At 42.7% G+C, this 239,780-nt stretch overlaps 16 protein-coding genes and 1 long non-coding RNA gene across 20 annotated transcripts; 8 read left to right on the top strand and 9 right to left on the bottom strand.

Annotated features, from left to right (window-relative positions):
* Nucleotides 1–7,024: 7,024 nt before the first annotated feature.
* LOC110519741 (fatty acid binding protein 1-B.1) lies at nt 7,025–9,582 on the top strand. Its single transcript, XM_036980108.2, is given in 5 exon segments — nt 7,025–7,156; nt 8,164–8,336; nt 8,690–8,751; nt 8,753–8,780; nt 9,491–9,582. Coding segments are annotated over 5 exon segments (381 nt in total). The 5' UTR covers nt 7,025–7,089; the 3' UTR covers nt 9,542–9,582.
* A 13,432-nt stretch (nt 9,583–23,014) lies between these two features.
* On the top strand, nt 23,015–25,541 carry LOC110525954 (fatty acid binding protein 1-B.1). Its single transcript, XM_021606485.3, has 4 exons — nt 23,015–23,116; nt 24,122–24,294; nt 24,648–24,740; nt 25,450–25,541. Exons 1-4 carry the CDS (start codon nt 23,050–23,052, stop codon nt 25,498–25,500), a joined length of 384 nt encoding a protein of 127 aa, XP_021462160.3. The 5' UTR covers nt 23,015–23,049; the 3' UTR covers nt 25,501–25,541.
* A 5,961-nt stretch (nt 25,542–31,502) lies between these two features.
* Nucleotides 31,503–34,038, bottom strand: LOC110525029 (fatty acid binding protein 1-B.1-like). Its single transcript, XM_021604988.3, has 4 exons — nt 33,916–34,038; nt 32,736–32,908; nt 32,291–32,383; nt 31,503–31,594 (listed from the first exon to the last, which is right to left on the bottom strand). The coding sequence occupies exons 1-4, from the start codon at nt 33,980–33,982 to the stop codon at nt 31,544–31,546; spliced, it is 384 nt and encodes a 127-aa protein (XP_021460663.1). The 5' UTR covers nt 33,983–34,038; the 3' UTR covers nt 31,503–31,543.
* A 16,218-nt stretch (nt 34,039–50,256) lies between these two features.
* On the bottom strand, nt 50,257–52,778 carry LOC110525028 (fatty acid binding protein 1-B.1-like). Its single transcript, XM_021604987.3, has 4 exons — nt 52,661–52,778; nt 51,500–51,672; nt 51,059–51,151; nt 50,257–50,348 (listed from the first exon to the last, which is right to left on the bottom strand). Exons 1-4 carry the CDS (start codon nt 52,725–52,727, stop codon nt 50,298–50,300), a joined length of 384 nt encoding a protein of 127 aa, XP_021460662.1. The 5' UTR covers nt 52,728–52,778; the 3' UTR covers nt 50,257–50,297.
* Nucleotides 52,779–57,820: 5,042 nt separating this feature from the next.
* Nucleotides 57,821–59,413, bottom strand: LOC110525953 (isotocin-neurophysin IT 2). 2 transcript variants are annotated; one of them, XM_021606484.3, is made up of 4 exons: nt 59,299–59,413; nt 58,949–59,073; nt 58,491–58,695; nt 57,821–58,352 (listed from the first exon to the last, which is right to left on the bottom strand). In XM_021606484.3, the coding sequence occupies exons 2-4, from the start codon at nt 59,066–59,068 to the stop codon at nt 58,207–58,209; spliced, it is 471 nt and encodes a 156-aa protein (XP_021462159.3). In that variant the 5' UTR covers nt 59,069–59,073; nt 59,299–59,413; the 3' UTR covers nt 57,821–58,206. The 2 variants fall into 2 exon arrangements, with proteins under 2 accessions (XP_021462159.3, XP_021462157.3); XM_021606482.3 differs by having other exon boundaries at nt 58,949–59,070; nt 59,299–59,383.
* An 8,465-nt stretch (nt 59,414–67,878) lies between these two features.
* On the top strand, nt 67,879–79,177 carry LOC110525952 (uncharacterized). Its single transcript, XM_090237927.1, has 7 exons — nt 67,879–68,103; nt 70,086–71,129; nt 71,549–71,716; nt 74,148–74,298; nt 74,750–74,941; nt 76,366–76,540; nt 76,676–79,177. Exons 2-7 carry the CDS (start codon nt 70,090–70,092, stop codon nt 77,587–77,589), a joined length of 2,640 nt encoding a protein of 879 aa, XP_090094053.1. The 5' UTR covers nt 67,879–68,103; nt 70,086–70,089; the 3' UTR covers nt 77,590–79,177.
* A 6,191-nt stretch (nt 79,178–85,368) lies between these two features.
* Nucleotides 85,369–90,842, top strand: LOC110525951 (small ribosomal subunit protein mS27). The gene is made up of 11 exons (XM_021606480.3): nt 85,369–85,496; nt 85,835–85,912; nt 86,330–86,400; nt 86,521–86,579; nt 86,956–87,070; nt 87,613–87,691; nt 87,847–87,962; nt 88,475–88,577; nt 88,813–88,955; nt 89,665–89,829; nt 90,400–90,842. The coding sequence occupies exons 1-11, from the start codon at nt 85,421–85,423 to the stop codon at nt 90,646–90,648; spliced, it is 1,254 nt and encodes a 417-aa protein (XP_021462155.2). The 5' UTR covers nt 85,369–85,420; the 3' UTR covers nt 90,649–90,842.
* Nucleotides 90,843–95,419: 4,577 nt separating this feature from the next.
* On the top strand, nt 95,420–103,204 carry LOC110515628 (prostaglandin E2 receptor EP4 subtype). The gene is made up of 2 exons (XM_036980102.2): nt 95,420–100,813; nt 101,432–103,204. The coding sequence occupies exons 1-2, from the start codon at nt 100,034–100,036 to the stop codon at nt 101,999–102,001; spliced, it is 1,350 nt and encodes a 449-aa protein (XP_036835997.1). The 5' UTR covers nt 95,420–100,033; the 3' UTR covers nt 102,002–103,204.
* Nucleotides 103,205–113,412: 10,208 nt separating this feature from the next.
* On the bottom strand, nt 113,413–115,700 carry LOC110525949 (large ribosomal subunit protein eL37). The gene is made up of 4 exons (XM_021606478.3): nt 115,333–115,700; nt 114,741–114,876; nt 114,398–114,482; nt 113,413–113,514 (listed from the first exon to the last, which is right to left on the bottom strand). Exons 1-4 carry the CDS (start codon nt 115,333–115,335, stop codon nt 113,445–113,447), a joined length of 294 nt encoding a protein of 97 aa, XP_021462153.1. The 5' UTR covers nt 115,336–115,700; the 3' UTR covers nt 113,413–113,444.
* On the top strand, nt 115,450–156,305 carry LOC110525948 (lipoxygenase homology domain-containing protein 1). Of its 2 annotated transcripts, XM_090237926.1 has the most exons (44): nt 115,450–115,773; nt 116,182–117,194; nt 117,935–118,049; nt 121,047–121,127; nt 123,591–123,775; nt 123,928–124,026; nt 124,184–124,332; nt 126,980–127,103; nt 127,534–127,643; nt 127,807–127,947; nt 128,079–128,214; nt 128,599–128,759; nt 128,966–129,052; nt 129,188–129,323; nt 129,412–129,566; nt 129,748–129,908; nt 130,112–130,188; nt 130,490–130,686; nt 131,280–131,472; nt 131,778–131,938; nt 135,303–135,470; nt 135,547–135,688; nt 135,826–135,977; nt 136,976–137,109; nt 141,913–142,061; nt 142,233–142,337; nt 142,536–142,664; nt 142,788–142,952; nt 143,242–143,423; nt 145,143–145,259; nt 145,526–145,688; nt 145,789–145,943; nt 147,523–147,735; nt 147,882–147,999; nt 148,092–148,300; nt 148,517–148,702; nt 148,888–149,015; nt 150,192–150,309; nt 152,939–153,116; nt 153,246–153,431; nt 153,671–153,841; nt 154,132–154,270; nt 154,498–154,653; nt 154,746–156,305. In XM_090237926.1, the coding sequence occupies exons 2-44, from the start codon at nt 116,909–116,911 to the stop codon at nt 155,224–155,226; spliced, it is 6,798 nt and encodes a 2,265-aa protein (XP_090094052.1). In that variant the 5' UTR covers nt 115,450–115,773; nt 116,182–116,908; the 3' UTR covers nt 155,227–156,305. The 2 variants fall into 2 exon arrangements, with proteins under 2 accessions (XP_090094052.1, XP_036835996.2); XM_036980101.2 differs by lacking the exons at nt 115,450–115,773; nt 116,182–117,194; nt 117,935–118,049; ... (16 more) ...; nt 131,778–131,938; nt 135,303–135,470 and having other exon boundaries at nt 135,531–135,688.
* A 705-nt stretch (nt 156,306–157,010) lies between these two features.
* Nucleotides 157,011–167,573, bottom strand: LOC110525947 (E3 ubiquitin-protein ligase ARK2C). Of its 2 annotated transcripts, none has more exons than XM_021606474.3 (8): nt 167,365–167,573; nt 162,940–163,255; nt 162,510–162,641; nt 162,152–162,281; nt 161,772–161,876; nt 161,392–161,487; nt 160,726–160,829; nt 157,011–160,592 (listed from the first exon to the last, which is right to left on the bottom strand). In XM_021606474.3, the coding sequence occupies exons 1-8, from the start codon at nt 167,423–167,425 to the stop codon at nt 160,475–160,477; spliced, it is 1,062 nt and encodes a 353-aa protein (XP_021462149.1). In that variant the 5' UTR covers nt 167,426–167,573; the 3' UTR covers nt 157,011–160,474. The 2 variants fall into 2 exon arrangements, with proteins under 2 accessions (XP_021462149.1, XP_021462151.1); XM_021606476.3 differs by having other exon boundaries at nt 162,510–162,638.
* A 254-nt stretch (nt 167,574–167,827) lies between these two features.
* On the top strand, nt 167,828–176,948 carry LOC110525946 (ATP synthase F(1) complex subunit alpha, mitochondrial). The gene is made up of 11 exons (XM_021606473.3): nt 167,828–167,894; nt 168,601–168,679; nt 170,037–170,206; nt 170,335–170,508; nt 174,512–174,678; nt 174,953–175,253; nt 175,378–175,602; nt 175,719–175,826; nt 175,985–176,129; nt 176,247–176,397; nt 176,504–176,948. The coding sequence occupies exons 1-11, from the start codon at nt 167,835–167,837 to the stop codon at nt 176,580–176,582; spliced, it is 1,659 nt and encodes a 552-aa protein (XP_021462148.1). The 5' UTR covers nt 167,828–167,834; the 3' UTR covers nt 176,583–176,948.
* A 3,704-nt stretch (nt 176,949–180,652) lies between these two features.
* LOC110525945 (phospholipid phosphatase 1) lies at nt 180,653–187,603 on the bottom strand. The gene is made up of 6 exons (XM_021606472.3): nt 186,777–187,603; nt 183,590–183,741; nt 183,152–183,435; nt 182,933–182,990; nt 182,622–182,798; nt 180,653–181,494 (listed from the first exon to the last, which is right to left on the bottom strand). Exons 1-6 carry the CDS (start codon nt 186,832–186,834, stop codon nt 181,372–181,374), a joined length of 852 nt encoding a protein of 283 aa, XP_021462147.1. The 5' UTR covers nt 186,835–187,603; the 3' UTR covers nt 180,653–181,371.
* Nucleotides 187,604–196,351: 8,748 nt separating this feature from the next.
* Nucleotides 196,352–209,532, bottom strand: LOC110525943 (uncharacterized). The gene is made up of 5 exons (XM_090239421.1): nt 209,302–209,532; nt 201,863–201,914; nt 198,678–198,856; nt 198,277–198,359; nt 196,352–196,980 (listed from the first exon to the last, which is right to left on the bottom strand). Exons 1-5 carry the CDS (start codon nt 209,455–209,457, stop codon nt 196,866–196,868), a joined length of 585 nt encoding a protein of 194 aa, XP_090095547.1. The 5' UTR covers nt 209,458–209,532; the 3' UTR covers nt 196,352–196,865.
* LOC118965025 (uncharacterized) lies at nt 206,804–207,340 on the bottom strand. The gene is made up of 2 exons (XR_016496669.1): nt 207,215–207,340; nt 206,804–207,047 (listed from the first exon to the last, which is right to left on the bottom strand). It is a non-coding gene; the product is annotated as an uncharacterized LOC118965025 (long non-coding RNA).
* An 8,146-nt stretch (nt 209,533–217,678) lies between the features above and the next one.
* LOC110525942 (BAG family molecular chaperone regulator 4) lies at nt 217,679–225,111 on the bottom strand. Its single transcript, XM_021606470.3, has 5 exons — nt 224,808–225,111; nt 222,513–222,635; nt 222,048–222,290; nt 221,688–221,942; nt 217,679–219,350 (listed from the first exon to the last, which is right to left on the bottom strand). Exons 1-5 carry the CDS (start codon nt 224,934–224,936, stop codon nt 218,877–218,879), a joined length of 1,224 nt encoding a protein of 407 aa, XP_021462145.1. The 5' UTR covers nt 224,937–225,111; the 3' UTR covers nt 217,679–218,876.
* Nucleotides 225,112–233,143: 8,032 nt separating this feature from the next.
* LOC110525941 (U6 snRNA-associated Sm-like protein LSm1) lies at nt 233,144–236,221 on the top strand. Its single transcript, XM_021606468.3, has 4 exons — nt 233,144–233,434; nt 233,672–233,740; nt 233,985–234,100; nt 234,436–236,221. Exons 1-4 carry the CDS (start codon nt 233,389–233,391, stop codon nt 234,604–234,606), a joined length of 402 nt encoding a protein of 133 aa, XP_021462143.1. The 5' UTR covers nt 233,144–233,388; the 3' UTR covers nt 234,607–236,221.
* Nucleotides 236,222–239,780: the final 3,559 nt, after the last annotated feature.

Genomic DNA, 239,780 nt, shown 5'->3' with positions numbered 1-239,780 from the left:
ATATCAGGACAAAAGGCCACTAAAATGTACAGTTTAATCACAATGCCGCAAATGTCTCAAGTTGAGAGAGTGTGCAATTGGCATGCTGACTGCAGGACTGTCCATCAGCGCTGTTATCAGATAACGAAATGCTAATTTCTCTACCATAGGCCACCTCCGTCATTTTAGAGAATTTGGCAGTACGTCCAAGCTGCCTCACAACCGCAGACCATGTGTTACTACACCAGCCTAGGACCTTGACAGCTGATTAAACAGGAGTATTTATGTCTAATAAAATCGGCTATCTAGTCTATAATGACTAAAGAGTAGACTCACTCCCCACATCAGGGCTTTTTAGGCTGGGGGGCTCCGGGAATGCAAACGTGGTGTGTAAGGGACATGTGGTTGGAAAAGTGAAGGTGCAATTCAGGGAGGGAGTTGACTTGTGTCCTGCTCCATCCTTTATTTTAAATCTCATAGGGCTGCAGTGTGGACCAATCTTGGAAGGCCGAGGTGGAAGGTGACAATCAAATCAGCCAATCGGAGGGAAGCATCTCTGGTGACATTTTTCTAAGGCTCCTGGACTTAGCTGACCACAGCCTTCCTATCGAGTCCACCAATGAGCTGCAAGTGATGCTAGGGTTCCATGGGGTCACTTGAGAGATTGGATGATAGGATTTGTAGTTCAAAGTTACCCACCCATTTACTGACCTCCTTCTTCAGTATATAGGCAACATCACTGGAAGGGAATAAGCTCAGAATTTCACTCTTTGACATTTCATGTATGGCAAATATTGGAGTTAAATTCTTAGCTAGATGGGACCCTGAGCACCCAAATCAAATCGAGAGAATCGAAAACAGCAGGTCTGGGACAAGGTGGCATGTCCGGTGAACAGGTCAGGGTTCCATAGCCGCAGGCAGAACAGTTGAAACTGGAGCAGCAGTACGACCAGGTGGACTGGGGACAGTCAGGAGTCATCAGGCCAGGTAGTCCTGAGACATGGTCCTAGGGCTCAGGTCCTCCGGGAGGGGAGGGAGAGAGTATTAGAGGGAGCATACTTAAATCCACACAGGACACCAGATAAGACAGGAGAATTACACCAGATATAACAAGTATGAGTATAGCCCACAAAGATCTCCTCCACTGCACGAGCCAGAAGGGGCGCAAAACCAAACAGGAAGATCATGTTAGTGACTCAACCCACTCAAGTGACGCACCCCTCCTAGGAAAGGCATGAAGAGCACTAGTAAGCCAGTGTCTCAGCCCCCGTAATAGTTTTAGAGGCAGAGAATCCCAGTGGAGAGAGGGGAGCCAGCCAGGCAGAGAGAGCAAGGGCGGTTTGACGCTCCAGTGCCTTGCCGTTATACTTCGCACCCCTGGGCCAGACTACATTCAATCGTAGGACCTACTGAAGAGATTAGTCTAAAGTAAAGACTTAAAGGTTGAGGCCGAGTCTGCTTCTCTCACATCGAAAGGCAGACCATTCCATAAAAATTGAGCTCTATTGGAGAATTTCCTGCCTCCAGCTGTTTGCTTAGAAATTCTAGGGACAATAAGGAGACCTGTGTCTTGTGACCGTAGCGTACGTGTAGGTGTGTACGGCAGGACCAAATTGGAGAGGTAGGTAGGAGCAAGTAAGTGACGCACCCCTCCTAGGAAATGCATGAAGAGCACTAGTAAGCCAGTGACTCAGCCCCCGTAATAGGGTCAGAGGCAGAGAATCCCAGTGGAGAGAGGGGAGCCAGCCAGGCAGAGAGAGCAAGGGTGGTTTGACGCTCCAGTGCCTTGCCGTTCACCTTCGCACCCCTGGGCCAGACTACACTCAATTGTAGGAACTACTGAAGAGATGAGGCTAAAGTAAAGACTTAAAAGCAGAGTCTGCGTCTCTCACATCGATAGGCAGACCATTCCATAAAATCGGAGCTCTATTGGAGAATGCCCTGCTTCCAGCTGTATGCTTAGAAATTCTAGGGACAATAAGGAGACCTGTGTCTTGTGACCGTAGCGTACGTGTAGGTGTGTACGGCGGGACCAAATTGGAGAGATAGGTAGGATCAAGCCTATGTATTGCTTTGTAGGTTAGCAGTAAAATCTTGATATCAGCCCTAGCCTTAACATGATGCCAGTATATAGAGGCTAGCACTGGAGTAATTTGATACAATTTTGGTGTTCTAATCAAGATTCCAGAAGCCGTGTTCAGCACTAACTGAAGTTTATTTAGTGCTTTATCCGGGTAGCTGGAGAGTAGAGCATTTCAGTAGTCTAATCTAGAATTGACAAAAACTCGGATTAGTTTTTCTACATAATTTTTTGAAAAAAGATTACTGATTTTTGCAATGTTACAAAGATGGAAAAAAGTTGTCCTTGAAATATTCTTGATGTGTTTGTCAAAAGAGAGATGAGGGTCCAGAGTAATGCCGAGGTCCTTCACAGTTTTATTTTAGACGACTGTACAACTATCAAGATGAATTGTCAGATCCAACAGAAGATCTCTTTGTTTCTTGGGACCTAGAACTAGCAACTCTGTTTTGTCCGAGTTCAAAAGTAAAACATTTGCCGCCATCCACTTCCTTATGTCTGAAATACAGGCTTCCAGGGTAGGACATTTTGGGGCTTCACCATGTTTCATCGAAATGTACAGCTGTGTGTCGTCCGCATAGCAGTGAAAGCGGTAGAATATATATATAGTGAAAACAATAGTGGTCCTAAAACGGAACCTTGAGGCACACCAAAACTTACAAATGATTCGTCAGAGGCCAAACGTTCCACAGAGATTAACTGATATCTTTCCGACAGATACGATCTAAACGAGGCAAGAACTTGTCCGTGTAGACCAATTAGGGTTTCCTATCTCAACAAACAATTGTGGTGATCGGTGGTGTCAAAATCAGCACAAAGGTCTGGGAGCACGAGGACAGATGCAGAGCCTTGGTCTGATGCCATTAAAAGAGATGCAGGGCAATATTATTGTTATTATTTTTTTAGAGGAATAGTATATTCGATATCGGCCGGGTCAATGTTTTGCTTTTCCAAGAGAGGCTTAATTACTGCCACTTTTAGAGAGTTTGGTATATATAGAGAGCCATCCATTATGCTCAACATAGGAGGGGCAAGCACAGGAAGTAGCTCTTTAAACTACTGAGTTGGAATAGGGGCCAGTACACAGCTTGAAGGTTTAGAGGACATGACTATTTTCATGTGTCGAGATACAGGATTAGAAAACTTGAGTGTCTCCATTGATTCTACGTCCTGGCAGTTATGTGCAGACTCAGGACAACTGAGCTTTGGAGAAATACGCAGATTCAAAGTGGAGTCCGTAATTTGCTTCCTAATGATCATGATCTTTTTGTCGTAGAAGTTCAAGAATTCATCACTGATGAAGTGAAATACATCCTCTCTTAGGAAAAGCTGCTTTTTAGTTACCTTTGTGACATTATCAAAAATACATTTAAGATTGTTCTTATTCTGCTCAATTAGGTTGGAAAAATAGGATGATCGAGCAGCAGTGAGGGCTCTTTGATATTGCACAGTACTGTCTTTTCCAAGACTTCCAGTTTGCTGGAGAGTCACTTCTGTTCCAATTTTCTGGAAGCTTGCTTCACGTCTCTGATATTTTCTGTATACCAGGGAGCTAATTTCTTGTGACACATTTTCGTACTAGGGTATTACGCTAGGTTAAATTTAGATCCTCAGTTAGGTGGTTAACCGATTTTTGTACTCCGACGTCCTTGGGTAGGTGGAGGGAGTCTGGAAGGGCATTTAGGAATTGTTGGGTTGTCCGAGAATTTATAGCGTGGCTTTTGATGATCCTCGGTTGGGGTCTGAGCAGATTATTTGTTGCAATTGCAAACGTAATAAGATGGTGGTTCGATAGTCCAGGATTATGAGGAACAACATTTAGATCCACAATATTTATTCCACGGGACAAAACTAGATCCAGGGTATGACTGTGGCAATGAGTAGGCCCGGAGACATGTTGGACAAAACCCACTAAAAAGTGATTGAGTAGGCTGCATAGATTTCATGACTAGAAGCTCAAAAGACAAAAATGTTGTTGTTTTTTGTTGTCAATAAAAATGTGCTGTCGTGAATATTAGAAACGCCCCCGCTTATGTGGGATATGCGGGGGATATGGTCACTAGTGTAACCAGGAGGAGAGGCCTCATTTAAACAGTAAATCCATTAGGCTTGAACCATGTTTCAGACAGGCCAGTCACATCAACATTATGATCAGTGTTTAGTTCATTGACTATGACTGCCTTGCAAGTGAGGGATCTAACATTCAGTAGCCCTATTTTGCGATGTGAGATATCACAATCTCTTTCAATAATGACCAGAATGGAGGAAGTCTTTACTCCAGTGAGGTTGCTAAGGCGAACACCGCCATGTTTAGTTTTGCCCAACATAGATCGAGGCACAGACACGATGTCAATGGGGATAGCTGAGCTGACTACACTGACAGTGCTAGTGGCAGACTCCAACAAGCTGGCTGGCTGGCTAACAGCCTGCTGCCTAGCCTGCCTGCTGCCTGGCCTGCCCTCTATCTCATTGTGGAGCTAGATGAGTTAGGGCCCTGTCTACGCGACAGATAAGATGAGAGCACCCCTCCAGCTAGGATGGAGTCCCTCAATCCTCAGCTGGCCAGGCTTGGTCCTGTTTGTGGGTGAGTCCCAGAAAGAGGGCCAATTATCTACAAAGTATATCTTTTGGGATGTAGTAAACAGTTTTCTACCAGCGATCTATCTAAGAGATGGTTGCCGTTTTACGATCCCCGAACCAATTGTGCTATTGTGTGTGTTTATCCGCTTTATTTGTAATTCATATTGTACATAATGTTTCTGCCATCATCTCCTATGACCAGAAAGAGCTTCTAGATATCAGGACAGCGATTACTCACCCCGTACTGGAAGAATATATTTTTTTCTTTAACGAGTCGGACGCAAAGGATTTACTCCAGACACCCGACAAGGCCCTCACCCCAGTCATTCGCAGGAGAAAGAGATGGAGATATCGGGGACGTGGGTCTGGGTGCCTTGTAAGGTGGGTAATCTGCCTTTACCATAGGTCCTATTAGCCAAAGTACAATCATTGGATAATAAAATAGACGAGCAACGAGCACGTACAGTATATCCTACAAATGGGACATTAAAAACGGTAATATCTTATGTTTCACTGAGTCGTGGCTGAACGACGACATGAATAACATACAGCTGGCAGGTTTTACGCTTTTTCGGCAGGATAGAACAGACGCCTCTGGTAAGACAAGGGGTCGCGGTCTATGTTTATTTGTAAACAACAGCTGGTGCACGAAATCTAAGGAAGTCTCAAGTTTTTCCTATTCTTTGTATTTATTTAAAACCACAAACCAATGCTAGCACTAAGACCACACTCAATGAGCTGTATACTGCCATAAGCAAACAGGAAAACGCTCATCCAGAGGCGGCACTCCCAGTGGCCGGGGACTTTAATGCAAGGAAACTTAAGTCCGTTTTACCTCATTCCCGCAAGCATGTTAAATGGGCAACTAGAGGGGAAGAAAACCTCTATACCTTTACTTCACACACAGAGACAAGTACAAAGCTCTCCCTCGCCCCCCATTTGGCAAATCTGACCATAATTCTATCCTCCTGTCAATACAGGACTAGGATCGAATTGTACTACACCGGCTCTGACGCTCGTCAGATGTGGCAGGGCTTGCAAACTATTACATACAACAAAGGGAAGCACAGCCGAGAGCTGCCCAGTGACACGAGCCATCCAGACGAGCTAAATTACTTCTATGCTCGCTTCGAGGCAAGTAACACTGAAACATGCATGAGAGCATCAGCTGTTCCGGACAAGTGTGTGTTCACGCTCTCCGTAGCAGATGTGAGTAAGAGCTTTAAACAGGTCAACATTCACAAGGGCTAGAACGATTACCAGGACGTGTACTCCGAGCATGCGCTGACCGACTGGCAAGTGTCTTCACTTAACCAATTGATTAATCAGTGTTATTCTCTGAGTTTGTTGGACTTCAGAAGGAAAATAAATGTAGCTAATGGGTGAACGTTTGTTCTTTCAACAAACTTTGCTCACAGTGAGCTGTATGTATAAAAACTTGTTGAGTCTAATTACAATTTCATGTTTGTTTTTGGAAGTCAACACTGTATGTTGGTTCAGCTATATTCCCAGATGTGGAGCAAACTCACAACCCTATTGCAGCTGGTTGATTTACAATTGTACGTTGAATTGTTTTCTTTTTAGACTTGTGTTTTTTCATGTACATTGATTGGTTGATTATCTTAAGCTACACCAACATAAGTAACATACATTTTTCTAAAGTAATCCAATCTGTTATTAGTTTGACTTTTTGCATCTGTTACTGAGATGGCTGTGCCAGTTATTATTGAGACTACCTAAATCAAATAGAAGTATTTCCTGGCAGCCATTGTCAGTGCAGGTTGGGGGTGATTAACGTTCTCTGGCTGGATTCCAATTTTTCAAGTTGAATTGTATGTTCACTCAACATCAAATGAAAAGTTGAGTGAACATTAAAATTCAACCTGAGAATGTATGTTGGTTCAGCTATATGCCAAACATTTTTGCAAACTCACAATCCTATTGCAGTCTGCTGCCTTACAATTGTACATTGATTCAACTTTTTTATAGTGCAGGGAGACAAAATACACCTCTCAACTCAAAGTGCAATGTAGCCTAGTTTAATTTCAACACAGGTGTATAGCGAGATAAAGTCAAGTTGAATTTGAAATGTGTTGATTGATCCATACACTTGTATTACAATGATGAGACTGCTTATCATTTTTCTAAGGAGTCGAGGAGTTCTTGTTAATCAAATCAGATCAATGATCACTCACACCGCCAAAGTAGAAGAAGAGAGGATGAGAAGTGGAGTACAATAAAGTTGACCATTGCGATGTAGATTAGTTGCCCTTGGCTGGGAAGCTGATCCTAGATCTGTGCCTACAGGCAAGTAGCAGGGAAGACATGAGGGAGGGGTTCTCAATTATAGACACCTTTAGTTAGTTAATGAGTGCAGGGCTGGATAGATGGGGGTATAAAGACGAGCAGGGAGCTGTGGCTGACTCTACTGTCACTGTCATATAGTCACCATGTCTTTCTCAGGGAAATACCAGATGGAGTCACATGACAACTTTGAGTCTTTCATGGAGGCTGTTGGTAAGTCTTGAAGTTGGGTTTGTACATTTGATTAGACTTGGGGTGTTAATTTCAGAAGTCATAGTCCTTTCAGTAATGATGTTCAATGGTGACTGCGAATGCAATGGGTACTTGCAATGGTGTTAGATTTAACAACAAATTATAGGTTTCTTTTGAATAACTTTCACTGAATGTTTAATTTAAGACTTAACACCGCTAGTTTGGTTTGGGCTAACTATTTTGAACTTCCAGCACCAATGGGATTGTTAAATGATTTGCCTAGGCATTAATCATTTATTGTGTCATTGATATTCAAACGTATGGTCTTCTGTCCTCTATCCGTGGAATGAATCCACTGTGCCACCAGGATGGAGTTGTCATGCATTAGTTTTGTAACTATAAATTTAGTCTCTTCAGACCATTTCAACAGGAACAAGCACTCAATAAGATCAGGTGTGGCCAACTACTGTGTTCAACACACTTAAGAGAAGATGGCGGTTGTTGAAGCTGAGAACGGAATGCGTTTTGATTAGTGTTTTTGTATGGCATGTTCTTAGTGTTCTGAGAACATGACTAACTAACTATGAGAACCTACAGAACATTATGCTAAAGTACTGACATTCCCACAGGAGAATATTTAAAGTCATCTGAACAACTTGAGAACATTCCCAATGTAAAATGACTAATGTTCCTAGAACTTTACCTTAAATTAAATGTTTGAACTTTCAGGAAATATTCTGATCAAATAATGAAATGCCAAGAAAATAACATTTTGTCAAATTCCTTAATGAGAATGTTTCAAAGCCAAGCAACTGTCCTGCACCATTGCCAGAATGTGGTATGCAAAATAACCAAGCCCTAAAACGTATTGTCCTCAGAATGATATGTGCTAGCCATCATTGTGTTGCCATATTATAGTGCATCAGCGCTTTACTTCAGTAGTAATAATTCAGTATTCATTTCCCACTTCACTTTTTGTAGTACTAAAAAGCACCGTATATGACTCTCTCGCTGCCGCAAACATGTAGGTCTCCCTGATGAGCTTATCCAGGAGGGCAAAGACATCAAGAGCATCTCTGAGATTGAAGAGACTGGAGACCACTTCAAGGTGACTGTCACCACGGGGACAAAGATCCTCACCAACTCCTTCACCATTGGCCAGGAGACGGAGCTCGAGTCGCCGACCGGGGAGAAGGTCAATGTGAGTGGCGCATGTCACAACCCAACCATGAGTTTCATACATGTAGCCTGGGTTTATCCATCTCCCTACATATACAGCCAGTATCTAACTACACTATAAGTTCAGCTGATGTGGGGTCACTATGGTTAGTTCAGGTCCCAGTGATGTTGTGGGAGGACTGACTTTCGTTGGCAGAATCTCCTCTGCTCTCCAGGGACTGGGCGCACAGTTACGTCTCAAAACCAACTCGCACACTGTCACACTTTTTCTTCTCCATATATGGCCATCCAACTTGGGCCTGTTAAATTGGTCCTAGTTGACTGTAGTTGGTGACCACTGCTTTCAGATCTAACCGTTGACCTCTCCTGTTTCAGTCTGTGGTGACGAGGGAGGGTAACAAGCTGACGGCCATCCTGAATGGGATCGAATATGTCACAACTTACAGACGCAAACACCCTCGTCAACGTGAGTGGGGCATATGGCTGGGGGTTTCACGAAGCGTCACAATTTCAGGGTTAATTTATACCATTAACAAAATGGGTAGTCTATGACAGTGCCGTGAACGCAATTCAACAGTTTGCTGCCGCCAATGTCCTAATTACATGCTGACCCCACCACTCGCGTCGCAAAATAAATGTAGGTGTTATTCAATCATTGCACCCACACTGCTCGCGCGCCTCAGCAAGCATCTGCGTGGCCAGGTGCTAAAATAGAAATTGGTTCTATTTGATGTGCTGCAAGTCTGGCCTCTCCAATCTCCTCATTGGTTCTTAGGAGCATATACCCATGTGGGTGATTGAAAGAGGAACTTTAAGGTCCACACTCTGGTCAGTTGTAACGTTGGTTGTCAACCGCCATATAAAGGAGGCGAGATGATGAGAAACATTCGGTGTTCTGTGGCTTAATTGTCAGAGATTTCAGGTAAAATAACAACCCAATATTTATATACTAGGACAAATGAGCTAGCCTAGCTAAATTGTCATAAATATGAAATGCTTTTTGCCCCAAATATAACTGTTCCGGGGTTTGTCTTGATATTTCAACCTGCATGTCCTGATCGCTTCTAGTGTGGGTGATTTTGTTCAATGTGAGAACGAGCACGTCCGGTTTGGTAAGCATAGTGTACTGGCATGGATTTATTGAGTGTAATGATTACAGATGCTTTCTCTTTCCAGACCATGACTCTGTCTGGCATGTCATACAAGAGGACCAGCAAACGAATGTGAAGATCTACTGCACTCTTTGGATTAATAAAATGTGAAAGGCATTGAATGGTCTGGTCTCAGCATTTCATATCAATGGGTAGAACTTCAGGGGAAAATTGAAGTTTGTAATAATGAGGCAAGGTTTGAGTTGGATGAATGTAGGATTCAATAGAATAGCGTAGTTCCGTGAACATTACACTTGGGCCAAAATGGATTTTCTACATTTTAATGTGACTGCTTTATAGCAAATGTCAACCCAGCAGTGTAGAAATGAAGGCTTTGCTAGTTCCATCTAGTCTGTTGCAATATGGGTCAGAATCCTACCACATTGGGTGCATCAGTTTAAAAGCAGATTCCTCAATTTCCAGTTATTTTTGAAAATCAAGTTTCAGGCAATGTTTTTGGACATTGCTTTCACTAGTTCCACCCCAGTGTAGCTGACAAGGGGCTAAAGGTGCACCATTTGAGGGTGACTGGTTTCCCAGCTACAGTGTGGTTGGAAAAGCTAAGGACCCTGGGACTAAACACCTCCCTCTGCCACCCCCAGGTGGTAAGGGTAGGCAACAACGCGTCTGCCACACTGAGCCTCAACACTTGGGCCCCTCCTGTACTCCCTGTTCACCCACGACTGCGTGGTTAAACATGACTCACACACCAAGTTTGAGGTGCACCACAACACCAGTGGTAGGCCTGGTCACTGACAATGATGAGACCTGGCAGTGTGCTGCCAGGACAACCTCTCCCTCAATGTGAGCACAAAGGAGCTGATCGTTGACTACAGGAAAAGGCGTGCTAAACAAGCCCCCATTAACATCGACAGAGCGAGTTTCAAGTTCCTTGGTGTCCACATTACCAACGAACTATCATGGTCCTAACACACCAAGACAGTTGTGAAGAGGGCACAACACCTTTTCCCCCACCCCCTCTGTTGTACACTGCTACTCGCTGTTTATCTATGCATAGTCCCTTCACATGTGTACAAATTACATCCACTAACCTCTAACCCCGCATATTGACTCGGTACCGATAGCCCCGTTATTGCTACTTTTATTTTTTTTACTTGATTTGGTAAGGGCTTGTAAGTAAGGTGTACACTTGTATTTGGCGCATGTGACAAAGTTTGATTTGACGTGTCATGGACGTAGGAATTGAAGGGTTGATTTGTCTGACATATTTGTGTAACGTGAGGTCACTACTGCCGGCTGCTAGTTTCTTGACACCTGCCGCCATAGGTTCGTTCATGCTTATTGGCTAGTTCTTCAGGGCCTCCTCCTGTGTGGTGTGTGTGTGTAGAAAATGATACTCATTCTACTTAAACATCCGTTACTCAATCTGTCTTCACAAGCTAGGCGGGATCATGTCATAAAGATGTATTTTAATCTTGCAGATCATCCTGTGTGAGTTTCATGTCTTGGTGTGGGTTCTTTGCAGGATGGCATAGGCCTTACACATGCAGTGTCCTACCTATTTTCCATACCTGCCAATGGGGCACCCCTGCCTTCATTGTTACCATCCCCAGAGCGGTGTTAACTTGGTATCGTTTACTGTCAAAGTAATATTGAGCCATTTATACTGCACAAATATAAACGCAATATGTCAAGTCTTTTCATGTGCTGAAATAAAAGATCCCAGAAATGTTCTCAAAGTGCACAAATTTGTATACATCCTTGTTAGTGAGCATCTCTCATTGTAATAAGATAATCCATCCACCTGACAGGTGTGGCATATCAGGACAATAAAAGGCCACTAATGTACAGTTTTGTCAATGCCGCAAATGTCTCAAGTTGAGAGAGTGTGCAATTGGCATGCTGACTGCAGGACTGTCCATCAGCGCTGTTATCAGGTAATGAAATGCTAATTTCTCTACCATAGGCCACCTCCAACGTCATTTTAGAGAATTTGGCAGTACGTCCAAGCGGCCTCACAACCGCAGACCATGTGTTACCACACCAGCCTAGGACCTTGACAGCTGATTAAACAGGAGTATTTATGTCTAATAAAATCGGCTATCTAGTCTATAATGACTAAAGAGTAGACTCACTCCCCACATCAGGGCTTTTTAGGCTGGGGGGCTCCGGGAATGAAAACGTGGTATAGGTATGTAAGGGACATGTGGTTGGAAAAGTGAAGGTGCAATTCAGGGAGGGAGTTGACTTGTGTGTCCGGCTCCATCCTTTATTTTAAATCTCATAGGGCTGCAGTGTGGACCAATCTTGGAAGGCCGAGGTGGAAGGTGACAATCAAATCAGCCAATCAGAGGGAAGCAACTCTGGTGACATTTTCCTAAGGCTCCTGAACTTAGCTGACCACAGCCTTCCTATCGAGTCGACCAATGAGCTGCAAGTGATGCTAGGGTTCCATGGGGGTCACTTGAGAGATTTGTTGATAGGATTTGTACTTCAAAGTGACCTATTTGTAGTTCCTTGTTCAGCCCACCTATTTTACCCACCCATTTACTGACCTCCTTCTTCAGTATATAGGCAACATCACTGGAAGGGAACTAGCTCAGAATTTCACTCTTTGACATTTCATGTACAGTGGTGAGAACAAGTATTTGATACACTGCCGATTTTGCAGGTTTTCCTACTTACAAAGCATGTAGAGGTCTGTAATTTTTATAGGTTCACTTCAACTGCGAGAGATGGCATCTAAAACAAAAATCCAGAAAATCACATTGTATGATTAAGTAATTCATTTGCATTATTTTGCATGACATAAGTATTTGATCACCTACCAACCAGTAAGAATTCCGGCTCTCACAGACCTGTTCGTTTTTCTTTAAGAAGCCCTACTGTTCTCCACTCATTACCTGTATTAACTGCAACTGTTTGAACTCGTTACCTGCATAAAAGACACCTGTCCACACACTCAATCAAACAGACTCCAACCTCTCCACAATGGCCAAGATCAGAGAACTGTAAGGACATCAGGGATAAAATTGTAGACCTGCACAAGGCTGGGATGGGCTACAGGACAATAGGCAAGCAGCTTGGTGAGAAGGCAACAACTGTTGGCACCAATTATTAGAAAATGGAAGAAGTTCAAGATGACGGTCAATCACCCTCGGTCTGGGGCTCCATGCAAGATCTCACCTCGTGGGGCATCAATTATCATGAGGAAGGTGAGGGATCAGCCCAGAGCTACACGGCAGGACCTGGTCAATGACCTGAAGAGAGCTGGGACCACAGTCTCAAAGAAAACCATTAGTAACACAATACGCCGTCATGGATTAAAATCCTGCAGCGCACGCAAGGCCCCATTGCTCAAGCCAGCGCATGTCCAGGGCCGTCTGAAGTTTGCCAATGACCATCTGGATGATCCAGAGGAGGAATGGGAGAAGGTCATGTGGTCTGATGAGACGAAAATAGAGCTTTTTGGTCTAAACTCCACTCGCTGTGTTTAGAGGAAGAAGAAGGATGAGTACAACCCCAAGGTCACCATCCCAAACGTGAAACATGGAGGTGGAAACATCATTCTTTGGGGATGCTTTTCTGCAAAGGGGACAGGACGACTGCACCGTATTGAGGGGAGGATGGATGGAGCCATGTATCGCGAGATCTTGGCCAACAACCTCCTTCCCTCAGTAAGAGCATTGAAGATGGGTCGTGGCTGGGTCTTCCAGCATGACAACGACCCGAAACACACAGCCAGGGCAACTAAGGAGTGGCTCCGTAAGAAGCATCTCAAGGTCCTGGAGTGGCCTAGCCAGTCTCCAGACCTGAACCCAATAGACAATCTTTGGAAGGAGCTGAAAGACTGTATTGCCCAGCGACAGCCCCGAAACCTGAAGGACCTGTAGAAGGTCTGTATGGAGGAGTGGGCCAAAATCCCTGCAGCAGTGTGTATAAACCTGGTCAAGAACTACAGGAAATGTATGATCTCTGTAATTGCAAACAAAGGTTTCTGTACCAAAAATTTAGTTCTGCTTTTCTGATGTATCAAATACTTATGTCATGCAATAAAATGCAAATTAATTACTGAAAAATCATACAATGTGATTTTCTGCATTTTTGTTATAGATTCCGTCTCTCACAGTTGAAGTGTACCTATGAAAAAAAATTACAGACCTCTAAATGCTTTGTAAGTAGGAAAACCTGCAAACTCGGCAGTGTATCAAAATACTTGTTCTCCCTACTGTATGGCAAATATTGGAGTTAAATTCTTAGCTAGATGGGACCCTGAGCACTCAAATCAAATTAGAGAATCGAAAACAGCAGGTCTGGGACAAGGTGGCATGTCCGGTGAACAGGTCAGGGTTCCATAGCCGCAGGCAGAACAGTTGAAACTGGAGCAGCAGTACGACCAGGTGGACTGGGGACAGTCAGGAGTCATCAGGCCAGGTAGTCCTGAGCCATGGTCCTAGGGCTCAAATCCTCCGGGAGGGGAGGGAGAGAGTATTAGGGAGAATACTTAAATCCACACAGGACACCAGATAAGACAGGAGAATTACACCAGATATAACAAACTGACCTGAGTGGTTTAGGGGGCGGGGGTGGGGGGACAAGGCTGAGTATAGCCCACAAAGATCTCCTCCACTGCACGAGCCAGAAGGGGCTCAAAACCAAACAGGAAGATCATGTTAGTGACTCAACCCACTCACGTGACACACCCCTCATAGGAAAGGTATGAAGAGCACTAGTAAGCCAGTGTCTCAACCCCCATAATAGTTTCAGAGGCAGAGAATCCCAGTGGAGAGAGGGGAGCCGACCAGGCAGAGAGAGCAAGGGCGGTTTGGCGCTCCAGTGCCTTGCCGTTCACCTTCGCACCCCTGGGCCAGACTACACTCAATCGTAGGACCTACTGAAGAGATGAGTCTAAAGTAAAGACTTAAAGGTTGCGACCTAGTTTGCGTCTCTCACATGGGTAGGCAGACCATTCCATAAAAGAGCTCTATAGGAGAAAGCCCTGCCTCCAGCTGTTTGCTTAGAAATTCTAGGGACAATTAGGAGGCCTGCGTCTTGTGACCGTAGCGTACTTGTAGGTGTGTACGGCAGGACCAAATCAGAGAGATAGGTAGGAGCAAGCCCATGTAATGCTTTGTAGGTTAGCAGTAAAACCTTGAAATCAGCCCTTGCCTTGACAGGAAGCCAGTGTAGGGAGGCTAGCACTGGATTAATATGATCAAATTTCCTTCACAGTTTTATTTTAGACGACTGTACAACCATCAAGATGAATTGTCAGATCCAACAGAAGATCTCTTTGCTTCTTGGGACCTAGAACTAGCCTCACTGTTTTGTCCGAGTTCAAAAGTAAAACCGCCATCCACTTTCTTATATCTGAAACACAGGCTTCCAGGGTAGGACATTTTGGGGCTTCACCATGTTTCATCGAAATGTACAGCTGTGTGTCGTCCACATAGCAGTGAAAGAGGTGGAATATATAGTGAAAACAATAGTGGTCCTAAAACGGAACCTTGAGGCACACCAAAACATACAATTGATTTGTCAGAGGAAAAACCTTCCACAGAGATGAACTGATATCTTTCCGACAGATAAGATTGAATCCAGGCAAGAACTTGTCCGTGTCGACCAATTAGGGTTTCCTATCTCTCCAAAAAATTGTGGTGATCGGGGGTGTCAAAATCAGCACTAAGGTCTGGGAGCACGAGGACAGATGCAGAGCCTTAGACTGACACCATTAAATAGGTAATTTACCACCTTCATGAGTGCAGTCTCAGTGCTATGATGGGGTCTTAAACCAGACTGAAGCGTTTCATATACTTTATTTGTCTTCAGGAAGGCAGATAGATGCTGGTCATTATTATTGTTATTATTATTATTATTATTATTATTATTATTATTATTTTAGAGGAAGAGGATATTCGATATCAGCCGGGTCAATGTTTTGCTTTTTCAGGAGAGGCTTTATTACTGCCACTTTTAGAGAGTTTGGTACATATCCGGAGGATAGAGAGCCATCCATTATGCTCAACATAGGAGGGGCAAGCACAGGAAGTAGCTCTTTAAACTACTGAGTTGGAATAGGGGCCAGTACGCAGCTTGAAGGTTTAGAGGACATGACTATCTTCATGTGTCAAGAGATACAGGATTAGAACACTTGAGTGTCTCCATTGATCCTAAATCCTGGCAGTTCTGTGAAGACTCAGGACAACTGAGCTTTGGAGAAATATGCAGGTCAAAGAGGAGTCCGTAATTTGCTTCCTAATGATCATGATATTTTCGTCGTAGAAGTTCAGGAATTCATCACTGATGAAGTGAAATACATCCTCTCTTGGGGTATGCTGCTTTTTAGTTACCTTTGCGACAGTATCAAAAATACATTTAGGATTGTTTTTATCCTCCTCAATTAGGTTGGAAAAATAGGATGACCGAGCAGCAGTGAGGGCTCTTTGATATTGCACAGTACTGTCTTTTCCAAGACTTCCAGTTTGGTGGAGAGCCACTTCCGTTCCAATTTTCTGGAAGCTTGCTTCAGGGCTCTGATATTTTCTGTATACCAGGGAGCTAATTTCTTGTGAATTTTTTGGGGGTGATTTTTTGAGGTGCGACTGCATCTAGGTTATTACGCTAGGTTAAATTTAGATCCTCAGTTAGGTGGTTAACCGATTTTTGTACTCTGAAGTCCTTGGGTAGGTGGAGGGAGTCTGGAAGGGCATCTAGGAATTGTTGGGTTGTCCGAGAATTTATAGCATGGCTTTTGATGATCCTCGGTTGGGGTCTGAGCAGATTATTTGTTGCAATTGCAAACGTAATAAGATGGTGGTTCGATCCACAATATTTATTCCACTGGACAAAACTAGATCCAGGGTATGACTGTGGCAATGAGTAGGTCTGGAGACTTGTTGAACAAAACCCACTAAAAAGTGATTGAGTAGGCTGCATAGATTTCATGAATAAAAGCTCAAAAGACGAAAATGTAGTCGTTTTTTGTTGTCAATAAAAATTTGCTGTCTTAATATAAGAAAAGCCTCTGCCTATGTGGAATATGCGGGGGATATGGTCACTCGTATAACTTGGAGAGGCCTCATTTAACACAGTAAATCAGGCTTGAACCATGTTTCAGTCAGGCCAGTTACATCAACATTATGATCAGTGTTTAGTTCATTGACTATGACTGCCTTGCAAGTGAGGGATCTAACATTCAGTAGCCCTATTTTGCGATGTGAGATATCACAATCTCTTTCAATAATGACAAGAATGGAGGAAGTATTTACTCCAGTGAGATTGCTAAGGCGAACACCGCCATGTTTAGTTTTGCCCAACCTAGATCGAGGCACAGACATGATGTCAATGGGGATAGCTGAGCAGACTACACTGACAGTGCTAGTGGCAGACTCCACTAAGCTGGCAGGCTGGCTAACAGCCTGCTGCCTGGGATGCCCTCTATCTCATTGTGGAGCTAGATGAGTAAGGGAACACCCCCCTGAAATGGCCAAAAATGAAATGCCATAAGAAATGTCCAAATGCAGTATGAAAGATTTGAAAATGCCAAATCAGCATGTTATGTCCATTTGCCATGTACCATCACGAATTTGACATGCTCAAAAATCCTGCAGGAATGCGAAATTGACTGGCCCGATGAAATGGCTGAGCAGTGATTCTGGCTCCTCTCCATCACTCGTTAGGGTTGATTTCAGAATGTCACTTTGGTGATGGTACCTCACTGTTTAAACATATTGCAAATGGACAAAGTCACCATCAAGTCACCGTCCATCTGTCAATTAGATATCATTCTGACTCCAAACTGATACAAACTGACACCACACCCACTTTTTCCAACTTGTTTAGAAGCCAACTATCACATACTTCAGAGCTGGCCCAAAATTCACAACGCCTTCTGTTCAAACCATAGTAAAAAACGTAAAACACGTAGTTACATTCTAGCTGCGGGTCCATTTCATTGGTGCCCGAGCAAGACCCTAATTGGTGCTGAAAATCCACTTTTTTCCATGCCTTGCTACGGAATGAATGAGCAAACGTTGGGGTCTGTCTATGTGGGCCGAGGTGGTCGCAATGCACCTAGTTTTGACTCTGGGACATTTCTAAATGTCGTCATTTTCGTGATGCAAAGATGAATTGAAATTATTGCAAATGTACGAGGCTGTTTCTCAGTCCGAGAACCTTCTAGAGCCACGTAACTCACCACGCACTATCGACCTGAGGTCTAGAACAGGTTTCTAAAGTTTCAGAAGTCTAGGTCTGACGGTTATTTTTTAGCTCGAACAAAGGTAACTATTGCAGGCACTGTCTGTCTCTACGCACCTCAATATGTCCCTCCTTCTAAGATGTGTGTGTGTGTGTGATTTAGTGTTTCTTTGAAATTTTATGGGAGAAATGACTGATTTACAGTTCATGGGGGTTGCCTAATCACACATATGAAGTTTTGAAAATATCTGACCTTTTTAACCCTTCGAAAAAGCCCCTCTGACACCATTTAAGGCACTTCCGGTTGGCACAGGAAGCTATAAGTCCTGATTGGGGTATACCTTTACAGAATCCTGAGTTTTAAGTGTTTACGTTAAGAACTGACCAATTTACACAGGGTTGAATGCACTATTTATCACAAACTGCTGGTTGGGTATGGAAAAACACGTTTAGGGTGATTTTAACCACTTCCGGTTGCTTCAGGAAGCTTAGAATCGACACAAGTATACCTCATAGTGTCCTGATGGACTGTCATTGAAGACAGGTTCATAAGGCATTCATAACCCACATAGGCTTCAAGTTGACTTTAGAGGAGCAGGCAATGTATTCCTATGGGGAGAGATGTCATTGTAATCTGTGAGATCAAAAAACCCTGATTAACTGTTAAGGGTTAATGCCACACGGTCAAGGTTAGGCTTGCACAGATCGGGAGGACCTCGGGAACGTACCTGAGGTCGAATTGTGCTTCTCACCCTAACGGTTCTCTCACTGTCACCCAAAAGCACTCAGAGCGAGCTACGGTCAAGCGGGGCATCTCGTTGAACTCGGCACGGCCTAGCGAATATGGAAATGCCATTGCAGGCTCTGTGTGTCTTTTTTATTTTTTTTATTTTATATATATTTTTTAGAATTTTACCCCTTTTTCTCCCCAATTTAGTGGTATCCAATTGTTTAGTAGCTACTATCTTGTCTCATCGCTACAACTCCCGTACGGGCTCGGGAGTGACGAAGGTTGAAAGTCATGTGTCCTCCGATACACAACCCAACCAAGCCGCACTGCTTCTTAACACAGCGCCATCCAACCCGGAAGCCAGCCGCACCAATGTGTCGGAGGAAACACTGTGTACCTGGCAACCTTGGTTAGCGCACACTGCGCCCGGCCCGCCACAGGAGTCGCTGGTGCGTGACGAGACAAGGATTTCCCTACCGGCCAAACCCTCCCTATCCCGGACAACGCTAGGCCAATTGTGCGTCGCCCCACGGACCTCCCAGTCGCGGCCGGTTACGACAGAGCCTGGGCACGAACCCAGAGTCTCTGGTGGCACAGCTGGCGCTGCGTGTCTTTAAGCACCGCACTTTGTCACTCCATCCTTGCTGTGTGTGTGTGTGTGTGTGTGTGTAGGTGTGTGTGTGTGCAGGTGTGTGTGTGTGTGTGTGTGTGTGCAGGTGTGTGTGTGTGTGTGAGAGAGAGAGAGCTTTTCTTTGACATCTGTTGGGAGAAATGACTGACTTGCAGTTCATGGGGGTTACCTAATCACACATATGAAGTTTTGAAAAGATCTGACCTTTTTAACCCTTCAAAACAGCACCTATGACACCATTTTAAGGCACTTCCGGTTTACACAGGAAGCTGAAAGTGAACACATATCCTCCTTGGGATAGGCAATTATAGAATTTTGAGTTTCAGTCTTTATGTTAAGAACTGATTTATTTACGGAGCGTTTAGTGAGTGTGTGTTATTTCAGAAAATCACAGAAATCTCGCAGAGCTCCGAAGCACACTTTAAAAAGTTTCGTATGAACACGCTGCAACTGGATCTGTAACTGTTAAAAAAAAAACTATTTTTGAACATCACCAATTTGACATTGTACGATTTCTCTTAAATGACGATAGAGAAATGGCTGGTTCTTTTTTTATTGACACCGGAGGTTCCTTTACTTTGACGTGAAGCGGAAAGCGGACGTGAAGCGGAAAAATTATTGCTCTATTTTCATTTTGGACCTTTAATCCCAGAAAAATGGCCATAACTCAAAAACCGTTGAGGCCTAGATGCCATCTTGTTCGGGGCCAACTGCCCATCATGCCAAACCTATGCTCACCAAGTTTCAGCTTCGAAATATTTTCCGTTTAGGAGATAAGGCCATGTCGTGATTCGTGATGTTTTGGACATTTGCAATATGATTCCATTTGCCCTCTTGTGGGATTTACCGGGACAGTGGAAAAATTACCAAAATTTGATTATTTTATGAAACGGAAAACGAATGTCCGAGAGAGTTCATTTGATGACTTCCCGGAAGATCCGGCCCTGCCGCACGGCCCGACGCCGTCCGCGAATTTTACAAACGTTTTCGGACGTCTAATAAGGGACCGTACATTTGCAATGTGGTCTTTCTCACTAACCTTTTGGCGATTGTCAAAATGTTCCCTTAAGGTATGTTTGGGCCCTGTCTATGCGATAGATAAGATGAGAGCACCCCTCCAGCTAAGATGGAGTCCATCAATCCTAAGCTGGCCAGGCTTGGTCCTGTTTGTGGGTGAGTCCCAGAAAGAGGGCCAATTATCTACAAAGTATATATTTTAGGATGTAGTAAACAGTATTCTACCAGCGATCTATCTAAGAGATTGTTGCCGTTTTACGATCCTCTAAACAAATGTGCTATTGTGTGTGTTTATCTGCTTTATTTGTAATTCATATTGTACATAATGTTTCTGCCATCATCTCTTATGACCAGAAAGAGCTTCTAGATATCAGGAGCGCGATTACTCACCCTGTACTGGAAGAATATATTTTTTTCTTTAACGAGTCGGACGCAAAGGATTTACTCCAGACACCCGACAAGGCCCTCACCCCAGTCATTCACAGGAGAAAGAGATGGAGATATCGGGTATGTAGGTCTGGGTGCCTTGTAAGGTGGGTAATGTGGGTAATCTGCCTTTACCATCGGTCCTATTAGCGAAAGTACAATCATTGGATAATAAAATAGATGAGCAACGAGCACATACAGTATATCCTACAAATGGGACATTAAAAACGGTTTTATCTTATGTTTCACTGAGTCGTGGCTGAACGACGACATGAATAACATACAGCTGGCAGGTTTTACGCTTTTTCGGCAGGATAGAACAGACGCCTCTGGTAAGACAAGGGGTCGCGGTCTATGTTTATTTGTAAACAACAGCTGGTGCATGAAATCTAAGGAAGTCTCAAGTTTTTCCTCGCCTGAGGTAGAGTATCTCATGATGAGCTGTAGAACACACTATTTACCAAGAGAGTTTTCGTCTATATTCTTTGTAGCTGTCTATTTAAAACCACAAACCAATGATAGCACTAAGACCGCACTCAATGAGCTGTATACGGCCAAAAGCAAACAGGAAAACGCTCATCCAGAAGTGGCACTCCTAGTGGCCGGGGACTTTAATGCAAGGAAACTTAAGTCCGTTTTACCTCATTCCCGCAAGCATGTTAAATGTAAACCAGAGGGGGAAAAAACTCTATACCACCTTTACTTCACACACAGAGACAAGTACAAAGCTCTCCCTCGCCCTCCATTTGGCAAATCTGACCATAATTTTATCCTCCTGATTCCTGCTTACAAGTGAAAACTAAAGTAGGAAGCACCAGTGGTCAATAAAAAAGAGGTCAGACGAAGCAGATGCTAAGCTACAGGACTGTTTTGCTAACACAGACTGGAATATATTCTGGGATTCTTCCCATGGCATTGAGGAGTACACCACATCAGTCACTGGCCTCATCAATAAGTGCATCAACGACGTCGTTCCCACAATGACTGTACGTACATACCCCAACCAGAAGCAATGGATTACAGGAAACATCCGCACTGAGCTGAAGGTTAGAGCTGCCGCTTTCAAGGAGCGGGACTCTAACCCGGAAGCTTACAAGAAATCTTGCTATGCCCTCCGACGAACAGGCAAAAAGTCAATACAGAACTAGGGTCGAATCGTACTACACCGGCTCTGACGCTCGTCAGATGTGGCAGGGCTTGCAAACTATTACAGACAACAAAGGGAAGCACAGCCGAGAGCTGCCCAGTGACACGAGCCATCCAGACGAGCTAAATTACTTCTATGCTCGCTTCGAGGCAAGTAACACTGAGACATGCATGAGAGCATCAGCTGTTCCAGATGAGTGTGTGATCACGCTCTCCATAGCAGACTTGAGTAAGAGCTTTAAACAGGTCAACCTTCACAAGGCCGCAGGTCTAGAATTATTACCAGGACGTGTACTCCGAGCATGCGCTGATCGACTGGCAAGTGTCTTCACTTAACCAATTGATTAATCAGTGTTATTCTCTGAGTTTGTTGGACTTCAGAAGGAAAATAAATGTAGCTAATGGGTGAACGTTTGTTCACTCAACAAACTTTGCTCACAGTGAGCTGAATGTATAAAAACTTGTTGAGTCTAATTACAATTTCATGTTTGTTTTTGGAAGTCAACACTGTATGTTGGTTCAGCTATATTCCCAGATGTGGAGCAAACTCACAACCCTATTGCAGCTGGTTGCCTTACAATTGTACGTTGAATTGTTTTCTTTTTAGACCTGTGTTTTTTCATGTACATTGATTGGTTGATTATCTTAAGCTACACCAACATAAGTAACATACATTTTTCTAAAGTAATCCAATCTGTTATTAGTTTGACTTTATGCATCTGTTACTGAGATGGCTGTTCCAGTTATTATTGAGACTACCTACATCAAATAGAAGTATTTCCTGGCAGTCATTGTCAGTGCAGGTTGGGGATGATTAACGTTCTCTGGCTGGATTCCAATTTTTCAAGTTGAATTGTATGTTCACTCAACGTCAAATGAAAAGTTGAGTGAACATTAAAATTCAACCTGAGAATGTATGTTGGTTAAGCTATATGCGAAACATTTTTGCCAACTCACAATCCTATTGCAGTCTGCTGCCTTACAATTGTACATTGATTCAACTTTTTTTTAGTGCAGGGAGACAAAATACACCTCTCAACTCAAAGTGCAATGTAGCCTAGTTTAATTTCAACACAGGTGTATAGCGAGATAAAGTCAAGTTGAATTTGAAATGTGTTGATTGATCCATACACTTGTATTACAATGATGAGACTGCTTATCATTTTTCTAAGGAGTCGAGGAGTTCTTGTTAATCAAATCAGATCAATGATCACTCACACCGCCAAAGTAGAAGAAGAGAGGATGAGAAGTGGAGTACAATGAAGTTGACCATTGCGATGCAGATTAGTTGCCCTTGGCTTGGAAGCTGATCCTAGATCTGTGCCTACAGGCAAGTAGCAGGGAAGATATGAGGGGAGGGGTTCTCAATTGTAGACACCTTTAGTTAGTTAATGAGTGCAGGGCTGGATAGATGGGGGTATAAAGACAAGCAGGGAGCTGTGGCTGACTCTACTGTCACTGTCTTATAGTCACCATGTCTTTCTCAGGGAAATACCAGATGGAGTCACATGACAACTTTGAGTCTTTCATGGAGGCTGTTGGTAAGTCTTGAAGTTGGGTTTGTACATTTGATTAGACTTGGGGTGTTAATTGCAGAAGTCTTAGTCCTTTCGGTAATGATGTTCAATGGTGACTGCGAATGCAATGGGTACTTGCAATGGTGTTAGATTTAACAACAAATTATAGGTTTCTTTTGAATAACTTTCACTGAATGTTTAATATAAGATTTAACACCGCTAGTTTGGTTTGGGCTAACTATTTTGAACTTCCAGCACCAATGGGATTGTTAAATGATTTGCGTAGGCATTAATAATTTATTATGTCATTGAGATTCAAACCTATGCTCTTCTGTCCTCTATCTGTGGAATTAATCCACTGTGCCACCAGGATGGAGTTGTCATGCATTAGTTTTGTAACTATAAATTTAGTCTCTTCAGACCATTTCAACAGGAACAAGCACTCATTAAGATCAGGTGTGGCCAACTACTGTGTTCAACACACTTAAGAGAAGATGGCGTTTGTTGAAGCTGAGAACGGAATGCGTTTTGATTAGTGTTTTTGTATGGCATGTTCTTAGTGTTCTGAGAACATGACTAACTAACTATGAGAACCTACAGAACATTATGCTGAAGTACTGACATTCCCACAGGAGAATATTTAGTCATCTGAACAACTTGAGAACATTCCCAATGTAAAATGACCAATGTTCCTAGAACTTTACCTTAAATTAAATGTTTGAACTTTCGGGAAATATTCTGATCAAATAATGAAATGCCAAGAAAATAACATTTTGTCAAATTCCTTAATGAGAATGTTCCGAAGCCAAGCAACTGTCCTGCACCATTGCCAGAATGTGGTATGCAAAATAACCAAGCCCTAAAACGTATGGTCCTCAGAATGTTATGTGCTAGCCATCATTGTGTTGCCATATTATAGTGCATCAGCGCTTTACTTCAGTAGTAATAATTCACTGTTCATGTCCCACTTCACTTTTTGTAGTACTAAAAAGCACCGTATATGACTCTCTCGCTGCCGCAAACATGTAGGTCTCCCTGACGAGCTTATCCAGGAGGGCAAAGACATCAAGAGCATCTCTGAGATTGAGGAGACTGGAGACCACTTCAAGGTGACTGTCACCACGGGGACAAAGATCCTCACCAACTCCTTCACCATTGGCCAGGAGACGGAGCTCGAGTCGCCGACCGGGGAGAAGGTCAATGTGGGTGGCGCATGTCACAACCCAACCATGAGTTTCATACATGTAGCCTGGGTTTATCCATCTCCTTACATATACAGCCAGTATCTAACTACACTATAAGTTCAGCTGATGTGGGGTCACTATGGTTAGTTCAGGTCCCAGTGACGTTGTGGGAGGACTGACTTTCGTTGGCAGAATCTCCTCTGCTCTCCAGGGACTGGGAGCACAGTTACGTCTCAAAACCCACTCACACACTGTCACTTTTTTTCTTCTCCATATATGGCCATCCAACTTGGGCCTGTTAAATTGGTCCTAGTTGACTGTAGTTGGTGACCACTGCTTTCAGATCTAACCGTTGACCTCTCCTGTTTCAGTCTGTGGTGACGAGGGAGGGTAACAAGCTGACGGCCATCCTGAATGGGATCGAATATGTCACAGAACTTACAGACGCAAACACCCTCGTCAACGTGAGTCTGGGGCATATGGCTGGGGGTTTCACGAAGCGTCACAATTTCAGGGTTAATTTATACCATTAATAAAATGGGTAGTCTATGACAGTGCCGTGAACGCAATTCAACAGTTTGCTGCCGCCAATGTTCTAATTACATGCTGACCCCACCGCTCGCGTCGCAAAATAAATGTATGTGTTATTCAATCATTGCACCCACACTTCTCGCGCGCCTCAGCAATCATCTGCGTGGCCAGGAGCTAAAATAGAAATTGGTTCTATTTGATGTGCTGCAAGTCTGGCCTCTCCAATCTCCTCATTGGTTCTTAGGAGCATATACCCATGTGGGTGATAGAAAGATGAACTTTAAGGTCCACACTCTGGTCAGTTGTAACGTTGGTTGTCAACCGCCATATAAAGGAGGCGAGATGATGAGAAACATTCGGTGTTCTGTGGCTTAATTGTCAGATTTCAGGTAAAATAACAACCCAATGTTTATATACTAGGACAAATTAGCTAGCTAGCTAAATTGCCATAAATATGAAATGCTTTTGGCCCCAAATATAACTGTTTCGGGGTTTGTTTTGATATTTCAACCTGCATGTCCTGTTCGCTTCTAGTGTGGGTGAACAAAATCAATGTGAGAACGAGCACGTCCGGTTTGGTAAGCATAGTGTACTGGCATGGATTTATTGAGTGTAATGATTACAGATGCTTTCTCTTTCCAGACCATGACTCTGTCTGGCATGTCATACAAGAGGACCAGCAAACGAATGTGAAGATCTACTGCACTCTTTGGATTAATAAAATGTGAAAGGCATTGAATGGTCTGGTCTCAGCATTTCATATCAATGGGTAGAACTTCAGGGGAAAATTGAAGTTTGTAATAATGAGGCAAGGTTTGAGTTGGATGAATGTAGGATTCAATAGAATAGCGTAGTTCCGCGAACATTACACTTGGGCCAAAATGGATTTTCTACATTTTAATGTGACTGCTTTATAGCAAATGTCAACCCAGCAGTGTAGAAATGAAGGCTTTGCTAGTTCCATCTAGTCTGTTGCAATATGGGTCAGAATCCTACCACATTGGGTGCATCAGTTTAAAAGCAGATTCCTCAATTTCCAGTTATTTTTGAAAATCAAGTTTCAGGCAATGTTTTTGGACATTGCTTTCACTAGTTCCACCCCAGTGTAGCTGACAAGGGGCTCAAGGTGCATCTTTTGAGGGTGACTGGTTTCCCAGCTACAGTGTGGTTGGAAAAGCTAAGGACCCTGGGACTAAACACCTCCCTCTGCCACCCCCAGGTGGTAAGGGTAGGCAACAACGCGTCTGCCACACTGAGCCTCAACACTTGGGCCCCTCCTGTACTCCCTGTTCACCCACGACTGCGTGGTTAAACATGACTCACACACCAAGTTTGAGGTGCACCACAACACCAGTGGTAGGCCTGGTCACTGACAATGATGAGACCTGGCAGTGTGGTGCCAGGACAACCTCTCCCTCAATGTGAGCACAAAGGAGCTGATCGTTGACTACAGGAAAAGGCGTGCTAAACAAGCCCCCATTAACATCGACCAAGCGAGTTTCAAGTTCCTTGGTGTCCACATTACCAACAAACTATCATGGTCCTAACACACCAAGACAGTTGGTTTAAACTTCTTCACAACAGTATCTCGGACCTTCCTGGTGTGTTCCTTGTTCTTCATGATGCTCTCTGCGCTTTTAACGGACCTCTGAGACTATCACAGTGCAGGTGCATTTATACGGAGACTTGATTACACACAGGTGGATAGTATTTATTATCATTAGTCATTTAGGTCAACATTGGATCATTCAGAGATCCTCACTGAACTTCTGGAGAGAGGTTGCTGCACTGAAAGTAAAGGGGCTGAATAATTTTGCACGCCCAATTTTTCAGTTTTTGATTTGTTAAAAAAGTTTGAAATATCCAATAAATGTCGTTCCACTTCATGATTGTGTCCCACTTGTTGTTGATTCTTCACAAAAAAATACAGTTTTATATCTTTATGTTTGAAGCCTGAAATGTGGCAAAAGGTCGCAAAGTTCAAGGGGGCCGAATACTTTCGCAAGGCACTGTATCTCAGAGGGCTGCAGTGTGGACCAATCTTGGAAGGCCGAGGTGGAAGGTGACAATCAAATCAGCCAATCAGATGGAAGCAACTCTGGTGACATTTTCCTAAGGCTCCTGGACTTAGCTGACCACAGCCTTCCTATCGAGTCCACCAATGAGCTGCAAGTGATGCTAGGGTTCCATGGGGTCAGTTGAGAGATTGGTTGATAGGATTTGTAGTTCAAAGTGACCTATTTGTAGTTCCTTGTACAGCCCACCTATTTCACCCACCCATTTTCTGACCTCCTTCTTCAGTATATAGGCAACATCACTGGATGGGAACTAGCTCAGAATTTCACTCTTTGACATTTCATGTACAGTGGGGAGAACAATTATTTGATACACTGCTGATTTTGCAGGTTTTCCTACTTACAAAGCATGTAGAGGTCTGTAATTTTTATAGGTACACTTCAACTGTGAGAGACGGAATCTAAAACAAAAATCCAGAAAATCATAATGTATGATTTTTAAGTAATTCATTTGCATTTTATTGCATGACATAAGTATTTGATCACCTACCAACCAGTAAGAATTCCGGCTCTCACAGACCTGTTAGTTTTTCTTTAAGAAGCCCTACTGTTCTCCACTCATTACCTGTATTAACCTCTTCGATATAGGGGGCGCTATTTTAATTTTTGGATGAAAAACGTTCCCGTTTTAAACAAGATATTTTGTCACGAAAAGATGCTCGACTATGCATATAATTGACAGCTTTGGAAAGAAAACACTCTGACGTTTCCAAAACTGCAAAGATATTGTCTGTGTTTGCCACAGAACTGACGTTACAGGCGAAACCCAGATAAAAATCCAATCAGGAAGTGCCGCATTTTTTTAAACCGCCTCATGCCAATGACTCCTTATATGGCTGTGAATGACTTACGAATGAGCTTACGTTTTCCCCAAGGTGTCTACAACATTGTGACGTCTTTTTAGGCATTTCCCTTGAAGAATGGCTGTAAGGGACCATATTTGGCATGTGGTCACATGGTGTCTCCCGCAGAAAACCTTGCGTAAAATACTGAGGTAGCCATTTTTCCAATCGCTTCTTATGAGAAACCAACTGCCTCGTGTCGTGGAAATTTCCCCTATTTACCAAATCATGAGAGCAAACCACACACACACGTCAGAGTTAGTTATCACAAAGTCAATTTTTAATTATATGAGCTCTATCACAACCCTGTGACTCTCAGATCAATTCAGTGTCTATCAATGAATTCTCTGAGAGTCCCTTCCACATTGCAACTGAGATCCTTTAATAGCAGAAAACACACATAGTCAGACAGCATAGACATAATAAATCGTTCAGCTTTGTCTCCTCAACTATGCTCTTTTCTCAAACTCCGAACCACAAACCAATCCTCCATATCAAGAGGCATATATAAAATCCATCCTATCTTGACAAGATCACAGAGACACACTGAATGGCACACAGACATTGTGGAGCCAAGAGATACACGCTTGACCTCTCCCCTCTCTCCGGCCCAAGCAACTTAGTCTTGACATAGAACAGATACTGCAACCCCGCCACAGTATTAAACAAAAATAACATTCTGATGAGAAGTAACTTACAAACCTATGATGAATATAAAACGTCTTACCTATGTTACCAACCAATTCTGATTATTCCCCAACACTCGACGGATATATTATCGAATACATATGTTAAAAACACCTTGAGGATGTATCCTAAACAACGTTGGCCGTGTTTCTGTCGATATTATGGAGAAAATTTTGAAAACAGTTCGGCATTATAGTTGAAGTATTTTTCGGTCGATTTCTCAGCCAAGCAGGATGAAAAAACAGGAGCTATTTCGCCTACAAAAATAATATTTTTGGAAAAAAGGAACATTTGCTATCTAACTGGGAGTCTCCTGAATGAAAGCATGTGAAGTTCTTCAAAGGTGAATTATTTAATTTGGTTGCTTTTCTTATTTTCGTGAAAATGTTGCCTGCTGCCAGCAGAGCCTAGCATAGCATTATGCCATGATAAACTTAAACAAATGCTTGTCCAGCGTTGGCTGTAACGCATATTTTGAAAATCTGAGATGACAGTGTTGTTAACAAAAGGCTAAGCTTGTGTTTGAATATATTTATTTCATTTCATTTGCGATTTTCATGAATAGGAAAAGTTGCGTTATGGTAATGCGCTTGAGGCCATGATTACGATCCCGAATAAGGGATTGCTAGTCGCTAGAAGTTAACTGCACCTGTTTGAACTCGTTACCTGTATAAAAGACACCTGTCCACACTCAATCAAACAGACTCCAACCTCTCCACAATGGCCAAGATCAGAGAGCTGTGTAAGGACATCAGGGATAAAATTGTAGACCTGCACAAGGCTGCTATGGGCTACAGGACAATAGACAAGCAGCTTGGTGAGAAGGCAACAACTGTTGGCGCAATTATTAGAAAAAGGAAGAAGTTCAAGATGACGGTCAATCACCCTCGGTCTGGGGCTCCATGCAAGATCTCACCTCGTGGGGCATCAAAAACCATTAGTAACACACTACGCCGCCATGGATTAAAATCCTGCAGCGCACGCAAGGTCCCCCTGCTCAAGCCAGCGCATGTCCAGGCCCGTCTGAAGTCTGCCAATGACCATCTGGATGATCCAGAGGAAGAATGGAAGAAGGTCATGTGGTCTGATGAGACGAAAATAGAGCTTTTTGGTCTAAACTCCACTCGCCGTGTTTGGAGGAAGAAGGAGGATGAGTACAACCCCAAGGTCACCATCCCAAACGTGAAGCATGGAGGTGGAAACATCATTCTTTGGGGGATGCTTTTCTGCAAAGGGGACAGGACGACTGCACCGTATTGAGGGGAGGATGGATGGAGCCATGTATTGCGAGATCTTGGCCAACAACCTGCTTCCCTCAGTAAGAGGATTGAAGATGGGTCGTGGCTGGGTCTTCCAGCATGACAACGACCCGAAACACACAGCCAGGGCAACTAAGGAGTGGCTCCGTAAGAAGCATCTCAAGGTCCTGGAGTGGCCTAGCCAGTCTCCAGACCTGAACCCAATAGAAAATCTTTGGAGGGAGCTGAAAGTCTGTATTGCCCAGCAACAGCCCCGAAACCTGAAGGATCTGTAGAAGATCTGTATGGAGGAGTGGGCCAAAATCCCTGCAGCAGTGTGTATAAACCTGGTCAAGAACTACAGGAAATGTATGATCTCTGTAATTGCAAACAAAGGTTTCTGTACCAAAAATTTTGTTCTGCTTTTCTGATGGATCAAATACTTATGTCATGCAATAAAATGCACATGAATTACTTAAAAAATCATACATTATGATTTTCTGGATTTTTGTTTTAGATTCCGTCTCTCACAGTTGAAGTGTACCTGTGAAAAAATTAGACCTCTAAATGCTTTGTAAGTAGGAAGACCTGCAAAATCGGCAGTGTATCAAATACTTGTTCTCCCCACTGTATGTCAAATATTGGAGCTAAATTCTTAGCTAGATTGGATCCTGAGCAATCAAATCAAATGAGAGAAAAGAAAACAGCTGGTCTGGGACAAGGTGGCATTCAATTCCTACGTCCATGACATCAAATCAAACTTTGTCACATGCACCAAATACAAGTCTACACCTTACTTACAAGCCCTTAAAGAAGTTCAAGAAGATAAAATATTTACCAAATCAAGAAATATAAGTAGCAATAACGAGGCTATCGGTACCGAGTCAATATGCGGGGCTAGAGGTTAGTGGAGGTAATTTGTACATATGTGAAGGGACTATGCATAGATAAACAGCAAGTAGCAGTGTACAACAGAGGGGGTGGGGGAAAAGGTGTTGTGCCCTCTTCACAACTGTCTTGGTGTGTTAGGACCATGATAGTTCGTTGGTAATGTGGACACCAAGGAACTTGAAACTCGCTCTGTCGATGTTAATGGGGGCTTGTTTAGCACGCCTTTTCCTGTAGTCAACGATCAGCTCCTTGATGCTCACATTGAGGGAGAGGTTGTCCTGGCACCACACTGCCAGGTCTCATCATTGTCAGTGACCAGGCCTACCACTGGTGTTGTGGTGCACCTCAAACTTGGTGTGTGAGTCATGTTTAACCACGCATTCGTGGATGAACAGGAGGGGCCCAAGTGTTGAGGAGCAGTGTGGCAGACGTGTTGTTGCCTACACTTACCACCTGGGGGCGGCCCATGAAGTGCAGGAGCCAGTTGCAGAGGGAGGTGTTTAGTCCCAGGGTCCTTAGCTTTTCCAACCACACTGTAGCTGGGAAACCAGTCACCCTCAAAAGATGCACCTTGAGCCCCTTGTCAGCTACACTGGGGTGGAACTAGTGAAAGCAATGTCCAAAAACATTGCCTGAAACTTGATTTTCAAAAATAACTGGAAATTGAGGAATCTGCTTTTAAACTGATGCACCCAATGTGGTAGGATTCTGACCCATATTGCAACAGACTAGATGGAACTAGCAAAGCCTTCATTTCTACACTGCTGGGTTGACATTTGCTATAAAGCAGTCACATTAAAATGTAGAAAATCCATTTTGGCCCGAGTGTAATGTTTACGGAACTACGCTATTCTATTGAATCCCACATTCATCCAACTCAAACCTTGCCTCATTATTACAAACTTCAATTTTCCCCTGAAGTTCTACCCATTGATATGAAATGCTGAGACCAGACCATTCAATGCCTTTCACATTTTATTAATCCAAAGAGTGCAGTAGATCTTCACATTCGTTTGCTGGTCCTCTTGTATGACATGCCAGACAGAGTCATGGTCTGAAAAGAGAAAGCATCTGTAATCATTACACTCAATACATCCATGCCAGTACGCTATGCTTACCAAACCGGACGTGCTCGTTCTCACATTGATTTTGTTCACCCACACTAGAAGCGATCAGGACATGCAGGTTGAAATATCAAAACAAACCCCCGAAACAGTTATATTTGGGGCCAAAAGCATTTCATGTTTATGGCAATTTAGCTAGCTAGCTAATTTGTCCTAGTATATAAACATTGGGTTGTTATTTTACCTGAAATCTGACAATTAAGCCACAGAAAACCGAATGTTTCTCATCATCTCACCTCCTTTATATGGCGGTTGACAACCAACGTTACAACTGACCAGAGTGTGGACCTTAAAGTTCATCTTTCAATCACCCACATGGGTATATGCTCCTAAGAACCAATGAGGAGATTGGAGAGGCCAGACTTGCAGCACATCAAATAGAACCAATTTCTATTTTAGCACCTGGCCACGCAGATGCTTGTTGAGGCGCGCGAGCAGTGTGGGTGCACGTACATTTATTTTGCGACGCGAGCGGTGGGGTCAGCATGTAATTAGAACATTGGCGGCAGCAAACTGTTGAATTGCGTTCACGGCACTGTCATAGACTACCCATTTTATTAATGGTATAAATTAACCCTGAAATTGTGACGCTTCGTGAAACCCCCAGCCATATGCCCCAGACTCACGTTGACGAGGGTGTTTGCGTCTGTAAGTTCTGTGACATATTCGATCCCATTCAGGATGGCCGTCAGCTTGTTACCCTCCCTCGTCACCACAGACTGAAACAGGAGAGGTCAACAGTTAGATCTGAAAGCAGTGGTCACCAACTACAGTCAACTAGGACCAATTTAACAGGCCCAAGTTGGATGGCCATATATGGAGAAGAAAAAAAAGTGAGTGTGTGAGTTGGTTTTGAGACGTAACTGTGCGCCCAGTCCCTGGAGAGCAGAGGAGATTCTGCCAACGAAAGTCAGTCCTCCCACAACATCACTGGGACCTGAACTAACCATAGTGACCCCACATCAGCTGAACTTATAGTTTAGTTAGATACTGGCTGTATATGTAGGGAGATGGATAAACCCAGGCTACATGTATGAAACTCATGGTTGGGTTGTGACATGCGCCACTCACATTGACCTTCTCCCCGGTCGGCGACTCGAGCTCCGTCTCCTGGCCAATGGTGAAGGAGTTGGTGAGGATCTTTGTCCCCGTGGTGACAGTCACCTTGAAGTGGTCTCCAGTCTCCTCAATCTCAGAGATGCTCTTGATGTCTTTGCCCTCCTGGATAAGCTCATCAGGGAGACCTACATGTTTGCGGCAGCGAGAGAGTCATATACGGTGCTTTTTAGTACTACAAAAAGTGAAGTGGGACATGAACAGTGAATTATTACTACTGAAGTAAAGCGCTGATGCACTATAATATGGCAACACAATGATGGCTAGCACATAACATTCTGAGGACCATACGTTTTAGGGCTTGGTAATTCTGTATACCACATTCTGGCAATGGTGCAGGACAGTTGCTTGGCTTTGGAACATTCTCATTAAGGAATTTGACAATTTTATTTTCTTGGCATTTCATTATTTGATCAGAATATTTCCTGAAAGTACAAACATTTAATTTAAGGTAAAGTTCTAGGAACATTGGTCATTTTACATTGGGAATGTTCTCAAGTTGTTCAGCTGACTTGAAATATTCTCCTGTGGGAATGTCAGTACTTCAGCATAATGTTCTGTAGGTTCTCATAGTTACAGTTAGTCATGTTCTCAGAACATTAAGAACTTGCCATACAAAAATATTAATCAAAACACATTCCGTTCTCAGCTTCAACAAACGCCATCTTCTCTTAAGTGTGTTGAACACAGTAGTTGGCCACACCTGATCTTAATGAGTGCTTGTTCCTGTTGAAATAGTCTGAAGAGACTAAATTTATAGTTACAAAACTAATGCATGACAACTCCATCCTGGTGGCACAGTGGATTCATTCCACGGATAGAGGACAGAAGAGCATAGGTTTGAATCTCAATGACACAATAAATTATTAATGCCTAGGCAAATCATTTAACAATCCCATTGGTGCTGGAAGTTCAAAATAGTTAGCCCAAACCAAACTAGCGGTGTTAAGTCTTAAATTAAACATTCAGTGAAAGTTATTCAAAAGAAACCTATAATTTGTTGTTAAATCTAACACCATTGCAAGTACCCATTGCATTCGCAGTCACCATTGAACATCATTACTGAAAGGACTAAGACTTCTGAAATTAACACCCCAAGTCTAATCAAATGTACAAACCCAACGTCAAGACTTACCAACAGCCTCCATGAAAGACTCAAAGTTGTCATGTGACTCCATCTGGTATTTCCCTGAGAAAGACATGGTGACTATAAGACAGTGACAGTAGAGTCAGCCACAGCTCCCTGCTTGTCTTTATACCCCCATCTACCCCCACAGCCCTGCACTCATTAACTAACTAAAGGTGTCTACAATTGAGAACCCCTCCCCTCATGTCTTCCCTGCTACTTGCCTGTAGGCACAGATCTAGGATCAGCTTCCCAGCCAAGGGCAACTAATCTACATCGCAATGGTCAACTTTATTGTACTCCACTTCTCATCCTCTCTTCTTCTACTTTGGAGGTGTGAGTGATCATTGATCTGATTTGATAAACAAGAACTCCTCGACTCCTTAGAAAAATGATAAGCAGTCTCATCATTGTAACACAAGTGTATGGATCAATCAACACATTTCAAATTCAATTTGACTTTATCGTGCTATACACCTGTGTTGAAATTAAACTAGGCTACATTGCACTTTGAGTTGAGAGGTGTATTTTGTCTCCCTGCACTATAAAAAAGTTGAATCAATGTACAATTGTAAGGCAGCAGACTGCAATAGGATTGTAAGTTTTCAAAAATGTTTGGCATATAGCTGAACCAACATACATTCTCAGGTTGAATTTTAATGTTCACTTAACTTTTCATTTGACGTTGCGTGAACATACAATTCAACTTGAAAAATTGGAATCCAACCAGAGAACGTTAATCACCCCCAACCTGCACTGACAATGGCTGCCAGGAAATACTTCTATTTGATGTAGGTAGTCTCAATAATAACTGGAACAGCCATCTCAGTAACAGATGCATAAAGTCAAACTAATAACAGATTGGATTACTTTAGAAAAATGTATGTTACTTATGTTGGTGTAGCTTAAGATAATCAACCAATCAATGTACATGAAAAAACACAGGTCTAAAAAGAAAACAATTCAACGTACAATTGTAAGGCAACCAGCTGCAATAGGGTTGTGAGTTTGCTCCACATCTGGGAAAATAGCTGAACCAACATACAGTGTTGACTTCCAAAAACAAACATGAAATTGTAATTAGACTCAACAAGTTTTTATACATTCAGCTCACTGTGAGCAAAGTTTGTTGAGTGAACAAACGTTCACCCATTAGCTACATTGATTTTCCTTCTGAAGTCCAACAAACTCAGAGAATAACACTGATTAATCAATTGGTTAAGTGAAGACACTTGCCAGTCGGTCAGCGCATGCTCGGAGTATATGTCTTGGTAACCGTTCTAGCCCTGCGGCCTTGTGAATGTTGACCTGTTTAAAGCTCTTACTCACATCTGCTACGGAGAGCGTGATCACACACTTGTCTGGAACAGCTGATGCTCTCATGCATGTTTCAGTGTTACTTGCCTCGAAGCGAGCATAGAAGTAATTTAGCTCGTCTGGATGGCTCGTGTCACTGTGCAGCTCTCGGCTGTGCTTCCCTTTGTTGTATGTAATAGTTTGCAAGCCCTGCCACATCTGACGAGCGTCAGAGCCGGTGTAGTACGATTCGATCCTAGTCCTGTATTGACAGGAGGATGGAATTATGGTCAGATTTGCCAAATGGGGGGCGAGGGAGAGCCTTTTACTTGTCTCTGTGTGTGAAGTAAAGGTATAGAGTTTTTTTCCCCCTTATGTGGTTGCCCACATAACATGCTTGCGGGAATGAGGTAAAACTGACTTAAGTTTCCTTGCATTAAAGTCCCCGGCCAGTAGGAGTGCCGCCTCTGGATGAGCGTTTTCCTGTTTGCTTTTGGCCGTATACAGCTCATAGAGTGCGGTCTTAGTATCAGCATTGGTTTGCGGTTTTAAATAGACAGCTACAAAGAATAGAGACGAAAACTCTCTTGGTAAATAGTGTGGTCTACAGCTTATCATGAGATACTCTACCTCAGTCGAGCAAAAACTTGAGACTTCCTTAGATTTCGTGCACCAGCTGTTGTTTACAAATATACATAGACCGCCACCCCTTGTCTTACCAGAGACGTCTGTTCTATCCTGCCGAAAAAGCGTAAAACCTGCCAGCTGTATGTTATTCATGTCGTCGTTCAGCCACAACTCAGTGAAACATAAGATATTACCGTTTTTAATGTCCCATTTGTAGGATATACTGTACGTGCTCGTTGCTCGTCTATTTTATTATCCAATGATTGTACTCTGGCTAATAGGACCGATGGTAAAGGCAGATTACCCACCTTACAAGGCACCCAGACCTACGTCCCCGATATCGCCATCTCTTTCTCCTGCGAATGACTGGGGTGAGGGCCTTGTCGGGTGTTTGGAGTAAATAATTTGCGTCCGACTCGTTAAAGAAAAAAATATATTCTTCCAGTACGGGGTGAGTAATCGCGCTCCTGATATCTAGAAGCTCTTTCTGGTCATAAGAGATGATGGCAGAAACATTATGTACAATATGAATTACAAATAAAGCGGATAAACACACACAATAGCACAATTGGTTCGGGGATCGTAAAACGGCAACCATCTCTTAGATAGATCGCTGGTAGAAAACTGTTTACTACATCCCAAAAGATATACTTTGTAGATAATTGGCCCTCTTTCTGGGACTCACCCACAAACAGGACCAAGCCTGGCCAGCTGAGGATTGAGGGACTCCATCCTAGCTGGAGGGGTGCTCTCATCTTATCTGTCGCTTATCTGTCTAGCTCCACAATGAGATAGAGGGCAGGCCAGGCAGCAGGCAGGCTAGGCAGCAGGCAGTTAGCCAGCCAGCCAGCTTAGTGGAGTCTGCCACTAGCACTGTCAGTGTAGTCAGCTCAGCTATCCCCATTGACATCGTGTCTGTGCCTCGATCTATGTTGGGCAAAACTAAACATGGCGGTGTTCGCCTTAGCAATCTCACTGGAGTAAAGACTTCCTCCATTCTGGTCATTATTTTATTTTTTTAAACTCTGTTTATTAAGTTTTGAACATACACACACACAGACAAGACAAAGCAATATAAATAATATACTCAACTAGAAAAAAAATACAAATAAAAATACAAATAAAAAAATAGCTTTAAAGATACCATACTTTAGACAAGTTAAACACACCAGGCAGAAGGCTACAGAGGTTAAAGGACAATCTATAGCACAGGGACAGAGCAAACACCTCACCATTGTTCCTGTAAACAGTCAAGGGATAAGGTTGGAGAAATGCAACCACTCACAGAGAGTCATGGCCACAGACCGACCATCCACTGGACAAAAAAAAAAAAGATTACAATGCTTTAAAATAAAAAAATAAAATGATTATTCATGTAGGCGTGAACAAAATGTAAAAATAACTGGGAAAAACAAGCTCACACTTCAGTCTCTGCCTGGGCAAGATGAACAAGGCATCTGCGGACCACAATCAATAAGCACATGGACCTTAATGCCCCCCCCCCCCCCCCCAGCAAAAACACAGAGAGAAGCTCCTCCAACCCTTAAGTTACAGACTTATTTTAGTATTAATTGGAATGCCATCAGAGGATGGACTGTTTAAAGTAAGACCGGAATGGAGCCCAAGCCTCATCAAACTGTTTGGGGTTCCCACGTGAATTGAATTGAATTTGTTCTAGTTTCAGAGAGCACAACACATCCCTCACCCAATATTTATAAGATGGGGGAGCTGCCATCTTCCAGTTCTGTAGTATTAGCCGTCTAGCTAAAAGAGTTGTATAAGCAGCAGTGTCCGACTGGATTCTTGATAGGGGGGTACCCATGGGCAGTACTCCAAAAAGGGCTGTAAGGGGAGACGGATCTATAACAGTGTAATATATATCAGAGAAACATTTAAATATTAATTCCCAGAAACCTGACAGTTTATGACAGCCCCAAAACATATGCAACAGTGTGGCTGGTTCCACCTTACATCTGACACAGGTAGGATCAAAATCAGAGAATATTCTTCCAAGTTTGGCCCCCGACCAGTGGATACGGTGAACCACCTTGAATTGAATGAGGCTGTGTCTAGTGCTAAAAGAGGACGAGTGCACCCTGTGCAGCACAGATTCCCAAGCGTCTTCCCCAAGTTCCTCCCCCAAATCCTTTTCCCATCGAGTCTTTAAAGGCACCAAAGAAGGGTTCTGTAAGTCATGAATGATTGCATATACATCTGAAATTGCGCCCCTAGGAAGCTTGTTCAGCTCCAAGATGCTCTCTATAGCTGTATTCGCAGGCCTATCGGGAAATCCAGATGTGTTAGCCCTGACAAAGTTTCTAGTCTGGAGATAGCGGAAAAAGTGGGATTGGGGAGATTGAACTTTTCCTGCAGCTGAGAAAAAGAGGCAAATGTATCATCAAAGAATAATTGGGCTAGCGAGGAAAGGCCTAGTGAGTGCCAAATGCCAAAAGCCCCATCATTCAAAGATGGAGGAAATAAAATGTTCTGATTGATTGGGCCTGATAGAGAAAAGCCTCGGAGGCTAAAGGCTAAACGGAACTGATTCCAAATTTTAAGAGACTGCTTTACAATTGGGTTGGCACACCTTTTGCCTAGGGACACTGGGAGAGACGAGCACAGCACAGAGGAAAGTGCTGCAGGTTTACACGATTCAGACTCCATCTGGACCCAGAGTGGTCTAGGGCCAGTAGGATCAGTCTGCAGCCAGTACAGAACGGCTCTGAAATTTGCAGCCCAGTAGTATGTCTGAAAATTTGGTAGAGCTAAACCCCCCAATGACCTAGGCTTCTGTAAATGTTTTCTACCAATCCGTGGTACCTTGCCATCCCAAATAAAATGCATGAATGTTTGATCCAGTGAAATAAAAAAAGATTTTGGAATAAAAATGGGTAAACATTGAAATAAATATAAAAATTTGGGCAACACATTCATTTTAATGACATTATTCCTTCTGATAAGAGAAAGGGGTAGCGAATTCCAAAAAGTAAAAGATTGTTTCAATCGGTCTGCTAGAGCAACAAAGTTTTCCTGAAACAAATTTGAATATTTCCTTGTCACTTTTACTCCCAAGTAAGTGAATTGATCCCGGACAATCCTAAACTGAGAACGTGTGAAAGAGCACTTTAAAGCAGCCTTGTTTACCGGAAAAAGCTCACTCTTGCCTAGATTCAGCTTGTACACTGAGATTGATCCAAACTTTTTAAGAACAGATAGGGCACGTGGCAATGAGGTATCGGGGTTGGAGATAAACAAAAGGAGGTCGTCAGCATATAGCGAGACTTTCTGCTCCCAGCCCGCCCTGATTATGCCTTGAATGGCATCATTAGAGCGTAGTGCAATGGCGAGAGGCTCGATTGCCAAAGCAAACAACAAGGGGGAGAGTGGGCAACCTTGTCTGGATCCGCGGTGCAAGGGAAAATAGTCAGAGGACAAGTTATTAGTCCGTACCGAAGCCATGGGGGAAAAATAAAGAATCTTTATCCACGCAATGAATTTGGGGCCAAAGCCAAATCTATAAAGGGCAGCTGTTAGGTAATCCCACTCAACGCGGTCAAACGCTTTTTCGGCATCAAGTGAGACCACCACCTCCGGGTCCTCCGACGCTGGGGAGTACAGTATATTCATAAGGAACCTAATATTGAAAAATAAATGCCTATTTCTCACAAAGCCAGTCTGGTCAGAGTGTATTACTTGGTGCAGCAAGCCTTCTATACGGATGGCTAAAAGCTTAGCTAGGATTTTGTAAAGCGAGATTGGGCGATAGGATCCACATTCCAGAGGGTCTTTGTTTTTCTTTAGTAGTAATGAAATTGAAGCCTGATAAAGACTAGGCGGTAGCTTTGAAGTATTGAGGCACTCTGCAAATAGTCGAGACAAGAATGGGCAAAGCAGACCAGAAAACGTCCTGTAAAATTTGGTTGGAAAACCGTCCGGACCCGGTGATTTACCACTTTCATTGCGGACACTGCTGTTGCAATCTCCTCAAGCGTAAATTCTTCTTCTAGACAGTCATGGGAGTCTGTATCAATTGAAGGCATATTCAAGCCATTAAAGAAGGAGTCAATCAACAAGGGGTCTTGAGGGGATTCAGAGGTGTATAGCGCAGAGTAAAATTGTTTAAATTGATCATTGATCTCTTTATGTATAACTGTGGTGGCACCAGACGGGGTCCTTATTTGTGGGATTAAACGTGAGGCCTCAGATTTACGGATCTGATGCGCAAGGAGTTTACTGGCATTGTCGTCTTGTTCATAGACTTTGTATCGAGCTCGCAAGAGTAACTGTTCAGCTTGCCTGGTAGAAAGCTCATCAAATTCAGATTGGAGTAGTTGGCGCTCTTTACGCAGATCAGAGGAAGGATCCGTAGCATACTTCTCATCCAATGTGGCTATGGACTCACTCAGATCCCGAAGTCGCTGGGAGCGAACTCTGTTTTGGTTGGCTGTATAAGAAATAATTTGGCCACGTAGGTATGCTTTGAGAGACTCCCATATGGTAGAGCAGAACATACCTGGTGTTGAATTAGTTTCTAGGAATAAGGTAATTTCAGAAGAAATGAAATTGACAAACTCCTTATCTGAGAGTAAAATGGGGTTGAGACGCCATTGATAACACCTAGGAGGTCGCTGGGGAAACTCTAGTTCAAGCACTAATGGTGAATTAGTAACAATACTCTCGTAAGTACACTGCCGAAGGTTAGGCAGAAGTGTTTTGTCCAAAAAGAAGTAATCAATCCGGGAGTATGTTTGATGAACATGAGAATAAAAGGAATACTGTCTATGTGTAGGATGTAGGAAACGCCAGGCCTCAAACATAGCATATTTCTGAAGAAAGGATTGAATAAGTAGGGCACATTTAGATGGGCCTGTATTTGTTTGTGAGGACTTGTCAAGAACTGGGGACATTTTACAATTGAAATCCCCCCTAAAATCAACAAATGAGAATCTAAAATGGGAATAGCAGACAGAAAGGAATAAATGAAACTTGTGTCATCCCAATTGGGAGCATAAACACTATCCAAAACAAGAGGGGTAGAAAACAGTTCACCGGTTACTATGACGTATCGTCCCTTAGGATCAGCAATAACCTCAGAAGCTACAAAGGGAGTAGCTTTATCAACCAGAATAGCAGCACCTCTTGATTTACTATGAAAGTTTGAGTGGAACACTTGACCAACCCAGTCCTTACGCATCCTAAAATGCTCACCAGTCCTCAAGTGAGTCTCTTGTAGAAATGCAATATTTGCATTCAAACCCTTTAAGTGTGTTAACACCCTCTTACGCTTCACCGGATTGTTAGCCACTTTGGTATTCCAAGAAATGTACTTGATCGTATTATTTCGGCCCCTCTGGGCATTCCCGTTATTCAACCCTGTCATTAGAGCATAGAATGGAAAAGCAATGAGCGCCCAAAACCCCCAGAATAACTTGTCTCGGAGTAATAATGTACGGTGGTAAATGCTTGGAAAAAGTACAGAAAAAAAACAGAAAAAAAACTAAAAAGACAATGACAACATTAGAACTGAACAATTCTACCTGCCCCCCCACCCCCCACCCCCTCCCCCCATCCCCCCATCCCAGACAATACCTCCCCAAACGAGGTACAAGCCTAAATAGAACATGTTCTCTTCGCACAGTATGTCTGTGAGAGTGCGGTCTTAAACCTAAACCCACAGTCCCGCTCTTTAAAGTCGTTAGTGGATCAAGCAGCAAAAATAAAGATTTGTATGTATTTTTTCAAATAAAAAAAAGGCGAATCCCTTGTGCAAACGGAATGACAAAAGCACCACTTGTAGATGTATATAATTGTATTCCCAGTCTTATAACAGGCATTGAGAGAGAAAATAAATAAAATGTATAAAGGCTCTCAGCCAAAAATCTAATTTGAAGTAAAAGTGCACTCGAAGAATTATGTCACGGGGCCTCTCCCCATCCCGGGGCTTTGGGCGCAGCGACCGGTGGGCTCGATCAATCAGGGGCTTTTCATCTAAGGCAAGAACATCCTTCAGCAGCCCTGAAACGAAATCCGTGGCGCGATGCATTTCCGCGGACTCTGGGACTGATACAAGTCTCAGATTATTGCAGCGAGAGAATCAATCTAAACTCACACAGCTCACCCTCACCTTTTTCAAATCCGCAGCTAGGCGTTTAACTTCAGCCTCCAGGGATGTAGTTAAATAGGAGACATTAGTAGCGGAGGTCTCCAGTGCTGCAATCGTTGACGCAGTTGTTGTTTTGAGTAATGTGATTGCTGGCACAGTCTCGTTCCGCAGGATGGTTAAATCTGCTTTTAAAGTATCAGAAACCTCCTGTATTCTGGCCTCAATCGTAGCAACCACCTGTGTTTTCATTTCAACTATCTCAGAGCGTTGTAGTTTGATGGCCTCGAGAATGTTCATTTCAGCGCCGCCAGGCCAAGCCGCGCCCCCGGGTAAAGTGTTATTCGAAAACATAATGTTAACTTTCATCGCTATGTGGATGACACACAGCTGTACATTTCAATGAAACATGGTGAAGCCCCAAAATTGCCCTTGCCAGAAGCATGTGTTTCAGACATAAGGAAGTGGATGGCTGCAAACTTTCTACTTTTAAACTCGGACAAAACAGAGATGCTTGTCCCAAGAAACAAAGAGATCTTCTGTTGAATCTGACAATTAATCTTAATGGTTGTACAGTCGTCTGAAATAAAACTGTGAAGGACCTCGGCGTTACTCTGGACCCTGATCTCTCTTTTGAAGAACATATCAAGACCATTTCAAGGACAGCTTTTTTCCATCTACGTAACATTGCAAAAATCAGAAACTTTCTGTCCAAAAATGATGCAGAAAAATTAATCCATGCTTTTGTCACTTCTAGGTTAGACTACTGCAATGCTCTACTTTCCAGCTACTCGGATAAAGCACTAAATAAACTTCATAAACTAAATACGGCTGCTAGAATCCTGACTAGAACCAAACAAATTGATCATATTACTCCAGTGCTAGCCTCTCTACACTGGCTTCCTGTCAAAGCAAGGGCTGATTTCAAGGTTTTACTGCTAACCTACAAAGCATTACATGGGCTTGCTCCTACCTATCTCTCTGATTTGGTCCTGCCGTACATACCTACACGTACGCTACGGTCACAAGACGCAGGCCTCCTAATTGTCCCTAGAATTTCTAAGCAAACAGCTGGAGGCAGGGCTTTCTCCTATAGAGCTCCATTTTTGTGGAACGGTCTGCCTACCCATGTCAAACTCGGTCTCAACCTTTAAGTCTCTACTGAAGACTCATCTCTTCAGTGGGTCATATGATTGAGTGTAGTCTGGCCCAGGAGTGGGAAGGTGAACGGAAATGCTCTGGAGCAACGAACCGCCCTTGCTGTCTCTGCCTGGCCGGTTCCCCTCTTTCCACTGGGATTCTCTGCCTCTAACCCTATTACAGGGGCTGAGTCACTGGCTTACTGGGGCTCTCTCATGCCGTCCCTGGAGGGGGTGCATCACCTGAGTGGGTTGATTCACTGATGTGGTCATCCTGTCTGGGTTGGCGCCCCGCCCCCCCCTCCGCTTGGGTTGTGCCGTGGCGGAGGTCACCTTGTCTCAGGATGGTAAGTTGGTGGTTGAAGATATCCCTCTAGTGGTGTGGGGGCTGTGCTTTGGCAAAGTGGGTGGGGTTATATGCTTCCTGTTTGGCCCTGTCCGGGGTTGTCCTCAGATGGGGCCACAGTGTCTCCTAACCCCTCCTGTCTCAGCCTCCAGTATTTATGCTGCAGTAGTTTATGTGTCGGGGGGCTAGGGTCAGTTTGTTACATCTGGAGTACTTCTCCTGTCCTATTCGGTGTCCTGTGTGAATCTAAGTGTGCGTTCTCTAATTCTCTCCTTCTCTCTTTCTTTCTCTCTCTCGGAGGACCTGAGCCCTAGGACAATGCCCCAGGACTACCTGACATGAGGACTCCTTGCTGTCCCCAGTCCACCTGGCCGTGCTGCTGCTCCAGTTTCAACTGACCTGAGCCCTAGGACCATGCCCCAGGACTACCTGACATGATGACTCCTTGCTGTCCCCAGTCCACCTGACCGTGCTGCTGCTCCAGTTTCAACTGTTCTGCCTTATTATTGGACCATGCTGGTCATTTATGAACATTTGAACATCTTGGCCATGTTCTGTTATAATCTCCACCCGGCACAGCCAGAAGAGGACTGGCCACCCCACATAGCCTGGTTCCTCTCTAGGTTTCTTCCTAGGTTTTGGCCTTTCTAGGGAGTTTTTCCTAGCCACCGTGCTTCTACACCTGCATTGCTTGCTGTTTGGGGATTTAGGCTGGGTTTCTGTACAGCACTTTGAGATATCAGCTGATGTACGAAGGGCTATATAAATACATTTGATTTCATTTGATTTTGTGTCCCCGGGCCCTCAGACTCAGGAGAGGGCGGTGATGAGAGCGGGTCTTGTAGGCCGGGTTTTCTCAAAGTCATGCTCTTGGCCTTATGCTTGGTCGACATGCTGACATTCGGAAGCAAAGTAGTCTTGGTTTTTACGGAAAGGGATCACCAAATTAATATTTGAAAATAAATACGGTTCTGCTGCAGAATTCACATAAACTTTAAGAATACCACGGGAGCAAACGGAAAACACGTCAGTCGCACATGGCGTCCCCTACCATCCCCCCCATTCTGGTCATTATTGAAAGATATTGTGATATCTCACATCGCAAAATAGGGCTGCTGAATGTTAGATCCCTCACTTGCAAGGCAGTCATAGTCAATGAACTAAACACTGATCATAATGTTGATGTGACTGGCCTGACTGACACATGGTTCAAGCCTAATGGATTTACTGTGTTAAATGAGGCCTCTCCTCCTGGTTACACTAGTGACCATATCCCCCATAAGCGGAGGCGTTTCTAATATTCACGACAGCACATTTTTATTGACAACAAAAAACGACTACATTTTCGTCTTTTGAGCTTCTAGTCATGAAATCTATGCAGCCTACTCAATCACTTTTTAGTGGGTTTTGTCCAACATGTCTCCGGGCCTACTCATTGCCACAGTCATACCCTGGATCTAGTTTTGTCCCGTGGAATAAATATTGTGGATCTAAATGTTGTTCCTCATAATCCTGGACTATCGAACCACCATCTTATTACGTTTGCAATTGCAACAAATAATCTGCTCAGACCCCAACCGAGGATCATCAAAAGCCATGCTATAAATTCTCGGACAACCCAACAATTCCTAAATGCCCTTCCAGACTCCCTCCACCTACCCAAGGACGTCGGAGTACAAAAATCGGTTAACCACCTAACTGAGGATCTAAATTTAACCTAGCGTAATACCCCAGTACGAAAATTTGTCACAAGAAATTAGCTCCCTGGTATACAGAAAATATCAGAGACCTGAAGCAAGCTTCCAGAAAATTGGAACGGAAGTGGCTCTCCACCAAACTGGAAGTCTTGGAAAAGACAGTACTGTGCTATATCAAAGAGCCCTCACTGCTGCTCGATCATCCTATTTTTCCAACCTAATTGAGCAGAATAAGAACAATCTTAAATGTATTTTTGATAATGTCACAAAGGTAACTAAAAAGCAGCATACCCCAAGAGAGGATGTATTTCACTTCATCAGTGATGAATTCCTGAACTTCTACGACGAAAAGATCATGATCATTAGGAAGCAAATTACGGACTCCTCTTTGAATCTGTGTATTTCTCCAAAGCTCAGTTGTCCTGAGTCTGCACATAACTGCCAGGACTTAGGATCAATGGAGACACTCAAGTTTTTCAATCCTGTATCTCTTGACACATGAAGATAGTCATGTCCTCTAAACCTTCAAGCTGCGTACTGGCCCCTATTCCAACTCAGTAGTTTAAAGAGCTACTTCCTGTGCTTGCCCCTCCTATGTTGAGCATAATGGATGGCTCTCTATATATACCGAACTCTCTAAAAGTGGCAGTAATAAAGCCTCTCTTGGAAAAGCAAAACATTGACCCGGCCGATATCGAATATACTATTCCTCTAAAAAAATAATAACAATAATATTGCCCTGCATCTCTTTTAATGGTGTCAGACCAAGGCTCTGCATCTGTCCTCGTGCTCCCAGACCTTAGTGCTGATTTTGCCACCACCGATCACCACAATTGTTTGGAGAGATAGGAAACCCTAATTGGTCTACACGGACAAGTTCTTGCCTGGTTTAGATCTTATCTGTCGGAAAGATCATCTCTGTGGAAGGTTTGTCCTCTGACAAATTATTTGTAAGTTTCGGTGTGCCTCAAGGTTCCGTTTTAGGACCACTATTGTTTTCACTATATATATATTCTACCTCTTTCACTGCTATGCGGATGTCACACAGCTATACATTTCGATGAAACATGGTGAAGCCCCAAAATGTCCTACCCTGGAAGCCTGTGTTTCAGACATAAGGAAGTGGATGGCGGCAAATGTTTTACTTTTGAACTCGGACAAAACAGAGATGCTAGTTCTAGGTCCCAAGAAACAAAGAGATCTTCTGTTGGATCTGACAATTCATCTTGATAGTTGTACAGTCGTCTAAAATAAAACTGTGAAGGACCTCAGCATTACTCTGGACCCTCATCTCTCTTTTGACAAACACATCAAGAATATTTCAAGGACAACTTTTTTCCATCTTTGTAACATTGCAAAAATCAGTAATCTTTTGTCCAAAAATTATGTAGAAAAACAAGTTTTTGAAACATCTAGATTAGACTACTGAAATGCTCTATTTATTTTTTATTTTTACCTTTATTTAACCAGGCAAGTCAGTTAAGAACAAATTCTTATTTTCAATGACGGCCTGGGAACAGTGGGTTAACTGCCTGTTCAGGGGCAGAACGACAGATTTGTACCTTGTCAGCTCGGGGGTTTGAACTCGCAACCTTCCGGTTACTAGTCCAACGCTCTAACCACTAGGCTACCCTGCCGCCCTCTACTCTCCAGCTACCCGGATAAAGCACTAAATAAACTTCAGTTAGTGCTAAACACGGCTTCTGGAATCTTGACTAGAACACTAAAATTGTATCAAATTACTCCAGTGCTAGCCTCTCTATACTGGCATCATGTTAAGGCTAGGGCTGATATCAAGATTTTACTGCTAACCTACAAAGCAATACATAGGCTTGCTCCTAACTATCTCTCCAATTTGGTCCTGCCGTACACACCTACAAGTACGCTACGGTCACAAGACGCAAGTCTCCTTATTGTCAATAGATTTTCTAAGCAAACAGCTGGAGGCAGGGCGTTCTCCAATAGAGCTTCATTTTTATGGAATAGTCTGCCTATCGATGTGAGAGACGCAGACTCGGCCTTTAAGTCTTTACTTTAGACTCATCTCTTCAGTAGGTCCTACAATTGAGTGTAGTCTGGCCGAGGGGTGCGAAGGTGAACGGCAAGGCACTGGAGCGTCAAACCGCCCTTGCTCTCTCTGCCTGGCTGGCTCCACTCTCTCCACTGGGATTCTCTGCCTCTGACCCTATTACGGGGGCTGAGTCACTGGCTTACTAGTGCTCTTCATGCCTTTCCTAGGAGGGGTGCGTCACTTGAGTGAGTTGAGTCACTAACATGATCTTCCTGTTTGGTTTTCCACCCCTTCTGGCTCGTGCAGTGGAGGAGATCTTTGTGGGCTATACTCAGCCTTGTCCCCCCCCCCCGCCCCCTACACCACTAGGGTCAGTTTGTTATATCTGGTGTAATTCTCCAGTCTTATCTGGTGTCCTGTGTGGATTTAAGTATTCTCCCTCTAATACTCTCTCCCTCCCCTCCCGGAGGACCTGAGCCCTAGGACCATGTCTCAGGACTACCTGGCCTGATGACTCCTGACTGTCCCCAGTCCACCTGGTCGTACTGCTGCTCCAGTTTCAACTGTTCTGCCTGCGGCTATGGAACCCTGACATGTTCACCGGACATGCCACCTTGTCCCAGACCTGCTGTTTTCGATTCTCTCATTTGATTTGGGTGCTCAGGGTCCCATCTAGCTAAGAATTGAACTCCAATATTTGCCATACATGAAATGTCAAAGAGGGAAATTCTGAGCTAGTTCCCTTCCAGTGATGTTGCCTATATACTGAAGAAGGAGGTCAGTAAATGGGTGGGTAACTTTGAACTACAAATCCTATCATCCAATCTCTCAAGTGACCCCATGGAACCCTAGCATCACTTGCAGCTCATTGGTGGACTCGATAGGAAGGCTGTGGTCAGCCTTAAGTCCAGGAGCCTTAGGAAAATGTCACCAGAGATGCTTCCCTCTGATTGGCTGATTTGATTGTCACCTTCCACCTCGGCCTTCCAAGATTGGTCCACAATGCAGCCCTCTGAGATATAAAATAAAGGATGGAGCAGGACACACAAGTCAACTCCCTCCCTGAATCGCACCTTCACTTTTCCAACCACATGTCCCTTACATACCACGTTTGCATTCCCGAAGACCCCCAGCATAAAACTGAAAAAGCCCTGATGTGGGGAGTGAGTCTATTCTTTAGTCATTATAGACTAGATAGCTGATTTTATTAGACATAAATACTCCTGTTTAATCAGCTGTCAAGGTCCTAGGCTGGTGTGGTAACACATGGTCTGCGGTTGTGAGGCCGCTTGGACGTACTGCCAAATTCTCTAAAATGACGTTGGAGGTGGCCTATGGTAGAGAAATGAGCATTTCATTATCTGATAACAGCGCTGGTCAGCATGCCAATTGCACACTCTCAACTTGAGACATTTGCAGCATTGTGACAACTGTACATTTTAGTGGCCTATTGTCCTGGTATGCCACATCTGTCAGGTGGATGGATTATCTTATTACAATGAGAAATGCTCACTAACAAGGATGTATACAAATTTGTGCACTTTGAGAACATTTCTGGGATCTTTTATTTCAGCACATGAAGACTTGACATTGCGTTTATATTTGTGCAGTATAAATGGCTCAATATTACTTTGACAGTAAACAATACCATCCTAACACCGCTCTGGGGATGGTAACAATGAAGGCAGGGGTGCCCCACTGACAGGTAGGGAATAGGTGGGACACTGCATGTGTAAGGCCTATGCCATCCTGCAGAGAACCCACACCAAGACATGAAACTCACACAGGATGATCTGCAACATTAAAATGCATCTTTATGACATGATCCCACCTAGCTTATGAAGACAGTTTGAGTAACGGATGTTTAAGTAGAATGAGTATCATTTTCTACACATGCCACACAGGAGGCACTGAAGAACTAGCCAATAAGCATGAACGAACCTATGGCGGCAGGTGTCAAGAAACTAACAGCCGGCAGTAGTGACCTCACGTTATACAAATATAGACAAATCAACCCTTCAATTCCTACGTCCATGACACGTCAAATCAAACTTTGTCACATGCGCCAAATACAAGTGTACACCTTACAAGCCTTAAAGCAGTTCAAGATACAATATTTACCAAATCAAGTAAAAATTAAAGTAGCAATAACGGGGCTATCGGTACCGAGTCAATATGCGGGGTTAGAGGTTAGTGGATGTAATTTGTACACATGTGAAGGGACTATGCATAGATAAACAGCAGTGTACAACAGAGGGGGTGGGGGAAAAGGTGTTGTGCCCTCTTCACAACTGTCTTGGTGTGTTAGGACCATGATAGTTCGTTGGTAATGTGGACACCAAGGAACTTGAAACTCGCTCTGTCGATGTTAATGGGGGCTTGTTTAGCACGCCTTTTCCTGTAGTCAACGATCAGCTCCTTTGTTGTGCTCACATTGAGGCAGAGGTTGTCCTGGCACCACACTGCCAGGTCTCATCATTGTCAGTGACCAGGCCTACCACTGGTGTTGTGGTGCACCTCAAACTTGGTGTGAGAGTCATGTTTAACCACGCAGTCGTGGGTGAACAGGGAGTACAGGAGGGGCCCAAGTGTGGCAGACGTGTTGTTGCCTACCCTTACCACCTGGGGGCGGCCCGTCAGGAAGTGCAGGAGCCAGTTGCAGAGGGAGGTGTTTAGTCCCAGGGTCCTTAGCTTTTCCAACCACACTGTAGCTGGGAAACCAGTCACCCTCAAAAGATGCACCTTGAGCCCCTTGTCAGCTACACTGGGGTGGAACTAGTGAAAGCAATGTCCAAAAACATTGCCTGAAACTTGATTTTCAAAAATAACTGGAAATTGAGGAATCTGCTTTTAAACTGATGCACCCAATGTGGTAGGATTCTGACCCATATTGCAACAGACTAGATGGAACTAGCAAAGCCTTCATTTCTACACTGCTGGGTTGACATTTGCTACAAAGCAGTCACATTAAAATGTAGAAAATCCATTTTGGCCCAAGTGTAATGTTGACGGAACTACGCTATTCTATTGAATCCCACATTCATCCAACTCAAACCTTGCCTCATTATTACAAACTTCAATTTTCCCCTGAAGTTCTACCCATTGATATGAAATGCTGAGACCAGACCATTCAATGCCTTTCACATTTTATTAATCCAAAGAGTGCAGTAGATCTTCACATTCGTTTGCTGGTCCTCTTGTATGACATGCCAGACAGAGTCATGGTCTGAAAAGAGAAAGCATCTGTAATCATTACACTCAATAAATCCATGCCTGTACGCTATGCTTACCAAACCGGACGTGCTCGTTCTCACATTGATTTTGTTCACCCACACTAGAGGCGATCAGGACATGTAGGTACAAATATCAAAACAAACTCCGGAACAGTTATATTTGGGGCAAAAAGCATTTCATATTCATGACAATTTAGCTAGGCTAGCTAATTTGTCCTAGTATATAAACATTGGGTTGTTATTTTACCTGAAATCTGACAATTAAGCCACAGAAAACCGAATGTTTCTCATCATCTCGCCTCCTTTATATGGCGGTTGACAACCAACGTTACAACTGACCAGAGTGTGGACCTTAAAGTTCATCTTTCAATCACCCACATGGGTATATGCTCCTAAGAACCAATGAGGAGATTGGAGAGGCCAGACTTGCAGCACATCAAAAAGAACCAATTTCTATTTTAGCACCTGGCCACGCAGATGCTTGCTGAGGCGCGTGAGAAGTGTGGGTGCAATGATTGAATAACACATACATTTATTTTGCGACGCGAGCGGTGGGGTCAGCATGTAATTAGAACATTGGCGGCAGCAAACTGTTGAATTGAGTTCACGGCACTGTCATAGACTACCCATTTTATTAATGGTATAAATTAACCCTGAAATTGTGACGCTTCGTGAAACCCCCAGCCATATGCCCCAGACTCACGTTGACGAGGGTGTTTGCGTCTGTAAGTTCTGTGACATATTCGATCCCATTCAGGATGGCCGTCAGCTTGTTACCCTCCCTCGTCACCACAGACTGAAACAGGAGAGGTCAACGGTTAGATCTGAAAGCAGTGGTCACCAACTACAGTCAACTAGGACCAATTTAACAGGCCCAAGTTGGATGGCCTTATATGGAGAAGAAAAAAAAGTGTGCGAGTTGGTTTTGAGACGTAACTGTGCGCACAGTCCCTGGAGAGCAGAGGAGATTCTGCCAACGAAAGTCAGTCCTCCCACAACATCACTGGGACCTGAACTAACCATAGTGACCCCACATCAGCTGAACTTATAGTTTAGTTAGATACTGGTTGTATATGTAGGGAGATGGATAAACCCAGGCTACATGTATGAAACTCATGGTTGGGTTGTGACATGCGCCACTCACATTGACCTTCTCCCCGGTCGGCGACTCGAGCTCCGTCTCCTGGCCAATGGTGAAGGAGTTGGTGAGGATCTTTGTCCCCGTGGTGACAGTCACCTTGAAGTGGTCTCCAGTCTCCTCAATCTCAGAGATGCTCTTGATGTCTTTGCCCTCCTGGATAAGCTCATCAGGGAGACCTACATGTTTGCGGCAGCGAGAGAGTCATATACGGTGCTTTTTAGTACTACAAAAAGTGAAGTGGGACATGAACACTGAATTATTACTACTGAAGTAAAGCGCTGATGCACTATAATATGGCAACAATGATGGCTAGCACATAACATTCTGAGGACCATAGGTTTTAGGGCTTGGTAATTCTGCATACCACATTCTGGCAATGGTGCAGGACAGTTGCTTGGCTTTGGAACATTCTCATTAAGGAATTTGACAAAATGTTATTCTCTTGGCATTTCATTATTTGATCAGAATATTTCCTTAAAGTTCAAACATTTAATTTAAGGTAAAGTTCTAGGAACATTAGTCATTTTACATTGGGAATGTTCTCAAGTTGTTCAGCTGACTTGAAATATTCTCCTGTGGGAATGTCAGTACTTCAGCATAATGTTCTGTAGGTTCTCATAGTTACAGTTAGTCATGTTCTCAGAACACTAAGAACTTGCCATACAAAAACATCAATCAAAACACATTCCGTTCTCAGCTTCAACAAAACGCCATCTGTGTTGAACAGTAGTTGGCCACACCTGATCTTAATGAGTGCTTGTTCCTGTTGAAATAGTCTGAAGAGACTAAATTTATAGTTACAAAACTAATGCATGACAACTCCATCCTGGTGGCACAGTGGATTAATTCCACAGATAGAGGACAGAAGAGGATAGGTTTGAATCTCAATGACAATAAATTAATGCCTACGCAAATAATTTAACAATCCCATTGGTGCTGGATGTTAAAACTAGTTAGCCCAAACCAAACTAGCGGTGTTAAGTCTTAAATTAAACATTCAGTGAAAGTTACTCAAAAGAAACCTATAATTTGTTAAATCTAACACCACTGCAAGTAACCATTGCATTCGCAGTCACCATTGATCTTCATTACTGAAAGGACTACAACTTCTGAAATTAACACCCCAAGTCTAATCAAATGTACAAACCCAACTTCAAGACTTACCAACAGCCTCCATGAAAGACTCAAAGTTGTCATGTGACTCCATCTGGTATTTCCCTGAGAAAGACATGGTGACTCTAAGACAGTGACAGTAAAGTCAGCCACAGCTCCCTGCTTGTCTTTATACCCCCATCTATCCAGCCCTACACTCATTAACTAACTAAAGGTGTCTACAATTGAGAACCCCTCCCCTCATATCCTCCCTGCTACTTGCCTGTGGGCACAGATCTAGGATCAGCTTCCCAGCCAAGGGCAACTAATCTACATCGCAATGGTTAACTTTATTGTACTCCACTTCTCATCCTCTCTTCTTCTACTTTGGCGGTGTGAGTGATCATTGATCTGATTTGATAAACAAGAACTCCTCGACTCCTTAGAAAAATGATAAGCAGTCTCATCATTGTAACACAAGTGTATGGATCAATCAACACATTTCAAATTCAACTTGACTTTATCTCACTATACACCTGTGTTGAAATTAAACTAGGCTACATTGCACTAGGCTCACCTCTTTGAGTTGAGAGGTGTATTTTGTCTCCTTGCACTATAAAAAAGTTGAATCAGTGTACAATTGTAAGGCAGCAGACTGCAATAGGATTGTGAGTTTGCAAAAATGTTCTCAAGTTGAATTTTAATGTTCACTCAACTTTTTATTTGACGTTGAGTGAACATACAATTCAAATTGAAAAATTGGAATCCAACCAGAGAACGTTAATCACCCCCAACCTGCACTGACAATGGCTACCAGGAAATACTTCTATTTGATGTAGGTAGTCTCAATAATAACTGGAACAGCCATCTCAGTAACAGATGCATAAAGTCAAACTAATAACAGATTGGATTACTTTAGAAAAATGTATGTTACTTATGTTGGTGTAGCTTAAGATAATCAACCAATCAATGTACGTGCAAAAACACAGGTCTTAAAAAAATAGAATTCAACGTACAATTGTGTTAGGAAAATTATGATTAAATGACTGAACAAATCATTTTAAATGGAACTGTAACTAATTAAACTTATACTCTGTTTTATTATATCTTATTAACAATATGAGTTCATAAGAAGGGATTGTGTGACACTGACAAGGAGTAATTAAAGTTAATGAACACCATTCCAACTAGGAAGAAAGGAATGGTTTGTGGATTAAGTAAACAGATAAGGTAGTTATCCTATGGTTGAACCGACGAAACTGAGCTCTGGGGTGTTTTAGATAAGGCAGTGAGTGCATTCCTAGGTTTTCTGTTAATTAGAACTGTCAGCTAAGTGGTGATCGATAATGGTGAGGAGTCAAAAGTTAATTCAGTTTTGTTGTGTGTCCTGTGTATGTGGTCATTAACTTTGAATGAACTTTTAAAGTTGCCTTTGTCCCGGTCTGGAGGAGGAGATTCATTTTTTAAGCAATGAAATGACGTCTTGTTATTGTATATAAACTGTTGCTCGTGGTAACGTGGCAGCGCGCTCTGAGAATAAATTCTGTTACCTATTATTGATAAGACTGGTCTCCGTCTATTTTATGCAAACAAGAATCTTACATAAAATAGATTAAGGGAATTCAATTAATGAAAACACATTGGTATAATTCAATTACAGTAACAAATTGTAATGCCAATTGTAAGGCAACCAGCTGCAATAGGGTTGTGAGTTTGCTCCATATATGGGAATATAGCTGAACCAACATACAGTGTTGACTTCCAAAAACAAACTGAAATTGAAATTGAACTGAAATTGTAATTAGACTCAACAAGTTGTTATACATTCAGCTCAGTGTGAGAAAAGTTTGTTGAGTGAAAAAATGTTCACCCATTTATTTTCCTTTTGAAGTCCAACAAACGCAGAGAATAACACTGATTAATCAATTGGTTAAGTTGGCTTTTTTACAGTGTGCACCATTTGTATTGCCCTTGCTTGTGTCCTTCTGTATGTCAGGGTGTGCATCATGTACTTTCTTTAAAATATAAAACGTTTGGGTCTAATCCTGAATGCTGATTGGTTAAAAGCACATTACAGCCGGTGTCTATTCCACAAGTTATCACCGGCTAAATCTATGATGTTTAAATTCTTATTTACTCTCTTTCATCTGACTGCGCAGTCTACTGTCTCATCAGCCCAGCCAGGCAATTTATGAACTTGATCTCCACTATAAAAAGCATCTACATATTATCTTACATTTATTTTATACTAAAGTTTAGTTTTAAACAGCGGAGATTTGTATAAACTTTGCTGTCTGTCTCTGTGATATTTGCAACATTGTTTCAATATTAAAATTCAATTCATATACATACAAAGAAATGTCAATTGAAAAAAGGTCAAATGAAACAAAGTGCAGCTAGTTTGCAGTCTTTCCAGCTTTAGTTTGAAGTGATTCTTTTAGCTGTGTTTTTGGCTAGTTCCTCTGACTGGCAGTGTCCTGACGAGAAAGCACATTTTCGATGCCAGGCGAAATCGTGCCTCATTAGCTTATTGTTATGGATGCATCCAAATAAATGTCACTAGAAAACAGCTTAAACAAATGCAAATGCACTACTGTTGTTATTCTGGCTGCAATGTTTGACGTGAATGTACATTAGCCGTAGTTGGCTAGCTAACAAAGCATGGGATAAGAACTTTGCCAGCCAGTATGGCAATGGAACTGGAACAATGGCAATGGAACATTTAGAACGAACGAACGACTGGGTCACGTCCATAGATACAGAACAAGAAGACATGAAAGACTGGGAATTTAACCGATACCGTCTCTGGCAACCGAACCGATAGCATGAATGACCAGCCAGCTTGCGTAGCAACCCTACATTTGTGTCGTGACTATATCTTGTGGAAGGATGAAATAGTATGAATTAGTCATTATATGAATATGTTGGTAACCCGTTGTATAAAATTGATAGTGCCCTTGAAGTCGGTGTTTGGAGGAAATATTGGCACGGTTTGCCCTCCCCCGACTTCTTCTCGGGCCTAACAACCCCCGTGCCAACATATCCTCCAAACACCGGCTTCTCTGGCATTATCAATTAAATAGGGTAGATGTCTCTGTGTGTTCTCTGATCTGCAGTATCTCATTTTGATCTGTGTGCTGAGACTGAACCAATAAGAGCTCCTGTGGTCATGAGAACATGGACACTGCCTCTCTATGAAAATCACAAAGCAGAACGGACATGGTTGAACCTTCTTGAGGTTATTCAGAGAGAATTGACTACTGCATGGAATAATTAACATTTAGCCATGAGTATACAGAATATATTAATTCTGAAGTCTATAGGTCTATTTATTATGTATTTTGGAGTGTATGTGTCACGTCCCTTTGGCTTTTTGGCTGGTATACATTACATGAATGTTCTGACACGCTAATTGTAAGTCGCTCTAGATAAGTGCATTTGCTCAATGACTTAAATGTACATTTGTAAACATATGTTCTATAAATTCTATTTCTATGATTCGGACCAAGTTACACCAAGACGACATAAATATTATATATCTACACCAATGTAGTAATAATAAAAGGTAGTAGTAATCATAAAACGTTTTTTTTATCTAAAACTAAAGGTCACTATCCAAGGCTAACTGCTACTCCATTGTAGACAGAGAGAGATCCAGCTGGTGGACCAGACTTAAGGACACTTTACACCAGTTGTAGAATGTAAAGAAAACCTCAAATAAACAAACAAATAATATTAAAAGCTGATTCACAAAACATTAAAGCACATCAGTATATCATAGCATCTAAATTATGCTCCTTTCTCAAATGTTTTTGTGGAACATTTGAATGTTCCCTGATTAGATGTTATACTCTATACCACACTATAGAATTACATAACTACTAACTATCTAACATGATGTCTATGGTTACTGTGTAACATGATGTCTATGGTTACTGTGTAACATGATGTCAATGGCTACTATGTAACATGTTTATAGTTACTATGTATGATGGGTGCATTCGTAAATTCACTCTGGCTATCTACTCCGATATCAGAGCACTCTCGTCTGACTGTGCCAGAGTGCAGAATTAATTTACGAATGCTCAACACTCGCTGAACATGACCGATGCCAGTAAACGTCTGAAAAAAATGTCAATAAATTGTTGCCAGCAGCACATTTGCAGTCACTAACGCTATGGATAACATGAAAACAGCCTAACCAGCTCTGCTAGGGCGAGTAAAATGGTAAGAGTGAGGTGTTCTCTCATTTGTGTCTGGAAGTAGCTAGCAAGCTAGCCAACTTTAGCCAGTTAGCTTGGGTGCTTGACTGCAGTTGTGAGGTCAGGACGCCCTGATCATCCCTACTCTTCGACCAGAGCGTCCACTGTGCACTCTAAACACCCCCCGGAGAGCGAAACGCTCTGAATTTATGGACAGACAATCTGACAACGTTCTGAATTTACGAATGACCCAGAGCGCACCCTGACACACTGGAGGCAATTTACAAACACAACCGATACCCATGGTTACAACCTATTTTTGATATCAAATCACAATCAGCATTTACATTTTATGTTTATGGTTGGTTCATCATTGGACATTAAAACTTCGCTCAAAGGTTTGTGTGATTTGAGACCAAAATAATTAAAACCAATAAGGGAGAGTAAAGTCCACTGAATTAGAACTATTAGAACAGACGGTCACGCCCTGACCTTAGTTATCTCTGTTTTCTTTATTATTTTGGTTAGATCAGGGTGTGACTAGGGTGGGTATGTTAATTCCCTTGTCTAGGATTTTTGTATGTCTAAGGGTTTTGTAAGTCTAGGTTTATGTATGTCTATGGTAGCCTGAATTGGTTCCCAATCAGAGGCAGCTGTTTATCGTTGTCTCTGATTGGGGACCATATTTAGGTAGCCATTTTCCCTAGGGTATTTGTGGGTTCTTATTCTATGTTTAGTTGCCTGTCTGTATTATTCGTATTAGCGGCATATTTTGTTCATTGTGTAATTTGTTTAATAAAGAATGATGTACGCATACCACTCTGCGCCTTGGTCTCCTCCTTACAATGAACTTGGCACACACACTGCTTATAAAAGCACAGGCCAAAACACTAAGCCTAGTGTTACAGAAGATATGAGAACTATATGTCGCACAGCACTCATTTCATGTTTCAGATGTGGATGTTGTTGTGCACTGGACAAATGGTAATTGTTTGAGTCAGCTGAGGGAGAAACATACACACACCACGCATACTCGCACAAGCTTTATTAACATACACATTTGGACTCTTTACACGTATTAGAATTGTTACAGCTATTTCTGTACATACAGTATATAGTAGCTACAATATTTAAGTATGCAATATAAAGGCAATCTACAGAGGAGTGCTCAGGGTCCTAGCTAAGAATTTAACTCCAGTGTTTTGATACACATTAAATGTCAAACACAGAGTTAAATTCTTAGCTAGGTCCCATCCAGTGAGGTTGCCAATATATACTGAAGAAGGTCAGTAAATGGGTGGGTGAACTATGAACTACATCTAGGTAACTTTTAACTATAAATCCTAACTTTGAACTACAAATCCTATCAACCAATCTCTCAAGTGACCCCGGTGGAACCCTGGTGTCACTTGCAGCTCATTGGTGGACTCTATGAGGAGGCGTGTGGTCAGCCAAGTGCAGGAGCCTGAGGATGACGTCTGCAGAGTTGCTGCCCTCTGATTGGCCGATTTGATTGTCGCCTTCCTCCTCAGCGAAACAAGATTGATCCGCACTGCAGCCCTCTGAGATACAAAATAAAGGATGAAGGAGGACACACAAGTCAGAAAGCACATAATTGTATCCACCACTCTATTAGAACCATTTCAGTGGTATATAACCACAATGATCAACACAGAAATATAGGATTGATGTGCCCTCACCTGAGTCACAGCAGACTCCCGGTGAGGCACAGCGTGCTGTATCAGATCCACAGGGTCTCCCTCCCACCTGGCAGGGGGTGGGCAGGTAGTTCTCCTCCATGCAGTGTGCCGTCTCCGGGGAGCCCATCCAGCAGCCCACATCCTCCCCACAGCAGATACTGGGGCCAAAGCAGCGGCCCTGCTCCCCTGGCCCACAAGACATGCACTGCAAGGGGAGAGAAGGGACAGTCGGGTATGAGGTTGTTCCATCATTCCAGAAAAAGAGATTCTTATTGACATTCTTGCTCCCTTTTACAGGAGGAAGACAATGGTTCATTGTCAATTCTCCGAATTCAGTCCTTTTACAGAGCCTCACTTTGCTCCTACTCATCATGATGCACCTCTAAGACAAATCACACCTGTTATCTACACATTATATTTAAATAGTTTAGGTATAGACGGATTCAGTTGCAGCTCACCTTGCGCTGTGGAGCGTCCATTATGGACCTCTTGCCCCCGATGGGACAGTTGGAGATGTAGCAGGCTGAACAGACAGACAGGACGTAAAGTAGACACACGGACACAGCGGCTCCAGTCATCTCTACTGAGAGAATGATAGATGAGGAATAGAAAGAGCGAAAGGGATAAGAGGGCTACAGACATGGACGGAGAGGAGTCTGAATATTCCGTCTAAGATTCCCATTGCACTGTCAACTGGAAATATCATACAAATCTGAAACACTGAAATCCAAACAAACTCAACAAGGCATACAACCAGAGACAGACTGACACACAACACCTATACACATATCCACAGAGACAAGCTCACTTGCTGATCTCCCAGTGTACAGCACAAGGCGAATGCGTTGGCTCGTTCCGGAGTGACTCCCAGGTGAATGCTGAAGTTCTGTATCTTCCGTGGAACCCAGACATCTTATACACCCTCTCCGGGAGTGACACGGACCCCTGACAACCACTTAAGGTGTGTATTAATGAGCCTGTCTTACTCCCCCTTCCCCCTGATAGTGCTGGACTGGGCAGAGGCCTGGCCAGTGGTGCAGCCATACAGTGGCCTGGAGTGGTCCAAGCCATAGAGACAGTCATTAGTGGAGGGCCTGTGTCCGTGACCATGCATGTGAGAGAGGAGAGGGGTTAAGAATGAGACAGAGCAAAGGTGTTTAGTATGTAGATGGAGATGGGGGGGGGGGGGGGGGGGGGAGTGTTGAACCTTGACCTATGGCCTAGATGAGAGCAGTGAGCAATGTTTTTCAGTGAGCAGTGTTTTTCAGTGTTAGCTGACAGACTGGCAGACCACATCCTATATGGGTTCCAGATCAAGGACTGGGAAGCAATATCATAAAGTGGTTGGATAAGACCTATCTGGACATACAGTGCCTTGCGAAAGTATTCGGCTCCCTTGAACTTTGCGACCTTTTGCCACATTTCAGGCTTCAAACATAAAGATATAAAACTGTATTTTTTTGTGAAGAATCAACAAGTGGGACACAATCATGAAGTGGAACGACATTTATTGGATATTTCAAACTTTTTTAACAAATCAAAAACTGAAGAATTGGGCGTGCAAAATTATTCAGCTCCCTTAAGTTAATACTTTGTAGCGCCACCTTTTGCTGCGATTACAGCTGTAAGTCGCTTGGGGTATGTCTCTATCAGTTTTGCACATCGAGAGACTGAAATTTCTTCCCATTCCTCCTTGCAAAACAGCTCGAGCTCAGTGAGGTTGGATGGAGAGCATTTGTGAACAGCAGTTTTCAGTTCTTTCCACAGATTCTCGATTGGATTCAGGTCTGGACTTTGACTTGGCCATTCTAACACCTGGATATGTTTATTTTTGAACCATTCCTGTCACGGTTTTCTGTATGTGAAGGAGAGTCGGACCAAAATGCGGCGTGTAGATTACGATCCATGTTTATTGACTATAGCAACACGAATCTAAATACAAACAGTGCAAAATAATAAACGTAATGAAAACCGAAACAGCCTAAACTGGTGCAAACTAACACTAAGGACAGGAACAATCACCCACAAACACACAGTGAAACCCAGGCTACCTAAATATGGTTCCCAATCAGAGACAATGACGAACACCTGCCTCTGACTGAGAACCATATCAGGCTGAACATAGAAATAGACAAACAAGACATGAAACATAGAATACCCACTCAGATCACACCCTGACCAATCAAAACATAGAAAATACAAAGTAAACTATGGTCAGGGCGTGACAGTACCCCCCCCCCAAGGTGCGGACTCCGGCCGCAAAACCTGAACCTATAGGGGAGGGTCTGGGTGGGCATCTGTCCGCGGTGGCGGCTCTGGCACTGGACGTGGACCCCACTCCATGACAGTTTTAATCCCCCTCCTAAACGTCCCTAAATAGGTTACCCACCACAATGATAACATGGGACAGAGGGACAGCTCGGGACAGAGGTAACTCGGGACAGATGGGTAGCTCAGCACTGAGAGGAAGCTCAGCACTGAGAAGAAGCCCAGGCAGGTAGTAGAAACTACCAGAACCTGGCTGGCTGGCGGTTTCAGCAGATCCTGGTCGACTAGCAGATCTGGAAGAATCTGGTCGACTGGCGGGTCTGGGAGAATCTGGTCGACTGGCGGATCTGGGAGAATCTGGTCGACTGGCGGATCTGGGAGAATCTGGTCGACTGGCGGATCTGGGAGAATCTGGTCGACTGGCGGATCTGGGAGAATCTGGTCGACTGGCGGATCTGGGAGAATCTGGTCGACTGGCGGATCTGGGAGAATCTGGTCGACTGGCGGATCTGGGAGAATCTGGTCGACTGGCAGATCTGGAAGAGTCTGGTCGACTGGCAGATCTGGAAGAGTCTGGACGACTGTCAGATCTGGAAGAGTCTGGACGACTGTCAGATCTGGAAGAGTCTGGACGACTGTCAGATCTGGAAGAGTCTGGACGACTGTCAGATCTGGAAGAGTCTGGACGACTGTCAGATCTGGAAGAGTCTGGACGACTGTCAGATCTGGAAGAGTCTGGACGACTGTCAGATCTGGAAGAGTCTGGACGACTGGCAGATCTGGAAGAGTCTGGACGACTGGCAGATCTGGAAGAGTCTGGTCGACTGGCAGATCTGGAAGAGTCTGGTCGACTGGCAGATCTGGAAGAGTCTGGACGACTGGCAGATCTGGAAGAGTCTGGACGACTGGCAGATCTGGAAGAGTCTGGACGACTGGCAGATCTGGCTGCTCCATGCTGACTGGCTGCTCAATGCTGACTGGCAGCTCTGGCTGCTCCATGCTGACTGGCAGCTCCATGCCGACTGGCAGCTCTGGCTGCTCCATGCTGACTGGCTGCTCCATGCTGACTGGCGGCTCTGGCTGCTCCATGCTGACTGGCTGCTCAATGCTGACTGGCGGCCCTGGCTGCTCCATGCTAACTGGCAGCTCTGGCGGCTCCTTGCAGACTGGCAGCTCTGGCGGCTCCTTGCAGACTGGCGGCTCCTTGCAGACTGGCAGCTTTTGCGGCATCCTGCAGACAGGCAGCTCTGGCGGCTCCTTGGAGACTGGCAGCTCCATGCAGACTGACAGCTCCTTGCAGGCTGGCAGCTCCTTGCAGGCTGGCAGCTCCTTGCAGGCTGGCAGCTCCTTGCAGACTGGCAGCTCCTTGCAGACTGGCAGCTCCTTGCAGACTGGCAGCTCTGGCTGCTTCATGTAGACTGACAGCTCTTTGCAGGCTGGCAGCTCCTTGCAGACTGGCAGCTCCTTGCAGGCTGGCAGCTCCTTGCAGGCTGGCAGCTCCTTGCAGGCTGGCAGCTCCTTGCAGGCTGGCAGCTTTAGCGGCATCCTGCAGACAGGCAGCTCTGGCGGCTCCTTGCAGACTGGCAGCTCCTTGCAGGCTGGCAGCTCCTTGCAGGCTGGCAGCTCCTTGCAGACTGACAGCTCATTGCAGACTGGCAGCTCATTGCAGACTGGCAGCTCGGGCTGCTTCATGCAGACTGGCAGTTCTGGCTGCGCTGAACAGGCGGGAGACTCCGACAGCGCAGGAGAGGAGAGAGGCTCCGGCTGCGCTGAACAGGCGGGAGATTCCGGCAGCGCAGGAGAGCAGAAAGGCTCTGGCTGCGCTGAACAGGCGGGAGACTCCGGCAGCGCAGGAGAGTAGAAAGGCTCTGGCTGCGCTGAACAGTCGGGAGACTCCGATAGCGCAGTAGAGAAGAGAGGCTCTGGCTGCGCTGAACAGGCGGGAGACTCCGGCAGCGCAGGAGAGGAGAGAGGCTCTAGCTGCGCTGAACAGGCGGAAGACTCCGATAGCGCATGAGATGAGAAAGGCTCTGGCTGCGCTGAACAGGCGAGGCGCACTGTAGGCCTGATGCATAGTGCTGGCACAGGACGTGCAAGGCTAGGGATGGGCACAGGAGGCCTGATGCGTGAGACTGGAACCAACTTCACCAGCCGACTAAAACGGACCTCAGGACGAGTATGGAGCGCTAACCCAGGTGCCATCAAATCCCTGACACGTTCCGTCAGGCGAATTCTATGCAAAATGCACCAACACAGCAACTCCCTCATTTCTCTCTCCTCCAATTTCCCCATTAACTCCTTCACAGTCTCTGTTTCACTCACCTCCAACACCGGCTCTGGTTCTGCTCTCCTTGGCTCCTCACGATAAACAGGGAGAGTTGGCTCAGGTCTGGCTCCTGACTCTGCCACACTCTCCCTGAGCCCCCCCCCAAGAAATTTTTTGGGCTGACTATGGGGCCTCCGTCCGCGCCGCCTTGCTTGCTTCGCAAACTCCATTCTCCTATATCCTTCCGCGCACTGCTCCATCGAATCCCAGGCGGGCTCCGGCACTCTCCCTGGGTCGGCCGCCCACCTGTCGATCTCCTCCCAAGTCGTATACTCCATACTGCACTCCTCTTTGGGCTGCTCCTGTTGTTTCTTCTCCCGCTGCACCTTTGGGCGGCTACACTCCCCTGGTTTAGCCCAGGGTCCTCTCCCGTCGAGGATTTCCTCCCATGTCCAGAAATCCTTATTGCGCATCTCCTCGCGCTGCTCCTGCCTGTTGACACGCTGCTTGGTCCTTTTGTGGTGGGTGATTCTGTCACGGTTTTCTGTATGTGAAGGAGAGTCGGACCAAAATGCGGCGTGTAGATTACGATCCATGTTTATTGACTATAGCAACACGAATCTAAATACAAACAGTGCAAAATAATAAACGTAATGAAAACCGAAACAGCCTAAACTGGTGCAAACTAACACTAAGGACAGGAACAATCACCCACAAACACACAGTGAAACCCAGGCTACCTAAATATGGTTCCCAATCAGAGACAATGACGAACACCTGCCTCTGACTGAGAACCATATCAGGCTGAACATAGAAATAGACAAACAAGACATGAAACATAGAATACCCACTCAGATCACACCCTGACCAATCAAAACATAGAAAATACAAAGTAAACTATGGTCAGGGCGTGACAATTCCATTGTAGATTTTGCTTTATGTTTTGGATCATTGTCTTGTTGGAAGACAAATCTCCGTCCCAGTCTCAGGTCTTTTGCAGACTCCATCAGGTTTTCTTCCAGAATGGTCCTGTATTTGGCTCCATCCATCTTCCCATCAATTTTAACCATCTTCCCTGTCCCTGCTGAAGAAAAGCAGGCCCAAACCATGATGCTGCCACCACCATGTTTGACAGTGGGGATGGTGTGTTCAGCTGTGTTGCTTTTACGCCAAACATAACGTTTTGCATTGTTGCCAAAAAGTTCAATTTTGGTTTCATCTGACCAGAGCACCTTCTTCCACATGTTTGGTGTGTCTCCCAGGTGGCTTGTGGCAAACTTTAAACGACACTTTTTATGGATATCTTTAAGAAATGGCTTTCTTCTTGCCACTCTTCCATAAAGGCCAGATTTGTGCAATATACGACTGATTGTTGTCCTATGGACAGAGTCTCCCACCTCAGCTGTAGATCTCTGCAGTTCATCCAGAGTGATCATGGGCCTCTTGGCTGCATCTCTGATCAGTCTTCTCCTTGTATGAGCTGAAAGTTTAGAGGGACGGCCAGGTCTTGGTAGATTTGCAGTGGTCTGATACTCCTTCCATTTCAATATTATCGCTTGCACAGTGCTCCTTGGGATGTTTAAAGCTTGGGAAATCTTTTTGTATCCAAATCCGGCTTTAAACTTCTTCACAACAGTATCGCGGACCTGCCTGGTGTGTTCCTTGTTCTTCATGATGCTCTCTGTGCTTTTAACGGACCTCTGAGACTATCACAGTGCAGGTGCATTTATACGGAGACTTGATTACACACAGGTGGATTGTATTTATCATCATTAGTCATTTAGGTCAACATTGGATCATTCAGAGATCCTCACTGAACTTCTGGAGAGAGTTTGCTGCACTGAAAGTAAAGGGGCTGAATAATTTTGCACGCCCAATTTCTCAGTTTTTGATTTGTTAAAAAAGTTTGAAATATCCAATAAATGTCGCTCCACTTCATGATTGTGTCCCACTTGTTGTTGATTCTTCACAAAAAAATACAGTTTTATATCTTTATGTTTGAAGCCTGAAATGTGGCAAAAGGTCGCAAAGTTCAAGGGGGGCGAATACTTTCGCAAGGCACTGTATTTGTACCCCTCACTGGGATTCTCCACTAGGGGTTCTCTTATCAATGCACTTCATGATCTTATTGGCTAAGGACTACAAGAAGCTTTGTTTGGTTTGCTAATTAAAAAGCAACAATATGCAGCTAGCGTAGTCCATAATTACATAAATATGATTACACAATCTTTGTCAAATGTATACACACACACGCACACAAACACACACACACACACTCCTGATATACCTGATATGTCACCTTTAATAAACTTGCTAATACCTAAAAGGATTTAGTACACATTGTCGAGGTCTTAGGTTAATTGATTAAATGAGCCCATTAACACAGACAATGCTAATCAGCTTCCTACTAAAGGCTTTTCACTCTTCCAATGAGATGAGCTCAATTAGTGCCTTCCGGATTAGTAATCCGGTTATTGATGGAGAAAGGCAGGGTCAAGATTTATGCAAATTTAGTTTACGTCAGACGATTGTTACATACACGTGTCATAAGATGACATCATAGTTTTCAACCTTTCAGAGACAGTAAACACTCCTCTTGTATGATGAGTCACTGTGAGGTAGGACAAGAAAAGGCTGGGTGTTCCTGTCAGAAACCTGCCTATATGCTTGTGTATAGGCCTGACTGAGAGACTGATGATGGCCCAGTTCAAATATTTTTTATATGCATCTTCACTTTTAAAGTTGATTTGAAGAGGCTCATTTTAAGTGATGCTGCAGAGAAGCTGGTGTTTGGAGGATATATTGGCACGGTGTTGTTACAGAGTATCGATTTAGCCAATCAGCTGAAAAAAAGTTGTGTATGTTGCTATGACAACCAGCTCCATTTGCTGTCTGTCTCCTTCGGACACATTCACATTATATTTTGACGACTAAAAAGGCTTCTCAACAGTTTTTACCCCCAAGCCATAAGACTCCTGAACAGGTAATCAAATGGCTACCCGGACTATTTGCACTGTGTGCCCCCTCCAACCCCCCACCCCTCGTTTTACACTGCTGCTACTCTCTATTTATCAAAAATGCATAGTCACTTTAACTATACATTCATGTACATACTACCTCAATTGGGCCGACCGACCAGTGCTTCCCGCACATTGGCTAACTGGGCTATCTGCATTGTGTCCCACCCACCACCCGCCAATCCCTCTTTTATGCTACTGCTACTCTCTGTTCATCATATATAGTACATAGTCACTTTAACCATATCTACATGTACATACTACCTCAATCAGTCTGACTAACCGGTGTCTGTATGTAGCCTCGCTGCTTTTATAGCCTCGCTACTGTATATAGCCTGTCTTTTTACTGTTGTTTTATTTCTTTACCTACCTATTGTTCACCTAATACCTTTTTTGCACTACTGGTTAGAGCCTGTAAGTAAACATTTCACTGTAAGTTCTACACCTGTTGTATTCGGCGCACGTGACAAATAAACTTTGATTTGATTTGATTTGGAGATCGCAATTCAATATTGAAACACAATCATTTCAAACTGAAGCTGGAAAGACTGCAAACTTCGTTTCGTTTGACCTTTTTTCAATTTACATTTCTTTGTATGTATCCATAAAAATGATGCCAGCTGATTCATGACTGATTGAGAAACTCTGCCTGCCACTCTCTCTCGTCCCGACTCCCGACCCCTACACATTCATTACTATGGAACAGTTGGAGATCGAATTTGAATATTGAAACAATGTTGCAAATGTCGGAGAGACAGACAGCAAGGTTCATACAAATCTAAAACTAAATGTTAGTCTAAAATAAATGTGAGAATGTCTAGTTACTTTTTATAGTGGATATCAAGTTTGTAACTGCACTGCCTGGCTTGATGAGCCAGTGGATTGCGCATTCAGATGGAACAGAGTAAATAGGAATTTTAACGTCATAGATTTAGCCGGTGGTAACTTGGCTGGAATGCTCTTTTAACCAATCAGGGTTCAGGATTAGACCTACCCGTTGTATAATACCCGCTAGACTACCAGTCAGACATATTGCTCAACAACTGAGCTCTTCTCCCATGGTTCAGTGAGGTTCTCCAACGCCATGTGGCTGTATTGACTCACTACACGTTACACTGTCCTAATATGATTCAACTCAATCCTTCTGTTTATGCTGCAGAACACCTCCCCATCACCCAAGTGGGTAAAGCAGACCAGGTGAACAAAGGAATACCTTGAAATAGTCGAATGTTCCCAGTCATTACATTGATACCCTAATATAAAATATGTCAAAGCAGACAGAGCTTCACTTTGATTTAGTTTTGTGTCTATACAACTTGAAATGCTGAAGTTATGTCATCATGGCACTGGAACTTTCTACATAGAAATTACAACCTAACCAAGAGCATTCATCAGCTTCACAAAACTAAATATGATTCCTAATTCAATTCAATCATATATGCATAAATTGTCTTTCCAGCATCAATTGTTTTTTCACATTTCCTGAAGCCATTACTGCACTAACTTCATAGCTACGTACTGTGGTATTATGTTCAACCCTGCAGGATGGGAAAAGCAGAAATGTGAAAGTGGCTCCCAGAACTGTTGGTGTTGAAAGTCTAAAACTCCTCTCCTAGACTTGCATGCCTTTTAATGAATGCACAATATTTAAACAACGTTGTAGTACAATTGAATTGTTAAAAACAAGCCTCCTCCAGTCACCCCCAAAGCCGTGTAAATCCTTATTTTGTAAAGAAATGAAGATGTCTATCTAGGGTTTCCTTATTTTTCTGCAGGAAGGCACTAGGCTTGTTGACTTCCTCTCCCCTCCCTTCCTTCCTTCTCTCCGAAGGTACTCATCTGAAAAATGAGAACAAAGTGATTGTTCCTGTTCACTTTCTTAAGTCACTTCAAATGCTGTCCGTGGACGGGTAGCTCATTGTCAGGACAGGAGCAGGGCGAGAGCGGAGCAGAGTAGCCAGAGAGATAGGTACAGGAGCTGGTACCTCAGCCTAATACACAGCTACTGCACTACTGCAACAGTACAGAAGAGAGGACAGACAGGCTGAGCTACACTGAGCTGGTGAGTCCCTCAGATCCAACAGAGGACTAACAGGGTAGGGGTATGGCAGGGGGATGAGGAGGGGCTTTTGTTTTAATGTGTGAGTTGTTGTTGTATTCACTGGGGATGCAAACTAGCATGGCAGACAGACGGAGAGCGACAGAGGGGTCTTTCCATGCTGTACCATGTTCTGTGTATAGTATTGTAATGTTGAATACTTCACATCATGATATTATTTTCACACTTTGAACGCAATAACAAATTGAAGCTTAGAGTAGACTATTTGTTGTGTCTTTCTATGAACAAGAATTGATTTGTGATCTAATCTTTATCCTTTATGATGACCATCACCATCCCTTTCCCTATCTCTTTCAACATTGGAAGATCTCACTGTTTTTGCTCTGTAGAACACAGGCGGTTGGTGAAACCTTAATTGGGGAGGACTGGCTCGTGGTAAAGGCTGGAGTGGAATAGGTGGAATGGTATCAAATTAGTGTTGTAAAGTACTTATGTAAAAATACTTAAGTCGTTTTTTGGGGTATCTGTGTTTTACTTTATTATTTATATTTTTGACAACTTTTACTTTAACTTACTACATTCTTAAAGAAAATAATGTACTTTTTACTCCATACATTTTCCCTGACAACCAAAAGTATATTTTGAATGCTTAGCAGGACAGGAACATGGTCTAACTCACACAATTATCCAGATAACATCCTTGGTTATCCCTACTGGCTCTGGTCTGGCGGACTCACCAAACACATACTTCGTTTGTAAATTATGCCTGAGTGTTGGAGCGTGCCCCTGGCTATCCGTGAATATAATAAAAACATGAAAATGGTGCCGCCTGGTTTGCTTAATATAAGGAATAAAAAAGTATTTTTACTTTTGCTTTTGATACTTAAGTATATTTTAGCAATTACATTTACTTTTGATACTTAAGTCAATTTAAAACCAAATATTTTTAGACTTTTACTCATGTTGTATTTTACTGGGTGACTTTACTTTTACTCAAGTATGACAATCCCGTACTTTTTCCACCACTGTATCACGTTTGATGCCAGTCCATTCGCTCCGTTCCATTCCATCCATTATTACAAGCCGTCCTCCTCTCAGCAGCCCCCACTGCTGTAGAATGATAACAGTTCACAGAAACATCCCTCACACTGTATTTACATAAATAGCCTTATTATTAACAGTATTGTCTCATCCTCTTTTAGCTGATCTGCAGAAGTTGAACAGTTCCCCGTCACATTGTCTGATTCACTCTATCACAGCTAATCTCATTTGTCTGGCTTCAGTTCAAAACCACAAAGACTCCAACATTGGTCTGATCATACACAGGCTACTCTTTCGTGTATGTCGTTGATTGGTTCTTCAGAGAGAATACAGGGTATGCAGACCTACAAATTGTCCATGTGTTTGGAACATGTGGATCTCTAAAGCACAGTAAGATATCATATATAGAGCAATAGCGGAGGACAAAAGGAGAAGTAACCTTCCACCCATCCGTGCAAAAATATGAACAGAGCAGAGCGAGGGGGAGAAGCGTAAAGTGTGCAAGAGGGAGAGGTACAAGTTAGTTCCAAATTTCAGAGGGGCAGCAGGTAGCCTAGTGGTTAGAGTGTTGGCCCAGTAAGCGGAAGGTTGCTAGATCAAATCCCAGAGCTGCCAAGGTAGAAATCTGTTGTTCTGCCCCTGAACAAGGCAGTTAACCCACTGTTCCTAGCCTGTCATTGTAAATAAGAATCTGTTCTTAACTGACTTGCCTGGTTGATTTAAAAAAAAAAGATGGGTGGATGAGAGAAGTGACAGATTAAAGAGGACAGCAATTTGTGTTGTCTCTACTACCTGTGTAGTAGGTGTGTCATTTAAGTGCTGTTTCCTATTCTTCAGGTCTCAAAGAAGCATTCTTATGATAAACATATTGTTTATATGTTATATATTGTTTATATAATAGTTTAAATAAATAACTGCTTTCCTCTCTGTATTTCCCTATGCAGGTAAATGATGGACACAGATGTCCTAGGTTTCAGACCAGACAGGAGGAGTCCTCTTAGGGAAGACCTGAGGCCTGTCTCTCACCCCAGTCTTTACCTGAGCCAATCTCCACTCTACCTGAACCTCCCCAAACGCTCCCTGTCCCCGACCAGAGAGGCCTACAGCACCACCTTCAGCCCTCTGACTCACCATCTCCCTATGGGCCTTGAGGATATTCATTACACCCAGGGCGAAGGCTCCCAAAAACGCAAAAGAACTCCATTCAAAATGGAGGGTTCCGAATCCCCCACTCCTGGAGACATGGAGGAGGTGGAGCGTCGTGGCAACACCAGGACTGTTGATCTCTCCCACCTTCCGTTCTCCCTCCCTTCTCATCCACGTCTCTCTCCCTCTCCCATGCCCATCCCAGGTATGATTGACCTGACCCGGCTCCAGCTGCACAACAGGGCTCGGTCTAGGTATGATCCACCTATGGGCCTGGCAATGCAGGTGAAACAGGAACCAATCAGCCCCTCACCTCTGTGGCCTCCCTCTCCTCTCCTCCTGCACCACCCTCCTCCCCCATTCTTTCCCTCTCTCCACCCCAGCCTCATCCCCTTCCCCTTTTTCATGCCTGGGCCTGTCATGCACCTCTCTCCTGGAGCCTTCTACCCCAGAGAGGCCCTCAGACCTGGTCGGTGTGGCCCAGACGGAGGCCCCCGAGGTGGGATGACCAGCGTTGAGAAGCTAGGTCTCAACATCCACATTGACGACAGCTACTACGTAGATGTAGGGGGAGACCAGAAGCGTTGGAAGTGCCGTATGTGTGACAAGTCATACACCTCCAAGTATAACCTGGTCACACACATCCTGGGCCACAGCGGGATCAAGCCTCACGGCTGCCACCTGTGTGGGAAGCTGTTCAAACAGCTGAGCCACCTGCACACCCACCTTCTTACCCACCAGGGCACAAGGCCACACAAGTGCCAGGTGTGCCACAAAGCCTTCACCCAGACCAGCCATCTGAAGAGACACATGATGCAGCATAGTGATGTGAAGCCATACAGGTCAGTACTGGGATGAGCTTTGTCTAGACCGTCTGTTCCGTTTCACACACCCAGGAGATACTCTTTTGTTAGTCGAGTTGATAACTAAGAAAATGGTTTAATTAGCAAGGACCTTACATTACATGCCTTCAGTCTTTGACTCAAACTTACAGGAAAACTCCACCCTTATGATGCAAAATGCATCATGCCGGCAGTATTTATGAAAATGTGATTGCAGACATGCAAAACATGTTGGGACTGTATCAACAATGGACCAATGAAACAAATGCCAAAATATAGCTTTTGAGTGGATTTTTCCTTTAAGAAGATAAACTAAAGTTCAGGAATAGTTAGAACTATGACTATTCATTACTCTTGATTAGTTAGTGTCTACGTTCTGCTTGACAAAAAAACAATTGCTATTCATCTCTCCTCTCCAGTTGTGGGGTGTGTGGGAGGGGCTTTGCCTATCCTAGTGAGCTGCGGGCCCATGAGCTGAAGCATGAGAAGGGCCAGGAGAACGTGTGTGTAGAGTGTGGTCTAGACTTCCCCTCTCTGGCCCAGCTCAAGAGACACCTGACGGCCCACAGAGGACCCACCCTCTACAGGTACATATACCCAGAAACACCAGCTGGGTTTTAAACCAGAAAATGTTTTTTTTTTAAAGAAGAGAAAAAAAGGGGGGAAAAGGGGGGGGTTTAAACACATTACCTCATTCGTCTGTTACCCTTATTTCTGGTTGTGGGTTCGGCAGCAAAAAATGTAATGCGGATTATAACAGGAAACTAGTTATGTCGCTTTCATAATAAAAGTCCCAAAAGACTTACAGTACCTAACACTAGAATAAAAGTCCTTATAAAACTAAGGCTACATGTCTACTACTGTATACATCTAATACAGTATGATTGTACAGTTATATAGTCTCGGGTATAAGCAAACGCTCTGATGAAGGCTCCGATGCCGAAATGTGTACGCTTTTAATAAATAATAAGTACAGTTCTGACTGGACCTCCATGTTCATCAGGTGACTGAATATCTCTTTCACATTCAGTTTGAACTTGAACTTGAATGTAAACATGTTATTTAATGCAAGCAACTTTCTGTTGACTCCCAAGATAGTGGGAAGGATTTAGCTTTTTGGGATAAATCCAGGCCACTTTTCTGTCCAGGTGTAGTGAGTTTGTGTTTATCTGTCTAGGTGTTGTGTCTGTTTTCTGTCCAGGTGTAGTGAGTTTGTGTTTTTGTGTCTAGGTGTAGTGTCTGTTTTCTGTATAGGTGTAGTGAGTGTTTGTTTTCTGTCTAGACATAGTGAATGTCTGTTTTCTGTATAGGTGTAGTGAATGTCTGTTTTCTGTATAGGTGTAGTGAATGTCTGTTTTCTGTATAGGTGTAGTAAATGTCTGTTTTCTGTATAGGTGTAGTAAATGTCTGTTTTCTGTATAGGTGTAGTAAATGTCTGTTTTCTGTATAGGTGTAGTAAATGTCTGTTTTCTGTATAGGTATAGTAAATGTCTGTTTTCTGTATAGGTGTAGTAAATGTCTGTTTTCTGTATAGGTGTAGTAAATGTCTGTTTTCTGTATAGGTGTAGTGAATGTCTGTTTTCTGTATAGGTGTAGTAAATGTCTGTTTTCTGTATAGGTGTAGTAAATGTCTGTTTTCTGTATAGGTGTAGTAAATGTCTGTTTTCTGTATAGGTGTAGTAAATGTCTGTTTTCTGTATAGGTATAGTAAATGTCTGTTTTCTGTATAGGTGTAGTAAATGTCTGTTTTCTGTATAGGTGTAGTAAATGTCTGTTTTCTGTATAGGTGTAGTGAATGTCTGTTTTCTGTATAGGTGTAGTGAGTGTTTGTTTTCTGTCTAGACATAGTGAATGTCTGTTTTCTGTATAGGTGTAGTGAATGTCTGTTTTCTGTATAGGTGTAGTGAATGTCTGTTTTCTGTATAGGTGTAGTAAATGTCTGTTTTCTGTATAGGTGTAGTAAATGTCTGTTTTCTGTATAGGTGTAGTAAATGTCTGTTTTCTGTATAGGTGTAGTAAATGTCTGTTTTCTGTATAGGTATAGTAAATGTCTGTTTTCTGTATAGGTGTAGTAAATGTCTGCTTTCTGTATAGGTGTAGTAAATGTCTGTTTTCTGTATAGGTGTAGTGAATGTCTGTTTTCTGTATAGGTGTAGTAAATGTCTGTTTTCTGTATAGGTGTAGTAAATGTCTGTTTTCTGTATAGGTGTAGTAAATGTCTGTTTTCTGTATAGGTGTAGTAAATGTCTGTTTTCTGTATAGGTATAGTAAATGTCTGTTTTCTGTATAGGTGTAGTAAATGTCTGTTTTCTGTATAGGTGTAGTAAATGTCTGTTTTCTGTATAGGTGTAGTGAATGTCTGTTTTCTGTATAGGTGTAGTAAATGTCTGTTTTCTGTATAGGTGTAGTAAATGTATGTTTTCTGTATAGGTGTAGTGAATGTCTGTTTTCTGTATAGGTGTAGTAAATGTTTGTTTTCTGTATAGGTGTAGTAAATGTCTGTTTTCTGTATAGGTATAGTGAATGTCTGTTTTCTGTATAGGTGTAGTGAATGTCTGTTTTCTGTATAGGTATAGTGAATGTCTGTTTTCTGTATAGGTGTAGTAAATGTCTGTTTTCTGTATAGGTGTAGTGAATGTCTGTTTTCTGTATAGGTGTAGTAAATGTCTGTTTTCTGTATAGGTGTAGTAAATGTCTGTTTTCTGTATAGGTGTAGTGAATGTCTGTTTTCTGTATAGGTGTAGTAAATGTTTGTTTTCTGTATAGGTGTAGTAAATGTCTGTTTTCTGTATAGGTATAGTGAATGTCTGTTTTCTGTATAGGTGTAGTGAATGTCTGTTTTCTGTATAGGTGTAGTAAATGTCTGTTTTCTGTATAGGTGTAGTGAATGTCTGTTTTCTGTATAGGTGTAGTAAATGTCTGTTTTCTGTATAGGTGTAGTAAATGTCTGTTTTCTGTATAGGTGTAGTGAATGTCTGTTTTCTGTATAGGTGTAGTAAATTTCTGTTTTCTGTATAGGTGTAGTGAGTGCCAGAAGAGCTTCCAGTACCCCAGTCAGCTGCAGAACCACATGATGAAGCACAAAGACATCCGGCCATACATCTGCAGCGAGTGTGGCATGGAGTTCATACAGTCCCATCACCTCAAACAGCACACACTCACACATAAAGTAAGGCTGGGTGGGGTCTTCATACTGTCCAAGTACTAATGTCCACACTAACATCAGGAGCCTTTCCATTTGGTGACTTGAAATGGTTTTGGTTGTTATTGTTTTTCATTTGCTGTAGGAAATTCATGACAGTATGATGGCTTTTACACTACTGGGCATCATTGCACATCATTGCTTCTGCTTCAAACAGTATTTTAGTACTACATGGTGAAGCCAGGACAAAGAGCAGCTATCCTCAAAAACAGACAAATGAGGCTTTGTTACAGTAACAGTAGCTGCATGTTTAGGCATTGTTTTAATTATACAAGGCATCTACTCGCTTGGTGTCATGCTAACATCTTGCTGCGATGTCTTGCGTGTCCCTGACGGACTTGCTTGTCAAGACGTAAGAAAATGTTCCACGATGATGGTTATTTCTCTCTCTCTCTTTCTCTCTCTCTATATATATCAGGGGGTGAAGGAGCACAAGTGTCGTATCTGTGGTCGTGAGTTCACCCTTCTGGCCAACATGAAGCGCCACATCCTGATCCATACTAACATCCGGGCCTACCAGTGCCACCTCTGCTTCAAGAGCTTTGTCCAGAAACAGACCCTCAAGGCCCACATGATCGTCCACTCTGACATCAAACCCTACAAATGCAAGGTGAGTGTTCTGATGGGGAATGTTCTTATGACATTCTAATTGCCACATGCAACAACTCCTTCTAAAGCCAGGGTATCTGAAGATAATACACCTTGTAGATGCATGTCAATAGTACCACAATTGGCTATCTGCCTTGCATGTCTTTTTACATCTCTGACCAATTTAACCTGCCTGGTCACTTGAACACAGATTGTTGAACATGTGTTTTGGCAGGGGTTCCCAAACTCTTTCACTTGGCCCCCCCCCCCCGAGGACATTTCTGACAGGTTATAAATAGCTCTCTATGGTATGCAATGACTGACATAACAAGTGTAACTGATGATGCACTACCCAATTTCGAAATTGTAAGAGTAGGTTTAAAGCCGGACTGAATACCTTTAAAAAAATGAATAATACCCTAATAAGGGTTAGGGTATAGCAGGGTTATTTCTATAATATAAAGTCTCTGTTGTGTTAAGTGGGACCACGTTTAAGCTAATGAAGCCAACTGACACTCTGAAGCAACTCCACATTCTGTGACATTGTTCTCCAGTAGGAGGGTTGAGACGATGAGCAAATAGCAGATAGAGAGGGGATTTGGCAGTGAGTTCCATCCTCGTCCATAGGAAGGATATCGCTGCACAAACTGCCTCTTTAACAATGGCCCCCAGCCTCCCGGGAGAATGGGCCACACAAATAGATTTCATCTCGCTTTCTCTGTTGCTGGAGGGAACGCTTCCTGTTTTCTCACGGTCCTCTTGGACAGTTTACAGTCCCTCTCTCCTCCTGAAGGAAAGGACCACCCTAATAAAAAAGAATGCAGAGGAAGGACAGCGCAGGAGTTGCCCTTCCCAGCCTTACTCTTCTGGCCCTGTCTCGCTTCAGCTTCCTCTGTGTGCGTGTGTCTGTGTGTGTCTGTGTGTGTGTGTGTGTGTGTGTGTGTGTGTGTGTGTGTGTGTGTGTGTGTGTGTGAGTGAGTGCACACGCGCACATTCATTCATGAGTACGTCCAACTCTGGTTACAGCTCTGAGTGCAGAGAGGATTAGTCATCTAACACATTAGTTGTTTGATAAAAACGAAAGTTTGATCAATGGGCACAGTTTTAGACTACACAGCGTGCAGTTTTGCCCTTGAATGGTATTTACTACACCATGAATTGCCACGGATGTGGTTCGGGGAATAATGGAATTCACAAGTTGTAATCAAGGAATGTGTTCACAAACTATTTCAATAGTTGCTATTTAATTATTTATTTGAGGAAAAATTACAGCACATCTTGGTTTTGGTTTATCAACTTATCTGTCTGTTGCTTTCAAGCACGTACAATTATTTCCTAGGACCCTGATGAATTATTTTTAAGGCCGAAAATAAATCTGTTCCATAATCATTTTGTGCTCCGTGAGCACATATTTGACTGCTTTCTTTTGTTTTTCCTTGTTTTCAGCTGTGTGGGAAGGAGTTCAACAGAATGCATAACCTGATGGGCCATATGCACCTGCACTCTGACAGTAGGCCCTTTAAGTGCCTCTACTGCCCCAGCAAGTTTACTCTGAAGGGAAATCTCACCCGCCACATGAAAGTCAAACATGGGATCATGGATAGGGGCCTGGATGCAAGAGGTAATTACTAAAGGCTATGGAGGAATTCATTATATGGTTCCTCTCTTCCTGCATTGAGACTTCCTACAACATTCCTACCCTGAAGCTAAATCAGAATCAGCCGGTCAGTTTGTAACATGAGTCTCTGTCCCTCAGTGTCCAGGCGACAGGGGCGCTTCTGCCTGTCAGCCCCTCTGGGCCTCCTGACCCGTTACAGCCAGGAAGAGCCCTTTGACCTCTCCCAGAAGCCCAGGCGGCCGCGGCCCTGCCTGCGCCTCTCCCAGTCGGATGGGGAGAGCGTCCCGGGGAGCTCCTGTCAGGACGAGGATGAGGAGGAGAGCCTGTACAGGAGGAGCCAGTACAGCCCTGAGGTCTACCAACACCACACTGGGGGACAGGTGTACAGGTCTGAGACAGCTAAACAGATGTATAGAAAGGATATGGAGACTAGTGGACAGGTGTACCCTCCTGGGGCAGATGGTGAGGTTTATCAGCCTGTTCCAGAGCCAGGTGATGCAGATAAGCAGTTGTACCAGTGTGTGACAGGTAGACAGGTGTATGACTCTGACTCAGAGCTAGGTGACCAGCTGTACCAACCTAACCTAGAATTAGGTGACCAGATGTATGAAACGGAGTCAGAGGAAGGTGAACACCACATAGGTGGCAAGCTGTGTTATCCACAGTCAGGTAATACAGGTGAACATACGTACCACTCAGATTCCGAGGTAGGTAGCCAGTCGTACCATTCTGACCCAGACCAGCTAGAGATAGGTGACCAGCTGTACCAGCCTGACCCAGACCAGCTAGAGATAGGTGACCAGGTGTACCATTCTGATCCAGGCGAGGAGATGATGGACACACCTGAACCATGTGAAAAAGACTACCACTCAGACCCTGGTGTCTTAACAAAAAACGTAGGGACTGATGAGGAGGAAGAGGAGGATTTGGTGAGAGCTGGGAGCAGGGTGGAGGAAGAACAGAGAAAGCAGTTTAGACGTTATCTTAGCAGGGAAGAATACAGACGTGTAAGGAGTTATAACGACAGTAAGAGTTCCTCTTCTACCGAGTAGTGACAAGAGGAGTACGAGTCGTGAATAGGCTACTGTGCTGAAGAGAAGAGGGTTGAGAGCTATTGTAAAAGGGTGGGGAGAGAATTGAGTAGTAACGCGAATAAGCCACTGGCGAGACCTCAGAGATAATGTTTGCTTTATAAGTGTAGTTTTAAATCTAGAAAAACTGGCCAAATTGCTAACTAAATTAGCCCTGTAGCATTTAATACTGCTATAAAACCGAACAAAAATAAGTTTAGAATTTGTATGACATATTTGAATAATCAAATGTTAGAATTAAACAATGAAGGCCTTTAAACACTTGTTGGACAATAATTGTAAAAATGAAATGCCTTTTATGGTGTCTGACGGAGTTGAATCCAGTTAGTTGCACTTTACATCTTTCAAGAATCCCTGAGCTCGAAAATAGCAACATTTTCTCACAGCCCAATTGGCAAAATGTGTCAAATAGCATGCCATTAACTATAAAACGGCACATTTTTCTCTTCCTCTGACCTTGCCGGGGGCGTCCGCAAAACTGTGCAACGCCCCTGGAATAAGCTGTGAAGTGTGTTGTATTTCAGGCTGGTAGAACGGACAACACATGTGCATGTGAAAAGACGTGTCTTAAAGAAAGGCTGAGTTGAAATCAGGGTGAAATTGTGCTGTGAATAAAATTCTGTTGTTTTGAAAATATATATTTTTTCTAAATTGTTACTTTTGAACTAGTACTTGTCAATCTATAATGAATTAGCATGGGATTACAATGTGATAAAAGTGATTTCTCTTTTTTAATGCTAGTTTCAAATGCTCTTCTACTGGAAGCTTTAATAGGTCTGTAAATTATGTTGTTTGTTGTGTGATGTAATGAGCGAACAAAAGTAATCTCATCTAATGAGAGACTTTGAAATTAATAAAAGTGCTGTAAGAATTAAGAATTAAGATTTTTTTTTTGGGGGGGGGATTTACGCTTTAAAGGTTGTCTCATATGTAGAGGAAAGTAATGAGAAGGCACACCACAGCCCACTAAGCAAGGACCGACGGAGACGTCTTATGGACGTCTTTTTTTGGTTGTGTCTGGACCGTCCGCCTTTTTGGTGCGGTCCAGACTGGCCTTGATTTCAACATCCACAGACTTAGATTTTTGGTCTGGACCGGACCAAGTCTGAACCAATTATAGACGTCTATGCTTGGTTCAGATTTGATCTGGTCCGGACCAACCTTAATTTGGCTCAAACATAGACATCTATGATTGGTTCAGATTAGGTCCGGTACTGAACCAATCACGCTCTACTGTACTGAACTGTGCCGTACTGTACTGTGCTGTTCAAACTGGTGAAACATAGTCTAAATGTCTATGACTCGTTCCAATTTCGACCAGCCTTGATTCGTTCAGATTTTTACTTGTTTGGGGGCGGAGCTCATGAGAATAATACACAGCATGCTCTGCGAGATTGTGTGTATTGTGTGTATTGATGTGAAATTGTTAGATATTACTTGTTAGATATTAGTGCACTGTTAGAGCTAGAAACATAAGCATTTAGCTATACCCGCAATAACATCTGCTAACCATTTGTATGTGACCAATAAAATCTGATTTGATTGAAGTGTTTCATTTTTACATTTTGGTCATTCAGCAGACACTCTTATCCAGAGTCAGTGCACTTAATTAAGGTAGATTAACATCAACATATCACAGTCATAGCAACAAGAACAAATATTTCTGTAACCATTGCTGAGAAAGTTATTGTAGTTGAAGTGGTCTGTTGGTTTATTCTGTAAATTGGATTACTTAGAAAATCATCGTTGCTGGTTTTAAAGCTTTTGAGAAAGCTATCATAAGTGCATGTAACAGATGAGGACAATAATAAATAGTATATATTGCAATCTTCCTCTCCTATATTAAATGGATAACAAATAGTATTATTATACAATGCTTACTTCATTAGGAATGTACGTGCAGTAGAAAAAGTAACCACATTATCAATGACAAAAAAAGACATATTTCCAATGTCTGTTAGTGATGTCTTTTCAACTGTCATTCAGAGACGAAAATGAATCTGATTTCAACGTCCGGAGAATATGTATTTTCAACGCCCTGGAAAATGATGCTTACTGGGAGGGCATGAAGCCTAATGAGTTGAGTATAGTAGTCTGACCCCAGTCCATTCCAGTCTTGTCAACTCCATCTCTCTGTATGCTTTATGTGTATGGCTGAGTGGCCTGATGATGATTGCCTTTGATCTACTGTATAGCAACTACTGTATGCCTGATGATAAGAGAGAAACATGACTTAACACTAGAATAATGAAAAGTGAGTTTTAGGTCTCGCATTGGGTGCTAGTCTGTCTCAGCTTTAGCCAATTTACAGTTGTCTTTATTGGCCAGGCAATGATGTACCATTGTTGATTGCAGAACCAGTGAGACACCCATACTAGGAGGTCTACTTAAGAGACTAATAACAACGCATGAGAGTGTAAGACTCAGATCTCCTGTTCCCCCAGGGACTCAGCATCATCCAACTGCCACGTTTCCTCCTCTCTAAAACCACACAGTGCAGAACCAGAGATGATCACAATGACTTGCGAACGAGTTGACTTTCTTCTTGGAGAACAGAGATCTCTCGCTTCTCTCACAAAGGAGAGGAAGCGGAAGAGAAAACATCTCTCCCCATACCTCTTTTGCATCGCGATCAAACGGCCGTTCACAAGACTCTGTGGGTGTCCCAGACAACAAGCCTCCTGAACACTCACACGTGATTCAGAATACTGCATTTTATTGTTGATTGTAGGAAAGGAGGAGTGTGTGCATTGTCCTTGTAGGTTTGATCTAAAGTGTTATTTTTGCAATTAGAGAGCAATTTGTCATCCACTGTGCTATTTGACTTGAAGGTCAAGGCTGATAATTTGACATTTGCATCAGCCAACCCACCATTTATGTAATCTCAGGTAAAGTGGTAGACATTACTTTTAAAATGAGAATACAAAGTAGCAATGCTTCCCTATTCTATCAAGAGAGACCACCAAATCCCAGGTATGAAACTGCAAACGTCAAGAGGAACTTCTCACATCCTCCTCTTCTTCTCTTCTCTCCTCACCTAAATGTTTCAACCCAAACCGTCGGCTAAATGGCACGGAAAGGAAGCACAGAGAAGGGAAGAAGTTACCCCTACTAGGCACAGATCTACGATCAGCTCAACTTCCCCCTATCCGAACCTTAATCATGAGAGGGAAAATGAAAAACTGACTATAGATCAGCAGTTAAGGGCAACGTATACTTGCTCCAGATAGAGCACAGAGAGAAGACCTCTCAATGAGGTAGTGGTGTTCACTCTCACACAGGTTCTGCTGAAGTGAAACCGTTGGGGGGAGTCAGGAATAAGGGACTCTGGTAAATTAGTCATTCACTCTGATGGGAAAATGTGTCCTGTGGCTGAAAAAAGGTTGATGTGGCCGTTAGTGATTGGTCTGAAAAGGTTGTGCTTTTACAAATCAGGCAGTATGGTGTTAATCTAATGATGAACCAGGATCAATCACCATAATAAAGCTGTATTCGATTTCAAAGCCAGATATATTTTGGTAAATGTATTGAACAATAACAGCTAGAGCTGCAGGCAGTTACTACAGAGCACCATTTTGTGTCCCTCTAGCTAATGTGTTATGGTTAGGATGTCATCTAAAATGGTTGATACAACCTCTTCTCTTTTCAAAAACAGACTCTTCCTCTTGCTTATTCAATGTAAATTATACAGTTCCTTTCTTCTCCCCTGGTCAGGTCTGTCTGTTCTCAAGGGGATGTTACTGTCCTTGCACCTCGGTTTTTAACTGTCATTAGAGCCCCAAACTGGGTTGGAGTGTTGCAGACTCTAAATAGGGTTTTGTAGTCTTTATATTGTTGAACCAATCACAGACATCTATTTTTCACAAGTTTTTACATCACAGTACAGCACAGTAGAGTACAGTACAATAGAGCACAGGAGAGTACAGTACAGTGAAGAAAAGCAAACTATAGTTCAGTACAGTAGAGTAGAGTACAGTGCACTACATTAGAACACAGCAGAGTACAGCACTGTACAGTTTGTCTGTTCTAATGGGGATGTTTGTGTCCTTGCACAACGTTTTTAACTGTCATCAGAGTCCCAAACTGGGTTGTAGTCCAGCAGGCTCTAAACTAAACTCAGCAAAAAAGGAAACGTCCTCTCACTGTCAACTGCGTTTACTTTCAGCAAACTTAACACGTGTAAATATTTATATGAACATATCAAGATTCAACAACGGAGACATAAACTGAACAAGTTCCACAGACATGTGACTAACAGAAATTGAATAACGTGTCCCTGAACAAAGGGGGGGGGGGGGGTCAAAATCAAAAGTAACAGTCAGTATCTGGTGTGGCCACCAGCTGCATTAAGTACTGCAGTGCATCTCCTCCTCATGGACTGCACCAGATTTGCCAGTTCTTGCTGTGAGATGTTACCCCACTCTTCCACCAAGGCACCTGCAAGTTCCCAGACATTTCTGGGGGGAATGGCCCTAGCCCTCACCCTTCGATCCAACAGGTCCCAGACATGCTCAATGGGATTGAGATCTGGGCTCTTCGCTGGCATGGCAGAACACTGACATTCCTGTCTCGCAAGAAAACATGCACAGAATGAGCAGTATGGCTGGTGGCATTGTCATGCTGGAGAGTCATGTCAGGATGAGCCTGCAGGAAGGGTACCACATGAGGGAGGAGGATGTCTTCCCTGTAACGAATAGCGTTGAGATTGCCTGCAATGACAACAAGCTCAGTCCGATGATGCTGTGACACACCACCCCAGATCATGACGAACCCTCCACCTCCAAATCGATCCCGCTCCAGAGTACAGGCCTCGGTGCTCATTCTTTCGACGATAAACGCGAATCCAACCATCACCCCTGGTGAGACAAAACCGCGACTCATTGGTGAAGAGCACTTTTGCCAGTCCTCTCTGGTCCAGCGACGGTGGGTTTGTGCCCACAGGCGACGTTGTTGTCGGTGATGTCTGGTGAGGACCTGCCTCATATCCTGAGTGTATGTCAGTGTGCAGTTTGACATTATGTATGTATAATCTGTGCGGCAGGTAGCTTAGAGGTTAAGAGCTTTGGGCCAGTAACTGAAAGGTTGCTGGTTCAAATCTCAGAGCCGACTAAGTGAAAGATCTGTCAATGTGCCCTTGAGCAACACACTTAACCCAAATTGCTCATGTATGTCATCCAGAGCATCTACTAAAATATAGCAATAATGTATTAATCAGTAATCACCATGAATGGCTCAGTTGAACTGTACAAATTCAGCAGTGGTACATTTAGCAGACGCTCTTATCCAGAGTGACTGACAGTAGCGAGTGCATACTTTTTACAGTACAGTGTACACACAAATCAGGCTAAATCTATCTTAGAATAAAGAGGAACCGGTTTACGGGATGAAAGACAGTTTTGGTACTGAAAAATACTACTTCTGGATTCTTTATCTCCACCTCACAGTCACTGAGATAAAACATGTTTAGACTTGGTGGGTAAATTCTCATAACCTGGTAGAATATCAAACTGCAAGGATAAATCGTATCGTGTCCACCTCGTGTCCACCAGTCCATAATGTGTAGAGATGGTGTTGTAGGGTCTTTATGTAAATGTGGTAAGACTAAGTGGGGTGTGTGGCCTCTCTGCCTCTCTTCATTCACTATTGCCAGGAACACACAGCTGGAACTCAAAGCTCTCCCTGTAATGTTTCACAGAGGCTATAAAGCATCAGGATGAGGGACAGAGTTATGTCTGCAGCAACTGTGTTGCTAAAACGCTTCACTTCCTGTGTGTTCTCTTTGGCACGGTTCTCAGGTAGGGAACTTCCTGTTTTGATGGTCAGTGTACTAAAGGGTGCAGAAATTCTTCCCGCTTTTGTTTAATAACAGAGACCCACCCAGGACATGACCTGTCACCTGCCTAGACCTTGGGCCAAGAAGTTTACATAATCACGGTCAAGGAGCGTCCCGTAGTAAACAAATAGATTACACTATGTTTTGAACACAAACACATTGGTTCAAGGTGAAGGACTATGATCTGACACAAATACATTAGAAGATACTTTATCAGCCATATGGTCTTTGGTTAGAAAGGCCTGGCCTGTGCAATACCTTTGTATTGGTAAATTAAGTCATTTAAAGGATTCAGAGAATATCAAGCCATCAAAGGGGGCGTTAATCTCTTACATTTGAGGTAGCTTATATTTGAGTGGTGGAGTCAGGGTGGGATGTATTTTTTTGTTATTAGTTACAGAAACTCTTATTGTGTCAATTGCAATACAGTTAGGGCAGTATATCCTACACTGGCTGTATGACTGGAAACAGTGATTAGTCAAAATAATGATGCACTACACACAGCAAAATGCAATTTAGAATTTGTAGCCAAGTGGGCCTGACAAAAATCAAGAAGAGGATGTGTTTGTCTCCCTCTTCTGTTTGCTCTGGGTTTGTGGAACGGTGGAAGGTGCACTGAAATAAGTTGGTATTGATACCTGCACAACTACCTTTTGGCTCCTTTTTTGCAGGGGAAGCAAAAGAGTCTTGCCAGGGCAGCTGAGATCTATGGGAGGACAGCCTGCTGTTTCTTCAGCTCATCCGCAGCCACAGTACCTGAACAGGTGACAGAGAGCAGGGTATGACATCAGGGTCAATTATTATTTTACGATTCAAAACAGTTTTGTTTTTTTACGTTGTGCCTTAATGAATACGAATTCATTAAGCCACAACGTAAAAAAAAAAAAATGCTTTGAATCGTAAAATAATGATTTATTTAACCAGCAAATCAGTTAAGAACACATTCTTATTTTACAATGACGGCCTACCCCGGCCAAACTCTCCCCTAACCCGGACGATGCTGGGGCAATTGTGCGCCGCCCTATGGGAATCCCGATCACGGACAGTTGTGATACAGCCCGGGATCGAACCACGGCCTGTAGTGACTCCTCTAGCACTGAAATGCAATGCCTTAGACCACTGCACCACTCCACAGCTCAAAAACTGTGGAGCCCAAAAATGTGTGGAACTCTAAGGCGCACTGTACCTATTGGTGCCTAATGAATAAGACTCCCATAGTCGCCCATCCTAACATTACAATAGTGTGTATTTTTTTTAATCAAAGTTTACAGCGTTTCCCATTCCCTTCGATTCAGTAGGGTTTTATCAAATATGGTTTAGAAACTGTGGTTTTATCATAGAGAATGATTGAGGCCTGTAGTGGCCAAAAGGCCGTTTTAGCATGGGTAGCGCCATTCAGGGACTCCGCAATGCCTGAGTCATTTTAAAGTAGTCACCTGGGTGGGATTCCTATGGGTTGTAGCCTCAATGGCGCTGCCCATGCAGTCACAGATGCTATAATAGCACAGATATAAAGATGAGTTATCTATCTCTGTTGGTTTTATGGATCAATGTTGCCCATTCCTGGAAGAACTGGAAGAGCCATATCTGAACGACTCTGCAGTCTGTACATAATATCTAGGCCTTTGATACGACTTTTTGATATAATCAAATAATGGGTTTGATCAGACAGGCCTACCTATTTCCAATGAATTTGCCACTGGGACAATTGACATTCACCATAACAGGCACTCGAGGCCGTACCAATAGATATAAAGGGTTTCATTCTAATGTTATGTTTGATATTTTTTATTAAACATACATAATTATAGTATTTAGAAAAATAACACCGTTTCTATTTCCGTATTATATATTCTGTTTTTCATGGTGTTACGGTTCGCATTAAACGTGTATTTGAGTAAGGCTCTCTCTCACTCAACATTGTTGCTCCCCTCTGTCATATGTTGGTATCGTCCCAAGATGGCAGCCTACACTTTGAAGCGTTGTTTAGGAGCTGTCAAAGTTATCCATAAATGTGGAAATCACCGTTTTATAGGTACATTTTTTTAATACTAAAAAATAATTATTTAAATCAGGAACGTTTTCTATCATTGATTGATTCACTGTTTGGCCGAACTATTTGTGTTTTTCCAGGCAAGTAGCTAGAAGGCTAGCCAGGTGGCTACCTAGCTAGCTACGTATAATGAACCCATTCTGACCTAGCCTAACTCCTCACAAGCTAAACCAAATAAGATGCCTCTTATCCCGTTTGTCCAAAGTTTAACTTAGTATTTGATTTTACTGTAATCGCAATAAATTGCATTGTGCATGTTACCTTCAGAGTCCATTGTCTACTCTATGTAACGTGTGGTCATTCTTGTTTATGTCCTACAGCTAGAAGATGTCTACTTTCCACACCATACACAGACACCAAATTATGGGACGCAAGAGAGAAAGATCATCAAAATCTGGGTAAGACAGCTATCCAAAGAAACTCATCGCTAACTATTCTCTTTGTCCCTACCCAGCGCAACAAATGAAAGGTGGGCCTCAACCATATCTGCCACACGTTAGCTGTTAAGTGGACATGACATCAGTTGCATTTTAGTTTTGGGAGACACAGTGACGTGTGAATATATTCGTTATTCTGTGCGTAAGTCGTACTGAATATGTAACTTGTCAAGCCAGTGACGATGTCTGTGAATGTCGGCACTAAATTAACACAGGGGGGCAGTGTTGGCTACACGTGGAGAGATACTGTACTGTGTTATTAGTAGTGTAACGTCTTTTGAAGATTGAAGTCATATATTTAAATGGCAGAAAGTTTCAGCAAGTCTAGCTCTTGTGAAATGTGAAAGTAAAGCTGAATATGAACATGTCATCCTACAGCGTTGTTGGCCTCCTTGATGGATAGGACGTATGACCGAAACTTCCCTGTCAGCTCCCTGTCAATATCACGTGTAAGAGCATGCAGAGTACTGAGAGATTTCATCCTTGTAGTTTGTATGTCTGTCAACCAGTTTCAGCTGTAGCAAACTATTTCATTGTCATAACATATCTCTGTGTATTTTATTTTTCAGTTTATTGACAACATATCGTCAAGAGAAGAGGTTGATCAAGCAGAGTACTATCTGTATAAGTAAGCCTAATTTGCATGCCCTGTTAAATGATTTTCTTTGTTAGGATGTTCACTTCCTGGCCACTGTCTTCTGACCCCTGTTTTCTTCCAAAGTCTTTTATGATGTGTTTATGTTCAGTCACATGCATGTTTGTTCTGTGCTTCGATGCTGTCTAAGAGCTTCCCTGTTCTCCCCTCCTCTGGAATCTGTTTCTTATGTGATTACAAGATTAACAAGAATATTGCAATGCAATATGCCTATGGGTTAAGCGGTTACGCTTGACTTGACCTATGCTGCATAAAAGCGTCAGAATAATGACATAACAGAAGTCATAAACATTCATGTCTTGTTTGTTCTTGTTTTTTGAACTGAACATCTCTCTTCTCTCTCCTGTAGATTTCGCCACAGCCCGAACTGTTGGTACCTCAGAGACTGGACTGTCCACAGCTGGGTCAGACAGTGTCTCAGATACGGGGCCAGAGACAAGGCCCTGCACACACTTAAGAACAAGGTAGGACTACATTATGCTAAGCAGAGCCATAGTCCACTCGGTATTAGATAGAATGAAAATGGTGAAAACAACCTGTGGTGAGCTAGGTTACCCTATTGGTTCACTTCAAAAACTTGACATTTTCTTTGTTGTCTGCTTGTTTTAGTCAATTCAAATTCAACTTGTACATTGAACAATACAGCAGCATGTTTTTTTATTTCTGTACAACAAAAACTGACGACGAAGTTGGCTTTTTTTTTTGTTTTTACAATGGGTATCAATGTTTTACCCAATTTGTGGGGATGGTCGAGGGGAATTCCTTTTATGACGTGAATATCAACTCTGAGTATAGAAACACAGTGTCACAAAGTGTCCTCCATGTTGGCACCCAATGTTCCATGACCATAACATTGTCATTAATGTTCTACCTAGAATGGTAATTGTCCAGTACATAGTGCCTTTTTGAAAATCTACATTCTAAAGAGTTTGACCTCAATTTCTGAGGTTGACTATGATATTGTGCTTATGGAAAGTTTTTAACCGTTCTCTGTTTCTGTATTTAGGTGCAATACGGAATGTTCCCAGATGATTTCACGTTCAACATTCTGATAGATTCCTTCATAAAAGATGAAGACTTCAAAGGTAAAGAGTCTCTGACTTCTGAAACTGTAATATCTGTCAAACTGTATAGTTATCCCAGACCCCCTTTGGAAAAACTCTGGTTAAACAAAACTAAGCCAATGTACACACATATGAAATGTAGCTTAAAACCTCACAAGGTTGTTCCTCTTCTGCAGGTGCCTGTTCTGTCGTGGAAGAGGTGATGCTTCAGGAGTCTTTTGATCTGCCCACAACACAGATCCTGTCCCTGTATGCACTTAGCAATTACCTTGCAACCAAACCAGAGCTCAGCGTAAGTAAAGTAGCATTCACTGCTCTGTACTTCATGTGTACCAACATGTCCGGGAGAAGTTATCGTGCCAAAGAAAATTTGGAGTGTCTGGACTCTGTAGAAATGATTGATTGTTGTTAACTTAAGGAGGGCATATGTGTGTAGAGAAGGTCACTATGATCCCAGCACAACACCATCCCCCTTGATAAATATGGATATTTACATATATATATATTTTACATGTTTTTTTATATTTTAGTCATTTAGCCAGATGCTCTTATCCAGAGCGACTTACATTAGTGCATTCATCTTAAGATAGCTAGGTGAGACAACTTATCACAATCGCAGCAAGTAGATTTTCCCTCAACAAAGTATCTATCACCAGTCAGTGCTAGTAGGAAAAGACGAGTGCAAAATGTATCAGTTTAAATTTAGCAGCCACAGTTACTGTATTTCTGTGGAAGTCAGTTATTATGCTATTTTCAATTGTTGTCTGAAGCATAAGTGTATGTTTGTGTTGGTTGACTGTGCAGATGTCAGAGGAGAGGGCTCTGGGAGCATCGCTGCTGATATCTGGCCTGAAGCAGGACGGCTCTATAGGCCTCAGCGCTCAACTGCTGGGCTGTGCTTTACTAGGTCTGTATTCCGCCATACTCCTGGTCCTAAAACAAGCCATAGCCTTTCCTCATTTTCCTAACCATTTGTCGATAGCAGAAGGATGAGGATTTCTCAGGAAACCCTGCTTTACCCTCTTGTCAAACATTTAAATCAACCTCTCCAAACCGCATGGTCTGGTTGTCATGTTGTGCTGATCACATCTCTGATAGTTTCCACTTCCTGCTCCTCTCTCGTTCTCTCTGTCTGTCTCTAGGTAAGGTGGAGATGGGGGCAGGGATCCATGCTGTGTTCAGGGGCATGCCTCTGATGTGGACACCAGGGTATCTGGGCCGGGCCCTGGCCGTCATGGAGAGAGTAGCTGCCGCTCCTGGAGATGGCAAACTATCAAAGGATGCTGTATGTACTCACCAATACCTGTCTTAGTGCTGTACTTTTCACAATACCTAAATCAGTATCTAACACAAACAAGATCATTAGTAACACATTATACAAGTATAATACTAACTCATTATAAAGCATTTTCATGAATAAGAAGCCTGTACAGTTTAGCTGATTGTTTACAATCTCATTTTACTCATCAAATGCTGCAAATAACACAATGAGCATATGACACCAACCTGGTGGCAGTAGAGAGCTGTTACTTTCCAGGTACAGGGTATGAGCCGGTCTGAGGGTTTATCTCCAGGGCTTAGTGTTGAGACTGTTATATCTGGGTTATTTATACCCAGAAGCACGTCAACGCACTCTGGTGCAGTGCTCCTCTAGCCCTATCTAGTTCAGTAGTTCAACTCTGAGCAGAGTAATGTGATTTAGTGGAGTCTGGAGAACAGGGGGAATCTGTGAGACTTTGGGAACCAAACCAGGTTTGCCAGAAAGCAGGACAGTGTCAGAACTGAGGACTCTGTGTAGATCAGGAAATATTAATTGTGTGTGCCATTGTCTGGGTGTGTTTGTTTTCGCGTCCGTTCTTTGTCCTGATGGACTCCTATGAGGGGATGCTCATTGCTCCAGAGTTATCGTGTCGGTCTGTCAGTGCATGTCCGCCTGTCCCAGTTGCGTCTGTGTGTTTCCTTAAACCTGTGCTGTGTGTGTGTGTTTCTCCTAGGTGGATTACCTGGAGGGTCTGTTGCAGGACCTGTCCTCTGCCTCAGACTCCTCCTCTGGAGAGGATGATGAGTCAGGAGGAGACGAGGGGAAGAAAGAGGAGGAGGTGGATGAGGACGACCAGGCAGAGAGAGATAAGCTACCCCTCTATGCCAGCAGGTTTAAGGTACTGGGCAAAGGGAAGATCAATTAAACAAGGGAAGTGTATGGACTGCATGTATGTTGTGTTACAGATTTCTTGTTTTGATCAGTTGAATAAATTGCTATTAAGCACTCATAATTTACAACGACAGTTACACTTAGGGCTCGATTCAATTGGCGCCAGACGACACCCGCATAGCATGTGTTTTGACGGTGTCAGAGGTGGAACCGCGTAAGAGCTGTTAAATCCACAAGCGGCTTCCGGTATAACTATCTCGGACAATGCCTTTGGCTGCACGGAGTCTCATTAGTAGGAATCCCATGCCTCCTTGTTTACCAGTTCGAACACTGGAATGTGTGATGTAATCTAGGCTTACACCTTGATTAGGCTCAAATAAATCCTCATCGTGACGATCACAAGAGCAGCTGCTCACCGTTTTGATAGCAATTACACCGTCTGACACCAGGCAAAACATCAGCTATGCAGGTGTCGGCTATCGCCGGTTAACACTTGATCTGATTGAATCTAGGCCTTAATGCCTCCTTTTCCATACACCCCATCGCTCACCTCCTCATCTCCTCTGGCCATGTGTAGGATCTGAGTGGGCAGCTCCAGTCCAGGGGAAAGGTGGACCCTAGTCCCCTGCAGGTGCTGGTCTCCAGCCTGGTCCAGCAGAGCCTAGCCTCAGCAGAGGGCCCTGACATGGAGCAGTACCAGAGAAAGGTGGGGGAGTGGGAGGCAGAGAGGCAGCAGCTCATCAGAAGGGAGAAAGAGATGAGGGAGAGGGCTGAGGAGGAGAGACGGGCCCATCAGGCAGCCAAGGCAGCTGCAAAGCAGGGCTGAACAAACGTGGGCTGTTTGTTCAGCCCTGCTTTGCCTGCTACACAAGAAGTGTGGGTCATATTTGAAATAATATAATCTGTACGTGAAAAGCAAAAAATCTAGTATTTGTCTTTTGGACAAATGCCATTCGCAGATTAGCAATATACTGTAAACAAGATCAAAACTCTGTCTATTAAATTACTGTGATCTTCAAATAATGATTCTTTACTTGATTATTTATACACAAATATAAACAAAGCAAAGACTTCGTTTGTAGTTCTAACTTTTAAGTGGTTTTACACGTAATACTCATAACCTCTGTTTTGTCCTTAGCTTTGTTTTCTTGAGATTTTTTAAAAAACTTTTCTTGAAAGTATGTTGTATTTCCTGTTGTGGACATCAACATGATGTTATTGGTCTAGTAATTGTTAAGCCTGATGGTCACTATGACCTCATGTAAGCCGAAAATAAGAAAAGCGGGGGAAATCCTCCCACTCCTTTTCCTCTCGTCTCTCAGAATGAGGTGTTTGTGAGCGTACATGCAGGCCGTGTTTGCTGGTGTGTGCGCGTGCATGTGTTTTCTCCCAGGGGAATGAATCCCATGCTATACAATCCTAGGGGAGCTGATGAATAATCAAGGGAAAACAAAATGTGTCCTTTACGCAGGCATGAATACAGTTGCATTTCTTAGCCTTATCTGTAGGCCGCAACCACAAAGAAAAGCACACTATCTTAGATCCAGATCGTAGGTGTATTGCTTGGCCCTGTTTTAGAGGTTGAGAGGCTTTCTGTGACGTCTGGAAAATTGTATTGTGTATCAAAACAGTGGCATAACAGTAAAGTATGAATTATGTATTGAGACTTTAGTAAACTGCAACATAGGCTACTCAAATACCACAGGCGAAAACATTTCTGGCTAAATGTTGTTGTTTTTTTCATTTGGGGGAGATAAGTCATCAATGGGGAAAAATAACTGTTGTGGCTCACATAATGTGTTCATTCCACATAATGCTACAACTATTGAGCATTCATGGCATGGGCTTGGGAAACTGCCTGTTATGTAGACTAAGCTGAATACACAGCACAAATACTTTTAAGTCACAAACAAGAGCCATTGTTGTGTGGAGGCTCCATATTGACTCCCTAAGAGTTAGTCAGAACCTTTATTTGCTAAAAATAGTTATATCCTACTAGATCTGCCATTTGCAAATTCCCATGGATCGGATCTGTTTTTATGTTATAAAACATACAACATTCCATCAGACAAGCAGTATGAAACACATTTTCCAATTATGACATCGAAGATTGTTGGATACTTAAAAACTGTGAGAAAGTCTCTGACTTAAAAGTCCACTGCGGCCATTTTTATCTCTGTATCAAATCATTTCTGGGTAACAATAAAGTTCCTTACTGTGATTATTTTGTATGAAAATGGTCAAAAAGAAACAAAAATAGCTTCTTAGCAAAGATACATTTCTTAAGCAAGAATAAAGTACCTTAAAACTGAAAACTAGCTGTTATTGGCAGAGGTTTGGAACTCTCTTATTTGTCTACTAATTTACCGCCTGATGATGTCACCAGGCAAGCCAAAGCTCCATCCCACCAAAACAGTATTTTCAAACAGCTCTTACACTAAAAGGGCATTACCATTATGTTCACAATGTCATAGTATTATTCCAACCTCATAGTGTGTAGATGTATATAAAACACAGGAAATCACGTTTTTGACTGCACTGGGCCTTTAAGAAGAGTGTTCCATCACCCCTGTGAAACGACCGTTGTGTCCTCATAAATGCTTGATCAACAAATACTCATGTTATTCTATTCCTCCCCTGTGCTGCTTCTTTTCTGGGATTACAAGCTTAAGCTTTGGGAACTCTTCTCTGTCCCTCTCGATTTATAGATGTGATATACAGATGTAATGGGAAAGGGAACATTTTCCGCAGCTGGTGACATGACAACTTTTCCCAGTATGTTGCTGTGTCTAAATTCTTTAAAACAGATTATAGGATAAGATGCTGCTAGGGTGTGTTTTTGTTGGCTCGGCAACTGGCAGCACTGGTGTCTCGGGATACTGGGTTTATTAATCTTCAGTAATTCATCAAAGAAAATGCTGCATATTTAACATTTTAAAGCCTGCTAAGAGATTAATGAAGGAAAATAAGATCAAACTGATTTGTCGTGGGGGCTTGAGGATGTGCGTATTGCGGTGTGTTTTTACAGAATATTGCACTCAGAGGAACACACAACCTCTGCATTTACAAATGAGATTACTCTCATTGCTCTCATTTCTCTCCCTATCCCCCTTCTTCCAAAAACATGTCTTACATGCCCCTTGCAACAAGTGCTGTGTGTGAAAATAACATTTTGCTCTTTGCCAATAGTTTTAGGTGAGAAACATTATGCAAACCCAAAGGACAACTTGCTGTTATTGCATATTTTATTTTAGACTAGGGAAAGAAGAAGGTGGGAGTGCAATGCTCAGTCACAATTGGGGTCATTTTAGAGAGAAGCACTGTCCAGGACAAGAATCTCCCGTCTGCCTGTGAGGAGTTCTCTTCCTGAGAGCCCAGCCTCCTAAAACACCATCTCTGAACGAAACGCTGACATGGAGAAAACACTGAGGCAATGTTCAGATGATGATGGAAGACCTACAGTATCTTCTGACTTGTCCTGTGTGGTTTAAGTAGGACCTGACATAAGTTCCCTTAGCCTCCAGACATGACTTGAACATAACACATACCTGTGAAGTCCATTCAAATCAAACTTAATAGCCTACTGCTGCTAAACCTGTGTAGTTACAGCTTTAACGACTGGATACACAAACAATGTTGTGAAGAGAGAGCTTTGCTGCAGGTACTGTCTGAGTGACCCTACAGTAAGTATGGGTTACTAGGTAGCCCCCGCTGCCCTCAGACTCTCTGGGGAATGAGACTTAACATGACACAGCGATCCTACTGACCTCCTGATGTGGTAATGACGTACTTCTGGTCTTGGCAAGCCAGTAGGAGTGAAATAGCTGTCACCAGATCCCACTGTGAAACATTTGGAGTGAGGTAGGCATACGGTAGGAGTATGTGAACAAATGAACCTTTTTACAATTGAGGAAGTACAGTGCAATCAAAGCACTCAACCTGACAAAGTGGAACGAACAAATATAGTTAAGATGAATTCAAATCATAAAATAATAAAAATGTATTGTAGACAAATTGGACAGTGAGATATGGTCTTAAAAGGGAAGGCGGTAAGAGCTGGGTGTAGTGAAGAGACCATACTGAAAAGGCATACTTAACTTGATTAATGGGTCTATTAAACTAGAGAGGAAATGGTTTTATGTTACAGTACCAGTTAAAAGTTTGGACACACCTACTAATCCAAGGGTTTTTCTTTTTTTTAACTATTTTCTACATTGTAGAATTATAGTGAAGACATCAAAACTATGAAATAGCACATATGGAATCACGTAGTAACCAAAAAAGTGTTAAACGAATCAAAATATGTTTATGTTTTAGATTCTTCAAAAGTAGCCACCCTTTGCCTTGATGACTGCTTTGCACACTCTTGGCATTCTCTCTCATATGTGTTATTTCATAGTTTTGATGTCTTCACTGTTATTCTACAATGTAGAAAATAGTACAAATAAAGAAAAACCCTGGAATGATTAGGTGTGTCCAAACTTTTGACTGGTACTGTATGTTTGACAACATACATGCGTTCTGCATCTTTTCAACCTAACAATCACATTATGACTCATAGTACAGGCAATGGCCTGCCTGGATTACTCAGCAGTATCACTTGGAGGACCATGTTATTTTGTTTTTGTACCGAGTACAATTATTTTTATTCACAATATGAAACCCCAACAATTAGCCCATCTCACAGTATTGTCCATTTTAAACTGGAACATATTGAACAAAGCACTTTACAGAGAAAATTCAGGATTGTGTACATTGTTTCCTAAAACACCCAACCACAAACTTAATGGTCATCCTCAGGTTGATACCATAAGCACCTATTTCCACCCTGTTCCAGTGAGTGTTCTGGAACATCTCAACATGTTAAAGTGAGACCTAAATGTTCCAGAAGGCTATCCTGAGGCACTATCCATGTTAATAATTGCTAACGCTACATGCACTTGTTTACACGTTTAATGATCCTCAGAAGGAGCACTCAGTCCGCACAATATAAACTAGGGGGCCGAATCCTAGCTTCAAATCAAATGGTATTTGTCACATACGCCAGATACATCACAGGTGTAACCCTTACCGTGAAATGCTTACTTACGAGCCCTTAACCAACAATGCATTATATTAAAAAGTAAGAAAAATGTGCTATATACAAAGGGTACCGGTACCAAGTCAACGTGCGAGGGTATGGGTTAGTAGAGGTAATTAAGGTAATATGTACATGTAAGCAGGGTTAGTGGCTATGCATAGATAATAAACAAAGAATAGCACCAGCATATGTGAAGAGTGTGATGGAATAGAGGTCCTGGATGGCACTACCTTCTGTAGCACCTTGCGGTCAGATACCGAGCAGTTACCATACCAAGCGGTGAAACCAAAGCCATTCGACTGCTGAATAATTAATCAAATGGCCACCGGACTATTTACATTAACCCCCCCCCCCCTCCATTTGTTTTGTACACTGCTGCAACTCGCTATTTATTATCTATGCATAGTCACTTCACCCCTACCTAAATGTACAAATTACCTCAACTAACCTGTACCACCGCACACTGACTCGGTACCGGTACCCCCTGTATATAGGCTCGTTATTGTGTTACTTTCTTTATTTTTTTACTTTAGTTTATTTGCTAAATATTTTCTTAACTCTTCTTGAACTGCACTGTTGGTTAAGGGCTTGTAAGTAAGCCTTTCACTGTAAGGTCTACACTTGTTGTATTCGGTGCATGTGACAAATGAAGTCTGATTTGATACAACCCATTAGGATGTTCTCGATGGTGCAGCTGTATAACTCCTTTCAGCCTGCTGAGGGGAATAGGCATTGTCGTGCCCTCTTCATGACTGTCTTGGTGTGTTTGGACCACCAGGTCCTTATTGATGTGGAACACCAAGGAACTTGAAGCTCTCGACCCGTTCCACTACAGCCCCGTCGATGTCAATGGGGGCGTGCTCGCCCCTCCTTTTCCTGTAGTCCACGATCAGCTCGTTTGTCTTGCTCACGTTGAGGGAGAGGTTGTGATCCCCATGTGAAACTCGATGATTATGTAAATCTCCCATTGACGTCAGTGCATGATTTACCGGTTGCCTGCGAATATCTCAAGGTAGAATTTAGACCCAGGTGAATAGTGACATGGCTACAACATCCCTTCAATAAAAGGAACTTGACGTGCAGAGCTCTGGACGAGGCATTATTATGCCACTATCATGGAATGAGATTGCATGTGACAGACGTGTGGATGTAACCTATAGTTTTACAAAGGTAAACAGTCTGGTGGGTGGGATAACAGAGGCCTTTGCTTTCTCATTGGCATAATTTATCAAACTAACATTGCTGCCAACCCAAACAGTTTACGTCTCATTCTCCCTGTGTCCAGCTTTGTTATGTTGCGTGAGCCATCGCACAAAACCTTCTACGGATGTTATCTCCAAGTTTACCAAACTGTAGAACAGACATACACAAAGCCTTCCTAAACTAGGATTGAAAACAAAGCTGTTGTAGAGAGTACAACCCAGGACAACACCCTCCACCTCATCTCTGTGTCTGTCTGTCTGGAGTTTGGGCTGTGTAGACAAAGATGGCTGGGGATTCCCATAGAATGATTATACATCAATACACTGAACCAAGCCACATACCTTTACTATATAAACTTAACTACCTTCACATAATAGCCCTGAGGCGTTTGTGTGCCACAGTGCAGTTTGTTGCCTAATACCATAACATTTTTAACCCTTAGACCCTTAACCCTTGGATTTTATGCTCACTTAAAACGTTTGTGTACTCCATAGTCCTAGAGAGCAACCGACAGTATTTAGTCTAGAATGGAGATAACAAATGGTGTCTCTCTCGTGCGCTTCTCTCCCGAACAAATGTGCATGTACCTACTCATGCAGAGAAAGGAATCATTGTATTCTGGTTCTCTACTGTAGGTAGCTGTTGTGTTTTTATGTGGAAGGGCCCTAAGACTGAAGGTATTGACATGCACGGTGTTGTGAAGGGCTTCTGCCTTACAGTATTGTAAGTTACTGTAATTGATCCAATAAGACCCCATTGAGTTGTTTGGCGGCCATATTGGGAAAAGGCTTCTGTGCAGTTAATACGTGAATCCTGTGATGGCCCTGTATCTACAAATCTTTTTAAAATCCTGTTCTATAGTTGTAACTGCTGCTTTCAAAGTTGGTTAAATTACATAGCATTTGGAAGGTAATTTCATGACCTTTCAGAACCACTTGTCAAACAAAGATTACAATGTATCAGGGTTTCCTTTTTTAAGCAAATTTAAACAGGTAATTCTGATACAATATGTACCCCGGAGGTCTCCACTATGTAGATTGTTTATCTCCGACTTTCTTAGGGAAAAGCATTGTCAGAGGTCTGGTTCACCTCCATTCAGAGACCATTATACGCCTTTCTACTGGAATGATTCACTCCTAGAGTCTGGGCTTAGAACACTTGACATCTTGACAACTGCAAACTACCAAGCTTCTTATTTGTTTCTGACTATTCTGTAACTGCAAACTACCAAGCTTCTTATTTGTTTCTGACTATTCTGTAACTACAAACTACCAAGCTTCTTATTTGTTTCTGACTATTCTGTAACTGCAAACTACCAAGCTTCTTATATGTTTCTGACTATTCTGTAACCTAAAGTCTGAAATGTAGGTAAATTACATGCTGGATTAAGGCTATTAATCAGTGCTTGAGGTGGGCAGGAGCTTACCGGAGCTGACTACCAGCACCTCAAATGTTCTACTGCTTGAGCTCCTGTTCCTCTTATACAATATTAGCTACAAAGTATTGTGGAGTTCCTGCACCTAAATATAAATAGTAGGACACCCAAAATGAGTACCGGAACCTATTGCAGTCTAAGTCAAGCACTGCTATTAATAATAAATAAAATAAACATTTAAATAAATATAAAATCGAATTAAACAAATTGAATAAAAAGTTATTTGCCTAGGTGAACGCATTTTAAAGTAGGCAATTGGTGAAATGTAACAAACTATTATTCCGGTTCATTTGATATATTATCACCACTAAGGATCTGACCCTTTTTTTCAATTTTCGCCTAAAATGTCATACCCAAATCTAACTGCCTGTAGCTCAGGACCTGAAGCAAGGATATGCATATTTTTGGTACGATTTGAAAAGAAACATTTGAAGTTTGTGGAAATGTGAAATTAACAAGAATTTAAGCTTTCTGCCCATATCAGATGTCCTGGGAAATTTTCTTGTTACTTAAAACGACATGCTAATCCCATTAGCGCACTGTTAGCTCAACCTTCCCTTGGGGGGGACACCGATCCAGTAGAGGTTTTAATTAAGGCAATCCACTGTGTAGATTGTTTAACTCTGGCTTTCTTAGGGAAAAAGCATGGTCGGAAGTGAGGTTTGAACTCACATCTACATTCATAGACCAGAAATCCCCTGTCTCCAGGAAGAATTCACTCTTTCATGCTGGCGCATTAGACCGCTTGGCCATCCTGACAACTGTGAAGTTTTTTCTTGTTCTGTAAGCTAAAGTTTTAAATGTGGGTACGCGACATGCTAGATTTAGGCTAAAAATAAAACTATTATTGCTAAATTCATTAGTTTTCATTTTACCACTTGAGGCAATCCACTATGTCAATTTATTTTGCCGCATTCATGTGCTAGTCGGAACTCTGAAATGTTTAACTTGCTAAATGGTTGAACGCGGCACGTGTATAACTACAATTTATTAGCGAGTCGGACATTTCCGAGTTTCCTAGTTCCAACTAGCACGTGAACGGGGTATTTAATTCTGACTTGCTGTTTTGCATCAAATTATACATTTCGCATCATCATCATGATCTGGCAGGTGACACTTTGCTTCTTGAAAGTTCAATACCTTGAAAACTTGACTGCTGACATGCAAAATGGACTAATGAAAAAATAAATGTGTTGATTTTACTTTAAGCAGCAAACTACTTTTAAGAGGTACTAACTACTTCTAAAGCTCAAATTAAATACAATAGACAACCATCAGATTTGTTTCCAACAGCCCCAGAACCAACTAATTGGAATGTCCCCACCCCATGCCCTAACTAGCAATTTAGACCAGTCCAAACGGTGGTCCCGACCGAGCGCAGAAGAAGGGGGCCGGGCAGGGGGGCAGGACTCTTAATGTTAGGATGGTATTTTTCAATGTGCTCATCACTCTGCCTGTCCTGTGTTCGCAATACATCAGTGCAAGAACACATTGATTCATTATCATCCGTCAAAGTTCACCACACCATTGCACTGCGCTTTCTCTCTCTTTAAACGTTCACTGCAATTTTGTTCTATGTTGTACGTTACATTCTGCAATTTCTTTGCACAGGTATTAAAATACAATGTTCACTGCAGTTTACAGCCTAACATATCATTTTGTACTCACTTAAAAACAAAAATGCAACTATTATCTAGGCTAGTCTAGATAATTGTATTGTCCCTAAACAAGATCAATAGGGGAGCTTTTTGTACTCACCTGACCTCTTCACTGCCTATCAGCTATTAATCCTTGTTATTGTGGATTTATATAGAAAATTGGTGCAGCTTTGAATGATTTTATGTGTGGTATGATTGCTAGTAACCCTATTGCAGATCTGGACAAACAATCCCCCTACCACTATTGTCACTATGAATGGTGGATAGTGGGCAGGATAGACAGTTAGACTGGTAGACTATGTTGACCTGTGGTATAGTTAGCAAGTGGAAAAGCATAGTGCATAAGGGAAGTTCCAGAACACCTTGATAGGGGAGGCACATGCAAGCAGATGAGGAAATTTGGCTAGGATGGAAGAAATTATATAGTAAAACCTGAAAAATAGTGAATGTAAACCAGGGAAAAAAACGTACTACCCCCCCCCCAAAAAAAAAACTACACAGCCCTCCCCAAAGCAAAAAAAAAGTTAAGCAACCCTCCTCTAGTTTGGACGCCCCCCACCCCCCCAGTAATTTTCGAACTGTCCCTTACAGATACTTCAGCAAAATCAACGGAACTCTTAAACAACCGTTTTAAAGGCGTTCTAACTTCTGTTGTGAGTAGATCGGTTCAGCTCACATTCAGCATGAATATTTCAATCATGTTTGATAAGTTTAATTTATGTAGATAATATGCCTAAAGCATCTACAGTAGTCTTTACTTGTAAAAAAAAATGAAGGATAGCTTATAATGTGAATGAAGTATTTAAAAAAATATACATAATCTGGACATACTACAATGAGTAACAATACTGTGACCGGGAGGACCATGGTCCCGACTATACCTTCCATCATGTTTATTTTCGGAGTGGTGGGAAATGTAATCGCCATCGTGGTGCTCTGCAAGTCCAGGAAAGAGCAGAAGGAGACCACGTTCTACACGCTGGTTTGCGGTCTGGCAGTTACGGACCTTTTGGGGACCCTCCTGGCCAGTCCAGTCACCATCGCCACTTATGTGAAAGGATCTTGGCCAGGCGGGGACCCACTCTGCCAGTATTTCGGATTCATCCTCCTCTTCTTCTCTTTAGCGGGGCTCAGCATCATATGCGCAATGTCCGTAGAGAGATACTTGGCGATAAACCATGCGTATTTCTACAACGACTATGTGGATCAGAGACTGGCGGGGTTGACTCTTCTGGCTATCTACATCTCCAATGCGCTTTTCTGCGCTATGCCTAGTATGGGTCTGGGACAAGTCAAAAAGCAGTACCCACAAACCTGGTGCTTCATAGAGTGGCGGAGCAACGTGAGTACTGATGCCACATTTTCTTACATCTACGCGGGATCAAGTTCGATTCTAATTCTGGCCACGGTGATCTGTAACGTTCTGGTGTGCGGGGCTTTGATCCGGATGCACCGGCAGTTCGTTCGGAGGATGTCGTTGGGGACAGACCCAGGGCGAAACACAGACCCAAGAAGGAGACGCAACTTCGGGAATCTGGCCGGCGCGGAGATCCAGATGGTGATTGTACTCATATGCACCTCAGCGGTGGTGCTCATATGCTCCATTCCACTAGTTGTAAGTTTCTCTTCTCACTTTGAGAACCATTTTACACATTTTCCTAATCGCACAAAGACTATTTTAATTATTTACGCACAAGATACACATGTACACACGATTTGATATTTTACGCACAATGCCTGTAAGTCATTGTGACTTCATGAGTTGTTAATAGTCCCAACCTGACATTAGAATAGTTTTCTCATAGCTGATTTGCATAGTAGTGTAGGCCTATATTGCATATTCTGCTTTGTATGCTGCTCACATCAGTCTCCATAAGGACAGGTGTGCCTTCAGACAGCTAGATCCATAAAATGCTTAGCCATGATTTGTTGAACAATTTGGCAATACATCGCGCGCACACACACACACACACACACACACACACACACACACACACACACACACACACACACACACACACACACACACACACACACACACACACACACACACACACACACACACACACACACACACACACACACACACACACACACACACACACTTCAATTAGATTCAATTACATTTATCTTGCAGGTGTCAGCAAGCTGTATAAAACATAAATATCAGTCAATTCAACTCAGCTGGGCAAAATAAGATGATTAAATTCCATTAATTACCTCTGCCTTGCAGGTGCAGGTGTTTCTGAACCAGCTGTATAAGACTCCGGTGGAGCTGAGACTGGAAAAGAACCCAGATCTGCGGGCGATCCGCTTCGCTTCCTTCAACCCCATCCTGGACCCCTGGATCTACATCCTCCTCCGCAAGGCCATGCTCCTCAAGCTCATTGAGCAGATCAAATGTCTGTTCTGTCAGATAGGAGCACGGCGGCAGCAGAGACAGAACTGCCACCAGTGCCCCTCCATCATCTCCTCTCGAGAGTCACCCTCACTGGTATCCCGTGAGCTGAGGGAGGTGTCCAGCACCTCTCAGACTGTTCTCTACCTGCCCGAAGGAAGTGAGACGTACACAGGAAGCTGTCATCACACAGGAGAGCAGTTTGGGTTCCGCACTTCCTCTGTCCAAAACCCCCGAAGTTCTTATTCATCAGGGCAGAGCAATACAGAGGACGGGAGCAGAGAAACGACACATCTAACCAGGGACCTTTCTGGTGTGGCAGGAAAGACCACTCAGTCATGTGTGAAAGACCAGGCTCTTCATGTGTCGCTAAGCAATGAGACAGTACAGGAGAAATGCATATAAGTCTTGTTTATTTGGATTCCCAGAAGCGGTTACTTTCTCAACAGCTACTCTAGTACTCCTCAGTCCTCATATTATTGTGAGGTTTCTGTGAGTCAGAGGGATGCCACACTTACATTGAAGGGACTGTCTTCAGACTGTCCAAGATGCCTTCTCTGAGGTAGACAGCTTCTGCTCTCCTAAGGGACTTATTTGGTTGGTGGAAGTGTTAGTAAAAGCAGAAATAAACTGGCACCAAGGCTGACTCATTTGACATTCTCTCAAGATGAGGTATGGCACATTTAAACAACGTTAAGAAGCTTTTGGGAAGCTAGGTAGAGGGAGGAAGAAGTAAAAACAACAGAGACACAACTGAGAGGGAGAGAGAGGATGTCTGCTCTGCTTTGATGTCAAGCTACCTTGACCAGAAACATCAATGTTTGTTTATTTTCCAGTCTTCTTGCACTGGTCAGGGAGCAAGATTGTCTCCATGGCTTAAAGGCCCATGACTGTACACTGTAGCTCAACAGTTTAATCACTAGCTTCTTTCAATCATTGAGTAAACTTTGTATTTAGAGCCGAGGTTGCCAGTAAACAAAAATTATTCCGATGTACATAAGCGTTATTAAGATTAATTGAAGGGAATGTAGCATGGGGCCTGAAGTAACGTGCCATGATTGCCAGCACCAAGGAAAAATCCGTTCTCACAAATACCTTTGTCTTGAGAAGCTTTGCTGTCTAGAGAGAAACATTGAGACTGTTTTGCATCACAGAATAGATTTAGAGAGTTTATAGGGCAGTAATATGTGTGTAATAAACATTATCCATGTGTTTGTCCTTCAGGTGAGAAGTATGACAAATTATCCAATTAGAATGCTTTTTAGAATGCCTTTGTCATGGAATGAGTTGTGCCAACATGCAGGATAGTTAGCCAAACACAGATTCTCAGTGACCCACCGCAATATTGTCATTGTCATAATTTTGTGACCTATGCAATTTCTTCTCTGTGAGAAGATGCAAGTTATTAAACGTGTCATGAAATGTTACATCAGTATAACATAAATATGGCATATCAGTTTTAAAATATGATGGTCCGGTATATCTGTAAAAGGCTTAAAATTACAGAGGTTTTTCATTATAAATTCACTGTGCTTGCGTTATATCCACCCTATAGAATATTCATGTAAGCAATACGTTCTGAAAAGGAATAAAATGGATTAACAGTTATTGAGACCCACATTTTGGCTTCAAAGATAAGTGCATGACTCCATTTCCTTTGGACCACCAATGAGACCGTGAATGTGTATGTGCAAAAAAACACGCACTTAGGTCAGTGTCTCAGGTTTTGTGTGTGTGTGTGTGTGTGTGTGTGTGTGTGTGTGTGTGTGTGTGTGTGTGTGTGTGTGTGTGTGTGTGTGTGTGTGTGTGTGTGTGTGTGTGTGTGTGTGTGTGTGTGTGTGTGTGTGTGTGTGTGTGTGTGTGTGTGTGTGTGTGTGTGTGTGTGTGTGTGTGTGTTATTAAACTACATGTCATCTAAGAACAAGCGGAAATCATTTATGCAAGCATAGGAGGGTTTTCACACTCAGATTTGTGACAGAGTTCAGAGGTCATATTATGACACCTATAAGCACACGGATGCTACTGAAAGGTACAGGCCACTACTTTCCAAGTTTACACAAGTATAATTGGGTAAACAAACCCTAACTAACTTGGGTCCGAGGCTGTTAACGATGAGTTCAAGTTCAAATACCCAAAATAATCCCAGATCTTCTTTTTGGTAACAGTATGTGCGCACAGACACACAGACACACACACACGCACCCACGTATATTGTGATGAGCATAAAGTAGACTTCCCAGGATATAATCTCACTGAGCCAGCTTCAATCATAAAACGACCAATATACATGGCTCCTATTTGACGCTGTTAAGATTGAACAAGCAATTCAGTGGCTAAAGCAAATATACAGAGAATGGGATATCAACACAGAGAGTGTGAGAGCAACCAACCTCAACATGAGAAACCTCAACAGTGGGGTGGAGAAAGAAGATAATCTGTGAAACTGTAATTTATCAAAGCATGGAGTACTTCCAGAAAGATTATGGCCTTGTTCAGTGCACTAATTGTCTTGTATTTGACCCATGTCTGATTGCACTTTTACCAAACATGTTTAAGCATCTTCCTTTCATACGATAAAGAGACACTAGATGCTTAATGGACAAAAATAGGCATATAGTTGACGAGCAAGTTCATAAAGTATTAGGTTTCAGGGTTAGGTTTGAGCTAGTGGCCCCACTTCCATCCGTTCTACACGTCTCTTCATTCTACTGTATCATGGCCAGTATCGTCCCATAAGATGCAGTCCTGTGCTGTACATCAAATTACCGTAACACATAGAAATGTGAAACTGCTTTAAGTCAACACAACTCATGTCAACATGAATTCTCTGTCCTGTGTCATCGGGGGGCTGACGCCGGCTGTTCAACATTAGGGCACTGTTCACCTACAGATGAACAGGACAACAGACCACGTCATGATTTATTATAGCAATATACATGGCAGAGATCAGAAACTGTGGGATGGTAGAGAATATAAGCCTTTAGTGACGTGCAGAGAAGGCCTCTTTCGCAGGTGGTGGTTCGAAAAAACAAAGACAAAATCTAATGTCGAGAGATGAAGACCAGGCAATGGTTGAAACCTTGTCAATATTACACATTTGTCTGAGGGTAAGCTATAATGGTATTATTGGTTGTAGGCATATGAATTCTGTAAATATTGAGTATTTCACTAATTGAGGCCCTTGTTCAGTGCTACAGCCACAGCTATAAAGTGTTCGCAGACCAGGGAAGGAGAAGAAGATTTGAGCAGCTGCAGTCTAGGAATTAGTCAACATTCAGTTAAGCCTCACACAAACATCAGATTCAGAATCCGAGCTTAATTAATGGGGTTCAGAACAGTATTAAAAGTAGCACCTTTCCATGAAACACTTTGATCCTCATTGTTATGTAAAAGAAACCACAGTAAATAGAAAAGTCTTAGCCGCTCAAGATGATCTGCATAGAATCTGGAAATTAGGCAGATCGGATATGATTAAAACAAAAGGGGCGGCAGGTAGCCTAGTGGTTAGAGCATTGGACTTGTCACCGAAAGGTTGCAAGATTGAATCCCCGAGCTGACAAGGTAAAAAATCTGTCGTTCTTCCCCTGAACAAGGCAGTTTTCCTAGGCTGCCATTGAAAAAAAAAAAAAAATGTTTTTAACTGACTTGCCTAGTAAAATAAATAAAAAACAATGTGCTAAATATTTGGCCTTAGCAAGATGGGAATGCACTTAGCTCCATACAAGAACAATATTCAGCAGTAGAGATGCACCCAAGGGAAGACAGTGAACGTACAGTAGTACCCATTGAATGGAATATACACATTGAAGCCAACAGTGAGAATAAACAAATTAGACATGGCACTTACTCTTCAATGTCCTTTGTTTTGGCATCGCCTTACATTATGGTAAACACCTCACATTGTTAACCCAAGAAACCAAAAGGCCCCAAACGGACGTTGTCTGTTAAGAATTCAAGAAAACAAAGGAATGGTAATATAAGAGGAAGGGAGTAAGACAGACATGGTAGAACCTGCTGATGAAAGCCATGAATAGTTGATGTGTGTGTGTGTGTGTTGGCTTCGAAATAACATCCATGTTCCTCCTAATGACATCATTCCCCAAGGTCAATGGAGTTGAAAGGGGAATCGGTTAAGTTCACACAAATCCATTATAATTGACACTTTTACGGCTTAGGTGTCAGACCTCTTTAACCGAAATATCATAAAGCCATGAACAATGTTAATATTACAGTTAATACATTAGACAGCACTTATTTACTATATAACTAATAACGAATTACTGACATCCACTTCCCCGTCCCAAAATTAGGGAAGTACAGTGGTTTCATACTGGTGTCATAATTACAGAGTATACCTTTTTTTTTTTTTTTTTACAAAAGTTTGTCAGTTGGCCTGTAGTTCAAGACAAAGTGTAAAATAAAATATATTGCATATACCTATGCACCACAGCAAGCGAAGAGGAGTGAGTAAGGCTGTATTTTAGACCTCCAGAAAAGTAAATCAATAGAGTCCTGTGACTAAAATACTGGAAACACACAAGCATTTCCCAGCTTCAAGCTAGTGTGCCAGCCAACTCCGGTCTCCAGCGATTTTTGGAGACGCTCTCAGACTTTTACAAGAGGCTAGATATTCTGGGATGCTGCTCTACTCAGTGGTCAAATGTCATATTAACTCTTGGGGCAGTGGACTGGACCATATTTAACATATAGTACCCATGTTGATGATGGCGTTCCTGACTAAGATGCAGACACCTGCCAGATCTCACAACACCTGGATAGGTGTTTAACATATCAACTAACCACATTATATTGCAAAGTCTGCAATGTAGTCAGGCAGGAAGGCCACCGATATCCTGATCTTGTATATGGGAGTGCCCAGCATCCCATAATAAACCCTGGCCATGCCGAAGGCAAGCCAACACTGACCCCAGTCTTCCCAAATCCTAACTGTATGTTTGGTCCAATAACTGTTCTACTGATGGGAAACTGTATTTTTGGGGGAATCATATTCAAAATGGCTTCCCTCCATCAGGTCTGTAATTGAGTGAGTGAGATAAATAGGAAGCATAGAAACCTTACAAAAAAAGTGGATATGGGGAACTGGGTCTGTTAGAAGGTTCCCCCTGATAGACAGGATAAAACAACAACTACTAAAGCCATAAATTCAGCAGCTTCCAGACACCCTGAAATGGTTTAAGACAGGGATCAACTAGATTCAGCCGCAGGCTGATTGTTTTCTTGAGTGGATGGTCGGGAGGCCAAAACATAATAAAAAAATAATTTGACGACTGCAAATTGACCGCAAGATGCCTGAGCAGATATGATATTTGACTAAAACATAATCATTTTAAACCTGGCTTGAATACGATCACTTCTTTCTATTATGCGTGGGAATACTTGGGTACAAATTACCTAAAGTAAAATCAATTGGAGCTGATTTCCTGGTGTTTTTAGTCTTTCATGTCCAACACTCATTAAACTTTTTTGTTTTTTGGCTCAGAAAACTTGGGGGCCAAATAAAACCATCCACAGGCCAAATTCGGCCCACCAGTTGGAGAACCCTGATTTAAGAGTTAACATGAACTCAGACATGAAACCAAAAGACAAAATATCTCCAAATATGAAAACAGGGAATTTGAATTGAATATGTAAAAATCTAGTGTGTGTTTATTTACTGTGTGCGCTATATGCTGTTTGTGAACTTGGTACAGTAAAGTAGCAAAATGCAAATGTACTGTATTATTGTGAAATAATGACTTAATTAATTTGATCAAATGTCATCATTTGGATACAGCTCTGGCATCTCTGTCTTAGCCTGAAGCCAACTGTGATGCCTTTCCACTGTTTGGGCCAATGGTTCTAATTGTTAGTGGCATGGATCAAAACAAATGTAAGTGCTTTACCAGAGGTTGGGAATGGTTGACAAGTGCACTTACTCACGCACACACTATATCCAATGTCGCCTCTATGTGTATTTGCGAGGAGCAGGGCCTTGCAAATACGTCAAGATCTAAGGGACTGCAGATGTGAGGTGAAGTCCTCCAATGTGGGCCTTGCCAAAAAGGTTATTGGCAAGAGAGAGCCTTTAAAATGAGCCCTATTAGGGTCCTCTCTCTCCTTCTCTTCCAGGATTCTGGTCACAATGAGTTTTACAGGAACTGTCATCTCCTCCAATGTGGTGGTTGCCTCTTAGATTGCATCCATCTATCCTCCTTAGTGAGTGAAACCTCACCCTTCACTCAGATAGTGAGAAATACATGATAAGGATATACATTTAATTGTAAAATAAATAAATAATAGAAAAGTTGAATTGTATCTTATGTGAGAAGAATATAATGAACGATCTGCTTGACCTTTTTCATTGTATTATCATGGCCATTATTATGCATAATGAGGTACTTTCTCAGCAATGGACTTTGAGATTTGTCAGTTGAATAGCTGTTACAGTTCACTTCAGTTCACCCGGAACCCTCAATATATGTCCTGTTCTGTATTCACTGGTTAAGGATCAGGAGTCTGGAGTCTGACAAGTTGCTGTCTCATTTAAGACAGGCTGAGACTTGTGGTACACACACTATTTAAAAACAATTAATAATGTTTATATCCTCTGGCCTCAGTTGTGCTATCCAGACATTTATCATTATGTTGTGAAATGAAAATAAACAAATCCACAAATAAGTCAACCTGAACGAGCAAATGATGACTTCTCATGAACAAAAGAACACCTCGCTGATGTATAACAAACCAGGGTTTGATCATCAATGATGTAAACAAAATAAGGTTTAGTCATTATGAACTTTGCACTAATAACAACCACACTTTGTGTCAGCTGTTTCCTTATTCAACCATTTCAAAGTGCAAACATCTACACTTTGTACATTCACTTAGTGCCTTCTGAAAGTATACAGACCCCTTGACTTTTTCAACAACAACAAAAAATGACTCACAGCCGTATTCTAAAATGGATTAAATAAATGTTTTTCCTCATCAAGCTACACACAATACCCCATAAAGACAAAGCGAAATAAAAACAGAAATACCTTATTCACATACAAGTGGCAAGAGAAAGTATGTTAACCCTTTGGAATTTCCTGGATTTCTGCATAAATTGGTCATAAAAATCACAACAATAGACAAAGACAGTCTGCTTAAACTAATAACACACAAACAATTATACATTTTCATGTCTTTATTGAACACACTGTGTAAACATTCACAGTGTAGGGTGGAAAAAGTGTGTGAACCCTTGGATTGAATAACTGGTTGACCCTCCGTTGGCAGCAATAAACTCAACCAAACATTTTCTGTAGTTACGGATCAGACCTGCAAAACAGTCAGGAGGAATTTTGGACCATTCATCTTTACAAAACTGTTTCAGTTCAGCAATGTCTGGTGTGAACTGCTCTCTTGATGTCATGCCACAGCATCTCAATCGGGTTGAGGTCAGGACTCTGACTGGGCCACTCCAGAAGGAGTATTTTCTTCTGTTGATTTACTTCTGTGTTTTGGGTCGTTGTCCTGCTGCATCACTCAACTACTGTTGAGCTTCAATTGGCAGACAGAGAGCCTTACATTCCCCTGCAAAAGTCTTGATAAAAATGCCCTTTTCCATCGATGATAGCAAGCTGTCCAGGCTCTGAGGCAGCCCCAAACCATGATGCTCCCTCCACCATACTTTACAGTTGGGATGAGGTTTTGATGTTGGTGTGCTGTGCCTTTTTTCTCTCTCCACACATAGTGTTGTGTGTTACTTCCAAACAACTCAACTTTAGTTTAATCTGTCCACAGAATATTTTGCCAGAAGCACTGTGGAACATCCAGGTGCTCTTTTGCAAACTTCAGACGTGCAGCAATGTTTTTTTTGGACAGCAGTGGCTTCTTCCGTGGTGTCCTCCCCTGAACATCATTCTTGTTTAGTGTTTTACATATCGCAGACTCGTCAACAGAGATGTTAGCATGTTCCAGAGTTTTCTGTAAGTCTTTAGCTGACACTCTAGGATTCTTCTTAACCTCAATGAGCATTCTGAACTGCGCTCTTGCAGTCATCTTTGCAGGACGGCCACTCTTAGGGAGAGTAGCAACAGTGCTAAACTTCCTCCATTTATAGACAATTTGTCTTACCGTGGACTGATGAGCATCAAGGCTTTTAGAGATACTTTTGTAACCCATTCCAGCTTTATGCAAGTCAACAATTCTTAAGATCTCTTTTATTCGATGTATGGTTCACATCAGGCAATGCTTCTTGTGAATAGCAAACTCAAATTTTATGAGTGTTTTTTATAGGGAAGGGCAGCTCTAATCAACATCTCCAATCTTGTCACTTTGATTTGGCTCCAGGTCAGCTGACTCCTGACTCCAATTAGCTTTTGGAGAAGTCATTAGTTTAGGGGTTCACATACTTTTTCCAACCTACGCTGAATGTTTAAATGATGTATTCAATATAGACAAGAAAAATACAATAATTTGTGTGTTATTAGTTTAAGCACACTGTGTGTCTATTGTTGTGACAAAGATGAAGCTCAGATCAAATGTTATGATTAATTTATGCAGAAACTCAGGTAATTCCAAAGGGTTCACATACTTTCTCTTGCCACTAAGTATTCAGACCCTTTGCTATGAGACTCGAAAATAGAGTTCAGGTGCATCCTGTTTCCATTGATCATCCTTGAGATGTTTCTTCAACTTGATTGAGTCTACCTGTGGTAAATTAGATTGATTGGACATGATTTGGAAAGGCACACAACTGTCTATATAAGGTCCCACAGATGACAGTGCATGTCAGAGCAAAAAGCAAGCCATGAGGTTGAGACAGAATTGTGTCGAGGCACAGATCTGGGGGGTACCAAAAAATGTATGCAGCATTGGAGGGCCCCAAGAACACAGTGGCCTCCATCAATCTTAAATGGAAGAAGTTTGGAACCACCAAGACTCTTCCTATAGCTAGCAGTCCAGCCAAACTGAGCAATCGGGAGAAGGGCCTTGGTCAGGGAGGTGAACAAGAACCCAATGGCCACTCTGACAGAGCCCCAGAGTTCCTCTGTGGAGATGGGAGAACCTTCCAGAAGGACAACCATCTCTGGAGCACTGCACCAATCAGGCCTTTAGGTAGTGGCCAGACAGAAGCCACTCATCAGTAAAAGGCACATGACAGCCCGCTTGCAGTTTGCCAAAAGGCACCTAAAGTCTCTCAGACCATGAGAAACAAGATTCTCTGGTCTGATGAAACCAAGATTTAACTTTTTGGCCTGAATGCCAAGCGTCACGTCTGGAGGAAACCTCGCACCATCCCTACGGTAAAGCATGGTAGTGGCACCATCATGTTGTGTGGATGTTTTTCAGCGGCAGGGACTGGGAGACTAGTCAGGATCAAGACAAAGATGAACGGAGCGAAGTACACAGAGATTCTTGATAAAAACCTGCTCCAGAGTGCTCAGGATCTCAGATTGGGGCGAAGGTTCACCTTCCAACAGGACGACGACACTCAGCACACAGCCAAAGCAACGCAGGAGTGGCTTTGGGACAAGTCTCAATGTCCTTGAGTGGCCCAGCCGGAGCCCAGTTTTTAACCCGGTTGAACATCTTTGAAGAGACCTGAAAATAGCTGTGCAGCAACGCTCCCTATCCAACCTGACAGAGCTTGAAAGGATCTGCAGAGAAGAATGGAACAAACTCCCCAAATACAGGTGTGACAAGCTTGAAGCGTCATACCCAAGAAGACTCTAGGCTGTAATCGCTGCCAAAGGTGCTTCAACAAAGTACTGAGTAAAAGGTCTGAATACTTATGTAAAGGTCATATTCCAGGTTATTTTCAATAAATTAGCAACATTTTCTAAAACCCTTTTTTTGCTTTCGTCATTATGGGTTACTACTGTGTGTAGATTGAGGATTTTTATTTTAGAATAAGGCTGTAACATAAAATGTGGAAAAAGTCAAAGGTTCTGAATACTTTCCAAATGCACTGTATATTTCCTTTCAGAACAATTCCTTTTCCAATTTGCAATGAACCTGTCCCAAAATAACAGTCTGGCTGTCAAGCATCCAAGTGGTTGGCTCATCATCTCCCTTTTGTTTTACACATACACACAAGCCATCTTCTGAAGATTTCAAATATAACTCATTGCACCGCGGGAGGAATTTCTACTGGAATTGTGCTGGGGTATAACACTGGAGTTTAGTCCATTAGGTTCTATGAACACTCAGAACACTTGACTCAGAGTTGACCAAAATGATATCTTCCATGATATAGTACATATACAGTATCTGGATGTTAAACTAAAGGAGTAGTCTAAATAAAGGAACAGCAATTGGTTCTCAGTTTGGACACATCTGGCTGTTTGAAATGGATCCATTGGTAGGCTATATAACCCTGCTACAAAGGTACTTCAAAAGTCTAGTACCTTTTGTACCTTATTGATGCTAACAAGCCAAATGACTATATTGGAGTAAAATTCCTCACATTTGTACACTTAGTATCAAGTTTTTTAAAGACCCTTGTCCTCTTGCAACACTTTCAATAAGGAAAACAAACACAGGTAAAGTTCTGACACAAACCATCTGTGGATAGGTTCTTCTTTCCTTCTGTGACAAAATATCTCCTCTTAATTCCTGCCACTTCATCCTGTATGGACTGTGGGAGTTGCCATGGTGTTTATTTTTGTGTCTTTTTAGCGACTAGCGGCTTTGTTATGATAAAGCTCCTTCTGGATTCTAATAGAAAATAAGCATATACAGCCATGGGAATCCAATTAAATTGGGAGATTATTGACTAATGGAAAACTGGAGAAGACAGAACTTTCTCTGCAATGCAAAACACCACTCCCACCCTTCTATGGTGTGCCAGCTACTTATATTCCAATTCTACATGTTATGTCAAACATCTCCAAAACGGTGTCATGCACATGTAACAACTCTACCACATACCTTCACACTAAAACACTGTTGACATGTAGATATGAGAAGAGCCACTGAGTTTGGCTTCATATTTTATAAACAAAAGCTAGATACATTTCCTATTACATGGACTTCTAAACGTTATGTTCAGTGAATGGAAGAGGTCATACACATTGTGGCTTTGAGATGCTCTGTACACTGTACACCAGCCCTAAGGCAACCCATTGAATGTATATTCAAACAAATCAGTGATTTGTAGTTACTGTATTGAAACCAATTACTGGTAACTATAACAGTTAGTCCCATGTCATTTTCACATTTCATCCAGTAGTTTGAGTTGTGGGAAATATATTTATTTTTTAGAACTGCTAAATATCTATTCAAACATGCTTTCCCCCCCTCCCTCATGCCTCTTTTGTCAAATCACAATGAAGAATATTATGATATTAAAGCTAGAATTGTACATTTTTCTAGGCTCACTGGTGCTCCTGAATTAATATTCATTGGCGCACAGCAAAATAGAGCCCTATTATTTTTCAGATCTTCAAGAAACAAACATGAAGAAATGTGTCCCTCTACTGGTTGCAGGAAAACCTTTCTTCAAACAAGTTTTAGTGATACAACTGAATCCCAACCACAGGAGGTTGGTGGCACATTTATTGGGGAGAACGGACTCGTGGTAATGGCTGGAGCAGAATCAGTGGAACGGTTTCAAATGCATCAAACACATGGTTTCCAGGTGTTTTGATGCCATTCCATTTGCTTGTTCCGACCATTATTATGAGCCGTTCTACCCTCAGCAGCTTCCATTGATCCCAACACTTAATGGTTGCTGTTAGGGTTCTTGTCAGAGTTAACGGTTCAACATTTTGATCTTCACTGTATAACCTAAAACTGACCAAAGAAGAGGATGAGAGGCCATCAAGTTGTTTTATGATGAATTTATTTCAAACTCAGCCTAGGAAGCGCTAGAGGCAGCCACTGCTGCCCTCTTAGGCTTAGGGACAGTTCCCTCACGGAATCCATTCCTGGAAAAGACCAGAGAAATTTAAATGTGTTAATGAGGAAGGAGGACAACGAATTGTAAACTACATTCATATCAGGTGGTCTCAAATGCTTTACATTGTGAGGAAGGTAACCCCATCCATCCCCCAACACGTACCACCACTTCTGTATGGGTTAACACAACAGTTGGGTATATATATATATAGCCTGTTTCAGTGTTGTCTATAAGTCTACTAGAAATGAATCTAACATCACATCTAAGAGCTGAGTATGTGATACGAGACTGGTCTTTCACTAGCAACTTACATAGCAACAATAGCTATTCGTGCCAGGTAACATTCAAGAAAGAACAGTGAAATAAGCCTTCCAACTTGGCGATATCAAAAGTCTCCAGTGATCATGAGATGTCAACAAGCATTCAAGTCTCTCACTGCCATGGCCTTGTCAAATCATGCCAGCCTAGTCACAATTTGATTGCAGAAAAACACATTTGACGAGTAGTTTACCTAACAGTCACTAACTAAACAAATAAAACTAACACCCCCTACCTCATGGTATATCAAATAACCCCTAATATTATCTCAACATTAACAAAGCTGAGGGTTCAACCCGGCACTGAAATGTATCTGTGTAGACCACAACCAAAGCCATCAAGGCAAACCTAGCTGGTGAAATCACACCTGTTACATTACAATCAGGTGCTTCTCTGCACAGCCAAAACGTTTAATCCAGTCTCACATTCAACAGACAAAAATGCAAGCAAACAATGGAGAAATTGAGGTACATAACAATGCCTAAAGAACAGCTCTTCTTTGAATTCCGTGGGAAACATTGCTTTCTGTCTGCATCTGATGTACAAATGCAAACCACTCTTGAAAGTCATTGCAAGAAGGATGTTGGACTCACCTGAATCTGCGGTAGACGACCCTCAGGTGTCTGATACGGCCAGTTCCGGTAGTGTTGCGTCGCTTGGCCTTGGCACTCCAGTTATCTACACGGGTAAAAATGATGAGCTTGTAAGAATCACTGCGTCTTGTCTAAACCCCCGCGTGTGCGGACATCTTTAATTTAATCTCTTTTCTTTTTGACATTACGTTATGCATCACCGAAAACTTGACATGACCTGCGGCATCCATCCATCTAGCCTCACTGATGAGTCCCCATTGGTCACACCGATGGATGAGCTGATTTATCAATAACAACTAGCTAACCACCTGCCAGACATTCAAGAACAGCATGAGCCACTCACACTTTCTCTTGCGCTTTTCGGGGTAGCCACACTTTCCGCAGGAGGACTTCTGGAGGTGGTATGCCTTGGAGCCGCACCGACGACACAGGGCGTGCGTCTTGTTGCGACGTTTACCAAATGACGACGTTCCCTTAGTCTGGGAAACATAAAACATGTATGAAAAGCAATAACAATTGGACAGTATAGTTAATTCCAAACACAGCATTACATACAACTGCATAATGTCACATAGCTATGTCAGTTGGCTGGCCAACATGATGCTAGTGAAAACCTGTGAAACGTAGGCAAGGCTTTCGCTTTTTTACACGATGAAAATAAGGACATACTAATGAATGCCGTCTTTAAAAATATATATTTTATGGTGGACAAAAAAATGGTTTACTTTCATTTTGAGAATGATTTGGAAACTAGTTAACGTTACAGTTCATTCGTCGGGTTGATAACTACTGATTATGAAACTGAACCCGTGAAATACTGGGGTCTGTGACACTTCATTGCTTTCATATTCACAACAATAATGCAGATGATAAGGGAGAAAATGCATTAAAGCAGATGATTTGAGATTTTCAGTGTAATCTCGGTCCACCCTTACCATCTTCTTGCCGAAGTTCGCACGATAGAGACCGGAAAAAGGTTTTGTGTTGCACTAAATTCAGTCCGTACCGGTATGCTGTAGCAAAACAAGAGCTGCCAATAATGTGTTCCTTTCACTAGCACGGAACGTAACTAATTGATGTTGGTCGTTGAAATTTAAATACAAAATACTGTAATACAACATGTATTGTATTATAATTATTATTTTTTATTTTGAGATAATGTTATCCCATCATGCCAGATGCCAATTTTTCCCTGAGAGACAGGAACAGCAGCTAATACTAGCGGTCTGTTGAGGCTACTGACAATTTTGAGTCCAGAAAATCCGACATTATAATGTTCATCTCCCTTGCTCACGTGCTTACTACTTGTTTCTCTTTATGCATATTTCTTTGGACCTTCACCATGACAACATGAAGTTGATGGAGCGATTTAGGAGGTACTTAAAAAAAACGTTATCCTATATAGTCACCAGGGAGTCATCATAAATGATATCAATTGACTGAAAGAATAACGTAAATGCCTTTAGTTCTGCTGTCGTATCGCATCACAGCACAAATATAAACATGTTTAATTCCATTGTTTGTAAACAAAGTCATTGTAAATACTTTATTGCATCAAAACATTAAAACTACAATTTGTATATCATGTATGTAAAGAACTTGCATGCATAGCTCTGCCAATGAATTTGAGTGGTTACATTTCTCCAGCTCCATCTCTCAGCGGTTTACCAAAACAGTGGCTGATGTGTTATTGTTTGAACCACATATCTCCTCTTTGAGTTGTAGAACCCTCATCAGCTTCTAATGTAGGTTAGAATTTTCTGTCTTGTTCTCGATTTTCACAGGGGCTTTCTCAACTGATCAGGTGACAACCCAGCAGTGGTAGTAATTTTTATGAGCTCAGTGGCTGTTGCTGTTTCAGGTGGGGAACTACAGCAGGAGAGGGCTGCCCCAGCCACCTCAAGCCATCCTGTAGTCTGCTCTACCCAGGAGTCTGTACGGCTCTGGCCCCATCCTGCTGGCACCGGCTGGTCACTACGGTGACACTACAGGTCAGTTTAATCGTGTTTCACCGGTACACACTGGAATCAGTTACAGTTACAAGGTAGTAAATAAATTAAAGATGTCCCCGGAAAAAAAGAAAAAAAAAACAATGCCAAGGGCAGTGGTGGAACCGAAGAGGTGGATGACGAGAGCTCAGAGGATCAGGAGCCAGAGTCCAAGACGAAGCGTAAGAGGGTCACTGGCACAGAGGATGCTGGAGCTGGCAGGGGGAAGAGGAAGAAATCAAAAGCTCCAGAAGAAGGGTACCACTCTGACACCTCTGAGCCTGATGTAAAAAGCAGCAAGAAAAAGGGGGAGAACAAAGGAAAAGTAAAGAAAAATAAGAAGAAAGCTAAGAAGGACAGCGAGGAGGAGTATGAGGTGAGAAGCAGTGAGTCGAAGAGTACAGATGATGAAGATCACAGTGATACCATCAATAACAAGAAAAAGAGAGCAGAGAGGCTCCCTGGTGTGATTGAGGCCACCAGTAAGGGAACCAAAAAGAATAAAGACCACCAGGAGAACGACATGGGGTCAAAGGACAAAAAATCTAAAGACGACGACAGAAAATCCAAAAAGGACAAGAAAGAGGGCGAACAAACTCGCGAACAGGGGGATGAAGAAGGGGATGGCAAAAAGAAGAAGAAAAAGGCCAAGAAAGGCTCAGGGGGGGACAGTGATGAGGACACCAAAAAGGGGAAAGGCAAAAAAAAGAAGCTGGTTGAGAACTACGTGGAGATCTATGAGAATGAACTACGGAACTATGAGCCAGATACCATGGAGAACTATGAGGATGAGTACCACAAGAAGAAAGGTAGGACACATTATATTGTACATTGTACTGTGTAACTAGAATGTGACACACAGATCAGGAACAGAAGCAGGTCACAGCATCAAACATAATGGTAATAAATGGGCACAAACAATAAATGAAAGAACATACAAAATACAGACCTCATAGTATTATTGGCTGGCTAGCTTCAAACATGATTGCCAGAAATATAATAGGTCTACTACACAGAAAATATTTGCGTCCTTAACTATTTCTCAATGCATGAGCTCCCCCCGTTATAGGTTGACTGCAATTGATTAATACTATGGCTGTATCGTTGCTGGTTCCTGGTGTAATAGCTTTATTGTTGACCTTAATTTTCTGGGTAATACAACACTTAAAGTATTCACAGGTATGAGGTAGGCCTATGTCTGCATCTCAAATGTAACATGACACCTATCAATAACAATGGCTTGTTTAACTTAATGAAAAGGACCCGACAATGTTATTACATTTTTTGGATGTCTACCTAGAATACTTACAACTAGTTGTAGACTTTCTTTATTTTTCACTCTACAGTACTGTTTTAGTCACTCACTCACTCACTCACTCACTCACTCACTCACTCACTCACTCACTCACTCACTCACTCACTCTCTCTCACACACACACACACACACACACACACACACACACACACTATATCTCATTCTCGATCTGTCTGTGTTTTTTATCTGTCTGTCTGTGCCTCTCTCTCTTTGCAATGTCATACACCCCTGCAGTTTATGAGGTGGTGACCATCACTGGAGATGAGAGGGGGGCGGGCACCGATGCCAACGTGTTTATCACTCTCTTCGGGGAATATGGCATCACTCCGAAGGTGCACCTGGCTAGCAAGTGAGTCCCCTTGTGGACTGTCTTAGATATTATATACAATTGAATTTTTGAATAAATAAAAGTAGTCAATTATCAGTTTGTATTTTAATCTAATTAACATTGATGTTGTTAGCCAAACTGAGACAACATGAAAAGCTCTACAGAAATCTGAACTGTAATCTAATTAGAGCCAATCCTCTCATTACACTGACATACATTAAATTGAAAAACATATATTGATTGTTTCTGTTGGTTTGAGGTTTAACACCTGTTCTTTATCCTTTTATCTCCAATATCACAGCACGGAAAAGAGGTATTTCAGTGGTAGTCTTTTACTGTTGGGTCACATTTTATCCTGTATTTTTGATTGTTGAAAATACATAATTAGTATTTTGAGCAGAACTGTCATCTGGGGTACATAAGAAAAAAAATGTAGCTCTCTCGTACAAGGTGACTTTTATCAATATATACGGCTCTATTTATTCTCATATTTGAACATTCTAATTAGCATCAAAGTAGACATCATGAAAGACAACATATCCCTGCACGTCATCTCTAGTTGAAACCCTTGCTAAACAGGTATTGTGTCAATTTAAAACTTTAATAAGTCAGTTCATAGAATTGCCAATTTAAAGAAATGTAGCCAATTTATTCACTACTACATTTAGCTAACATTAGATAGTTAATCCAGAGATTTTTACCTTTGCCTCAATTCGGTGGTCTCGTCTAGATCACCATGGTATTTGTAGTTCTTAATGATAGCCACATTAGCAGCTAATTCACATTTCATTTTTGGGGGGTAAATACACTACCGGTCAAAAGCTTTAGAACACCTACTCATTCAAGGGATTTTCTTTATTTGAACTATTTTATACATAGTAGAATAATAGTGAAGACATACAAACTATGAAATAACACATATAGAATCATGTAGTAACCAAAAAAGTGTTTAACAAATGAAAATGTATTTTATATTTGAGATTCTTCAAATAGTCACCCTTTGCCTTGATGACAGCTTTGCACACTCTTGGCATTCTCTCAACCAGCTTCACCTGGAATTATTTTCTAACAGTCCTGATGGAGTTCCCACATATGCTGAGCACTTGTTGGTTGCTTTTCCTTCACTCTGTGGTTAGACTCATCAAAAACACATCTCAATTTGGTAGACGTCAGGGGTTTGTGGAGGTCATCTGATGCAGCACACCATTTCTCTCCTTCTTGGTCAAATAGCCCTTACACAGCCTGGAGGTGTGTTGAGTAATTGTCCTGTTGAAAAACAAATGATAGTCGCACTAAGCCCAAACCAGATGGGATGGCAATTCACTGCAGAATGCTGTGGTAGCCATGCTGGTTAAGTGTGCCTTGAATTCTAAATAAATCACAGACAGTGTCACCAGAAAAGCACCCCCACACCATTACACCTCCTCCTCCATGCTTCATGGTGGGAACTACACATGCAGAGATCATCTGTTCACCCATACCGCGTCTCACAAAGACACTACGGTTGGAACCAAAAATCTCAAATTTGGACTCTAGACCAAATTACAGATTTCCACCTGTCTAATGTTCATTGCTTGTGTGTCTTGGCCCAAGCAAGTCTCTTTTTCTTATTGGTGTCCTTTAGTAGTGGTTTATTTTCAGCAATTCGACCACATAGTCTCCTCTGAACAGTTGATGTTGAGATGTGTCTGCTACTTGAACTCTGTGAAGCATTTAATTAGGCTGCAATTTCTGAGGAAGGTAACTCTAATGAACGTATCCTCAGCAGAGGTAACTCTGGGTCTTCCATTCCAGTGGCGGTCCTCATGAGAGCCAGTTTCATCACAGAGCTTGATGGTTTTTGTGACTGCACTTGAAGAAACGTTCAAAGTTCTTGACATTTTCCGTATTGACTTCATGTCTTAAAGTAATGATGGACTGTCGTTTCTCTTTGCTTATTTGAGCTGTTCTTGTCATAATAGGGACTTGGTCTTTTACCAGATAGGGCTATCTTCTGTATACCCCCTACCTTGTCACAACACAACTGATTGGTTCAAACACATTAAGAAGGAAATAAATTCCACAGGTTAACTTTTAAGAAGGCACACCTGTTTATTGAAATGCATTATAGATGACTACCTCATGAATCTGGTTGAGAGAATGCCAAGACTGTACAATGTTGTCATCAAGGCAAAGGGTGGCTATTTGAATCTCAGATATAAAATATATTTTGATTTGTTTAACACTTTTTTGGTTACCACATGATTCCATATGTGTCATTTCATAGTTTGGATGTCTTCACTATTATTCTCCAATGTAGAAAATAGTCAAAATAAAGGAAAACCCTTGAATGAGTAAGTGTTCTAAAACTTTTGACCAGTAGTATATATTGAGAAAGGTCACCTTGTCCTAGAGAGATTTACACGGTTTTCAAAATGCCAAACCAGGGTAAGCCTACATGAAACACAGCCCTTATTTTAAGTGTTTAAGAGTTTATAAAATAAAGTAATTGTATTATTAATAAAAAATAATACTATTTCTTTAAGTGTTTATAAAATAATGGTGGAAAACCTATTGTAACCCTTTCCTTATTTGACTGATAGGCTTTATGGGTATTATGAATCATACTGTGGTATTCTATGGCTCATACTTATTGAAGAGATTTGGTTTGAACAGCAAATCATTTCTATAAGGTAAATGCAATGAAAACATAGTAAGACAAGTGTGTTTGGTAATATGATTAGTGTTTCTCCTGCTTATGTTGCATTTAGTGTTTTTGTTGGGTGTGAAAATGCAATATTTTGGAATATAAATGGAATTTGACCCGATTGTGTGTCTAAATTGCATTATTCTCAAAGTTTGCTTCGGGATGCTTACTTGATAACATGCCTGTTTTTGTTCAAGAATAATTTTCTACTACCTTAATTTCAGTTGAAGCATTATGCATAAGACCTTAAAATACAGCGAGGAGTTGGGAAGTTCTTTATGCATTTTCTGTGTAGTCTCATACCTTATATCCTACTTGTATTCCCATTTCAGGAGTAGAACAGCCTTTGAGAAGAACAAAACAGACGTCTTTAGGATCAAAACTCATAACGTTGGGCCTTTGAAGAAGATACGGTACGACAGCTCCTCTGCCTTTACAGAAGACTGGACATGTGTGTAGATGTAAAGTTTCCACACTATTGTAGAGCAGTGGTTCGAAATGTTAAAATTTTTGTGACCCACCAAGTAGACAAAGACAATGTTTCTAGAAAAACCCTGACTTCGGTTGCAACTTAATAGAGACTTGCTATCACCCACCATTTGGGAAACTCTGCACTAGAGATCTGTAGTACTTTTACCTTCCCTCGGGATTGATTTAGTATGATTTTGTACAGTATATGTAGTGTACAAAACATTAGGAACACCTTCCAAATATTGACTTGCACCCCCTTTAATACGGCCTCAGTTCGTCGGGGCATGGACTTTACAAGGTGTTGAAAGCGTTCCAAATGTTTACGCCAATGCTTCCCACTGTTGGGTCAAGTTGGCTGGATGACCTTTGGGTGGTGGACCATTCATGATACACACGGGAAACTGTTGAGTGTGAAAAACCCAGCAGCGTTGCAATTCTTGACTCACTTAAACCAGTACACCTGGCACCTAATGCCATACCCCATTCAAAGGCACTTCAATCTTTTGTCTTGCCCATTCACCCTCTGAATGGCACACATTCACAATCCATGTCTCAATTGTCTCAAGGCTTAAAAATCTTTCTTTAACCTGTCTCCTCCCCTTCATCTACACGGATGGAAGTGGATTTAACAAGTGACATCAATAAGGGGTCAAACCTTTCGCCTGGATTCACCTGGTCAGTCTATGTCATGGAAAGAGCAGGTGTCCTTAATGTTTTGTACACTCAGTGTATACAGTGCCTTGCGAAAGTATTCGGCCCCCTTGAACTTTGCGACCTTTTGCCACATTTCAGGCTTCAAACATAAAGATATAAAACTGTATTTTTTTGTGAAGAATCAACAACAAGTGGGACACAATCATGAAGTGGAACGACATTTATTGGATATTTCAAACTTTTTTAACAAATCAAAAACTGAAAAATTGGACGTGCAAAATTATTCAGCCCCTTTACTTTCAGTGCAGCAAACTCTCTCCAGAAGTTCAGTGAGGATCTCTGAATGATCCAATGTTGACCTAAATGACTAATGATGATAAATACAATCCACCTGTGTGTAATCAAGTCTCCGTATAAATGCACCTGCACTGTGATAGTCTCAGAGGTCCGTTAAAAGCGCAGAGAGCATCATGAAGAACAAGTAACACACCAGGCAGGTCCGAGATACTGTTGTGAAGAAGTTTAAAGCCGGATTTGGATACAAAAATATTTCCCAAGCTTTAAACATCCCAAGGAGCACTGTGCAAGCGATAATATTGAAATGGAAGGAGTATCAGACCACTGCAAATCTACCAAGACCTGGCCGTCCCTCTAAACTTTCAGCTCATACAAGGAGAAGACTGATCAGAGATGCAGCCAAGAGGCCCATGATCACTCTGGATGAACTGCAGAGATCTACAGCTGAGGTGGGAGACTCTCTCCATAGGACAACAATCAGTCGTATATTGCACAAATCTGGCCTTTATGGAAGAGTGGCAAGAAGAAAGCCATTTCTTAAAGATATCCATAAAAAGTGGCGTTTAAAGTTTGCCACAAGACACCTGGGAGACACACCAAACATGTGGAAGAAGGTGCTCTGGTCAGATGAAACCAAAATTGAACTTTTTGGCAACAATGCAAAACGTTATGTTTGGCGTAAAAGCAACACAGCTGAACACACCATCCCCACTGTCAAACATGGTGGTGGCAGCATCATGGTTTGGGCCTGCTTTTCTTCAGCAGGGACAGGGAAGATGGTTAAAATTGATGGGAAGATGGATGGAGCCAAATACAGGACCATTCTGGAAGAAAACCTGATGGAGTCTGCAAAAGACCTGAGACTGGGACGGAGATTTGTCTTCCAACAAGACAATGATCCAAAACATAAAGCAAAATCTACAATGGAATGGTTCAAAAATAAACATATCCAGGTGTTAGAATGGCCAAGTCAAAGTCCAGACCTGAATCCATTCGAGAATCTGTGGAAAGAACTGAAAACTGCTGTTCACAAATGCTCTCCATCCAACCTCACTGAGCTCGAGCTGTTTTGCAAGGAGGAATGTGAAAAAATGTCAGTCTCTTGATGTGCAAAACTGATAGAGACATACCCCAAGCGACTTACAGCTGTAATCGCAGCAAAAGGTGGCGCTACAAAGTATTAACTTAAGGGGGCTGAATAATTTTGCACGCCCAATTTTTCAGTTTTTGATTTGTTAAAAAAGTTTGAAATATCCAATAAATGTCGTTCCACTTCATGATTGTGTCCCACTTGTTGTTGATTCTTCACAAAAAAATACAGTTTTATATCTTTATGTTTGAAGCCTGAAATGTGGCAAAAGGTCGCAAAGTTCAAGGGGGCCGAATACTTTCGCAAGGCACTGTATGTTTGTTTGGTTAATTTATTGATTGATTGATTGATATGTCTCCTGTAGGATAGAGCATGATAACACAGGTCTGAATGCCAGCTGGTTCTTGGACAGAGTGGTGGTGACTGATATTACAAGACCTCACATGAGGTTCTACTTCACCTGTAATAACTGGCTCAGTAAGGTGGAGGGGGACAACCTGTTTGTCAGGGATCTGCTGGGCAGCCTCGACCCCATGGACTTGCCCAAATGTAGGTACCATGTCCGCCATCTTGGATTTGATTGTGTTGGATGCAGCCTGTGGAAGGTTCTTGGCTGAGATTTTTGCATAATATGTGTAAAACCAGTTACAATCTGATTTAGTTCTATTATGGTTAATCAAACGTGTGTTTTTCTCTGGTAGATAATAAGTATGTAGTGAGCGTGTTCACAGCAGATGTAAAAGGCAGTGGTACGGATGCTGATGTCTTCATCAACATCTTTGGAGAGTTTGGTGACACCGGTGAGTTTCATTCCAGACAATAGGTCATTTTAATGGTTAGTTATGAGTGATTGAGAAACTAAAATGTGATATCTTGTAGGTTACTGATTTACAGTTTAGGATTCTGGCCCATAGTACTCAAACATGCTCTGTGTGTTACATCTGACCCTTTTCATAGGTGAGAGGCGGTTGGACAATAAGAAGGATAACTTTGAGAAAGGCACGGAGGACAAGTTCACTTTAGAAGCTCCCCACCTCGGCAAAATTAGGAAGATTACCCTGGGTCACAACAACAAAGGCTCTTCCGCTGGATGGTTTGTGGACAAGGTACAGTGCAGTTAAAGCAAGTCTATGCTATGGCTATATGAACAGTTTTAATCTGGAGGCTCATTAGGATATAAACTCATAAAATGAAGGAACCAATGTTGCCAGCAGACCTGGGTTCAAATACTATTTCAGGTATTTTAACAAATTTTCAATACATTTCAAAACAAGTATTCAGATAACCTTTATTTGAAGAAAAAAACCAAGTAGTTGAATATTGAAATGTATTTGGAAATACATATGGAAAAAATACACTAACTCAAATACACTCCCATGCATTTAACCCAGGTAGTTTTTAATACAATTTGGTCAACTATTTGGTTTAAAAAGATAACCATTCAAATACTCAACTGAAATACTTGTATTGGGCTGTGTATTTGAACATACTCAAATACCAGTATCACTGGGGAAGCTAAGCCAGGGGAAAAAAGCCATATTGCAACCTATGTGTTGTGATAATTGCATTGTTTGCTCTATAACCTATTAGTTGATATGCCTTGCGAACATGATATAGGCCTAAGACCAAGACAATAAGACACAGTGGCAGAATAAATTCAACCACACCTTTGTTTTATCACAAAACCGGAGAGCAACCACTGTCCGGTGAAGTCCACAAAGCATTTTGCACGTAACAAACAGTCACATGACCTACAGCATGGTCAAGAAAGTTAATGTTTCCAACATTTTCAGACTACTAAGCTATTGATTTAGAACCATGGAGAGTTATTGTAAGTCTCAAAGTTGAGAGCTCAGAGCTGCTACACTATTCCAGCACCATTTCAACTTCAACATTTCAACATCATCAAATCACCTATACTTAGTCTAATACAGTGACAACTAAAAGATACCAAAAAACAATTTAGTCCAATCAACGTAAGCTAAATATGATTTGGCTGTCCATGGTTCGGCAGGGGCGGCAGGGTAGCCTAGTGGTTAGAGTGTTGGGCTAGTAACCGAAAGGTTGCAAGTTCAAATCCCCAAGCTGACAAGGTACAAATCTGTCGTTCTGCCCCTGAACGGGCAGTTAACCCACTGTTCCTAGGCTGCCATTGAAAATAAGAATTTGTTCTTAACTGACTTGCCTAGTTAAAAAAAAATGAAATAATAATAATTTGTGTGTGTGCTTTCCTGCAAGTAGAAAAATCATGTTGACTCACCCTGCTTGTAGAGAAATGCCAATGCCATCCTCCTCTCTTTCAATTTGAAGAAACAGTCTATGACTGTCATATAGTACATGCTTTTATTTACTACCTGGCTAAAATGCTTGCTCACTAGCCTAACTTCCTTCCATGGGCAACGTTAGCTAGTTAACATTAACCTTCTACATCTAGCTACATAGTGAACTTCCATCCTCTCAGTTCAGGGGCACAATTTATTTTATGGTTGTATCAGAATAACCACTATAATCATTCACAAGTATGGAGAATTAATTAAAACCACAAGTTCAAATCCCTGTCTCCATCCATGGCTAATTTAGGAAAGGGTCAATTTTAGCTAGCTAGCTGGCTAGCCACTGAAGGACAAGAACACAACGAGATGCAACAATTCAAATTGATTCTAGGAGTGAAGCCAAATCCAAACTGGCTTCCCATGACACTTTCTTTTGGTGCGCTGGGACCATACACAGTTGAGCTCACTCAGTTTAGCTCAACGCTGATTGGCTATTATATTATATTTGTTTTTATTAAGGGAGGCCAAATGCTCAATGGCTTCCCTTGCATTCAATGCTTATTTTATGAATACATCCCAATGTAAAAATACACAGAATCATTATTTGAAATAACAAATAATTAAATACATATGTATTTGAACCCATATCTGGTTGCCTGAACTGTTAAGACAATGTTTGTTTTAGACGGAGGCTGCTGAAATGCAAGATGAAGGAACAATCCATTCATATCATTCCATATCCTGCCCTATTCTATGTTTTACTGTATGTGAGCCCCTGTTGTTTCTGGAGAGGTAAATAAGACATGTGATCCTCATCTCCTCCTCTCCTCTCCTCCCCTCCCTGTCCTCTCATCTGAGACTGGTGTCCCATCACCTCCAACACATTCCAGTTACAGTGTGGAACCATGAGATGAGTTCACACACACACACACACACACACACACACACACACACACACACACACACACACACACACACACACACACACACACACACGCCAGAGGGACATCCTACCCAACCTGTAGTAAAGGAACACCAGGCCTCATTAAGGGATTATATTTCCAGTAGAGGGACAGTCTGTAGATGTGATGGTGATTGCCACACACTGACACCAAAGATCACCAAGATAGACATGATTTTATTCAGGGCTAATTCAAGAAACCATAACTTGCACCTTGAAAATGTGTTCTTTTAATGTATGGTCCTGTTTATATCCTGAATTCAGACCCATGAATGTGTCACCCTGTTGACTGCTAAAATGGAGGGTTGATGTAGGTGCTTGTTTATCCTCCTCCTTCCCAGAAGGACATTTGTCAAGTGTAAAGGTTTTGACCAGGGGTAACCAGGATGGGCTTTGAACCAGGAATCATGCAGTTACAGACACTGTGCCAATAGGGTTAGACCCCTTGGCAGACGCGAGGGAGGCCAGGAAAGGAGCTTGAACACAAACTGCATATTGCCCCTGGTCCTGTCCCTGCAGGTGCTCCTGGATGACATGGGAAACAAGTCTCTGTATGAGTTCCCCATCAACCGCTGGTTCGCCATCGATGAGGATGATGGGAAGATTCAGAGGGACATCCTAGTTGGAGGCAGTGAGCCCACAGGTGGGGAAAGACCAGACAACACTGTATATGACCCCCGAAACAGCAAAAAGACACATTACACTATTACATTACAGTATATTCAGTATTCGTTTAGTTTAAGTAACAAGTAAGTAAAAGGGGGCTGAGCAGCAACAACGAAAAATAAAGTATCATATGCAAATTCCTCTGGCTATAGGAGGTGCATGTAGACATTCACAGTGCAGTTGTCTCCATATTTAGTGCAGTGACATCTGCAATGATTGATTATTTCAAAAAGGAAACGAACAGTAAATGTACAATATCTCAGACCCTCCTGACATTCATTCTATTTTCCACACTATCAATGTTTTGATTTGGTTTTCCTGTTCAGTCATCTCTGAGTGGGTGTTCTGAAGCAGTGACATGAGTTGGCAGAGTGTCTGATTAGCTGACACGTAACTGTACCCGCCAGGTATTGTGTACCACGTCCAGGTGGTGACAGGGAAGGTCCGAGGAGCTGGCACCAACTCCAACCTCCACATGCTGATGCACGGCACCAAGGGCCTGAAGAACAGCGGCAAGGTACAGTCATACATCAAGTAGCATGTCATTTTAGAATGAATTGCATTTCCCTAGTCCAACGTGGCTACTTCCCTCCTTTTCGTCATTCATATTCATTAGAAGTCATAGGTGAAAGCAACGTGGTGTTTGTCTGTATAGTGATTGTACACGGTCTCTTCCACAGATCTTCCTGCAGGGGGGTAAGTTTGAGCGTGGTCTGACGGACATCTTTAACGTGGAGATATCTGCCCTGCTCAGCCCCCTCAGCCGAGTCACCATCGGCCACGACAATGGAGGAGTCAGCGCTGGCTGGTACTGCGAGAAGGTGCGAGTACACACATACACACGCACACACACACACTAATATAAATAAATTACTTCCTTATATGTTTAACATCCCAATCTATTTCCAGTCAACATATGACAGTGAGTCTCTTGTGCGTGTTTATGTTCCAGATAGTGGTGTTCTGCCCGTTCACAGGGATCGAGCAGACCTTCCCTTGCAGTAAATGGCTGGATGAGAGTGAAGGTGACGGACTGATAGAGAGAGAGCTCTATGAGATGGTCTCACTAAGGCAGAGGAAACAGAAGAGTAAGCCACATTACTTGAATTCTCATTACCTCTCGGATGTAATATCTTTAATTCTCTCGCCTAGCTATTCTTAAACATTTTATCCCATTCCATGTGTAATAGATAGAAAAAAACGCTGCTTATGGTACTGTATGTCTCGGAGAATCTGAGTAGGGTGCTCCAGGGCCGCAAATGTACAGAGTTCCAATTTCCATTCTCATATCAGTGGAATGTAAACATCGTATAACTTTTGTTTCTAACATAGAAACCGTTAAAATTCTGACTCTCAAACTGAGTTTGCTAAACAAATTCTATATAATCTGTATCTGTGGTTTGAGGTGTTTTTCCAGAGTGTGTGTCTGTTGAGTTTGGAGAATACTTCTCAGTTTGTCTGGTCCTCTTCAGAGCACCCCTGGTCTCTGTGGATCTGGACGTCAGATCTCCCTGGCGCAGGAACAGACGCATCCGTTTACTTCCAGATCTATGGGGAGAAGGGCAAGTCAGACGAGATGAGACTGGACAACAAAGCAGACAACTTTGAACAGGGCCAGCTGGATAAGTTCATGGTGTGTATGATGTATTCAGGATAGATGGATGGACTGACAGATGGGTGGACTAAAAAGACAGACAGACAGAATGACAGGCAGGCAGAAGGACAGACCGACAGAATGGCAGAAAGACAGACAGACAGACAGACATACTGATTAATCGTTACTCAGATTAATTCCTGAGTAACGATGGATGTGTACTGTTCTTGTTATTCAACACACAGGTTGAGCTACCTGACTTGGGGAAGCTTACAAAATGTCGCATCTGGCATGAAAAGAGAAGCCCTTTTGCAGGGTGGCATTTGAGTAAGGTGAGCAAATGAAAACATTAAGAAAAAACATCCACAAATAAGCTTGAGGTCTCACACCCTATATAATGCACTACATTTGGCAAGAGCAGATGTGATAAGAGATTTGCCCTGTTGACTCTCTTGGTGTTTCCGCAGGCATCTCTGATGAAAACTTTGACAAAGGAGAAGTTTAAGTTCCCCTGTGAGCGCTGGCTGGATACTAACGAGGATGACAACGAGTTAGTTAGAGAGCTGCCTGCCACTGGAGACCTGATTGCTGAACCCCTGCCCTGTAAGGTCACAAAGGATCATCTACTGCATTGTTTCACCCTATGCAAACATACTAGCGTTGTTAAGTGAATGCTGTTGTGTTGTTGTAGTGATAAAGTACCGTGTGACTGTGTGCACGGGGAAGTTTGGCGGCAGCGGGACGGACGCCACTGTCTTCCTCAATCTGATTGGTGACCTGGGGGACACAGGCGAACGTACGCTGGTCAACTGCAAAAACAACGTCAACAAGTTTGAGAAAGGCAACGTGAGTCCAGGAGACCCACTCTAGGCCTCTTGGAACATATCTAAGGATTGCACTATAGGCTGTTTACTCAAATGATAAATTAACAGGATTTTCCACATACCTTAGCTGTAATCGATTCACCAAGACAGTTTACATAAATGTCTTCCTCATAGATCTCTCTATCTCTCACTCTCTGATTCAGATGGATGAGTTCATTATTGAGGCGGTGTCAATCGGGCAGGTGCGGCGTGTGCGTATCGGGCACAACGGACGGGGCGGAGGTTGTGGCTGGTACTTGGAGAAAGTGATGGTCAGGGAAGAGGGACAGGCTGAGTCTCAGGTTGTAGAGTTCCCCTGCGGCAGGTGAGACATGGAACAGGAAGTTTGTGGAACAGATGACTTAGCCAGGTATCTCCTAGGACAGGTATGGAATGTATGTAACATCTATGACCTTGGGGAATATGATTGAATAGGTGCCAGGTGATCAGAGAATAGGGTCAGGTTGCGATAACAGCAGGTAATTTGGGTAAGAGTTAAGACGGCCATGTTTTCCTTTACCATCTCAGGTGGCTAGATCGGAATGAGGATGACGGACAGATTGTTCGGGAGTTGGTGCCATTTTCAGACGGCCAGCGTCTTTACAGTAAGTGTTTGTGGGAAAATATATTCATATTTTGTCATTTAGCAGGCACTTTTATCCAAAGCGACTTACAATGGTGAGTGCATACACTTTTGTCTTTTTTTCCCTGTGGGAATTGAACCCACAACACTGTTTTTGCAAGCGCCATGCTCTACTAGCTGAGCCACACGAGAGCTGTCAACTCACTGAGAACTTTGTTGAAGTTGTCGTACGGAGACCACATTACTGTATTTACTACATTTGTTTCACCGCCACGTGAGTGAATAAACACACCTGAACTACAACTTGTAGTTCTGCCTTTCAGATGTTAGCTATCATGTGTCGGTGAAGACAGGCAGCGTCAGTGGAGGCAGCTCGAACTCCACCGTTTTTGCGAAGCTGTATGGGGAGAAGGGAGACACCAGTAAGATGATGCTGGTGGTCTCTGACAACAACCTGCGCAACTACTTTGAGGTGGGCCGGGTGGATGTGTTCACTGTGGAGACGTTTGACATTGGACAGGTACAGTAACAGTAGAATTCTTGGTTTTAGTGTTAGAGGCTATTAGAGTTGGACGGTATCCAGATATACTGTTTCTGTACCATACTGGGGTATACGGTATTAACGAATGTGCACACAAGGGCCGCTACCCCTCCTCCCAAAAACAAAAATTGAAGGAAACGGGGATCTTGATCCAGGAGGGGATTGAATAGCTCTGCTGTAACCAAGAAGCTTGATCTTGACATCTAGCCACTTAGCTAGCAAGTTAGCAAACCAAATGCATAGCTGGAACCCTGAGAAGAATATTATTTATTTAGATAACATTTATTTTTAAGGTGTTGAAAACCATACCCTCGATATACGGTATAAACGGTATGTCGCCAAGCCTAGAGGCGATGCCTTTATTTCTGCCAAAGTGTAATCTCTCCAAAATGAAAGATATATATACACAAGCATTGTATACCTTATTCATACAAGACTGAATCCTTAAGATACATGCACATAAGTCAGACTTTCATTAAAATCATGTATTGATGTTAACCTGAGATGCATACAAAATTGAATATTTGGTGAATATGAGTAGAAAAATAAATGTTTTTTTTTTTGTACACCAGATCAGCCGTCTGATGATTGGCCACAACAACGAGGGGATGAATGCTGGTTGGTTCCTGGACAGTGTCCAGATCATGGTGCCGACCAGTGGGAGTCAGTACATGTTCCCCAGCCACCGCTGGCTCTGTAAGGACGAGGCAGACGGCAAGACCGAGGTGGTGATCTACCCTAGCGAGATCCTGGACATTAAACAATGTAAACACACCTATTACAATACACCCTCATACACACCCAATTAATTATAAACAGACACACACCTATAGATGTTTACTGCTTTATTTTTTTTTATATACTGTACAGGGAATCCAATCAATCTCTCAGGCTATCCACACAGATATGGAAAATTGAACTAACTTATATCCAAAGATTTTGATTGGGGCGCATAGAGGCCCAATATATATATTTTTTTGCCTCTATGTGCCTCAATCACAATCTTTGGATATATATATATAGTTGTGTTCTTCTGTAATATCATTATTTTGTTTCATCTTGTTTTGCAGTGATAAACTATGAGATAACAGTGGTGACAGGTGATGTGAGTTTTGCTGGAACCAACGCTAACGTTTTCATCCAGATCTACGGTGGTAAGGGCAAGACAGAGGTCATCAATCTGGCCAGCAGGTCCAACAACTATGAGAGAGCAACTACTGAGATATTCAAGGTCATTATTGTCATATTTCATGTCAATACTTTTTTTCTGAGAAACTATTTGAGACAAACTGACATTATTCAATAGCATACAATATCGTTATAGACACATTAATATGGTTTGAAAATATGAATAACACCAATGAAGTGTGTGTCTTCACCGGGGATAGTATTAAATATTATAGTCTGACAGGGATCAGGGTACACTCTTAGAAAAAAGGGTACGGTATTGTTCCCTGGGATACAAAAGGTAAAAATACATACATTGTACCTTCAGAGGTACACATATGATCTAGGGCTGGGAATTGCCAGGGACCTCACGATACAATATTATCATGATACAATATATATTTGCGTTTCAATACTGTGATTTTATTGCGATTTCATGGTCCAAACATTGCTCACCATATGTCTGCTGCAGAGGGATAAGAGAGAGCCATGAGAAAACTAGTTTTGATCAGTCATGGAAATGAAAGCGCTGAAAACAAATTGGTTCTCTATTTAGAAAGATGGAGAACAAGCTATGTAGGAAAAATCTTGGAGTTTTGGTGCAGGTACAGCCAACTAGCGTAAAAATTATATTGTGATATTGTCAAAACGATCTGATATATCGTCAAATAATATCCTGATATGTAGCTGTTTAGATTTTTTCCCCCATTACTAGTATGATCTCACATGGTACTGTTCGGTACATTTTAGGGTACATGTGCAAAAAAAATAGTATAATGGTACATTTGTGTATCCAAACATTTGAATATAAAAGCTACAATCATCACACTCCCAACGCACTGTGAAGGTACACTACTGTTTCCCAGGGTACAAACTTATTTTGTGTACCTTCACCTCTTGATGGTATTGATGTAACGCTCATCTGAAGAAGAGGGAGTGGACCAAAGCGCGGTACGTGTTCATGATGTTTATTAAAATCTGAACACTAGAACAAAATAACAGAGCAAAAAATGACAACGACCAGTTCTGTCAGGTGCAGCAACACAAAACAGAAAACTACCCGCAACACAGGTGGGAAAAAGCTGCCCAAGTATGATTCTCAATCAGAGACAACGATAGACAGCTGCCTCTGATTGAGAACCACACCTGGCCCGAACACAAAATAGAAAACAGAAATAAAGAAACTAGAATGCCCACCCTAGTCACACCCGGGCCTAACCAAAATAGAAAATAGAGAATAAAACCCTCTTTGGCCAGGGCGTGACTGTACACCCCCCCCCCTTCCCCCTCCCTCCAAAGGTGCGGACTCCGGCCGCAAAACCTGACTCTTTAGAGACTTACCCTTTGGGTCTAGACGGATGGACTGTCTGGCTGCGTACCATTGAGGGTGGCTTTTGTGGAACATAGACTTGATCTGGGTGGGCCTTCTTTATGGCGGCGGCTCTGGTGCGGGATGTAGACCCCCTCCGCCTCTAGCTCCCCCCACTTTGGTGGCGCCTCTGGTGCAGGGACCCTTGCCACCGACCCCGGACTGGGCACCCTCGTTGCTGGGGGCCCCGAACTGGGCACCGTCGTTTCTGGAGGCTCCGGACTGGAGACCGTCGTTGCTGGAGGCTCTGTGCCATGACTCCTCGCTGGAGGCTCCGTGCCATGACTCCTCGCTGGAGGCTCCGTGCCATGACTCCTCGCTGGAGGCTTCGTGCCATGACTCCTCACTGGAGGCTTCGTGCCATGACTCCTCACTGGAGGCTTCGTGCCATGACTCCTCACTGGAGACTTTGTGCCATGACTCCTCACTGGAGGCTTCGTGCCATGGATCATCACTGGAGGCTTCGTGCCATGGATCATCACTGGAGGCTTCGTGCCATGGATCATCACTGGAGGCTTCGTGCCATGGATCATCACTGGATGCTTCTTGCCATGGATCATCACTGGAGGGAGGAGACGTATGGGCAGTCTGGTATGTGGAGCTGCCACAGGGCTCACAAGGCTGGGGAGACTTACAAGAGGATTAGTTCTGGGCGCAGGCACAGGACTCACCAGGCTGGAGAGACATACAGGAGGCCCTGTCCTTGGCAGAGGCACCGGATACACTGGGCTTTGGAGGCGCACTAGAGGTCTCGAGCTACAGTGCCTTGCGAAAGTATTCGGCCCCCTTGAACTTTGCGACCTTTTGCCACATTTCAGGCTTCAAACATAAAGATATAAAACTGTATTTTTTTGTGAAGAATCAACAACAAGTGGGACACAATCATGAAGTGGAACGACATTTATTGGATATTTCAAACTTTTTTAACAAATCAAAAACTGAAAAATTGGGCGTGCAAAATTATTCAGCCCCTTTACTTTCAGTGCAGCAAACTCTCTCCAGAAGTTCAGTGAGGATCTCTGAATGATCCAATGATGACCTAAATGACTAATGATGATAAATACAATCCACCTGTGTGTAATCAAGTCTCCGTATAAATGCACCTGCACTGTGATAGTCTCAGAGGTCTGTCAAAAGCGCAGAGAGCATCATGAAGAACAAGTAACACACCAGGCAGGTCCGAGATACTGTTGTGAAGAAGTTTAAAGCCGGATTTGGATACAAAAAGATTTCCCAAGCTTTAAACATCCCAAGGAGCACTGTGTAAGCGATAATATTGAAATGGAAGGAGTATCAGACCACTGCAAATCTACCAAGACCTGGCCGTCCCTCTAAACTTTCAGCTCATACAAGGAGAAGACTGATCAGAGATGCAGCCAAGAGGCCCATGATCACTCTGGATGAACGGCAGAGATCTACAGCTGAGGTGGGAGACTCTGTCCATAGGACAACAATCAGTCGTATATTGCACAAATCTGGCCTTTATGGAAGAGTGGCAAGAAAGCCATTTCTTAAAGATATCCATAAAAAGTGTCGGTTAAAGTTTGCCACAAGCCACCTGGGAGACACACCAAACATGTGGAAGAAGGTGCTCTGGTCAGATGAAACCAAAATTGAACTTTTTGGCAACAATGCAAAATGTTATGTTTGGCGTAAAAGCACCACAGCTGAACACACCATCCCCACTGTCAAACATGGTGGTGGCAGCATCATGGTTTGGGCCTGCTTTTCTTCAGCAGAGTTAGGGAAGATGGTTAAAATTGATGGGAAGATGGATGGAGCCAAATATGCATATTCTAGCATCTGGTCCTGAGAAATAGCCCGTTTACTTTGGGAACGTTATTTTTCAAAAAATGAAAATAGTGCCCCCTAGCCTTAAGAACAACTCTTAACCTTTTTTTCTGAGAGTGTGCGGGATAAGCAAACCTGCAGTTACATGGCAAGGTTTTTTTGCTATAAAGGTCTAGCCATATTGGTGGAAGGTGGATAACGAGAAGTTACATTCTGAGAGGCCACAGTGTAACAAAGTCTGGCTTCTGTCCTGACAACTGTACTGTAGATAGAAGCCAGCAACGTAGGAAAGATCTTCAAGGTGCGTATCGGCCATGATGAGGCGGGGATCGGCTCCGGCTGGTTCCTAGAGAAGGTATACGTTAAACACCTAATCATGGGCATGGTGACCAAGGCGAAGAAAAAGGATGACAAGAAGAAGAAGAAGAAAAAGAAGGTAAATCAAATATTTTTTCAGTTTCCTGTACTTTGTAATATCAGACTTTCTCAATAACGCTCTATTCTATTCTCAGGAGGCGGAGGAGGAGACAGAGGAAGTGATGCAGGAGGTAGTGCAGACATATGTGTTCCCCTGCTCGCGCTGGCTGAGCCGGGGGGAGGAGGACGGGGAGCTGGTGGTGGAACTGCTTCCTGAGGATACAGACCAGCTGGAAGGTACTGGAGAGGGGAGAGGAGAGAAGAGGATACATTTTTTTTTGCTGCAAGTAGACAAATAATACAGTCACAAACAAACACATTAACTTATGGATCAAACTAAGTCTGACTTACCTATCCTATGTATTGTCTGACAGAGAACACCTATGAAGTGTGCGTCTTCACCGGGGACATGCTGGGGGCTGGGACTGACGCCAATGTCTACATCAATATTTATGGGGAGAACGGGGACACAGGGGAGCGCCTCCTCAGGAAGTCAGGCAACCTCAATAAATTTGAGTCAGGGCAGGTGAGAGAGGAGTCACACTACATGGGGAGAAAATTAACACTTACAGGAAACCAATTGGTCTTACAGGAAAACAATGGGTCTTACAGGAAAACAATGTGTCCATTGAAGTTAAGCGGTGCTTTACTTAGCAAACACTGGTCTACAAAGTATATACTGTAGCTGGTATGGGGAGACCGGACTTTGGCCTAGTTCTGCATGATTCCAGGTATTCTTGTAGCTTGGGTACCTGACTTTGTGTGCATTCTGCAATGCTACAATGTTGCTTTAATAAACTGTCACCCAGGCAAGTGCTCTTGTACGTGGAATGCCCACAATGCGCTCATTAGCTTTACATATCCCTTGGGAAATCAATAATCAGACCCTCACTAGACACAAAACACATATTCAGCAATATGAGCTTCCATGCAGACTGTTGCTCTGAGTGTTTCTCTAGGATTACATTAGGTCCATTAGGCCATCTGTGACTAAGAGCTGGAAGTAGTCGCCAAAGTCACTGAACCTGTCACCCTGTCTGTCGCTACATTGACAAACCTGATAGCGTGCATCCTCTTATTCAAAGTAGCGTAGGTATATGTTTACTAATCACTAAATGTGAACCAGTGAATTATTGAGCTTAAGTTTTGGCTCTTTGGAGCAAGGAGAAGTACACGTCCACAAACAATGTGTTTTATTTATTGCATCAGCCTAGAGAGGGACCTCTTGTCATGAATCAGTGACACACTTTTATAAGACCTTATTTAACAAATGAGTAGATAGTGTGCTATGTGGGAAATATGAGACCGTTTTGAGACTCTTTCTATGGAAGATGACAGACTTTTATTCAAGACTGCTGTTTTGGCACCTCTAATCATCTAATCACATGTTACAAATCCCTTCTTACTAAAACAGTACAAGGACAGCTGAATATCCCTTTATGGTTCTAGGTAGCAAAAACACATCAGTTGCAAGAGTAAAGAATCCCCAAAAGTCTCTCTGTCAATGTTGCTGTTGTCATACAGGAGGATGTGTTCACCATAACAGCCATTGAGCTGGGCCCCCTGCGGAAGCTACGCATTCGTCAGGACAACGCAGCGTCTTACTCCTCTTGGTACCTGGATCGCGTGGAGATAGTGGACACCAAGGATGACACCACGTAAGTCACTTTTGGGTGCATCCTAATAGTCTGAGGAGAGGAGGCTATTTTAAACTATTGAGATTCACCCAGACAGGAGTCACTTCCTCTCGTTCATTCCATATTGTAGCTACACTCACAAATGATCTTATCACTATCCTAGATATGACAGAATACTCACTCTCATGGTTGAACATAAAGTGTATCTGTGTGCAACAACAAAGTGTGTGACTGAATATAGTTCTCTTCCAAATAATAGTTTGGTGTCTCACTATGGGAATTTGCTCGATAGCTAATTCAATACAGAAGAATCCAATCACACAACGTCTGTCACAGACAGACAGGTCGAGTGGACAATGAGCCCCTCCCTCATAAGTGGCCACGCGCCCGCCCTCTGGTCATTCTCGCTCTCTTACTTGCGAAGATCTCTATGCTCTCCTGAGCGCCACTTGATCCATGTCTTCCTGCTTAATGTTTTCAGGTGAGCCGTAAAGGTAAACGCTACTGAATGTAGGACGTCAGCTCTACAGATTTAGTCTTTGTGATGAGTAATGACCCGAAGGAAAGTTTTTGCTTCGAGTAGAATTAGTCTCTGGTTGTAGCTAGTGTCACACAGCTAGCTACTGAAGCTAGCTCACACAAGTCAAGCTAACCACCATTAGCTCTTCCTACCTGCCCAGATGGCATCGGGGCGCCAGAGGAGAGGCGGTCCCCGGCAGGACCCCTGACACACCCTTCCCCGGCCTCGGCTTCTTCGCCCGGTCTCAAAGGGCAAAGTGGGAGGAGGGTGTGGAGTCCCCTTGGGTGTTGTCCACAATGCCCAAGGGGTACCGATTCCAATTCCGGTGCCGGCTCCCGTCTTTCAGGGGCCTTTGTGTCACCACGGTGGCCTACCCCATGAAGAAAACCCTGCGGCTGGAGATCTCCTCACTCCTGGACAAGGGTGCCATCCGCATGATCGAGACATCAGAACGGCTAGGTGGGCTCTACTCCAATTATTTTGCGGTCCCAAAAAGAGACGAAGGGTTGCAAGCGTTTCTGGACATCCGCAACCTCGATGGGTACTTGAAGGTACTGAGGTTCTACATGCTGTCCCCAGCCCACGTGTTGCAGGCCGTGTCCAGGGACCGGTGGTTTGTGACGCTGCACCTGAGGGTTGCGTACTTCCATGTTCCTGTTCACCCAGCTCATTGGGAGTACCTCCGATTCACTTTCAAAGGGACGGCTTATTAATTAATGGTTCTTCCCTTCGGCCTCTCCTTGGCACCCCGTACTTTCACAAAATGCATGGACGCTGTCCTGGCACCTCCCACGTCCAGAGGATTTGATGATCCTCAATTACCTGGACGATTGGCTGATTTGTGCTCCGACCAGGACCCAGGTCCTGTCAGACAGAGACATGCTCCTAACCCACATCAACCACTTTCGGCAGGGGCGGGTGGTATCCGCCCTGACCTGACAACACCTGTTGGGCTTTCTCCATCTCCGGCCTCTTCAACGGTGGTTCAACTCCCACCGGTTGCACCCGAATGCGCCACCGTCACCGCCAGCTATGGGTGACCTCACAGTGCCTCAGGGCATTGTTGAGGTGGCTCTGTCGCTCCTTTCTCTCAGGTGGGGTGGAGATGCAGAGGATGTGCCGCCGGGAACTGGTCAGCACACACGTCTCCCAGATTGACTGGGGGGGTGTGACCAAGGGCAGGTCGGCCAGCGGCTGTTGGCTACCCCCTTGGAGCGGCAGGCACATCATCTGAAGGGAAGACATGTCCTGGTGAGATCAGACAACACCACAGTGGTGGCTTACATCAACCATCAGGGTGGACTTATGGCATGGGAGCTTCTTCTCTGGGCTCAGGGACATCTAGTGTCTCGCACGTACCTGGCATCCTGAATGTGTCAGCAGATATGCTCTTGAGGGAGTGCCCGCCACCTTGGGGCTGGGGCCTACATCCCCAGGTGGTGCAGCACCTGTGGGACAAGATCGGGAGGGCGCAGGAGGACCTGTTTGCCTCCCTGGACAATGCACACTCCATGTTAGAGCCACCAGGGCCGCTGAGCTTGGATGTTCTGGCTCACGATTGGCCAGGGCTGGAGCTTTAGGCATTCCCCCTTTTCCCCTGATCCAGGCTGTGCTGGACAGGACCAGGATGGGTGAGCATCGTCTGCTGCTGGTGGCTCCATAGTTGCCCAGACAACCCTGGTTTAGCCTTCTTCTGTCCTTGTTGTCTGTGACACCTTGGCAACTGCCCCTGAGACCCGACCGGACCTGTTTCAGTCCGGGGGAACTCTGTGGCATCCGAGACCGCACCGCCTCAGTCTGTGGGCTCGGCCACTGAACGGCACCAATGGTCCATGTTAGGACTACAGGAGGGCGTAATGAACACCATGCAGAGGGTACAGGCTACAACCGTGGCATACCAGTTGCGCTGGCGTTTGTTCTGCTCTTGGTGCACTGGTATTGAGGTTGTGCCCGAGTCATGCGGGGTGCAGTATGTCCTCCAATACCTGCTGTCTCGCTTGGATGAGGGCTTGGCAACCTCTACACTGAAGGGTATTTGGCCGCTATACCTGGATGGATAGACAGGCTTATTGGGGTGCCATCCCTTGACCTCCAGGTTTATGAAGGGGGTTTGCTCCCTCAAACACCTCTCTATGAAGGTGGCTTTCTTGGTAGCGATTACTTCCATGAAGAAGGTGGGAGGAGTATATCTCTCCACCCAATCCTTCATTCTTTCCAAAGGTTCTGTCAGACAGGCATGTGAACATCCCTTTTATCCTGTCTGCTTACGACCCCCCGGCAGTGGCGGGGGAGTCTGGGCCTTCCTCCGGCATGCTGTGCCCTGTGCGGGCACTGGCTGCCTATGCGGAGCGGACACGGTCAGTGAGAACAACAGGCCAGCTCTTTGTCTACTATGGTGAGCGAGCCCTGTGGGCTGGGCTATCAAAGCAGAGGCTCTCTCACTGGATCGTGGACACAATTACGACAGCATACTGCTTGGCTGGCAGGCCAGTGCTGGGATCTGTTGTGGCACATTCAACACGAGGTGTGGCTGCGTCTTGGGCTCTACTGAGAGGAGTGCCCCGCGCTGACTTCTGTGCTACGGCCAGCTGGGCTTCCTCTTGCACCTTTGCTAGGTACTTTCGGGTAAATGTGGCACCTCCCTCAGTGGTTGGTTCAGCGGTCCTGGGCGTTGCCTCCCCTTCCGGGGACTGTGCCGGGATCCCCTTTCCACATTGACGGCCCCTGCGTCTCGGTCCCGCGATGGGTGGCCAGGTCCCTCTACCACCGATTAAATCTGGTACAGATATAACAATATATCGGAGTCATCCAATATAGTGAAACATAACAAAGGTTACGTATGTAACCACGGTTATGTGAGCTATATGGATCACTCAAATCCTCTACGGTGCTGAGGCGCCTCAAAAATTATGTTGAGAACGTGTGTCGCGGCCATGGGGTCTATATATAGGGGCGGACCCCAGCCGTGACACAGGTCTTCACGGGAGTAAATCTGTAAATCCTCACCTTGGATGTATCCCTCCGCTGCGGAATGATACCAATATATTGGAGTGATCCATATAGCTCACATAACCGTGGTTACATACGTAACCTTCGTCTCTTCCCATCAAAACAGTCCCTCTTAGCGTCGCTGCCCCCATAGGCACAGGCACTACAATATTGAGCTTGGCCACTAACCGCCTGTAGACATCGATACGCCTGTTTTTCTTATCTGGCGAAGATGCTCTGCTAGGGCGTTGGAGAGCCTTGAGCCTAGGGCTTCCTCGTCCCCTTCTTCCTTGTCTGGGAAGAGACGGCTAATGCTGTAGCCATTTTTCTCATCTTAAACGAGCTGCTAGATCGTCAAACAGCAGCTGAAGGTCTGCGGGGAAACCATCATTACCTCTGCCCAGAAGTGATGGAATTGGGGTTGTGGGGCCGCCTCCTTGCTGTGAGGGGTCTCGTGGAGGGCCTGCTCTGTGTAGTCTCCATTTGAGGCCGGTTCTCGGCCACTCCCTACAATGCACGAAGGACTCAGGTTCATCCCCAAGCAGTCGATACGCGAGGAGTGTGTATCCTTGGCTACTATCATGTCCCCACATGGACACAGGTGTGTGGGTGCTGGGGCAGGAGCCCTGCTCGGTTCACCCTGTGAAGCGGTTGCGGGTTCCTTGCCACGAGAAGAACACAAAGGTTGTGTACTCGGGCAAATCATAAGCTAGCTAGCGTACGCCTCGTGGTTAATAGCCTAGCTAGTTAGCACAATGTTAGCCAAAGAAAAGTGTTGTGCAACATAGTCCTTTGGCGAACAAAGAGCCTGTCTTGAATGTCCAGCTGTGAAGCGTGGTCGGTCGTTCTAGTCAAGGCTAAGAGTAAACGTAGGTTGAACTTAACCAGAGAGAAAGCTGACAATTATACTGTCTGAGCAGATAGGAAGAGCTAGTGGTGGTTAGCTAGCCGGGTTAGCTAAGCCTTGCTTTAAACAAGTCTCAGTAGCTAGCCATGTGATGCTAGCTACAACCGAGCAGATTCAAACAGTTAAACAGCAAGACAGGGATCAAGTCGTGCTGAGGAGAGCTTAGAGAGTGTAGTGATCTTCACAAGGAAGAGAGTGAGAATGACCAGAGGGCGGGCACGTGGCCACTTATAATCAGAGAGGGGCCCTCATTGGCCAATCGACCTCTGTCTGTGAGAGATGTTGTGTGATTGGATTCTTCCGTAGGGAATTCGCTATGAAGCTATGAAGCGAATTCCCGTAAGAGACACCTCACTCTATCATAGAACTGGAGTTACGCAAGTAATGTTAAGTATCTGTCTTGACACAGGTACTACTTCCCATGTAACCGTTGGCTGGCGGTGGATGAGGATGATGGACAGATCGCCAGGGAGCTGGTGCCCGTGGATGAGGCCTTCATGAAGAGGGATGATGATGAGGAGGGGACAGGTGCAGCTACCCTGGGGCTTGAGCAGAAAGGTAAGAGCCTCGACCAGTGTGGGTGTTTTTGCTGTTAACAACTCCTCAGTGGTTAACACGAAAGTTGTTTTGATGATTCATATTATTAGTGTCTATAATAACTTTAATAACAGTATTATGAACAGTCAATAACAGATCGCTCTCTTGTTATGTTTGCTTGTTTTCTTACAGCTATGTCTACAACTCTAGCCCTGAAAATAAAGACAGGAGAGAAGAAACATGCTGGAACGGATGCCAATGTTTTTGCTATCATTTATGGAGAAAAAGATGATACAGGTGCTATGAAATACAGTACAAGCTCCATTATAGTGGCATTATAATGTGGGCCAGTGTTAATATTATTATTTTTAATCTTCATTTTTTTTGGGGGGGGGGGCGGGGGGGGTTATAGCTTATTTAAATTCATATTTCAAAATGTAAACATGTTTGAACTACTAATATTCCTATCCCTAAACTCATGACTGTCTATTCCAGGGATAATCAACCTGAAGGCGTGTAAGACCCATAAGAACAAGTTTGAGCAGGGCATGGTGGATGAATTCACTGTGGAGGCTGTGGACCTGGGAGAGCTGGAAAAGCTACGCATCGGCCATGACAACTCAGGTGAGATCACGGGTTCATCCTTCCACTCATTTCCACCAATTAACAAAGTTGAAAAGAATACAAACATCCCCATTCTATGAAACCCCTGATCTCATGACCACTGTGTCTGTGTCTGGTGCCAAGGTGGCTCTCCTGGTTGGTTTCTGGACTGGGTGGAGATCGACGCCCCCTCTCAGGGCCAGCGACTCCGTTTCCCATGTGGCCGTTGGCTAGATAATGGAGAGGATGATGGGGCCATAGTGAGAGACCTGTACCCCAACGAGCTTCAGACTGAACTCTACATGCCATGTAAGTCATGCTCTTTAACATTTAAACAGGTATGGAGTATGATACTATGTTTTTACAACACTTTCCAAGGATCCTTACAATGTACTTTGCTGTCAAGAACTGTTTGCTTGGGTGTGCAGCCTGTTGTTCCAGTGCCAAGCACTAACTAACCTACAATATTCAACTAATCTTCTGTTCACCAGGAGGAGATGAATAAGCCCTATGCTCTGTAGCTGTGACACTTTAGGACTGGGGTTGGTGACTACTGATCTGTCATAGTGACATCAAACCATCTAATTTTGCTTTTCAGTTGTCCCCTATGAGATCAAGATGTACACAAGTGATGTGTTTGGTGCTGGGACAGATGCAGACGTGTTTATAGTTCTTTACGGCTGGAAGGGCCTCTGCACCCAGCAGAAACACCTGTGTGTCAACAAGCGAGAGAGAAGGCTGTTCTTCGAGAGAGGAGCTGAGGATATGTTTATCGTGGAGGTGTGTATGACTGTTCCTGTCTTAAACTATACAAATGATATACTTTTACATTTGAGAAGAGAAGTGTTTACATACAGTATATGCCAAGACTACAGAATGAAATGTAAAAGTGGATGGCATTTAATCTAATGTGCTGTATGATATCCAGTACCAGTCAAAAGTTTGGATACACCAACTCATTCAAGGGTTTTTCTTTATTTTTACTATTTTCTACATTGTAGAATAATAGTGAAGACATCAGAACTATGAAATAACACATATGGAATCATGTAGTAACCAAAAAAGTGTTAAACGAATCAAAATATATTTTAGATTTTAGATTCTTCAAAGTAGCCACCCTTTTCTGTGATGACAGCTTTGCGTGCGCTTGGCATTCTCTCAACCAACTTCACCTGGAATGCTTTTTCAACAGTCTTGAAGGAGCTGAGCACTTGTTGGCTGCTTTTCCTTCACTCTGCAGTCCAACTCATTCCAAACCATCTCAATTGGGTTGAGGTTGGGTGATTGTGAAGGCCAGGTCATCTTATGCAGCACTCCATCACTCTCCTTCTTGGTCAAATAGCCCTTACACAGCCTGGAGGTGTGTTGGGTCATTGTCCTGTTGGAAAACAAATTATAGTCCCATTGATCGCAAACCAGATGTGATGGCGTATTACTGCAGAATGCTGCAGTAGCCATGCTGGTTAAGTGTGCCTTCAATTCTAAATAAATCACAGACAGTGTCATCAGCAAAGCACCCCTACATCATCACACATCCTTCTCCATGCTTCACGGTGGGAACCACACATGCGGAGATCATCCGTTCACCTACTCTGCCTCTCACAAAGACACTACGGTTGGAACCAAAAATCTCACATTTGGACTCATCAGCCCAAAGGACATATTTCCACCAGGTCTAACATCCATTGCTCGTGTTTCTTGGCCCAAGAAAGTATCTTATTGTTATTGGTGTCCTTTAGTAGTGGTATCTTTGCAGCAGTTCAACTATGAAGGCCAGATTCACTTAGTTTTCTCTGAACAGTTGATGTTGAGATGTCTGTTACTTGAACTCTGTGAATTTTTTATTTGGGATGCAATTTCTGAGGCTGGTAACTCTAATGAACTTATCCTCTGCAGCAGAGGTAACTCTGGCTCTTCCAGTGGCGGTCCTCATGAGAGCCAGTTAGCGCTTGATGTTTTTTTGCGGCTGGACTTGAAGAAACTTTCTTCAAGAAAAGTTATTGAAATGTTCCACATTGACTGGCCTTAAAGTCTTAAAGTAATGATGGACTGTTTCTCTTTGCTTATTTGAGCTGTTCTTGCCATAATATGGACTTGGTCTTTTACCAAATAGGGTAATCTTCTGTATACCACTCCTACCTTGTCAAAACAACACTGATTGGCTCAAATGCATTAAGAAGGAAATAAATTCCACATGAACTTTTAATAAGGCAAACCTGTTAATTGAAATGCATTCCAGGTGACTACCTCATGAAGCTGGTTGAGATAATGCCAATCATGTGCAAAGTTGTCGTCAAGGCAAAGGGTGGCTACTTTGATATGAAATATCTTTTGATTTGTTTAACACTATTTTGGTTACTACATTATTCCATATGTGTTATTTAATAGTTTTGATGTCTTCACTATTATTCTACAATGTTGAAAATAGTGAAAATAAAGAAAAACCCTTGAATGAGTAGGTGTGTCCAAACTTTTGACTGGTACTATATGTGCCTGTAGTTGGAGGATGTGGGTGATGTCATTGAGAAGATCCGTATTGGTCACGACAACAGCGGGACCAACCCTGGCTGGCACCTTGACAGAGTGGAGATCAGACGCCTACTCAGGAAGGGAAAGGTACTGAAGAACTGCATCTCATTCCTTCTCCCCTGTCCTCATTCACTCATGAATGGGCAATGTCTTATTTAAAAAACGTTGTCCCCTTCACCCTGTTCACTCTCTCTGCTTCTCATCTCTGAGATGACAGAAGAGTGAGGTTTGAGCAAAAGCATCACCTACAGTAATCTTTACCCCATTGTGTTAATCTATTCAGTCGAATCGGATAATCAAAGTATAATTCATGAAACTAATCAAAAACCCTTCCAACATGGCTGCTCCCTCAGGGTTCGGAGACGACCATCTTACCGTGTGAGCGCTGGTTGGCCAAGTCAGAGGACGATGGGGAGACGGTGAGAGAGCTCGTTCCCTCTGATATTATCACAGAGAAACTGCTGAAGGAAGGAAAACTGAAACACACAGAGATGGAGGTGGAGGATGCCCTTGAAAGTAGGTCCCTAGCTTCCTATACATGGTCATATGAGAGATATCCTCCCTCCTGTTCTGTTACATTGAATTGACATTAATGACTGCCTTTAATGTTCTCCAGCTCACACCTATAAGGTGTCTGTGAGAACGGGTGACATGTACGGAGGAGGGACCGACGCCAAAGTGTTTCTCACCATCTACGGAGACCTGGGAGACACGGGGGAACGCAAACTCAGCAAGTCTGAGAGCAACAGCAACAAGTTTGAAAGAGGGGCGGTATGTGTGTTATTATTTGGTAACACTTTACATTAAGTTGCAAAGATACCATATATACTGAACAAAAATATGAACGCAACATGTAAAGTGTTGGACCCATGTTTCATGAGAAATAAAAGATCCCAGAATTTTTCCAAATGCACAAAAAGCTTATTTATCTCAAATGTTGTGCATAAATTTGTTTACATCCCTGTTAGTGAGCATTTCTCCTTGGCCAAGATAATCCATCCACCTGACAGGTGGGGCGGCAGGGAGGCCTAGTGGTTAGAGTGTTGGACTAGTAACCGAGCTGACAAGGTACAAGTCTGTCGTTCTGCCCCTGCCCCTGAACCCACTGTTCCTAGGCCGTCATTGCAAATAAGAATTTGTTCTTAACTGACTTGCCTAGTTAAATAAAGGTCAAATAAATAAAAATAATATAAATATCAAAGAGCTGATTAAACCTTGTGTTGGTGACAATAGAAGGCCACTCAGAAATGTGTCAAGTTTTGGGGGAGTGTGCAATTGGCATGGTGACTGCAGGAACGTCCACCAGAGCTGATAATTGAAATGTTCATTTCTCTACCATAAGCCGCCTCCAATGTCGTTTTAGAGAATTTGGCAGTACGTCCAACTGGCCTCACAACCGCAGACCACGTGTAACCACGTCAGTCAGCCCAGGACCTCCACATCCGGCTTCTTCACCTGCATTATTGTCTGAGACCACCCGGACAGCTGATGAAACTGGGGGTTTGCACAACCAAAGAATTTCTGCACAAACTGTCAGAAACCGTCTCAGGGAAGCTCATCTCTCCTCTCCTTGTTGGGCTCACCAGAGGCTTGACCTGACTGCAGTTCAGCATCATAAACGATTTCAGTGGGCAAATGGTCACCTTTGATGGCCACTGGCACGCTAGAGAAGTATGCTCTTCACGGATGAATCCCGGTTTCAACTGTACCAGGTAGATGTCAGCATGTACAGAATTCCTGGAAGCTGAAAATGTCCCAGTTCTTCCATGGCCTGCATACTCACCAGACATTTCGCACGTTGAGCATGTTTGGGATGCTCTGGATCGACGTGTACGACAGTGTGTTCCAGTTCCCAACAATATCCAGCAACTTCGCTCAGCCATTCAAGAGGAGGGGGACAACATTCCGAAGCCCACTATCAACAGCCTGATCAACTCTATGCAAAGGAGATGCATAAAGCAAATGATGGTCTCACCAGATACTGACTGGTTTCCTGATCCACGCCCCTACCTTTTTTTTAAAGATATCTGTAACCAACAAATGCATATCTTTATTTCCAGTCATTTGAAATCCATAGATTAGGGCATAATTCATGTATTTAAATTGATTGATTTCATTATGTCGACTGTAACTCAGTAAAATCTTGCATGTTCCGTTTATATTTTTGTTCAGTGTAGTTTACCATGTAGTTCCATGGGATACTAACACTGTCTATTAGGGGTAACTAATTAATGTAATGGAGGACTGGTCCCTGATTCCCTCAAGCCTCTCTCAGTCCATCGTAGTCCCTAAGAGCAGACCGGTTAATTTGACTTCACTGCATGGGGTCCTTTCTTCTTCTCTCTCCCAGGTGGATAAGTTCTCCATCGAGGCGGTGGATCTTGGCCAGGTGTTTAAGATCCGTATTCGCCACGACAACTCCGAATTTATGGGGTCAGACTGGTACCTGGACCAGGTAGAGGTGATGGACATGGAAACAGAGGAGGTATATATGTTCCTGTGTGAGCGTTGGCTTTCCAAGAAGAAGGAGGACAAACGCATCGAGAGAACCTTCTACATCAAGGTAACAGTAATAGTGTATATATTACAGATTTTTTCACACAAAGCCCCCCCAAAGCAATATCCAGAGCTTCTGGCATTGTTCTAGTCTCATCAGAACTGTTGGCATCATTGTGATGTTCTTTAGTGGATTGTTTTGGCACTTCCCAGGATTATGAGGGTGAGAGGAACGTTGATCCAAACAAGAAGAGCACCCAGGCCAAGACAGGGCTGGACAGGAATGCAAACAAGAAGAAGAAGAAAAAGGCGGTCGTAGAGGAAGGTCCAGGTAAGCGAGCACATTGTTTGCAACATTGCTTCATTAAACTCTGGGAGCATGTAAACACTGTGTGGGTGTTCTCTTTCCTTCCTGCTGGCCAGTCATCCCCTACCACTTCACTGTGTCTACTGCTATGGACCCTGACGCCAGCACCACAGCCAGGGTTTATGTCATCGTTATGGGACCCAATGACATTGAGACGGAGCGTCTGTGGCTGGACCTGCCTGAGGGGAAGAAGAGCTTCGCCGCAGGGACCATGGAGAACTTCCAGTGTTACGGAACTGACGTGGGAGAGATCAAGAGGGTGGAGGTAAGGATGAGGACGCTACTCACTAGGCTTGTCATGCTAGAATGGAAGCTGTTCATTACCCATGTAGGGTTAGGATTAAGCTAAGAATAAGGCTGATATTTGGTTATTTGATTTTAATAGGTTACCAGCTTTTGTGGTTGCCTCTACCTCTCTCTCTTCCTCGCTTCCTATATTTATCTCTTTCTCTCCCTCTTGCTCTTTCTCTCCCCCTTCCAGCTGGGTCATAATGGGGCAACCCCAGAGAGCTGCTGGTTGGTGGACGAGCTGTCGGTTGCTGTGCCGACCAAAGGCATCAAGTACATCTTCCAGTGTAAGTGCTGGTTAGCCAAGGACAGAGGCGACGGTCTCACCGGCAGACTGTTCAACGTACTAGATGCCAACAGTATCAATATCGTCCGGAAGGTAAGTTTGTTGGGACAATAACACACTGAATACCGCTATGTGACAGAGAGGTGTTTTCAATGTGATTGGATGTTTATATACATACCTGTGCTTGGGATGCTCATTCGTGGTGAGGGCTTCCTTGAAAGAGATTCTGCTATCTCAATGGGGCTTAAATACAGGACACATGTATGTTTCCCCTCCAGATCATCTATGTGGCCACGGTCATCACAGGCGACACCCAGGATGCAGGGACGGACACCAACATCTTCCTGTCTGTGTTTGGAGCCAATGGGAGCACAGAGGAGATGCTGCTGCCCAAGAATGAGGACAGGTGACATCACACTGTCATTCAATAGAGTGACTCTAGTGTTGACTGGGTTGACTTGTATAGGGCTGTACCAACATTAGGGGGACAACATCGGGGGATGTCCATGTGATGATATTATGGGGTACCCTACCCTAGCCTGTTAAACTCTGAACAGTTGCTTTGGGCCATGTACTGGGCCGGCAAGTTTTTTCACCGGCTCACATGAAGGCCATAAATAATACGCTATGGTCATATTCATGGAGTATGCAATGTAGGTCAAGTCACCAAAAGTGCAAACATTTAGTATGCATGGAAAGGGTACACCCTGGTAGTCATTGTAAAGCAATGCATATGCTTCTCCATCCACATTTCCTTGTATGCATCCTCCACATGCGCCGTTGATCTAGCTCATCGTTTACAATAGGAAACGTGAATGGGAAAATACGTTTTAAGGTTCCTCACCTGTCTTAATTCAACAACACAAACTTGAAAGCCTTAATTGCTAAGGTCATTTTAAGATGTCAGGCTTGAAAATCCGTTCAGCCATTTTAGCACAGTGACTCACATTACCTAAACTAGACGCAACTGGTTTCAAGAGACGTCATGTGATCTCCTACTGCGATCTAGTGGACGAATTTGGAATCAGACAGGGGGTGTATTTACAGCAAAGATGGATAGAGACTTCAGCTCTCTCATAAGTATATCATTCCTATAAGACGATAAATGAAGGCACAAGCCCTGCACTTTTAAAATGGCTGTGTTCCTATGGGAGTTTGCGCATGTTTCGAGGCCAAAAGAACTGACAAATGTATATTCTTTATATTAAAAAAAATACTTCTGGAACAGTAATTGGTGACATGTTTTATTTCAAACCTAGACTTTCAAATCTCTTATTCTCCAACATGGGGACAATTGGGGGGCACTGTACAAAAAAACTGTACATTTCAGTAATTCTTTTGTCGCATTGTTTCTGACACTTTTATAAGAATCCCACAGTCCTTACCTTTCTAACAGTATGTGTTTGTAGGACTTATAGTTTTGAAACTGAAATGTACTTTGTGAGGGTAGTATACAGTATTATGCGTCATTTAGAAAATGCCACCAGAGGGGTTCAGAGTTTAAGAGGCAATTTTCTTCTTGGCCACGATTATTCGAACCATTGGAGCCCTTGTACTTATCTAGCCATGTCTTCCTCCACAGGTTTGAGAGAGGTCAAGAGGACACGTTTAACCTGGAGATAGATGACGTCGCTCCTCTGAAGAAGATCAGGGTTCGCATCGACGGCTCTGGGAGTCGCCCTGACTGGTTCCTCGACAGGGTTGGCACTCAAACTTACTGTGCTCATAGGGGCCGATTCAGACTTAGGAAATGTACGTCTTTCCTATATGTGCCTTTCCTACGCACTTCTCAGTATTTCGTATTAACACCTTATTCAGTCTTGTATCGCACTCTGCAGCTTTGGCTACCTTGCGCGCTCTGAATAAATTACATTAAACTGCTGAAAACCCTCCCACTTGCTGGTCAACAGAATTTCTCGTGAAGTTTTCATCTAATAGGGTTTTCAGTACATTTATCGTAAGCCATCCCTTTAAATACGGTGTACCTTTTAGTTTGAATTTTGTCAACAGACTAGAATATACTGAGAGAACGGGTTCAGAATATTAGGGATCAATGAAAGAAAGCCATCTAAATATATGCTTATTCATCTCCGTTTCAGCACCAATTGATAGATTTAAAAAAATACTCTGATCTTGTTGATCATTTAGGTTTAGGAAAGTATTTATGAATCATTAAGAAAACTGGTTTGTAGAGCCTTTAAGCACAAAAGAAAGAAAACGATGGTTTGCCACATTCAGTTCTTCAACCCATGATAATGTTGGAAGTTTAGTGTACATAGAATTATAATAGGGGAAATAGTGTAAAATAGTAGGCTAGACCATCATCTATTGCCTACACTAACCATTAATGCGCCAATGGGTCGGGTTCAAACTGTTACGGCTTGGTCTGCACTCCACTCCATAACGATTTAATTAGCCTACATGTGATCCTCAGCAAATAAAAGGTAAACGAAACAATGTAATTAAATGGAATGATAATATAGGCTAAAGCCTACCAACTGAAGGGAACCAACAGTAAATGGGTTGTTGAATATGTGTAGTTATTAGGCCTACTGAGAGTGGATCATATTTAACCTGATAGAAATAGGAAACAGATCGACACTGACAGTGGATCATATTTAACATGATAGAAATAGGAAACAGAGAAAGTCGGGGTAGCCTATAATTAAGACATTTGAGAGTGCCCATCCCTGCAAGTTAAAAGGCTGTACAATTTAAATTCTGCATAATGACACAACATTTCATAAACTTTACTGTGGGAAAGTCGATATGTTGCAATGCTTCAGTTTGCTGCCATATGACTGGTTGCACATTTGTCTCCTCCAGCGATTATACGGTAAAATCAATCAATCAAATATATTTATAAAGCCCTTTTTACATCAGCAGATGTCACAAAGTGCTTATACAGAAACCCAGCCTAAAACCCCAAACAGAAAGCAATGCAGATGTAGAAGCACGGTGGCTAGGAAAAACTCCCTGGAAAGGTTGGAATCTAGGAAGAAACCTAGAGAGGAACCATGCTCTGAGGGGTGGCCAGTCCTCTTCTGGCTGTGCCGGGTAGAGATTATACGAGTACATGGCCATTAAGGCCAGATCGTTCTTCAAGATGTCCAAACGTTCATAGATGACCAGCATGGTCAAATAATAATCACAGTGGTTGTAGAGGGTGCAACAAATAGATGTAAAACATGTGTAATTTATATTTACAATTCCCTTATCCAAACAGATTACTCATTTACCTGGATCTTATTAAGTTGTAATGCAGAATGGTTCGATTCCTTTTTTATTAACCCTTTTCTCTCCCCAATTTCATGGTGTCTAATTGGTAGTTACAGTCTTGTCCCATCGCTGCAACTCCTGTACAGACTCGGGAGACAATCAAGAGCCGTGCATCCTCCGAAACACGACCCAGCCATGCCGCACTGCTTCTTGACATAATGCCCGCTTAACCCGGAAGCCAGCCGCACCAATATGTCAGAGAATACACCACACACCTGGCAACCGTGTCAGCCCGCCACAGAAGTCCCGGCCAGCCAAACCCTCCCCTAACTCGGACGATGCTGGGCCAATTGTACGCCGCCCCATGGGTCTCCCGTCCCGGCCAGCTGGACTCGAACCAGGATCTCTAGTGGCACAGCTAGCACTGTGATGCGGTGCCTTAGACCACTGCGTCACTCAGGAGGCCCTCTGAATGGTTGGATTCCTATTTGGAAAAACAAAGTAGAATGCTTTTTCCACTTGGAATAGGCAGGTTCGTTAGACCTTGTTCATGGTTTCCTCACTCGTAAAGGTGGTGGAATTATTAGGGAAATTAAGACAAGGTCAGAAGGCATATCCGTAGACCAGCGTTTCTCAAACTCGGTCCTGGGGGCCCCAAGGTGTGCACGTTTTGTTTTTTGTCCTAGTACTACACAGCTGATTGAAATAATCAAAGCTTGATGATTAGTTTATTATTTGAATCAGCTGTGTAGAGCTAGGGCAAAAACCTAAACTCGTACCCCTTGGGATCCCGAGGACCGGGTTTGGGAAACGCTGCCATAGACATACTTCTGCCACACCTTCATTTATTTGATCTCCACCCCAAATGAGTAGCGGGTGAATAGCATCCTATTCTCATGCTTAAGATCAAGGTCAGAATATGCTTAGAGAGAAAAGAATTACGCTCCATTTACACGCGCTTAACTTGGGTCGGAGTTCCCCCATACTGTATTGTGTTTATTTCAGCCTTATCTCAAAACAGTTTCTGTAAATTACCCTGAGAGTCTGCTAATAGATTAAAATGTTCATATAAATGTATGGTATGTATGGCATACTGTACGTGTCCTCTAGATCGTGATGCATAACCTGACTACAGAGGAGGTGTCTGTGTTTACCAATGAGAACTGGCTGTCGAAGACCAAAGGGCCCAAAAGGACTAAGATCTGTGAGCTGGCAGCGGTGGTGGATGAGGAGGAGATGGTGGAGAGGACCACCTACATCATCCAGGTCCAGACCAGTGACATCGGAGGTGGGTCACAACAGCTCCACATGAGAACAAAATTCCACATGGGAAAAACTCCTGCACCCACTAGGCACCCCCTAGTTCTACCTTTTTTTTCTCACCATCTTTAATATCCCTTTTCCCCCTCTCTTCCAGGCGCGGGCACTGATGCCAACGTGTTCCTGATAGTGTTTGGTGAGAACGGAGACACTGGTACGCTGGCACTAAAGGAGGGAGGTAGCAGAAACAAGTTTGAGCGGAAGTCAAAAGATGTGTTCCGCTTCCCAGACATCCTCAGCCTGGGAGAGCTTTCCAAGATCCGCGTATGGCACGACAACAAGGGTGAGGAACAGGTCTTCATGTGCCATGCCACATAGTTTTATCACAAACGGTGATGGCGGTGGCCAAACGGACTGAAACAGGACACAGGAGAGCTTTCTTTCTCACTTTTGATTGATAGATTTCTTGGCATCTAAAGTTCTGTACACGGGATTTACAGCAAGGGAAAACTAAACTAAGTCTTGAAGTGGCTGATTGGAATAGAGGCAAGAATATAAGCCATAAACCTGTGTTTCTCTCAGGTCCTGCTCCGGGTTGGCACCTGGAGTACATTGATGTGAAAGATGAGACCATGGACCAGAATTTCCGTTTCCCATGTGGCCGCTGGCTGGCCAAGAATGTGGACAACGGGCAGATCATGACAGAGCTGGCCTGTGCCAACAACGACATCCTAGACTTCAGTGACAAGACCAGTGAGTTCACCTCTGACCCTGATGTAGACTAGTGAGCCATGATAAGTGGATGGCCGCTCTATTAGATTTACCATTTGGAATGTTCGGTTAATTGAGACTCCATATAAATGAATATCAACATATAAGTGAATGTAGTCTACCAGATCAGTTTACATTTCCTTTGAATCCCTACACCTAACATCTAGGCTAGGGATTGTAGATCTATTATTATATTTTACATGGCAGGCACATATGTTATGAATAAATTCAGTTAGAATTTAAGAGGTTGCATTTTTTTATTCTTTCTCCAGAATATGAAATTGCCACAACAACAGCTAACACTGATGACGCAGACACCAAGGAGAATGTGTGGATCGTGCTGGAAGGAAAGAGGGGACGTTCAAAGGAGTTTGTGCTAGAGAATAGTTCAAAGAAAAAGAGGTTCCTTTGGTAGGTTCTCAAAGAAACACTTCAAGCCATTCTCTTGTTATTGGTTCCCCTAAAGAATCTTCTCTTCTCTTTCAAGTGCTCTGGCGTTCTACCTTTTCTCTTTATCTTACTGTTTTCAGCAGGCCATTAATTTCAGGACAGTGAAGTTCATACTGTGCTTAGAAGAACAATTATTTTTACAGATATCAAAGAAGGGAGAGTAAAATCCTGTGGATGTCTCTTTTCAGTGGAGCCACAGACACATTTGAGTTTTCCTCCAAGCATGTGGGTGAGATAGCTGGCATCTGTGTGGGGCACACGACTAAAGACAGCAAAAAGGTGAAGGGTGAGTCCTTCTGGCACGTCCTGGAAGTTGTGGTGACAGAGAAGGGACTTGGAAACAAGTGAGTGAAAACTTCTGGGAAACAAAGACAGGTCTTTTTCCTCGTCGTGTCTATACTCATGTCATTATGCTTCTCTTTCTGTTCCTGTCCAGGTATTTATTCCACTGTGATGCCCAGATCCCTCTAGCAGCCAAACGGGACAAGTTTCTGACCTTTGAATGCTTTAAGACCATTGAGAGCTTTGCCAGCAAGGTCCGCAGCCTCGTGCCCGTCAAATACGAGATAATCGTCATCACCGGCGACGTCAAAAGGGCCGGAACTGACTCTAACGTTTACATCACCATATATGGCTCCAATGGGGATTCTGGAAAGCGTTCCTTAAAGCAGAAGTTCCGAAACCTTTTTGAGCGGGGACAAACAGATCATTTTATTCTGGAGATGTTGGATTTAGGGGAGCTACTGAGGGTCAAAGTTGAGCATGATGGCTCAAGCCACAACTCTGGTTGGTACCTGGAGTGTGTAGAGGTTACCAACACAGCCAACTCGGTCACCACTATCTTCCTGTGTGGGAAGTGGTTGGATCCTCAGAAGGCAGATGGGCAGATACAAAGAGTGCTCTACCCCAAATACTGACAATCTGTATCCATGTTAACCCTTAGTAGTCTAAGTCGGGGGGGGGGGGGGCTTACTGCTATTAGTCAATAGATTCATACCTGGAAAAAAATAAATCAAAATTAAGTTTGTTTTAAAGTGGCTGTCCTATATCTGAAAGATGTAAGAAAGATCAGGATTTTTTTATATTTTTTAAATGTACCCATATTTAACCTCCCCCCTTTTTTTTTAACACTAAACTACTTCCAAATATACTGTTCCATTAATTGGTTTAACTGGTACTGGGCTACCTTCAGACGAGTCTTGTGATGCTTGTGGGCGTCCTAGCCAAACTGTTCAGACGATACAGACAGAAGTTGGCAGATCGGTGGTACCGACTTTAGACAAGTCACGTGACCGTTGTGTTCGTGAGAGTCTCATCTTTCCATAGAGTGGTCATATTAGTTTGGATGCCAAACCATTCGGATGCTACAAAGGTTTTTGTGAGAGGACCGATTTTCGAGATGTCTCATGGTCTGACAAGCACAGCTGTAGCTCGGCCATCCCGCAGATGCGGAAAGTCGCCATTGTAGGAGGCGGTAGATTATCAGCTCATGCAAAAAACATATCTCTAGTTTAAACAGACATATTTTTATGGGGATTTGTTTATTATGTTATGCTAATTAGATTTCCCATGGAGGCGCGGACGTTGACTCTAGAGTAACCTCTACGGGATCGTTGTCGCTCCACCGGGACGGTTGCGTTAACGTGCGCTAATGTGATTAGCATGACTTTGTAAGTAACAAGAAAATGTCTCAGGACATAGACATGTCTTATATGGGCAGAAAGCTTAAATTCTTGTTAATCTAACTGCACTGTCCAATTTACAGTAGCTATTACAGTGACAAAATACCATGCTATTGTTTTAGGAGTGCACAACTACAAAACTTTTATCACGGCAACTGGTTTGATACATTCACCTCTGAAGGTAAATAATGTACTTACATTCAGTAATCTTGCTCTGATTTGTCATCCTGGGGGACCCAGAGATAAAATGTAGCATAGTTTTGTCTGATAAAACCAATTTTTATATTAAAATGTAGGAACTTCTAAAGTTTGAACCCCTTCTGTTTCTGATTTATTATGGCCTTTCTATTGCATTTCAAAGATAATGAAAAAAAAAAAAAATGAACGTGTTTTTTTGTTTGCATTATCTTTTACCAGATCTAATGTGTTATATTATCCTACATTAATTTCACATTTCCATAAACTTCAAAGTGTTTCCTTTCAAATGGTATCAAGAATATGCATATCATTGCTTCAGGTCCTGAGCTACATGCAGTTAGATTTGTTATGTCATTTTAGGCAAAAAATTGATAAAAGGGTCTGATCCTTAAAAGGTTTTAAGGGACTTGGGACCAGCTATTTATGTATTGGTGGTGGGGGGGGGGGGGGGGGGGGGGGGGGTTCTGGAGTACTTTTCAATCAGAATTTTATTTGTATGTTTTAATATTTAACTTTGTGAAACATAAACAGAGAACATAGGTGATAACTATATAGAAACAAATGATACTCAGAAGCATATTCATAACATGTGATTCTATTCACTCATGCTGGACTAGATACACCACTATTCACTCATGCTGGACTAGATACACCACATGTATTTCATGCACAGGCTCTGTGTGTCCATTTAGCCCAATTGTTAGGATTATTGCTGATATTTAGATTTTATACTTGCTTTGTGTTTATAAACATTTGTACTGATTCTTGTGTCATGAAGTTAAGTATTTACTAGAAAAATTGAATAATCCTTAACCAGGTACTTTCAGCATTTTGGGCAGTTTATTTGAAAAACACATACAAAAAGATCATATACAAGACAATAAATAAAAAAAGGAGACAGAACAGTTTGGGTTAAGCTATGCAACTTTTTGCATCATCATTAGTAATAAATACAGTACAAAATCCACCAAAAGTAAATCTAAAGATTTTCCACAATATTCACTGATCCATGTTATTCTTCATTATCATTTAGCTATTGCTTTTCATGTTATTGATACATACTTCGTCTATAAAATACCCCAGCTCATAACACATTGCGCAGTTACAGCAAAACAGCAGTGTGTTGTACAAAGATGGCCACTTCCCTTTAAATCACTGGCAGGTTAGTTTCATCAACAGTTTGTCAGCAGCAAAGAAAACATCTGTAATATTCAAGAAGGTACAGCCTCATATTAAACACGTCTACAGCTACGCCCATGTACACATATGAAAACCTGAGGAGGACATGCATTAGAAAGCTTGTGCTTTAGGATTCTACTGTTCATTCCCCTTCACCAGCTTGAGTTAAAATACTATGGCTACTGTCCGCTAACGCAGTATACCGTCTGTAGAGGACAGAGGGCAAGTCAGGAGTTTTTCCTGACCAGGAAAATCTCTTGGCCCTAGATATGGGGTAAGGCCAGTGACAGCAGGAAAAATAAAAAATAAGACCAGTCAGCTTCATTCCAATCGGATATATGTCGGATTAATAAATTGTTATTATTAAGAAAATGCACACAGAAAACGGGTGGTTAGCTTATTATACCCAGGTGTAAAACCACACTAGAGTATTACACCAGAAAAAAATAAGACCCAATAGCTCAAGTTTATCATGTTAGCCACCTCTCGCACCTAACTACACAAACACAGCATTTGCCAGCAATACAAAGTACCTAATAATGGAGTTATTCATTCATATGGGAAGAGTTAATATAGCTGGGCCAGAGAAATGTATGGTCTGAATGGAGACACCCAACATTCAGATATGGTGAAATATACAAACGAGGTAAATGAAAACAAACTGAGAAACTGGTAATGATCAGGGATAAATATGAAAAATAAAAGAGTATCATATTTCCTCTATGCCAGCAAGGGGTATAGCCATGCTAGGAGGTTTACATGCTAAAAAATGTGTACCTAGTCACAGTCTGTCCACTCGATCAAAGCAGGGGGGGGGGGATCTTCGATATGACATTGAATGGAATGTAAATCAAGATCAACAGCACCACGTTGGCTAGAGACAGCTCACATTACACCCTTCCAAATTACATGTTCTCCTTATGAAAAACGCAACTTGCATGCAAAGCATCCCCACCAACCAATGCATAATGAGGTATTATTATTTATTTTTTTACATTGTGTTATTTCTAAATAAATAGATTGATTCAATTGCAAAATCAAGAGAGAAAATACATGAAATATGCCACCACAATAGCTACGGTTAGTAATAAATTATGATTGTTAAATACTTAAGGCATTTCAACTCACAGCATCCTATGTGAAGTAGCAACCCTCCTTGTTTGTCTGTCTAGTTTTTTTTTTGGATGGAGGGTTTGGACAAAGGAAAACAAAAAACGCAACACAGTCAAGTCAACCTCCAAAAGTACACAAGGAAGCATGAAGACATGTGTAACGAACACAGACGCATAAGCTAGAACAAGGAGACCCCACACCACCAAATCTACTTCAGGAAACCCCATATTTTAGTGCATTTACAAAACACAAGCTACATTAATAAATATGTTGTTTTTTTTTGCAGCATTGAAGCCATGTCTTCAGAATTGTAAAAAAAAAAAATGGACAAGGACTTGGCTTTACTTGGTCCAATGTCCAAATTGGCATGAGCGCTCAAAACAAATTGATAGTAAGAAAACCAAAATGAAGAAAAAAAATTAAACAAATCAAAGAAATGTAAATAGTAAGAATAATTGTTTGGTATTTTCAAACGAATGGCTTTTTCTCCCTTTAACCCTCGTTCAAGTGAACTACACCAACATGATTCATGCACGATATAGAGAAAACAGCTTCCATCACTGAACAGTTTACAGTGGTTCTAGCAATACCATACACAACTACCATCATGGGGGACCATCTTACACATTCTAGGACACAGAACAAAGGCCTACTAGTTGGATATATCCTAGGAACACCAGCTGTATTCCTGTATTGAACAACGGGAGCAACTGAGATTGAAATTAAGGGAACCTAAACAGAGGTTGTTTGCTATGCACTGTATAACTCACATGTGCTTGTTCTGTAGGCAATAAGGTACTGGTATATGTTAGAAAAGGATGACATTGTATTCACTCTAAAGACAAGACACAGACACTGCATCCCCAGCCTTTAAGATCGTGCTATGGATGAGGCTGTGAGTAGAAATTGCCCATAAGCGCAGTTCTTGAAATCAGTGTACCCCTCCCCCAATCCTAATCTTAATCATTAGGAAGGGAGACGCAGCAGTGACCAAAGATCAGCGTCTAGGGGGAACTTCATCCTGCTCCATGGATGAGTAAGAGAGTCATACTGTTTATGGTTCACATGCAGAGAGACTGCAGACTTTCTACTGCTCCACAATCACAAGACAGCCCAAGCCTGCCATAGAGCATGCATATCTGGGGCCTCTGTTCTAGACTATAGAGGCCCCACTACAGCACAATACAGACCACTGAAGCCATGCCTGGATAGCATCTCTAGCATCCACTGTGATGGCAGAGATCTACTGTACTGGAAACCCACAGAATGTTTGGCCTTTGTACATAGCTAGCACTTCCTCATTGCCTGTAAGCCTATTCCCCTTTGTTAAATAGGAGTATTTTCCCTCTCCCCCCCCCCCCCATCTTATTTCTCAAAGTGGGATGTTTGCTTGCTACACAACACGGTCACTCTGTTGTAAATACTGCCGATCAATTACAAGACTACTACACTCCATTACACCATAAGCATTAGGCCATAGAAGCTCATTTCAAGAAACATTCCCGTACTGATTTCATCTCTTCATATTTTGCACAGATGTGCTGTAGTTAAAGCTCAGCGTTTGGGTTTCATCACACGGAGGAAGACCAACACACATCAGCGGTCGAACATAGACCTATATATATAAACCCTCAGCAACACAATACACACACATGCTAGGGGGTTTGATAGAGAATCATCTTTGAGTAGGTGTATGGAGAAGCGAATGCTACTGTGCACAACCCAATGGAGACTCATCAAGCCCCAGCACCTGTCTATATATTCTGCCACCCTTCTGCCTCTCTCCATCCATCAGCCTGTTTTGTTTCTCTATTGTTTGATCAGTGTGGTTTCTTAATCCCTCCCTCCCCCGCTCCCTCGTCCCCTTCATTGTCTTCTTCGACTGGCTCAGAAGGCAGGCTCATAAGTGATGCGGGTGGGAAGGGGGACGTTTGGCAGCGCTCCTCCTAGGGATGCTATGGGGTATTACAGGAAGGGGCAGGGAGAAGAGGTATCAGCTGTCTGGTGTCAACTGTGTCTCAATGTCCACGCGGCATATGGGGCATTTCCTACTGGTGGCCAGCCATTGGTCAACACACGCCTGGTGGAAGAGGTGCATGCAGGGTAATCTCCTGTTGGTGGAGGAAGATGTCGAAGAGTGTTAATACAAATGACCATAGATACACAGAGATCTGCAAACTGTACTGTGTTGGCACCAAACCTTCCATGACACCAAATGTTCATTAGCATTTTGACTAGACCCACCTGACATCCTCTCCATCCTCCAGCATTGATAGACAGATAGTACACTTCTCATCTGTATCCAGTTCCTCGTCCTCCAGCCCTAGCTTCAGGTCCTGGGGTATTCTCTGGAAAATAGAAGAATATACAACAACAGCGACAATTACCACTGGCAATGTATCTCTCATTTTCATTCGCAAAGTATCTATAGTTCACATGAAAATAGTTATGGTTGAAGTCCTCATAGTGTAGTTCTGATATATGACTAACGGCTGTCCTGAAAAACCCTGTTTAGAACCATCGTCCTACAGTATGCTGCAGAAGACACATTTTAAAAAGTGCCTTTCGGGTTCCTGTCTCATTGGTTCCTTAAAATGTCATGCTTATGATTCTTTCACATTACTGTACAGTAGATTCAAATCAGACTTGCACAGCTTTATAATAATTGGGCCTTTCACCTACAAGATGAGTCATCCTTGGTCTTAAATTGGGTGCACCCCAGAACAGATAGTCTGGATAAGTCAGTTTGGAGTGGAAGCAGACAGTATTCTTTGGAGAGATAATGTGGCTAACAATAACCTAAAATGAGATGGCAATGTTCATCTGTGTCATTCTACTTTATGGTACTCTATTATATTTACTACCGCAGTACATCTGTTACCAACACAACTTATGAGGGCATAGTCTTACCTTCTTGTATTTGTGAGGGAAGGTGAACCTTTCAATAGTGGTCTGGATGGCCCCTCGGTTCACACTGCCCAACCTGTCCTCCAGCTGCAGTAGCTCCTACAGGCAACATTTGGGGAAAGACCATTAACTATCTTCTTCCAGTACGATAAAAAATAAATAAATAAAAAACATAAAACAATGTTATTTTTTTGATTCGGAAGCATCTGGAGCACAGAGCTAGCGGAAATTAGAAGATCAGTCCCACATGAGACTGCATTGGACACACAGCATTGGACACACAGAGGCAAGGACGGATGTGTGAGAGGTGAGAGTGTATGTGTGAGGGGGTGATAGTGTGACGGGGTTGATGGGACTTGGCAGTGTGACTGGGATGACTGCACCTCGTAGCTCTCTCTCACAGCGGATGCATGGCGGGAGGGGTTGAGGCCCTGCAGGGCCAGCAGGTGTAACTGAGGATACGGGTAGTTTCTGATCTCATGGACAACCTAGAGAGAACATACAGAGAGACAGTAAGGGAGTAATCTGGATACATTCTCCTCAACTCATCTGAGAAAACATCTTTGCATTTCATACTGCTTCCTGCCTGCCATCCCTGAATCCTGTCTATCCAATGATCTATGGTGTGAATACCAAATCAAACACTCCAGGTGGTTTAGCCAATAAGGACACCAGCAGTGCAGATCATGAAACGTCACTTTAAATGGGACTGTCCATTCTGATCATTTAAATTCCATGACAAAAGTTGTTGTGATGTCCTCACCACTTGGGTGGAGGTGCTGTTCCTGGGGAAGTGATGCATCCGGGGAGAGGTCAGGTAGTGTTGAAAGTGCTGGGGCAGTGGGCGGATGTGGTACTGGTGGGGGGGCAGCCCCGCGTCCACACTCAGGTCCCTGACCAACCACACAGGACAGGAGGAAAGAAGAGAGAAGAACAAATTAAACACTGGGCCCATTTCACAGACCCATCAACTATTCAACATTGATTGTCATTGGATTACATCATGCCCGTGGGAGGGGACTCAAATTTGAAATTAAGATGACCCATAGTTCAGGAGTAATGTATTAGACTTAACTATAAAGCCACACTATTGTATGAGCGCAAGCTGGTGTGTTATTTACCAGTCTGTGCCTTCGGCCAGGTAGCGAGGCTGCTGGCCAACAGGCTGTGGGGGGACATGGAGGGCAGGAACAAACTCGTACCCCAGCCGCAGTCTGTGGGACTGGTGGGGCATTCTCTCTGGGGTGCGTCTGCTGACACAGGACAACCAAAAGTTTCTGTACACATTACATTCCCTGCAACCTGTTGTATGGTTCCACAGATGCCATGGAAATGTAGACTCAACTTAAAAGCACTTTTGAAGTATGAAAACACATGCCAAACTTTGGGGTTAACTACTCCTTTACCAGGGGCACATTATTAAACTGTACAGATTTTGGGGGTTGCATCAAAATATAGCTGTTTGTACAGAACATGACATTTCTAAAGCTTATGGAGGTACCCTAGTTATTACGGGAGTGGCGTGCATAGCCAGAAACCAAGTCCCCATACCTTGAAGGTGGCATGATGCGGCGGTTCTGGGCTTCTAGGATCTGCTGTTGGAGGAGGTATTGCTGGTGTAAGGCCTGAGGTAGGAAAGGGGGGACCAAGAGGTCCTGGAACTGGGGTGTGGGGGGTAAGGGGTTGAGGGGCGAGTGGAGCTGGGGAGGATGCTGGTGGCCAGAGGGAGCCAGGTGGGGGTTTATGCCCGACTGGGGCTGACCTGGGTGGGGCATGGGGAAGTCAATGGGCAGCGGGGCATGGGGGCCTAGCTGGAAGTGCCGGCAAGAGGTAGCATGGCTATGCTGCTGCCGGTTAAAGAGGGATCCTGTGGAAACATCAAGAGGGAGTTAGACACCTGAGAGAAACGGTAGGTTAGAATTAATTGTGTATGAGACGTGGAGTGTGTGTGTAATTGTGTTTCTGTAGGATGATCTTTACAAAAGCCCTAAATCTTACCTATGGTGAAGCAACACATTCAATCTGCATGGAAAATGTTAATTTCTCCAAACATGAATGGTCTTTTATGGCATCATGTCACATTTTGACCCTCTGTTTGGATTCTCACCTCTGGGCATCTGACTCTTCGGCAATGGGCGCAGCCAGGACTGTGCATTTAAAATTGTGTATTCAAGTGGTTTCCAAATAAGGCTGTGTGTAATATATGAGAACAACCTTGAATCCGTTTGATAGAAGCGCACAACTGCTGTCAGAAGTGTTTCTAGATCTACTGTGTGACATCCTGCTGATCAACCACTAATCCACAGGACAAAGAAAACAGAACATCTATTCCTACGAGTTTTTTTTATTGTAATATAACTGTTTCTCCATTATAAATCACTGAGGATTTTACCAATGTGATGACTGCTGCGAGTGAGTCCTTTTTCTGAGAACGTTCTCACCTGTTGAACTGTGGGTAACACAAGGCTGTATCATATAGTACAACAACACTGTGAATGTTTATGTTGGGCTCCCGAATGGCACAGCGGTCTAAGGCACTTCATCTCAGTGCTAGAGGCGTCACTACAGACCCCGGTTTGATTCCAGGCTGTATAACAACCTGCTGTGATTGGGAGTCTCGTAGGGCGGCGCACAATCGGACCGGCGTCGTTAGAGTTTGGCCGGGGCATGCAGTCATTGTAAATAAGAATGTTCTTAACTGACTTGCCCAGTTAAATAAAGGTTCAATTAAAATAAGTGTATCACTACCCAAATGTCTCTATCAGCAAAATGTTAAAGCTACATAGACAAATACGTTGTAGGCTTTATCTCCAACCAGAAATCAGTATCAATTTACATACGGCCTATATCTCTTTCTATCACTCAGACACACAGTGCTACCCGAAGCTTTCCCATATGTAGATTCCTTGGTTCAGGGGAAATAGCTTGAATGCATTGCATGCCATCTCAGTACTTTTTCCCTCTTCTTAACCACAGCTATTTGGCAGCTGAAGAGAACAGGCTGCTGTTGAGGCTCGAGAGGGAGAACCAGATGCTACCAATGTACTGTCTTGGTTTTAATACTGTGTGTGTGTGTAAATATATATGTGGATAGACAGGGCTGACAATTCTAATGGAAATAGCATTGATTGTGAAAAGGAATGGCTTTCAATTTACGTGAAGTAGGTCTAGGCTACATTGTGACATTGATGCCAATATGACAAAATATATTTGAAAGGGGAGAACACAATTCATAGGACAAGACTTCATAGTCTTGTCCTATGAATTCATTTTCTTTCCATGGCGGCAAATTTTAGTTTGGACTCAAGCAGCAAGAGAAGTCATGGAAAAAGACCATCAAACTAAATCTATCCACTGAGATATACACAGCCTAGCACCAACATTTTGGGGCGAACCTACATCTAGTCCTTTGTGTCACCTTCAGTTGCTAGGCTCTTTTCTAATATGAACATACTAAAGTGTTTGTGAAAACAGTTGAGAAACAGGCAAATATCTACATTGCATTTGGATCATTACGTTGGGAGTAGATTTGAAGGTGCAGGGCTATAAAATGCCTAGGAAAATAGTCTAATCTTCACAACTTTCAGAAACATCCGATTGTGGTGGTGGGTTTTTACAATATCACATTCAGCTCATAACCAGTCACTAATGAATGAGAATGAGTTAGGCCTGCTAAATTAGCATTTGATCCACTGCACTTTCAATTGTCTTAGTAGAATCACCATGAATGACAGGGGATAGACTCATTCAGGCCTTGTGATGAGAAATGCAAGGAAATCGTCTATCTTTGTCACAGCGGGAGAGGTGGGTGAGGTGGAGGTGGGCAGGTAGGGACGAGGGGAGGGATAAAGACAACAAATGGAAATCAGCAAGAAGCACACTGAAGGTTAGGAAAAATACTATATTCTTTATTGGAAAATATTAGTATATGTGGAATTTGTGTTTTGGTTGTTGTAATAATAATAATAATAATAATAATATCAATACCATGCAACAAAAATAAACAACAGACTGAAGGCAAGGCTCACCATGCTCCATGAAAGGGTTAAAAAGAACAAAAGCAGCATCCAATGAGCAGATGTGGTTGGCTACAGCACAGTACAGCAGGGTACATCTTTACCACAGAAAAATTACATTGGAATTTACTATTCAATGTACAAAAAAAATTAAAAAATCATATGAATCATAACATGACCATGCATTGAAAGTACTATTACCAGAACAAAGGGTAAAGAGCGACCACAACCAAACAATAAAAGACGTTATTACTCAACAAGAGGATTTACTGTAGCAGTGCAGGAGATAGGCATCCCTGTGAAATGGATAGCATTTTGCACTTTTTTTTAGAGGATCATTAGGAAGTGATTAACCACCAGTGAGTATCTACTACTTATAGAATTAGTTTTTTGCTCCTTCTCAAGAAGAACAAAGTGTTACACAAATCGAGACAGTTATGACAGGTTGTTGGGAAGAGGTACAGTGTACCAGTATTTAATCCATTTTGATGTGTTGTCAATTTTTTAATCACTCAGATGACCACACTAGGGATAATCCTAATTGTGTGTGTGTCATAATATTAAAAAGTATGGGTTCTACATGTCATGGAAGAATACCAATAGGAGAATTTGCTACCATTACTTAGCCACATTTGTACAATGCACTTTCCATGGAGAAAATTTGCCAAATTCTGGTCTTCAGTAAAGCAGTGCAGAAATCGAAACAATTGCAAAATGTATCCACTTTACAGGAATTTACAGCATGTTGTATATCAGGACTGGATGGGCGGTTCACAATTACATTTATTTGATTCTCTAAAAGAGCTAAAAATGGGTTAACAATACAGCTACTTCACAGAAAGAGACAACAGGTGTTAGCATTTTTTTTCACAACAATGAATTGTGGGTGAATGGTACATTCTTGGGGGCGTTTAAACAAAAACAATAGCAATGTCTTCTGATGGAAATAGGAAATGAAGAAGGGATTCACAATACAGCTAAATACAGAGAACAGGCCACGCCACACCACACAGCAGCAGATGATCATTAGCTACAGAATGGGGGGGGGGGGGGACGACAAAGATCTGATAAATGCAGAATGTAGAGCCAGCCTCGATACTATGAAACAGGAAATAAGAACAGAAATAAAAAGCACAATGTGAAATCATTGATGCCAGTGTATGAATTTAGTTTATACTCTACACTGTAGCCTAAATGGTTTATGAAACGGTATGTTTTGGTATTGAATCAACGTGAAATGACTTGTGCAAAATCACCTGGTGGATAGCTTGTTTTAAATATTGGGAAAAACAACCTACGACGTGTTAATTAAAAGAGCTTTGAAAATTTGAAATATGTCAATTTTGCCTGTTTGTAAACTACTATAGTTGTGATATACAAATTGTATAGATTACCGTAGCTAATTGAATTTGTCGCAAAACCCTCTCGGCAAGCAGTAAAGATGATCTCCAAATGACATCATCCTGGGATTAAATAGGTTATCCAGTAACCTAACCTGCAGAGAACGCGCTAGCTAGCTAACCTTCAAACATGTTTCACGCATTACTCTCTGTGGTCTGACATTACACCACTGCCATTAATGTTACTTGGTAAAGTATTTCTTAAATTGGAACTGACTAGCTAGCTACAATATATAATGTCCAAAAATAGCGAAACGTTTAGCTAGCATTAGCTAAATAGCATTGGTCCACGCGCTAACTAGCTACAGTAGTTAGCTGTCAACAGCTAGCATTATCTACATCTCGATTTGAGAAGGGGGAAAAAGATATATATTTAGGCAAATAGGACCAGACCCATACTACCAAGATGTGTAGTATGGTCTTGCAATTGTTAATAAAATGTAACGCTCGTCAACAACACGTTGGAATGTATTCTAAAGAGATTTGCGAGCAGCTCCAGTGGTATTAAGATGAACATAGCACATGACATGTAAGTGTTAAAGATTAATAAATATAAATACCTCTATTTCTTACTGAGCCAAATACAGGAAGAACCAGATATCCGACATGCACTAAAACCATCCTTGGATCCTTTTCTTGCCGCTGGGTTTTTGGAGAGACAAATAGCCCATGCGGATGATCCGTTTCAATCTTTCTACATTCAAGCGGATCTAGCAAGCACTGTGCTGGCAGGCAGCTGCTTCGGTGACAAAGCGTCGATGGCTCGGTGTTTTCTGAAGGAACATTTAGGAAATGTACCACAAATAGCCACTAGGTTGCGCCATAACCCCTGTAGAATGTTTTTTCAGCCAGAGTAATTCATAGATAAGTGCACTCCGCTGCAGTAGATGGCGGTAATGCTTTGAAATGACAGCCTGACATCACGGATGACATAAAAAGAAGAAGAAGGGGTTCGTTTTCGGCCATTCGCACACCCTCCAAGTACAGCTAGCTGGTCTTTGCAGGTGGTGGAGGACAAGTCCCATTCGAAATGTTATCTGTGCGAGTTGCAGCGGCTCTGGCCAGGAGCCTGCCCAGACGTGCTGGATTTGTGAGTATTGCATTGATTTGGATGTTGAATAGAAGACATTTAGTATTGCACGATTTAAAATGTCATTGTGAATGCAGTGGGTATGTGAAGGGTACATACAGGCCGCCACCTTCACGCGCTCGTGCCAGAACGACATGTCCAAGAAAGGACACGTATGTCACTCGACGTACCGTCTTGATATTTATTTGGTAACGTTAATTTGTTAGGTTTACTGTTTTTATAACTCGTTCATTTCACATTTCGTTTAGATTTGCATGTTCAACGCGCTTATGCGCACTTGAACTAACGCTACGGCCCCATATAAAATGGCTGTGCTAGCAAGCTGACTAGGTTAGCATGCTATCAGCTAGTTAGCTAATTTCTGAAGGTCAGGATCGCTTTACATGTTGAATGCTCCCTTCGCGCGAAAATACTACAAGCTTCTGTAAGTATATTTAGCTGTAGTGTCTAGCCTATGCTTTGAAAAGGTCGATCATTTCTTTTTTTTACTGGTTGCTTAGTTGGATTTATATTTTTCATAGGCCAGCTGTCAAAGGAGGACTACTTGCGCACAACCTAGCTAGCTATTAGCTAACGTTACTTGGGCTGACGCCTAGCGCTTATGCCATGTTTTGTTTGTAACGTATTCCAGTTTATTGTGCAATTTCTTTGCGGTTCAATTACACTTGTTTTTAACAATAACCGATCACGCTTTCATTAATTGTAGGTGTCCAAGAATGTTGCCGCCGCCTGCGTAGGAGTGAATCACCTCCACACACACAGACCATGTCTTGCTGCGAAGACCGGTAAGTATAGAGAGAATGGGGACTCAAGGAATGACCTTCTGTTCTTGGATCAGAAATCCAGTTTTGCCACAAGTTTCACTTATTATGAGCTGTGCACATTAGGTTTAGATGACATTTGAAAACAAAAACATAATGTTGCTATCTTACTTTGCCCCTGTATAAACTGAGATGACTCTATGGTGATATTATATGAACAAAAAATGAAAATCGTTCTTATTTGTCACATGTGCCGAGTACGTAGACCTTACCATGAAATTATTACTTACAAGCCCTTGACCAAAAATGCAGTTTGAAGAAAAATATTTACAAAATAAACTGAAGCAAAAAAGAACAACAATAACGAGGCTATATACAGGAGGTACAGGTACTGACTCAATGTGCGGGGCTACAGGTTAGTCTACATGTAGGTGGAGTTAGCTATGCATAGATGATAAACCAGCTTGGCTGAGCAGTTGCCATACCGGGCGGTGATGCAACTTGTCAGAATGCTGTCGACGGTGCAGCTGTTTGACTTTTTGAGGACCCATGCCCAATCTTTTCAGTCTCCTGAGAGGGAATAGGTGTTGTCATGCTCTCTTTACAACTGTTTTGGTTTGCTTGGACTTGATGCTCTCAACCTGCTCCACTACAGCCCCATCGATGAGAATGGGGGTGTGCTTGGCCCTCATTTACCTGTAGTCCACGATCATCTCCTTTGTCTTTATCACATTGAGGGAGAGGCTGTTGTTCTGGCACCGCACTTCCAGGTCTCTGACCTCCTTTCTATAGGCTCATCGTTGTTGGTGATCAGGCACTGTTGTCGTCGGAAAACTTAATGATGGTGTTGGAGTAGTGCTTGGCCACACAGTCATGGGTGAACAGAGTACAGGAGTGGACTAAGCATGCACCCCTGAGGGGCCTCCGTGTTGATGATCAGCGTGGCAGATGTGGTGTTGCGTATCCTTACCACCTGGGGGCGGCCTGTCAAAGTCCAGGATCCTGTTGCAGAGGGAGGTGTTTAGTCCCAGGGTCCTTAGCTTAGTGATGAGCTTTGAGGGTGCTATGGTGTTGACTAAAGCTCAGTGTTCAATGTGGGAAAGGGCAGTGTTGAGTGCCATAGAGACTGCGTCATCTGTAGATAGATCGGTATGTAAATTGGAGTGGGTCTAGGGCTGTTTAAAGGTCTTTCTCACATAGGCTACGGCGAGCATGATCACACAGCGTCCGGAACAGCTGCTGCTCCCATGCATGCTTCAGTGTTGCTTGCCTCTAAGCGCGCATAGACTTAATTTAGCTTGTCTGGTAGGCTTGTGTCACTGGGCAGCTCGACCAGTTTTAATGTGAACTTATGTTTTATGTGTTTCTTTTTTCATTTTAGGCACTGCCGAGGTGTCCTCCATCCTGGAGGAGAAGATCCTGGGTGCTGACACCAGTGCTGATCTGGAAGAGACTGGTCGTGTGCTGTCCATTGGTGACGGTATCGCCAGAGTGTATGGTCTCAGGAATGTTCAGGCTGAGGAGATGGTGGAGTTCTCCTCTGGGCTCAAGGTGCAGATCTAGGAGAAATTTATGAATCTGAACTGAACCATTTTTAAACTTAACAGATTACGCCTTTCCATCTACTACTGTCGTCAATCAGTATATTTTAACGAAACATCTTCTTTCCTCTTTTCTAGGGTATGTCTCTGAACTTGGAGCCTGACAATGTTGGTGTTGTGGTGTTTGGTAATGACAAGCTGATCAAAGAGGGTGACATTGTGAAGAGGACTGGTGCCATCGTGGACGTACCAGTGGGTGTGGAGCTGCTGGGTCGTGTGGTGGACGCTCTGGGCAATGCCATCGACGGGAAGGTGAGGGCAGATTTATGTAGTTGTTATTCATCAAATATTGTTGGTTGTGCACACATTGCAGATGTTATTGCAGGTGCCACAAAATGCTTATGTTTCTAGCTCCAACAGTGCAGTAATACACACAAATCCCTAAAATTAAAGAGATCAGAAAGAACAATGTCAGTCTGGAATAGATGGATTTAGTGCCTTCAAAGTATTCACACATTACTTTTTCCACATTTTGTTACAGCCTGAATGTATATATTTTTACATAATTAAAAAAAGTCACTGGCCTACAGACAATGCCCCATAATGTCAAATGTTTTACAAATCAATTAAAAATGAAAAGCTTATGTCTTGAGTAATGAGTATTCAACCCCGTTATGGCAAGCCTAAATAAGTTCAGCAGTAAAAAAATCTATCTTTAGTTGCATTGACTTTGTGCAATAGTGTTTAACATTATTTTTTACTCTCTCGGTACCCAACACAAACATATCTGTACATTCACTCAGTCGGGCAGTGAATTTCAAACACAGGCTCAACCACAAAGACCAGGGAGGATTTTCCAATGCCTTGCAAAGGACACCTCTTGGTAGATTTGGTTTAAAAAACTTTATTTTTTAATAATTGGACATTGAATATCCCTTTGAGCATGATGCATGTATTAATTACTTTGGATGGTGTATTAATACACCCAATCACAACAAATATACAGCTGTCCTTCCAAACTTTGCCAGAGAGGAAGGACACCACTCAGGGATTTCACAATGAGGCCAATAGTGAAGTTTAAAGCAGTTAGTTTTAATAGCTGTGCTAGAACTGTGGATGGATCAACGTTGTAGTTATTACTCCACAATACTAACCTCCATGACGGTGAGAAGAGAACCTGTACAGAATAAAAAATATTCCAAAACATGCAACCATAAAGCAATAATTAAACACTGATTGACAAATTTCACATGCTGTTGTGCAAATGGAATAGACAACAGGTGGAAATGATAGGCAATTAGCAAGACACCCCCAATAAAGGAGTGGTTCTGCAGGTGGGGACAACAGACCACTTCTCAGTTCCTATGCTTCCTGGCTGATGTTTTGGTCACTTTTGAATGCTGGCGGTGCTTTGGCATTTGCCAGAGAACACCAAGATTGGCAAATTCGCCACTGGCGCCCTGTGCTCTTCACAGATGAAAGCAGGTTCACACTGAGCACATGTGACAGTCTGGAGACGCCGTGGAGAACGTTCTGCTGCCTGCAACATCCTCCAGCATGACCGGTTTGGCGGTGGGTCAGTCATGGTGTGGGGTAGCATTTCTTTGGGGGGCCGCACAGCCCTCCATGTGCTCGCCAGAGGTAGCCTGACTGCCATCAGGTACTGAGATGAGATCCTCAGACCCCTTGTGAGACCATATGCTGGTGTGGTTGGCCCTGGGTTCCTCCTAATGCAAGACAATGCTAGACCTCATGTGGCTGGAGTGTCAGCAGTTCCTGCAAGAGGAAGGCATTGATGCTATGGACTGGCCCGGCCGTTCCCCAGACCTGAATCCAATTGAGCACATCTGGGACATCATGCCTCGCTCCAACCACCACAGACTGTCCAGGAGTTGGCGGATGCTTTTGTCCAGGTCTGGGAGGAGATCCCTCAGGAGACCATCCGCCACCTCATCAGGAGCATGCCCAGGCGTTGTAGGAAGGTCATACAGGCACGTGGAGGCCACTCACTACTGAGCCTCATTTTGACTTGTTTTAAGGACATGACATCAAAGTTGGAACAGCCTGTAGTGTGGTTTTCCACTTTAATTTTGAGTGTGACTCCAAATCCAGACCTCCATGGGTTGATACATTTGATTTCCATTGATCAATTTTGTGTGATTTTGTTGTCAGCACATTCAACTATGTAAAGAAAAAAGAATTTAATAACAATATTTCATTCATTCAGATCTAGGAAGTGTTATTTTAGTGTTCCCTTTATTTTTTGAGCAGTGTATATATCTTTTTTTAATTCTTCCCAATTTTGTGATATCTAATTGGTAGTTAGTTTTGTCCCATCACTGCAACTCCCGTGTGTACTCGGGAGGGCCGGCGGTTGAGAACCATGCGCCCTCTGAAACATGACCCTGCCAAGCCGCACTGCTCTTTTACCACTGAAGTCAGCCCCCACCAATGTGTCTGAGGAAACACCGTACAGCTGGCGACCAACATCAGCGTTCAATGCCCCCGGACGCCACAGTGAGTCACTAGAGCGTGATGGGACAAGGACATTCCAGCTGGCCTAACTCGGACGATGCTGGGCCAATTGTGCCGCTACCTTATGTCTTCTGGTCACGGCCGACTGCTACACATCCCGGGATCAAACCCAGATCTTTAGTGCCGGCTCTAACACTGATCAGTGCCTTAGACTGCTGCACCACTTGGGAGGCCTTAACTAAATTAACTTTGTCCTGAAAACAAAGTGTTATGTTTGGGGTAAATCCAACACAGCACTGAGTACCACTCTTCATATTTTCAAGCATGGTGGTGGCTGCGTCATGTTATGTGTATGCTTGTCTTGGGAGTTTTTTATATTTATATATATGTATATGTATATAGCGATAAGCATAGGAAAGCTTTGTTCAGTCTGCTTTCCACAAGACACTGGGAGCCAAATTGACCTTTCAGCAGGACAATAACCTAAAACACAAGGACAAATGTACATGAGTTGTTTACCAAGATGACATTGAATGTTCCTGAGTGGCCTAGTTACAGTTGACTTAAATCGACTTAAATGTATGGCAAGAACTGAAAATAGTTGTCTAGCGATGATCAACAACCGACTTGGCAGATCTTGAAGAATTTAAAAAATGTGCAAGTATTGTACAAAGTTTAGACTTAACCAGAGACTGACAGCTGTAATTGCTTCCAAAGATTCTAACATTAGCTGTGTTTGAATACTCATATCGCTTGTCTACCGGAAGTTGATGCTGTTGCTGTGTTACTTCTTGCTAGCTTGTTAGCGTAACAAATGACTAGCAAGACATCTTACAACTTCACAATGTCCATTGAGAACGCACAACTATACCGCTAAGAATGACATGAATAATCAAGTCCATACACGTTGGGTGGGTAGTTAGATGGCGTATAGTTAAAATACTGGCAAGTTCGATGTATTAGCCAACTAACGTTAGGTAGCTAGCTAACATACCGGTACAAGCAACTGCATTAATGATATGCTGTTTGTAAGGGAAACGTAGCTAACAAATTGTCAGCTAACGTAGTGTAGCTTTCCTCAGACTTAGGCTGCATATTTTCTTCAAATCTGAAAATGTTAAGCCACGCCCATTTTCTGAAGATTTGCGTTATGGACCCTAAAAGCACAGATGGTGTCCACTGCATGTATACTTTATATTTTGGCGACTGTATTACGACATCCAGGAACTTTTGGCATACTATGACCAATAAGCATACTACATACTAAATTAACGTCACACACAGTGCAGCTAGTATGAGTATTTGAACACAGCTAGTGACCATAGCAATTGACTCAGGGGTGTGAATACTTGCGTAAATGAGATTTCTGTATTTATTTTTTTTGTAAATTTGCCAACATTTCTAAACATGTTTTCCGTTTGTGTATGGATGAGTGATTGTGAAATCTATTTAATCCATTTTGAATTCAGGCAGTAACGCAACAAAATGTGCAATAGAGGGATATGAATACATTCTGAAGGCACTGTATGTGTATGGACAGTATATGAATAGGAAAGGTGTACAGAGGTAGTTGTATAGGATGAGGTAGGAACAGGAAGACCATGTCTGTCGGCGCACTCTTGAAAACATTCATAGTTAATAGTATAACATAACGTTAGTTCATTTTAAGAATTCATGAAGATCTATTTTTATACCCAAACATATTGGATGCCACACAATAAAAAAGATCTCCCACCTGATCCTTTCAGATATAGGGTCCTTGGGTTGCGACTACAGGTTTACTTTGGTCTGGGCATATCGGGTCTGATCAGAATAGCGTTAACCCTTCTTTGTCCCTCAGGGTCCTCTTGGGTCGAGCATCCGTAGGCGTGTGGGTCTGAAGGCCCCTGGCATCATCCCCCGTATCTCTGTGAAGGAGCCCATGCAGACGGGTATCAAGGCCGTGGACAGCCTGGTGCCCATTGGCCGTGGCCAGCGTGAGCTGATCATCGGTGACCGGCAGACTGGGTAAACAAATGGCCAGGTGCCATCTATCCCGTAGTCGGGCTATTTGGGGATTACAACTCTGCATGTTCAATGTGTCAAACAATTGTGAATGTGTTAATGTTCTACTAACTACACTTAATTTGCCTTTACCTGGAGGGTAGTAGACAGCGCTTCAACCATTTTCTATTGCCTCCCATTCAACTTTAAAGCCATGCAGTTATATTTGTAGTAATTATTTGCTTACTCTGACACTAGAACTGTAATCTAATACAAATTCCCTCTTCTATTCTAACAGCAAAACTGCTATTGCCATTGACACCATTATCAACCAGAAGCGTTTCAACGAAGGCCAAGATGAGAAGAAGAAGCTGTACTGTATCTACGTTGCCATTGGTCAGAAGAGATCCACTGTGGCCCAGCTGGTGAAGAGGCTGACTGACGCTGATGCTATGAAATACACCATTGTGGTGTCTGCTACAGCCTCTGATGCTGCTCCCCTGCAGTACCTGGCCCCATATTCTGGCTGCTCCATGGGAGAGTTCTTCAGAGACAACGGCAAGCACGGCCTCATCATCTATGATGATTTGTCCAAGCAGGTGAGAAGGGGGAAGTCTGGGCTGAGTAAAGTCTTGAATGTGATGCTGCTTCATGAAGATAAAATAAAGGAACCAGGCTCTGTTAATCTACCCATGTTTAACAGCTGTATTCGCATCCCTCCAGGCTGTAGCCTACCGTCAGATGTCCCTGCTGCTGCGTCGTCCCCCTGGTCGCGAGGCCTACCCCGGTGACGTGTTCTACCTACACTCCCGTCTGCTGGAAAGAGCTGCCAAGATGCACGACAACTTCGGAGGCGGCTCCCTGACCGCTCTGCCCGTCATTGAGACCCAGGCTGGAGACGTGTCTGCCTACATCCCTACCAACGTCATCTCCATCACTGACGGGCAGGTGGGTGCGGTGTGGAGAGTGGTCATATCATTATTGGCCCCACTTGCCTTATCCTCCAGTCAACATATCAAAGTTTAATGTGATCCCTAAACAGAAGTGTGCTCTCTCCCCTGCAGATCTTCTTGGAGACTGAGTTGTTCTACAAAGGTATCCGCCCAGCCATCAATGTGGGTCTGTCTGTGTCCAGAGTCGGATCGGCTGCCCAGACCAAGGCCATGAAGCAGGTGTGACCTGGGGCTCTAAGGGGACTGATATTATACATCAGATAAATGCAGACAAACTTTTTATTTCATTGCAGTTCACCAGTTACCCTAGAGTATTTTCTCACTTGGAATCAGTCTCCTAAATCCATAATACGATTGTGGTCCTTTACTGTGTGTAGGTGGCTGGTACCATGAAGCTAGAGTTGGCCCAGTACCGTGAGGTGGCTGCCTTTGCCCAGTTCGGCTCTGACCTGGACGCTGCCACCCAGCAGCTGCTCAACAGGGGTGTCCGCCTCACTGAGTTGCTCAAACAGGGACAGTACTGTGAGTGTCACCACCCAGCGTGCTAATAAAGTTTAACATTTTGTATGTTGTCAACCAGGGCCACTCCTTCATTTGGGGAGACATGTATTTTTATTTTACTTTCTCTCCCTCCCCCAGGCCCCATGGCCATTGAGGAGCAGGTGACAGTCATCTACGCTGGTGTCAGAGGTCACTTGGACAAGATGGACCCTTCCAAGATCACCAGGTTTGAGAAGGCCTTCCTTGTACACGTCCTCAGCCAGCACCAGGACCTGCTCACCACCATCAGGTAACGGGGCCGTCTGAGTAATCAGTAAATATCTATGGCTGACGTTAATCATTATGAAGGTTGATATGAATTTAATCTGTAGTAATGAGACTCGTTTTTATTCCAGGACCGATGGTATGATCTCACCGACAGCTGACGCCAAACTGAAGGAGATTGTGTTGACCTTCCTGTCCAGCTTTGAGTAAAGAGCGAAACTGCTCCTGATCCTTCAGTGTGCTTACGGTCTGTCGCATTGTCCTAATATTATATGTATGTGAAACACTGAAGGCCAGAACCTCAATGTACAGATTTCTCCTAAGAAGAAATAAAATTGTACAACCCTAGAGAGCTGTGGTAAAATTTGACTGTTGCCGTGGTAGACTGTGCCGGTCCAGCAGATTATCCAGTTGAAGGGAATAAAATGTCATGTGAAAAATAATTCCTGCGCTCTGTTCTAATGCAGTAACTGTTTCGCCCACTGTGGGTCTTTATTTACTCAAACAACTCTAAATATCTTGTGACTTTGTTCATGAATTTCATGAGTTAAAATAAACAAATTTGGGTGGTCTCAATTACAGGATATCAAAATCGTCACTTTTGCATCACAAGAAATGTAGCACAATCAACCATAAAGCATTTCATTGTTGGAAAGAAATGTATGGCATTGATTGTGTTTAGCAACTGTTGGAATGTCTATTGGGAAATATCTGTCGCCGGCAGAGCTCATGAGTGTCCAGTTTCTGTAAAGCTGGAATGGTGGGTGTAACTCATTTGATATGATGGAAATGAAAGTATCCACACTTATTGTAAAACAGACATGATTACGAGAGGTATATCTAATACAGCCTCTCACCCATACATCTGGACCAATACAGCCCTTTTTCGTATTGAAACAATGGCAACCCCAGTAAGTCGGCACATGATTGTCAAAATGTTATTACTCTTAGTAATACAATTTGATCTTGCATTTCATGTAAGACCGAACTCTGAAAATGATGGGTTATTCATTTTGGAGTTTTACTTGTCAAATCCTTTGCTACAGTCAGACATAAGGTCATTCATTTACCTCCCCGCTGCAATGTTAGTTTGTCCACTAGAGTGTGGTAGTTGATCTGGTTGTCTGCTCGCATGCGGTCAATGTCATCTGAATTACATGTTATTTCTAGTAGTTTCTTTTCACTAAACTGTTATATACAATTAGTGTATTTAACAGCATTTTCCCAGTTGATGCATTTGAACACAGTGCATTGCTTGACAAGCGTGAGCGCAGTGTGTCAAGAGTATTAATGGGGCTTCTGTCAATGAAGGCATGTCTGGGTCAAAAGTCTCTTTCGTAGCCTGGTGAGAGTGGCTAGGATCAGAACAAGCTCAGTGATAAAGATATGGTTACATTTATCAAAGTGAAACACGAGTCTGATCACAAATTGAAACTGAGCGAGTCCAACCTGAACAGAGATGAGATCTTCAAGTTTGAGAACACCAAGTGGAAGTTAACTGGTTAAATAAACCATATGAATGTGTATGTGCCTTTTCTTTGTGTTTAGTAGCCGTCCGTTTATGGTATTCAAAACCACATTTGACCTCTGCACATTTCATGCGTACTTAACCATGACAACTGGTTCATCTAGTAGAGAGGAATTGTAGTGTTGTATTTTTTTATCCTAAAGATCTTTCTCCGGTATCAGTGGTTCAGACCCTTTATTAAATCAAATAAACAATACCAGCTTGTATAGTCACTTAGTTTATCAATTCAAAAGTCACATGAACATAAATGTATTTCACATGAACATCATATGGTGAACATTACATTTCCGTCTATTCAATAGATTTTTTAAAGTAGTATCTTACCCTTTGTAGTCTCATGAGAACTTTGAAACAGAGAAATTAAAGGACCAAACTGCAGAGCGGCGATCCCATGACTGTTTTGGTAAAAAGCTGATCAAGAGAAATGTTACCACTCAAATTCCTAGAAAGAGCTATGCATACTGGAAGGACTGACCATCCATGATATTAAAATGATAGTTGTAAACATGGTTTGAGGCTGTATAGTGTTTAAATGTAGGGCGCTTACAGACATTGGAGTAAAACAACTTAATATTTTGGGTTCTGATGGGGAATGACAGTTAAACCTAGCTCATGAGGCTTTTATAAGTTATATTCTTCAAGAATAAATGGGTATATATTAATTTATAAGTACAAAAATGATTGAAACAACTGCAGATTGCTCCTTTCCTTTGAATATGATGAGTATCATCTCTATATGATAAATATCATCTCATGTACTTTGTACATGACACAAGTCATTTTTCCAACAATTGTTTACAGACGGATTATTTCACTTATAATTCACTGTGTCACAATTCCAGTGGATTAGAAGTTTACATACACTAAATTGACTGCCAGCTTGGAAAATTCCAGAAAATGGTGTCATGGCTTTAGAAGCTTCTGATAGGCTAATTGACATAATTTGAGTCAATTGGAGGTGTACCTGTGGATGTATTTCAAGGCTTACCTTCAAACTCAGTGACTCTTTGCTTGACATCATGGGAACATCAAAAGATGTCAGCCAAGACCTCAGAAAAGAAATTGTAGACCTCCACATGTCTGATTCATCCTCCGATTTCCAATTGCCTGAAGGTACCACATTCATCTGTACAAATAATAGTACGCAAGTATAAACACCATGGGACCATGCAGCCATCATACCGCTCAGGAAGGAGACTGTCTCCTAGAGATGAACGTACTTTGGTGCGAAAAGTGCAAATCAATCCCAGAACAACAGCAAAGGACCTTGTGAAGATGCTGGAGGAAACGGGTACAAAAGTATCTATATCCACAGTAAAACGAGTCCAAAATCAACATAACCTGAAAGGCCGCTCAGCAAGGAAGATGCCACTACTCCAAAACCGCCATAAAAAAAAGCCAGACTACAGTTTGCAACTGCACATGGGGACAAAGATTGTACTTTTTGGAGAAATGTTCTCTGGTCTGATGAAACAAAAATCTAACCTTTTGGCCATAATGACCATCGTTATGTTTGGAGGGAAAAAGGGGAGGCTTGTAAGCCAGAGAATACCATCCCAACCGTGAAGCACAGGGGTGGCAGCATCATGTTGTGGGGGTGCTTTGCTGCAGGAGGGACTGGTGCACTTCACAAAATAGACGCCATCATGAGGAAGGACAATTATATGGATATATTGAAGCAACATCTCAAGATAGTCAGGAAGTTAAAGCTTGGTCGCAAATGGGTCTTCCAAATGGACAATGACCCCAAGTATACTTCCAAAGTTGTGGCGAAATGGCTTAAGTCAAGGTATTGGAGTGGCCATCACAAAGCCCTGACCTCAATCCTATGGACAATTTGTGGGCAGAACTGAAAAGCGCGTCCGAGCAAAGAGGCCTACGAACCTGACTCAGTTACACCAGCTCTGTCAGGAGGAATGGGCCAAAATTCACCCAACTTATTGTGGGAAGCTTGTGGAAGGCTACCTGAAACGTTTGACCCAAGTTTAACAATTTAATGGCAATGCTACCAAATACTAATTGAGTGCATGTAAACTTCGGACCCACGGGGAATGTGATGAAAGAAATAAAAGCTGACATATTCTGACATTTCACATTCTTAAAATATAGTGGTGATCCTAACTGACCTAAAACAGGGAATTTTTACTAGGATTAAATGTCAGGGATTGTGAAAAACTGAGTTGAAATGTATTTGGCTAAGGTGTATGTAAACTTCCGACTTCAACTGTAGTATAACTGATAGTACCTCACTGTTTGAGCAGTTGCTGGCCAGCAACTAAGCAATGACAGCAGTTGTTAGTGAAAGGACTATGGTGCATGTTACATAAGAATGTTATTAATTTGAAGATGATTTAATTACCATTTGCATGTCCATAATGTCTATGGGTGTGGCTGAAAGTTGAGGACACACCCACAACAGCTGAGTGTGAGACAGAACACAAATATGTAGTTCCAGACTTGTGGTGAGTACGCCTCTATATTTTCGTCTGAAGTCTGTACTTTGGCTCTTGAGGAACATTAGGAAAGGAATATGGTCCGTGTGTTTTGACCCCACCCTGCCTTACCTCCTGGGCCCCACCTAACTCTTACCTCTAAAAGAGATCCTTTACATATAGGGAAATCCATTGATGACAACTATTTACATCAATGTGACAGTTAGGGTTTTGGACTTTCTGTATGGGTAGTTCCTCACGATCTCACTAAGCAACGCACACACTTCTACAGTTCACAAAATGTGTCTCAGACACAGTTGTACCAAAGTACCAAAATGGAATTCCATCTTTATTTGTGTCACATAGCTAGCATTTTGTTTTCCGAAAAGCTCAAAACACTGTTTTTACAACAGTGCATTTGCATACAAATGTCAAAAAGTTAATTTGTGTATTTGTCGCCATGATTTCTACACTTGGACACATGTGTAAGGAGTTTCCAGGGAGCTTTGAGCAAGTGTCAGCAACAATCTGGCGAAGGCAGTATTAAAAAATATATATACAGTACATAGCACATCATTGCAGAGCTCAGTAAGTCTCCTGACTTTCATTTAAGCTTTGGGACAGTCGTGGTATTTCATTCCCAGGTGTAAGACTTATTATTGGCCAGGCTACACACATGGACACTCATTACTCACTGTAACAAACTTGAATATCATTCATTTCAAACACAATCCTCAAACCAATGCAATCCCAACTGTTCCAACAAGAGCAGACCTCGCACCGCAATTGCACACAAAGACCAGGAATTGAACACAAGGACCGTTAGCTCAACACACATAGGCAAGATCATTGGCTCTGAGAGGACTTAACATCTGTCTACAGGGCTCAGGCAACATGATATTTCCACGACAGTCAATGCCAATGACCTGAAAGGCATGGAAATAAATAACCATAGTCCTCTGAAGCGGATGGCAAGTAGTTGTAGCTAGCTTAACATGCTACTTGTCCTCAATGCATTGTCCATGTTGTAGTCAGAGCTTCATTCTGTGCTTCCGTAGTGGATCCCATTTGCAGGGTTGTCCTGTAGACTGGGGTGGGACGTCTCCTCTTGTATCTCTACTGGATCAACAGGCGTCTTGAAGAAATCGGACACACAGAACACCTATGTTGGGAGAGGAGAGGACAGCATTTCTTATACAATGGAGACAAAAACCGAGGAAACTACTTGCAGTGATACAGTATAAACATGAATGATGTTGTCTCTAAAGGAATGGTACTACATGGTTTGTTCATATATAATTCCATGCAGAAACATAAGGTGCCCACTATTATGCATTTAACTAGCTACCTGTGTCAATGTGAATAATGAACTACAACAAGTGGCTATCAACTTACATTCTCGTGTTTACCCTAATCGGCTGGGCCTGTTGTCAATCTGGCTGGGCCAGTGCCCAGGCCCACCCGTGTCTATAACCTATAGCAGTGGTTCCCAACATTTTTTTAAACCGTGGAACATCTTGATGGGAAATACAATTCGGCGGCACACCTAAAATGTGCCTATGAATGTATTTAGTGGTAATCACTGCCATCTCCTCTGATCCATACTGCAGATCATCTATTTTCTGTGACAAACATTTTTTATAGATTAAATAGCGAATCTGAGCCAGAAAATTGTAAAATAGTTCTTCAGATTTGAATGGTTTGGGCTACAGACAAGTGTTTCTTTGCACGGTAAAGGTGCAGTCACAAACTCAATGCCATGCTCTGTTTGTTTCTATGGCAGTATAGCTAAGCCCAGAGCCATATATTAAGAAATAAATGATTCTGGCTAAGCCTAATCAGACTTGCCTGTGCTAATGGTTTTCACAGACAAAGTCAAATGATACAAATGTAACACCAGCCTGAGCGCACTGGACTTGAAACAACGATACAGACGTAACCATGTGCCATTTAATGTGGTTAGAGCGTTGGACTAGTAACCGGAAGGTTGCAAGTTCAAACCCCCGAGCTGACAAGGTCCAAATCTGTCGTTCTGCCCCTGAACAGGCAGTTAACCCACTGTTCCTAGGCCGTCATTGAAAATAAGAATTTGTTCTTGCCTAGTTAAATAAAGGTACAAAATAAATAAATAAATGTATTGTCTGACAGGCAGTAGTGCTCCCAAATCAAAATTCCATGTGCATTCCACAGGTCACATTTATAAGTGAGTGTTAAAAAGTTTTGAGGCACACATGAGAGTCCCTCAAGGCAAACTGGTTGGGAACCGTTGGCCTATAGCTAGCTACCCACCGTGAGTATCGCAACTATCGCCCCCAGCAGGAGGCCAGTAAGTACGTCATTCCAGTGGTGTTTGTAGTCTGAGACGCGTGACAGCCCGACGTAGATGGACGTTGCCATCAGGAAGAACTGGATGGTGGGTCTGAGGAGCCTGGCCCACTCTGTCTGCAGTCTGGCCTGGATGTACAGCTAAAAGAGAGAGGGAAGAAGGACACCATCAACATCATGAAAGGGAGCTATTGCTTGGGGACAGAGAAAGAACTGAACTGTTGTAGCATCACTGTATGTAACAATGAGCACAGTATGCCCACTGCTATACTTACTGCTAGGAACAGCATACAGTACATAGAGAAGGATGAGTGACCAGAAAAAAAGGAAAGTCTATAAAACAGAAGACAAAAAAAAGATTAGGGGAAACTGGGTTTACAGCCTCGTAAACATCTTTCAAGCTTACATTTACCAGTAGAGTTCAACGTTTTTCAGTCTCGATTTTGCAGCAATATCATCTCTTGGGATGTAACCCTAGGAAGCCTCTACTGTACCTGGCCTCATCCACCATGTTTTTGTCCCCAGTACAGGTGAAGTTCTCGATGTAGCCTCCAGCAATGCAGTTGATACGGTCCCACATAGGCTTACACACAGCCAGGAAGTGGGGACGCAGACGACCAATCGAGTACTTGGCAATGTCCGTCAGTGATTGGCTAGCAGCAGCCCCGAACAGGAAGCTGCCCACTGCTTTGTAGATGCGCGCCACGTAGTTAGTCCCCAAGGATGATTTGGTCTTTATATGAGTCATATAGACGCCAAGGCACTCACCACTGACTACCTGTGAAAGCAAGAGAAGTCATCTTTAACTGAGGTGAATCGAATAGATTGACATATTGTCTCAAATTATTGTACTTTTACCATAAACACTTAAAACACAAATACCTGATATGTTGAAGAGAACATCTGAGAACAGAGCGAAGGTAATGACTTACCACAATCAGTGTGAAAGGGATCATGACTCCCCCCAGTAACTGGTAGGATATGGTGTCCTCTTTCAGGGGGTATCTGATGGACTCATCATTACAGAAGAAACCCCTGTTGAAGGGATTGTGCTGAGGGGTGAGGATCACAAAGGGAAGCCCGACTGGAGAGAGAGAGAGACAAATGAAGATAGAGATAATCAGAAATAGGTCTCCTAGCTCAAACTAGCCTTTGTAAACATACATTTAAGGTTCTGCTGTAATTCTGTAAAACACGCTGTTGACCAAACCGTCACAGGAAAAAGGAACTTGGTAGGCAAAACCTGATGAAAATCAATATGCAAATAAGGCGTGCTTGTTCATGCTTTCACTTGATTTGATTATACCATTCTCTCCTGCTCTGACCTCCCTCTCACCTTACCAAATAGCCCACTCATTACCAAGGTAACAAATACATGTAAAAGTCCATTCAATAAAGGAGGGACACAACACGTTCTTTAATTAAGAGAGTCTAGAAAGTAAGTTGACAGCATATCAACCCCCAAAGACAGCATATCAACCCCCATAAGTGAACAAAAACAATAGGAAAATCAGAGAACACCTGTTTCTAAAATGAATGAGCCTTACTACTCTGAAACAGACTGGCAACCAGGCTAGCTAGTCGATGAGTCAGCGCAGGATGTTTCAGTTAAGGTTAGCTGGCCTAACTAACGATAACATGATTTGATGGAGATGCTTGCTTAGTGAGTACCACTTCCTCCTGATTCAGCTCACACCGAGGATCGAACCCAGTAGCTCTACCTTGCTAGCACGTGACCGCGTTCCTGAAGCGTCTTACCAGTCGGTGGCTGGCGAAAAGCGGGGGGACCCTTCAAGCTGAGGAGTAAGTTTCACACATCTCCATGTGCTACACTGGCATGGACGTCTAAATGCTTCTGACACTCAGCCAGACAGTCCAAATCACCTGTAACAGAGTGGATTACTCTCTTACGCTACACTGCTCTCATCTGATCTCTCACACTCCACAACATGTTCACAATTAGGCCTTCACCAAGCGAAATATGGAAAACACAGGTCTAACTATACAATAGGATACCAATGAAGAATTCCATGTCCTGATATCTCGTTCAGTCTCTCGAGGTAAGCCATCTCTCTTGCATCATTTATTTGTACCTAGCAGAAGGCTACATATACTACGACCCACGATTCCCAATTCACAGTGTCAGTCTTCATCAGCTTCAAAGTTCAACCAAGTTTGTTGTAATTTCGACCTAGGGTTGTTGCTTCTTAAAATACCCTTCTATTCAACCCACTTACTCTCTTCACAGCTGAAGTAACTTAATTTGCTATTTGAATCACTCAGGTTACACGACCAGACTTGCTCTATCTTGATTCTGGCCAGTAAAGCACATTCAACCCCTGTCGGCAGATTCCAGCCTAAATTAGTTAACTACACTCTTAGAAAAAAAGGTGCCCTCTAGAACCTTAAAGGGTTCTTTGGCTGTCCCCATACTAGAACCCTTTTGTCTTCCATGTAGAACAATTTTCTACAGTGGGTTCTACATGGAACCTAAAAGGGTTCTTCCTAAAACCAAAAAGGTTTCTACCTGGAACCAAAAATGGTAATCTTATGGTGAAATCTGAAGAACCCTTGTGGAACCCTTTTTTCTAAGAGTGTAGCAATCACAGGTCTTTGATTAGAGCCTGTCCCGTTTGGGGAGTATGGACACAATGTGCCATCCTTCGTTGAACATTCTGACTGCTTCTAATTGGTCACAAAAGGTGGGGAAAATTCAGATATTGTTTTAAAGTGCTACACTAGACACTTACTCCAAGTTGCACTTAGGCACAGATTTAGGATCACGTGGTTAACCGCACTAAGTACCATATCTTGACAAGACTTGTCGGAGTTATCTGACTAAGTAGGGATGAGACAACACGAAAGTGCTAGACAACCTTGCTTTTTAAAATGAGGAAACCGGAGGGCCAACATTATTTTTATGATGTTTGAAGATGGTTGGCTTGGGTCTTGTTTTTCTCACAGAGTTCCAGTTTTGACTCCATCTCTGCTCGACTGTAGCCTGCCTGTGGCATAAACAAACTATTTTTTCTCATAATAGTAGTGTTGTACTGTCTTTCATCACACGAAATCACAAAATACTGCACCATCTTTAGTTACACTAAAATGTGTGGCAAAAAACAACCCAAAACTCAAAAACCCGGTGCTATGGTGTGATGATCCTTTTGCCAAATCCCTATATTAGAGTACGTCTATTAAGACCCAGACCCAGATCCAGACCGCGTTTAGATAAAGACCACGAGATCAAGAGTCCATCTACGCAGTCGAGGGATATGAAATGTACCCCAATTTGAGAATTAGTCACATACACTTTAGAAAACACACTACGGATAATGGCATAATCATGTTGTGGTCAATATGTAATAACCGAACCCCATTGAACCCATGATCTACCCCTCTGACTGTTGTTTAATATGCAACCAGAAGGCTACACTCAAATCAACAAATACACCTTGTGGGCCTGAATGATCGAATACAATATAGGCTATAGGTTATAAGATAAGTTATAGCTAAAACTAGAACACAATGTTATTACCTGGTCAAGACATGGGTTAGGAAAAACTCGTGGCCCTAGTTCTTATAACATACATCCATACTGTGTGTTGTATGCTATTATAAACCGGGTGGTTAGAGCCCTGAATGCTGACTAGCTGAAAGCCTTGGTAAAACAAAAAAAGTCATTTTTACTGCCTGTTCTATTTACGTTGGTAACCAGTTTATAATAGCAATACGGCACTTCGATTGGTTTGTGGTATATACCACGGCTAAGGGCTGTATTCAGGCATTCAGCGTTGCGTCGTGTCTAAGAACAGCCCTTAGCCGTACTATATTGGCCATACCCCCCCCCCCCCCCCCCCTATTGCTTAATTATAACAGTGTTATTGACCACAACATCTTTAGTCGTGGGTGAAGAGACTTAGACACTTAATGTTAGATAGAAGTAACCCATGCACCTATAGTCATAATGTAGCCTAGCTACAATAGTCGTAATAAAGAGATACCTCCAATATAACTGGTGTTTAGGCTACAGTAGACTCGTGCAGAATAACTTATCATAGAAATAGGAACTCTATAAGGCTTGACACTGCCAACAACATGGTAAATACGTCGGTTACATACCGAGGATAAAGCAGGTTACGTCGAGAAGGACGAGAGGGATTCTACCAGCCTCAAACATCTTGTGTCTCTGGACTTCTGTCTTTGACAAAGCCGTAGACTCCGGAGCGTCCGGCGTCTGTCTGCTTTTTTTCGGCGAGATGTGAGACAGCCTATCGGTGGAACATGCCTCGCTATTTGTTCAAAACAATAAAACAAATATAAAAAGAAAATCGATTTTGTAGGGCTTACTAAACCTAACCAAAAACATGTAAAACAAAATGTTAGTTTTTTTTTTATCAAGGGGGGCTACTGTCTAAAAAACAAACCAGCCCTATTCCTAAAACCACTACTTTTTCCTATCATTACCCTTTAGAATCCGCACAACCCAACTTCATAATATAACTGATTCTTTAAGCAAGAAAAAAAGACGCTCATAATCTCCTGGTCCTTCCAGTAAAATACACCGGTAATAAAACAGGCAGGCCTCTGGCTGTGATTATGATAGGGAGGTGGGATCAGGTGAAGAGCCTATCGCGTGCTTGCTAGGAAATACGACAGCCGTCGCCCGATGTTTGACTCGCTCCACCCCTCCCGCTAGCTATGCAAAATTGAGATTACATCACTGCAGGAAACTCCACTTCTTGATTGTGGGAAAAGTGTTCAATGGAACAAAAACCAACTATTATCAATTCATTTACTATGATTATATTGACCCTTAGAAGGATGATGAAAATAAAGGTGACAATAGAGATGAAACAATCTATCTATAGCCTGTGTGGCAAGTATACATTTTTATAGAGGTTCTACCAAGCCAAAGTGTTCTATCCTGTGTCGAAACATGTCTGACCATGGATTACTGGCAGTGGTGAGTACACACCAGTTATGTCTGTGCATCCTGCAAAAATAACACAACAAGAAACAACACACACTCACACACTGACACACACAGGAAGAGACAGAGAGAAGTGGTTGTGAAATATTGACTCTCCCAATTTATTAATGCAAGACCAGAAACACCACAAATACTGACGTACCTGCAATTGCTCATCTATGCCCAAATCATATAAAAGGCTAGGATGGTGCATGCAATCAGCATTCTTTTAACTACAGCATTCTTTTAACTACTTGATCTATCCAAGTTATGGGCTCCAGGTCGGTTGGTTGGTTGGGTCCCAGCCAGTTCCTCCTGGTTTGTGGGTAAAGCTTGGGTTGTGGCTACAAACATGGTTTTATCTATTAGATGGGTAACACAGAATGTTTGGGAACCCACTGTGCTTATGTATCCAAATGTGGTCATTTATTTGCCAGGATATTTTATTCAGTGTCCACCAGTTTTAAGAAGAGGGAAGTACCGTAGGCCTAAATATGAATATGCTTAGACAGTCTGTTTCTCTAAATTCATATTTCAATTCATATAACTACAAACTTTAAAACATTATGACCTTGTATTGCATATTCAGACACGGTTATAAAGCAAAACATATTATTTTCATTGAGTTGAAAGTCCATAGCAGGCATAATCTGAAGCTGACAGTCTCAATACAACAAAGACAGTAAAATATTATTCTGACCTCCCTGCTTTCAGACTCAGTACAGGAAGGAAGGTGGCAATAGAGGACATACAATGAGTTAGTATGCCTACTTGACATCACCATTTAAAAAAAATGTCAATCAAGTTTCTGTCATGTCATGACAAAGTTCATGTCTCATCCCTATACTCTCCCTCGTCAGGCCCTGTGTTAAGTCTGTAGAAGGAGAAAGACATTGTTCTCTCAACAAAACCCAGAGGATGTCTCTCCTCTCCAGGTGTTTTGATTTCATTACCCTAACCACTGGTCCAGGGTCAGATATTGTGTAACCCCCTAATGGTTAAGTTTAGGATAAGCGATAGGGTAGTCTGATCTTAGATATGTGGTTATGGGGCAGTTTCTAGTTTTTACTTCTTCAGATGCTCCTGGATCTCCTGTGTGAAGAACAGCTCCCCAGGTGCCTGTGAGAGACCTCACTCATGGCCTTGGTCTGCATACACATCTTATACTTGTCTGGTGGCAGCTCGTCCTCACACTGCTTCTCATACCACAGGTGGAAGAAGCCTCGGGAGGGAGAGTGAATCACCATCAGCTTGCAGTGCAGGTACTTTCTGTACTTTCTGTACAGGTGAACATCCTCCAAACCTCAGCCTTTGGTGTTCCAGTCAAACCCACCTGTGCAGATCACAGATTCAAATTGGCTAAATAACTCAATCAATCAGTCAGTCAGTCAGTCAGTCAGTCAATGAAAAAACATATTGTTATATTACCTATGTTGATGAAATCAGACCTATACTTTCCAAACCCAAGATCTCTCCAGAATCCAGCGTCATTCCTTATCACCTGTTGCAGAAAGACACAATGTATAAGTATCATATAAAGAACCCAATGTGATGTATTATGCCTTTTTGGCTGCATTTACACAGGTATCCTGTGTGAACACAGCTTTTGAAGGGATTTCCACACCCAGATGTCATAAGGAGACTGACCAGTTGTTGTTGAAAAGAAGAGAGGGGCTGTGATTATTGTAGATAAGAGATGGATTGTACTGGCTGAAGAACAATGGGTGGAAATCTATCACCTAAAGTTAGAAAAACAAAGTTAGGGACTGCATCACAGTGTTGTGGCGTTACTACAGTCTGTGTCATTACCGCCCGTGACCAGGAGTCCCATAGGGCGTTGCACAATTGGTCCAGCGTTGTCTGGGTCAGGGGAGGGTTTAGCCGGGGGGCTTTACTTGGCTCATCGTGCTCTAGCGGGCACCTGCAAGCTGACTTTGGGCGTCAGTTGAATGGTGTTTCCTCCTCATTGGTGCAGCTGGCTTCCAGGTTAAGTGAGCGGGTGTTAAGAAACACGGTTTGGCAGGTAATATTTCGGAGTACGCATGAGTCGACCTTCGCCTCTCCCTAAGAGGAGAGGGGAGTTGGGGAGTTGCAGCAATGAGACAAGATCGGAATCCATTAGAACTTTCATTGACAGAAATACTGACAGACAGATTGATAGATCGTTACACTTTTAGAAAAAAAGGTGCTATCTAGAATCTCAACAGGTTTTTTGGCTGTCCCCACAGGAGAACCCTTCGAATAACTATTTTTGGTTCCAGGTAGAATCCTTTTGGGTTTCATGTAGAACCCTTTCCACAGAGGGTTCTACCTGGAAGCAAAAAAGGCATCTACCTGGAAACAAAAAGGGTTCTCCAATGGGGACAACTGAAGAACCCCCATTCCTCACCGGGATCTGCATTGAGTCTGCAGGAAGTAAAGAAGTCCAGGGTAAAATGGATGTCGACGTCGCAGAAGAAGAGCATCACATTGTGGCTCCTCCTCAAGGAGATAACTCCTCGTTCAGCTGGATCAGCGTGAAGTTCCGGGAACTGGGTCTCCCTGGTGGGAGGGGAGTGAGAGAGTTCTGCTGAGGTCATCTAAATCAAGGATTGGACCCTTTTTTTTTCTCAAATTTTCGCCTAAAATTGCATCCCCAAATCCAACTGCCTGAAGCTCAGGACCTGAAGCAAGGATATACATATTCTTGATACCATTTGAAAGGACACTTTGAAGTTTGTGGAATGAATGTAGGATAATATAACACATTAGATCTGGTAAAAGATAATATATTTTTTTGTATTTTTGAAATGCAAGAGAAAGGCCATAATGTATTATTCCAGCCCAGGCGCAATTTAGACTTTGGCCACTAAACGGCAGCAGTGTATGTGCAAAGTTTTAGACTGATCCAATGAACCATTGCATATATGTAAAAAAATATTGTATCAAGACTGCCCAAATGTGCTGCCCATATCAGATATGTCTATGTAGGGTTTATGTAGATATGTCTATGTAGATATGTAGGGTTTACTCATTTGATTGTTTAATGAGAACATTTTTACATTTGTAAAAAGGAAATCAAAATATGTGGGGATTGAACTTAAAAACACTTCCCCATATTCACATACCGTACACTAGCCCTGTCTGTGGTCAAACAACTGCTGCTGCTCTCTTTTCACTCCAGTCCTTCTGGTAAATCCTGTATCTGTATGGATATTCGACTATCAGGAGATGAGATATGTTTCTAATTCCTCTCCTTCTAGTCTCCCAGCACCAGAGAGGCTCTACAGTACTCCCTGGTTCCTAACGCTTGAGAGGACGTGCTGATTAAAGAACATTAACTGTTATTTCACACTGAAGTTGTATACTATATATACAAAAGTCTGTGGACGCCCCTTTCAGCCACACCATTTGCTGACAGGTGTATAGAACCGAGCACACAGCCATGCAATCTCCATACACAAACATTGGCAGTAAAATGGCCTCGCTGAAGAGCTCAGTGACTTTCAACGTGGCACAGTCATAGTATGTCACCTTTCCAACAAGTCAGCTCGTCATATTGCCTGCTAGAGCTGCCCCAGTCAACAAGTACTGTTATTGTGAAGTGGAAACGTCTAGGAGCAACAACGGCTCAGCTGCGAAGTGGTAGACCACACAAGCTCACAGAATGGGACCGCCGAGTGCTGAGGCACGCAGCATGTAAAAATCATCTGTCCTCGGTTGCAACACTCACTACCGAGATCTAAACTGCCTCTGGTAGCAACGTCAGCACAATAACTGTTCGTCTGGAGCTTCACAAAATGGGTTTCCATGGCCGAGCAGCTGCACACAAGCCTAAGATCACCATGCGCAATGCCAAGCATCGGGTGGAGTGGTGTAAAGCTCGCCTCCATTGGACCCAGGAGCAGTTAGAACTCGTTCCCTTGAGCGATGAATCACGCTTCACCATCTGGCAGTCCGGTGAATCTGGGTTTGGCGGATGCCAGGAGAATGCTACCTGCTCCAATGCATAGTGCCAACTGTACAGTTTGGTGGATGAGGAATAATGGTCTGGGGCTGTTTTTCATGGTTTGGGCTAGGCCCCTGAGTTCCAGTGAAGTGAAATGTTAAAGCTACAGCATACAATTACATTCCAGACAATTCTGTGCTTGCAACTTTGTAGTGGCAGTTTGGGGAACGCCCTTTCCTATTTCAGCATGACAATTCCCCCGTACACAAAGCGAGGTCCATACAGAAAGGGTTTGTGGAGATTGGTGTAGAAAAACTTGACTGGTCTGCACAGAGCCCTGATCTCAACCCTATCGAACACCTTTGGGATGAGTTGAAACGCCGACTGCGAGCCAGGCCTAATTGCCCAACATCAGTGCCCGACCATTTGCGCTGCATGAGGGAAGTGGTGGTCACACCAGATACTGTCTGGTTTTCTGATCTACACCCCTACCTCGTTTTAAGGTTTCTGTGACCAACAGATGCATATCTGTATTCCCAGTCATGTGAAATACATAGATTAGGGCCCGAATGAATTTATTAATGACTGATTTCCTTAAATGAACTGTAAATCTGAACATGTTGCATGTTGGGTTCATATTTTTTGTTCAGTATATTTACATCATTACAGTATTCAGAAAATAAGATGATTATGTTCACAGGATCCAGCTCTACGGTGGAATGTTTGTGTGTGGGTACATGCGTGGGTGTGTGTGCATGCGTGTGTGGGTGTGTTTTGTTTGTCAACATTGACTCACAGCACACTTAGCCCTTTATAGGCCAGATAGAGGCTGAACACATGAAAGATTAAATCAAATCAAAATTTTATTTGTCACATGCGCTGAATACAACAGGTGTAGTAGACCTTACAGTGAAATGCTTACTTACAGGCCCTTAAGCAACAATGCGGTTTTAAGAAATATAATTGTTAAGTAAAAAAAATAGATAAGTAAAAAAGAACAACTAACAAATAATTAACGAGCAGCAGTAAAATAACAATAGCGAAACTATATACATGGGGTACCGGTACAGTCAATGTGCAGGGGCACAGGTTAGTCGAGGTAGTTGAGGTGATATGTACATGTAGTTAGAGTTAAAGTGACTATGACGGTGGGGATGGTGTTTTTGGGGTCATAGGCAGCATCCTTCTCCTCCAAACATGGTGAGTTGAGTTGATGCCAAAGAGCTCCATTTTGGTCTCATCTGACCACAACACTTTCACCCAGTTGTCCTCTGAAACATTCAGATGTTCATTGGCAAACTTCAAATGGGCATGTATATGTGCTTTCTTGAGCAGGGGGACCTTGCGGGCGCTGCAGGATTTCAGTCCTTCACGGCATAGTGTGTTACCAATTGTTTTCTTGGTGACTATGGTCCCAGCTACCTTGAGATCATTGACAAGATCCTCCTGTGTAGTTCTGGGCTGATTCCTCACCGTTCTCATGATCATTGCAACTCCACGAGGTGAGATCTTGTATGGAGCCCCAGGCCGAGGGAGATTGACAGTTCTTTTGTATTTCTTCCATTTGCGAATAATCGCACTAACTATTGTCACCTTCTCAGCTGCTAGGCAATGGTCTTGAAGCACATTCCAGCCTTGTGTAGGTCTACAATCTTGTCCCTGACATCCTTGGAGAGCTCTTTGGTCTTGCCCATGGTGGAGAGTTTTGAATCTGATTGATTGATTGCTTCTGTGGACAGGTGTCTTTTATACAGGTAACAAACTGAGATTAGGAGCACTCCCTTTAAGAGTGTGCTCCTAATCTCCGCTTGTTACCTGTATTAAAGATACCTGGGAGCCAGAAATCTTTCTGATTGAGAGGGGGTCAAATGCGTATTTCCCCCATTAAAATGCAAATCAATTTATAATTTTTTTTACATGCGTTTTTCTGGATTTTTTTGTTGTTATTTTGTCTCTCACTATTCAAATAAACCTACCATTAAAATTATAGACGGATCATATCTTTGTCAGTGGGCAAACGTACAAAATCAGTAGTTGATCAAATACTTTTTTCCCTCACTGTATATCTCAGATTCACAGTTTGACATTAGCGCTCAGATATTACTCAGAGAAATGACAAACAAGTCTGCAATCCACAAACCCTCAATAACTCAATACTTCTTATTTAATATGAAACTGTGTATACTTTACTCACCAGCTCTCCATCTCCCGGGAACGCCGCATAGCAGAGATAAGACAGATCCAACATCATTTCATAATCTCCATGCATCTCCCTCAAGAGTAAGCTAACTTACTGCACAGAGCCCAGATCTGCCCTCATATTAGCCTGCAACAGAGCTCTCTCTCTCTCTCTCCCTTGCTCATACTCTGTCTCTCTCTCATTAGGACCCTTGAGAGAGGAAGAGAGAGAGAAAGAGGGAGCTGAAATGGCCCTGTCTGGCTGAGCACACTGCTGCTGAGTGCAACCTCGGTCTCAGCCTTCCTCTACACTGACTCCCCCCTCCCTCTCATCTCCCGTGTTTATTAATGTGTGTGTGTGTGTGTGTTTCATTTTGAAACCCCCCCTTTTAAATATTCAGTCTCTCTGACTGCAAAGTCTAATTAGTAGTGAGAAATGGGGAAATGACTTCAGAATATTCTGACCTCCTATACTAAAATTCTTACTAGATAATTGGTAGCTGTAGGATCAAGTGGGATGAAAACGTACATGCAGTATCTACATTCCAATTGAGTTCTACTGGATGAATAACATTTGTCCAAGACTGATATATGTTTAATTTTGATAAGACCATTATTAAAATCGTTTTTTTTTTCAAATCAAGACATATTCAGATTTAGAGATGACATGTAGGATAGGAAAGTGGCAGAGCTGCATGTCACCACAAGTGGCCGACCGAAATAAGACTTCAGATGTTACTCTTCGGTTTTACCAGAGGGTGGTGCTCAGTTCCCACACACAAATGCACACGCACACAACATAGTCCAGACACAAACAACTTGAAAAGTAACAAACTGAGATGAAGAGGAAACCCCTCCATTTGTTAAAGTCATATTTATTGATGCACACCAAAAACGTGGAATGTGGCTGGTGTTGGGAAAAGCTAATCTCTGTCGGTGCTGTAGGGGGTGCTATATTTAGAGATGGAATCCGCATCAGGGAAACAGCGCCACTGTCCGCCCTGGCATCTTTGTTATTGTTTTTGTTTTGTGGATGAAAAGGAGGTGAGAGCTTCGAACAGAGTGCAACATTTCTTTGCAGTACATATTCTGCTGTTCTAATGTGGGTGCAATGTCCGAGAGGGGGGAAAAAAGTGTTCCTTGTTCTAATATCCCAAACGGACTTGGGTATTTACTGCTATTAGTAACTGGTTACCAACATAATTAGAAGAGTAAACAAGTATTTTTGCGTCATACCCGTGGCATATTGTCTGATATGCACATGGCTGAACTACTGTTTCAGCCAATCAGCATCCAGGACTCAAATTACCCGGGTTTATAATTTTCTTCATCCCCTGGTCAACACAGTGCTGTACTTCATTGGCACAGTCACACATTACATAAGTGTGATCAAACAAAGCGATGATTCAGTCCATTCTTAATACAGAGACTATAGCGGAGTGTTAATGTGCTTTTGTGCTCAATATAGGCAGTGTTTACTTGGTCTGTGTTCGTCTGGTAAAACAGTTTTAAAAAACAGATTACTCCACAAAAATGTGTGAAAAGGAGCCATTGAATGCCACCGTCAAGAAATGTAAAAACATATTATACAAAAAGTATACAATGTGACTGAGTTGTTCTTGAGAAAGAATCACACAAAAACAGTGAAACTCTCTAAACTCTACTGTAACTTGATTGAAATATGAAGAACGCTTTGCTTCATGAAAGCCACGTCACAGGTTTTACTACACCACTAATACGAAAGAAAACGGCAGGTGTAGTGCCTTTGATTACTTAGATGTCTCAATCCATCGATGTGATTGGCTAGGTGTCAAAACCAGGCTGTCTGCATATCTCAGGTCCACAACAGACTACTGAGCTAAAGCCTAGGTGCTCATGCTGGGAGCTAAAACAAGTCTTCAGGTGGTTCTAAAACATGTGAGCATGGTTCACCAAACCACCTGCGCGTCACAAATATGTTGTTGAGAATAGTCTTTAACTACATTTGCGGTAGTGTAGAATGGTAATAAGTTTCCAAAAAAACCTGTCAGAGTGTTAGAGTGCAAAACATCGTCTACATTCTGAAGAAATAACACGTTTCAGTCATTAAACCAAAAAAAAGAAATTGTGAGAGGGTGATGCACATTATTAGAACATCACTGTGTATTTTCTCAACCCCATGGTTCTGATAGTGCCACTCGTCTTCATGTCAGCCGGCCTGTTCCTCCACTCTCCCAACTGGAGAGTCTGGAGGTTTCCCCTCTTTCTGACTTTGGAACTAGCGTGCAACTCTGAGGCAGTATGGGAGAGAAAGAGACAAGGTTGAGAAAGAGCATAGAGACATCAGAAGAGAGGGAGAAATAAAGACAGAGAGTGGCAGAAAGTCAAGAGCAGAGAGAGGGTGAGTGAGAGGAAAGGGGAAAGAGAGACAGAGGAAGAGTTAGACAGTCAGAGACAAAGAGAAAGAAAGAAAGAAAGAAAGAGTGACATGTGGGTATGGAGATATTCTGTCAGACAGAGTGTAACCTCGTCCCCATGCTATTGCGCACAGCGCAAATAAGCCTGGGATACCAATGATTCAAAGTTGGCTTTAGTGGGTGTGGGAGTGACCATAGAATTCTACAGTGACCATACTGAGTAAAGTATTTGTCATCATTTAATTTGAGCGAATCACACGACTGCGAGGCGTGACTCCAAATGGAGGCAAGACACGTATGGAAGACATGTACGAGAGAGGGTTAGGGGGAAGGTGCTGTTGGAGATGATTGGTTGGTAGATTAAGCCAATGCCTATGCGCTGGGAGTTTCTCCTGGCCTTTCTATTTGCTAACAAAAGCCAAGTTTGACGCTTTGGTCCAACAGACTCTTCGTGCATTAAGGCGGAAGTGTCTGGGAAGGAGATTAGACAGAGTGTGGTGTAGACTCCTGTCTGCAGCTCTGTGTTGGTTGCTAGGTAACAGCAGTTCTTATAGTCCTCTCCAGGTGGTAGCTAGGTTACACCATTTCACAGTAATCTGTGGATGGTTTCTAGGATACACCAGATAACAGCGTCCTCTTTCTGTTGGTTGCTAGGTTACACCAGATAACAGTGTTCTCTTCCTGTTAGAGCTAGATTACATTGGCTTGCAGAGCCCCCTCCGTGCTGGATGCTATGGTTACACCAGTTCGTCCAGTAGTGTTCCTATGCTGTGGCGCTTTTCTGGGGGTCCTGCGATAGGTTTGTTACACATGGGGCACACACAGCGCACCTCCAGCCATTTCACCAGACACCTGAGAAACACACCAAAATTGTTTAATTTATTAAACATTACAAGTAATTCTAATTGTTGACATCACAAAGGATACTTCTGTAAAAGTCAGTACAATTAACGACATCACAAAGGATAAATATATAATATTGTGACTAAAGTTAGCTAGCTGGCTAATGTTAGCTAGGCTAAGCGTTAGGGGTTAGGGTTAAGGTTACAGTTAAGTTTAGGAGTTAGAGTTAAGGTTAGGGGAAGTGTTAGCTAAAAGGGTTACGTTAGGGTTAGGGGAAGGGTTAGCTAACATGCTAAGTAGTTGAAAAGTTGCTAATTAGCTCAAATTCAAAAGTTCAAAAGTCCGTAATTCAAAAGTCCGTAACGAGTTTAAAATTTGCAACCTTCGGGTTGCTAGACGTTCGCATTATAATCCCCCCCATCCAACAACCCTACTTTCGTTTTTGCCTTAAGTAACCATCTGTCTTATGTAACCATACTAAATGTAACATATAATACTAATTTGAGTGTCCTGGTTTTACATTTACATGTTATGTCTAGTCTATGAGACCAGGCTGCACACAGGGTGCACCTGTAAAATTCAGTGTAATTTATTGCATCACAAATGTTGCAACTAATCATCACAAATGGAATCCCAGAAAAAATAGAGAATAATCTGAGAAATAAAAACAGTGTTTCACATCAAAGGGCTTGAAATGGGATACACTAAAGCAGGGATGGGCAACTTTGACGGCAGTGGGGGCTAAAAAATAACTTATTATGAAGGGCCACAGTTGCTTGCGGATCTGCGTACCCACATCATTTTTAGGATATCTGAGTGAGACTGAGAAACAAAATTAATGCGGGCCCCCCAGCCGGTAATTCGACCATGATAACAAGTTTAGATAGCTGGCCGCTAAACTAACTTAGAAATAAATAAAATGTTAGCTGACATGGGCTAATTTTACTGACTGTAAGTGACTGATATGGGCTAATTTTACTGACTGTAAGTGACTGACATAAGAAGAGAAAAACTGCTGATGCACAACCAAATTTCACCTTGTGTATTCTACTATTCTAACTCAAAACAGTATGTTGAGAGTTCCACATTTTAGGGAAATTGATCCGAGTTGCCCATCCCTGCCCTAAAGCAATCGTTACCAGAGATACCTCTCTAGTCATGCAAGTACTGTCTTCCTGTGACCTGGAAACATTTAATAACGGTTGGTATGTCAGTAAAATCACTCCATTCAAAACCCCCAAGAGCTGTGTGCTGACTGTAGAAATGAATGGATATTGACCTCCTGCCTCCTAATTTGGTACTCACTTCCTGTGAAAGGCATGTTGGCATGGCAACACACCCAGATCGTCTTTGACTTTGAAGTCTTCCAGGCAGACAGCACACGTCTGCTGTGAGAGTGACACGGGCAGAGGAGATAAGAGACAGGATAGGACAGGTTTAGAAAGCAAGAGAGAGAGAGAGAGCAAGAGAATGAGGGGCAGAGAGTGGCGCATGGGAAGAAAGAGGAGACAGAAAAAAGGATAGGTTGAGGCAGAGAGCGAGAGAAAGAGAGAGAGAGAGCGAGAGAGAAAAAAGGGTGAGAGAAGAGAGGTGTCGAGGTTGAGGTGGCACCAGATATGTTTGATTATGTCCCTCTATTAAGATTTAGACAAACCTCATCATACCTATTCACAATCAATAACAAACGGAAGATATACTATTCTTACCCCATGGAGATTCAACTTCTTAGGATCTCCTTTTAAAACAACCTCTCTGTAGCCAAACCTCTCACCATGGGCATGGTGTCGTAGTTTACTGTTGGTGAACAAACCATTTAAAGAGGGTCTACTGTATATCATTAGCAATAGTATTTTGTACAAGCAATCCCAGTCCCCTAGAGACATGCCTCAAATCAATCACTGTGTTATTGGTTGGAGCAGTAAAGGTTCAATCCCACCAGTCGAAAATCAATTACATTGGTTTCCATTTCAAATGATGGTATTGGGCTCCCGAGTGGCACAGCGGTCTAAGGCACTGCATCTCAGTGCTAGAGGCATCACTACAGCCCTGGTTCGATTCCAGGCTGTATCACCACCGGCCGTGATTGGGAGTCCCATAGGGCGGCGCACAATTGGCCCAGAGTCGTCCGGGTTAGGGTTTGGCCGGGGTAGGCCGTCATTGCAAATAAGAATTTGTTCTTAACTGACTTGCCTAGTTAAATAAAGGTTAAATAAATACAAATAAAATCCCTGAATATAGCATTAAGGCCATTCCATCCCACCTAAAGACAACACCCGATTGAAACACTGGCCCATGCATCCTGTGGTTTGACTGTTTGGCTTTACACTCTAGTCATGGCTTTACACTCTAGCCATTAAGGTAAATGAGGTCCTGAGAAATATCTAAGACCCCTCATGCACCCTTTCCCCCAGTTCACTACATGATTTTAGGCCTGGGATAACTCAATGCATATAAAGCAAGTATCCTCACATTGTTGTATATGGCGCAATGTTAGCAGTAATCAACAATAACAATAAACTGATCAAAACAACTACTTTCATGTTTTGCTGGGCTGTATACAAGTGTAAAAAACACAGCCATAACAAGGACCCACAAAATAACCACCATAACAGACACAGTTGTGTGTGTGTGTGGTAAACAATTTGGCTTTGACAATGTGATTCGTTATCGACAGGTAAACATTTACATGGCCATACAGAGAATCACATACCCAGTTTGAATTCTTGTCAGTTCATATTCAAAATGGCAGTTAATTAACAGTCTATCGCTCACACTTTCTCAAGAAGTATTAACGCAGTTTTCATAACACTATCAAAACTTCTCTATTGACTACCCTCTCTCCCTCCCTTTCTCCTCTGATGTATAGAACTACAAACTATACTGAACAAAAATATAAACGCAACATATAAAGTGTCCCATGTTTCATGAGCTGAAATAAAAGATCCCCGAATTTTCCATGCGCACAAAAAGTTTATTTCTCTCAAATGTTGTGCACAAATATACTTTAGTCTTCCACCATTAAACAATACAGAATATACAATACCATTATGTTGAACCCTGCTCTCCTTGCTCCAGTGATGTCAGTCCTTACACTGTGTATTTCCTGTCCTTCGGACACAATCATCCCCTCAGCTTAAAAATCAGAGTTCATTGTCAACAGAATAAAATCTCTCTCTCTCTCTCTCTCTCTCTCTCTCTCTCTCTCTCTCTCTCTCTCTCTCTCTCTCTCTCTCTCTCTCTCTCTCTCTCTCTCTCTCTCTCTCTCTCTCTCTCTCTCTCTCTCTCTCTCTCTCTCTCTCTCTCTCTCTCTCTCTCTCTCTCTCTCTCTCTCTCTCTCTCTCTCTCTCTCTCTCTCTCTCTCTCTCTCTCTCTCTCTCGCGGGGGTGAGAGGTAGGTAAGTGAGACAGAAGGAAGGGGAAGACAGGAGTAACTGTGGGGGAGAGAGGAAGGTTGACCCATGGAGAATGAATAAGACACGGACAGACTGACAGAGAGGTCTTTGTGTGAGCCAGGTCACATGACCCCTGCCTGCAAGTCTGAACTTCATTTCACATCACGCAATAGGCAAATATTCATTCAGCCTAATTGTGTGCAGAATCGTTTTTCAGCAGTTAATCAGGGATTTCATTTTGTTCCTGGAATTGACCTAATTGACCGCTGATATTTCGATTAACTCTTCAACGAAAGAAAACAACAATGAAATCTCTCTCTCTAACCCCCTCTCTCTCTCATAGTACTTCCATGGATTGGAATCAATATCCATGCCTCTTAGCTTCATTTACTCAGAATGAGAGGCGATCCTTAATTTACTGAAAGGCCTGGTGTTTCAGGTTTATTTTCTCCTGTCAGATTACTCGACTCTGCTGGAAGCAATCAATACCAGACACTGTGATGTCTGTCTAATCCTCCACACACACCACACACACTCCCTTACTCACTCACTCACTCACTCACTCACTCACTCACTCGCACACCAGCTCCAGTATCTCCTCTACAGCTGAACTCTAGGTGGACTAGGCTTAGTGTCGTGAACGAGACCAGGTTGATTGTCTTTGTTTTTGGTTAGTCTCGTGGCAATGTTTCTGTATAGTCATAGCAGTCTCATCGTGAGTGGACATGTCAAAGGAGAGTGGAGAATGTTAGGGAACAGTAATGAACTGGAGAGATAATTGTAGGTTGCTCTAGGTCTGAACAGACACTAAGTGACTCATCCAGCCATTATACATTACATCTCTATGAATAATGATGACACACACACACATTATTAACAGAGAATGAGAGCATTTATCATTAGTGTGTGTGTGTGTGTGTGTGTGTGTGTGTGTGTGTGTGTGGAGCGAGAAAGCTGTGAATACAGGGCTAAGGTCTTATTCCTCTGTTTAGGGAATGTATATTAGAAATGGCCCTCTGTGTGTGTGTGTGTGTGTGTGTGTGTGTGTGTGTGTGTGTGTGTGTGTGTGTGTGTGTGTGTGTGTGTGTGTGTGTGTGTGTATGTGTGTAATCAGAGGTTGTTTCATGAAGGGCGGGGTGGTGGGGAGTAAAGTAGAGAGAAATAAAGCTCTTTACAGATAGTGTTCTAGTCTGTGTATTCATATCTGTTCACAGTTGATAACATCACTTGTGTCTCCTCTGCAGACTTGAATATGGGTCATATATGAATGCCTCTCTGTGTGTGTGTGTCTGTGTGTCTGTGTGTGTGTGTGTGTGTGTGTGTGTACACACTAACTAAATGACTGTTTTATGAGCGGAGCCCCCCATGACCAATGACCTATTTTGCCACTCTCCAGAGGCACCCCATTGCCATGGCACCAGAGCCAGCGGATGCAGAGGGAACCTCATTCTAAAACTGTCCCCCTGCTCCAACAATCCAGAACTACTCCTCTATTCTAACATTCTAAATCTAGAACTGTGCCCTTGTTGGCCCCTAATGTCCTCACTCTGAACTGAGCGGATTTCTCAATGAGCCATAAGTGTGCAAGACACCATTAACATTTTCATAAACGGGGTACTGGGTAGTACATTGAATGAGAGGTTTAAGAACTACACTGACACCAAGTCTGTACCGCTGCCCCCTTCTAAATCAAAGCTTCTATCCAAGTATTAATCAGCTCATATGAACACAAGCACTCATCTGTGCTGCCGGTTTTCAAGAAAAAATAAACGGATGACAACAAACACCAATAACCAAACGCAGGTCGGTCTGTGTAGAGGAAACGTCAGACACTATACAGACACACGCATAGACACATGGTGGATGCCAAAGTTCCATCCTCTGGACCTGCTCTTAGAAATCTTACGATCATAACTATTCTCATTTAGGGGGCATGTTAGAATTTCTATACCAGCTGTATACAGTCACATATTTCATTTACTGATGGTGAATACTAGTGGCTATGTGTAACGGTATCAGCCAATTTAATAGCATGTGTTTCTTTCTGTATCCTATTGTATGTAACATGTTGTGCACAGATGCATTGTAGGCCTGTCGTTGTATGTCATTCTAATCTCCTGACCTACAGAATGAGGATATACTAGCCTCTGTGCCAGTCTGTTTCCACTTCCAGCTCCTTTGTCATTGTCATGTTATTATGGCTCTGGAGATCCAGTACTAGTCTGGATGATCCCAAACTCAACATCATCTGACTTCTCTCTTGCTGTGTACCCCGTGTGGAGCTCTTACTGAGTGTGGGGATTCGCCTCCAGGAATTCAATCAGTAAATGTCATGAAAAGTCATGTCAAGTCCATGGGAAACAACTCTGATATTGTCAGGAGTGTTTGGCATGATATTCAGAGCAGACCAAACAAGCCTGACATACATTTTATTAGTGTGCACCCTGATGGAGCCTTTACACGAGAATCATGGAAAAATATTTTTTTTTTTAAATGGTCAACTAGGCATTGACATTCAGTCCAAGTCAAGATATCTCAGAATAACATGTGCACACCAATATATAGTTGTATATTTGATAAATGATAAAAATTAGAAAGCTAATTTTATGTAAAAAATGTAATAATACTTGAACTAGCCAAACACTGGACGGACCACTGAGAGTCTGAAGAAAAGGTGTGAATTCCAAGCATCTTCATTCTCCAACCAAACCACTTTGAATTTCACCACAGTTATTTCTTAAAACATCAAGGAGATTACATGAAAGTTGCAGCGCTATGGCAAGGATCATGAACAAGCAAGCAAACAGCATTAATAAGAAAGCAATTAGATTACATGACAAATAATAAAGGGGTTAATTATTGAAAAAGCAATAGCATGTCAAACCCAACTTGAGTGGCCCCCTAAGAGCTTTAGTCGATAGCAAGTGCACTGCATAAATATAATGAGTGTGTGAATAAATAATTGATGGATAGATTAAACATGTAAAATGACTACCAGTTTAGAGCTGCAATATTTAACCTTTTGTGGGACCTGACCAAATACACATAGAAATCTGCGTTATAGATCAGTCATTCCAGTGGAGGCTCCTCAGAGAAGGAATGGGAGGACCATCCCCCTCAGTGAATTTCATACAATTTTTAATTGTAAAACATTTAAAAAATATACTAAATATAATCACCACTAAATAATTGATTAAAACACATTATTTTGCAAAGAAGGTCTTCAGTAGCCTCAACAGCACTCTGTAGAGTTGCGCCATGGTGTAGCCAGAGGACAGCTAGATTCTGTCCTCCTCTGGATACATTGACTTCAATACACCCCCCCTTCCATAGACTTACACAGTAACTTCCGGAGGACGTCCTCCAACCTATCAGAGCTCTTTCAGCATAAACTGACATGTTGTCTACCCAATCAGTTTCAGAGAATTAATCTAGTACTGAAAGCATAAACTACAGCTAGCTAGCACTGCAGTGTATACCATGTGGTGAATAGTTGACTCAGAGAAAGACAATAGTTGAACAGCTTTAAACAAACAAATTTCTTCCAAAGAGTAGAGACAAGAGAGAAAGTCATTTTTTTCCACTTTCACTTACTTAGCTAGCAAATGCAGCTAGCTAGTTTAGCCTACTGAAACACCCTGCTCAAATAGATGGATGCTATGTTAGCTAACTAGCTGGCTATGACTTTCCAACACAACACTTGAGCTCTTCCAATTCAAGGTAAGCTAATGTATTGCCACCGGGGCCCGCTGGTGTAACTGCTTATTGACTGTATACTAACGTTACTGCAAGATTGTAGCAGGTTTACTAGCATGTCTGTTATATTAGCTATGCTGACTATGACGTTACTTTATCAAATATGGTGACAATGATGTAGGCTGTGTGTAGCGGTTTGGCTTGAAACATAGTTTTTTTTTACCTGGTCACATACAGCTGATGTGTTGTGCATCAAAGTCCACCAGTGAAAGTAGGAGGTGAGAGGAGGAGAGTGCATAGATGCGACAAGGAATACAACATGGCTGCTAGGAAAGTGAACTGTGTTTACGCTTGATCAGGGGTGTATTCATTCTGCCGATTCTAGTAAAAAAAAAAATGTAAACAGAAGCAAACGGAACAAAACAGGGATAAAAATACCTGAATTTGTCCAATAAAAACTTGTTTGCAACTGTTGGACTAATGATTACACCCTATATCAGAAGGGAAGGGAGAGCGCATCTACACAGTTCCTGGGAACAGTGTAACTTCTTCTAGCTAGCTAACTGCTGTTTGATTTGACAGGAAACTAAACTAGTTTTAATCCCAGGGTTGAGCTGGTGCGTAGCAGCTAATTTTTGTATGACATGTGTTTGTAGAATGTTACATCCCCTATTGACTGAGGTGAATGAAACTACAGCAACAAGGTTGGAGTACATTTTTTTCAGTTTTCATTGCGTAGAAATGCAGTAAATTACCTTAAATTTTATACAATTTCCATCACTTTGCCATACAATAGGTTTAGCTGAAATGGCGCCCCTGCATGTAGGCTAATTCATTTTAATTTTAATTCAATTCCAGTTCAATTAAATAGGCTAACAGTGATTTATCCTTCAGGAATTGGATATATATTGCCAAGCGTCTTCAATCTGACACAGCATCTGTGGAGCGGAAAACACTGGATCACTTATTCCTACCCCCCCCCCCCCCCCCCCAAACGCGATAGACATCAAGATGGTCCAATCGCTACATGCCCTGGTCCGGTTGGGAACCACGGTTGGAACCCCGTCTGTTGGTGTCGTTGTGTTGTGACGGGATCGAAGCAATGTCATAAGATTGTGTGAGAAGGTTGCAATCATAACATTAAGATAAATTACTGCCGACAGCAATCTCATGACAAAGTACACAAACCACCATGCAGTGAGTGAAGTTCTGAGGCTAGGGCTTCATATAGCCTACAGGAAAATCATATTTTCATGCGGTGCAATTAAGCAGATATTACAAAAGTGAAATAAAAAAATAACCATTTCCATAGACACTTCTGAAACTAAACTAAAACTAAAAAGAAGAAACGTCCTCTCACTGTCAACTGCGTTTATTTTCAGCAAACTTAACATGTGTAAATATTTGTATGAACATAAAAAGATTCAACAACTGAAACATAAACTGAACAAGTTCCACAGACATGTGACTAACAGAAATGAAATAATGTGTCCCTGAACAAAGGGGGGACAAAATCAAAAGTAACAGTATCTGGTGTGGCCACCAGCTGCATTAAGTACTGCAGTGCATCTCCTCATGGACTGCAATAGATTTGCCAGTTCTTTCTGTGAGATGTTATCCCACTCTCACCAAGGCATCTGCAAATTCCGATCCAACAGGTCCCAGACGTACTCGATGGGATTGAGATCCAGGCTTTTTGCTGGCCATGGCAGAACACTGACATTCATGTCTCGCAGGAAATCATGCACAGAACGAGCAGTATGGCTGGTGGCATTGTCATGCTGTCAGGATGAGCCTTGCGGAAGGGTACCACATGAGGGAGGAGGATGTCTTCCCTGTAACACACAGCATTGAGATTGCCTCCAATGACAACAAGCTCAGTCCGATGATGCTGTGACACACCGCCCCAGACCATGACGGACCCTCCACCTCCAAATCGATCCCGCTCCAGAGTACAGGCCTCGGTGTAACGCTCATTACTTTGACGATAAACGCGAATCCGACCATCACCCCTGGTGAGACAAAACCGTGGCTCATCAGTGAAGAGCACTTTTTGTCAGTCCTGTCTGGTCCAGCGACGGTGGGTTTGTGCCCAAAGGCGACGTTGTTGCCGGTGATGTCTGGTGAGGACCTGCCTTTACAACAGGCCTACAAGCCTGTAGTCCAGCCTCTCTCAGCCTATTGCGGACAGTCTGAGCACTGATGGAGGAATTGTGCGTTCCTGGTGTAACTCGGGCAGTTGTTGTTGCCATCCTGTACCTGTCCCGCAGGTGTGATGTTCGGATGTACTGATCCTGTGCAGGTGTTGTTAGACGTGGTCTTCCACTGCGAGGATGATCAGCTGTCTGTCCTGTCTCCCTGTAGCTCTGTCTTTGGCGTGTCACAGTATGGACATTGCAATTTATTGCCCTGGCCACATCTGCAGTCTTCATGCCCCCTTGCAGCATGCCTAAGGCACATTCACGCAGATGAGCAGGGACCCTGGGCATCTTTCTTTTGGTGTTTTTCAGTCAGTAGAAAGGCCTCTTTAGTGTCCTAAGTTTTCATAACTGTGACCTTAATTGTCTACCGTCTATAAGCTGTTAGTGTCTTAACGACCGTTCCACAGGTGCATGTTCATTCATTGTTTATGGTTCCTTGAACAAGCATGGGAAACAGTGTTTAAACCCTTTACAATGAAGATCTGTGAAGTTATTCGAATTTTTACGAATTATCCTTGAAAGACAGGGTCCTGAAAAAGGGACGTTTCTTTTTTTGCTGAGTTTAGATATGAATATGTCACAGCCTATAATTAGTGCACATTGTAAACTTCTCATAACATCCCATAACATTTAGATTAATGGTACAGTTGTGAGGGCAGAACAACAACATCTCAGAAGTAGATCTGCTCTTATCCAGTGAAGTTGCCAGGGTAGGTTGGTGTGAAGTTGTATATGAGCGACATGGCACCTTCCTCAGGCTGGTCGAGTGTGATGCAAATTTCTCCTGCCTTTAACATAGAATAGAACTTTATTGTGCATCGAAAGGCAAAAATGTTGCAATTTACTATACCTCACAAGATAACACTACACAATCGTGAAATAACATGTGCAATACACTGTATTTGGCTGACTTGAAGGAAACAAAGATTCAACTTCATTAGGTGTGATTATCCACCTTCATTGAAGGAGGAGGCATCGCGTACAGCTTCTGAGGAGTGGGGGAAGTTTAGGTTGGGGTCCCACTGGAAACAGTTAACGCCAGGATGCCACTGGATCGCATAGAATGGGTAAGTTCTCCCTGGAAGAAACACACTCCAAACTCAACACAGGAGTTCACATTACCTTACGACCAATTTAGACGTTCATCCATGTTTCTCAAACGTCAAATTTCAAAGTGTTTAAGGTTAAGTTTAGGCACTAACTTGAGGTTAGGCATTGACTCCGCATGGTTAAGGTAAGTGTTAAGATTTGGGATAAGCTTAAAACAAAAATATCAAAAACAACTTTCTATTGCTGGATTGAAACTTGCAACCTTTGGAATCAGAAGCAGATGCTTACGACCATCCGCCATCCCCATCCACAATGCCAGAGCAAAACCGAAACCTATTTGAAGGTAACAGCGCTCACTGTTGCCCCTAGTGGCAGGATTCGACATCATCACCCGACGTCCTCAGACATAGATGTACATCAAATACTGATTTGTATCACAGGTGACCTGGCTGCTTATGCTGATTCCTTTAGATGTCCTTCCTGGTGACCCATTAGAGCAATAATGTTATTACACTATGTTGGGGATTAATCAGAATAGTTGGGTAACATAGATAAGATGTTTTATTTTTATTGCATACTTATGTGAGATATGTCATTAGAATGTCTAATTTTGGATAATACTGTTGGCCGGTTGCAGTTATCTGTTCTCTGTCAGGGTTCAGTTACTTGGGCCCCGGAGAGGGGAGAGGTCAAGCTTGTCTTCATATGTAAACATATATTTTAAACCATGTGAATGGATGATTGGGGGGGGGACCAATTATCTCTTGGCTCCACAATGTCTGTGTGCCAGTCACCGTGTCTCTGTGAGCTTGTCCAGAATGGGAGTGTCTAAAATGACAATTGATATATATCCTAATGTCTTGGTACTATGTTGTACCAAGAACGAGAAGTAGAACCTCGTTTTAGGAGAGCAAACTGAACGATAATTTATAGCTAATGCTGTCTGGCTATGGAATACTCCTCTCTCAAGTGAAGTCTTCCTTTGTAATGTTCCTAAGATCTGTTAGTCGTCATGTGAGTTGAGATGGGTGTGTCTTGGCTATAAATGATACTAAGAACTGTTTTGTAAGGACTCTCAGAGAATTAATTTATAGACACTGAATTGATCTGAGAGTCACAGGGTTGTGATGGAGCTCATATAATTAAAGATGGACTTTATGATAACTCTGACTTGTGTGTGGTTTGCTCTCATGATTTGGTAAATACAGGAAATTTCCACTACAACTATTATAAAACTATTATAATATTGTGATACTAACAATTACTTTGTGCAGCATAGTTCGTACAGATTATGCAGCCCACATTGATTTACATTGCTTTATCTAAAAAAACAACTATGTATGATCTGTTAAAGGCCTATTTAAAAAACTGTAGTTGTACTTGTAGTTGATTCCCTTCCATGGTTGAGACAAAGATGGCACCATTCTTAGCCTTGTTTGTGGGACAAGAAATGTTGCAGGTTCTCATTTTCCTTGAATGTCTGTAAGAAAAGGCCATAAGCAAGGGAGTTGATAGTCAAAACCAGTCATATTGTATTCAAAAGAGATATTAAGAAAAATTATTAATTTAAAGTCTGATTACACCTTCATGGTCACTCCAAAATGGTGAACGTTCTCTGTTAAAGCTTCTTGGGATAATTCCTACCTGACATCACAGGGGAACCCCTTGTACATTCGACTGGAATGGGCCTCCGCGGGGAAAGGGGAACGAGACATTCAAATATAGTTTTTTAATTGCAACCATGGGGAGAGAATTCATCAGTCCTCTCGAATCAGCCCAGAAGAAGCATAAATGCACTTTATGAAGATGGAAACTGTTTTGCAATGAGTGTTGGGAGTTGTCAGGGTATAGTTTAACTCAAGAGCTTCACTGAAATTCTGTCTTGATCAGAAGCATCTCTAAAACTTGAAACTTGAAGCTTGTATTCTCTGCCCTCTAGTGGTGGATTTTAGAATGTGTAGTATGTGGAAGTCTTCAGACCCAGTCCCAAACCGTATCCTTGACCTTATTCCTAGAACTTGACTCCCCTATAGAGGTGTGAAAGGACTGGGCCATACCTGTGGTGAGGTTCAGGGGCAGGGCCATCTTCTCAGCTGTGGTTTTGGTCAGCAGGTTCTCTATGGCCATCAGAAAAGTCAACGGCTGCATCCACAGACAATCTCCTTCCTCATTGGTCTGAAACAAGAGAACACATAAGTATATTAAAGAGTGTTTGGAGCATGTAAGATGTTTACTGATGGTAAACAGACAGACAATCAAAATGGACAAAGAGGCAAAAAGAGCATTAGAAGACAAGCCAGCTTTGCTCAGCAGCGCCTCTGACATGTAAAAGATCTCTGCCACCCTGGCAAAGTCTGACATCTACAGATTTTATGAACCTCCGATGAACAGCAGGCTGCAGGATAGATCAATCCAATGTTTTTTTCACCTTTATTTAACCAGGTAGGCCAGTTGAGAACAAGTTCTCATTTACAACTGCGACCTGGCAAGACAAAGCAAAGCATTGTGGGAAAAACAACACAATGGAGTTACACAATGGAATAAACAATCGTACAGTCAATAACACAATAGAAAAATCTGTATGCAGTGTGTGCAAATTAAGTAAGGAGGTAAGGCAATAAAATAGGACAATAGTGGAGAAGTAATTACAATTGAGCAATTTACAATGGAGTGATATATGTGCAGATGAGGATGTGCAAGTAGATATACTGTTGTGCAAAAGAGCAGAAAAACAAATATGGGGATGAGGTAAGTAGTTGGTTGGCTGGATGGGCTATTTACAGATGGGCTGTGCACAGCTGCAGCGATCGGTAAGCTGCTCTGACAGCTGACGCTTAAAGTTAGTGAGGGAGATATGCCTCCAACTTCAGTGATTTTTGCAATTCATTATAGTCATTGGCAGCAGAGAACTGGAAGGAAAGGCAACCAAAGGAGGTGTTGACTTTGGTAATGACCAGTGAGATATACTTGCTGGAGAGTCGGCCCAGAATTGAACCCTGTGGCACCCCCATAGAGACTGCCAGAGGTCCGGAAAACAGGCCCTCAAATTTGACACTCTGAACTCTAACATTTCGGGTCTAGATTGCCTCCTCCTTTGAAGAGGGGGATGACCGTGGCTGCTTTCCAATCTTTAGGAATCTCAGACGATACGAAAGATCCTTCTATATCAGATACATTTGGTTTGCAATCACATAAAAACAAAATACAGGATATTTCTACTTGTTGGAGAGGAGAACAGGCACTGATGGAAAGCTGTAAAGGTTAAGTTTTGAGAAATCACATTTTGGATGATCAGCCATGCACAGCTACGGGCTGCTAATGTTCAACCAGTTATTTTGATGTAATATTGGTATAGACGTCTTGGGAGACAAAGTTCGGGGTACAAAATGGCCGAATTCCTCTTTGTGGTTTCAACAGTGAGTATGAATGCATATAACTTTATATTGGTGGAAGTAGAGTGGTGCCTGATGGGCACCACTCTACGTCCCCCTGACTCTGTATACTTCAAATCAAAAATACAATTGTATTGGTGGCAACACATATTTTGCAGATGTTATTGTGGGTGTAGCAAAATGTTTATGTTCCTAGCTCTAACAGTACAGTAATACCTAACAATAGACGGGAAAAAAAGGAATCAAGAAATATTAGAACGAGCAATGTCAGAATATAAATATACACTGGTATACAAAACATTAAGGACACCTGCTCTTTATATGACAGACGGACCAGGTGAAAGTTATGATCCCTTACTGATGTCACTTGTTAAATCCACTTCAAATCAGTGTAGATAAAGGGGAGGATACAGGTTAAAGAAGGATTTGTAAGCCTTGCGACAATTGAGACATGGATTGTGTATGTGTGCCATTCAGGGGGTGAATGGGCAAGGCAAAAGATTTAAGTTCCTTTGAATGGGGTATGGTAGTAGGTGCCCGGTGCACCGGTTTGTGTCAAGAACTACAATGCTGCTGGATTGCTCAAGCTCAACAGTTTCCTGTATATGTCAAAAATGGTCCACCACACAAAGGACATTCAGTCAACTTGATACAACTGTGGGACGCATTGAAATCAACATGGGCCAGCATCCCTGTGGAACGCTTTCGACACCTTGTAGAGTCCGTGCCGCAAAGAATTGAAGCTGCTCTGAGGGCAAAAGGTGGGGCTGCAACTCAATATTAGGAAGGTGTTTGGTATACTTAGTATACACTCAGTGGACAGTTTTTTAGGTATACCCATCTAGTACAGGATACTTTGCCTCCAGAATTTCCTTAAATTCTTTGGGGAATTCTACAAGGTGTCGGAAAAGTTCCACAGGGATGTTGGTCCATGTTGAAGCGATGGCAGATTGGATGGCAGTACATTCATGCTGTGAGCAGTCCTTTCCATCTCTTCCCAAAGATCTGCTATTGGGTTGAGGTCTGGGGAATGCGCAGGCCACTCAAGTAAACTGAAATCGCTGTCATGTTCCAGGCAATGTTTCTCCCCTCCTTAATTGTCCAGGGTTGGTGACCGCTTCTTCTTGTTTATACCAGATAGGGGTGGAACCCGATGTGGTTGTCTGCTGCAATACCCGACCCAAGCCCGATCGGCCCCGACATTATCCATAGGGTTAGGACCGGGTAGGGCCTGTTTTTCATCAATAACTAGGGTATGGTCAGGGCTTGGGTATCACTAAATTGTTCATAAACATTTTGAAGCTGAGCCATTTGCTCGTGCTCTGCTACGCAGTACAGTCATATCTGACTAAGATCATAACATTGTGTCAAACGAGCTTCAACCTCGTCAAATATAAGACAGGAGAGATTATTTCAAAGAAAATAATAAGGTTCCTTGAATTTTGTCGGAGTTGAGTGACGAAAAGTAGCTAACAGCTCTCTCGTCTCTTTATTGAGCAGAGCAGCCCAAGCGGAGCCATTGCTATGGATACTCACAGACTCAGGGCCGCCATTAGCTGCTCCTCTCCAACAGAGGAAGTTATTTTTGATTTCGGTCATTCCAGGTCTTACATTTAGCAGAAGCAAATTGGGCCTGGGTAGGGTAGGGCCTGAACCTTGCGGGCATGCCCGTAAAGGGCTCTAATATGAAGTGGGTAAAACAGTATGTAAACATTATTAAAGTGACCAGTTCTCAATGACTATGTACATAGGGCAGCAGTCTCTAAAGTGCAGAGCTGAATACCGGGTGGTAGCCAGCTAGTAACAGTGACTAAAGTTCAGGGCAGGGTACAGGTTGTCAGTGATGTGCACGCCGAGGAACTTGAAGCTTTTCACCCTCTCTTTCATATTTTTATTGACTTCCCTATAAGACAGATTTCTCAGACCTCCAAACCATCAGTGATGTCTCAGAGCTCTAAAGGGAGGTTCAACTGTTCTGCCTTTTGCTATGGAACCCTGACTTGTTCATCAGTCGTGTTTTTGACTCTCACTCTACTGCATCTGCTGTCTCGACCTCTGAATGACCCCGCTGGTCATCTATGATCGTTTGAACATCTTGAAGAACAATCTGGCCTTAATGGCCATGTATTATCTCCACCTGGTACAGCCATCAGAGCCTGGTTCCTGTCCAAGTTTCTGCCTTTCTAGGGAGTTTTTCCTAGCCACAGTGCATTGCTTGCTGAATGGGTTTTTTAGGTTGAGTTTCTGTAAAGCACTTTGTGACATCTACTGATATAAAAATGGCTTTATAAATATATTTGATTAAAATTTGATTAATGTACAAATAATTCTACAGCCAGACAGTGTTAGGAAAATAATAACTTTATCTGCTGAACTTTGAATACTGGGATCTATACTGCACAGAACTATAAACACAACAAGCAACAATGTCAAAGATTTTACTGAGTTACATATGAGGAAATCAGACAACTTAAATAAATTCATTAGGCCCTAATCTATAGAGTTCACATGACTGGGAATACAGATATGCATCTGTTGGTCACAGATACCTTAAAAGAAATGGGCCTCACAATGAGCCTGAGGATCTCGTTACAGTATTTCTGTGCATACAAATTGCCATCGATAAAATACAATTGTGTTCGTTGTCCGTAGCTTATGTCTGCCCATACCATAACCTTACCACCACAGTGGGGCACTCTGTTCACAACGTTGACATCAGCAAACCGCTCACCCACACAACGCCATACTCGTGGTCTGTGGTTGTGAGGCCAGTTGGACTTACTGCCAAATTGTCTAAGATGACGTTGGAGGCGGCTTATGGTAGAGAAATGAACATTCAATTCTCTGGCAACATCTATGGTGGACATTCCTGCCGTCAGCATGCCAATTGCACGCTCCCTTAAAACTTGAGACATCTGGCCTTTTATTGTCCCCAGCACAAGGTGCACATGTGTAATGATCATGCTGTTTAATCAGCTTCTTGATATGCCATACTTGTCAGGTGGATGTATTATCTTGGCAAAGGAGAAATTCTCATTAACAGGGATGTAAAATTAGTGCACAAAATTTGAGAGAGAATTTGAGAGAAATAAGCTTTTTGTACATATGGAACATTTCTTGGATCTTTTATTTCAGCTCATGAAACACTTTACATGTTGCGTTTATATTTTTTGTTTAGTGTAGAATGCAAGTCTCCATTACATACCCTATACCAACAATGTTGACAATGTTGAAAGGTTTATGACCCACTGCTCAAATAGAATAAAAGAGAACCTGATATAATCAGAGACTTCTAGGTGTTGGAAGTTTTGCGGAGGTAGCCATACAGTTTGGTGTTGAAGTTGGCGAGCTGTCTGAGGAAGCTTCTGTTGGAGATTACACCATTGTTGTCCTTCACGGCACAGATGGCATCCACTGGGTGGATGTTTCAGCCTCGGGTTCTGTTTCAGCATCAGGTAGGCCAGAACCAGGGTGGCTGAACGGCTCACCTCAACCGCACCGTGCACCAGCACTATATCTCAGGGAAAGATGGGATAGAGAGCAGTGGAGGCTCCTTAGAGGAAGGGGAGGACCATCCTCAGTGAGTTTCATAAAAATACATGTAAAACATTATATTTAGCTTTATCTTCAAATAAGTTTTTTAATCACGTCACCAAATAACTGATTAAAACACACTATTTTGCAAAGGTCTTCAGTAACCTCCTCAGAACTCTGTAGGTTAGCACCATGGTGTAGCCGGAGGACAGCTAGCTTCCGTCCTCCTCTGGGTACATTAACTTCAACACAAAACCTAGGATGCTCACTGTTCTCACCCCCTTCCATAGACTTACACAGATATTATGACAACTTTTGGAGGACGTCCTCCAATCTATCAGAGTTCTTGCAGCATGAACTGACATATTGTCCACCCATTGAAAGGATCAGAGAATGAATCTAGCTAGCTGGCTATGACTATCCAACACAACACTGGAACTCTTCCAAATCAAGGTAAACTTCTGGTTTTACTAATTTATTGCCACCGGGGCCCGCCGGTGTAACTGCTTATGCATTAGTAAACCCGCTACAATCCTGCAGTAACGAGAGGGAAGAGTTGATATGAGTGCGCATGCGAGAAGGAATACAACGTGGCTGCTATGAAAGTGAACTGTGTTTACGCTTGATCAGGGGTGTATTCATTACTCTGATTCTGTTGAAAAAACATTTCTTATAAGGAACAAAACAGGGATAAACCTACCTGAATTTGTCCAATAGAAACTGTTGGACTAATGATTACACCCTATATCAGCTAGATGCAGGCAAGAGTGTGCACGGCAGTATTGAATGTCACCGTCAGTCCATGTGTCTATCACCTCAAATTTGTCTCTCAACCTGTGTGCACCTACGTTGTAAACTTACATTCATAGGCTAGGTTATAGCAACCTCATGATGTGTATAGGGAAAATGTTAGTATCATGTAGTAGCCTAAACCTCTCTCTATTACATTGAACTGGGTGAATGGAATATGAATGACAGTCATCCAATATGCTTTAATATAAATAAGGTCATGCTCATTAAAAAAAAATCTTCCTCCATCTTAAATGGAATCTACCGCCACTGGTAGAAGGTAGAAAGGGGGAGGGGGAGAGGGGAGAAAGAACATGGATTTTGCACACTAAGCACAGTGTGTTAACTTCTCCTCTGGAAACTTTTGCCTCCTTTTAGTTTGACCTTTCAGTGCATTGCAGATAGAAATGTCATGTTGGCGAAGGAAACAACTCTTTAATGTACATTTCATCATACACTTGGCCATATCACACTTACTATACAGGCATTCCCCAATGTAACAACTTCTTACTCTGTAACAAGCTAGTACTTACAATGATAGATGGAGTATCACTATTGAACTCACTAATTTTGCAACGTTTCACTTTGCTGAACCCGGAGGGCCCAGTGTGTGAATTCAGCGCAGTCTGGAAGTTGACAATCATGTAAAATATACAGGAGTTGTGGGCCTCGATGCCAAGGTACTTGATGTTCTTGCCCTGGTATGTCTCCGCCCCTTCTCGTCATTTACTGTGGTCTGCGTTCAAGACATGGGTAACACGATGGTTTGCCAGCTGGGTGACGTTCATAGCACTGTCCTTATGAAAACCACAAGTTTCAAGTTTATTAAAAAACATATTGCACAACTATGAAAATACTGTAGATATTTATACATGTTGAGGACAGGTCTAGAATAAACAAATAAATACGGTCTACAATGGACAAGTCATATCCAGGGCTGTGTAGAAACTCAAAGTTCTGGACACTGAAGCCTGGAGTTGATGCTAGATCTATATAGAGATTGCCAGTTATTTGCTCTTCTACAATCTGATATTAATACAGAATTCACACTGCTGACGTCCACTTTGGGAACAGTGACCAGATTGGCCTATGCACTTTCACGATACATAACTCTGCTTTAGAGTGCATGTTACTTTAGGGCCCAAGCGCTTAAAAAAAGATTTACATTCCGCTCTCCTCACACCTGAGCCTTGTCCAAAACATGCCTTGGATTAATCTTTGTGGATCAATTCTTGTCCATTTTTCCTGACCATATTTTCCAGTCAACAAATATAAAAAGGACAGGTATTGTCACTGCACTTACTGGTCTCCAATGTAAAGTCTGCCCCACACTTTGTCTGCATGGGTGAGGATGGCTTTCCCAGTGAAGCGCAGTCGTTCAATGTATGTCGTTCTGTCCTTGATATGTTCTTGTCTATTGATTTTCTGTATTGTCATTCTGTATTGTTTCATGTTTTGTGTGGACCCTAGAAAGAGTAGCTGCTGCTTTCGCAACAGCTAATGGGGATCCTAATAAAATACCAAAACACTGCCAGCCCTGGTGAAAGGTCAATCTCCACCTAACGAGGAGGGTGTCTGTCGTTCCAGGACAGGTGGAGTTGAGGTCAAATCTTTTTGTTTAGCTTTTAAAGTAAATTACAAATCTCTGCTACAATACCTCAATAGGTTATGTAGAAATCCAGTTTTTCAAAGTGGTTTGAAGCCCGGTCTGACAGTTTTCGTTGTAGCTGCTGCCACCTTTCAGTGGAACTGGTTTTGGAAAGGGTAGTGTAAGGCTAAGCTAATCGTTAGAACCATAGGCTCCTATGGTTAAGATTAACTTAGCCTTAAAATGCTTTTGCGAAACTGGGCCCTTGTCTATCACCATGCAAGGGACGCAGACTGCCTACTGTACATCTCCATACTTTAAAGCAGCAAAACTATTGATTGTAGATTAGTTTCAAAGGAATCCTGAAAAGTGTAGGAATTAATAAAGTTGGTTTGCTTCAGTGAGTCTTCAAAGCCTTCTGACACCGTCCCACAAATCAAATTCAATGAGTGTTCAAAAATACTCAGCGAGAACATATGCGTTCACACCTATTTAAAAAGATCTGAATGCTAGTTATCAGGCAATGATATGTGCGCGGACATACACAGCAGTCTCAACCTCACCAAAAGACATGACATTTTTCTCATGGCTGGCCATTCTGAAAAGAACATTTTTCAGGGAGGGAAACTATTCACAGAATTATCTAAATCCCTAGAGGAAAAGAGATCAAGTGGCATGTGCTTTGTCTCACCATCAGCACCCCTTCATTCAAAAATGTCTGTCATTCTTTCTCTCCCACCTATAAGATGACGAACTCTTGTTAATTGTGTGTTTACGGTATGTTTTCCAAAAAGACTACAATTGCATAAATACAACATATTTAAAAAATATGCCATTTAATGCAAGTCCTCAGTTTGAGCTATAGTCACTTCTAAAATCAGTCAGGCAAATATTTCCATCTAAACGTTGGAAACATGCACTTAATCAGAAACCTCTGTAGACATGACCTTTTACACACACATCAATCAAACTAATACGCAATAATCTTAACACAAAAAAAATACCAGCACATGGGGGGAAAAGAGAAACTAATATGACAAACATAACATTTGGTTCCATGCAAAGCTTTAGAGATTGTTTATTTTTATTTTTTAAAGATTTGAAAAAGCACCTGCCGATATTATGGCACTTGTGATTTATAAGAACCGATCACAGTCTAGGAAATCGTTGATCCAACCTCCTCATCCAATACTTTGACAATGCATCCTTCGTTTCCTCCCTCAAATAGTCACTGGTCCGAGACTGGATTGGTCAAACTATGTGGTAGAATGGTCAGAGATCACACCAAAGGAAGGTCAGTTTTCATTTTCATCCTTCTACAAACTGATCCTAGATCTGCACTTAGACTGTCTACCACCAGTCAATGGAAATAGCATTGTGAAGAAGTTGTAGACCAACTACAAAACAGTACATACCAGGGTTGGGATCAATTCCATCTATTCAGAATGTGAATTGAAACTTGCTCAATATTTTCATTGCGCCACTTCTCAATTAAGTGGATTTCAATACATTTCTTTAAAATCGACCGCATTGAAAAGCAATTGACCCTACCTTTGTATATCCTGAAGTGTCAAATAAACAGAATACATTACCCAGTACCGATTTGGAAGGCTGTGTGTGTGAATGCACCGTTTGCATTCTGCTTGCAATGACAAGTGGGTGACAATGTTGGGGTGAGTGATAAAGGGGAAATCTCATGGCAGTGCCATTAGTTCACATCATTTAAGAAAACATGGTGAAAGGAATACATGGCCTTTAACCACAGACCTAGGATCAGATCAGCCTACTCCAAATCCAAACCGAAAACTTATCTGACCCTGTACCAGTGATTAAGGGGAAATGTCTACCTACTTCGAAAGGAACATGGCGACACTACATTGCACGGGCATAAGTATGACATAAGACGCTTTAAGCAGTCATGGACACTAATGTCGGGTTATGAAAACTAACCCAACATCATAACTTGATATGTACAACCATTCAATTTTCCATCATGACTACTTTGAAATGGCATCTTATGTTGTGATCACACCTGCATAAAGTATCCCAAGCTGGCCCGATTCCAAACCAAACCCTTGTTGACAATCAGCCAATCTAAACCTTTCCGATCCGGGAGGTGTAGACAACAAACAAGGACTTAGGACTCCAATGAATTCTAAGGGACCGGTTTAAATCTGAAATAAGGCCCACAACCTGACTGTGGAAAATTCAAATGTCACAAGAAAAGAACAGTAAGACCCGTCCATATACATAACTGGTTCAGTTCAGAAGGCCTTTTTCTCCAGCCGGTCCAGTATGGCCTGGATCCTCTGCACAGCCTCCTTCCGGGCCTGCCTTACCACTTCCTGTCCCTGAGTCTCCACTGAGTCCAACACCAGCAGCTCCTTAGTAAGCAGTTCCTCTAGGTACCTGTAACTCTTGTCCGATTTTTTACCCACAAACTCGTCCACATCCTCATGGAGCAAAAGCACCCGGGCCATGACCTGCTGGACTTTGGCCAGGCTAGGGTTGTGGATCACTCCCTGATGCTGGGCTGGAGCTGGGATTGGGGGTGGAAGCTCACCCTGGGAAGGCTTTGGCTCCTGCGCCCCTCCTCGCCCTGGTTTATTGTACATCTGGGGAGGTGAGCTGAAGTCGACAGGCTTGCCATTGGTGGGGTTAGGGGAGTGGGCCAGTCTGGGTTTGGGTCCCACCTGTGGGGCACGCTGGTGCTGGTGGGGTCCTGCGTAGTGCTGGTCCTGAGGAAGTAAAAAAAGATTGCCTTAGACCAAGGGTGGGCAAACAAACTTGCTGGCTTGAGGGCCACATGAATTTCAAAATCAATTTGTTCCTCAAAATACATGTGCAGGCTAGAAAGAGGGCAGTTTTGAAAATACTTTTAGTAGTGTATGTGGACACCTGCTCGTCAAATATTTCATTCCAAAATCATGGGCATTGATATGGAGTTGGTCCTCCTTTTACTGCTATAACAGCCTCCCCTCTTCTGGGAAGGCTTTCCACTAGATGCTGGAGCATTGCTGCAGGAACTTGCTTCCATTCAGCCACAAGAGCATTAGTGAGGTCGGGCACTGATTTTGGGCAATTTGGCCTAGTTTATTTAACTAGGCAAATCAGTTAAGAACCATTTCTTATTTACAATGATGGCCTACACCAGCCAAACCAGGACGACACTGGGCCAATTGTGCACCTTCATATGGGACTCCCAATCATGGTTGGTTGTGATACAGCCTGGAATCGAACCAGGGTGTCTGTAGTGACGCCTTTAGCACAGACATCCTTAAACCGCTGCGCCACTCGGGTGCCCAAAAGTGGTGGTTCCACTGGGGACAAATCAGGTTCTTCCACAACGATCTCGACAAACCATTTCTGTATGTACCTCACTTTGTGCACAGGGGCATTGTCATGCTTTAATTGGCACTATGCATTGAGGCAGGTAGCGTTCTCCTAGCATCCGTCAAACCCAGATTCGCCCATCAGACTGACAGATGGTGACGTGTGATTCATCACTTCAGAGAACACGTTTCCACTGCTCCAGAAGCGCAATGGTGGCAAGCTTTATACCACTCCAGTCGACACCTTGTATTGTGCATGGTGATCTTAGGCTTGTTTGTGGCTGCTCAGCTATGGAAACCCATTACATGAAGCTCCCGATGAACAGTTCTTGTGCTGACGGTAGTGAGTGTTGCAACAGAGGACAGACAAGTTTCACACGCTATGCATTTCACTCGGCGGTCCAGTTCTGTGAGCATGTGTGGCCTACCACTTCGCGGCTGAGCCGTTCTACATTCTACAGTTTGTTTGTCTATGGAGATTGCATGGCGGTGTGCTTGATTTTATACACCTGTCAGCAACGGAAGTGGCTGAAATAACAGAATCCACTCATTTGAAAGGGTGTCCACATACTTTTGTATATGTAGTGTATATAGGATGATTATCATTTCAACCTACACTGAACTAAAATATAAAAACGCATGTAAAGTGTTGGCCCATGTTTCATGAGCGGAAATAAAAGATCCCAGAAATTTTCCATAGGCAAAAAAATGTATTCTACCAAATTGATCACAAATGTATTTATATCCCTAGTAGTGAGCATTTCTCATTTTCCAAGATAATCCAGCCACCTGACCGATGTGGCATATCAAGAAGCTGAATTAACAGCATGACCATTACACAGGTGCACCTTGTGCCGTGGACAATAAAATGTGCATTTGTCACAACACAATGCCACAGATGTCTCAAGTTGAGGGAGCGCGCAATTTGCATGCTGACTGCAGGAATGACCATCAGAGCTGTTGCCAGAGACATAAATGTTAATTTCTCTACCATAAGCCGCTTCCAATGTCATTTTAGAGAATTTGGCAGTACGTCCAACTGGCCTCACAACCGCAGACCACGTTTATGGCGATGTGTGGGCAAGCGGTTTGCTGATGTCAACGTTGTGAACAGAGTGCCCCATGGTGGCGGTGGGGTAATGGTATTGGCAGGCATAAGCTACAGACAAACACAATTGCATTTTATCAACGGCAATTTCAATGGACAAAAATACTGTGACGAGATCCTGAGGCCCATTTTTCTTTAATGCATCTGTTACCAGATGAATATCTGTTTTCTCAGTTATGCAAAATCCATAGATTAGGGCCTTATGAATGTATTTTAAATTGGCCTATTTCCTCATTTGAACCGTAACTCAGTAAAATCAATGAAGTTGTTGCATGTTGTGTTTATATTTTTGTTCAGTATATTTTTTAGACATTAAAATGTGTCCTGGAGTGTTTTTTTAAAACCCAAAATAATAATTGTAATATCTACTAGCCGGTCTGATGTGGCCTGTAGAAGGCCCACCTGTCTTAGACGACTAGTGTATAATGAATTAATATAAGTTATTAAAATTCAGACCCAAAACAGCTACGGTACCAGAGGAAGTATTGAGCTTTTATCTGACATATCCCCTTTTCTTCCAAGAAGTAAATTAGGCCCACTTGGATTTTATTTCAGAAACAATATGTGCAAATAAAGGAGATGAGACAAAAAGCCACTTTAGGTCATTGAGATGCGTTCATGTGTTCCACATGTACCTTGGCTTCATAGGAGGGTGGGGCTCCAGTGCCTGTCCCTGGCCATGCTGGAGGTTGTTGGGGGTGGGCAGGGGTCCCATAGTGGCTGTCTGGCTGCCACTGCTGGTGTGAGGGCCCATACCCACCCGAGTGGGCCCAAGCCTCAGCCTGCGGCCTATGGTGAATGGCCTGTCCAGTGGAGTATGGGGGGTTTGGTGGCAACGCAGGACCACCTTCCCCATAGTGCGAGTAAGACCCAGGAAGATAGCCAGAGGCCTAAAGAAGATCAAGGTATAAAATAGAAAACAAGATCCATTATACCCAACTGCCTTTACATCAGACACCATTAAACACTGCCCTGTACTGGTTGAATGAACTTACCCCTTGACAGTGTGGTCCAGGATAGTGGTGATGCTGATGTTGGTGCTGGGCGTGTGGTTGTCCTGACCCCCCTGTGCTCTGCTCTGGTCCTGGGCAGCACTGGCTAGGGTACTGGCCTGGGGCCTGCCTGGGAGGCATCTGGTCTGCACAGTAGAATGGGTTGGATGGGTGGAAAGAACTTGCCGGATACTGGCCTGGACCAGGGTTATAGACACTGTGGCCATTTGGATATGCTTGCATTGCCTGGACAGGGAGCGAGAGAGAGAGAGAGAGAGAAAGTGTGTGCCTACATCCGTAAGTGTGTGAAAGTGCATGCCAGACTACCGGTCTGTGAAAGTATGTGTGCGTGACAAAGTGTCACGGAAGGCTGAGAGCACTTTAGTCTTGAGATAAGGAATTAATTCCCATATATAGCCTTGGATTTAGAGGGCCTTTGCTATGACATAACATGAGGCTGTACTGCACCTGTGGGTTGTAAGGTGGCTGCACGTCAGATCCTGAAGGATATGCATTTGCATAGTGCCCTGCTGTGGAATGTGACTGGGGGTACCAGTAGTTTGAGGAGTAACCAGGGTATTGGGAAGCATCCTGTAGGCATACGGGGAGAGATTTATTTACCTGGCCTCCAAATCAGCACAGTTTGAACTAGTCATATTGACCCGAGTAAACCGTAACCCTAGACTTGTTTGACCAAAGTATCCAATAGTCAAATGCAGCAAGACTGACACTGATCGAATGTAAAAACATTTCCTACTGTATTACATAATAGCTAGCTAGCAGCCATCACACAACATTAGCTAGTTTTGATAAGAGCACCGACGCTCGTTCTGAATGTTAACACTTGCTTGCCGTTTGGTTTTGTAAACAAAGTAAAGTATCTTTCATATCAGCCTAAATTACTACACAACTTAATAGGATTCCCACGCTGACATGTTTCCATGTTACAGTGCTTGTTTATAGAAAAACAGAACATGTAAGGTCCTTGGACTATAAGAGGTAATGCAGAGAATGACTGCCCCCTAGCATTGAGGATTTCAAGTTGAAGGCTGACCACCATACCACAGGCATTGTTTCCAGAAAACTTCTTTGTGGTCCATATTCATGGATATACTCCAAACCCCCTCCAACACAATTATGGTACCAATAATTGCTTCCATTTCACCAGATGTATGTTGTTGAACAGATTTCTTTTGAAAATCACACCCAACAAAGGTATAAGGATAATTTAGTTGCTAGTGGCAGCCTGCAGTACCTCATCAGCCTTCAACTTGAAATAGTCCACTGAGCTAGCCTGCAAAGTCACTTCCTACAGTAGCTCAAAATGCACATGCCATGTTTCCAAAAACTTGTCCATGTAGCAAGATGGCGACACGCTGAAAAAAAAGACTTCCTGGTCATCAAATGCAACACTGAGCATAGAGCTCGCCAGCTTGTAGACCTAAAAAACAGAAATGATTTACCCCTCACCCATTCCTATAGCAAAATTAAAATGGGGAAAGAATAGGGTTTTGGAATAAACGCTGAAGGTCTGAGGTAAACACAGGCTTATAAAAATGTTGTTCTATAAGATAAAAGTAATGTTAACTGACAGATATTATGAATTATGAAGCCTTTGTGCTTTGTGGGTTTAAAAAAAATGATAACTGCTTCAAAATTCACAAAAGTTGAGGTTAGCTGATGAAGATTCTCATAGTACAAAACGTATAAGATCTACGTCTGTGTTTCCCACACTCCTTATTTTCGCCGTTTATCCCAAAAACCCTACAAAAACCAAATTTTCTCTTAGGCTTCGTTCAAAACCATAGCAGAGTTGGTGCCTACAAAAAGAAGCCATTACTATTGCTCTCTATTCTCATCGGAAACAAATGTGTTGACGTTAAGTCACCGATGATCTATTGCGGCGTTCAAAACAACTGGGAACTAGAAAAAAAAAGCTTTGACTGGGAAAAATATATTTTACTGTCATCCAACTTGGAATTCCAAACAGGAAACTCGGGCATCTTTCTACAGCTTTATTTATTTATTTTTATTTCCAGGTTTAAAAAATGTATAATTATTAACAATAAATCAATACAGGAAGTACATGTTTAATATTTAAGAACAATTTTCAAGGAAACTTCCTTAATTTTGTTAACAAGTAGGTATGTGGCAACATTAAACTTTTTCCAACAGATATTATCACTAAATCCGTTCCAATAAAGGCATGAGAAGGTATAGATACAACATCCAGATTTAACAGGGGTTGTATCGCTCAGTTGTTGAATGGACCAAAATAGGTATCTTTCTACAACTCCTTTTGCGACCTGAATATGACTGACGTCATGATTTGACCTCGTTTTTCCCTCAAGTTCCTAGTTGTCGTGAAAGCCCCATAAAAAAGTAATGTTAGGACCCTTTGGTATTGGACTATTAGTTATAGATACCTAGTTAGCTATGCATTGTAGTCTCAACTGTTTGTCTAACTAGGCTATTTATCATATACTACAAACGAGATAGCTAGCTAGAAAATCTGCATGTCAAATATAGCTAAGCAAGCAGTATTGCAAATCTTACTAACTAGCTAGATTGGACGTACTGTCAGAAGACGGCTAGCTAGATAACGTTAGCTAGCTAAAACATAGGCTAGCTAACTAGCTTGACCTAATGACGTTAAATTTACACAGTACGAGACAAAGCTTGTTTACTGACATTAACCCGTGTGTTCTAAAATTAAAAACATAAGTACGTGTTGATATGAATTAGCTACACAATGTGACTTACCATAGCGTTACTCCAGTTCACGTTATTATTTTCTGAGTTGTAATTTGAAGGCCAGGCGGCTTTGGGATTCGACGGCATTTGATGATGCATAACCCAAGCAGCGTCCCCAGCACTCCTGTCGTTTGCCATACAAATAATCGTGATACAATTAACTGTCAAATAGGATAGACTGATATTGGGGACAAAATTGCTTTATTGAAACGCTCCAGTTAATGCATTGATCATGGACAGCAAAGTATGGAAACGTTTGAATGACAAGTATTTTATGCTTTGCCCCTTTAATTTTTCGCCCCTCCCTTTTCCCTTTTCACCACGTGCGTCAGTAGAATAGGTCGTTATCAATAAAACGTCACAATAACGTGCAGAGCGTTCGATTTGCCTGCTAGGTGGCAAGTCAATCCCAGCTCCGCTAAAACCAATGACAACTGCTACCCTTTTCAAAGTATTGTTAAATAAATTTTAACTATTTGGTTGTAATATCATCACCCATTGAAGAGCATCGTCAGAACTCAACATTTACGATTATTTCATGCAAAACAATTGTTTATATTTTGCTCTATCATAGTTATACCACAGAGTTTCTAAACACAGACCATAACGTCGCAAGAATTTCGAGAACGCTTGCGAAACAGACCAAACGACCAGGCAGGGGTTTGGAAGTCAATGAGAGAAGTGAAAAATGATTCCTTTAATTGTTAATTTTCTCAATCTAAAGACACAACCTAGATTCGAGACAATTTCTTAAGTAGTTGAACGTGTTATTGCTTCAACCTCGTGAAAGTGAGAAACTGAAAGGTTTTTATTTTCCTCAAAAACAACTTTATAGTGAAGGAGTGCCTTTTGATTTTGACCGCCAGCACATGCGCAGTTCGGCGCGTGTTTCTACGCAGGGGATTAATAAGAACAGTGGTTTAAAAAAAGTGGCAAGAGTTGTGGAACAGGGAGAGTAAGAGAAGACACCTGTATAAGATCCAGGAAAAGGTGGGGACGGGGTGGTCCTCAGGCCGAGAAGGGAGGAAGGAAAGCGTAGTCACAAGGCTGAGACTGGGACACACAAGGCTAAGTAGCACATTGAAAGTGGTGGGGAACATCCGACTTCACTGTCTCTGGTGTACACTCCAGTCCAGTTGCTGGCAATGATGCACCTTAAAGTTGGTTCAAAATTCAAAAGGCACTCGAAAATCTGAGCAATCTCTTTGCAGGTGCATAGCAACCGTTGAACAAAATGAAGGAAAAAGGAAACCGCACACTGCTATTGGTAGTATCACTGATATTTAATAAGCTTAAGTATCGGCATCACGGCCCTCGTCAGAGCTTTTGTGATTAAAAAAAAATAATTGCACCGTTATGTAGACCTAGCCCCACCCACATCCGTTCCACGCATGGAAAGGGGATGGAGGCAAAGGAAAAACAAATAAGTGCTACCTGATATAACATGCATCTCACAAACACTACAAGAGTGTATAAATAAGACGCTTTAAACAATTCCATAAAACCACAATGAGGACACAGCAAGTTATCATTGATCATTGGGTACATCTTACGAAAAACAGAGTAATCTTAAATAGGTACATAATTCACTTTCAAATTCACAACATAACATACATAGACATTTCATCATTAAGTCCTTTAGGAAATAATGTCTGGAGGGTGAAAATCCCAAAACATTCTCTTTTGCTCAGAGTATTATTAATATCACCTCCCCTGTCTGATATCTTAACTTTCTCTATGCCACAAAATCTAAAGGTAGAAATGTCATGCTTTAGGTCATAAGCTTATTAAATATCAGTGATACTACCAAGAGCAGAGTGCGGTTTCCTTTTTCCTTCACCTTAAAGTTGGTTGCCAACTGCCATATAAAATCCACAGAAGAAGAATAACATTGCCTACAAGTGTGATCTGGGATTTCTGTTGGAGAAGCAGTTTTCGCGTATCTTCATACTGTACCGTCTTTGGTTAATACAGCAAGTAGCTTTTCATGATCAGTAAACACAAACACTACATAAAGAGAGACCCAATGCAGCAACACATGACAATACAGCATGGTAGCAACACAACATGACAACAACACTACATGGTAGCAGCACAAAACATGGTACAAACATTATTGGGCACAGACAACAGCACAAAGGGCAAGAAGGTAGAGACAACAATACATCACGCAAAGCAGCCACAACTGTCAGTAAGAGTGTCCATGATTGAGTCTTTGAATGAAGAGATTGAGATAAAACTGTCCAGTTTGAGTTTTTGTTGCAGCTCGTTCCAGTCGCTATCTGCAGCGAACTGAAAAGAGGAGTGACCCAGGGATATGTGTGCTTTGGGGACCTTTAACAGAATGTGACTGGCAGAACGGGTGGTGTATGTGGAGGATGATGGCTACATTACACAACATGTTGGAAATCAGGAATTCAACAATGAGTGGTTTGGAAGGAATCAGTGGCTAACTGCAAGCATTACAAAGCCATCATTAGCCTGCTATTCAGTGGAGCGGCTGTGTGGTCCCAAATCTAAGGTTAAGGGTCTCTTTTCCTTGTTTAAAATTATAAACATTCAACATTGGCCATGCTGTCAATTAAGCATGATTTGTGTCGCGTTCAAAACAACTTAACTGCAAAATCTGACTTTAGTTTGTTCAACTGAGAACTCTGGAAAAACGAGCTACAACTGGGAAAATACGTTTTGAACTTTCATCCAACTCAGAATTGGAACTCGGGTCTCTTTCTAGAGCTACGACCTGAAGGTCACTGACGTCATCACTGATTCAACCTTTTTTTCCCGAGTTCCCAGTTGTCAGCACCATAAGTCCAGAGAATGACAGACTTTGATGACAAAATTTGCCCATGAAGGACCGCCGCGCCACTTTCCTGTTCAAGTAAGCACAGCACAAAAGGTGAGTCCAAAAATGTCTTGTATGCTGCTGCATAAATGTTGGGTAGTAAGCTGTTAGTAGCCCATGTGCATCACCCTAATAATTTGGTCTATTTTCACCTCTTAATTTTGCTTACTGTTCTGACTTGGTGGTGCACATGTAGCCTATAACCTGAGAAATGTTATCATAGAATATTGTAAGAGTTTTCATTGTCTGCATATATGCCCCCTTTATTTATCCTATGGTGCTGACTTGGTGTACAAGAAGAACGCTGTGAGAACAGCCCATGTTCTGAATTCTGTCGCTGTACATTTCAAAAGTGCTGAACAAATAGTTATGTTGACTACGTCCGTCCTAGCTCGCTCATTAATGTCTTTATCGAAATTACAGATTGACGCTTATCCACTTGTCATCCACTTATGTCATAGTTTGTACATCTCAATTGTCAGTCGAAACAACATTTGTTTAAGCAAGTCAGCCATATCAGCTATGTTTTTTTAAAGGCAGTAAATGAGGCTGAATGCACTGTTTTGCTGATAGCCAGGTGTAGCACTGGTATAGTGCAATTATTGTATTGTTTAGTGTTCTGTTGTGTAGTGACTTTGCTGGCATGCATCCCACATGTTTTTTTGTGGCCCCACCAAGATTTACATGCTAAAATCGCCACTGTATACCCCTATTTAATTTTTTTTTTAAATCCCCACCCCATTCCAAGTCTGCACTTTCAGCTGATTGTTTCCTTCCAAATCCGTTGTGGTGGCATACAGAGCCAAAGTTTTAATAACTTGGTCAATGTCCAAATATTTATGGACCTGACTGTATGTGCGTGTGTGTATATACACACACACATACAGTACCAGTCCAAAAAAGTTGCGAAAGTATTCGGCCCCCTTGAACTTTGCGACCTTTTGCCACATTTCAGGCTTCAAACATAAATATATAAAACTGTATTTTTTTGTGAAGAATCAACAACAAGTGGGACACAATCATGAAGTGGAACGACATTTATTGGATTATTCAAACTTTCTTAACAAATCAAAAATGGAAAAATTGGGCGTGCAAAATTATTCAGCCCCCTTAAGTTAATACTTTGTAGCGCCACCTTTTGCTGCGATTAAAGCTGTAAGTCGCTTGGGGTATGTCTCTATCAGTTTTGCACATCGAAAGACTGAATTTTTTTCACATTCCTCCTTGCAAAACAGCTCGAGCTCAGTGAGGTTGGATGGAGAGCATTTGTGAACAGCAGTTTTTAGTTCTTTCCACCGATTCTCGATTGGATTCAGGTCTGGACTTTGACTTGGCCATTCTAACACCTGTATATGTTTATTTTTGAACCATTCCATTGTAGATTTTGCTTTATGTTTTGGATCATTGTTTTGTTGGAAGACAAATCTCCGTCCCAGTCTCAGGTCTTTTGCAGACTCCATCAGGTTTTCTTCCAGAATGGTCCTGTATTTGGCTCCATCCATCTTCCCATCAATTTTAACCATCTTCCCTGTCCCTGCTGAAGAAAAGCAGGCCCAAACCATGATGCTACCACCACCATGTTTGACAGTGGGGATGGTATGTTCAGTTTGATGAGCTGTGTTGCTTTTACGCCAAACATAACGTTTTGCATTGTTGCCAAAAAGTTCAATTTTGGTTTCATCTGACCAGAGCACCTTCTTCCACATGTTTGGTGTGTCTCCCAGGTGGCTTGTGGCAAACTTTAAACAACACTTTTTATGGATATCTTTAAGAAATGGCTTTCTTCTTGCCACTCTTCCATAAAGGCCAGATTTGTGCAATATACGACTGATTGTTGTCCTATGGACAGCGTCTCCCACCTCAGCTGTAGATCTCTGCAGTTCATCCAGAGTGATCATGGGCCTCTTGGCTGCATCTCTGATCAGTCTTCTCCTTGTATGAGCTGAAAGTTTAGAGGGACGGCCAGGTCTTGGTAGATTTGCAGTGGTCTGATACTCCTTCCATTTCAATATTATTGCTTGCACAGTGCTCCTTGGGATGTTTAAAGCTTGGGAAATCTTTTTGTATCCAAATCCGGCTTTAAACTTCTTCACAACAGTATCTTGGACCTGCCTGGTGTGTTCCTTGTTCTTCATGATGCTCTCTGCGCTTTTAACGGACCTCTGCGACTATCACAGTGCAGGCGCATTTATACGGAGACTTAAATACAATCCACCTGTGTGTAATCATCATCATTAGTCATTTAGGTCAACATTGGATCATTCAGAGATCCTCACTGAACTTCTGGAGAGAGTTTGCTGCACTGAAAGTAAAGGGGCTGAATAATTTTGCACGCCCAATTTTTCAGTTTTTGATTTGTTAAAAAAGTTTGAAATATCCAATAAATGTCGTTCCACTTCATGATTGTGTCCCACTTGTTGTTGATTCTTCACAAAAAAAATACAGTTTTATATCTTTATGTTTGAAGCCTGAAATGTGGCAAAAGGTCGCAAAGTTCAAGGGGGCCGAATACTTTCGCAAGGCACTGTATATAGTACCAGTCAAAAGTTTGGGCACACCTACTCATTCAATGGTTTTTCTTTATTTGTACATTGTAGAATAATAGTGAAGACATCAAAACTATGAAATAACACATATGGAATCATGTAGGAACCAAAAAAGTGTTTAACAAATTAAAATATATTTTGTTATATTTGAGATTCTTCAAAGTAACCACCCTTTGCCTTGATGACAGCTTTGCACACTCTTGGTATTCTCTCATCCAGCTTCATGAGGTAGTCATCTGGAATGCATTTTAATTAATAGGTGTGCCTTGTTCAAAGTTCATTTGTGGAATTTCTTTCCTTAATGCGTTTGAGCCAATGCCAAGAACAGCTCATGTAAGCAAAGAGAAAAGGTTGTCCATTATTGCTTTAAGACATGAAGGTCAGTCAATCTGGAAAGTTTCAAAAACGTTTAAAGTTTCTTCAAGTGCAGTCTCAAAAACCATCAAGCGCTATGATGAAACTGGCTCTCATGAGGAACACCACAGGAAAGGAAGACCAAAGGAAGACCCAGAGTTACCACTGCTAAAGAGGATATGTTCTTTAGAGTTACCAGCCTCAAAAATTCCAGCCCAAATAAATGCTTCACGGAGTTCAAGTAGCAGACACATTTCAACATCAACTGTTCAGAGGAGACTGTGTGAATCAGGCCTTCATGGTCGAATTGCTGCAAAGAAACCACTACTGAAGGACACCAATAAAAAGAAGAGACTTGCTTGGGCCAAGAAATATGAGCAGTGGACATTAGACCGGTGGAAATCTTTGATTTTTATTTCCAACCGCCGTGTCTTTGTAACACAGCGGTGGTTCCCACCGTGAAGCATGGAGGAGGTGCGGGGGTGCTTTGCTTGGACACTGTCTGTGACTAATTTAGAATTCAAGGCACAGTTAACCAGCATGGCAGCATTATGCAGCGATACGCCATCCCATCTGGTTTGTGCTTAGTGGGACTATCATTTGTTTTTCAACAGGACAATGACCCAACACACCTCCAGGCTGTGTAAGGGTTATTTGACCAAGGAGAGTGATGGAATGCTGCATCAGATGACCTGGCCTCCACAATCACCCAACCTCAATGCAATTGAGATGGTTTGGGATGAGTTGCACCACAGAGTGAGGGAAAAGCAGTCAACAAGTGCTCAGCATATCTGGGAACTCCTTCAAGACAGTTGGAAAAGCATTCCAGGTGAAGCTGGTTGAGAGTGCCAAGAGTATGCAAAGCTGTCATCAAGGCAAAGGGTGGCTACTTTGAAGAATGTAAAATATATTAACACTTTTTTCCCATATGTGTTATGTTATAGTTTTGATGTCTTCACTATTATTCTACAATGTAAAAATAGTACAAATAAAGAAAAACCCTTGAATGAGTAGGTGTGTCCAAACTTTTGACTGGTACTGTATGTGTGTGATGGAATGTATAGACATTATGGGTAGTATGTGGACAGAATACATAGTACGTCTGAAGAATACATGTATAGAATTGTACATGTACAGCAATAGTTGAATAGAATTTACTTGACTAGAATACAGCATGTACATATTAAATGAGTAACGATGTATGTAAAAATTATTAACGTGACCAGTGTTCCAGATCTATGTACATAGGGCAGCATCCTCTAAGGTTCAGGGATGAGTAATCAGGTGGTAGCCGGCTAGTGACAGTGACAGTTTTTTTCCACCGACACCACACATTGCTTTGTCCCATGTCTTCCTGCACACTTCTCACATCTTGGAATCTCCCTCCTACACTCTACTGCAACATGACCATGAGCTTAGCATCAGAAACACTGTTGTGGGTTTGACACAAAAGCTCTCACTGAATAATTGACACATCCTATCATTACTTTATCAGGTAAAGACTCTGATTCAAAAGGACAGACGATGTCTTTTCAGTTTTACCACGCTCGCCACCGAGTCTGCATTTCACCAAGCGGCGGGCGTCATAGACACAGGAAATTTGTCTTAAAAATTAAAGGCCTGCTTATTTAAAGGAATGACATTATTAGAAACATGCAATGTCCTAAATCTAAATCCTTAGTTCCAAACTGCCTCTGGAAGCAACATCTGCACAAGAACTGTTAGTCGGGAGCGTCATGAAATTGGTTTCAATAGCCGAGCAGCCGCACATAAGCATAAGATCACCATGCACAATGCCAAGCGTCGGCTGGAGTGGTGTAAAGCTCGTCGTCATCGGACTCTGGAGCAGTGGAAACTCGTTCTCTCGAGTGATGAATCACGCTTCACCATCTGGCAGTCCGACGGATGAATCTGGGTTTGGCAGATGCCAGGAGAATGCTACCTGCCCCAATGCATAATGTCAACTGTAAAGTTTGGTGGAGGAGGAATAATGGTCTGGGGCTGTTTTACATGGTTCGGGTTAGGCCCCTTAGTTCCTGTGAAGGGAAGTCTTAATGCTACAGCATACAATGACATTCTAGACGATTCTGTGCTTCCAACTTTGTGGCAACAGTTTGGGGAAGGCCCTTTCCTGTTTCAGCATGACAATGCCCCTGTGCACAAAGCAAGGTCCGTACAGAAATGGTTTGTCGAGATTGGTGTGGATGAATTTGACTGGCCTGCCCAGAGCCCTGACCTCAACCCCATCGAACTCCTTTGGGATGAATTGGAACGCTGACTGCGAGCCAGGCCTAATCGCCCAACATCAGTGTCCGACCTCACTAATGCTCTTGTGGCTGAATGGAAGCAAGTCTCCGCAGCAATGTTCCAACATCTAGTGGAAAGCCTTCCCAAAAGAGTGGAGACTATTATAGCAGTAAACCAATTCCGTATTAATGCCCATGATTTTGGAATTAGATGTTCGATGAGCAGATGTCCACATACTTTTCATGTAGTGTATCTATATTAGATCATCAGAATAAATAGAATAAAAAAATTCCAATGTTCCTTGCCATTGGTGCTTAAAGGGTTTAATATTTGACAGGAAGTCTTTCCCCGAGTGTGCATTACTGCAAGTGTGCTTCCTGTAGAGAGAATACAGGCTGTTGGAACCTTTCTACTACTAAGTTGGGGACTTTTGTTATGAAAATATCGGAAATTCCGTGACCCGGAAGTGCTTTTTTAGTGTTGCTGAAGAGATGCTTATTAAGACTCTGATCTTATTTTGAACGATTCATGGCTTAATACATTTTATACACAGCGATTAGCTACAATTTAACCGCAGAGATAGCTACACACGATCACAATGAACTACATGCCAGGGACCGCGAGTCTCATTGATGACATAGACAGTAAGTAGGGATAGCGAATGTTAGGCTGAGTGACGGCAGCAGTGTGAGCAAGTCCGCACTGTTTCCAACCTTCGGAAAACAGTGATGATGATCATGATTATTAGATACAGTTACAGTTATATTGTAAACCCCTTCTTGTAACTATTTATTCTCCAAACTCAGTGTTGGGGACAACGATTGGATACTTTGTATCCGCTTGCTGTCGCTCTACTATAAACAGTAATTTTCCTCTTGCAGAAAAGCATCTTGTACTTCTTCGCGATGGAAGAACGCTAATTGGGTTTCTTAGAAGCATCGACCAGTTTGGTATGGCAAATAAACCACCTAACAAATCCTATAGTAGTTTAAACACACTAGTTCAGTTGGCATACTAAGTTGGCTCTAGTTTAGATCCCCTATGGATATCTTCCATACATTGAGATGGAATTGAGTTTACTAAAATACCTACTACGTAAGCCTTGAAATAATGTGACGTATTCACAAGTAGCTACATTCAGGCAATCAAAGGGAAAATTATATCAACTGCACTATCTCTTAACCTCTCTTTCAGCCAACCTAGTTTTCCATCAAACAGTGGAGCGCATCCATGTGGGCAAGAAGTTTGGGGACATCCCCAGAGGAATCTTCATTGTGAGAGGAGAGAACGTTGTATTGCTTGGTGAAATAGTAAGTATTCATCCATGCCACCCTCTTGTTCTTTATCAATGATTATTTAGCCTTCCTCGTACAGTATGCCTACACATAGAAATGTGTTTGTGTTAAAGTAGCCTGTTGATTAGGCCAGTTAATTGAGTCTAGAGCAGTTTTCCAATATGCTCACATGATTCATTTTGCCTTAAACTTTAGTTGTCACCTCAATTGCGTGGTTCACACACTGATCACACAGTTGATGATAATCAGTTGCTGGGGTTTACATGTGTGTGCCACTGTGATTGTTCTCCAGCAGAACATGTGTGACATGTAGGTTTACAGTAAGTTTAATATGGTGTTTCCCTCTTTAGGACATGGATAAGCCGTGTGACACAGTCTTGCAGCAGGTTTCTATAGAGGAGATCCTAGAGGAGCAGCGATTGCAACAGCAAGCCAAGCAGGAGACAGAGAAAGCCAAGGTGACCGCACTGAAGGACAGAGGCCTATCCATCCCCAAGGCAGATAATCTTGATGAATACTGAAGGCACTTCTGTTCTATTTTCCTCTGTTATACTAGACTTCCCAGTTCTATGTTGAATACGGGATTATTTTGGCGATGGGGAGAAGAATGTGTGGTTTATAGATGAAGCAGCATCACACTAAATACTGTACGGATTTCATTTTGATAATGGCTCATTGGTGCAAAAGCAAGCAATGATTTAAGTGATGCATTTTTGTTAGATTTGATGACTGGCGTAATGCAGGAATTGAGGGTAGACCACACAAACTAAATTGTCTGGAAGACTACATTTCATGCGATAAATCAATTAAATATGATTTTCATACCACAAAACAAATAACTTGTCAATAGCACATAACGATGGGTTCTCTATGTTTGTGTAAACAGACTTAAACTGTAATGGTAAGATTTGTTTTCCAAGTGTTTATTTTAATACGGAGGTCCACTTTGTAGAAATTGTAACAGGACTCTTTACTTGCGTATGACAATGTGTCAGTGTTCCTGTTCTACTTCATCAAGTAATACAGTTTGGGTTCATTCCTCCAGGCAACTGTTTTAACACAGATTCTCTGGGCGATGTTTACTGTGGCACAGGTTGCCACAGAGCTACGACACTTCCTCACCAGTTGCGTTTCAATTAGCTCAGGAAGTGTTATGGTTCAGGTGCAAGCTGTGCCACAGTAAACCTCTTCAGCTGAGTCTGTGGTAAAACAGTGTACATACAGTAAGGGTCGTTTTTGTACTTGGAGTTGATATGAAAGTATACTGTTTAAGGTTCCCACAATCAAGGTTCAATTGACATTGTGTGGGACGTTAGTGTGGGTCAAACAAAAACACCCTAATTGGTTGACAATGGAGCCACCCACAATGCAGGCCGTGGCTACAGGGTACAGTTGGTGTCTAAAGGGAATGGGAATACTGAGACTTGAACATGGATGCAATCATATGACATACATCATTGTCCATTTTTGTCTGTCAAAAATACAACTCATCTCCACTTTTTTTCAGATGTGTTCAGTCTAGTTGCATACTTAAAAAGTTTGACAATTTGTGAATTTTTGGTCAGGAACTCTGTGTCATTTATCCGGTAACAGAAGACTCCTATTTGAAAAAGAATTGCGTCCATATGGAATTTTCATACACAAAATTGTAATGTGGCCATGGCCTAATGCAACACACATTGAAAGTTGGTGATCAACGATGGCCACCGACTGCAGAAATCTGATCTGCTCGAACACGCCCAGTAGTTGAGTTCCTTTCAACTTTCAAGCATGTGGCACATTGACTGAATTTGGATCATATTTGGATCCCTTGTCTTCTTTCTGTGTTATTAGGCCTACTGATGTTTTAGTTTTTTTATACCATACTGCTCAATAGTATCTCCTGTTATGAATAGAAGGGGAAAAGGGAGTGGAGGTAATACAAACACTCCCCCTAGTGTCCCAGGTGATGGTGCCAAATTCCCCAAATAACTAATAACTACACTGAACAAAAATATAAACACATGTAAAGTGTATTTCTTTGAATTGTTCACACATTTGTTTACATCCCTGTTTGTGAGCATTTCTCCTTTGCCAAGATGGCAAAGTGTTGGTCCCATGTTTCATGAGCTGAAATAAAAGATCCAAGAAATTGTCCATATGCACAAAAAGCGTATTTCTTTGAATTGTTGTGCACAAATTGGTTTATATCACTGTTTGTGGGCATTTCTCCTTTGCCAAGATAATCCATCCACCTGACAGGTGTGTCGTATTAAGAAGCTGATTAAACAACATGCTCATTACACAGATGCACCTTGTTCTGTAAACAATAAAAGGACATTCTAAAATGTGCAGTTTTGTCACAACATATTGCCACAGATGTCTCAAGTTTTGAGGGAGTGTGCAATTGGCATATTGACTACAGGAATTTACACTAGAGCTGTTGCCAAATAATTGAATGTCCATTTCACTACCATAAGCCACCAACAACGTTGTTTTTGAGAATTTGGCAGTACGTCCAACCAGCGTCACAACCGCAGACCACGTGTAACCATGCCTGCCCAGGACCTTCACATCCAGCTTCTTCATCTGCAGGATCGTCTGAGACCAGCCACCGGGTCAGCTGATGAAACTGTAGGTTTGCACAACCCAAGAATTTATGCACAAACTGTCAGAAACCGTCTCAGGGAAGCTCATCTGCGTGCTTGTCGTCCTCACAAGGGTCTTGACCTGACTGCAGTTTGGCTTCGTAACTGACTTCAGTGGGCAAATTCTCAACTTGGATGGCCACTGGCACGCTGGAGAAGTGTGCTCTGCATGGATGAATCCGGTTTTCACTGTACTGGGCAGATGGCAGACATCATGTATAGTGTCGTGTGGGAGAGCGATTTGTGATGTGACGTTGTGAACAGACTGCCCCATGGTGGGGTTATGGTATGGGCTGGCACAAGCTACGGACAACGAACACAATTGCATTTTATCGATGGCAATTTGAATGCACAGCGATACCGTGACGAGATCCTGAGGCCCATTGCAGTGCCTTTCATCCGCCGCCATCACCTCATGTTTCAGCATGAAAATGCATGGACCTTTGTCTCAAGGATCTTTACACAATTCCCGGAAGCTGAAAATGTTCCAGTTCTTCAGTCATCTGTATACTCACCAGAAATCAAATCACATTTTATTTGTCACATGCGCCTAATACAAGAGTTGTAGACTTTACAGTGAAATGCTTACTTAAAAGCCATTAACCAACAATGCAGTTCAAGAAATGGAGTTAAGAAAATATTTACTAAATAAAATAAAGTAACACAAGAAATGTACTTAACAAAAACGAGGCTATACACAGGGGGTACCGGTACAGAGTCAATGTGCATGGGTACAGGTTAATTGAGGTAATTTGTAAAGTGACCATGCATAGATAATAAACAGCGAGTAGCAGCAGTGTAAAAACAAAGATGTGTGGGGGGGGGGGGGGGGGCTTGGCGCTTGGCGCTCCGGTACCGCTTGTAGTGCTGTAGCAAAGATAACAGTCTATGACTTGGGTGATTGGAGTCTTTGAGATTTTTTTAGGCCTTCCTCTGACACCACCTAGTATATGTCCTGAATGTCAGGAAGCTTGGCCCCAGTGATGTACTGGGGGCACTACCCTCTGTAGCGCCTTTACATACCAGATGGTGATGCAACCGGTCAGGATGCTCTCGATGGTGCAGCAGTAGAACTTTTGAGGATCCATGCCAAATATTCATTTTCCCTCATTTTCCTATAGTCCACGATCAGCTCCTTTGTCTTGCTCACTTTGAGGGAGAGTTTTTTGTCCTGGCACCACACTGCCAGGTCTTTGACCTCCTCCCTATAGGCTGTCTCATTGTTGTTGGTGATCAGACCTACCACTGTTGTGTTGTCAGCAAACTTAATGATGGTGTTGGAGTTGTGCTTGGCCTTGCACTCGTGGGTGAACAGGGAGTACAGGAGCACGCACCTACCCTTACCCGCCTACCCTTACCACCTGGGGGTGGCCTGTCAGGAAGTCCAGGATCCAGTTGCAGAGGGACGTGTTTAGTCCCAGGGTCCTTAGCTTAGTGATGAGCTTTGAGGGCACTATGGTGTTGAACGCTGAGCTGTAGTCAATGAACAACATTCTCACACAGGTGTTCCTTTTGTCCAGGTGGGAAAGGGCAGTGTGGAGTGCGATTGAGATTGCATCATCCGTGGATCTGTTGGGGCGGTATGCAAAATGGAGTGGATCTAGGGTTTCCGGCATGATAGTGTTGATGTGAGCCATGACCAGCCTTTCAAAGCACTTCAATGTCACTAATTGAGCATGTTTGGGATGCTCTGGATTGACGTGTACAACAGCGTGTTCCAGTTCCCTCCAATATCCAGCAACTTCGTACAACCATTGAAGAGGAGTGGGACAACATTCCACAGGCCACAATAAACAGCCTGATCAACTCTATGTTGCGCTGCATGAGGCAAATTGTGGTCACACCAGATACTGTTTTTCTGATCTATGCATATCGGTATTCCCAGCAGTGGTGGTAAAAGTACTCAATCGTCATAAGATACCTTAATAGACAACAACTCAAGTAAAAGTGAAAGTCACCAAATAAAATACTACTTGAGTAAAAGTCTAAAAGTATTTGGTTTTAAATATACTTAAGTATCAAAAGTAAATGGAATTGCTAAAATGTACTTAAGTATCAAAAGTAAAAGTGTAAATAATTTTAAGTTCCTTATATTAATCAAATCAGACGGCACAATTTAATTGTATTTTTATTGACGCATAGCCAGGGGCACACTCCAACACTCAGACATAATTTGCAAACAAAGCATGTGTGTTTAGTGAGTCCGTCAGATCAGAGGCCGTAGGGATGACCAGGGATGTTCTCTTGATAAGTGTGTGAATTGGACCATTTTTCTGTCAAAATGTAATGAGTACTTTTGGGTGTCAGGGAAAATGTATGGAGTAAAAAGTACATTATTTTCTTTAGGAATTTAATGAAGTAAAAGTTAGAAAATATATAAATAGTAATGTACAGATAACCCCAAAAAACGACTTAAGTAGTACTTTAAAGTATTTTTACACCACTGATTCCCAGTCATGTGAAATCCATAGATTAGGGCCTACTTAATGTATTTCAATTGACTGATTTCCTTATATTAACTGTAACTCAGTAAAATCTTTGAAATTGTTGCATGTTGCATTTATATTTTTGTTCAGTGTATATAAACCTATTGTAGACAGGCAGAAGCATCACCAGTGGTATAAATATTGGTATATAAATATATATATAATATATATATATATATATATATATATATATATATATATATATATATATATATATATATATATAAATACTGGTAGGTCTATGAGATCTTGAGATCATACGATTTTGTATTTCACCAGTTTTTCATAATTATGTCAATTAAATAGAACTAGGTAAGGTTATCCAAACCATGTCATATGAAAAACAGCATATGACAGCCAGACACGGATACGCTATGGTCGTCACTAGCGTCTATACCAGAGAGGAAGAGGCGAAGAGAGGGAAAACTGGGCCCAAAATCTGTCTTTTCCAGCAGGTGACGTTTTTTTCCCTTCACTAATCAAGCGATGAGTTTTTGTATGGAGGTCAATGAGAGAGTATTGAATTTGGTGAACAAAAAAATGGAATTGCTTATTTGCTACGTGTGGCTTATTTGGTCGAAT

Source organism: Oncorhynchus mykiss, chromosome 6 (assembly GCF_057628025.1).
Source record: "Oncorhynchus mykiss isolate SJ-2025 chromosome 6, ASM5762802v1, whole genome shotgun sequence".
Classification (NCBI taxonomy): Eukaryota; Metazoa; Chordata; class Actinopteri; order Salmoniformes; family Salmonidae; genus Oncorhynchus; species Oncorhynchus mykiss.
This window is presented reverse-complemented; position numbering and strand designations above follow the sequence as displayed.

Excerpts from the sequence above, each read along its gene's own strand:
- LOC110525951 (XM_021606480.3), top strand. The coding sequence starts at position 85,421 with ATGGCAGCCTACACTTTGAAGCGTTGTTTAGGAGCTGTCAAAGTTATC. Across the intron at positions 85,913-86,329 it reads GAAAGATCATCAAAATCTGG|CGTTGTTGGCCTCCTTGATG; the intron begins GTAAGACAGCTA and ends GTCATCCTACAG. Across the intron at positions 88,956-89,664 it reads GCAAACTATCAAAGGATGCT|GTGGATTACCTGGAGGGTCT; the intron begins GTATGTACTCAC and ends TGTTTCTCCTAG.
- LOC110525948 (XM_090237926.1), top strand. The coding sequence starts at position 116,909 with ATGGGGTCAAAGGACAAAAAATCTAAAGACGACGACAGAAAATCCAAA. Across the intron at positions 124,333-126,979 it reads CTGGATGGTTTGTGGACAAG|GTGCTCCTGGATGACATGGG; the intron begins GTACAGTGCAGT and ends CTGTCCCTGCAG. Across the intron at positions 145,689-145,788 it reads GGTGGAGGATGCCCTTGAAA|CTCACACCTATAAGGTGTCT; the intron begins GTAGGTCCCTAG and ends AATGTTCTCCAG.
- LOC110525945 (XM_021606472.3), bottom strand. The coding sequence starts at position 186,834 with ATGTTTGAGGCTGGTAGAATCCCTCTCGTCCTTCTCGACGTAACCTGC. Across the intron at positions 182,991-183,151 it reads AACATGGTGGATGAGGCCAG|ACTTTCCTTTTTTTCTGGTC; the intron begins GTACAGTAGAGG and ends TCTGTTTTATAG. Across the intron at positions 181,495-182,621 it reads CGATAGTTGCGATACTCACG|GTGTTCTGTGTGTCCGATTT; the intron begins GTGGGTAGCTAG and ends CTCCCAACATAG.
- LOC110525953 (XM_021606484.3), bottom strand. The coding sequence starts at position 59,068 with ATGACTGGAGCCGCTGTGTCCGTGTGTCTACTTTACGTCCTGTCTGTC. Across the intron at positions 58,696-58,948 it reads TGGACGCTCCACAGCGCAAG|TGCATGTCTTGTGGGCCAGG; the intron begins GTGAGCTGCAAC and ends CTCCCCTTGCAG. Across the intron at positions 58,353-58,490 it reads GGGAGTCTGCTGTGACTCAG|AGGGCTGCAGTGCGGATCAA; the intron begins GTGAGGGCACAT and ends TTTGTATCTCAG.
- LOC110525029 (XM_021604988.3), bottom strand. The coding sequence starts at position 33,982 with ATGTCTTTCTCAGGGAAATACCAGATGGAGTCACATGACAACTTTGAG. Across the intron at positions 32,384-32,735 it reads CGACCGGGGAGAAGGTCAAT|TCTGTGGTGACGAGGGAGGG; the intron begins GTGAGTGGCGCA and ends CTCCTGTTTCAG. Across the intron at positions 31,595-32,290 it reads ACGCAAACACCCTCGTCAAC|ACCATGACTCTGTCTGGCAT; the intron begins GTGAGTCTGGGG and ends TTCTCTTTTCAG.
- LOC110525946 (XM_021606473.3), top strand. The coding sequence starts at position 167,835 with ATGTTATCTGTGCGAGTTGCAGCGGCTCTGGCCAGGAGCCTGCCCAGA. Across the intron at positions 174,679-174,952 it reads ATCGGTGACCGGCAGACTGG|CAAAACTGCTATTGCCATTG; the intron begins GTAAACAAATGG and ends CTATTCTAACAG. Across the intron at positions 176,130-176,246 it reads GCTCAAACAGGGACAGTACT|GCCCCATGGCCATTGAGGAG; the intron begins GTGAGTGTCACC and ends TCCCTCCCCCAG.
- LOC110525947 (XM_021606474.3), bottom strand. The coding sequence starts at position 167,425 with ATGGTTTTAGTGCATGTCGGATATCTGGTTCTTCCTGTATTTGGCTCA. Across the intron at positions 162,642-162,939 it reads CGCATCATGCCACCTTCAAG|CAGACGCACCCCAGAGAGAA; the intron begins GTATGGGGACTT and ends GTCCTGTGTCAG. Across the intron at positions 161,488-161,771 it reads CTGTGAGAGAGAGCTACGAG|GAGCTACTGCAGCTGGAGGA; the intron begins GTGCAGTCATCC and ends TGTTGCCTGTAG.
- LOC110525952 (XM_090237927.1), top strand. The coding sequence starts at position 70,090 with ATGATGGACACAGATGTCCTAGGTTTCAGACCAGACAGGAGGAGTCCT. Across the intron at positions 71,717-74,147 it reads AGAGGACCCACCCTCTACAG|GTGTAGTGAGTGCCAGAAGA; the intron begins GTACATATACCC and ends TTTTCTGTATAG. Across the intron at positions 74,299-74,749 it reads AGCACACACTCACACATAAA|GGGGTGAAGGAGCACAAGTG; the intron begins GTAAGGCTGGGT and ends TATATATATCAG.
- LOC110525941 (XM_021606468.3), top strand. The coding sequence starts at position 233,389 with ATGAACTACATGCCAGGGACCGCGAGTCTCATTGATGACATAGACA. Across the intron at positions 233,435-233,671 it reads TCTCATTGATGACATAGACA|AAAAGCATCTTGTACTTCTT; the intron begins GTAAGTAGGGAT and ends TTCCTCTTGCAG. Across the intron at positions 233,741-233,984 it reads TAGAAGCATCGACCAGTTTG|CCAACCTAGTTTTCCATCAA; the intron begins GTATGGCAAATA and ends CCTCTCTTTCAG.
- LOC110525942 (XM_021606470.3), bottom strand. The coding sequence starts at position 224,936 with ATGGCAAACGACAGGAGTGCTGGGGACGCTGCTTGGGTTATGCATCAT. Across the intron at positions 222,636-224,807 it reads TGAACTGGAGTAACGCTATG|GATGCTTCCCAATACCCTGG; the intron begins GTAAGTCACATT and ends GTATGCCTACAG. Across the intron at positions 222,291-222,512 it reads AGCCACCTTACAACCCACAG|GCAATGCAAGCATATCCAAA; the intron begins GTGCAGTACAGC and ends CTCCCTGTCCAG.
- LOC110525949 (XM_021606478.3), bottom strand. Across the intron at positions 114,483-114,740 it reads CGAAAAGCGCAAGAGAAAGT|ATAACTGGAGTGCCAAGGCC; the intron begins GTGAGTGGCTCA and ends TTACCCGTGTAG. Across the intron at positions 113,515-114,397 it reads GTCGTCTACCGCAGATTCAG|GAATGGATTCCGTGAGGGAA; the intron begins GTGAGTCCAACA and ends GGTCTTTTCCAG.
- LOC110515628 (XM_036980102.2), top strand. The coding sequence starts at position 100,034 with ATGAGTAACAATACTGTGACCGGGAGGACCATGGTCCCGACTATACCT. Across the intron at positions 100,814-101,431 it reads TATGCTCCATTCCACTAGTT|GTGCAGGTGTTTCTGAACCA; the intron begins GTAAGTTTCTCT and ends TCTGCCTTGCAG.
- LOC110525028 (XM_021604987.3), bottom strand. The coding sequence starts at position 52,727 with ATGTCTTTCTCAGGGAAATACCAGATGGAGTCACATGACAACTTTGAG. Across the intron at positions 51,152-51,499 it reads CGACCGGGGAGAAGGTCAAT|TCTGTGGTGACGAGGGAGGG; the intron begins GTGAGTGGCGCA and ends CTCCTGTTTCAG. Across the intron at positions 50,349-51,058 it reads ACGCAAACACCCTCGTCAAC|ACCATGACTCTGTCTGGCAT; the intron begins GTGAGTCTGGGG and ends TTCTCTTTTCAG.
- LOC110525943 (XM_090239421.1), bottom strand. The coding sequence starts at position 209,457 with ATGCAGCCGTTGACTTTTCTGATGGCCATAGAGAACCTGCTGACCAAA. Across the intron at positions 201,915-209,301 it reads GGAATAAGGTCAAGGATACG|TTCAGAGTGAGGACATTAGG; the intron begins GTTTGGGACTGG and ends AAATCCGCTCAG. Across the intron at positions 198,857-201,862 it reads CACAGTTCTAGATTTAGAAT|GCATGTCTCTAGGGGACTGG; the intron begins GTTAGAATAGAG and ends GATTGATTTGAG.
- LOC110525954 (XM_021606485.3), top strand. The coding sequence starts at position 23,050 with ATGTCTTTCTCAGGGAAATACCAGATGGAGTCACATGACAACTTTGAG. Across the intron at positions 24,295-24,647 it reads CGACCGGGGAGAAGGTCAAT|TCTGTGGTGACGAGGGAGGG; the intron begins GTGGGTGGCGCA and ends CTCCTGTTTCAG. Across the intron at positions 24,741-25,449 it reads ACGCAAACACCCTCGTCAAC|ACCATGACTCTGTCTGGCAT; the intron begins GTGAGTCTGGGG and ends TTCTCTTTCCAG.